Source organism: Nomascus leucogenys, chromosome 17 (genome assembly GCF_006542625.1).
Source record: "Nomascus leucogenys isolate Asia chromosome 17, Asia_NLE_v1, whole genome shotgun sequence".
Lineage (NCBI taxonomy): Eukaryota > Metazoa > Chordata > Mammalia > Primates > Hylobatidae > Nomascus > Nomascus leucogenys.
This window is the reverse complement of record NC_044397.1, coordinates 36,981,744-37,254,411: the sequence shown is the minus strand read 5'-3', so window position 1 is coordinate 37,254,411 and position 272,668 is coordinate 36,981,744. Positions and strand designations below refer to the sequence as shown.

At 52.9% G+C, this 272,668-nt stretch overlaps 10 protein-coding genes and 1 pseudogene across 21 annotated transcripts; 7 read left to right on the top strand and 4 right to left on the bottom strand.

Moving 5' to 3' along the window:
* The first annotated feature begins 18,576 nt into the window (after window positions 1-18,576).
* DTX2 (deltex E3 ubiquitin ligase 2) lies at window positions 18,577-64,231 on the top strand. Of its 4 annotated transcripts, none has more exons than XM_030797511.1 (11): window positions 18,577-18,731; window positions 20,466-20,639; window positions 37,727-38,083; window positions 39,822-40,461; window positions 49,492-49,592; window positions 54,751-54,891; window positions 58,603-58,676; window positions 60,511-60,669; window positions 61,659-61,820; window positions 62,588-62,677; window positions 63,610-64,231. In XM_030797511.1, the coding sequence occupies exons 3-11, from the start codon at window positions 37,816-37,818 to the stop codon at window positions 63,835-63,837; spliced, it is 1,863 nt and encodes a 620-aa protein (XP_030653371.1). In that variant the 5' UTR covers window positions 18,577-18,731; window positions 20,466-20,639; window positions 37,727-37,815; the 3' UTR covers window positions 63,838-64,231. The 4 variants fall into 4 exon arrangements, with proteins under 4 accessions (XP_030653371.1, XP_030653370.1, XP_030653374.1 ...); XM_030797510.1 differs by having other exon boundaries at window positions 61,623-61,820; XM_030797514.1 differs by lacking the exon at window positions 54,751-54,891.
* LOC115830999 lies at window positions 27,362-32,356 on the bottom strand (annotated as a pseudogene). The gene has a single exon (XR_004026545.1). The product of XR_004026545.1 is annotated as a farnesyl pyrophosphate synthase pseudogene (transcript).
* Window positions 64,232-68,541: 4,310 nt separating the features above from the next.
* UPK3B (uroplakin 3B) lies at window positions 68,542-75,133 on the top strand. 2 transcript variants are annotated; one of them, XM_030797515.1, is made up of 5 exons: window positions 68,542-69,679; window positions 70,276-70,501; window positions 71,704-71,783; window positions 72,584-72,713; window positions 73,661-75,133. In XM_030797515.1, exons 1-5 carry the CDS (start codon window positions 69,280-69,282, stop codon window positions 73,818-73,820), a joined length of 996 nt encoding a protein of 331 aa, XP_030653375.1. In that variant the 5' UTR covers window positions 68,542-69,279; the 3' UTR covers window positions 73,821-75,133. The 2 variants fall into 2 exon arrangements, with proteins under 2 accessions (XP_030653375.1, XP_030653376.1); XM_030797516.1 differs by lacking the exon at window positions 71,704-71,783.
* Window positions 75,134-92,604: 17,471 nt separating this feature from the next.
* Window positions 92,605-99,457, top strand: UPK3BL2 (uroplakin 3B like 2). Its single transcript, XM_030797509.1, has 6 exons — window positions 92,605-93,167; window positions 95,077-95,238; window positions 95,436-95,655; window positions 97,291-97,367; window positions 97,657-97,777; window positions 98,853-99,457. Exons 1-6 carry the CDS (start codon window positions 92,963-92,965, stop codon window positions 98,959-98,961), a joined length of 894 nt encoding a protein of 297 aa, XP_030653369.1. The 5' UTR covers window positions 92,605-92,962; the 3' UTR covers window positions 98,962-99,457.
* Window positions 99,458-127,211: 27,754 nt separating this feature from the next.
* On the top strand, window positions 127,212-160,301 carry RASA4B (RAS p21 protein activator 4B). 5 transcript variants are annotated; one of them, XM_030797504.1, is made up of 21 exons: window positions 127,212-127,346; window positions 132,947-133,003; window positions 134,623-134,736; window positions 135,257-135,318; window positions 138,118-138,247; window positions 141,580-141,661; window positions 144,000-144,131; window positions 144,425-144,519; window positions 148,252-148,369; window positions 148,597-148,747; window positions 149,011-149,075; window positions 149,826-149,938; window positions 150,144-150,336; window positions 150,542-150,679; window positions 151,246-151,390; window positions 151,928-152,097; window positions 154,102-154,239; window positions 156,464-156,599; window positions 158,283-158,403; window positions 159,553-159,617; window positions 159,729-160,301. In XM_030797504.1, exons 1-21 carry the CDS (start codon window positions 127,282-127,284, stop codon window positions 159,848-159,850), a joined length of 2,412 nt encoding a protein of 803 aa, XP_030653364.1. In that variant the 5' UTR covers window positions 127,212-127,281; the 3' UTR covers window positions 159,851-160,301. The 5 variants fall into 5 exon arrangements, with proteins under 5 accessions (XP_030653364.1, XP_030653367.1, XP_030653365.1 ...); XM_030797505.1 differs by having other exon boundaries at window positions 127,214-127,346; window positions 134,628-134,736; XM_030797508.1 differs by having other exon boundaries at window positions 127,219-127,447.
* A 2,812-nt stretch (window positions 160,302-163,113) lies between these two features.
* LOC101176332 lies at window positions 163,114-170,005 on the top strand. Its single transcript, XM_012496437.2, is given in 4 exon segments — window positions 163,114-163,238; window positions 163,879-164,057; window positions 164,060-164,117; window positions 169,873-170,005. Coding segments are annotated over 4 exon segments (480 nt in total). The 3' UTR covers window positions 169,991-170,005.
* A 1,101-nt stretch (window positions 170,006-171,106) lies between these two features.
* POLR2J (RNA polymerase II subunit J) lies at window positions 171,107-176,742 on the top strand. 2 transcript variants are annotated; one of them, XM_030797502.1, is made up of 4 exons: window positions 171,107-171,325; window positions 173,880-173,969; window positions 175,677-175,851; window positions 176,509-176,742. In XM_030797502.1, the coding sequence occupies exons 1-4, from the start codon at window positions 171,273-171,275 to the stop codon at window positions 176,542-176,544; spliced, it is 354 nt and encodes a 117-aa protein (XP_030653362.1). In that variant the 5' UTR covers window positions 171,107-171,272; the 3' UTR covers window positions 176,545-176,742. The 2 variants fall into 2 exon arrangements, with proteins under 2 accessions (XP_030653362.1, XP_030653361.1); XM_030797501.1 differs by lacking the exon at window positions 176,509-176,742 and having other exon boundaries at window positions 171,130-171,325; window positions 175,677-176,496.
* Window positions 176,743-177,026: 284 nt separating this feature from the next.
* Window positions 177,027-184,860, bottom strand: LRWD1 (leucine rich repeats and WD repeat domain containing 1). 2 transcript variants are annotated; one of them, XM_003276615.4, is made up of 15 exons: window positions 184,635-184,860; window positions 183,766-184,000; window positions 183,547-183,663; window positions 182,610-182,750; window positions 182,266-182,370; window positions 181,902-182,027; window positions 181,712-181,826; window positions 181,420-181,520; window positions 181,012-181,219; window positions 180,428-180,500; window positions 180,191-180,331; window positions 177,891-177,982; window positions 177,594-177,749; window positions 177,390-177,502; window positions 177,027-177,288 (listed from the first exon to the last, which is right to left on the bottom strand). In XM_003276615.4, the coding sequence occupies exons 1-15, from the start codon at window positions 184,712-184,714 to the stop codon at window positions 177,148-177,150; spliced, it is 1,944 nt and encodes a 647-aa protein (XP_003276663.3). In that variant the 5' UTR covers window positions 184,715-184,860; the 3' UTR covers window positions 177,027-177,147. The 2 variants fall into 2 exon arrangements, with proteins under 2 accessions (XP_003276663.3, XP_030653357.1); XM_030797497.1 differs by lacking the exon at window positions 181,902-182,027.
* Window positions 184,861-184,924: 64 nt separating this feature from the next.
* On the top strand, window positions 184,925-193,551 carry ALKBH4 (alkB homolog 4, lysine demethylase). The gene is made up of 3 exons (XM_030797500.1): window positions 184,925-185,081; window positions 189,969-190,166; window positions 191,802-193,551. The coding sequence occupies exons 1-3, from the start codon at window positions 184,959-184,961 to the stop codon at window positions 192,387-192,389; spliced, it is 909 nt and encodes a 302-aa protein (XP_030653360.1). The 5' UTR covers window positions 184,925-184,958; the 3' UTR covers window positions 192,390-193,551.
* Window positions 193,552-201,470: 7,919 nt separating this feature from the next.
* Window positions 201,471-213,741, bottom strand: ORAI2 (ORAI calcium release-activated calcium modulator 2). The gene is made up of 3 exons (XM_030797498.1): window positions 213,629-213,741; window positions 210,773-211,010; window positions 201,471-203,399 (listed from the first exon to the last, which is right to left on the bottom strand). Exons 1-3 carry the CDS (start codon window positions 213,634-213,636, stop codon window positions 202,860-202,862), a joined length of 786 nt encoding a protein of 261 aa, XP_030653358.1. The 5' UTR covers window positions 213,637-213,741; the 3' UTR covers window positions 201,471-202,859.
* A 9,502-nt stretch (window positions 213,742-223,243) lies between these two features.
* Window positions 223,244-254,719, bottom strand: PRKRIP1 (PRKR interacting protein 1). Its single transcript, XM_030797499.1, has 6 exons — window positions 254,156-254,719; window positions 252,996-253,074; window positions 251,081-251,181; window positions 246,139-246,224; window positions 243,310-243,374; window positions 223,244-224,875 (listed from the first exon to the last, which is right to left on the bottom strand). The coding sequence occupies exons 1-6, from the start codon at window positions 254,357-254,359 to the stop codon at window positions 224,778-224,780; spliced, it is 633 nt and encodes a 210-aa protein (XP_030653359.1). The 5' UTR covers window positions 254,360-254,719; the 3' UTR covers window positions 223,244-224,777.
* Between the last annotated feature and the right edge of the window lie 17,949 nt (window positions 254,720-272,668).

Genomic DNA, 272,668 nt, shown 5'->3' with positions numbered 1-272,668 from the left:
AGAATCTTGTATCTCTGGCCCCCATGGATTTGACTCTAGACATGGGAGTGGGGAGAGGAGAGAGCTTCCAGGGCTGCTTCTCTAAGGCAAGCTGGAAGCCAGCTCTGTCCAGATGCTAGAGGCCAGAAGGCCAGTCGTGATTGGGCCCTCCCAGTGGGGCAGTGATCAGAGCACTGCTTCTGCCTGGTCTTAGCTGTCACCTTGGGCTTGAAGCTATTCTTGGGGCATGTTGGTATGAACTTGTCAAAGCTGTAGCAAGGGTGACTGGCACTCCAAGTTATTCCAGGAGGCAGCCCCATGTTATAAGCCGGTGGTCCTGAGGTGGCTCTGAGGTAGATACTTTTGTTTTGGCGGTAGGGGAGGCCTCAGGAGAGCTGAGAACCTGCTTTGGTTTTGGGTTTGTTTTGATCTGTCCCTTTTGAGGAAGGGTCTGGCTCTGTTGCCTGGGCTGGAGTGCAGTAGTACAGTCATAGCTCACTGCAACCTGGAACTCCTGGTCTCCAGCAATCCTCCTGCCTGAACTTCCTGAGTTGCTGGGACTACAGGCATGAGCCACTGTGCCCAATTTATTCTATTTTTGGTAGGAACTTGTTCTTGCTGTGTTCTCCAAGCTGGCCTCAAACTCTCGGCCTCACTTGATCTCTCCCCTTGGCCTCCAAAAGCACTGGGATTATAGACATGAGGCCTCACTGTCACTGAGGGGAACTGCTTCTCAACCTCCCCCTACCTTTGTTGCTCTCCCTAAATAGGCTGCTTCCCTCCCCCAGGTTTTGGCCATAGTCCCTAGGAGTGAGTAGGGGAATGGTGCCCCAAGGAGGGTACCCAGGGAGCTTGTGTCCCCTTCTCTGGGGAAGGTGTTCATGGTACCTCTGTGGGAGGCTTCACATCCCTCAGTAGCTGGCTCCAACCTTGCCCCAAACTCAAGCCATTCTCACTCGGGGAAGTTCACTTTCTTTTTTTTTTTTTTTTTTTTTTTTTTTTTTTTTTTTTTTTTTTTTTTTTTTTTTTTTTTTGTATTTTTAGTAGAGATGGGGTTTCACCATGTTAGCCAGGATGGTTTCGATCTCCTGACCTCGTGATCTGCCCGCCTTGGCCTCCCAAAGTGCTGGGATTACAGGCGTGAGCCACCGTGCCAGGCCAGGAAGTTCACTTTCACTGCAGCATCCCAGCCTGGCTGGCTACCTGCTGTGAGCCTGCCAGTCCTCGTGGGCAAGATGGGGGTGGTACCTACTGAGCAGGATTAGGCATAAACTGATGAAAGCTGAAAGACGCTCAGGTGCAACTGGCATGGCACTTCTCTCTGGCCTGTCTGGCTGAGGGCAGGGGCTCCAGCATGTTGACTCGGGTATAGACTTGTCTATAGTGCATTCAGAGCAAGGTTTGGGTGGCTTTGGACCTACTGAGAGCAGGAAGACCTTTGATACTCTAAGTGTGGTCTGTGAACGTTGGCATCACCTGAGAATTTGTTGGAAATGTATCATTTAAAGCCCCATCCCAGACCTAGAAATTTGCATCTTAAATCCCAGGGTGGGGTGGGCATGGTGGCTCACACCTGTAATCCCAGCACTTTGGGAGGCCAAGGCAGGTGGATCACCTGAGGTCAGGAGTTCAAGACCAGCTTGGCCAATATGGTGAAACCCCGTCTCTACTAAAAATATAAAAAATTAGCTGGGCGTCGTGGTGGGTGCCTGTAATCCCAGCTAGCTGGGAGGCTGAAGTGGGAGAATTGCCTGAACCTGGGAGAGGCCGAGGTTTCAGGAGGCTGAGATCGCCCACTGCACTCCAGCCTAGGTAACAGCAAGACTCCATCTCAAAACAAAACAAACCCAGATAATTTGAGTGGTTAAGGGCACTGAGCCAGGGACTTGTGGCATGAAGGGATTGTTCTGGGTGAGCTGCTTGTGGCCTAAGCAAGTTGTGGTGTGATCTGTAGGGGAATAACAGGCTGGGGTTCAAAAAAGTCCAGATACAGTGGTTCAGGCCTGTAATGCCAGCACTTTGGGAGACCGAAGCGGGAAGATGGCTTGAGCCTAGGAGCTCAAGACCAGCCTGAGCAACGTGGTGAGACCCCATCTCTACAAAAGACAAAAATTAGCCGAGCACAGTGGTACATGCCTGTAGTCCCAACTGCTTGGGAAGCTGAGGCTGGAGGATCACTTGAGCCCAGGCATTCAAGGCTGCAGTGAGCTGTACTCACTGCCCAGGTCCCAGCCTTGCTGCCTCCTGCTGCGCTCTAGCCAGAGTGACAGAGCAAGACCCTCTCAAAGAACAAAATTGCCTAGGGGTTGTAGAGGTAGGCTTCCTGGAGGTGGTGATCCAGAAGCAAATCTTCAACCATGGGGAGGTGGGTGTGGTGGCTCACACCTGTAATCTTAGCATTTTGGGAGGCTGAGGCAGGTAGATCACTTAAGACCAGGAGTTCAAGACCAGCCTGGCCAACATAGCATAAACCCCATCTCTACTAAAAATATAAAAACTAGCCAGGTGTGTGGTGGGTGCCTGTAGTCCCAGCCACTGGGGAGGCTGAGGCAGGAGAATCACTTGAACCCAGGAGATGGAGGTTGCAGTGAGCCAAGATCGTGCCACTGCATTCCAGCCTAGGTGTTCGAGTGAGACTATCTCAAAAAAAGAGGGGAGAGAAAGGGGAGAATCTGTGCCCTGGGGGCATGGAAGGCCTCAATGCCTAGTAAAGAGTGGGGCTTGGCCTGGAGAGGGAGGCCTCATGGGCCAGATAAGGGAGATGCTGGCCCATCTAGGCATGCATGTGCCGGTAGACTTTCCCTGTCAAGATGATCAACTGGAATGGCAGAGAATGTGGCCTGCAGGCTGGGAGACATCCTTGAAGCCATATCCCCAGGCCCTTGTCCCAACTGCTACTGTTTTGTTTTTTTTTGTTTTTTTTTTTTTGTTTTTTTTTTTTTTTGGAAATGAGGTCTTGCTATGTTGCCCAGGCTGGACTCCAACTCCTGGGCTCAAGCGTTCCTCCTGCCTCAGCCTCCCAAGCAGCCACAAACCACACCTGCCATTTTCCTGCCACTTCTAGCTTAGCAGGTGACTTCATCTGTAAAAAGGGGATGACGTGATTGCTTGGGGGAATAGTAGAGTGCTTGGTAGAATCATGGCTCACGCAAGAGGTCTCTGGCAAAATGCTCCAGGCTTGGGGTCCGACGGGCACTTCTACCCCTGACAATCTGTTTACTTACCACCATCCTCTGTTCAGATGGGGAAGTTCTTTCCATCAGGGTTATAACAAGGATTGGTCTTCATGGCACACTTGGCATCCAAGCACGTGCTGTTGGAGCTGTTCTATGAGCCAGGAGACACTGGGGAACGGTCCTTGCAATAAACACCCATCTCTTCCTTGTACTCAAGTTCTTAGGGGTTGCAACGTTCTGAGAGCTTGTCCTTCAACTTCTTTCCTCAGCAGAAAGAGGAAGTGGCTGTGTCAGGGGAGGGGAGGAGTTATGACTAAGATGTGACCCTGACTGTCAGCTCCCTGCCAGCTCCAGATGGGCCTCAGCAGGATCGTTTCCCTAGGCCTTTGCCAGGAGAGACAGCCTCCAGCAGCAATATCAGAGGGCTCGGCCTGCCTGCTTCCTAGGGGAACTAGACTGGAAATGAAAGGCAGTGGCAAGCCACTGAGGGTTCTCTTGACTGCATTGCTTAATCCTCCTCTTTTCCTAAAGTTTCCAGAAACTTCCTATTGCATTGGAAAGCCTCTGTAAACCAACACTTTGCGTGTGGGTTTATTTTTTGAGATGGGGTCTCACTCTGTTGCCCAGGCTGGATTGCAGTGGCACCACCATAACTCACGCAACCTCGACTTCTCTGGTTCAAACCATCCTCCCACCTCAGCCTCCCAAGTAGCTGGGATTACAGGGACACACCACTATGCCCAGCTAATTTTATTTTTTTAGTACAGACAGGGTTTCACCTTGTTGGCCAGACTGGTCTTGAACTCCTGACCTCAAGTGCTCCTCCTGTCTTGGCCTACCAAGATGTTGGGATTACAGGCATGAGCCACCACGCCCAGCCAGTTCTCATTCTTCATTGGAGATTGTAGCCAGACATTAGAGAAAACTAGAAGAATACAGAATCTAATCCAGTCTACAGGTAAATAACTCAAACAATGAACATTACCATAATAACAGGTAAACTATTGTTTTTCTGTTGAAATATAATTTTTCTCCCTATAGTCACCTCGAACTCTTGACCTCATGATTCGCCCCCCTTGGCCTCCCAAAGTGCTGGGATTACAGGCCTGAGCCACCATGCCTGGCCCTCCTCTTTTTTTTTTTTTTTTTTTTTTTTGTGAGACAGAATCTCACTGTCACCCAGGCTGGAATGCAGTGGTGCAATCTCGGCTCACAGCAACCTCCGCCTCCCGGGTTCAAGCGATTCTCCTGCCTCAGCCTCCTGAGTAGCTGGGATTCCGGGCGCATGCCACCACGCCTGGCTAATTTTTGTATTTTTAGTAGAGACAGGGTTTCACCATGTTGCCCAGGCTGGTCTCAAACTCCTAATCTCAAGTGATCCGCCTGCCTCGGCCTCCCAAAGTTCTGGGATTACAGGTGTGAGCCACCGTGCCTGGCCAGAGAACAGATTCTTATTGAACCTATGCAAATAACCATGTTGCTGTAAACATAAGAATAATCGTTATGCAGCCAAAAGACACATGAAAAAATGCTCATCATCACTGGCCATCAGAGAAATGCAAATCAAAACCACAATGGGATACCATCTCACACCAGTTAGAATGGCGATCATTAAAAAGGAAACAACAGGTGCTGGAGAGGATGTGGAGAAATAGGAACACTTTTACACTGTTGGGTGGGACTGTAAACTAGTTCAACCATTGTGGAAGTCAGTGTTGCGATTCCTCAGGGATCTAGAACTAGAATTACCATTTGACCCAGCCATCCCATTACTGGGTATATACCCAAAGGATTATAAATCATGCTGCTATAAAGACACATGCACACGTATGTTTATTGCAGCACTATTCACAATAGCAAAGACTTGGAACCAACTCAAATGTCCAACAATGATAGACTGGATTAAGAAAATGTGGCACATATACACCATGGAATACTATGCAGCCATAAAAAATGATGAGTTCATGTCCTTTGTATGGATGTGGATGAAGCTGGAAACCATCATTCTCAGCAAACTATCGCAAGGACAAAAAACCAAACACTGCATGTTCTCACTCATAGGTGGGAATTGAACAATGAGAACACATGGACACAGGAAGGGGAACATCACACACTAGGGCCTGTTGTGGGGTGGGGGGAGGCGGGAGGCATAGCATTAGGAGATATACCTAATGCTAAATGATGAATTAATGGGTGCAGCACACCAACATGGCACATGTATACATATGTAACCTGTACATTGTGCACATGTACCCTAGTACTTAAAGTATAATAAAAAGAATAATCATAAATTGCTTCTAAATTCTAGAGGGTTCAGGTAGAGAGGAAAAGCAAATGTTTTCATTTTTGTTTTCAAAAGTAGTTTACCAAATTACTATAAATTATACAAAGCTTAAAAGAAAAAAGTTTCCTTAAGTCTGGAAAACAATATTGAATCCGCAATGTTTGACGTAAAGCAGCCTTAAAAATCCAAAATTCAGCTGGGTCTAGTGGCTCGCACCTGTAATCACAGCATTTTGGGAGGCTGAGGTGGGAGGATGGATTGAGCTCAGGAATTCAAGGCTGCTGTGAGCCATGATCACACCACTGCACTTCAGCCTGGGTGACAGAGCCAAGACCCTGCCGTAAAAAAAAAAAAAAAAAGATTCAGGCCCACTTCGGTGGCTCACACCTGCAATCCCAGCACTTTGGGAGGCCTAGGCAGGTGGATCACCTGAGGTCAGAGTTCAAGACCAGCCTGTCCAACATGGTGAAACCCCATCTCTACTAAAAATACAAAAATGAGGCCAGGCGCAGTGGCTCACACCTATAATCCCAGCATCCCAGCACTTTGGGAGGCCGAGGCGGGCAGATCACCTGAGGTCGGGAGTTTGAGACCAGCCTGACCAACATGGAGAAACCCTGTCTCTACTGAAAATATAAAATTAGCCATGTGTGGTGGCACATGCCTGTAATCCCAGCTACTAGGGAGGCTGAGGCAGGAGAATCGCTTGAACCTGGGAGGCAGAGGTTGCAGTGAGTCAAGATCGCGCCATTGCACTCCAGCCTGGGCAACAAGAATGAATCTCTGTCTCAAAAACAAAAAAAAAACGAACCGGGCATGGTGGCGGGCACCTGTAATCCCAGCTACTTGGGAGGCTGAGGCAAAGGAATCGCTTGAACCTGGAAGGCGGAGGTTGTAGTGAGCCGAGATCGTACCACTGCACTCCAGTCTAGGCAACAGAGTAAGTAAGGTTCTGTCTCAAAAAAAAAAAAAAAAGATTAATAATTGTTTTTCATCAGTTCATTCAGTCTTGTAATTAATTCTTGCTCTGATCTGTATTAGCAATTTCACAAACCCATCAGTTTCTTCATTCGAGTTTTGCAATTTTTTTTTTTTTTTTTTTTGGACAGAGTTTTGCTCTTGTTGCCCAGGCTGGAGTGTAATGGCAGAATCTCAGCTCACCGCAACCTCCGCCTCCCAGGTTTAAGCGATTCTCCTGCCTCAGACTCCCGAGTAGCTGGGATTACAGGCATATGCTACCACGCCCAGCTAATTTTTTTGTGTTTTTTTTTTTTTTTTTTAGTAGAGACGGGTTTTCTCCGTGTTGGTCAGGCTGGTCTCGAACTCCCGACCTCAGGTGATCCACCCACCTCGGCCTCCCAGAGTGCTGGGATTACAGGCGTGAGCCACTGTGCCTGGCCAAGTTTTGGAAATTTAGTTCAATAGTGTGAACTCAAAGTTATTAGAAACCCATACTTGTCAGACTTCATTCTTTCCATGAAGCTCCTTGAAGACATAACTCTCTGGGATTATAATTGCCTGCAAGAAGCTTTCAGAAAGACATTAGACTAAAGCAATTAAGTGTGGACATGAAGACTTCAAGTGACCATGGCCAAAACCTGGTCTGAGTCCATGGTAATGATGACATAATTGACAAAAATGTTATTTCTGAACCAAAATTGACTGATACCATTTATACCAAGACACATCAGATGTTTAGATATGTTATACAATTTTTGACTATATTAATAACATACCCATATAAATATATCTCAAGGTGAAATATTCCTTATTTTGCCAATCCTTCTCTTATAATTTATTTTATGTATTTATTTTATTATTATTATTTTTTTGAGACGGAGTCTTGCTCTGTCACCCAGGCTGGAGTGCAGTGGCGCGATCTCGGCTCACTGCAAGCTCCGCCTCCTGGGTTCATGCCATTCTCCTGCCTCAGCCTCCCGAGTAGCTGGGACTACAGGTGCCTGCCACGACGCCCGGCTAATTTTTTGTATTTTTAGTAGAGATGGGGTTTCACCGTGTTAGCCAGGATGGTCTCAAACTCCTGACCTCGTGATCCGCCTGCCTCGGCCTCCCAAAAAGCTAGGATTACAGGCGTGAGCCACCATGCCTGGCCTTGTGTTTTATTTTATTTTTAAAATTTTTAAATTTTTTGGCCGGGTGCAGTGGCTCATTCCTGTAATCCCAGCACTTTGGGAGGCCTAGGGGGGTGGATCACCTGAGGTCGGGACTTCAAGACCAGCCTGGCCAACATGGCGAAACCCTGTCTCTACTAAAAGTACAAAAATTATCCAGGCAGGATAGTGGGCGCCTGTAATCCCATCTACTCAGGAGGCTGAGGCAGGAGAATCACTTGAACCTGGGAGACGGAGCTTGCAGTGAGCCGAGATGGCGCCACTGCACTCCGTCTCAAAAAAAAAAAAAAAAAAAAAAAATTAAAATTTTTTCGTAGATATGGGAGTCTCTATATTTTGCCCAGCTGGTCTCAAACTCCTGGGCTCAAGCAATCCTCCTGCCTTGGCATCTCTTGGGATTACAGGCATTAGCCACTGTGCCCGGCCTCATATAATTTAATATATCAGATAAGCCCAATTGGTTTAATATTTCTTTTTTTGCAGATCCTTTGAGAGGTTCAGGGGTCCTCTGGAACATCCTAAAGTTAGTTTGAGGTCAAAAATACTTAATTTTGATTTTTTTTTTTTGAGATAGGGTCTTACCTTGTCACCCTGGCTGGAGTGCACGGACACAATCATATCTCACTGCAGTCTCGAACTCTTGAAACAAGTGATTGTCCCATCTTAGCCTCCAGAGGAGCTGGGTCTACAGGCATGTGCCACCATGTCCAGCTAATTTTGTTTATTTTTTGTAGAGATGGGATCTTGTCATGTTGCCCAGGTGGGTCTCAAACTCCTGGGCTCAAGCAATCCTCTTGCCTCAGCCTCTCAAAGTGTTGGGAGTACAGGTGTGTGCCACTGTGTCTGCCTTAATTTTGATTTTTGAAAAGTTTGTCAAATATCAAAGTTTTAAAACGCTTGATCAAAGTAAGATCGCAAGTCACTGTGAAATAAAACCAAAATGAGAAAAGATTTCAAAGACACAAAACACAATAAATACTCTTTTTTTTTTGAGAGGGAGTCTTGCTCTGCTGCCCATGCTGGAGTGCAGTGGTGTGATCTCAGCTCATTGCAACCTCTGCCTCCTGGGTTCAAGCAATTCTCCTGCCTCAGCCTCCCAAGTAGCTGGGATTACAGGTGCTCGCCACCACACTGGCTAATTTTTGTATTTTAAGGAGAAACAGAGTTTCACCATGTTGGCCAGGCTGGTCTTGAACTCTTGACCTCAGGTGATCTGATGGTCTTGGCCTCCCAAAGTGCTGGGATTACAGGCGTGAGCCACCGTGCCTGGCCAATATTCTTTTTTTTTTTTTTTTTTTTGAGATGGAGTCTTGCTCTGTCACCCAGGCTGGAGTGCCCTGGCGTGATCTTGGCTCACTGCAAGCTCCTCACCCCGGGTTCACGCCATTCTCCTGCCTCAGCCTCCCGAGTAGCTGGGACTACAGATGCCTGCCACCATGCCCGGCTAATTTTTTTGTATTTTTAGTAGAGACAGGGTTTCACCGTGTTTGCCAGGATGGTCTCGATCTCCTGACCTCGTGATCCGCCTGCCTTGGCCTCCCAAAGTGCTGGGATTACAGGCGTGAGCCACTGCGCCTGGCCCTGGCCAATATTCTTGATGAAACAGATTCTCTGTTTCCTAGGCCAGTTACCTAAAAGATAAAGAAAAATCTTTTACAATTTTCTTGTAGAGGGTAGATCAATGGTACACAAAAACTCTGTTGTTGCAACATAGGGGCCCAAATTGCGGCCTTGTATCCATCAGTGTACTTTTGATACTAATGCTCAGTTTTTAGCCTAGGCAACATGAGAAGACCTCACCGCTACTAAAAGTAAAAATTAGCCAGGTGTGGTGGTGCACACCTGTAGTCCTATCTACTTGGGAGGCTGAAGTGGGAGAATCACTTGAGCCCAGGAGATTAAAGCTACAGTGAGTTATGATCATGCCACTGCACTCCAGCCTGGGTGACAGAGTGAGACCCTGCCTCAAAAAAAGCTCCAATTTTAGGCTGGGCGCAGTGGCTCACTCCTGTAATCCCAGCACTTTGGGAGACTCAGGCGGGCAGATCACAAGGTCAGGAGTTCGAGACCAGCCTGACCAACATGGTGAGACCCCCGTCTCTACTAAAAATACAAAAATTAGCCGGGTGTGGTAGCACACACCTGTGATCCCAGCTACTCAGGAGGCTGAGGCAGGAGAATCGCTTGAACCAGGGAGGTGGAAGTTGCAGTGAGCTGAGATCATGCCATTTCACTCCAGCCTGGGTGACAGAGTGAAACTGTCTCAAAAAAAGTAAAAAAATAAATAAAGGAGAAGAAAGTTCAATTTTTAGAAAATCTTATAAACATTTACGGCTTTTTTTTTTTTTTTTTTTTTGAGATAGAGTTTCCCTCTTATCACCCAGGCTGGTGTGCAGTGGCGTGATCTCGGCTCACTGCAACCTCCACCTTCTGGGTTCAAGCGATTCTCTTGCCTCAGCCTTGTGAGTAGCTGGGATTACAGGCGCCTGTCACCACGCCCGGCTAACTTTTTGTATTTTTAGTAGAGATGGGGTTTCACCATGTTGGGCAGGCTGGTCTCGAACTCCTGACCTCAGGTGATCAGCTCGCCTCGGCCTCCCAAAGTGCTGAGATTACAGGCATGAGCCACCACACCCGGCCGAAAATCTTATAAATAATCCCCTTTTAATTTCAGCCAGCTTAATCACACATCGAATTCCTTTCATGAGATTAATCTTCCACAAACCTTCTACAACTTCCTTAAGTCTTTGATTTTGTCCTATACTTCTTTTTTTATATTAGCAATCTACTTTAGGACAGAAATTTACTTTTCTTTCCTCTTGATTTTGACCAAAGTCCTCTCTTACGCAAAATGAAAAATTACTCTCTTTTCAACTTTCTTTACCAAAAATACATCCTCATACTTATAACTTTTTTTCACATCTCTCCTACTTACTGGCCTTCTTCCCACCTTGTTTCTATTTCCTTCCTAAATCCATATTTTGAAACAATCTTTAAATAACCCCCAAGTTAAACAAAATTGCTCTTATTTAACAAAAAACTTATCTCAGAAAACCTAGCACGGTCACCAAACGTGCTTTGCTTTGCTTTCTTTCTTTCTTTTTTTTTTTTGGAGGCAGATTCTCGCTCTGTTGGCCATGCTGGAGTGCAAATGGCATGATCTTGGCTCACTGCAACCTCCACCTCCCAGGTTTTGAGCGATTCTCCTGCCTCAGCCTGCCGAGTAGCTGGGATTACAGGTGCGTACCATCACACCCGGCTAATTTTTGTATTTTTAGTAGAGATGGGGGTTTTGCCATGTTGGCCAGTCTGGTCTCAAACTCCTGACCTCAGGTGATCCACCCACCTCAGCCTCCCAAAGTGTTGGGATTACAGGTACAAGCCACCGCACCAGGCTTGATCCCTTTTCTTGAACAACTTATATATCCCAAACCAACACACCAGAATATTCATTTACAATGAGAATGAAACTATCCCCACAGGAATGATAAGAACTGCATGCTGGGTTCTGAACAGAAATAGAGTTATAATTAAGCATTAATCAGGCTGCATTTTGGCCCACTTCCTTGTTGCTAAAATTCAGGTGGCACTAGTTCCTGACCATTGCATACCATTGTTCCTATCGATAGGATTTCTGACATTACAGTCATAAGACTGTTTTAAGAATTTATTTGGGGATCTCCTGGGGCTGTATCACAGGGGGAAAAGTGAAATAAAAAAAAACAATCAATTTGGGCTGGGCGCAGTGGCTCACACCTGTAATTCCAGCACTTTGGGAGGCTGAGGTGGAGGGATCTCTTGAGCCCAAGAGTTAGAGACCAACCTGGCCAACATAGTGCAACCCCATCTCTACCAAATAAAATATAAAAATTAGCCAGGCATGGTGGTGAGTGCCTGTATTCCCAGCTCCAGAGGCTGAGGCGGGAGGATCACTTGAGCCCAGGAGTTGGAGGCTGCAGTGAGATATGATCCAGCCACTGCATTCCGGCCAGGGCAACAGAGCAAGACCCCAACTCAAAAAGAAAAAAAAAAAAAGGAATTTAAATTAAAAAAGAAAAAGGGCTTGAGTTTGAATGCATTGGCTCAAGCCTATAATCCCAGCACTCTAAGAGGCTGAGTTAGGAAGATCACTTGAGCTCAGGAGTTCCAGCCTGCAGTGAGCCGTGATCACATCACTGCACTCTAGCCTGGACAACAGAATGAGACCTTGTCTCTAAAACAACGAAACTTGAGAATGATAGTGTTACAGGAAAGGGGTCCCTACCCAGACCCCAAGTGAGCGTTCTTGGATCTCACGCAAGAAAGAATTTAGGGCGAGTCCATGAAATGAAGGCAAGTTTATTAAGACAGTAGAGGAATAAAAGAATGGCCATTCCATAGACGGAGCAGCCCTGAGGGTGGCTGGTTACCCATTTTTATGATTATTTCTTGACGATATGCTAAACAAGGGGTGGATTTTTCATGCCTCCCCTTTTTAGACCACATAGGGTAACTTCCTGATGTTGCCATGGTATTTGTAAACTGTCATGATGCTGGTGGGAGTGTAGCAGTGAGGAGAACCAGAGGTCACTCTCATTGCCATCTTGGTCTTGGTGGGTTTTAACCAGCTTCTTCACTGCAACCTATTTTATTTATTTATTTATTTATTTATTTATTTTTGAAACGGAGTCTCGCTCTGTCACCTAGGCTGGAGTGCGGTAGCGTGATCTCGGCTCACTGCAAGCTCCGCCTCCCGGGTCATGCCATTCCCCTGCCTCAGCCTCCCGAGTAGCTGGGACTACAGGCGCCTGCCACCATATCTGGCTAATTTTTTGTATTTTTAGTAGAGACGGGGTTTCACCATGTCAGCCAGGATGGTCTCGATCTCCTGACCTCGTGATCCGCCCGCCTCAGCCTCCCAAAGTGCTGGATTACAGGCGTGAGCTACCGCACCCGGCCATCACTGCAACCTGTTTTATCAGCGAGGTCTTTATGACCTGTATCTTGTGCCAACCTCCTATCTCATCCTGTGACTTAGAATGCCTTAACCATCCGGGAATGCAGCCCAATAGGTCTCAGCCTCATTTTATCCAGCCCCTATTCAAGATGGAGTTGCTCTGGTTCACCCGCCTCTGACAATAGTAGAAGTTAAAAAAAAAAAAAATTCTTTAACTCCACTCCAGGTGGCATTTCTTAGTGCCTCTGAAAGTTCTGATCCTAGAACCAGCCCCCAGCTCACCCAGAGCAAGGAAAGATCAGGAAAACCCAAGCAGAAGCAAGACACTGGGTTCCAGCATCAATGCTAAGGGCTAGAACATTTTCTGATGTTTTGCTTGGAAAGGCAGAATTTGGTTGCCTAGTACCTCCACTAATTGGCCTCCATCCAACACCCTGGAGGGATGGTCTGATTAGAAGCCACAGCTGCTTTGCTCATTATTTCTGATGAATGGACATCACCTGGTGTCTCCGGTGATGGCACCAGCTCAGGACCCAGGTGTGACCTGCACAACAAAGAAAAGCAAGATGGCTTTGCAGCCATCATGGTGAAACCCCATCTCTATTAAAAATACAAAAAAAAAAAAAAAAATTAGCCGGACGTGGTGGCGGGCGCCTGTAATCCCAGCTACTCAGGAGGCTGAGGCTGGAGAATCACTTAAATATAGGAGGCAGACGTTGCAGTAAGCCAAGATCATGCCACTGCACTCCAGCCTTGGCGACACAGAGAAACTCTGTCTCAAAAAAAAAAAAAAAAAGAAAAAAAGATGGCTTTACAGCCCTGAGGAGTAAACCAGGCTTCCCCAAATAATTATGTAAGTCCCAGCCCCTTGGAACATGTTTTGAAAGGGCTCACCCATCTGGGCACGGTGACTCACGCCTGTAATCCCTGCACTTTGGGAGGCTGAGGCAGGCAGATCACCTGAGGTCAGAAGTTCAAGACCAGCCTGGCCAACATGGCGAAACCCCATCTCTACTAAAAATACAAAAATTAGCCAGGCGTGGTGGGACGTGCCTGTAGTCCTAGCTACTTGGGAGGCAGGAGAATCACTTGGAATATGGTGGAGGTTGCAGTGAGCCGGGATCATACCATTGCACTCTAGCTGGGCAAGAAGAGTGAAACTCCATCTCAAAAACAAAAGAAAAGGCTCACCCTTTTCACTGGTTCCCTTGTGGCAAATCTAAAATAAGGTACATGTGCTCACCGTTCATTTATCTGAAAAGTTCCAACAGTTCGCAAATACCCTCTACCCATACCCCAACCCCACGTGTTGTCCTTTTTTTTTTTTTTTTTGAGACAGAGTCTCGCTCTGTCGCCCAGGCTGGAGTGCAGTGGCGCAATCTCGGCTCACTGCAAGCTCCGCCTCCTGGGTTCACGCCATTCTCTTGCCTCAGCCTCCCGAGTAGCTGGGACTACAGGCGCCTGCCACCATGCCTGGCTAATTTTATTTTATTTTTGTATTTTTAGTAGAGATGGGGTTTCTCCATGTTAACCAGTATGGTCTTGATCTCCTGACCTCGTGATCTGCCCACCTCGGCCTCCCAAAGTGCTGGGATTACAGGCGTGAACCACCGCACCCGGCCTTTTTTTTTTTTTTTTTTTTAAGAGACAAGATGTCACCCTGTCACCCAGGCTGGAGTGCAGTGGTGTCGTCATAGCTCACTGCAGCCTGGACCCCCTAGGCTCAAGTGATCCTCCTGCCTCAGTCTCCCAAGTAGCTGGGACCACAGGGGTGTCCCACCACTCCCGGCTAATTTTTTTATTTTTTGTAGAGATGGGGTCTTGCCTTGTCACCCAGGCTGGTCTTAAACTCCTGAGCTCAAGTGATCCTCCCACTTGGACCTCCCCAGGTGCTGGGATTATGGGTATTAGAGTTTAAATTTCTTTGCTCATCACCACTCCCCATTTTGTGGCCAACAGTCACATTCTTTCTTGGGCCACGTCATTCATTTTCAGTTGCTTCAGAGCACTGGTGGCCCCTTGGGTGTGTTGAACAAACCCCAGCCTTTGAGGAGTTTAAAAAAAAAAAAAGACACAATCTGTAGGCAGAAAATTTCAGACAAATAACCCCTGCCAGGAACATTTCCTGCCGCTGCTCCTGCCACTGCCCCTTAGGCTGTGGATATTTATGCAAGAACGCGAGTGGCAAACTGCCCTACTGTGTGTGTTGTGGGGAGTAGGGGTACTGCCAGAGAGGAGAGAGCCCTATTTTATTTTATTTTATTTTATTTTATTTTATTTTAAAGACAGAGTCTCACTCTGTTGCCCAGGCTGGAGTGCAATGGCACGATCTCGGCTCACTGCAACCTGTGCCCCCCGGGTTCAAGAGATTCTCCTCCCTCAGCCTCCCCAGCAGCTGGGATTACAGGCGCATGCCACCACGCCTGGCTAATTTTTGTATTTTTAGTAGAGATGAGGTTTCCCCATGTTGGCCAGGCTGGTCTCAAACTCCCGACCTCACGTGATCCTCCCACCTTGGCCTCCCAAAGTGCTGGGAATAGAGGCATGAGCCACTATGCCCAGCTGACAGCCCTCTCTAAATCTTTAAAAATTCAGTCAGGCGCGGTGGCTCATGCCTGTAATCTCAGCACTTTGGGAGGCTGAGGCAAGAGGAATGCGTGAGCCCAGGAGTTTGAGACCAGCTTGGGCAACATGGTAAGACCCTGTCTTGACAAAAAATACAAAAATCAGCCGGGCATGGTGGTGCACGCTTGTAGTCCCAGCTACTCAGGAGGCTGAGGCAGGAAGATCACTTGAACCCAGGAGGTCGAGGCTGCAGTGAGCTATGATCACGCCACTGTACTCCAGCCTGGGAGATACGGTCTCAAAAAATAAATAAATAAAATCTTTAACAATTCTTCAGCTTATCCCCCTACCTTCTGGGGGCTTCTTGGGTCTCTTCCCAGAAAATGTCTTCGTCTGCAAGCCTGTTTATTGTATGCAATTGTTTAAAAAACGCGAATGGGTGCATATTCTCATATTCTCTACCCTCCATTTTGAAAGTTCCTTTTTTTTTTTTTTTTTTTTGAGACCGAGTCTCAGTCTGTCACCCAGGCTAGTGCAATGGTGCAATTTTGGCTCACTACACCCTCTGCCTCCCAGGTTCAAGCGATTCTCCTGCCTCAGCCTCCCGAGTAGGTGGATTACAGGTGCGCACCACTGTACCCAGCTAATTTTTGTATTTTTAGTAGAGAGGGGGTTTGACCATGTTGGCCAGACTGGTCTTGAACTCCTGATCTCAGGTGATCCATCTGCCTCCGCCTCCTAAAGTGCTGGGATTACAGGCATGAGCCACCTTGCCTGGCTCAAAGTTCCTTTTTGGTTTAACAATAGATCTAGGGCACCGTGAGTCTTCCTCATTCCTTCTAGGGCTACTAGTGTTCTGGGGTTATTTAACCAGCCCCCTCCTGCCAGGCAGTTCTTTTGTCTCTGGCCCTTTGCTACGTATATTAGTTTAAAGTTCACTTTGCAAGTGGCCAAGCCTGTTTCCCTCATTTCCAGGTTCCCAGGGGGCAGACATCCTGCTGCAATTTCAGAAGTCAGCACACTCTTCTCTCTCCTGTCAAAAATATAAAGGTCCATGCCCCCCACTCTCCCTCTTGATACTGTCCTATTTTACTTCTTTTCACAACCAAAACTCTTTATTTTTCCCAAATAAAAATAGTCCATCTTTTCAGATTTTAAAAATGGAACTCTGGCCGGATGTGGTGGCCCTCACCTGTAATCCCAGCACTTTGGAAGGCTGCAGTGGGCAGATTACCTGAGGTCAGGGGTTTGAGATCAGCCTGGCTGACATGATGAAACTGTCTCTACTAAAAATACAAAAATTAGCCCGGATGCGGTGGCTCATGTCTGTAATCCCAGTACTTTGGGAGACCAAGGCGGGCAGATCACGAGGTCAGGAGTTCAAGACCAGCCTGGCCAACATGGTGAAACCCTGTCTCTACTAAAATACAAAAATTAGCCGGGCATGGTGGCATGCGCTTGTAATCCCAGTTACTCGGGAGGCTGAGGAAGAAGAATTGCTTGAACCTGGGAGGTGGAGTTTGCAGTGAGCTGAGATTGTGCCATTGCACTCCAGCCTGGGCAACAGAGCAAGACTCCGTCTCAAAAAATATATATATACACAAAAATTAGCTAAGTGTGGTGGCGCATGCCTGTAATCCCAGCTACTCAGGAGGTGAGGCAGGAGAATCACTTGAACCTGGGAGGCGGAGGTTGCAGTGAGCCAAGATTGTGCCATTTCACTCCAGCCTGGACAACAAGAGCAAAACTCCGTCTCAAAAAAAAAAAGGAAAATAAAAATCCCTGATAAAGGATCAATGACCTTAGGATGATGTCATTCCAGGTAAGTATCTTTAACTGGGTACTTGGTCCTCCAAGATTCAGAGGACCTTGATCTCCCTGAAACTGTATACATAATATTCAACATACGTAGTATGTGCACACATGTGCGAACACTCACATCATCTAAAGTTCATCATAATCTTACCCCAGCTTCTCCCCATACTTCTCAGATCCTGCCATAGCCTAGTGCATTTTCTCCTTCCTCACTCCCTTCCCTCCATGTGTCCTCTGTCCTGGCCACCAGGAACTTTGTGCTGCCTCCAAAGTGCATGAGGCACTTTCACATCTCTCTTGCTTTACAAGAGCTTCCCTATGCTCCAACTGGCAAATTTCTCTATGGACTGAAAAACCCACATAGCCTTTATCTGTCTTGTGATGTCTTCTCCCCACCCCCAAGTTAGGCATACCCTTCTGTGCCCTCCTTTATCCAAACATTTTCCCCACTATATCGATATTGTGTGTTTAAGTGCTGGACTTTCCAACTAGATATGAAGCTTTCCTGGGAAAGAAATCCTTTTTTTTTTTTTCTTTCTTTCTTTTTTGTTTGTTTTTTCGAGACAGATTCCCACTGTGTCGTCCAGGCTGGAGTGCAGTGGCACGATCTTGGCTTAGTGCAACCTCCACCTCCAGGGTTCAAGTGATTCTCTTGCCTCAGTCTCCTGAGTAGCTGGGATTACAGGCACGCGCCACCATACCCAGTTAATTTTTGTATTTTTAGTAGAGATGGGGTTTCACCATGTTGGCCAGGATGGTCTCAATCTCTTGACCTCATGATCTGGCTGCCTCGGCCTCCCAAAGTGCTGGGATTACAGGCGTGAGCCACCGCTCCCGGCGAGAAACGTTTTCTTTTTCTTTTCTTCTTCTTTTTTTTTTTTTTCTTTTGAGAGGGATTCCTGTTCTGTCGCCCAGGCTGGAGTGCAATGGCGCGATCTTGGCTCACTACAGCCTCTGCCTCCCGGGTTCAAGCAATTCTCTTGCCTCAGCCTCCCGAGTAGCTGGGATTACAGGCACGAGCCACCACACCCGGCTAGTTTTTTTTGGTATTTTTAGTAGAGACGGGGTTTCGCCATGATGGCCAGGCTGGTCTGGAACTCCCGACCTCAGGTTATCTGCCCGCCTCTGCCTCTCAAAGTGCAGGGATTACAGGCATGAGCCACTGCGCCCAGCCAAGAAACCATTTCTGATTCACCTATTCACTCTCACACTCCCACTACACAGTAGCTAAATAAATAAATACATATTAAAAAAGGAAAGAAAGAAAAAGACAAAAATTTAAATTTAAAAAGGCTGTGCTCGATGGCTCACACTTGCAACCCCAGTGCTTTGGAAGGCTGAAGCAAGAGGATCGCTTGAGGCCAGGAGTTTGAGATCGGCCTGAGCAACATTGCAACATTGCAAAACCCCCCTCTGTACAAAAAAGAAAAATAAAATTAATTTTAAAAACAAAGAGAAACACAGTGGCACATGACCTGACACCATGTATGTACTAGTAAAAACTAGTTAAAATTAAGTCAGTAATTAATGAAGGCATAAGTCAATGAGTGAGCAGGCGAAGGAAGAAAACATAGACTGGAGCAGGTGCGCCTTGGGTTGAGCCCTTCCCCGCTGAGCCCCGCCTTCTGCCCGCCGCCCGGCCCTACCGGGACTACATTTCCCAGAAGGCCGCACGCCCCGGGCATGCGCGGCGGCTCGCTCGGAAGCTGCGACGCCGAGTTTCACTCTGGCTACCTTCTCCTCAGAGTCGGAGTCACAGCCAGAGCCCTGCCCAGGCCGAGCCGGAGCTGCAGCCCGAGCGCGGTGGTGCCCTCAGCCCCGTCCCCTTGTCCTCCTCAGCCTCGGTGAGAGGGCGGGCAGGCCACCTACGCGTCGCTAGGGCTGCGGTCCCGGGGGCGCGGGGGGGCGCGGGGAGCCGGAGCCTAGCTGGGACCGGAAGGGGGCGGGCGTGGGTGTGAGGGGGGCCGACGGCCGGGGCGGCGGGGACACCCGGGGGTCCCGGGAGATCGGGGGTGTCGGGGTGATCGGTCTCCAGGATCAAGGTCCTGAGGGCGGGAGTTGGGGGACTTGGGAGGCGCCGGCAGTTTTGGACGGGACAGGGTGCCGGGTGCGAAAGAGGACGTTCGGATGAAGGCTGAGGGGCTAGCAGGCGGAGGGGCGCGGCCCCCGGGAGTCCGGGTCGCTCGGGAGGAGCGCACCCCTTCCCAAAGTACCCGGAGGAGGCGGTGACGAGATTGCCACCGGCTCCCTGACGAGGGGTTGATCCTGCTGGGGTCTACCCCCAGGTGAAGGGACTCACTGGGCCGGGGGCTGTACTTTGGAGGAGTTTGCTTCCTAAGGCTGCTTCCCTGCTCTCCTGTGGGGGGCCTTCCCAGGAGTTCCTGGTGCCCTGGGTCACTTTTTGGGGTGCGTAAGGGGTGCCGAAAAAGATTTAGAACTCGGTTCCCTTTTCTGGAGCTGCGCTTTTATCGCGACTGTCTCAGCCAGCTGCCCTCCTCCTCCAAGCTGGCTCCACTTCTCTAAGCGCCAACAGCGATGGAAATAAATAGCATGTGTACAGACGCCTGGACCCTTGAGAAACTCAGAATATTTCTGCGTGCCCTCCTAGCTCCTCTAGCGCTCTAGAAGGTAGACTTTTTTTTGCGCTCTAGAAGGTAGACTTTCTGGTAGCCACCATCCGGGCTTAAGCCATCCGGATAGCAAGCCCTTTGATTCAGTTGCTCTGTGACCTTAAATATTTACCCTCTCTGGTGTTGATTTCCTGGATGCTTAGCTGCCAGACTGGCTTATGAAGTCCTTTTAGAGTTTTCTGTGAAAGGGCTCAGGCCAGGCACGGTGGCTCATGCCTGTAATCCCAGCCCTTTGGGAGGCCGAGGTGGAAGGATCATTTGAGTCCAGGAATTTGAGACAAGCCTGGGAAACGAAGAGGATTCCTGAGATCACTGTCTCTATAAAAAATCAGATGGGCGTGTTGGTGGGTGCCTGTAGTCCCAGCTACTTGGGAGACTGAGGCAGGAGGATCGCTTGAGCCCAGGAGTTGGAGGCTGCAGTGAGCTATGATCACACCACTGCACTGCAGCATGGGCGACAGAGGGAGACCCCGTCTCAAAAAACAAAAAACAAAACAAACAAAAAACCGAACTTTTTTTTTTTTTTTAAAGAAAAGGGCTCAGAGCCAGGCGTGGTGACACAAGCCTATAATCCCAGCTACTCAGGAAGCTGAGGCAGGAGAGTTGTTTGAACCTGGGAAGTGGAGGCTGCAGTGAGCCGAGATCACGCCACTGCACTCCAGCTTGGGTGACAGAGCAAGACTCCGTCTCCAAAAACCAATAATAATAAAAAATTTTAAAAAGAGCTCAGGGTTTTTTTGTTTGTTTGCTTTTTGTTGTTTTTTCAACCATCTCCTTTATTGTTAAGTGGGTGGAGGAAGACTATTGTACCTTCTGCTCCGCCCAGGCTCTTGGAAAATAAATCTGGTGATTTTCAGTCCCCAGGCACAGCACACGGATCCAACATCTGTACCTTTGTTTTTACTAACTGCTGTTTCTTAATTTAAAACCTGATCATCTTCTTCCTAGTTGGCAAAGGTGCCTTGGAATTTGTGTCGCTGAGTCAGCAAGCCTTTCAGATTTGCCCGGTTTTTGTTGTTTGTGGTTTGTATCAAGATGGGAACTCAAACAAGTCATTCCTCCTAAGGAGCTGGTGTCTTCATCCAGAAGGGACAGTTTGTGTCAGCTCTCCAGAAAGAAAAGGTGAGAGCCATGGGGACTTGACCTTGCTGCCTTCTCTATCTGGTGCAGAGAAGGTGGGGATTGGGGAGGGTAGAATTTGAGGTCTGCAGGATAAACGTGTGCCCTGGGAGTTGACTGTTGATTGCCACCTGTCTCAAATAAATTGCAGTGGCGTCTTGCCAGCTGCTTCTCCTGTTTAACTAACTAGTCTTAGAAGATGCTTTCCACTTTAAGACATGCTTTATGGGATAGAAGACACAAGTCACGATTTCTGCATTTGAACTGGCAGTTTTCATTTCTTTTGTTGCATAAACCCTTACTGGGTGCCAGACAAGATCTCTGTCTTTTGGGAGTGCATTGTTTGGTGGAAAAGACAAACCAGAGTCCATGACAAGGTGTTGTCAGTGTGATACATACTGAGCTGGGAGAAATCACAAGGCCCTCCTACCCACATCCAGAAAGGGGACGGTTAGAGGGAGGGTCAGGAAGGCTCCTGGAAGGTGGTAGTTGAGGGGGGTTGTGAAGGAGGAGCAGGACTTAGAAAGTGGGGCACAGTTGCCTGGGAGAGGAGTCAGCGTTTGCAAAGTCATGAAGCTACCGGGACACAGCTGGGCTACTGTAAGTAGCTTAGTATGTGGTAGAGGAGGCTGGAAAAGCAGGCAGAGGGCTCTGAGTGGGGAGGGTTATGTGGGCCATGCCAAGACTCGGGAGTGGAAGGATTTTAGGAGATTTCCATGTGGGGCATTTTATTATTTTTTTGAGTTGGGGTCTGCTTCTGCTGCCCAGGCTGGAGTGCAGTGGAGTGATCCTAGTTCACCACAGCCTCAAATTCCTGGGCTCTGGAGTAGCTGAGGTGCCTACCACCATACCCGACTAATATTTTAATTTTATCTAGAGACAGTGTCTCTCTACGTTGTCCAGGCTGGTCTCTAACTCCTGGCCTCAAGGGATCCTCCCATCTCAGCCTCCCAAAGTGCTAGGATTACAGGCCTGAGCCACCGTTCCTGGCCTCGTGAGGGACATTTTAAAGGAGCACACTGGAATGTGTGGAATGGGTTTAGACTGGATTATTCGCTTTGTGACTGTCTTCTTACACCATGCCAGCTTCTTCGTGGGGAGAGGAAAATGAGTGGTTTTGCCCTCAGTTGCTCATAGTCTAGTTGAAGAGATAAAGTAAACATAGAGAACTGAAAAGGAAGTTGCTAAGAGGGTGTTTTCTTTCATTTTTGTTGTTGTTGTTTTGTTTTGTTTGTTTACTTTTTGAGACAGGGTCTCACCCTGTCACCCAGGCTGGAGAGCAGTGGTGCAATCTCAGCTCACTGCTCAACTTCACCTCCCAGGCTCAAGAGGTTCTCGTGCCTCACCTTCCCAAGTAGCTGGGCTTACAGGTGCACACCATCACGCCTGGCTAATTTAGAGGGTGTTTGCTTTCCGCTGGGCACATCCAGGCATCGTGGGAAGTGCTGTTTAAATTGGGCCATAAAAGGGTGGGTAAGGTGAGGACAGGGGACCAAGTGGGTGGGATTCAGGGTGGAGCAGAGTCATGGGGGTGGGGACAGACACCCTGATGCAGATGGGAGTAGTGGATCCTCACACTCTGGAGGGGGATTGTGGAGAGGGAGGTATAAATGAGGGGATGGAAGGGAAGGGCACCGGCAAATATTGTTGATAGCAAGGGAGGGGCCTTATTGTGATCAGCTTTGACTGTCAGCCTAAGGAATTTGAATTTCATTCTACAGATCCAGGGGAGGTGTGTAAAAGACAGGATCAGAACGTTAGTTCAGGAAGCTTAATCTTGTCTCTCCCCATCTGAGATGTACAAGAGGGTTAGAAAGCAGGGTTGGAGAAGCTGTTTGGGAGGGAGCACTTATTTGTTTTTTTTTGTTTTTTTGAGACAGAGTCTCACTCTGTTACCCGGGCTGGAGTGCAGTGGCGCCATCTTGGCTCACTGCAACCTCTGCCTCCCGGGTTCAAGTGATTCTCCTGCCTCAGCTTCCCAAGTAGGCTAGGACTACCAGCACCTGCCACCATGCCTGGCTAATTTTTGTGTTTTTAGTAGAGACGGGGTTTCCCTATGTTGGCCAGGCTGGTGTCGAACTCCTGACCTCAGGTGATCCACCCACCGAGGCCTCCCAAAGTGCTGGGATTACAGGCATGAGCCACTGCGCCCAGCAGGGAGGGATAACTTATTAAAGTGAGAGGCATAAGGCCAGGTGTTAGCAGGGGGCTTCAGAGGTGAGGAGAGAGCAGAGCAGGCAGTTGCTAGGCCTGGGGGAGCAGGCTGAGGAGGACTAGAATCTGAGGTTTTTCTCTTGGCTGCCTGGGGGAAATCTAGAGGGAAAAGGAGAATGAGGAAGGAAGATGCGTTTGGCCTCAGACGTGTTGAAGGTATTAAGAGGCCAACAGGAAATGAGGCCATGGGCTAGAGAGAAGAGCCCTGATTCATTCCCCAAATGCCTCCCGAAATTCTGTGCGCTGGGGCTTGTGCTTGGCACTTGGAGTACAAAGATGAATTCAGCAGTCTCTTTGGTGTTTGCCTTATCAGCTAAGCTGAGAACAAGATTGATTAGTACACACTCCTCAGTGTTCATGCCTGACCTACTTTTCCTTATTTAGGAAGTTATTTTTAATAAATGTAGTAAGCTCTGGCAATCTAGGCACCCAAAACAAAAGCTGGGATCATGAAACAAAAGTATATATCTAATCTTTTTTTTTTAATTTTAAAAAACTTTAAAAAGTTTTCTACTTTATCAGGTCCCCTTAGAACGTCTAATCATTTCATTTGAACTTGTTTTCTGTTCTTACCCTGAGGTAATCATTATCTCCTTACTTTCATTTTTTTCTTAGTTTTATCTTACATGTGTATTTCTTTATTTCTCTCTCTCTCTTTTTTTTTTTTTTTTTTGAGGCAGAGTTTCACTTACTGCCCAGGCTGGAGTGCGATGGCATGATCTCGGCTTACTGCAACCTCCGCCTCCCGGGTTCAAGCGATTCTCCTGCCTCAGACTCCTGAGTAGCTAGGATTACAGGCATGTGCCACCATGCCTGGCTAACTTTGTATTTTTAGTAGAGACGGAGTTTCTCCATGTTGGTCAGACTGGTCTCACACTCCTGACCTCAGGTGATCCACCTGCCTTGGCCTCCCAAAGTGCTGGGATTACAGGTGTGAGGCACCGCGCCCGGCCTATTTCTTTCTTTTTTTAGAGACAGTGTCTCACCTTGTAACCCAGGCAGCTGGACTGCAGTGGCATGATCATGGATCACTGCGGCCCCAAACTCCTGGGTCCGAGGGATCCATCCCCTTCAGCCTCCTGAATAGCTGGGACTACAGGCACAGGCTACCATGCTTAGCTAATTTTTAAAGTTTGTGTAGAGGCAGCTTCACTGTGTTGCCCAGGCTGGTCTTGAACTCCTGGTCTCAAGTAATCCTTCTGCTTTAGCCTCTCAAAGTGCTGGGATTACAGGTGTGAGCCACCGTGCCTGGCCTCCAGGTTGTTGGTATTATAAGCATCCTCTTCCAAAATTTCCATGTATGTCTCCTGTCGTACATATGTAAGAATATAAACTTAGGAGTAGTATTTTGCTGGGTTATAGGGTAAACAAATGTTCAACTTTTTTTGTTTTTTTTTTTTTGAGACAAGGTCTTGCTCTGTTGCCCAGGCTGGAGTACAATGGTGCGATCACAGCTTACTGCAATCTCTGCCTCCCAGGCCCATGTGATCCTCCTATCTTAGCCTCCCAAGTAGCTGGGGCCACAGGCACACACCACCACGCCCAGCTAATTTTTTTTTTTTGTTTCTTTAAATAGAGACGAGATTTCACCATGTTGCCCAGACTGGTCTTGAACTCCTGGGCTCAAGCAATTCACCCGCCTTGGCCTCCCAAAGTGCTGGGATGACAGACGTGAGCCACCGTGCTCGGCAGTGTTCATCTTTCATAGTTATTGCTAGACCGCTTCCTGAATGAAGTGCTTATACCAGTATCCACTTTACCAGCAGTGTCCTGTGTCTTGCAGCTCCACAGTCTTACCAACATTTGCTGTTGGCCAAGTGAATGGGTAGAAAATGGAATCTTTGGGAACTTGGTTTCTAGGTCCCTGAGCCCTGTTGCTGAATATCTCCTCTTATGTTTATTGGCATATGTGTTTCCTGTGAAATATTCATGTCTTTTGCCAGTTTTTCAGTAGGGTTCTTGGTGCTTTATTTTTTGTTGATCTATAGGGCTCTTTATATATTGCTGATTTTAATCCTTCATGTCTATTGCAAATATCTTCTCCCAGCTTTTAACCTATTATTCCGCTTTCTTTAAGGTGTCTTCTGTTGATCAGCCATTCTTCATTTTAACATAGCCAAATGTATTTTTTCCCCAGTACTCAGTTTTCTGGGTCTGGTTTGAAGTCTTTTCCTGAACATAACCCTTGCCTTTAAGGAGTGTATGCATTCTCCAGTGGAGGAGACAGATAATTGCACTCAGACATCATGTGGGCATTGATTGTTAGAAGTGGCCACTTCTGCCTGTGGAGCGGGAGTGAACGTAGGAAAGATCTCACAGGGCAGAGTCTCAAGCTAGGAATTAAGAGATGAATAAGTGGACAAGTGCGATGGGCATTCTCAATGGGGGATGAAGGGCATGAAACAGCCTGACCTGCCGTGGGCACTGCCGGGAAGTCCAGATGGCGGGAGCTGACGGTTTGAGGGGCTCAGGCAGGGCATCATGAGGACAGCTTTGGGTGATCTGTATGCAAGGGAATATTGAAGCCATGGGAACAGATCCTGAGGATCCAGGGGGAATGGAGAGAGGAGGGGAGAGGGAGGCCAGGGCCTGATTCCCAGATGCAGAGAGTGTTATCAACGCCCGGTGTGGCCCTGGGGAGCACCTGGGGCTTCCCAGGGGCGGGTCCTGTTGGCATGCTGCGTGCTGTGCTGTTGGATGCTGTATTTCACCCTTAGGTGTTGGGCAAAGGCTGACATGTCTACAGAGGGCAGGGCGTGTTGCTGGCAAAGCTAGCCAGAGGCAGAGCACTCTCTCACTTTTTGATAGAGACATGAGTTCAGAGAAGTATTGCTCAACTGTAGGAGTGTGAAAGTACAGTAATAGATGGAGGGAGGCCACAGGGCAGAGGTCTGCAAGTGATGGCCCCTCAGCCAAATCTGGCCCACTGCCAATTTTTTTTTTTTTTTTTTGAGATGATGTCTCTCTCTGTTGCCAGGCTGGAGTGCAATGGCACGATCTCAGCTCACTGCAACCTCCGCCTCCCAGTTTCAAGAAATTCTCCTGCCTCAGCCTCCTGAGTAGCTGGGATTACAGGCACCCGCCACCATGCCCGGCTAATTTTTGTATTTTTAGTAGAGACAAGGTTTCACCATGTTGGTCAGGCTGGTCTCGAACTCCTGACCTCAGGTGATCCTCCCCCTTGGCCTCCCAAAGTGCTGGGATTACAGGCGTGAGCCACCACGTGCAGCCTTTTTTTTTTTTTTTTTTTTTTTTTTTTTTGAGACAGGGTCTCACTCTGTTGCTCAGGCTGGAGTACAGTGGCGCAATCTTGGCTCACTGCAACCTCCGCCTCCTGGGTTCAAGTGATTCTCCTGCCCCAGCCTCCCAAGTAGCTGGGACTACAGGCGTATGCCACTACACCTGGCTAATCTTTGTATTTTTTTGGTAGATATGGGGTTTCACTGTGTTGGCCAGGCTGGTCTCAAACTCCTGGCCTCAAATGATCCACCCACCTCAGTCTCCCGAAGTGCTGGGATTACAGGCGTGAGCCACTGCGTTCAGCCCCACTGCCTGATTTTGTTCATAAAGTTTTATTGGTATGCAACCCCTCCTATTTACACATTGTTTATGGCTGTTCTTGTGGTCTAGTGGCAGAGTTGTTGCAAAGACTTTTTCTGTCCTTTACCGGAAAAGCATGCTGGCCCCAGCCATAGGGAGTCTTGGTAGCTGTGGCCACCCAGAGAGGACATCCCAGCCACCATTGCAGTTTAGCTGGTGTTGCTAGGTAGATCATGGGTCTAGGTCCAGCCTGCAAATGTTGCCATCTTTTCTGATTTTCAAGGGAAACTTGAAATCTAGATTTTTTTTTTTTTTTTTTTACTGTGAATATTTCTTTTTTTCTTTTTTTTTTTTTTTGAGACAGAGTTTTATTCTTGTTGCCCAGGCTGGAGTGCAGTGGCGTGATCTCGGCTCACTGCAACCTCCACCTCTTGGGTTCAAGCAATTCTCCTGCCTCAGCCTCCTGAGTAACTGGGATTACAGGTGCCCGCCACCGCACCTGGCTAATTTTTTGTATTTTTAGTAGAGATGGGGTTTCACTGCATTAGCCAGGATGGTCTTCATCTCCTGACCTCGTGATCTGCCTGCCTCGGCCTCCCAAAGTGCTGGGATTACAGGTGTGAGCCACTGAGCCCGGCCAAATATTCCAATTCTTAAACATCACCTCAGTTTTTAAAAGCCAAACCTTGGTAGCCCAAGCAAAACACATCTACAGGCCAGTTTGTCCGGCGTCAGTCTGTCTTGGTGGGAAAGACAGGAACTCTGGAAACAGATTTGGGTTTTCTCAGTCCCTGGATATCCTTGGGCAAGTGCATGTCTTCTGGTGACTCACTTTTCTCAGTTGTGGAATGGAAATATCCCGCTTCCCCAGTTGTGAGGACCACCGAGAATTACTAGTCAGGTGGAGCGGCTTAGCACAGTGCCTGGTGCCTGGTAAACCTTTACCTGGTAGCCGTTGCTGTTATTCTTTTATTTATTTATTTTACACAATAATTTACTTACTGAGAGCCTTCTCTCCCCGCCCTTGCAGTCTCTAGGTCACTTTTTCCACTTATAGATCTTGTGCACAAGCCCCAGAAAGATGGCTGGGGGCAGGGGCTCTGTGTACTATTCGATGAGACCCATAACGTGGCTATAACTGTCTTCCTCATACTGCAAGAACACAGCCGGCAGATCCAGCTCCTTGTATAGTGCCTTCACCCGGGCCACCTTCTCGGCCTCCTTCTGCCTGTAATTTTCCTTCAGGATCTGGTACTGTTCCGGAGTGGCCCGTAGCAGACACTGAACCACCAGCCAGCTGCATTTGTTGTCCTGGAAGTCAGTGCCAACTCTGCCAGTCACACTGGGGTCCCCAAAGAGGTCAAGGTAATCATCCTGAATCTGAAAGAACTCTTCCATTTCCAGCAGGATCTTCTTGGCACTGGCGTGCTCCTTCTTATCATCGATTCTTGCCATGTACATGGCTGCAGCTACAGGAAGGTAGGAGTAGAAAGCTGTCTTGTACTTGACAATAGATGTGTGCCTTTTTTCGGTGCATCTGCGAAGATCCACATTGCCCTGGGGGGCTGTGATGAGGTCCAGGGTCTGCCCAATCTCAGTCTGATAGGAACTCTGCAGGAAGAGCTCCATCAGGTTCAGGTAATAGGGCTGCTCCCGGCAATACGGCTTCAGCAGGCAGTAGATACATGCTTCCAGAAGGATAGCATCATTGATGGCATCCAAACCCACGCTCGGCTTCTGATACCAGATCTGTCCCTGGCAGGTAAGGGATGAATCCATAATGTCATCTGCCACTAGGAAGAAAGCTTGCAGCAGTTCTACATACCAGCCCACAGTCAGGGCCTGCTGGAGACTATCAGCATCCTGTTTCCTTGGCTCCACCAGCTCCCGGAATGCTACTAGCACCATCAAACCTCAGTGATACTTGCCTCCAATGGCATTGTACTCCAGGACCTCCTTGAGCCGGGCAATAGTATCTCCTGTCTCTGGGTGCCCCATCTCATCCTCAGTCAGCACCCTAACGATCTGGGAGTAGTGCTGAACGAAATGCTGCTTTTCTTGGGCATAAACATCTGATTTCTGATTTCCATTTTTTTTTTTTTTTTTTTTTTTTTGAGATGGAGTCTTGCTTTGTCACCCAGGCTGGAGTGCAGTGGTGCGATCTTGGCTCACTGCAAACTCCGTCTCCTGGGTTCACGCCATTCTCCTGCCTCAGCCTCCCTAGTAGCCAGGACTACAGGCACCCGCCACCGCACCCGGCTAATTTTTTGTATTTTTAGTAGAGACAGGGTTTCACCGTGTTAGCCAGGATGGTCTCCATCTCCTGACCTCGTGATCTGCCCGCCTTGGCCTCCCAAAGTGCTGGGATTACAGGCGTGAGCCACTGTGCCCCGCCTGGTTTCCATTCATTCTGAGGGAGGAGCAAAGGGCTGTGTTCCTGGATGCGGGTTCCAGCTTCGCTGTTATTTATTTATTTTTTAAAGAGACAAGGTCTCGCTCTGTTGCCCAGCTTGGAGTATAGTGGCACGATCATAGCTCATTGCAACCTTGAACCCCTGGGCTCAAAGCAGTCCTTCTGCCTCAGCCAGCCAAAGTGCTGGGATCACAAGGTGTGAGCCACCGCACCAGGCCTGCTATTACTGTTAGTGTTACACATCCACTGCTGTCCCCATTACTCCCCTACTTTGCCCTCTGGGTAGGCCCATAAACCAGGGCTCCACCTTCTGACTGGCTGTAGGTGGTCAGATTGCTCTTGGCCACCCAGGAGCCAGCGGGTTCTTGGTTCTGGAGAAGCTGGTTGACCACAAGGGAATTGTAGGTTACTGGGGCCAGCACCATGGGTGCCCTTTGGAAGGTTCTGCTCTGACCTATCCCTGGAGGGCTCGTCAGGCCCCAGCCAGAAGAGTTGTCACTTCCCTTCCAGCCACCCACTGTGCAAGGGACAAATCACATGCTAGTTTCGTGCCATCTTTCAGTAAGGTGTGGGAGGCACTGGCCTGAGTGATCCCTTTTCAAGCAAAGCCCCATCTCGCCATGCTCACAAGACTACTGCCATAGTCAGGAACATGGATGGTTTGTTCTTCCATTTTTGTGGAGCTCAGGGATGGGGGGATGTGTCTGTTGTCAGGGAGGTGCCATGGTAAGTTGACAGGGCCTGATATTAGTGAAACTACACTGGGATAGCAGCAGCCATTTAAAGTAATAATGGTAAGACACAGCGGTGGTGGTGGTTTGGTTTATATTTATGACCTTTTAAAAGTGTTTGGCATTTTAAGAGAGGTTTGTTTTTTGTTTTGTTTTTTGAGGCTCATGTTGCCCAGGCTGGAGTGCAATGGTGCAGTTCTTGGCTCACTGCAACCTCCGCCTCCTGGGTTCAAGAGATTCTCCTGCCTCAGCCTCCCAGGTAGCTGGGATTACAGGTGCATGCCACCATGCCCAGCTAATTTTTGTATTTTTAGTAGAGACGGGGTTTCACCATGTTGGCCAGGCTGGTCTCAAACTCCTGACCTCAGATGATCCACCCCCCTCAGCCTTCCAAAGTGCTGGGATTACAGGCATGAGCCACTGCGCCTGGCCAGGAGAGTTTTTTTCTGATAATAGAAGTAATACTTTCTCACTTTAGAAAATGTGAGAAGTTCAGATATATAAGGAAGGCAAACAAAATGTCTCCTATATATGAAGAAGAAAAGAAGCAAGTTAAAAAAAAAAAAAAAAGAAAGAAAAAGAAAGTTCTCCTATCATTTCTCCACTCAAAGATAGCTGTTAACATTTTATTGACTTCTATGGAGTTTGCCCTATGCTTCTGTTTTACGTAATGGAGATAGTGCTATAGTGAATAGCTTTACGTCAAAATTCTTCTATAATTTTCTCAAGTTGGTCTTAATTATTGGATCAAAGGAAGTGAACATTTTTAAACCTCTTGATATATATTACCAAATTGTTTTCTTTTCCCCTTTTTTTAAAAAAAATAAATAGAGTTGGGGGTCTCTCTGTGTTGCCCAGGCTGGTCTTGACCTCCTGGCCTCAAGCGATCCTCTTCCCTTGACCTCCTGAGTAGCCAAGATTATAGGTGTGAGCCACCATGCTCAGCCGCTGATTTTAACTTGTATGTTTTAAACAAAATTTCTAGTAAAGTAGAACATTTCTTTGATATGTTTGTGTCAGGATTCGACTCTCCCAGGTCTTTGGAGAGGCTTTCTAACAAGGCATCCCCCGTGGATGGCCATCTGCCCTATAAGGAGGTCATTTCTAGTTCCAGGTCACTCACACTGTGTCAGCTGGTGGGGTGTGGAGTTTCAGGCCCAGGCCTCCTGGAAAGTGCCCGAAAGAGAAACAGCTTAGAAAATAAGGACTTCAACAGTGGTGTGGGTTGAGTTTGGAAAGTTGAGACCATGTTAGTGGAATCAGAGCTGGGAAGAGATTCTAGAAGTTACTTCCTCTCACTGGTTTCCAGTCCACACTTCTCAGAACTCTCCCATTTTGCAGTCAGGTGCAGTGGTTCACATCTGTAATCCTAGCGCTTTAGGAGACTGAGGTGGGCAGATCACTTGAGGCCAGGAGTTTGAGACCAGCCCTGACCAACATAGCGAAACTTCATCTCTACTAAAAATACAAAAATTAGCCAGGTGTGATGTGGTGCACACCTGTAGTTCTAGCTACTCGGGAGGCTGAGGCACAAGAATCACTTGAACCTGGGAAGCAGAGGTTGCAGTGAGCCAAGATCACACCACTGCACTCTATCCTGGGTGATGGAGCGAGACTCTGTCTCAAAGAAAAGAACTCACCTATTTGGCAAAGGAGCTTCATGGTTCTCTTGAAGAAAAATAGGAATGGAGGCCACCTCTGTATCAAAAACAACATCCCACGTTTCTGTGTTTTACTTTTTTTTTTTTTTTGAGATGGAGTTTCGCTCTTGTTGCCCAGGCTGGAGTGCAATGGCGCCATCTCGGCTCACTGCAACCTCCACCTCCCGGGTTCAAGCGATTCTCCTGCCTCAGCCTCCCTAGTAGCTGGGATTACAGGCATGTGCCACCACGCCCGGCAAATTTTGCATTTTTAGTAGAGATGGGGTTTCTCCATGTTGGTCTGGTTGGTCTTGAACTCCCAACCTCAGGTGATCTGCGCCCGGCCTTCTTTTCTTTTCTTTTCTTTTCTTTTCTTTTCTTTTCTTTTCTTTCCTTTCTTTCTTAGGGATAGGGTCTTGCTATGTTGCCCAGACTGGTCTCAAACGCCTGGCCTCAAGTGGTCCTCCCACCTTGGCCTCCCAAAACGCTGAGATTACAGGTGTAAGCCACCATGCTTGGCCTGTTTTACATGTTGACGGACAGCATATAATCACATGTATAAGGGTTTCTGCTTGTAAAAGTCTGGAAACCCATTCTAACTGCCAGAATCACAGAACCTAGAGAAGGGGACATAACTGCCCTGTGGCCACCCAGTAGCGTTCATCTTCTCTCGGGACAGCAGAGCAGGACAGCCAGCATTCTGGTGAGGATCGAAGGATTAATTGTAACAGATTTCAGCAGGTCTGCAGTGATGAGGGGTTTCTCACATATTGTTAAGTTGAAAGTAGCCGGGTCTGAGTAGCGATTAGGAGCCGTGGCTTAGTCTGAGTTGAGTACCTGTTTAAAATCTGCATTCAAAGCCTTCTTCCCAGAGGCCACAACTGCAGTGAGACCCAAGTGTGTGGCTCACCCGCCCCGGGGCTCACAGCTGGGCAGGGTGATTTCCACTCAGATTCCTGTGCCAGCGCAGATCTTGTTCTAAAGCTTTTCTAAATGCCCGGAGACTAGAAAGACTTTTGGATACTTTTCTCTTTTTCTTTTGGATGAAATTGCATCTCCAGTAGAACAGCAGCATTCCATGGTGCCTCAGCCATGATCCACTGGACAGAGATTTGCAGCGAAAACCTGACGAGAGACTGTAAAGGAAAAGCAAGATTTGTTTTTCCTGGTCAAAGTTGTTAATCTTAAAAGAAAAAGAAAAAAAAACTTTGGCCAGGTGCGGTGGCTCACGCCTGTAATCCCAGCACTTTGGAAGGCCAAGGCAGGTAGATCACCTGAGGTCAGGAGTTCGAGACCAGCCTGGCCAACATGGTGAAACCCCGTCTCTACTAAATACAAAAAAAAAAAATTAGCCAGGCTTGGTGGTGGGTGCCTGTAATCCCAGCTACTTGGAAGGCTGAGGCAGGAGAATCACTTGAACCCGGGAGGCAGAGGTTGCAGTGAGCCGAGATCACGACATTGTACTCCAGCCTGGGCAACAAGAATAAAACTCTGTCTTAAAAAACCAAAAAAAAACCTTTGACCATTAAAAAGTTATATGACTATTTTAGAACATTTGCAAGTACAGAAAGAGGTAAAGAAAGAATAGCCCAGGTGCAGTGGCTCACACCTGTAATCCTAGCACTTTGGGAGGCTGAGGCGGGTGGATCAGGAGTTTGAGACCAACCTGGCCAATGTGGCAAAACCCTGTCTCTACTGAAAATATAAAAATTAGCCAGGCATAGTGGTGCGTGCCTGTAATCTCAACTACTTGGGAGGCTGCAGCAGGAGAACTGCTTGAACCCGGGAGGTGGAGGTTGCAGTGAGCCAAAATTGCGCCACTGCACTCCTACCTGGAGACAGAGCAAGACTCCTTCTCAAAAAAAAAGAAAAAAAAATCCCATAATTCTTTGATTCCAGTGACATTTTAGTGTTGTTCTTTCCAGACTTTTAATTTTTAATTAATTTATTTTTATGAGACAGGGTCTCTGTCTGTCACCCAGGCTGGAGTGCAGTGCTGCAATCATGGTTCACTGCAGCCTCAACCTCCAGGGCTCAAGCGATCCTCCCACCTCAGCCTCCTGAGTAGCTGATACTACAGGCACGCACCACCACACATGGCCAATTTTTCTATTTCTTGTAAAGACAGGCTTTTGCTGTGTTGCCCATGCTGGTCTTGTATTCCTGGACTCAAGCGATCCGCCCGCCTTGGCCTCCCAAAGTGCTGGGATTACAAGCATGAGCCACCGTGCCTGGCCCTTTCTTTCATTTTTTAAGACTGATTTGTATTCCATCATTAGAATGTTCCATAATTGGTGCAAGAATTCCTTTATTGTAAAGTGTTTAGGCTGCCTCCAAATTGAGGCTTTTTTCCCATGGCCAATTATAATACTAATAATTTTCATAATGAAGAACCCGCATCATTAGGAGCTGGAACAAATTAGGTTTTTAAGCTGCAGCTAAGTGATGGTTAAGCCGAGGCTGCTGCAGAGACTGGTGCACCGACACGCTGCTGTATTGTGCGTAATTGCTGGGTTCAAGGGGAACGCAGTGGGCGTTTCTGGGCAGTGACTCAAAGGTGCCTGTGCCCCCAGAGCAGAAGGCTCACCCGTCCTTTGGTGTTTCAGAGCCTCTGGGATATTGGGCACCTGAAGAGCTGCAGCCCCAGCTCTGCCCTCAGGGAGTTTCTGTTTTGGTGGGGAGAAGGCCACTGAAACCAGGGAGTGCAGCTGTGTTTGCGTAAGTGCCCTGTGCCATGCACACAAGGGTAGGTGGAGCCAGCCCTCTGGCGAGCTGTGGGTCAGGGGGCCCAGGAGAAGGGGATACCATGGTTGGGTCTGGAAGGATGGGCATGTTTCCTTGGGGGCTGGTATAGAGGGAGGATCAATTGCTAGAAGGTGGTAAGTGGCCTGGAATGTTCTGGAACTTTCTAGAATTAGATGTAGGTATGAAAGGTGGCGGGCTTGGTGTGAGTAGCAACAGTGGCTGGTCATGGAGGGGCTTGTGTGCCTTGTCATCCTCTAGAGTCTCCAGTACCCTCCTAGGGCCTGGGCCATGGCGCACCCTCCACTGGGGAGGCTGCGTGCCTTCGTGGAAAGTTTTAGCTGAAGTCCTCGCCTGTATTTCCCAGGCTGTTTTGCAGAGTTGTGAGAGTTGGTTCATCCGGGCCATGAGGACATGTTGGGACATACCCCGTGTGCCGATGATGGAGGCGGCCCTGGCTGCCCGAGAGATGCGTGACACCCAGGAGTAATTGGCTTGGAAGGCAGTCCTCTGATTTGTACCTCATTGTGGTTGCAGAAACTTCTAATTGAAGACACTGAGCTGAGCGATTCCGCCCGCCCGAGGGCACCCCAGGTCTGATCTTCGAGGCGGGTTGTGGGCTTTTGTCGGACGAATTGGCAGCTCTGTGGTGGGCCTGGCACCCACAGAGCTGCCAATTCCTGTGTTCAGAGTTGTTGCAGGCCTGACTCACCTGTGTTCTCATGCTGTGTACTCTGGGCTGCCCTTGCAGCCGTTCCTCCTTGAGACTGAAAGGGTGGGCAAGTGCTAGGGGTGAGGGGCCAGGAGAGGCAGGGGGGCCAAGATGGGTTGACTCTGCTGTATGCCTAGTGCTGTGTGGGCACCTTATACACACCCGTCTGTGTTATCCCCATGAAAAGCACTTAGGATACATGTTGATAACTCCGTTTTCCCAAAGAAAGTAAGCTTGGAGAGCTTAGATACTTCCATCAAGATGATACGATAGCCAGGCATGGTGGCGCATGCCTGTAGTCTCAGCTGGGTGACAGAGTGAGACCTCTGTCTCTACAAAAAATTAAGAGATCACTTGAGTATGGTGGCACATGCCTGTAGTCCCAGCTGCTCCGGAGGTGGAGGCAGGAGGATGGCTTTAGCCCAGGAGGCCATGGGGCTGCAGTGAGTGGTGATTGCGCCGCTGCACTCTAGCCTGGGTGACAGAGTGAGACTCGGACTCTAAATAAATAAATGTCACTTTTATTAAGTAGTGTATGTGTGACCTTGAGTTATTCAACCAAGGTCACACATACACGACTAAGAGGCAGCACAGAGAACAAACCCAGGTGGGGTCTGGCTCTAAGGCCCATTTTCTTCGCGAGGAGGGCTCAGTCTGAGCTTCACCTTGGGCTTCACTTACAGGCCCTGCTTAAAGAGGGGGAAAGGAAAAGGAGAGAATGACCCTTGTGTCTCAAGCACTATATACCCTCATTGTGACAACACGCCCATGAAGGACCCTGGCCAGTAGGGCCCCCACTGATACAATCTGGTGATTCCCAAGCATACACATCATGTTTTATCCCCATTTTGCCAATGAGGAAACTGAGACCCAGGTAGTTACAGTGATGTCCTCATAGTCGCATGGCTTGTGATAAGACGGGGACCCTGGGCTTCTGGTGTGGTCCCAGACTGTACTACCCCAGCAAGGTTTCAATGAGAAGGGTAAGACCACCTTCCCTGGAAGGGAGACAGATCTGGAGCAGTCCCTGGAAAGAAGCAGGCCCGGGCTCTGGCATCAGTGTGCACACACACGCTGCATCAGCTCTGATTTTTTTTTTAGATGTGGGAGCTCTTGTCACCGAGGCTGGAGTGCCTTGGGATTATAGCTCACTGCAGCTTCTAACTCCTGGGTTCAAGCCATCCTCCCGCATCAGCCTCTTGAGTAGCTGGGACTATTGGCATGCACTTCCGCACCTGGCTAATTTTTAAATTTTCTGCAGAGATGGGATCTCACTATGTTGCCCAGGCTGGGCTCAAACTCCTGGGCTCAAATGACGCTTCTGTCGCAGCCTCCCTAAACACTGGCAATACAGGTGTGAGCCACCACACCCAGTCCCCTTGACCTCTTTCAGCCTTGGTTTCCTGTCCATAAGTGGGAGAAATGTCACCTTGGCAGTCTGTGCGGCTTAGGAGAGACAAGTACATTTGATATTGGTTGCTAAATTTTGGACCCTGGACCAGCACTCCAATAGCCGGTGCCCTGGGGGGCGGCCATCAGGTGGGGCATTTGCAGGCCTCTTCTTATTGAGACAGCTGCAGGTGCTGAGTGGAATCATTGTCCACATTCACTCTGTCATTCTGAAGTGGTGTGTAGAACATTCTAGAACACTCACCACGTGGCACACCCCTGCTGGGTCCCAGCGATGCAGCTGTTAATGAGGTAGGCTTGGGGTTGCTGCCACCTGGGGAGGAGCAGAAGGACTGCGGTCACAGCCACACGTGGATGTGGTTACTAGGGTTCTGGTTGGTGCTGTGGAGGGTGCAGAGGGTGTGTGATGGGTCATCCTGAGCAACGCAAGCTGGGCCTGGAGGACATGGAGTGTTCGCAAGGGAAGAGGGTGGGCTGGAGTGACTGCAAGGAGAAGGTCTCGGGAGGTGGGGAGCTCAGGATGTGGGGAAGAGCTCCCTGGGCCTGGTGGCTGGTCAGCAGGGGCCAGGTGGGGGAGTGGGTGCAGAGAGCCTTGGAGAAGCCAGAGAGGGGTGATTCGGTGCCCATCTAGGGCTTCCTTTTTGGTTAGCGATGTTTCAGGGCACCCTGGAGACATGAGGAGCTGGACCCTGTGCTGCAGTTCCCAGCTCTGCCCCTGCTCCCTGGGTGTCCCAAAACCCCTGTTCCAAGACATGGTGGGTTCTCATCTTCAGGACGGTGGGTGCTAATAGGGAGGCTGAGTTGGGTGGATCACCTGAGGTCAGGAGTTTGAGACCAGCCTGGCCAACATGGTGAAACCCCGTCTCTACTAAAAATACAAAAAATTAGCTGGGTGTGGTGGTGCATGCCTGCAGTCCTAGCTACTCACGAGGCTGAGGCAGGAGAATCACTTGAACCCACCTGGGAGGCGGAGGTTGCAGTGAGCCGAGATCACACCATTGCACTCCAGCCTGGGTGACAAGAGTGAAACTCCATCTCAAAGAAAAAAAAATTCATGCATGATGAAACTCACTAAGCAGTTGGGTCAGAGGGGAATTATCAGTAGCAAGAAAGAAGCTGGGCTGGTGACTAGCACCCGGAATTTACGCTGCTCTTTCTTCATGGGCCTGTGCAGTGGTAGGTAGGCTGCAGGATTGACTTTGAATTCTTCCTGGCTGCCAGAGCAAAGAGGCAGGATCAGGTTCTTGATTCATGATGCCCTTAAGGTGTTAGGGGAAGAAAAGCAAGCGTGAGACCAGGCGCAGTGGCTCACACCTGTGATCCCAGCACTTGGGAACGCTGAGGCGAGTTGATCCCTTGAGGCTAGGAGTTTGAGACCAGCCTGGGCAACATAGACATCATCTCTACAAAAAGTAAAAAAAATCAGCTGGGTGTGGTGGCGAATGCCTATTGTCCCAGCTGCTCTGGAGGCTGAGTTGTGAGGATTGCTTGAGCCCAGGAGTTTGAGGCTGCCGTGAGCCAAGATCGCACTGCTGCACTCTAGCCTGGGTGACAGAGTGAGACCCTGTATCCAAAAAAAAAAAAAAAATCAGTTGCGGAAAAGCATCTTGTGTTTCCCCTGCACTGAGGCTGACTCTGCAGGGCTACTGATGTGCATTGGTAACTGCTCGTGTCTGTCCTGTTCACAGATCTGCCGGAGGCGCTGGGCAATGACCCCGGGACTCCAGGCCAGAGGGGTCTGAAGCCGTTTGGGAAAGCAGCGGGACTCCTTGGGAAGATGGCCATGGCCCCAAGCCCTTCCCTGGTACAGGTGTACACCAGCCCTGTGGCTGTGGCCGTGTGGGAATGGCAGGATGGGCTGGGCACCTGGCACCCCTACAGTGCCACCGTCTGCAGCTTCATCGAGCAGCAGTTTGTCCAGCAGAAGGGCCAGCGTTTTGGGCTTGGGAGCCTGGCCCACAGCATTCCCTTGGGCCAGGCAGACCCCTCGCTGGCCCCTTACATTATTGACCTCCCCAGCTGGACCCAGTTCCGCCAGGACACCGGTAAGACGCTGTCTGCCTCTCGCACATATCTGGGCACCGTGCCTGCTTTCCCACAGGCTCTGCGCCAGGTGTTGGGGTGATGGATGTGACTTACAGAGCTTCTGCTCTCTCCCTGCAGCACACGTGGTGGTGGGTGGGTGCAGTGAGTGGGAGCATCCACATAGGTTGAGTGCAGCTCACAGTGGGAGAGGCACTGTGGGAGGCCCTTCCCCTTGTCTTGCAAAGCAGAAATGCCTGTCCCGACCGCAGAGGTTGGAGGGTCTCTTTGGCAGGCAGGCCGGCATGGAGGTGGTGCGTCATGCAAGTTCAGAGGGCCCTGCCCCACCACTCAGTGGCTGTGTGCCCTGGGCAGGCAACTGCGCCCCTCTGCACGTGTGCGTTTCTACTTTTTGGTCTGCGATGTGTTTTGATCTATTTTTTTTTTTTTTTTTTTTTGAGACGGAGTCTGGCTGTGTTGCCCAGGCTGGAGTGCAGTGGCGCGATCTCAGCTCACTGCAACCCCTACCTCCTGGGTTCAAGCGATTCTCCTGCCTCAGCCTCCCAAGTAGCTGGGATTATAGGTGTCCACCACCACACCTGGCTAATTTTTGTATTTTTAGTAGAGACAGGGTTTTGCCACATTGGCCAGGCTGGTCTCGAGCTCCTGACCTTAGGTGATCTGCCTGCCTCGGCCTCCAAAGTGCTGGGATTACAAGCGTGAGCCACCACGCCTGGACCTGCAGTGTGTTTTGATCAGTATTATTGAGAATGAGGTACCAGTTTCCTCTCGGAGCCATCCCTTCCTCTAATCCGGTGGTTGTCACTGGGGGTGATTTTGTCCCCAGGCCATCTGACAATGTTTGGAGACATTGTTGGTTGTCACAGCTGAGTGGGTGGGAGGTGGGGGTGCTCCTGGCATCTGGTGGGTGGAGGCCAGGGATGCTGCTCGCCATCATGCAGCCCACCGGGCTGGCCCTGCAATAAGGAATTATTAGTCCACAGTGTCACCAGTGCGGAGACTTGAGAAAGTGGTTTTTCCTTTTTTTTTTTTTTTTTTAAATTTTAATTTTAGTTTTATTTTAAAAAGTATGGGGTTTTTTTTCTGTTTTTGTTTGTTTGTTTTTTGTAGAGACAGGATCTCCATCTCCCTGTGTTGCCCAGGCTGGTCTTCAACTCCTGAGGTCAAGTGATCCTCCCGCCTTGGCCTCCGAAAGTGTTGGGATTAGAGGCTTGAGCCATCACGCCCAGCCCTGGAAACTGTGTGTTTTCAGGAGTGTCGTAGAGTCTCTGAAAACTGTGGCTGTCAGTCAGCTCCCAAGTCGTTAACTTCGCGGTGTGCGAAGTCAACTGAGAAAGATAGCAGACAGGATAAATAATAACACGGAAATTGCATATTGTGGCAGAGAGCAGGAAGTATTAACCGGGGAATGAAAGTGGCAGGTGTCATAGAGCTCGATTTGAAGTTAGCTAGGTGTGGTGGCTTGTGCCTGTAGTCCCAGTTATTCAGGAGGCTAAGGCAGGAGGATCGCTTGAGCCCATGAGGTCAGGGTGGCAGTGAACTATGATCACATCACTGCACTGCAGCCTGGGCAACAAAGGGGTACTCTGTCTCTAAAAATAAATAAATAAACAAATAGCAGCATGACTGTGTACCTACTGTGTTCCTATTTGTTTATTTTGGCTGTTGGAAGAAGAATTTGAATGTTCCCTGTATTTTGGGGTGCTAGCAGACTAACCTTTTGTTTTCCTTCGAAAACAGGCACCATGCGGGCTGTGCGGAGACACCTGTTCCCCCAGCACTCAGCCCCTGGCCGAGGTGTCGTCTGGGAGTGGCTGAGCGACGATGGCTCCTGGACCGCCTACGAAGCCAGCATCTGTGACTATCTGGAGCAGCAGGTGGCCAAGGGCAACCAGCTCGTGGACTTGGCCCCCCTGGGATACAACTACACTGTCAACTACGCCACCCACACGCAGACCAACAAGACTTCCAGCTTCTGCCGCAGTGTGCGGCGCCAAGCAGGGCCGCCTTACCCGGTGACCACCATCATCGCTCCGCCAGGCCACACAGGCATCGCCTGCTCTTGCCACCAGTGCCTCAGTGGCAGCGGAACTGGCCCCGTGTCAGGCCGCTACCGCCACTCCATGACCAACCTCCCTGCATACCCCGCCCCCCAGCACCCCCCACACAGGACCGCTTTTGTGTTTGGGACCCACCAGGCCTTTGCACCGTACAACAAACCCTCACTCTCTGGGGCCCGGTCTGCGCCCCGGCTGAACACCACCAACCCCTGGGGTGCGGCTCCTCCCTCCCTGGGGAGCCAGCCCCTCTACCGCTTCAGCCTCTCCCACCTGGGACCGCAGCACCTACCCCCAGGATCCTCCACCTCCGGTGCAGTCAGGTATCGTGAGCAACGGCCGCCCGTTTTGTCTGCCCTGTGTTTCCGCTCTTACTTAGCTGGGAAGACTCACCCCAATTCCTGCAGATGCGGCTCCTGCCCCTTGGTCCCTGCCATGGCATCTCATTTGCATGTGCCATGTGGGTGCCGAGGTGCCGTGGCCGTCCAGAGCCTACCTGACCCCTTGTACCCGAGTCCTGGTGGTCACCACATGGGTTAGAATCTACAGTCCTTTCACTCACGATGATTAAGGGCCTCCACATGGAGCAGAGTTAAAGGCCTGTGGCCTCTGCTTGCGGGCTGCATGGCGAGCATTGTGCCCGAGAACACCAGGTCACTGCCTGTGCACTGACTCCCGCCATGTGCCAGGCCCTAAAGACCCGGAGACCAGAGTATCAGCCCTTACCCCTGAGCCCCAGTCTAGTGCAGGGGGCTGTCAGCACGGTGTGAGGGAGGTCGGAATGTGGAGCACGTGGCAGTGGCTGCAGGTGGCACGGATGACCTGGCCCCCATGCTGATGCAGCCCAGCCCAGAGTGCCTGGTAGAGCGCTCAGCTCCTTGAGAGAGAGAGAATGATACCACGGGCCCAGTGCAGACCAGAGCGGGTGGCATTTAAAATGAGGAGATTGGTCGGGCACAGAGGCTGACACCTTTAATCCCAGCACTTTGGGAGGCCAAGGCAGGAAGATCATTTGAGCCCAGCAGTCAGAGACCAGCCTGAGCAACATAGCAAGACCCCATCTCCACACAAAAACATTTTTTTAATTAGCCAGGCATGGTGGTGCACACCTGTAATCCCAGCTACTCAGGAGACTGAGGCAGGAGGATCATCTGAGCACAGGAGGTCAAGGCAGCAGTGAGCTGTGATCGCACCACTGCACTTCAGCCCCCTAGGTGACAGAGAGAGACCCTGTCTTAAAGCTGGGCCCAGTGGCTCACGCCTGTAGTTCCAGCACTTTGGTAGGCTGAGGTGGGCGGATCACCTGAGGTCAGGAGTTCGAGACCAGCCTGGCCAACATAGTGAAACCCCCATCTCTACTAAAAATACAAAAATTAGCCAGGCGTGGTGGCCAGCGCCTGTAATCCCAGCTACTTGGAAGGCTGAGGCAAAAGAATCCCTTGAACCCAGGAGGTGGAGGTTGCAGTGATCCAAGATCGTGCCACTGCGCTCCAGCCTGGGCAACAAAGAGCGAAACTCCATCTCGGGGGAAAAAAATAAAAAAGATAAAATGAGGAACCCCCCCAGGATTTCCCTGGATTTCCCTGGATTCAGCCAAGGTGAATGTTCTGGGCTGGCCGTAGCCCTCTGACTGTCTGGCTGACTTGGGGCTTCGTCATTCATCATTGAGAATGTTGGGCTTGGAGCACAGTTTAAGAATTCAGAGTGGTAGCTGGGACAGGGCTTTCCGAGAGTGCCCTGGTGCAGGTGGTGAGGGAGTGGGTGGGCCGGGGGCCGCCCTGGTTCCAGGGAGGAGATCATCTCCTTTCTCTGCACTGACCCTGGTCAGCATCCTGCTGCCTCCCTGCTCACCGGCCCACCCCTGCCCACCACACCCACATCAAAGGCTGAAACTTCACAGGGTGGTTGAGACCTCCTTGGCAGCTTCTTGGACCTCTAGTATTTGTTCAGACTGGGTTTCCGAGGACCCTGCCAGCTTGTGTAAGACACAGTGACAGCGCCTCCCGCTCATTGGTTCATGTCATGTGCCAGGCCCTCTGAACAGGCTGCGTGAGTGACTTCACTCATCCCACGATGCTCTCAGGCTGAACAGTGTTCTTCGCTTACAGGAGAGCACGTCCAGGCCCATGAGGTTGGCGACACAGCCAGCAAGTGGCAGAGCTGGGATTCAGCCCAGGCCCCAAGAGTGGGCTATCTGGGGCACATGGGGAGTTATTGACGTTCCCAGGAAGGCAGGGGGCTCTTTTAATACATTTTAATTTTATTTTATTACTATTTTTAAACACACGGTTTTGCTGTGTCACCCAGGCTAGAGTACAGTGGCGCAATCCTGGTTCACTGTAGGCTCGAACTCCTGTGCTCAAGTGATCCTCCTGCCTCAGCCTCCTGGGTAACTGGGACCACAGGTGTACACCACCACACCCGGCTAATTTTTCAGTTTTACGTAGAGGCAAGGTCTTGCCATGTTGTCCAGGCTAGTCTTGAATTCCTGGCCTCAAGCAATCCTCTTGCCCCAGCCTTCCAAAGTGCTGAGATTATAGGCATGAGCCACCACACCTAGCCCAGAAGGCCTCTTGAGGGATGAGCTAGGAGGAGGCCAGTAAACAGGAGGGTGATGGGCCTTGAGTGAGTCAGAGTTTTCCTGGGCATCTTCTGCCAGGAGTTGAGGCGCGTGCATCTGAGATCTTTCTGGGAGTTGAGAGTACAGGAAGGTGTCATCGGGGCTCTCTGAGGACATAGACATAGGCAAGCCAGGCTCAGGGAGGTGCTGCCCCAACTTCCCACCCTGAGTATCTGGGTCAGCCTGTTTCAGAGAACAGTGTGCTCTATCTGCCAGCACAGGAGGGTTCTTAGAGGTGCTGGGACTTCTGTCAGCTCTGTTCCACCCAGCCTCCTGGAGCTTCTTAAGTTCTTAGGAATTCTTTTGAGGCAAATTTCTAGGTAGTGCTAGAGCTGGGATTCTGGAGTTAAGTCACTTAATGTGGCTTTGTTCTTTTCTCCTGGTATTGGGCCCCGTTGGTTTTTCCTAAACCATTTCCGTTTCTCCCAGTATTTCTCTGGGGTCCCCGTCTCCAGCCTGAGGGCCCGCAGAAGTGCTGATGTGCGACCTACTGGTGTGGGCCAGGCAAGTTACAGAAAAGAAGGTGGATGGGCCAGTCTATCTTCCCTTGGTGCTGGGCTGGGCATGCTGTGGCTTGCCCCACATTGTAAGTCAGGAGGGAACCAGGCCAGCAGGCTCCATTAGTGGAAACAGCCTCAAAGGGGCCTGCCTCCTGGGGTAGGTGTAGGTGCATCCTGATTCCTTTGGTTTTCTTGGAGCTGGGAGGGGTGTAATTCACCTGCACGAGCCTATCCATGCGCTGATAAACAGGCTTTTCCCCTGACTGATTTGTAGTGAGGCCCCCTGCAGTTAACCTTCCTCTGATGGGTGTAGAGCCAGATGGGGCTTAGTAAATACCTGACCTCTTAACCTAGCAGGCGTCAAGGTTCTCACAGCCAAGTGCATGTCAACAGCATCAGGTGAAAGTTACCTTGGTTGAGAGAGGGCAGGCAGGGCAGGCAGGGCCTGTCTAGAGCCAGTGCCATGGGCTGGGAAAGCCCGAGAACCGACTTTTTACTGGCAACCACTGGAAATACCATGTGAGCGTGTGAAATCGAAAAATTTCCTGGAACTCATGCACAGCTTCCACGTGTCCCCTGGGAACAGGCCGTGATACAAGAAAGCATGTCATCTGGGGCTGAGCTGCTGGGTGGCAGTAGATTTCCTGGTAGCTGAAGTTGATCCCTTTAAGCATCAAAACTTGTGTTTTAGTGATGTTGGATGGAAATGTTTCCTAAATGTGTCATGCATGCTCTTGTCTCCCTTGATGGAGAGGGTGTGACACTGTTTAGCACTTGGATGGCTTGGGGTGGTGGTTATGACCAGCAGTCTGTCACAGCTCAACGAGGTGAAGCCTGTGGGCGTTTTGCTCTGTGCTGAATGGCTCAGTGGCCCTACAAAACGGTGCTCAGCTCTTGGTGGCTTTCTGTTGTGGTGGGCTGCTGCTGCTGCTCTTGCCCTTGCGTCTAAAAGAACTCACTTCCTCTTCCTCCTGCTGCCACCTGTCTTTTGGCTTGTGGGATTGGAGTCATGGGGCCCAGATGGAGCCTTGCTCCTGACTTACGATAGGCCCTGGGTCTCTTTTCTTCTCTATTTTTTTCTTCTTTTCTTTTCTTTTTCTTTGTTTTTTGTTTTGTTTTGTTTAAGAGACAGGGTCTCCCTTTGTCACCCAGGCTAGAGTGAAATGGCGTGATCATGGCTCACTGCAGCCTCAAACTCCTGGGCTCAAGGGATCCTCCTCCCTCAGCCTCCTGAGTGGCCAGGACTACAGGCTTGTGCCAGCCACTGTGCCCAGCTAATTTTTTAAATTTTTTGTAGAGACAGGTCTCACTATATTGCCCAGGCTGGTCCCAAACTCTTGGCCTCCCAAAGCACTGGGATTACAAGTGTGAGCCACTGTGCTCTGCCTCTTCTTCCTTTGAGCTGAGGGAGGATTGGACTGGTCAGTTTCTGAGGTTGCCTTCTGCTTTATTGTTGCTGTGGTTTTCAGGATGTAGTTAGGGCCCTACAGGAAAATGCCTGGTGGCCCTTAGGGCCTGGCTTTACCTCCCTCTGCTCCTCCAAGGCCTGGACCCCATGGATATTTGACCTGGGTCTCACCACTGCCCTGGTGGCCTTTGGGAATCATCCTCATAGGTAGAGGAATTGAGGCTCGGGAAGGGGACTTGCCATGCCCAGCACACATGGCTTTGAGCAGGAGCATACGCCTCTAGCATTGTCTCCAGCCTCTGTAGCTCATGGGACTGGCTGCCAGCCCCAATCCCAGAGGGTGTGGACTTGGAGAGGGGGTTTGGATCTCCTTCCTCTCTGGCCTCCTGGCTTTGCCCCTCGCCCTGCATAGAAAACTCGGAGTCCTCATGTCTCACGTTTCCCACTCTGGGATCTCCTGGAGATGGTCACAGACAGGAAAGCCAGGGAGGGCCTAATAGGTGGACCAGGAGTCTGGGAGAGGAGGAGGGTGCCTGAGGCCATGACTATAGGGACTTCTCAGAGAAGGACACTTCAGGGGGCAGTTGGTGCCCTCATCGGGCAATGTTCTGCAGGTCCGAGCCCTCTGAGGATGGGGAGGGCGATTGATAACCTCTGATGTTCTGTCCACCCCTGGGGACCCGCATCTTGGGAACCTCTGAATCCTTGTACGGTTCAGTTCCTAGAGGTCACAGCAGGGACACACACCGGGGAGGAACTGTGATTATATGGGGGAAGTGGTGACATTTTTAGAGCTTTCTACAGAACATTCTCCTGGTTCTTGCTCTCCATTCACAGGGTGAGCGCGCATTGGAAGCCTCGCTGTGCTTCTGCTTTCTCCTCTGGTCCTTGCTTAGAACGGAAGCAAGCCTTCTCATTCAGATATGTGCCTCTCCCTGGTGAAGGAAGACCTCACTTCCTGGGATTTTTCTGTGGGATGGAGCAGCCAGGGACCCCATCTCTGGCGGGGGCGGGGCGGAGGGGGGCGCACCATGGGCTTAGAGCCCCTCTGGGCCAGTGATGCCTAGTCTGCTGCATAGCCCATTTGTTTTGTAGACTTGCAGTGCCAAACTTCAGCTTTCTGGGCTCCAACTACAGGCTTGAGCTCAGTGCTGCCCTAGAGGGTCCTGAATGCCTTCACTTACGGAACCTTAGAGTTGCAGAGACCATCAGAGATGATCCACTTTCCTTAAAAAAAAAAAAAAGAAAAGAGGGCTGGGCAGGGTAGCTCACACCTGTAATCCCAGCACTTTGGGAGGCCGAGGTGGGTAGATCACTTGAGTTCAGGAGTTCAAGACCAGCCTGACCAATGTGGTGAAACCCCGTCTCTACTACAAATACAAAACTTAGCTGGGCGTGGTGGCAGGCGCCTGTAATCCCAGCTACTCGGGAGGCTGAGGCAGGAGAATTGCTTGAGCCTGGGAGGCAGAGAGGTTGCAGTGAGCCGAGATCACGCCACTGCACTCCGGCCTGGGCGACAGAGTGAGACTCTGAGAAAAAAAAAAAAGTAGGAGGAAGAGTTGAAACCGGCTGAGGAAGGGGAGGGGCTTGCTCCAAATGAATGAAACTGAGTGTTAGGTAGAGCCAGGACCTTGAACCAGGTGTCCAGACTCCCTGCCCTTCTTAGCATTATCAGGGCCCCCAGATCCACTACCAGCCTTGCCTTTGGATCGGGAGTAGGCAAGGAGAGCAAGAAGCTGCTCTTTGCTTAGCATGGCCACAGAGGCAATCCTGTTTGAGAACAGTCAACAAACAAACTCAAACAGGCCATGCACGGTGGCTCATGCCTATAATCCCAGTGCTTTCGGAGGCCAAGATGGGAGGATCTCTTGAGGCCAGGAGTTTCAGACCAGCCTGGACAACATAGCAAGATTCTGTCTCTCTCTCTATATATATATAAAATTAGCCAGGTGTGGTGGTGCTCACCCATAGTCCCAGCTACTCAGGAGGGTGAGGCAGGAGGATCACTTGAGCCTGGGAGGTGGAGGCTGCAGTGAGCTATGATAACACCATTGCCCTCCAGCCTGGGCAACAGAGCAAGACCCCAACTCTATGGGCCCAGCATGCTTCCACTGTGTCACTCTACCGGCATGACCCTACCTCTAAAAAAAAGAAATATGATGACTTAAGACCAAATGAGTGGCCAGGTATGGTGCCTCATGCCTGTAATCCCAGCCCTTTGGGAGGCTGAGGTGGGCAGATCATCTGAGGTCAGGAGTTTGAAACCAGCCTGGCCAACATGGCGAAACCCCTGTCTCTACTAAAAATACAAAAATTAGCAGGGTGTGGTGGCTCATGCCTGTAATCCCAGCTACTTGGGAGGCTGAGGCACGAGAATTGCTTGAACCCGGGAGGCAGATTTTGCAGCGAGCCAAGATCATGCCACTGCACTCCATCCAGCCTGGGCCACAGAGCGAGACTCTGTCTCAAAAAAGATAAATCCAAAGACCAAATGAGTGACTTGAACATAATCATTGTAGGGAACAAAACCCTCATATTAAAAAAAAAGAACCTTTATTTTATGGTAATTAGGTTTCCAGAAAAGTTAATAAAAATAGTTGCGTTTCCATATCTCCCTCATCTGGCTTCTGACATTAACATCTTTCATAACCATGGTTTAGTTGTCAGAACCAGAAAATTACCACTGGTTGGCCAGGTGCAGTGGCTCACTCCTGTAATCCCAGCACTTTGGGAGGCCAAGGCAGGCGGATCACGAGGTCAAGAGATCAAGACCATCCTGGGCAACATGGCGAAACACCGTCTCTACTAAAAATACATAAATTAGCCGAGTGTGGTGGCATGCACCTGTAGTCCCAGCTACTCAGGAGGCTGAGGCAGGAGAATCGCTTGAACCTGGGAGGCAGAGGTTGCAGTGAGCCAAGATCACACCACTGCACTCCAGCCTGGCAACAGAGCGAGACTCCGTCCCCTCACTCCCCCAAAAAAGAAAATTACCACTGGTATAATACTCTTAACTAAAGTTTTTTTTTTTTTTTTCTTGATTTTTCACCAGTTTCCCACTACTGTCCTCTTTCTGTCCCAGGATCCAATCCAGGGTCCCACTTCGCTTCCAGTTCTTATTCTCCCCGTCCTCCTCTGGGCTGGAATAGTTTGTCAGTCTTTATCTTTCGTAACCTTGTTACTTTCAAAGAGGTGCTTTGTTGAATGTCCCTTAATTTGAGTTTGTCTTGTTTTCCCATGTTTGGACAAAAATAATGCCCTTTATTATTTCTTTTTTGACAGAGTCTCCAGTCTGGGCTGGAGTACAGTGGTGAGATCATAGCTCACTGCAGCCTTGAACTCCCAGGCTCAAGTTATTCTCCTGCCTCAGCCTCTCAAGTAGCTGGGACCACAGGTGCATGCCACCACACCTGGCTAGTTTTTTATTTTTTAGAGATGGGATCTTGATTGTTGCCCAGGCTAGATAATGCATTTTTGACATTAAATCCCCCCAAAATGGTGTTGCATCCCTCCCAGAGCATCCTATCATGGGGTTTATGATACTGACTTGTCTTTTACTGGTGATGAAGGTCATGATCATTTGCTAAAGTGGTTTCTGCCAGGTTTTTTCTCCTCTAAACAGGTGCTATGAGAACCTGCTTTTTTTTTTTTTTTTTTTTTTTTTTGAGACAGAGTTTCTCTCTGTCGCCCAGGCTGGAGTGCAGTGGTGTGATCTCGGCTCACTGTAACCTCTGCTGCCCAAGGTTCAAGCGATTCTCCTGCTTCAGCCTCCCAAGTAGCTGGGATTACAGGCGCCTGCCACCACGCCTGGCTAATTTTTATAGTTTTAGTAGAGACAGGATTTTGCTATCTTGGCCAGGCTGGTCTTGAACTCCTGACCTCGTGATCCACCCACCTTGGCCTCCCAAAGTGCTGAGATTACAGGCGTGAGCCACTGCACCCAGCCATTTTTTTTTTTTTTTTTTGAGACGGAGTCTTGCTCTGTTGCCCAGGCTGGAGTGCAGTGGCACAATCTCAGCAACCTCCACCTCCCGGGTTCAAGTGATTCTCCTGCCTCAGCCTACCGAGTAGCTGGGACTACAGGTGTGTGCCACCATGCCCAGCTAATTTTTTGTATTTTTAGTAGAGATGGGGTTTCACTGTGTTAGGATGGTATCAATCTCCTGACCTTGTGATCCACCTGCCTCGGCCTCCCAAAGTGCTGGGATTACAGGCGTGAGCCACCACACCTGGCCTGAAAGCCTGCATTTTGATGACCTAGTGAGTGTAAAATATCTTTTTTTTTCTTTTTATTTTCTTTATTCACAACAGGTATGAAATGATTGTTTTCAGGGTCTTTTGTTTGTTTGTTTGTTTGTTTGTTTTTGTTTTTGAGACAGAGTCTTACTCTGTCGCCCAGGCTGGACTGCAGTGATGTGATCATGGCTCACTGCAGCCTCAACCTCCTGGGTTCAAGCCATCCTCCTGCTTCAGCCTCCCAAGTACAGGTGCGCACCACCACACTTGGCAGACTTTAAAAATTTTTTTTGGTGATGGAGTCTCACTATGTTGCTCAGGCTGGTCTCAAACTCCTGGCCTGAAGTGATCCTCCCACCTCATCCTCCCAAAGTGCTGGGATTACAGGTGTGAGCCACCACACCCTTCCTGAGTCTCTCTGAATTGCCCAGGAAAACAAAACCAAAGGCCTCCACACAGAGGCACCCAAGGAGCGTGAAAGCGCAAAGGCACCTCAGTGACTCCCACCTGGCCATGACGCAGTGTTTCTCTCGCTCTCGTTTCCAATAAGTCAGCGGCGCGCCGTAAGCTCTGTTCTTTTCTCCCCCAGTGCCTCCCTCCCCAGCGGTCCCTTGAGCAGCCCAGGGAGCGTCCCTGCCACTGTGCCCGTGCAGATGCCAAAGCCCAGCAGAGTCCAGCAGGCACTCGCAGGTAGGTGCCTGCCCTCAGGCTGCAGAGCAGTCTGTGCCCTGCGGGACTCGGTGGGGAGGAAATTGTGATGTGGGGCCTTGTCACCCTCTGGATCCTCAGGGAGAGCCAAAGGGGCTCCCTGGGGGAGCATTCCCTCTTTCTGGTGATGGTGTCACCCCAGGGTGAGCCCAGGTGCCCCTCCTTTGGCTCTCTGGCGACATGGGGCCTGATGACGGTGGGCACTCCGGTGCAGACCTTTTCACATCCTTTAACATTTTTGCATTGAATTGCATTATATTTAAATCGTCACTTTCCTGTCCTGAAATGCTTTAAACCTTTCCTTAAAGGGGCCCCTGGGGAATTAATAGACCTATTTCAGCTGTAGTTACTCTTACATCTTGAATAAGAGGCACCTTTTGGGTCCAACCAGATCTTTTGCTGTACTTAACCATACATCTTACATCTTGGAACTGTTTTGGGTTTGGTTTGGTTTTTTGTGAGACAGAGTCTCGCTCTGTCACCCAGGCTGGAGTGCAGTGGCACTAACGCAGCTCACTGAAGTCTCGAACTCCTGGGCTCAAGCAATCCTTTCACCTTAAGAATCCTTAAAAATACCTACTGCTGGCCCCCACGCCCATTCTGTTTTAGCAGCCTGGCTAGCAGGGTTTTCAGAAGCTCCACAGGTGGCAGAGTTTTTTTTCTTTTTTCTTTTTTTGAGATGGAGTGTCTCTCTCTCACCCATGCTGGAGTGCAGTGGTGGGATCTCGGCTCACTGCAACCTCTGCCTCCCAGGTTCAAGCAATTCTCCTGCCTCAGCCTCCTGAGTAGCTGGGGTTACAGGTGCATGCCACCACGCCTGGGCAATTTTTGTATTTTTAGTAGAGATGGGGTTTTGCCATGTTGGCCAGGCTGGTCTTGAACTCTGACCTCAAGTGATCCACCCGCCTCAGCCTCCCAAAGTGCTGGGATTACAGGCATGAGCCACCGTGCCTGGCCTTTTTTTTTTTTTTTTCTTGTTGTAAGAGACAGGATCTTGCTCTGTTCCCCAGGCTGGTATGCAGTGGTGCAGTCATAGCTCACTGCAGCCTCCAACCCCTGGGCTGAAGCGATCCTTCTGCCTCAGCCTCCTGAGTAGCTGGGATTACAGGCACATGCCACCATGCCCGGCTCGTTTTTTATTTTTTGTAGAGACGGGGTCTCACTATGTTGCCCAGGCTGGTCTTGAACTCCCAGGCTCAAGCCATCTTCATGCCTCAGCCTCCCAAAGCACTGGGATTCCAGTCATGAGCTGCCGTGCCCAGCTGAGGTTATTTTCTAACTTCTGGAAAGTGCGAGGTATGTAAGGAGGTGGATGGCGCCGTCGTTGTTCACAGGGTGATGTGGCAGAATTCAATAATGAGTTGGTGTTTTAGGGGAGTCACTGTCGTAGTGGCTGAGAGGGGACAGGCCTGGAGGCAGGGCGGCCAGTGCAGAGCCTGACCTCAGACCTTGGGGCACCAGCCAAGGCCTGACCAGCTTCGAGGCAGTGGAGTGGAGGAGGAGGTTTGGCTTGAAACATTCAGAGGCAGGAGCCATCAAGTGGGGGGTTGTGAGGGGGGATTGGGGGTAGACTGAGGCCTGCTGGAGCGCAGCCAGTCACGACTGAGGAGCAGCCTGGGGCTTGGTGTGTGTGAATTCCTTTCATCCTTAAATCACTGAGGTGGGGGCTTTTGTTCCCATTTTCATTAGAGGAAACTGAGGCTCGGAGAATTTAAAAGTTATCTGCCAGCCTTTGGCAGAGCTAAGACACAGCCCCGGGCCTTCTTGCCTATGACAGTTCGGTGCTGACTCTGGGGTGAGGTTTGGAGGGGGCGATGGCTGTGGAGTGGCCAGTGGAGCTGTTCTGGGGCAGTGGGATTTGGCTGTGGGCCTCAGAAGAGCAGTCTTGGGTGGAATGGGGTGCCCCTGACCCCTCATGGGAGCGTGTGCGCCATAGAGACCGCGGGCGGGACTCCGGGAAAAGGAGCCTGAAGAGAAAATGAAGGAGCAGCCAGAGAGAGGTGGGGGCAGGAGGGAGAGGAGCTGGAGTGGGGCAGGGGAGACAGAATTAGCAAGACACACTGGCCAGAAAGTCCCTGCCCACTGAAGTCACCGTGCGGCACCCTAAGGAAGTCACAGTGTACCGTGTGTGCGTGTGCGCGTGTGCGGCCATGGTGGCGTTGGAGACAGGTTGCAGGTAAACAGACGGGGCCTCCACACGGTTCCTCATGGCCCAGCTCCTTCCAGCTCTGGGGCTCTCGCGAGCCTTTGTGGCCAGGCCTGACAGTGAGCAACCTCTGAGGCCATGACACAGATCTGAGTGCCCTGGGTGTGGAGTTAGCACCTGCCCCCTTCCTCTGCTCTTGAGGCTGAAGGTCCTGTCCAGGCTGCATCCCAAATTGTCCATCCTGTTCTCTGTCCCCGTGGCTCTCAGAGCAATCCTGGAGCTAAAGCAAGTATTTTAACCTCCATTTTATTTGTGGGGAAACAGATTCAGGAAGCTGGTTCAGGCCTAAGGAAATAGGAGAGCCTGGAGGCTGTGTAGACTGCTGCCTACCCCACCCAATTCAAGGCCCAGTGTTGGTACCTACTGGGGGAGCATTGTCTAGGGGAGCAGGGAATGAGAGGAGCCTGGCCAGCACCCCGGAGCCAGAGCTGGAGAGCAGTGTCCTATCACCCTGGTGTGCTTGTGGGTTGAGGAATTATACCAGGCCTGGCTGTGGAGACGAGCCTTTGTGCACAGGGTTTTGCAGGGAGGTTTATAACCAGGAGGTCATGCTTTGGAAGGACTGGGTGCTGGAGGCACTGCTTCCAGGTGACAGTGCCTCCAGGTGACAGTGCCTCCAGGTGACAGCTCCCCTGGCTGTGGCATAGCCCATTCCCTCTATCGGGTGGGGGCAGGGACTGTGAGGCTGGGGCCAGGGTCTCAACCCCTCACCTGGTCACAGCAGTGGTCCATCCACAGCTCACACTGCTGCCCAGGGCAGGGATGGATGTCAGCAGCCTGCCCAGGACTGCTCAGCTGGTGAGGGCTGGCACTGGGCTTGAACTCAGGCTGGGGAGGTCAGAGTGCACAGAAGAGAGGCTTGGATCTCAGCCCTGGTCCTGGGTGTCAGAAGGAGGGGTGTCTGCAAATTGGAAGTAAGAGTCAGTGAGTGGGGGCTTCACTCTTCGGGGCTCTGACAGTGGGAATCCTCCCATTTGGGTGGAGAAAAAGGCTGTGGCCCTCTGAGTTATTCAGGTGATTTGGGGGCTGTCAGGAGTTTGGGGGGCTATCCCTAGCCCTCCTCCTCTCCAGGCTTCTGGGTTGAAACTTGTGTGTTTGTGATTTGAATTCAGGGGAGTGGGTCCTGCGTTGAAAAGGACATGTGTCACTCATGCGGCCTCCTGGGGGCTGGTGGCGGCCCAAGGATGTCTTAATTCCTCAGCAAACACAGAGGGCTGCAGGCCTCCCAGGAACCAGGCACTGCCCAGGCGGGGCGCTGGAGATGCAGCTGTGGGTGGGACCTCATGGAACTCGTGCTGAGGGAAGACAGGCCAAAGAAACAGAGGGGAGTGCAAAGCAGGAGTCCAGCAGGGCAGGGCAGGAGGTTTGGAGGGACAGGCCCCATCAGGCAGTGTTCAGGGAAGGCCTGCCCGCCGAGGCAGTGCTGCTGGAGAACACTGGGTAGGGAGACGTGTCCTGGCCTTTGGTCCTCCCAGAGGATGTGGGCAGCGCAGAGGCACCAGGTTCTCTTGAGGAAAACTGCACCTGTCCCTGTCCTCTCCCATCTCTCTGCCACCCGCGCCCGCTTATCCTTCTCTCCACCCAACATTCGGTTCCCACAGGAGCCGCATTTGAGCCCAGGAACAAGCTTGGGATATTGGGGGCATTGCACTCCCGGGCTCGAACCTCTGTCCTCTGATGCACGCTTTGGTGTCTCCTGCTGAGCGGCCACTGCAACTCACCCTGCCCACCTCGGCTCTGCCACCCAGGCTGGTGGCTGGCCTCCGCTTCTGTCCCCACAGCCAGGCACATGTGCCGAGTCAAGAAGCTTTGTTCTTCTAGTGGGGGTGCAGTGGCTGGCCTGGCTGCCCTTCACCCCTGAGTCACGCCATCTGTTCCTGGATGGGGAGTGGGGTCCAGGAGGACTGGGATCTCTACCAACTCCCCTGGCCCCCGGCTGTGCCCAGCTCCTGAGCCAGGTTCTTCAGACCCTGGAAGCCACCTTAAGGGATGGCTAAGAAGCTCTGGGCTTCCCCTTTCTCTGGAGGGGAGGTGCTTTTGACCTGACTGACCGATGACAGGGAGGACCGGGGAGCTGGCACTATGGAGAGCGGGGTAAGCCGAGGGTGTGGCAGGAACGGGTTCGTCCAGCAGGACATGCTGGGTACCAGGAAGTGTTGGGTCATCAGGGAGCACGAAGGAAGCAGTGTCAGAGGAGAGTCCCCCAGGGCAAGTGTGAGGTTCCCTGCAGGCATCGGGCAGCGGTGAGCTCTGGAAAGAGTGGCCGGTCCATCTCAGCATAGCTGCTGGCCACAGGCCCACCCTTGCCCGAGGGCACCAGAGCCACAGCCTGGGGCTTTGCTGCAGCCTAGCCCTCACAGGATGGGGATGCTGCAGTGTGGGAGCAGGCCCAGGGGCCATGTTCCTGCCCATCCATCCCAGCGCTGTCGCTGAAGGCTGTGGCACCCAGATCAGCCAGGAGGGGCATGGAGCACACACAGCGCCCAGTGGAGGCTGGAGGCCTAGTAACCCCAAGCCAGGAGGTCCCAGGGCCTCCTGGGGAAGCTGAGCCCTTGGAGCCAGCCCCACCCAGGAGACCCCATGCCCTGGGCGGCTTCCTGGAGTGGCGTCCTCCGCCCTCTGCTCTCCTGAAGTCATGGGTCCTGCCCTGATCCCCACCTGCACACTGAGGGCACAGGCTTGTCTGTTGCTTGTATAGAAACCTGTGGGCTCTGGGGCCAGGGCTACCATGAGCCAGGCTGCCCCACCCTCTGATTCCTGGCCTGGGTAGTCCTGGCAGCCCCCAGAGGCCACATTCCCCAGGGAGACCTGTGCGTCCCCGTGGCCATTGATGGTGTCACGTCCTTGGCCTGAGCAGGGTTTGTTGGCGTCACATGCCAAATGAGTCTTCTAATGTCTCTCCCTCTCTGCGTGTCTGATCTCACACCCGTGCAGGCATGACGAGTGTTCTGATGTCAGCCATTGGACTCCCCGTGTGTCTTAGCCGCGCACCCCAGCCCACCAGCCCTCCCGCCTCCCGTCTGGCTTCTAAAAGTCACAGCTCAGTTAAGAGATTGAGGAAAATGTCCGTGAAAGGTAGTTCTTGTTCCCAAAAGCTCTCTGGCCTTTGCTAAGCCTCCTTCCAGCCTCGCTGCCTCTGACTCTTCTGCACAGACCCTCTTCCTTCTTCTGCTCCTTGTCTCCTGGGGGAAGGGGCTCAGTGGCCCTTCTCCCTGCCCCTGCTTGGCGGCAGAGGCGGCCCCTGGAAGCTGACTTTCCACCGCAGCCCCAGAGTTCAGCTCCTCTCCTCCAGTCACAGCTGGCCTGAGGGGGGCTTGTTCTTGAGAACTTTGTGATTTTTGTAAGCAACAAGTTGTAGGTGAGAGGCGGCGCCCAGCTCAGGATGCGGGGACAACCGTCCCTTCCACCAGGGCCAGCATGTGTCTCGGGAAAGGCCCCCAGACAGCGGCCCAGGTCTGCTGCCCTGGCCCCCAGCCCTGTGTGGCCGCCACGTGGGCTGCTTGAGAGGGGTCCCTCGGTGACCCCTGCCCTGCTCGTTGCATGGCCATGGAAGAAGGGGCTTTAGGACCACAGCAGGTCCAGGGAGTTACAGCAAGACCTGCTCAGAGCAGCCTGTGATGGTCAAGTTCTGAACCTTTCCCGAGCGGGTGCTGGCCCTGCTTCCACCCCTGGGCTGTGGAAGTGTGGACTGCAGCCAGTCCAGACGCTCTTGAGTGGGCGTGGTGGCGGGCAGGGAGGGTGGCCATGGCCCTGCTGGCTCTCAGTGGCTGTGTCATCTCAGCAGGTACTCTTGGAGCCTCTGCTTAGCAGAGGGGCTTGGCAAGGACTAGGAAATACTCGAAGCACCTGGCATGTGGCAAGGGTGGCTTCCGATCGTGTCCGACCTCCAGCCCACAGGCGAGGAGGTGGGCTCAAGGAGGGGTGGGCCTCGAGCTCCTGCCCCCAGCCCAGGGCTCTGCATGCCCTGCCCTTCCCCTGCCCTGGGGGAGGAGCCGGACTTGGCAGACCGGGCTGGCAACCTTCTGTGGCACTCGGGTTTGCCTGGGAAGGACACACTCTTGGCGGGTCACCTGATTTGCCCCTTTTGAGACATGTGGCTAATGGAAAGCTCCCTTCTGTTCTGAAAAGCTGCAAGGGCTGGAGTGGGTGGGCGGGGGTGGGATGCTGTGCCCGGCCTCACCAGGGCTGGGCAGAGGCGAGGCCCAGGCTCACCCAGAGATGGCTCTGGAGTTGGCAGGCTTTTCCAAAGGAAAAGGCCCCCCTCAGCCTGAGTAGGGCATTCCAGCCACACGGAGGGCCACCCTGAGTTGGGGGCCATCGTTCTGGTCTGGCGTTCTTGCCACAGTGACTGGAGTGTGGGTTCAGGCAGTCTGTATGGGTGTGTGGAGGTGTGGGGGCTGTGTGGGTGTGTGGGTTGTGTGTGGAGGTGTGTGGGGTGTGTGGAGGTGGGGGTGTGGGGTGTATGGAGGTGGGTGTGTGTGGGGTGTGTGGAGGTGGGTGTATGGAGGTGGGTGTGTATGGAGGTGTGTGGAGGTAGGTGTATGGAGGTGTGGGGTGTGTGGGGTGTATGGAGGTGTGAGGTGTGTGGAGAGGTGAGGTGTGTGGGGTGTGTGAGGTATGGGGGGTGTGTGAGGTGTGGGGGGTGTGGGGTGTGGAGGTGTGTGTGGAGGTGCATGGTGTGTAGAGGTGTGGGGTGTGTGGGGTGTGTGGAGGTGGGAGTGTGGAGGTGTGTGATGTGTGGAGGTGGGTGTGGAGGTGTGTGGGGTGTGTGGAGGTGTGGGGTATAGGTGTGTGGAGGTGCGGGTGTGTGGGGTGCATGGTGTGTGGAGGTGTGCAGGTGTGGGGTGTGTGGAGGTGTGGGGTGTGTGGTGTGTGGAGGTGTGTGTGGAGGTGCATGGTGTGTAGAGGTGTGGGGTGTGTGGGGTGTGTGGAGGTGTGTGATGTGTGGAGGTGTGGGGTGTGGAGGTGTGTGGGGTATGTGGAGGTGTGGGTGTGGAGGTGTGTGGGGTGTGTGGAGGTGTGGGGTATAGGTGTGTGGAGGTGCGGGGTGTGTGGGGTGTGCAGGTGTGGGGTGTGTGGAGGTGTGGGGTGTGTGGAGGTGTAGAGTGTGTGCAGGTGTGGGGTATGTGGAGGTGTGGGGTGTGGAGGTGTGTGGGGTGTGTGGAGGTGTGGGGTGTGGGGTATGTGGAAGTGGTGTGTGGAGGTGTGTGTTGTGTGCAGGTGTGGGGGTGTGTGGGGTGTGAGGTGTGGGGTATGTGGAGGTGCGTGGTGTGTGGAGGTGTGGGGTGTGGAGGTGGGTGTGGAGGTGTGAGGGTGTGTGGGTGGAGTTGGGTGTGTGTGAGGGTTTGGGTGTGGATTGGGGTATGTGGTGTGTGTGTAGGTGTGGTGTCTGTAGGTGTGGGGGTGTGGGTGGAGGTGTGGGGTGTGTGTGGGGGTGTGGGTGTGGATTGGGGTGTGTGGTGTGTGTGTAGGTGTGGTGTCTGTAGGTGTGGGGTGTGGGTGGAGGTGTGGGGTGTGTGGATGGGGGTTGGAGGGTGTGGTCTTGCCAGCAGCTTCCCTCCAGGTCACAGCAGCCAATGCCATCACAGCAATTCCAGCTTGGTTACATATTCGTCTTTCCCGTTTGAGATCAGGGAACCGAGGCTCAGAGGTGGCATGATTCGGTCACAGCAAGAGAACCAGAATTAAACAAACCATGCCGACTCCAGCCTCCACCCCACCACGCCACCTCCCTGCCAAACTGTCCCCTCCTTGGCCCTTTTTGGTGTAAAGGGAGTTCAGCAGGTGCAGCTGGGAGCCCTCAGGCTTAGAATTCTCTGCAGCCCCTGATGGCCATGAGCTTGGGTTCAAACCAGAGCCCCTTCTGGTCCTGGAGTCTGGGACGACCGCAGCCCCACCATGACCTTGGGGTGGAGCCCCTGTCAGGAGCGCCTCCACGGGTGGCACTGGGCTCCTCGTCCCTCCTTCACCCCCGCACGGCTTGGCTGCTGGCCTCTGTGGTTCTGCTACTCCTGCTACCTAGAGAAAGCCCCGGGCCGTGCCGATCCTCAGCAGCTCGGGGAGCTTCTTGTTCGTAGGAGAGGCTTTACTGGATGCGGGGTTCGGTGTTTATGGAGATGCAGCCCTTCTCCCTCCAGCTTCGTGCACATGTGCACAGACAGCGAGTGACGCCGTCAGGGTGGGCTCCTGCCACGTTTGGCCCCTCCCGAGAGTCGCTGGACTTAGGAGCTAGTCAGCACATGACAGACCTTGCCAGTCAGTGGCGGGCGTTTCCCGGGACAGTGTCGGTGTGGCGGTCAGCGTGCGTGCAGCTGCCTGTACATGCTGGACCCCAGACTCCCTTCTCCCTGCAATGTTCATGCCGGGGTAATGCAAGTTGAATCAAATCGTGCTGCCACAACGCCCCCTGGAGTAGTTTGTGCGGGAAGCTGCTGTCTGACTCTTCCGCGCAGCCTCAGAAGCGCCGGGGTCGGTTTCCTCACTGAATGTGCGCGGGGATGCGGCTCCCAGGAGACTGTGCTGCTGTTTCTGCTCTTCTGCATCCTCCATGGCTCCTGGGGCTGAGCCGGGTCCCCGGACGGTGGGACTGGGGAAGGCTTTGCCCGACGGAGCTCGGGGCTCTGTGCCTGGCGCTGAGCTCTCCCGTCCCGCACACTGGCCTCCCTGTCTGGGCCCCTCTCACATTTCCTCCTGGCAGCTTGGACCTCTGACTTGCCTTCCTCACCCTCTGGCCTCCTCTCCAGCCTGTGCTCCTCAGGACGCTGCTTATGTATTTCTCTCTTCTAGGAGCGACCCCGAAGCCAGAGCCAGAGCAGGTCATAAAAAACTACACGGAAGAGCTGAAAGTGCCCCCAGATGAGGTTTGTGTCTTGGGACCTTGGCTGCCTTTGTTTCTGTTTGGAAACAACTCCAGATGGAAAAGGACACCCGCCCCTTCTCGCTTGAAGGGTGCTTCCCAGGTGCCTCTGGGTGCCAGGGCCTTGCTCCAGCCCCTTTGGTTTCATCTCCCAGCCTCCCGAGACCCACATCGTTATGGTCTGAACTTTGCACTTAAGGAGCTGTGGTCCTGAGCAAAGCCCCTCCTCTCCCGGCCCTGGCCTCTCCATAGCCTGATGGCCGTCCTGGGAGCAGGAATTCCGGAGACAAGGGATGGGCCAGCCTGCCCCACTCTCCACCGTGCGGATGCTGGTGTAGAAGTGAGGTGGCCTCGTCCAGGTGGCTGTCCTGCCCACCAGCTGTTGGGAGAGCTGGTCAAGGTTCCTATAATTTTTTTATTCTTAAAGAGAGGGGCACACACTGTCGCCCAGGCTTAGTGCAGTGGCGTGATCACAGCTCACTGCAGCCCTGTCCTCCTGGCCTCCTGTAATGAACGGGACCAGTCAGAGTCCTGTTGCGCTTCCATAGAACCTGAACCTCTGCTGAGCCACGTTTTGGGGGCTGCAGCACCACTTTCCCCTGATTTTAGCGGGGAGCCCTGGAGATACTGTTGGGGGGATGGGTGAATGGCCGGGAGTACCAATACCCAGAGATCTTCAGATACTTGGGGGTGGGTGGAAGGCCGGGAGTACCAATACCCAGAGATCTTCAGATACTTGGGGGCGGGTGGAAGGCCAGGAGCCCCAGTACCCAGGGACTCTTCACTTGTCTCTTTCTCCAGTCTGTTGAGTCCATGAGAAAAATCTGGTAAGTAAAGGTTTGGAAAGGAGCCTGAAAGTCCTCCTCATGTGTCCCACCCCTTCCACAAGCCCTTGCCACATTCCCTTCTGCCCAGCGCTCAGCTGTCTCAGCCCTGGTGCCCATCTGGTGTGACTAGGCCGTTTCACTCCAGGCTCCTCCTCTCCAAGCTGCCGTCTGCACAGCCAGCATGCAACGTGGATCATGGGAGCACTCCCTGCCTGGAACCCCCAGCAGGACCCCCAACTCACACACAGCCCCAAGCCCCTGAGTGTGGCAGCCAGAGCCCCGAGGGCCCGCCTCTCCCTGATCCTGTCTCATCTCCTGCTCCCAGCCCACCCCCTGCCAGCTTTAGTGCCCATGTGTTGGCTCCTCGTTCAGAACGTCCTCCTCCCTCTTCCTGGGTGCCCGCTCTGTGCTTGTCCATCTGGCAATTCCTGTCTCCCTTGTAAGACCCCACTATGAGGGCTTTCCCCAGGATCCTGCCCTGTCTGTCCTCCCCATTTGGTGGCTCCCGCTGTCATGTCGGGCCTGTGCTGCTGGTAAGCCCTTCAAGGGCACAGGTCCTGGTGACTCACCTGTGTTTCCAGCCTGTGGAATGGACTTTTTTCTTTTTTTCTTTTTTTTCTGAGACGGAGTCTCATTCTGTCGCCCAGGCTGGAGTGCAGTGGCACAATCTCAGCTCTGCAACCTCTGCCTCCTGGGTTCAAGCAATTCTCTTGCCTCAGCCTCCCGAGTAGCTGGGATTATAGGCGCCCACCAACACGCCCAGCTAATTTTTGTATTCTTAGTAGAGATGGGGTTTTCCCATGTTGGCCAGGCTGGCCTCAAATTCCCAACCTCAAGTGATCGGCCTCCCAGAGTGCTGGGATTACAGGCCTGAGCCACTGCGCCTGGCCTTGGAATTGACTTTGACCACACTTCCAGCATTTCAGCACATGAAAGCCTCTTTTTCCAAGACTGGCCCGTGTCAGCCCAGCCCACTGTTGGTGAGCATGACCCGTGTTTGGTCTCCTCCAGGACTGCATCATCTGCATGGAGAAGCTGTCCGCACCATCTGGATACAGCGATGTGACTGACAGCAAGGCAATTGGGCCCCTGGCTGTGGGCCGCCTCACCAAGTGCAGCCACGCCTTCCACCTGCTGTGCCTGCTGGCCATGTACTGCAATGGCAACAAGGTGCCCCTACTGGCCCGGGCCGAAGGCGGGTGGCCCGCCCCCACAGTCCTGAGCTGGCCCCTGCAGGGGCGGGAGGGTTCCAGGGTTGGCTGTAGGAATGGGCCTCTGCAAAAGATGATGCTGGGCATGGGGCCAGCTTGAAGACCTTTCTAAAGGCCTGGCCGGCTCTCCTAGGCCTGCCCTACCCTCCTAGGTCTGCCCCACTCTCCTAGGTCTGCCCCACACTTTAGAAAGGAGGACCAATGTGGCTGGTTCCCTCCACCCCTCCAGCCAGGCCTGAGAAGATTCTGGGCTTCTCTGAGCCTCAGGGCACCGCCTCCCCCTCGGCCACTTGTAAGCACCGCAGATACTGTCTGCCTTCTTCCTTACAGCATCCCTGTGCAGTCAGCACAGTGCTCATGAGGGAGAGGCCCAGAGCAGGGGCTGTGCCCAGGGTCACCCCACTGGGAGGTGGGAGCTACGCCTCGAGGCAGTGCTGACCCTGGGCCCCACGGCAGCCTACACATGAAGAGCCGCGCCCAGACTGATCCCCAGCTGCTCTCCCTGCATCGGCCTTTAGGCGGGTTGGGCATAGTTTGGAGGCTTAGAGAGCTGAGTCATGTGGCGCATCAGAGCCTGGCTTGGCCTTCCCTAGTGTCTGCTGTCCTGGGCAGCCAGGGCCCAGCTCTGCAGATCAGGCGCTGCAAGGCTGTCTGTCCAACTGCAAATGCGATTCACCCATGGAGATTTCTGCTCAGGATCCGAGTTTTCCCACTTGCCACCTGTCTCCTGATAGCATGCCCCTTTAACGAAAATGGCATGAGTTGCTGGTGCAAAACAAAGCTTTCCAGGGAAGCTGTTGGAAGCCAGTTTCTGGGCAGGAGGCTGCCAGCAACTCCCTGGGATGGCGGCCGGCCCATTCCCAGGGCCCTTTACCATCTGACGGTGGAGGTGACGGTCTTGGGTGTTCTTAGACTACCAGCTCAGTGGGTTGCGTCTGCCTCTGTCAGGATGGAAGTCTGCAGTGTCCCTCCTGCAAAACCATCTATGGAGAGAAGACAGGGACCCAGCCCCAGGGAAAGATGGAGGTATTACGGTTCCAGATGTCGCTCCCCGGCCACGAGGACTGCGGGACCATCCTCATAGTTTACAACATACCCCATGGCATCCAGGTGAGGGGCCTTCCTGGAGTCCCCCACTCCTGGCCACTCCTCTTCCCACCCTGCCCACGTCCCAGCAGTCTGCCCCTGGATCAAGGCTGAGGATGCCCATGTCGCCAAGCTCAGGCCCCCAGGTCCCCTAAGGCCAGGGCCATGGAGGGCTGGGAATAGGGAGGCAGTGCTGGGGCTTAGGGCAAGCTCTTAGGGCTGTGGCAGCAAAGAGCTGGCCCTCCACTCTTTCCCGAACCAGGGAAGCCTTCCTAGAGAAGGAGCCATCTTAGCCGGACTTGTTCTGGGCAGAAGGGCAGGCAGTTCAGTGGGAGGAACCCTGTGGAGGGGCTGGAGAAGGGGGGCCACAGCATGGTGTGTCGAGGAACCTTGGGTTGAGAGTGGTAGGGCCAGGTGTGTGGGTGTCAGGAGCCCAGGCACAAGGCCCCAGGGTCCCAGAGGAGACTCAGACGGGCCCTGGCCCTTTTGGTCTCCTGTCTTGAGCCAAGGTGGATCACAGGGCCCGGGGCAGGGTGGGAAGATAACGGGGCAGCAGGCAGCGGGCACTGGCTGCCAGCCAAGGTCCACCTGTGGTGGTTGGAGGCGTCTCTTTGTCTTGTTGAACCATGAGCCTTTCCCCTGGTTTCCCTCCACTTCTCCACAGCTCAGAGGGAAATTGAGGAACATTCGGGGTTGGCATCTCGGAGTTGGGGAGGAGTTGGAGCTGTGCAGGGGCCTGTCCCTGTGCGGGCTCTCAGAGCACCCTATCCTGGTGTCTGTTCCTCCCGCAGGGCCCTGAGCACCCCAATCCCGGAAAGCCGTTCACTGCCAGAGGGTTTCCCCGCCAGTGCTACCTTCCAGACAACGCCCAGGGCCGCAAGGTGAGTGCCACCACACGCCCCGGGGGTGGACGGGGCCCTGACCAGGCGGCGGGAGGCCAGGCGCCACACTGGACTCTGCTTCTGCAGCGGAGGACAGAGGTTGAGGCCAGGCCGAGTGTCTGCTGCTCTTTTCTGGGGACCTGCTATAGGTACAGGGAGGGCAGCCTGGACCTCACAGAGCCTCGAGGGAGGAGGAGAGGCCATCACCTTCCAGCACCCTGCTGGGTGGGGTCAGGAGCTCCTGAAAGTCAGAGTATGACAGGGAGTGACCAGGGGCCGTGTTAGACCAGGTGACCAAGGAAGGCTGGAGCAGTTGTGTCTGCACTGAGACATGAATAGGGACTTTGTGGCTGCAGAGAAGGCTGGGGACGAGCCTTCCAGGAAGGCAGGACAGCTGGCAAGGAGGGTGGGAGCGCGAGGTGTGGGTGTGAAGACAGGGCCGCCCCCCAGCCCAGCCCCAGGGGTAGAGCTGGTTCTGAGCGCCCAGCAAAGCCACGGAGGTGGAGATGCTGATGGAGCTTTGAAAAACCTCTGGCCATGTGAAAATGGGCTCAAGGTGGCGGTGCTGGAGGCGGGGAGAGGGCAGGGAGGCCTGGATTCCACCAGGGAGGGTGGGTGGGCGGGCACTCGTCCAGCACCGGCTGTGGAAGCAGGGAGGACTCGAGCATGGTGCCTGGGCATCAGGACCAAACGGATGGCAGTGCCGGGCACCGAGGCGAGGTGCACTGGAGCCCAGGCTCACGTGGGATCCTAATGTACTGTCCATTGGGCAGTTTTGGGGTCCCCACAGATGGGGTGAGTGCCAGGGAGTGGATGAGTTCACCTAGGAGGGGCTGGGATGGGAAGAACATGGTGCCAACCTGTGCCCGCTCACTGAGCCCCTCTCACTCCCCGTCCCCTCCTTCCTCTTCCCCCTCCTCCTCCCCGGGCAGGTCCTAGAGCTCCTGAAGGTGGCCTGGAAGAGGCGGCTCATCTTCACAGTGGGCACTTCCAGCACCACAGGTGAGACAGACACCGTGGTGTGGAACGAGATCCACCACAAGACAGAGATGGACCGCAACGTTACGGGCCACGGCTATCCCGACCCCAACTACCTGCAGAACGTGCTGGCTGAGCTGGCTGCCCAGGGGGTGACCGAGGACTGCCTGGAGCAGCAGTGACCTTGCACCCCAGCACGCCCGCCTCTGGTGGCCACCCCGCTGCCCCATGGCTGGCTGGGTGGCCAGGCAGGAAGTGCCCAGCCTGAGAGGCTGGGAGATTTGTTGAGGGTGTGGGGTGTGCCCCACCTGAAGCCGAGGCTCCCCCTGCCTGCCTCTCTCTCCTCCTCCCCTCCGAGAATTGGGCAGCCCTGGGCATTTGTACTCATGGGGGCTTAAGATGCAGCTACCTCAGTGCGCAGGGCCCGTCTGTCCTCTGGGGGCTGCTTCGGGCCCGCAGTGCTCGGGGCCTGGCGTGGGGTGAGTAGAGACTTCCCCAGCCTGGACGGGCGTGGGTTCTGGGTCAGCTTCTTTTACCTCAATTTTGTTTGCAATAAATGCTCTATAGCCAAAGCCAGCAGGTCCTGAGTGTGTGCATGCATGCGTGTGTGCGCACTTGTGTGTGTGTGTGTGCCCCCCCACTTCCTGCATCAGAGCAAGAAGGGGTTGCATGGGCTCATCAGCTCCCATTTGATAACTGAAGAACAGGCCACAGCGAGGCATGGAGGAGCCCACGTTGCTGGGCTGTGCGGCCTCCACATGCCCCACACTGATCTCCCTGCCGTGCCAGGGGCTGTCACCCCACAGCACCAGCTGTCACCTTTGTGGCCCTGGGGTTGTGGTTCACAAAATGCCACTCACTTAGGATTGCCGCTGCTATCTCTGTTTTACTGATGTGGAAACAGGTTCAAAGGTGCAATGACTTGAACCAGGCATGGTGACACGTGCCTGTTATCCCAGCTGCTCAAAAGGTCGAGACAGGAGGCTCACTTTAGTCCAGAAGTTTGAGATGAGCCTGAGCAAAATTGCAAGACCTCATCTCTCAAAAAAAATTAGGCCAGGTGCGGTGGCTCACGCCTCTAATCCTAGCACTTTGGGAGGCCAAGACAGGTGGATCACCTGAGGTCAGGAATTTGAGACCAGCTTGGCCAACATGCCAAAACATTGTCTCTACTGAAAATACGAAAATTAGCCAGGTGTGGTGGCATGCGCCTGTAATCCCAGCTACTCAGGAGGCTGAGGCAGGAGAATCGTTTGAACCTGGGAGGTGGAGGTTGCAGTGTGCCAAGATCGTGCCACTGCACTCCAGCCTGAGCCACAGAGCGAGATTCCGTCTCAAAAAAATAATAAATAAGCCAGGCATGATGGCACCTGTCTGTAGTCCCAGCGGTCGGGAGGCTGAGGCGGGAGGATCGCCTGAGCCCAGGAGTTCAAGGCTGCAGTGAGCTATGATTGCACCACTGCACTCCAGCCTGGGCAACAGAGCAAGATCCCATCTGTAAAATAATAATAGAAAGACACAGATTGAATGCTTGGCTAGGTAGGTGGAATCCAGGCCAGGGTTGATCTGACACCATTCTCAAAGTTCTAATTCTTCCTCTTCTTGGAAGGAGGATCAGATATCCCCAGTCAAGATCTTGCTGCTTGTCCGGGAGGAGTAGTTTGGGCCTGGGACCAGAGGGGGATGGTAGGGCCACCTCGTTCATGGCTGTGGGAAGCAGAGGCACTTTGGCCTTGGTGACCCCTTTCTCTGTTAAAAAATCTATTTTACAACACTCCAGCCTGGGTGATAGAGCAGATTCCGTCTCAAAAAAAAAAAAAAAAAAAAAAAAAAAAGACCCCAGCATAGCTGGACCCCAAACCTGTTTGGTTCCACATTTGATTTGTTGTTTGTTTTTGAGACGGATCCTCGCTCTGTCGTCCAGGCTGGAGTGCGGTGGCGCCATCGCAGCTCACTGCAACCTCCACCTCACAGGTTCAAGTGATTCTCCTGCCTCAGCCTCCCAAGTAGCTGGGACTACAGACACCCACCACCACGTCCAGCTAATTTTTGTATTTTTAGTAGAGACAGAGTTTCACCATGTTGGCCAGGCTGGTCTTGAACTCCTAACCTCAGGTGATCCTCCCGCCTCAGCCTCCCAAAGTGCTGGGATTACAGGCATGAGCCACTGTGCCCAGCCTGGTTCCACATTTGAGACTCTGTACTCACACTGCCTGTGAGTGCGGAAGTTGGGGTGGGCACCTGAGCCTTGGGTGCTTCTCCTTGAAAGGATTCTGAGGATGAGGATGGGAGAAAGTATTTTCAAATTGCATACCTGATAAGGATCTAGTATCCAGAATATATAAAGAACCCGTAGAACTCAGCAATAGGCCGGGTGGAGTGGCTTATGCCTGTAATCCCAGCACTTTGTGAAGCTGAGGTGGGTGGATCACCTGAGGTCAGGAGTTCGAGACCAGCCTGGCCAACGTGGTGAAACCCCATCTCTACTAAAAATACAAAAATTAGCTGGGCGTGGTGGTGTGCACCTATAATTCCAGCTACTCGGGAGGCTGAGGCAGGAGAATTGCTTGAACCCGAGAGGCGGAGGTTGCAGTGAGCCAAGATCACGCCACTGTATTCCAGCCTGGCGACAGAGCAAGACTCCGTCTCAAAAAATGTATATAAAAACAAAACCATGAGATGCCATATTATGCCCATTACGATGACTATACTAAAACAAAAAGCAATGTTGGAGAGGATGTCGAGAAATGGGACCCTCATCCACTGCTACTGGGAATGTAAAATGCAGCCACTTTGGCAAACAGACCCTCAAAAAGGAGCATTAGCATATGCCCACAGTTCTGCTCCTAGGTACATACTCAAGAGAATTGAAAATGTGCCCACAGAAGCCTGCACACAGATGCTCATGGCAGCATTATTTACAGTAGCCCCTCAGTGGAAAAAACCAAATTATGCATCCACTGATAAAGTGTGATACGTTCACAGGATGGAATATTACTCAACTGTGAAAAGGAAGGAAGCAATCACAGTCGAGGAGGAACCTTGACAAATTAAAAAAAGCCAGACACGAAAGGTCACATGTTGTGTGACTGCATCCTATGAAATGCCCATTACAGGCAAATCCATGGAAACAAGAAGTAGCTTAGTCGTTACTAGGGACGGAGAATGGAGAGTTACTGTTTAATGGGTGTAGTGTTTCGTTTTGGGGAAGTAAGAAGGTTCTGGAATTGGTGATGGTTGCACAACCTTGTTGATATACTAAAAGCTGTTGGGCGCTGTGGCTCATGCCTGTAATCTCGGCACTTTGGGAGGCTGAAGCAGGAGGATCCCCTGAGCCAGGAGTTCAAGACCAGCCTGGGCAACACAATGAGGCCCTGTCTCTACAAGAAATATATTTTTATTATATTTTTTTGAGACAGAGTCTCACTCTGTCATCCACGCTGTAGTGCGGTGGTGGGATCTCAGCTCACTGCAACCTCCGCCTCCCAGGTTCAAGTGATTCTTCTGCTTCAGCCTCCCAAGTACTTGGGATTACAAGCACGTTCCACCACACCCGGCTAATTTTTGTAATTTTAGTCGAGACGGGGTTTCATCATGTTCGCCAGGCTGGTCTCAAACTCATGACCTCAAGTGACCTGCCCACCTTGGCCTCCCAAAGTGCTGGGATTACTACAGTCACTACACCCAGCCTCAAAAACTATATTTTTAAAAATTAGCAGCTGGGCGCAGTAGCTCATGCCTATAATCCCAGCACTTTGGGAGGCCGAGGCGGGTAGATCACGAGGTCAGGCGTTCGAGACCAGCCTGGCCAAGATGGTGAAACCTCGTCTCTACTAAAAATACAAAAATTAGCTGGGCATGGTGGTGGGTGCCTGTAGTCCCAGCCACAGGGAGGCTGAGGCAGAAGAATTGCTTGAACCCGGGAGGTGGAGGTTGCAGTGAGCAGAGATCATGCCATTGCACTCCAGCCTGGGCGACAGGGTGAGACTCCGTCTCAAAAAAAAAAAAAAAAAAAATAGCCAAGCACGGTGGCTCACGCCTGTAATCCCAATACTTTAGGAGGCCAAGGCAGGAGGTTCGCTTGATCCTCCTAGGAGTTAGAGATCAGCCTGGGCAACATAGCAAGATCCTGTTTCTATAAAAAATATATTTTTAAAAATTGGCCAGCCGGGCACAGTGGCTCACACCTGCAATCCCAGCGCTTTGGGAGGCTGAGGTGGGTGGATCACCTGAGGTCGGGAGTTCGAGACCAGCCTGACCAACATGGAGAAACCCTGTCTCTACTAAAAATACAAAATTAGACAGGTGTGGTGGCACATGCCTGTAATCCCAGCTACTCAGGAGGCTGAGGCAGGAGAATTGCTTGAACCCAGGAGGTGGAGGTTGTGGTGAGCCAAGATCGAGCCATTGTACTCCAGCCTGGGCAACAAGAGTGAAAACTCCGTCTCAAAAAAATAAAAAAACAAAAATTGGCGGGGGTGCCAGGCACGGTGGCACACGCCTGTAATCCCAGCACTTTGGGAGGCCAAGGTGGGTGGTTCACTTGAGATCAGGAGTTTGAGACCAGCCAAGCCAACATGGTGAAACCCCATCTCTACTAAAAATACAAAAATTAGCTGAGCGTGGGGCATGTGCCTGTAATCCCAGCTACTCGGGAGGCTGAGGTAGGAGAACCGCTTGAACCCAGGAGGCGGAGGTTGCAGTGAGCCCAGATCATGCCACTGCACTCCAGCCTGGATGACAGAGGAGACTCCATCTTAAAAATATAATAATTAAATAAATTTAAAAAATTAGCCGGGGCATGGTGTTTCGTGCCTGTGGTTCCAGCTACTGGGAAGGCTGAGGTGGGAGGATTAACTGAACCTGGGAGTTTGAGGCTCCAGTTAGCTGTGATCTCACCACTGCCCTCCCTGGGTGACATATATATATATTTAAGCCACTGAGCTGTGAAGGTATGTGAGTTATATCTTGAAAAATACACACATAGTGAGTGCCAAATCCCGGGATTAGTGTTTAAGTGTTGGGCTTGTCAGCTGTCAAGGGCTCTGCAGCTCTTTCTCTGAATCCAAGTTATTCTTCCTTTGGACTGGGAACCCAGGCTGCGACCTGGGAGGATGTGGCCTCATGGGGGGCAGGGCCAGCGCGCTGTGATGGGGCTGGGGCTGGGCAGGTTGGGGCTGCCTGCTACTCCCCACTCCTGACCCTGGGTGGGGACAGAAGGCAGAGGGAGGCTCCTGGCACCTGGGGCACAGGAATCTCAGGCATGTGGTCCTGAGCCTGTTTCCAAAAGCCAAACCCGCCTCCCCAGGGCGGAGAGACTGGGAGGGGCCCCAATCCAGGCTCCCGGGATGGCCTGGCTGGCATCTGGGATTCCAGTGGCCCCTCTCCCTCGGCCCTGGCAGTGGGGCTGGACACTGGCCTGCCTCCCACCAGAGTCCCCCTAGCTCCTCCCTGCTGTGGGCTGGACTGGGAGGAAGAGGGTGGGGTGCACTTACATTTGCAGGTCTTTCCAGCCCCTGGGGCAGCTTGATTAACCAGCTTCTCCAGGGCCAAGCTGTTGGGGGTGGGGTGCAGCCCGAGGCAGCCAGACCAGCCCCCGAGCCTCCTGGGTGCTGGAGGCTGTCATGGGGCTACCCTGGGGGCAGCCTCACCTAGGGCTGCAGATGCTCCTCCTGGCGTTGAACTGTCTCTGGCCCAGCCTGAGCCTGGGTGAGTGGGGGTCCCGGATGGACGTGTCCAGCCAGACCCAAGGGGCTGGGGGCCCTGCTGGAGTGATCGGACCCTGGGTGCCCACCCCCCTCCGGTTGGGAGAGGCAGCCCCAGGGATCCCCACGCCCTTCTCCGTGGCTCACCTTTTGTTCCCCGTGGCCACAGAGCTGGTGCCCTACATGCCTCAGATAACAGCCTGGGACCTGGAAGGGAAGGTCACAGCCACCACCTTCTCCCTGGAGCAGCCGCGCTGTGTCTTCGATGGGCATGCCAGCCCCAGCGACACCGTTTGGCTCGTGGTGGCCTTCAGCAATGGTGCGGGGACTGCTGTGGGGCCTGGGTGAGGGTGATGGCCAAGGAGAGTGGTGGGCCCTAGGAGCCCCTCACTAGCAAGCACCTTCAATGATTGAGCCCCTGTGGGGGCCTTTGGGAGGGTAGGTGTGGATGAATTGGGCTTTATCCCAAGGGGTAATGTGTGTATTGAAAAATACATAGTGAGCACCAAATCCCTGGAGTAGTGTAAGTGGCAGGTTTGTCAGCTGTCATGGGCTCTGCAGCCGCCTTTCTCTGAATCCAAGTAGTTCTTCCTTTGGATGGGGAACCGAGGCTGTGACCTGGGAGGATGTGGCCTCCTGTGGGGCAGGGCCGGTGCACTGCGATGGGGCTGGGGCTGGGCAGGTTGGGACTGCCCGCTGCTCCCCACTCCTGGCTCTGGGTGGGGACAGAAGGCCAGAGGGAAGCTCCCCTTCAGGGGTAACAAAGTCGACTGGGTCTGGACTATCTCTGGGGGCCCTGAGGGAGGAGGTGGCATGGCAGGTCAGGGCTGGAGATTGGGAGAACACAGAATCCCCACTCACGAGGACAAAGCTGCTTTCTCCCCTCCCACCTCCATCTGTTCTCTCATCCTGCAGCCTCCAGGGGCTTCCAGAACCCGGAGACACTGGCTGACATCCCGGCCTCCCCACAGCTGCTGACCGACGGCCACTACATGACGCTGCCCCTGTCTCTGGACCGGCTGCCCTGTGACAACCCCATGGTGGGCAGCGGAGGCGCCCCCGTGCTGCGGGTGGGCCATGACCACGGCTGCCACCAGCAGCCCTTCTGCAACGCGCCCCTCCCTGGCCCTGGACCCTATCGGTGGGTGGTCCCCACCGGGGCCCTGGGACTGGGGCTGTGCTTGGGGCGGAGGCATTGCTGGGACCAGGGATGCTCTCTCTAGCATGTTCCTAGGGAGGGGTCCCCCGACCCCCGTCCTCCCCTTTGCAAGCCCGGGCTCCTTCCACTGTAGAGTCAGCAACAGTGCTTACCCCAGCTGGGACCGGGCAAGGCCCAGGAGGAGCGGGTGGGCACTTTGGGGAGGCGAGATCTTAGTCAAGGTGGGAGGGGGCAGCTTCCCCAAAGTCTAGGTCCCTGGCCCCCACCACGGGCAGATCTGGCAGGAAACTTGGGGGCCGATTTCAGACCCAGTCTCGTGGATATGAGGCAGGGAGCAGGAGAGGTGGCTCCCACCCACTCTTACAGATGAGGAAACTGAGGCACAGGAGGTCAAGTGGCCTGCCAACGTCGGGGTGGAGCCAGGATGGGGAAGCAGGCAGTGTGTCCAGGTCAGGACTGTCCGGACACAGGAGGAGGTGGGGTGGCCTCAGGAAGACCAGGCCCAGGGGAAGCCGGGAAGGCAGGGCATGGTGAGGCTGGAACAGCACCCGGCTCCACCCAGCCCCCTTCTGCCCTCTCACCCACTCTCCAAGTCCACCCTCTGCCCTCCCCGCTGCCGCACCCTGGCTCAGCTTCCAGCTCCATGCCCCGCCCTGTCCCCCACAGCCACTCTTTTCAATGCCAACCTGCCAGGTCCTTCCCTGCTGCCCAGACCTTCCAGAGCTCCCAGCCCTGCAAAGACACAAACCGAGCCTCTCTGTGGGGCTCCTGGTGCCCTGGGTCCTCAGGCTGCTGGTGATTGAGCCCCCTGCCCCCCAGCTACTGCTGCCCCTCTGGGAGGCCTGGGACCCCTGCCCCATGTGCCCTGCTAAGCCACCTTCACCTGCACTTTTGGCTTGTGACATTTAGGAACCAGGGCACCTAAACCAGCATCCCCAGCCTAGGTCTGGTGTCTGGAGAGCAACTGCTCAGGGGGATAGGGGCTGGTGGCACAGGCCAAGTGGCTGGAGACATCTCAGGGGATTCTCAGAGCAGGGCCAGGCCACAGGCTGCTGCTCTTGACAGGCACCCCCACTCCACATCCATGGGAGGGGCCCAGAGGAGCTGCCTGGGGCCTGGCCCTGCCCAGGGCCGTCCCGGCCTCTGAAGCTCTCCCCTCCTCCCCCACCACCTCCCATCCCCAGGGTGAAGTTCCTCCTGATGGATGCCAGGGGATCACCCAGGGCCGAGACCAAGTGGTCAGACCCCATCACTCTCCACCAAGGTAGTGCTGGGCAGGAGGGGCGCTGCCCCCAGTGGACTCACCCATCTCCCTGGGCCACCTCGTCACCCTCTGCTGAGCTGGCCACACCCCTGCTCCCACAGGGCTGGGGGCCTGGAGGCCATGTCCAAGTTGGGCCCAGCCCCCAACAGAACCTCATGCTAGGGGAGTGGGGCACCGAGCCAGCCCCGTCGGCAGGGGCATCATCTCGGCCCATCCGCAAGCGTTTGCCAACTCTTGGGCTCCAGCCACATTGTGGGCACAGCCTCCCCCCTCCTATAGGGAGTCAGCCTGTGTCAGCCCCTGCTAGGAGGGAGGAAGAGGGTGTGGAGGAGGTCAGGGTCAGGGTCAGGGCTGGCTGGGGAGGCAGCCAGCTTGAGTTCTGAGCAGACCCCAAGGGGCCAGCGTGAATGTACCAGGCCCAGGAAGTTTCGAGTGCCTCGGCCCAGGTGTTGGAGGTGGGGGTCTCCTGGGAGACGGCTTCAGGGGTCAGGGGGTGTGGGGTGGAAGTCTTGTCATCTGAAGGCCTTGACTGCTGGGCTCCAGGGAGCAGGCAGTGGATGAGCTCGTGGGTGGGAGCAGCCTACAAGGTAGGAGCAGGGCAGAGGCTGTGGTCCAGGCTGGCAGAGCACTGCTGTCCCAAGGAAGAGGGACAGGGGGTTGGGCTCAGGGGCGTGCCTGGGGATATGAGAAAGCCAGGCCTTGAAGCTAGGCAAGCATGGGTGGGGAGGGATGGAGGGAGGAGGTGACAGCCAGCCCTGGGGTCGAGGGGCAGCGCCTCTGAGCAGCTGGTGTGTGTGCAGGGAAGACCCCCGGATCCATCAACACCTGGCCAGGGCGGCGAAGTGGCAGCATGATCATCATTACCTCCATCCTCTCTTCTTTGGCCGGCCTCCTGCTCTTGGCCTTCTTGGCAGCCTCTACCGCGCGCTTGTGAGTGGGAACACCCCCTTGGGCCCTTCTCCCACCCAGAACCCCTTCTGTTGAATTGGTCCCAGTGTCTGGAAGCCCTCCAGGCACGCCATGGGGTTTACTTTATTTTTGGTAGAGACAGGGACTTGCTATGTTGTCCAGACTGGTCTGGAACTGCTGGGCTCAAGCGATCCTCCTGTCTCGGCCTCCCAAAGTGTTAGGATTACAGGCGCGAGCCACCTTGCCCAGCCCCATGCTGTGGTTTCAAGCTGGGCAGCGCCCCTCCCAGGGCCTGTGCAGGGAATTCCCACCCTGAGTATCTCGCACCTCGGGGGTCAGTGATGGGGGCCAGCAGCCCCTCTGAGGACAGATTTGGGAGGGCCCGCCTCACTCGGGCCCTGTCTTTCGGTGTGTCCTCAGCCAAGGCCCTTCTCCTCCTGGGCCTCACCTGCTCTCTGTGGATCCTCTGGTGGTTTAGTAAGCTGACGCCAGGGTAGTCAGGGTGGCCACCTGGAGAGGTGGTCCTCCAATTGGTTCTAGAAGGGAGGAAGGAGGGATCAGAGACTGCAAGTGAGGCTGGGTGCAGTGGCTCACGCCTGTAATCCTAGCACTTTGGGAGGCTGAGGTGGGAGGATCACTGGAGGCCAAAAGTTCAAGACCAGCCTGAGCAACATGGTGAAACCCCATCTCCACTAAAAATGCAAAAATTATCCGGGTGTGGTGGCAGGTACCTGTAATCCCAGCTACTCGGGAGGCTGAGGCAGGAGAATCGTTTGAACCTGGGAGGCAGAGGTTGCAGTGAGCTTAGATCACACCACCGCACTCCAGCCTGGGTGACAGAGCCAGACTCCATCTCAAAACAAGAGACTGCACATGAGGGAGCTGGGAGGGAGGAGAGCAGGCCCTGACCCAGCACGTGCCCCATGTGGCAGGGACATACGTCTCTTCCTCCTCCTCTCCCCACCCAGTTCCAGCCTGTGGTGGCCGGAGGAGGCCCCGGAGCAGCTGCGGATCGGCTCCTTCATGGGCAAGCGCTACATGACCCACCACATCCCATCCAGCGAGGCCGCCACACTGCCGGTGGGCTGTGAGCCTGGCCTGGACCCACTCCCCAGCCTCAGCCCCTAGCCTGGCCTCTGTGCTTGGGGCTGGGGGAGGTGGGGCACAGGGAGCGAGTGCATGGTGCTCTGTCCCAGCTCCTGCACCCACAGGCCCCCTCAGGGCTCCTTGCCTTTCCCCCCCACCAGCATACCCCCTACCCTGCCTGGAATCCCAGCACCAGCCCCCCTGCCTCTGCCTTTCCGGTTTCTCTCCCTCTCCAAGCATCTGTAAGTTGCACTCAGGAGGGTTTAGGGGAGGGCCATGGGCAGGCTGAACACCCAGTCCCCACCTCCATCCCCACCTCTGTCTCACCTGACCTCCTGCGAGGGAGGCTGGAGACCGTGTGCACAGGCCGCCCTGACCACAAGCTTCCAGACCCCAAGAGGAGGCCTGCAGAGGAATGTGCTTTGCCTGATGCAGGGAGCTGGGCCCATCCTGGGGCCTATGAGACCTGAGCCACCCTCCGTCCCCCGTCCCACCCATCAGTGGCTGGGCGGGGTGAGGATTCAGAGGTGTCTCTACTGCCCCTGGGTACAGCACCTTTCTGAGAGTGGGACTCTCCATGGTCATCTGACTACCAATTCTGGCCACCACCTCCAACCTTCTTGCGCATATGGATGGCTCTCGCCCTTATCCACCCCCTCAAGCATTTATTAAGCACCTGCTGTATGCCACATACCGTGTTAGACTTGGGGCTTCAGGCATAGCCGGTCCTGACCTCGGGGAGCTGCCTTCTCTAGACCTGAGACGACCACGTGTCCATATGTGACCTGTTGCTGTCGGGGGTCTGTCACGCCCTTAGACCGTTACCCCAGTAGGCTCTTCAGGACCCAGGAGCCTCCATCACCTGGAAGGACCCTCTGTGCAGAACCTCAAGCGCCCATCTGTGCACAAGGCCAGTGGTTCCCGTCGTCGCCACTCGGGGTCGCCGGTGAGCCGCAGCCAGGCCGCCTCACGGCCAGTGCGCATGCGCGCTCCTATTCACCGCCCCTTCTGCCTCCCAGGCGGTAGTAGATGCCATGGGGGCGGGGTCGGTGGAGGTCAGGACTCTAGGCCTCCCTCTGCCAACCCAGAGGGATGAGCAGTCACGCCTGAGAGCCCACTGCGTGCCATGCAGTCCGCACAGCCGCAGCGATTTTCTAGATGGAGAAACTGAGGCTCAGTGGCTTGTCCGCTGCACTCTGTCCACGGCCGCTGCACACGCCCCCTTGGGCCGCGCTCCCGGACCCTCTAATGTGACCACGGCTCCCGGCATGCAGGCCCTGCCAGCGGAGGGCGCCCGGTGGTGACCCTTGGTCTGCAGCCCTCTTTGGAGGTGAATAAATGCGGTCTGGAGCCCACCCTGGCCTGAATGGTGCCCCTGCTGGGACAGGAAATGTATACCGGAAGCCCAGGGCCCTGCTCAGCTTCTGCCCCATGGGGTTACCCCGAGCCTGTCCCTTGATTGCTGTCCTGGCTTGTACTTTGAGGTGCCCCCATCTCCTAGGAAAATCCACACATGCACTTCAGGGCCAGGTATGTGGTTTGGGTAGTGCTCCCTCCCAAGCAAGCCTTTGAGCCCCTCATCTCTGGAGGCCCCTCCTCCATGCTGCCTGCACCCCCACCAGCCACCAGAACCCCTCCAGGTATAGACAGAAACAGATTCAGTCAAATGCCTTGGTGGCCCAGGTGACGTCTGGCCAGGGGAGCCAGCCCCCTTTAAGTTACACTATTGCAATAGGCTGGGTGCCATGGCTCACACCCGGAATCTTAGCACTTTGAGAGGCTGAGGCAGAAGGATTACTTGAGTCCAGGAGTTCCAGACTAGCTGGGGCAACATAGTGAGACTCCATCTCTACTAAAAATTAAAAAAAGACTAGCCAGGGGTGGTGACATGCACCTCTAGTCCCAGCTACTTGGGAGGCTGAGGCAGGAGGATCACCTGAGCCCAGGAGTTTAAGGCTGCAGTGAGCTGTGATCGCGCCACTGCACTCCAGCCTGGACAATAGAGTGAGACCCTGTCTTGAACGAACAGGCCGGGTTCGTAGCTCACACCTGTAATCCCAGTACTTTGGGAGGCTGAGGTGGGCAGATCACTTGAGGTCAGGAGTTAGAGACCAGCCTGGCCAATGTAGCAAAACCCTGTCTCTGCTAAAAATACAAAAATTAGCCCGGTGTGGTGGTGGGTGCCTGTAATCCCAGCTACTTGGCAGGCCGAGGCAAGAGAATCACTTGAACCTGGGAAACGGAGGTTGCAGTGAGCCGAGATCGTGCCACTGCACTCCAGCTTGGACGACAGAGCGAGACTCCGTCTCAAAAAAAAAAAAAAAAAAAAAAGACAGTTAAAAGACCACCTCCCTATCAGTGACCCCCAGCAGAGACTGTCTCACGCTGTCCTATCCAGACCCAAGACGGTTGGCTAGGGGCCCGGCCCCAGAGGGGTATGACAGGGAGAAGGAGGGGGCCTTTGGGGTTTGCTCTGTGAAAAGATGAAAAGATGGATGAATCCTCCCGGGGTTCAAGGACCACCTAGGAGCAGGATTGCCATGACACTTTTTTTTTTTTAACATGGAGTCTCACTCTGTTGCTCCGGCTGGGGTGCTGTGGCGTGATCTCTGCTCACTGCAACCTCCACCTCCCGGGTTCAAGTGATTCTCGATCCTTGGTCTCCCGAGTAGCTGGGATCACAGGTGCCCGCCACCACGCCCAGCTAATTTTTGTACTTTCAATAGAGTTGGGGTTTTGCCATGTTGGCCACAGGCTTTTGCATGTCTTGGGGCCCTTCTGTGTTTGTTCTTACTGTCAGAATCCGTGCTGATGCCAGGCGCAGCGCCAGGGACTTCCCGTGTGAGCCTGCAGCTGCCCCTCCCTTCTGCACAGCCTCTCTGAGCCCACTGAGGCGCTGCCGTCACCCTCAGGAGCTGCCTGGAACTTGACTTTGGAAACACCCTCTAAACAGATCTTGGAACCTAAGGTGTAAAGACTGAATCATAGTCCAGGAGCCCAGGGGAGGCTACTGGCCCCCACTGAGAGCCAAGGGGGCTTTTTAGGGGTTATTTCTTTCTTTTCTTTTTCTTTCTTTTTTTTTTTTTTTTTTTTTTTTTGAGACCAAGTTTTGCTGTTGTCGCCCAGGCTGGAGTGCAACAGTGCGATCTCAAGTCACTGCAACCTCTGCCTCCTGGGTTCAAGCAATTCTACTGCCTCAGCCTCTGGAGTAGCTGGGAATACAGGTGCCTGCCACTACACCCGGCTAATTTTTGTATTTTTAGTAGAGACGAAATTTCACCATGTTGGCCAGGCTTGTCTCAAACTCCTGACCTCAGGTGATCCATCTGCCTTGGCCTCCCAAAGTGCTGGGATTACAGGTATGAGACACCACGCCTGATCCCTGGGGTTATTTCTCAGCTGACTCTTTTTTTCTTTTGAGATGGAGTCATGCTCTGTTGCCCAGGCTGGAGTGCAGTGGCATGATCTTGGCTCACGGCAACCTCCGCCTTCCGGGTTCAAGTGATTCTCCTGCCTGAGCCTCCCGAGTAGCTGGGATTACAGGTACCTGCCATCATGCCTGGCTAATTTTTTTGTATTTTTAGTAGAGACAGGGTTTCACCATGTTGGCCAGGCTGGTCTTAAACTCCTGAGTTCAACGGATCCTCCCACCTCAGCCTCCCAAAGTGCTGGGATTACAGGTGACAGCCACCATGCCCAGCCTTGAGCTGAATTTTGAAGGGAAAATGGAAGAAGGAGGCAGAGGCAGGAGGATCTCTTGAGCCTAAGAGTTCAAGACCAGCCTGGGCAACACAGCAAGACCCCATTTCTAAAAAATTTTTTTAAAAAGAGAAAAGAAGGAGAGAGAAGGAGAGGGAGCTACTCAGAGAGACCAGGGGTGTATACGGTCCTGCTCTGCAGTGGCACCCATGGTGGCCAAGGGGTGGCAGCAGGGATTGTGGGCTGGGAAGAACAAGATCTGAACCAGGGCAGACAAAGGGGATTGGAGAGGAAGAGTTGGATTCCAGAAATATGCAGGAGGTGGCCGCAGGAATTGGGAGATGAGGCAGAGGGAAGAGGCCATGCCCAGTTTCTGATGTGGCCTGGGCGTGAATGCAAAAATTCGGGTCTTCTGTGCTTTGCAAGTGAGTGCACCACCCCAGTTTGCTTTACGGCAGGGCCCCAGGAAAAGGGGTTCTGGGGATGTCATCTTAACGGCAGGTGTGTTCCACAAGAACATTAATACATCGTTAATATTTTTGAAAGACAAGACTGGGCATGGTGGCTCACGCCTGTAATCCCAGCACTTTGAGTGGCTGAGGCAGGTGGATCACTTGAGCTCATGAGTTTGAGACCAGCCTGGGCACCATGGCAAAACCCCATCTCTACTAAAAATACAAAAAACAGCCAGATGTGATGGCTCGTGCCTGTAGTCCCAGCTACTCAGGAGGCTGAGGCAGGAGAATCACTTGAATCCGGGAGGCGGAGGTTGCAGTGAGCCGAGATCACGCCACTGCACTCCAGTCTGGGCAACACAGCGAGACTCTGTCTGAAGAAAAAAAAAAAAAGACAAACCCAAGGGCACTGCCCAGCACAGGCACAGTCACATCAGGCCCTGGGGAGCCGTGCCAGGGCGTTCTGCCCAGCAGAGTCACACCCAAGAGGGTCCTCAGCCGAACCCCATCCCCTTGAGTACCAGCTCGTGACGGCTTTGAGCAGCACATGTCCATGGGAACGGCATTGTACGGAACTTTTTATTAAATGGCGTTTAAAATATTCCCCAGGACTGTATGGTTGGGGAAATGCCACGAAATCCACTGGCCCGGACATAATGGCTCAATGGTTCGAAACAAATGCGTTGTTAAAAAGGAAAAACAGCAACTGTTGTGGGGTAATGACTTGCAGATGACTCAGCAGGCCAAATATCAAAGGAATTCGGATGGCAGCAGGTGGGCACAGGCAGCCAGGAAGCACCCCTCCCTCGCTGTCACTTCCAGCGATCGCTTTACCTCCCTGGAGTGTCTAAACCACCCATTTCTCTCCATCATCCCTGCAATCCCTAAGCAAGAGCCACCTTGGTCTCCTGCTGGGATGTCCGTGGCTCCTCTCTAGCTGAACTCTCCATGTCCACTCCTGCCCCTTGCCCATTCCCCTCTCAGTATCCAGAGGGACCAGGTTCTTTTTTGTTCTTTTCTTTTTTTTTTTTTTTAAGATAGAGTCTCGCTCTGTCACCCAGGCTGGAGTGCAGTGGTGCAATCTCGGCTCACTGCAACCTCCAGCTCCCAGGTTCAGACAATTTTCCTGCCTCAGCCTCCCGGGTAGCTGAGACTATACACGTGCGCCACAATGCCTGGCTAATTTTTTTGTATTTTTAGTAGAAGGGGTTTCACCATGTTGGCCAGGCTGGTCTCAAACTCCTGACCTCAGGTGATCCACCCACCTCGGCCTCCCAAAGTGCTGGGATTACAGGTGTGAGCCACTGCGTCCAGCCAGGACCAGGTTCTAAACCTGATCACATCACACCTCTGCTCCCAACATTCAGGAACTTCACACTCCAAGAACAGAATCTAGGTTCAGACAGGTGTGGTGGCTCACATCTGTAATCCTAGCACCTTGGGAAGCCAAGGCAGGAGGATCAATTTGGGAGGCCAGGAATTCGAGACCAGCCTGGGCAACATAAAGAGATCCAGCCAGGCACAGTGGCTCATGCCCCTAATCCCAGCACTTTGGGAGGCCAAGGCAGGCGGATCACTTGAGGTCAGGAGTTCAAGACCAGCCTGCCCAACGTGGTGAAACCCCATCTTTACTAAAAAAAAATACAAAAATTAGCCGGGCGTGGTGGCAAGCACCTGTAGTCTCAGCTACTCCGGAGGCTGAGGCAGGAGAATCGCCAGGAGGCAGAGCTTGCAGTGAGTCGAGGTCGCGCCACTGTACTCCAGCCTGGGCAACAGAGCGAGACTCCGTCTCAAAAAAGAAAAAAAGTTTTCCAGGCATTGGCTAGGTGTGGTGGCTCACTCCTGTAATCTCAACACTTTGGGAGGCTAGGTGGGTGGATCACCGGAGGCCATGAGTTTGAGACCAGTCTGACCAACATGGCGAAACCCCATCTCCATGAAAAAATACAAAAATTAGCATGCTGGCGCACGCCTGTAGTCCCAGCTACTTGGGAAGCTGAGGCACAAGAATCGCTTGAACCCAGGAGGCAGAGGTTGCAATGAGCTGAGATCGCACCACTGCACTCCAGCCTGAGCGATGGAGTGAGACTCTGTCACGGGGAAAAAAAATTATCCAGGCATGGTGTTGCACACTTGTAGTCCCAGCTACTCGGGAGGCTGAGACAGGAAGATCACTTGAGCCTGGGAGGTCAAGGCTGCAGTGAGCTATGATCGCTCCACTGCACTCCAGCCTGGGCAACAGAGCAAGACCCTTGCTCAAAATAAGTAAATAAATAAAAACATAATCTAAGTTCATCATTTCAGTCACGATGCCCCCCATAGGCCTTCTCTTGCTGCCACTGTTCCAGCCACACAGACCCTTGTTTAGGATGCCCTGCCTTTGCCCTTGTCCTTCCCTGTCCACAAAAAGCTCCTCCACTAGGCGCCTCTTCCTCTCACCCTTTCCTTTTCTCTCTTCAGGGAAGCCCTTTCTGAACTCTCAGCCCTCTGAGAGCTGTGTTCTTTTTCCTTCACAGCATGTTTTTCATTTTGTAATTAGATATTTAAAACTGTGAGCGTTGGCCGGGCGTTGTGGCTCATGCCTGTAATCCCAGCACTTTGGGAGGCCAAGGCAGGAGGATCACTTGAGGCCAGGAGTTGGAGACCACTCTGAGTAACATAGCAAGATCCCAACTTCACAAACAAAAAATGGTTTGCTGGCCAGGCACGGTGGCTCATGCCTGTAATCCCAGCACTTTGGGAGGCCAAAGCTGGCAGATCACCTGAGGTCAGGAGTTGGAGACTAGCCCGGCCAACATAGAGAAATCCCACGTCCACTGAAAACACAGAAATTAGCCAGGTGTGGTGGCATGCACCTGTAATCCCAGCTACTCAGGAGGCTGAGGCAGGAGGATCGCTTGAACCCAGGAGATGGAGGATGCAGTGAGCCGAGATCGCACCATTGCACTCCAGCCTGGGTGACAAAGTGAGACTCTGTCTCAAAAAAAGAAAAACAACAAACAAACAAAAAAGATGCCCTGGCCTTTGCCTTTCCTCAGCTTTTTACTCACCTCTCGTTTTGCTGATTTCTTTTATTTTTATTTTTATTTTTTTGACAGGGTCTCACTCTGTTGCCCCAGGCTGGAGTACAGTGGTGCCATCAGGGCTCACTCACTGCAGCCTCAAACTTCTGAGCTCAAGTGGTCCTCCCACCTCAACCTCCCAGGTAGCTGGGACTACAGGCATGCACCACCACATCCAGCTAATTTTAAAATTTTTTGTAGAGACAGGGTCTCACTGCATTGCCCACCCTGGTCTTCACCTTCTGGGCTCAAGCAATCCTTCCCTCTCAGCTTCCCAAAGTGCTGGAATTACAGGTGTGAGCTACCACATCCAGCCTAAGCTGTCACTTTGACCATGCACAGCTGCCACCTCAGAGCCTCCCATCCCCTCCCCAGGCCTGGGGACACAAGGTCACTCTGCAGAGATCGGCCTCCCCACTGTCCATAGAGGGTCATAGCTGGGGCACAGAGCGGGCATCTCCACTCCTGGCGACACCACAGGGCAGTGGCCCCCAACAGCCCAGCCCACTGCCTCCCCAGATCTCCCTCTGATCTCTGCCCACAGCAGCCTGGGAAGCTGCCCAGACTGTGGTGGAGGGCAGGATGGCACCACCTTCTGAGAAGAGGCCAGAAAGAAACAGGAGCTGAGGGACACGCCTGACTGCTCATTTGGCAGCCACCCCTGATCCCCTGGAGCAGCCACTGTTGGGCAGGACAACAGATCTAGACCCAGTCTAAGACCCATGGGCTCAGCGGAGGGCTCAGGTCCAGTCTCTGTCCTTAGAGAGCGCCCCACTCATGGGGGAGGCACCCACCCTGCTGCAGACTGAATTGCGTTCCTTCAAAATTCCTATGCTTGGCCAGACGTGGTGGCTCATGCCCATCCTGGGTTCAAGCGATTCTCCTGCCTCAGCCTCGCAAGTAGCTGGGATTAGGGATTACAGGCGCCCTCCACCATGGCCAGCTAATTTTTGTATTTTTGGTAGTGATGGGGTTTCACCCTGTTGGCCAGGCTGGTCTTGATCTCCTGACCTCAAGTGATCCTCCCACCTTTGCCTCCCAAAGTGCTGGTATTACAGCCATGAACCACCGCGCCCAGCCCAGGATTGCCCCTTTTCAAGCCTCATTTTTGGTGTAAGCCCCACCAGGGCACCACACTTGTCTCCCGTGGCCTCAGTTTCCCCTCTGTAAAATGAGCGTTCAACCTAGAAGATCTCCCAGCTCCCTTTGGGCCCACGCTGCAGTCCAGCCTCCCCGAAACCCCACTCCCTGTGATGTGAGTGACACGAGAGTTAGCCTGGAAAGAATGTGTTGCCCTTGACAACCATTCTTCTCCCTGGCTTCTCCCCCTGAGGGACAGAGAGAAATGTCCTATTAATCATCCTGGCCTCTCCCTCCCTCCTCTGCCCCCACCTTTCATTCCCCAGGGGAGGGGGGCCAATGTCCCCAAGAGGGTTTCATGGCAGCTCTGGTCTCAGCTACGCCCTTCCTACCCCTGTGCCTGGAGCCCTGTCTCAGCCCTGATTCCAGGAGTTCAGGCCAGTGGGAGAGCCCTAGGTCAGGGGACACTCGGGCTGGGGGCTGGAGAGGCTGAACTGGGCAGGAGGGGTGGGGAGTTGTGAGCAGGGTCAGATTGTCAAATGTATCTGGGTGTTTCTTTCTCTTGGGGTCCCCTGCCAGACAGAACTGGGGGCCCAGATAGGACCCAGCCTAGAAAGTGTGGTGCAGGGGAGAGGAGCTATGATGGGGGCAACACAGGCAGTGCTGGGAGCCCAAGGGAGACACCTGGCCCAGCCTAATGGGGGGCAGAGATGCAAGGAGGACTTCCTGGAGGAGGTGGCATTGGAGCTGGAGCCCCCGTTGAAGATGGAGGGAAAGGAGATAAATAATTGGCCATCAGCCAGGCACAGTGGCTCACGCCTGTAATCCCAGCACTTTGAGAGGCCAAGGCGGGTAGTTTGCTTGAGCCGAGGAGTTCAAGACCAGCCTGGCCAACATGGTGAATCTCCGTCTCTACTAAAAATATAAAAATTAGCCAGGCGTGGTGGCGCACGCCTGTAATCCCAGCTACTCAGGAGGCTGAGGCAGGAGAATTGCTTGAACCCAGGAGGCGGAGGTTGCAGTGAGCCAAGATTGCACCACTGCACTCCAGTCTGGGCAACAGAGCGAGACCCTCTGTCTCAAAACAAACAAACAAACTAGGAACTGGGCATCACAGTGGGTTTGTGGAAAGGCTCAGCTGGCTGGGGTGAGGGATGTGGAACTGGGGAGGTCAAGAGGGTGTGGTAGGAGATATGGCCTGGGAAAGGGGTGGAAGGCCCTGAATGCCACCCCCAAGAAGCTGGACCATGCAGAGGATGCCCAAGCAAGATGAGCAGACTGGGTTTAGGAAGATCTTCAGTGGCTGAGGTGGTGTGAGCGGCAGGGAGGGTGATCCTCGGCAGAGCAGGGAGGGGGACGTAAGCCAGGCCCTGGGGGACAACTTCTCCCACAAACACCTGACCCATCTGCTCCCAGGGTCAGGGCAGGAGTGCCTGGTAGCACTTGGGATCCACCGCTTGTCCTCTAAGATCATCGCTCTAGCCAGTGTCTGGCCAATTGAGCTTCAGCACAGAAGGCATCAGAACTTCAGGAAAACTTGGAGCCATGGAGCCCTTTCTCAGGCTAGAACTTCTGTACAGCCCCAGGATGGAAAATGAAGTTAGAGAGGGTCTTCGCTGCCACCACTCTGCTCTGTTGCCTGGCTGACCACAGTAACTGAGCACCCCAAAAGCCCTAGCCCCCTGCATTTGGTTGAATAGTGTCCCCTCAAAATTCATGTCTACCTGGGACTTGTGACTGGAGGGCTGGCAACTTCCATTTTTGCTCTTTCGGAATTCTTCCTGCCAGGTAAACAAGCTTGGGCTGGACCACTGAATAATGAGGGACTCATGGAGAGGGAGAGAGAAAGATATCCAGCCAGTCCTTAGCTGTTCCAGCCATCCCAAACACGTGAGTGAAGCCCAGCTCCCAGCTGCCTGTAGCTGCATGAGTAGCCCCAGCTAATGCTGATGCCGTACTTAGCTGAAGAACCACCCAGCTGAGTCCAGCCCAGCCCAGCCCACCTACAGAACCTTGTGAAATAATGTAACATTGCTTTAAGCCTCAGAGTTTTGGAGGCATTTGTTATGCAGCAAGAGACAATTTGCAGGACATGGTGGCTCATGCCTGTAATCCCAGCACTTTGGGAGGCTGAGGCGGGCAGATCACCTGAGGGTAGGAGTTCAAGGTCAGCCTGGCCAACATGGTGAAACCTTGTCTCTACTAAAAATAGAAAAATTAGCCAGGCATGGTGGCATGTGCCTGTAGTCCCAGCTACTCAGGAGGCTGAGGCAGGAGGATCACTTGAACCCGGGAAGTGGAGGTTACAGTGAGCCAAGATCGTGCCACTGCACTCCAGCCTGAGCAACAAGAGCGAAACTCTGTCTTAAAAAAAAAAAAAAAATTAGTCGGGGATGGTGGTGTGCACCTGTAATCCCAGCTACTCAGGAGGCTGAGGTGGGAGAATCACTAGAACCCAGGAGGCGGAGGTTGCAGTGAGCTGAGATCATGCCATTGCACTCCAGTCTGAGCAACAAGAATGAAATTCCGTCTCAAAAAATAAAAATCAAATAACAAAATAATAATAAAAAAAGAAAGAAACAAAAAGGCCCGGGCGCAGTGGCTCACACCTCTAACCCCAGCACTTTGAGAGGCCAAGGTAGGCCGATCACTTCAGGCCAGGAGTTCGAGACCAGCGTGGCCAACATGGCGAAACCTCGTCTCTACCAAAAATACAAGTTAACCAGGTGTAGTGGTGCATGCCTGTAATCCCAGCTACTCAGGAGGCTGAGGCATGACAGTCGCTTGAACCTGGGAGGCAGAGGTTGCAGTGAGCCAAGATCGTGCCTCAGGGACAGGGCGAGACTTTATCTCAAAAAAAAAACAAAACAAAACAGTCAGAGCCAGGGTGGGGTGGATGAACGTGGGGCCTTTTCCTCTTGGTATTATTATCACAGACAGATCTCTATCAGGGTCTGGGAAGAGGTCTGAGGCCGAGTTGATGGAGGAGTAGGGGCTGAGTCACCTGCATTTCCCCTTCCTGCACAAAGTCCTGGGCCCAGGGGTCTGTCTCTGCTGAGGGTGGGGTGAACCAGGAAGCACCTCCCTCTACTCCTCCTTGATGAATGGGTATAATGGTTGCCATGAAGCTGGGGCCTTGTTTGATGACCTGGGGCTGGGTGGGCCTCTGAGAGCCTTTATAGCTGATTGCCTTTCGGGAGAGGGCAGGTGGGAGCCCCACCCTGTCTCATGAGTCACCCCAAAGGTGCATGGGCAGGCAGGTGCTAGGGAATCGTCTACTCCCCAGAGCTTGGCGTGGCCATCCCTCTGGCCCCTCTGGGAGTCTGGAGCCCACTCCCTCACACTGGTACTCATTGCAGCTTGGGACATCTGCACTAGGAAGACTGGACACGGCAGGGAAGCTGGCCTCTGCCCAGAAGCCGTGACATTCTGGTCACCAGCCTGATGCTATAAAATGAGTGTCACGGCTGGGCATGGTGGCTCACACCTGTAATCCCAGCACTTTAGGAGGCCAAGGTGGGTGGATCATTAGGTCAGGAGTTCGAGACCAGCCTGGCCAGCATGGCAAAATCCTGTCTCTACTAAAAATAAGAACATTAGCCAGGTGTGGTGGCACATGCCTGTAGTCCCAGCTCCTCGGGAGGCTGAGGCAGGAGAATCACTTAAACCCAGGAGGCGGAGATTACAGTGAGCCGAGACCACGGCATTGGACTCCAGGCTGGGCAACAGAGCACAACTCCGTCTCAAAAACAAACAAAAAACGAGTGTCACCTGGGGCTACTTGGCCAGACACAGAGAGCAAGGAGATGTCCCTATTATCTGTCAAAAATAATTGTTGGGGCTAAGCACAGTGGCTCATGCCTGTAATCTCAGTACTTTGGGAGGTCGGGGCAGGAGGACTGCTTGAGGCCTGGAGTTTGAGACCAGCCTGGGCAACATAGCGAGCACCCTATCTCCAGAAAAAATTTAAAAATTGGCTGGGCACAGTGGCTCGTGCCTGTAATCCCAGCACTTTGGGAGGCTGAGGCGGGTGGATCATTTGAGGTCAGGAGTTCGAGACCAGGCTGGCCAACATGGTGAAACCCCATCTCTACTAAAAATACAAAAATTAGCCTGGCATGATGGTGGGCACCTGTAATCCTAGCTACTTGGGAGGCTGAGAAAGGAAAATCGCTTGAACCCAGGAGGCAGAGGTTGTAGTGAGCTAGGATCATGCCATTGCATTCCAGCCTGGACAGCAAAGCTAGACTCCATCTCAAAGAAAAAAAAAAAAAAGAAAAAGTAAAAAATTTAAAAGTTAGATGGGCGTGGTGACATGTGCCTGTAATCCCAGGTACTAAGGAAGCTGAGGTAGGAGGATGACTTGAGCCTGGGAGTTCGAGGCTGCAGTGAGCTCAGATCGCACCACTGCACTCCAGCCTGAGTGACACAGCAAAACCCTGCTTCAAAAAAAACAAAAAATTATTGGACACAACTATTGTGCCAGACCCCTAGGTTAACATTGGGGATTCAGTGGGAGAACTAAACAGATAAACAGACCCAGTCCCTGCCCTTAGAGAGTTACAGTTTAATGGGAAAAAGAGGCATTCACCAAAGAAGGACACAGCCCACTAGTGAGTTACACTCGAGAGGGATCATTTACAGAACAAAGCAGATTATAAAAATACAGCGATTGGCTGGGCGAAGTTGCTCACGCCTGTAATCCCAGCACTTTGGGAGGCAGGGGTGGGTGGATGACTTGAGGTCAGGAGCTCTCAACCAGCCTGGCCAAAATGGTGAAACCCCATCTCTACTAAAAACACAAAAATTAGCCAAGCGTGGTGGTGGGCACCTGTAATCCCAGCTACTTGGGAGGCTGAGGCAGGAGAATGAATCGCTTGAACCCTGGAGGTGGAGGTTGCAGTGAGCCGAGACCACACCATTGCACTCTAGCCTGGGCAACAAGAGCAAAACTCCATCTCAAAATACATACATACATACAGGGATTAAAATAGTCTGGTACTGACACCTGAACAGACAGATTGATCCAAGGAATGAAACAAATTCCAGAAGTTGACCTGAATACACACACACACACACACACACACACACACACACACACACGGGCAGGTATGAAAGTCTCCATGACCCTCAAGGTATAAGATGCATTTTATTTTTCTTTTTTTGAGACAGGGTCTCACTCTGTCACTCAGGCTGGAGTGCAGTGGTACGCTATCCCAGCTCAGCTCATTGCAACCTCCACTCTACCCTCCATCCCCCCAACCTCCCCCGACCACCCTGAGCTCAAGCAATTCTCATGCCTCAACCCTCAGCCTCATGAGTAACTGGGACTACAGGCGTGCACCACCATGCCCAGCTAATTTTTTGTATTTTTAGCAGAGATGGGTCTAACCATATTGCCCAGGCTGGTCTCGAACTCCTGAGCTCAAGCGATCCTCTTGCCTCAGCCTCACAAAGTGCTGGGATTACAGCTGCGAGCCACAGCACCCAGCCGCATTTTTCTAAATCACAGTACATCTGGTTCCCAGTGCCCCGGCTCTTAGGGCAGAGGGTCCAGTGTGATCACTTTGCATGGCCTCTCTCCCCTCCTGAGCTTGTGCCAGGGCCCCAGGGCTGACCTGGAGAAGGAAAATGGCAGAGGGTGAAGGTGGGGTATCTGGTTTGGGGACCGCCCTGGCCCCCCTTGTCACTGTCAGCATCTCTTCTGCACAGTGGCATGGCTGGGAGGTGCTTACTGTGCCTATTCGAGGGGCTGGCAGCTGCAGCCTCACTGCAGACCAGGGACTTGGCTTCCCGGTTGACCGCAGCTCCAAGAACCTGCAGGGTCCAGCCTCTCCCCTATCCCCAGTCTTCCCCACTGGCCCAGCCCTCCAGGTGCAGAAACATGCAGGCCCCTCTCCAGGACTGTGGGAGGAGCGTGTCCCTCAGACCGGCCTGTGTCCTGGCTCCTCTTACCGTCTCTTCCAGAGGTTGTCACCTGCAGCTGCCCCAGGATAAAGGCAAGGCCAGAGAGGACTCCTGGACTCCTGTGTGCCTGGGGTGGCAGGGGCAAACATAGCCAACTGGTGACCTGAGCGGGGCCGTGTTGAGGACACCCTTGGTGGCTTGTCCCACATCAAGCTGGGAGGTGACACTGAGGATGCATTAGTCTGCAGTGTATGATAAAAACGGCATTTCAGGCCAGGCTCGGTGGCTCACGCCTGTCATCCCAGCACTTTGGGAGGCCGAGGTAGGTGGATCATATGAGGTCAGGACTTTGAGACCAGCCTGGCCAACATGGTGAAAATTCATCTCTACTAAAAATACAAAAATTATGCAGGTTGTGTAATCCCAGCACTTTGGGAGGCCGAGGCGGGCGGATCACGAGGTCAGGAGATCGAGACCACGGTGAAACCCCGTCTCTACTAAAAATACAAAAATTAGCCGGGCGTGGTGGCGGGCGCCTGTAGTCCCAGCTACTCGGAGAGGCTGAGGCAGGAGAATGGCGTGAACCCGGGAGGAGGAGCTTGCAGTGAGCCAAGAGTGCGCCACTGCACTCCAGCCTGGGGGACAGAGCGAGACTCCGTCTCAAAAAAAAAAAAAAAAATTATGCAGGTTGGTGGTGTGCGCCTGTAATCCCAGTGACTTGGGAGGCTGAGGCAGGAGAATCACTTGAACTTGGGAGGCGGAGGCTGCAATGAGCCGAAATTGTGCCACTGCACCCCATCCTGACTCCGTCTCAAAAAAAAAAAAAAAGGCATTGCAATTCAAATAGGAAAAGGATACATTTTTCTTTCTTTCTTTCTTTCTTTCTTTCTTTCCTTCCTTCCTTCCTTCCTTCCTTCCTTCCTTCCTTCCTTCCTTCTTTCTTTCTTTCTTTCTTTTTCTTTCTTTTTCTTTTTTTTGAGACGGAGTTTCACTCTCGCTGCCCAGGCTGGAGTACAATAGCACGACCTCGGCTTATTATTATTCTCCATGTTGGTCAGGCTGGTGTTGAACTCCCAACCTCAGGTGATCCGCCCGCGTTGGCCTCCCAAAGTGCTGGTGTGAGCCACTGCACCCGGCTTAGGATGCATTTTTCAATATTTTAGTGTTTGAATAACGGGCTAACTTGAGAAAAAAATAATTTGAATCACACATCACACCAAAAATAAATTCTAGGTGGATTTTAACACTTTCAAAAATTATTGTTATTATTAGTTTAGAGACAGGGTTTCACTCTGTCACCCAGGCTGGAGTGCAGTGGTATGATCATGGTTCACTGCAACCTTAAACTCCTGGCCTCATGTGATCCTCCAGCCTCAGCCTCTCAAAGCACTGGAACTACAAACCCGCACCACCACGCCCAGCCTAGGTGGGTTTTTAAGATCCATTCAAGGGTGGGTGCAGTGGCTCACACCTGTAATCCCAGCACTTTAGGAAGCCGAGGTAGGAGGATCACTTGAGCCCAGGAGTTCAAGACCAGCCTGGGCAACATAGTGAGACCCCATCTCTACAAAAAATTTAAAAATGAGCCAGGCATGGTGGTGCACACCTGTAGTCTCTGCTATTCAGGAGGCTGAGGCGGGATCATCATTTGAGCCCAGGAGACAGATTGCAGTGAGCTACGATGGCACCACTGCACGGCAGCCTGGGTGACAAAGTGAGACTCAGTCTCAAACAAACAAACAAAAAAGGCGAGGGGCTGGGTGCGGTGGCTCACACCTGTAATCCCAGCACTTTGGGAGGCTGAGGCAGGTGGATCACCTGAAGTCAGGAGTTTGAGACCAGCCTGGACAACATGGTGAAACCCTGTCTCTGCCAAAAATACAAAAGTTAGCCAGGCGTGGTGGCGTGTGCCTGTAATCCTAGCTACCTGGGAGGCTGAGACAGGAGAATCACTGGAACCCCAGAGGCAGAAGCTGCAGTAAGCCGAGATTGTGCCACTGCACTCCAGCCTGGGTGACAGACTGAGACTCCATCTCAAATTAATTAATTCATTTAATTTTTAAAAAAAAAGGCAAAGAGGGAGTCCTGCCTGGGTACAGGAGACCTGGGGTTGGGTCCCAGCCCTGCTGCTGACCTGCCCTGGGACTGCAGGAAGTTTCTCTCCCTGCTGGGCCCCAGGTTTCTTCTCATCCGTATAATGAGATTAGTCATAACACCTGCCCTGCCCATCTCTGGGGACCCGAGGAGAGGATGAGTCGATGAGCAAGAACGTGTTTTCAAAAGGGGGAAACAAGCTCTTCCCACATTCTGATGTCTGCTTTCAACTGCCTTTCAAAAGAGAGAGAGGGGAAAACTGTATTATACAGGCCGGGCATGGTGGCTCACACCTGAAATCCCAGCGCTTTAGGAGGCCGAGGTGGGAGGATCACTTGAACCCAGGAGTTTGAGACCAGACTGGGTAACATAGTAAGACTCTGTTTCTACAAAAAGTTAAAAAATTAGCTGGGCAGCCGGACGCAGTGGCTCACGCCTGTAATTTTAGCACTTTGGGAGGCCGAGGCAGGCAGATCACTTGAGGTCAGGGGTTCAAGACCAGCCTGGCCAACATGGCGAACCCCGTCTCTACCAAAAATACAAAAATTAACTAGGAGTGGTTGTGCACGCCAGTAATCCCAGCTACTCAGAAGGCTGAGGCAGGAGAATTACTTGAACCCAGGAGGTGGAGTTTGCAGTGAGCCGAGATCGTGCCATTGCACTCCAGCCTGAGCAACAGAGTGAGACTCTGTCTTAAAACAAACAAAAAATTAGCTGGGCATGGTGCCTCATACCTGCAGTCCCAGCTACTAGGGAGGCCGAGGTAGTAGGATCACTCGATCCTGGGAAGTCAAGGCTGCAGTGAGCTATGATCACACCACTGCACTCCAGCCTGGGTAACAGAGTGAGACCTGTCTCAAAAAATAATAATAATATAATAAATAAAGGAAACCCCAAAGAGCTTCCTTGACCCTTCCACCATGTGAGGACACAGCTAGAAGGCACTCTCTACGAACCAAAAACAGACACCAATTCTTCCTAGGTTTTTTTTTTTTTAAGATGGAGTCTCACTTTGTCACCCGTGCTGGAGTGCAGTGGTGCGATCTCGGCTCACTACAGCCTCCCCATCCCGGGTCCAAGCGATTCTTGTGCCTCAACCTCCCAAGTAGCTGGAATTACAGGCATGCACCATCACGCCTGGCTAATTTTGTATTTTTAGTAGAGATGGGGTTTCTCCATGTTGGTCAGGCTGGTCTCAAACTTCTGACCTCAGATAATCCGCCCGCCTTGGCCTCCCAAAGTGCTGGGATTACAGGTGTGAACCACTGCGCCCGGCCAGAAGTTTTTCTTGTGAGTTGAGGTGAACATCTGAATCCCCTCGGGGAACTGAGGTATGTCCCCTTCAGGGAATGGCCCCTCTTCATCCAAAAAATGGGGCCCACAGGTGATAATCTGTTGGGTTTCCCAGATAGAAGACATCTGGCATAATTAGAGTGTGAAGGTCAGGCTGACGGGGGCTAGTACCCCGATCCAGGGGAGAGGTGGTCACAGGTCTCTCTCCACCTGCCCTAAGCCCCATGTCATCTTTTTTTTTTTTTTTTTTTTTTTTGGGAGGGAGTTTCACTCTTGTTGCCCAGGCTGGAATGCAGCGGTGCGATCTCGGCTCATTGCAACCTCTGCCTCCTGGGTTCAAGTGGTTCTCCTGCCTCAGCCTCCTGAGTAGCTGGAGTTACAAGAACAAGCCACCATGTCCGGCTAATTTTGTATTTTTAGTAGAGACGGGGTTTCGCCATGTTGGCCAGGCTGGTCTTGAACTCCTGACCTCAGGTGATCCGCCCACCTCAGCCTCTCAAAATGCTGGGATTACAGGCATGAGCCACCACGCCTGGACTTCCATCTGGTAATTTTCTGTCTTGAGGAGGAACTACCCTGCCCTGGCAGAGGCTGGGGATGAAGGAGGGAGAGAGGGCAGGTCCCCTGGATAAAGAGATGGGGAGTGTGAAGTCTGGGAGCCCCCCTCCCAGGGCCAGGCTGCAGGGAGGCAGCAGGGCCATACCAGGAGTGCCACAGAGCTTGCATTTGGGTGTGATCTAATCCCCAGTCCTGCCCTGACCTCCTGGGTGCTCTTGGCCAAGCCCTCTTCCCTGTCTGTGCTAGAAAGTGAGGGTCACTCCCTTCCACACAAGGGAGTGAATTGAGGGTGGGGATCTGAGCTCTCTGAGCAGCAAAGCTGGACACAGGCCAAGCTGCCAATCCTGAGTCCCTCTGTCATATGGACCTGGGAAGCTTGTCCTCATCCTCCATCCTTCCCCAGGGCGGGGCTTGAGAATCTGAGAATCTTGAGCCTGGGAGGTCAAGGCTGCAGTGAGCTATGATCGCACCACTGCACTCCAGCCTGGGCGACAGAGTGAGACCCTGACTCAAAAATAATAATAATGATAATAATAAATAAAAGAGACTCCAGGGAGTTTCCTTGACCGGCACTCCCTACGAACCAAAAACAGACACCAACTCTTCTAGGCTGTTTTTTTTTTTTTTTTTTTTGAGGCAGGGTCTCACTCTGTCGCCCAGGCTGGAGTGCAGTGGTGCCATCTTGGCTCACTGCAGCCTCAACCTCCCAGGCTCAAGTGATCCTCCCACTTCAGGTCCTCAAGGAAGAGTCCTACACTGAGGACTGTTTGGACAAGGAGATCCACGGGGTAGACTTTGCAGGATTGTCCCTGGGGCAGCCTGGATCCTGAGGCTGCCCCTCCTCCTTCCTCAGCCCCTCCCTGGTCAGGCGCTCATGGGGGGCGGGGGTGGGGGAGTCCAGGCTTGTCTTGCAACTGTATGTTCTCTTCAGACCCCTCCCTAGCAATGCCAGATTCACTGGGCCGGCAGATTCTGCCCCAAAACCTGTCCAACCAGTTGTTTGAGAGGAGGGGGTACCTGGGAGGGGCAGCAGGAGATGCCAGGAACAGCTTTCCCTAGCCCAGCACGGACTACAGACGAGGGAGCCTCTGGGGCTGCAGACACTGCAGACGGACGGACGGACAGACAGATGGACAACAGCTGGAGGCTTGGCCCGGCCGTAAGGCTCTCTGCGGGACAGTCCCAGCTGCTAATGTTGCTGTTGCTGCTACTGACCCGTGTCCGGCCTGGGACAGGCGTGGGTGAGTAAGGGTGGGGATTGGCACGGGGGTACCTGCTGCATCTCAGGCTGCAGGACAGACCCAAGACCTCACTTTGTTTCCAAATTCTCACACATGCCTCCTGCCTCCTTCCTTTCCCTGAGGAGAGGTTTCTAGATGTCCAGGACAATGCATGTCCCCAGGAAGCTCTGGCAAGCCCAGCCTGGGCAACATAACAAGACCCCATTTTTTAAAAAGATTTTTTTTAAAGATTTTTGTTTTTAATCAGCTGGGTGTGATGGAGTGCACCTGTAATCCCAGCTACTTGGGAGACTGAGGTGGGAGGATGGCTTGAGCCCATGCAGTGAACTATGAATGCACCACTGCACTCCAGCCTGGGCCAAACAGCAAGACCCTGTCTCAAAAAAAAAAAAAAAGAAAAGAAAAGAAAAACTGGACAGGCTGAGAGATACAATCCTACAATCTCTGCCGCCAGCCCCAATCTCTGACTGCTCTGCTTCTCTTTCTTTTTCTTTTTTTCTTTCTTTCTTTTTTTTTTTTTTTTTTTTTGAGACAGAGTCTCCCACTGTCGCCCAGGCTGGAGTACAGTGGTGCGATCTCGGCTCACCATAACCTCCGCCTCCCGGGTTCAAGCAATTCTCCTGCTTCAGCCTCCTGAGTAGCTGAGATTATAGCCGTGTGCCATTATGCCTGGCTAATTTTTGTATTTTTAGTAGAAACAGGGTTTCACCATATTGGCCAGTCTGGTCTCGAACTCCTGACCTCGTGATCCGCCCGCCTTAGTCTCCCGAAGTGCTGGGATTACAGACGTGAGCCACAGCGCCCAGCCTCCACTTCTCTTTCTAAATATTAAGTGCCTCCTGCACGCAGGGTGCCCTGGGCTTCAGAGATAGGACTGAGAGCTCTAAGAAAGGAATCATGACAGTTGCCCCCAAGGAAGACTCTAGCCTGAACCTTTGGAGTTGAGTTTAATTCAACGTAAATGAATCAAATTGAACTGAACTGAACCGAACAGGGGCAGCTGCTGGAGACTTGCACAGAAGCCCACTCCATCGTTCTGCTTCTCCTGGACCAGTATTTGGGGTTGGGGAGAGGAGGGGCGCTATGGTCCTGCTCCTGCCTGGGAGGCTCAGTTGGGGAGGTCTGAGCTCTCCAACCAGCAAGGCTGGACACAGGCCAAGTTGCCGATCCTGAGTCCCCTTTGGGGTACGGACCTGGGAAGCTTGTTCTTGTCCCCCACCCTTCCCCAGAGAGATGAGGTGGGAGTCTGCAAGGGGGACCTGGTCCTGAAGGCGAAGATGCCTTGGGGCCATGTTGGGAGGCGGCAGAGAACCAGGTGGGTTGAAGAGGACATTCTAGACTCGGAACCAAGCTCTGGCTTCAGAGCCCCTGGACCCTCTGGGCAGTCTGTGTCCCAGCCTGGGGTCTCGGCCAAGGGGACCTTCCTGTGCTATCCCCCCCGACCCCTGCCAAGCCACACATCCTCTCTTCAAGCAAAACAACCTAGACCATGTGGGTGGAGCTGGAGGGACTTAATTTGGAGGTCACTGGGCATGTCAGGAGCAGAGTTCAGCTTAGGGTCAGGCTGCCCCCAAATTCCAGTTCCATCCCAACATGGCCCGGCACGGGAGAACTGTGCCTACTGCCAGGGTGAGACCTCCCATGCCACCATTGTCCTAGACCTCCCACAGTGCCTACCCCTAGTAGGCTCCTAAGAGAGGGGCCAGGGGCTGGACTCAGGCCTCCCACCCATGCCCATGGGGCATAGAGTTACCGGGGAAGCTTCCTGGTTCATACCGGACCTGACCTCCCAGGAAGTGCTCCTAACTTGGGGCTCCCACGTTAAGTCTGGATCTGGGCGGGGGGACACCAGAGCTGTTGGGGGCTTGGTTGCCCCATTTGGCCTCTCCTCTCTGCTCTCCCCTTCCAGCTGCCCCAGAGCTCATCAGCTATGTGCCCCAGCTCTCAAACGACACCCTGGCGGGGAGGCTCACCCAGTCCACCTTCACGCTGGAGCAGCCTCTGGGCCAGTTCAGCAGCCACAACATCTCTGACTGGGATACCATCTGGCTGGTGGTGGCCCTCAGCAACGGTGGGTGCTGCTGGGGCCAGGCTTCGGTTTTCCCTCTGTGAAATGGGCCTGCGGGCCTGAGGGCAGTAGCGGGTGTGTTGCGGGGAGATGCAGGGAGCAGGTGCTGCAGGGGATGGGGCGGGGGAGGGCTGTCAGGCTTGTTGGGGTGAGGGTGGGATCCTGCTGTGTGACCTGTCTGACCACGGTGCCACCCTTAGCCACCCAGAGCTTCACGGCCCCACAGACAAACCAGGACATCCCTGCTCCTGCCAACTTCTCCCAGAGGGGCTACTATCTCACACTGAGGGCCAACCGGGGGCTGTACCAGGGTGACCAGGCCAGAGGCCAGCTCCATGTCCTCCGCGTCGGCAATGATACCCACTGCCAACCAACAAAAATTGGCTGCAACCATCCCCTACCGGGACCGGGCCCCTACAGGTGAGCGGCTCTGCCAGGCCCTGGCTCCTGCCCGCACCCAAGCCGGAACCTGGGGCAGCCCCTAGGAGGCTCACCAGGGCCCCAGCAGGATGCCTGGGTCCCCTGCTCCTGCTTGGCCAAAGGGAAGAGGAAGCAGCAGGCAGGGGCTGGGGAGGCCTTCATGAACTACATGAATTATCCTTCTTTTCTTTTTTTTTTCTTTTCTTCTTCTTCTTCATGAGATGGAGTCTTGCTCTGTGACCCAGGCTGGAGTACAGTGGTGTGATCTCAGCTCACTGCAACCTCTGCTTCTTGGGTTCAACGATTCTCCAGCCTCAGCCTAATGAGTAGCTGGAATTACAGGCATCTGACACCACACCCGACTAATTTTTGTATTTTTAGTAGAGACGGGGTTTTTCCATGTTGGCCAGGTACCTGCCACCATGCCTGGCTCATTTGTTTGTTTGTTTGTTTTGAGATAGAGTCTTGCTCTTGTCACCCAGGCTGGAGTGCTGTGGTGCGATCTCGGCTCACTGCAACCTCCGCCTGCCGGGTTCAAGCGATTCTCCTGCCTCAGCCTCCCGAGTAGCTGGGATTACAGGTATGGGCCACCATGCCCGGCTAAATTTTGTATTTTTAGTAGAGATAAGGTTTCAGCCAGGCGTGGTGGCTCACGCCTGTAATCCCAGCACTTTGGGAGGCTGAGGTGGGCGGATCACGAAGTCAGGAGATCGAGACCATCCTGGCTAACACGGTGAAACCCCGTCTCTACTAAAAATACAAAAAAAATTAGCCGGGCGTGGTGGTGGGCGCCTGTAGTCCCAGCTACTCGGGAGGCTGAGGCAGGAGAATGGCGTGAACCCGGGAGGCAGAGCTTGCAGTGAGCTGAGATTGTGCCACTGCACTCCAGCCTGGGTGACAGAGCGAGACTCCGTCTCAAAAAAAAAAAAAAAGAGACAGGGTTTCACCATGTTGGCCAGGCTGGTCTTGAACTCCTGACCTCAGGTGATCCACCCGCCTCGGCCTCCCAAAGTGCTGGGATTACAGGCGTGAGCCACCGCACCCGGCGCCTGGCTCATTTTTGGTTTTGCCATGTTGGCCAGATACCTGCCACCATGCCTGGCTAATTTTTGTAATTTTAGTAGAAATGAGGTTTCGCCATGTTGGCCAGGCTGGTCTTAATTCCTGGCTTCAAGTGATCTGCCCACCTTGGCCTCCCAAAGTGCCGGGATTACAGATGTGAGCCACCATGCCTGGCCTATCCTGCTTTTCTTGAGCAGAAGGTTCCCTACCTCAAGCCCCAGTCCCCTCGGGCCATGTGGACTACTCAGGTGGTGTCTCTCCATCCAGACAGGGTCTCCCCTCACTAAATGCTTGATTCACACGTGTTCAGTTCTGAGAGATCTAATACCCGCCCCCTACCTTTCCCAAATGAGGACACAGAAGCCCAGAGAGGGGGAGGGACGTCACACCGCTGGAAATGTCACACAGATTGGAACCCATTCTGTTGGGCTCTTTAGCCTCAGCCTCTGGCCCCCTCCCCGGGCTGCTCTCCCCAGGGCTTGGAACTCCAGGGGACAGACTTGCAGGCACCAGGGTCTGATGGTTTCAGGACTCTGGGGGACCCCCATGGCCAATGCTGGGTCTCCCATTCAGGGTGAAGTTCCTGGTGATGAATGACGAAGGACCCGTGGCTGAAACAAAGTGGTCCAGCGACACTCGCCTGCAGCAAGGTAGGGGCCAGAGGCTCCGGTCAAACAGTAGGGGCAGGGAGCCAGGGGCCTGGGGGTCCGGAGGACTGAGGATGGGCTGGGGGAACAGGTCAGCTCACCACTCAATCAGAGGCAGCCAACTATCCTGCAATCTGCAGGCGCCCCTCCCCCAGCCACCCGCTTCCGCCAGGCCTGGGTGGTGGTAGGGGAGGCAGGGCGGTGATTGGTCTGGATTCTGCCCAAGGGCCCCTTCCGGTCAGGTAAAATTTCTTTTCCTGCCCGCCTCTGCGGCCCCCATCACTGCCCTCAGCCCAGGCACTTCGGGCTGTCCCCGGCCCCCAGAGCCCGGGCACCGTGGTCATCATCGCTATCCTGTCTATCCTCCTGGCCGTCCTCCTCACGGTCCTCCTGGCTGTGCTCATATACACCTGGTGAGTGAACCGGGCTGAGACCGCCCATGCCTCTTGGGAGGGGCGGGGCCCTTGGGCATTAACCCCTCCCTCTCTAGTTCCTCCCCGCCCGCCCGTGCCCACCTTCCAAGCGGGCACCGTGCACCCCCTGGTGGCAGCATCTGGGATTGCAAGTGGGTGCCGCCTGCGGACACCACAGTCGGGTAGGCGCCCCAGGTGGAGGTGAATTGCTTTAAGGCCAAGCTCTGAGCATTGCCACAAGACGCCATACAGGCCGGGTGCGGTGTCTCACGCCTGTAATCCCAGCACTGTGGGAGGCTGAGGCTGGCAGATCACTTGAGGTCAGGAGTTCAAGACCAGCCTGGCCAACACAGTGAAACCCCAGCTCTACTAAAAATACAAAAAATTAGCCTGGTGTGGTGGCACGTGCTTGTAATCCTAGCTACTCAGGAGGCTGAGGAAGAAGAATGGCTTGAACTTGGGAGGTGGAGGTTGCAGTGAGCTGAGATTGCATCACTGTACTCCAACCTGGGTGACAGAGTGAGACTCCATCTAAAAAAAAAAAAAAAAAAAGGGTGTCAGGGTGTCATACAGAGCTCAGGTGCCTGAGCCTGGGGCACAGAGAGTGTCTACAAGGCTTCCTAGAGAAAAGGGGAGACCTAGTCTTGGTGGGATTTGGGGAGGAGGGGGAGAGGGAGTGACTCTAAAAAGGGGGTAGGGAGGTGTGGGGGCAGGAGGGGCAGGAGGGGTGCATGCAGCCAGGCCAGGCCAGGGGCCTAGCTGAGGAACTAGGCTGTATCCTGCAGCCTATGGGAGCCGGGAGTGGGTTTTGATCAGGGGAGACAGGCGGATACTGTTTGAGCGGGGTCCTGAGGTGTGGAGGGTGGAGGGGGAGAGTGATGGGGGGCAGGAGCGATGAGCTAGATTTTGAGGTTTGGAGGAATCGCCTCAGTCCCTTTGGTTAATTCCGCCCAGCCAGTGGAGTCTCAGTTTCCCCTATGCGATGGGTGGGAGCATGCTAGCCAATGGCTGTGGGATCTCGGCCAGAGCCGTTCTTCAGCTTCCATCATCTCTCCCTCTCTCCTCCCCTCCCAAGCTTCAACAGCTGCAGGAGCACTTCCCTGTCAGGCCCAGAGGAGACAGGGAGTGTGAGAAGATACACCACGCACCACACGTTCAGCACTCCCGCCGAGGGGGCTTCCTGAGGGGTTCTGGGGGCCCACGTGTCCCTCCACCTCCTCCCTGGCCCAGGCTGCAGAGCCTGGGCTGGGACATGCCCTGAAGCTTCTGGACCCTGAGAGAGATTGTTTCTTTTCTTTACTTTTTTTCTTTTTCTTTTGAGACGGAGTCTCACTCTGTCGCCAGGCTGGCGCAATCTCGGCTCACTGCAACCTCTGCCTCGCGGGTTCAAGCAATTTTCCTGCTTCAGCCTCCCAAGTAGCTGGGACTACAGGCACACACCACCATGCCCAGCTCATTTTTATATTTTCAGTAGAGATGGGGTTTCACCATGTTGGCCAGGATGGCCTCGATCTCCTGACCATGTGATCCGCCTGCCTCGGCCTCCCAAAGTGCTGGGATTACAGGCGTGAGCCATCATGTCCGGCGAGAGAGATTGTTTCTAGATGAGGGTGGGGGGTGGGTGTCCTTAGCCCAAAGCTTGTGCCAGTCTCTATCAGAAATAAATGCCCCCAACACCTCCCTGCCTGCCTGTGACATCATACACCTGGGTAGTCTTTCTGCACCACTGCCTCTGGCTCCTCCTCCTGAGGAGGTCCCCAAGGGCGTGTAGGACCGGGGCGAGGCTCAGGATCCTAGAGAAGTTGTCACCTGGGGCAGGACAGGCCTCTCTGCCAGCCTTACTGTCCCTATCTGTAAAATGAGGATGCTAACCCTGAACCCACAAGGCCACAGTAAGACTAAACCAAGGTGAACATGCCTTGGGAACTGTGAAGACTGTGGACCCAAAGCCGGTTGCGGTGGCTCAGGCCTGTAATCCCAGCACTTTGGGAGGCTGAGGCAGGAGGATCACTTGAGCCCAGGAGTTCGAGACCAGCCTGGGCAACATGGTGAAACCCTATCTCTACAAAAATGACAAAAAAATTAGCTGGGCTTGTTGGCGGACTGTGGACCTGAGATAGGTGCTCCTCTTGTCCTGCCCAGACAGCCTCTTGGTACCCAAAGGCCACGGGGCAGCATGGCTGGCACTTGCTGTCTTTCCACCCAAGCATCCTCCCTGTGGCCCCTCTCCCCAGCCTGCCCCCTGCTGGCTGGAGGACTTCAAGCCCTCTGCCTCCACTTCCTCCAATCCTTTCCTGGAGTACACAAAAGGCAAAAGGCACAGTTTCTTTTTTTTTTTGAAATGGAGTTTCGCCTTATAGCCCAGGCTGGAGTGCAGTGGCACCATCATAGCTCACTGCAGTCTCTAATTCCTGGGCTCCAGTGATCCTCCCACCTCAGCCTCCTGAGTAGCTGGACTACAGGTGCATGACACCACGCCCAGCTAATGTTTAATTTTTTTGTAGACATGGAATCTCACTCTGTTGCCCAGGCTGGAAAGAACAGTGGTGTGATCATAGCTCATTGCAGCCTCAAACTCCTGGGTGCAAGCGATCCTCCCGCCTCAGCCTCCTGAGTAGCTTGGACTATAGGTACATGACACCACATCTGACTAATTTTTTAAATTTTTATAGAGACGGGGTCTCACTATGTTGCCCAAGCTGATCTCGAACTCCTGGTCTCAAGTGATCCTCCTGCTGGGATTACAGGCGTAAGCCACTGTGCCCAGCTCATGCAACATTTATCATCAGGATTCCCGCTCAGTGCTCAGACCCCAGGGGCCAGAGATGCCCATGGCAAGGTTCTGCCCTCAAGGTGCCCACTGCTATAGGGGAAGGACAGAGGCAGCATCTTGGGGAGGGGTGGCTTTGAAGAAGGAGCAGGACACTTGGGCCAGGTGGACCTTGGAAGGGTGCCAGGCAGGAGGAGCAACGTGTTGCTGATGGGCAGGTAGGGGAGGGTGAGGGGTGGAGAGGAGACTGGAAGACACCCTGTGCCATGTGGAGGGGCCCCACTCTCTGGGGCAAGAGGTCAGGGAGGAGGGCGCTGGCTGGGTTCCCAGGCACCTGCCCTGAGAGGCGCAAATGGCCCTAATGGGGTTATTAGGTGGAGCAGATGCATCCGGCTCCTGCTGTGGAGGAAATGCTCAAATGATCTTGAAGCTACCAGGCTGGGAGAGGCAGGCAGAGGATGGGGCAGACAGGCTGCCAACCTCTGTGAGATAAACCCTGGCCTCTTTTCAGAACAGCTTTGAGCCCCAACCCTGGGGCTGAGTGACCCAAGACAGATCACTCACCCTCTCTGGGCCTCAGTTTCCCCTTACATAAAAAGCAATGGTTAGGCGAGGTACAGGTGGCTCACACCTCTAATCCTAGTGCTTTGGAAGGCTGAGGCGGGAGGATTGCTTGGGGCCAAGAGTTCAAGTCCAGCCTGGGCAACATAGCAACACCCCATCTCTACAAAATATAAATACAAAAATTAAGGCCGGGCATGGTGGTTAAGGCCAGGCATGGTGGCTCACACCTGTAATCCCAGCATTTCGGGAGGCAGAGGCAGGAGGATCACCTGAGGTCAGGAGTTCGAGACCAGCCTGGCCAACATGGGGAAACCCTGTCTCTACAAAAAATACAAAAATTAGCCAGCCATGGTGGTGCATGCCTGTAATCCCTGCTACTGGGGAGGCTGAGGCAGGAGAATCACTTGAACCCAGGTGAAGGAGGTTTCAGTGAGCCCAGATCGTGCTACTACACTCCAGCCTGGGTGGCAGAGAACAAGACTGTCTCAAAACAGAACAAAAGAAAAATTAGCCAGACATGGTAGTGTGAACCTGCAGACCCAGCTACTATGGAGGCTGAGGTGGGAGGATCGCTTGAGCCCAGGAGTTGGAGGCTGCAGTGAGCTATGATGGCACCCCTGGACACCAGCCTCTGTGACAGAGCAAGACCCTGTCTCTAAAATGAAACATTTTTAAAAGGGAAGGTTGAACTGGGTGAACTCTAAGACTCTGCATTTCACAAACCCTTGCCCACACCCTGTATGCGTCGGGCCCTGGCAGGAAACAGATGGTACGCTGTCTCACAGGGCAATTGAGAGCGTTTACAAAGGTGTGGGCAGCATTAGGGGAATGGACCAGAGAGGGTGACCTGGGACTTGGCTGTAATGGGGCCCTAAGCACTTCTGGATCTGATTGCTGATGGGAGGGAGGGAGCGATGTTTCCAGGACCAGCAGTCAGTAGCCACAGGTGAGGGGCCCTGCAGGAGCAGGGGCTGTAGGTGAAAGGATGAAGCCACCAGAGGGAACAGGGCTCTGTCTTCCCACCCCCTGATCTCATGCCAGTGCCTCCACTGGCCACACCTCACCAGAAGCAAGAGAGTGTGGGGTCTGAGTGGTGCAGTCCCTGAAGGCCAATCTGCTGGGTCAGAGCAGGACAGAGAAGGCAAAATGGACATACAGAGGCACACGCCGCTTTCATGCTGATCCAGTGGAATTAGATCCTTCCTGTTCTTTCTTTTCTTTTTTTTTTTTTTCTTTTTTCCTTTTCTAGAGATGGGGTCTCACTTTTTTGTCCAGGCTGGAGTATGGTGGCACCTTCATAGCTCACTGTAGCATTTGAACTCCTGGGCTCAGGCGATCCTCCCACCTTGGCCTCCCAAAGTGCTGGGATTACAGGCACTACAGGCACCTAGCTAACTTTCTTTTTTTTTTTTTTTTTTTTTTGTAGAGGCAGGGTCTCACTCTGTCACCCAGTCTTGAGTGCAGTGGCACGATCATAGCTCACTGCAGCCTTGAACCTCTGAGTTCAAGCAATCCTCCCACCTCAGCCTCCCAAGTAGCTGGGATTACAGGTATGTGCCACCACCCAGCTAATTTTTTTATTTTTTGTAGAGATGGGGTCTCGCCATGTTGCCCAGGCTAGTTTGGAACTCCTGAGCTCAAGAGATGCTCCCACCTTGGCCTCCCAAAGTGCTGAAATTACAAACAGAAGCCACCATGCCTGGCCTCCCTTCCTGGCCTTATGGTCTCCAGACTGGAGAGAGGGCCACAAAGTCCTGCCCAGACAGAGGGCTGCTGAGGCTGGGGTGGGGCTGGGGGTGTGCAGAGAGGACTCTGCAGGGGCTGACCGCTGAGTCTCAGGGGACAGGGCAATTTTTTTTTTTTTTTTTTTTTTTTGAGATGGAGTCTTACTCTGTCGCCCAGGCTGGAGTACAATGGCATGATCTCGGCTGACTGTAACCTCCGCCTCCTGGGTTCAAGTGATTCTCATCTCTCAGCCTCCCGAGTAGCTGGGATTACAGGAGTGCACCACCATGCCCAGCTAATTTTTGTATTTTTAGTAGAGATTGGGCGGGGTGGGGAGTGGGGTGGGGGTTTCACCTTGTGGCCCAAGCTGGTCTCAAACTCTTGACCTCAAGTGATCCTCCCACTTCGGCCTCCCAAAGTGCTGGCATTACAGGCATGAGCCACTGCACCCAGTGGGGACGGGACAATTTTGCCAGCTGGAGAAGGGGTGGCCCCCAAATGTCCCCTTCACCACCCTCTTGCCTCTTCCTTCAGAACACTTCCTCCCTGAAGCCCTCCTGGATAGCCCCCTACCCACATGCCTCAGCATTGGGAGGTGGGGAGTGTGGGGGTCCCCCTTGCTCCTCAGCCCCATTTGGAATAATGTCCTGTGCAGCTAAGCTCACAACTCCTCCTCCACCTGTCCCTCCACCCGGTGTCACTGGCAATTGCTCACTTCCTGGGCCTGCACCCACTCAGCTCCCCTATCCCTGGGCACCAGCCTCAGCCAGCTCCGATGTGGACTAATGACCCTTGTCCCTCCCCTCAGCTGCCTCTCTTTTTTCTTTTCTTTTTTTTTTTTTTTTGAGACAGAGTCTGGCTCTGTCACCCAGGCTGGAGTGCAATGGCATGATCTTGACTCATTGCAACCTCCACCTCCTGGGTTCAAGCGATTCTCATGCCTCACCCTCCCGAATAGCTGGGATTACAGGTACCCGCCACCATGCCCAGCTGATTTTTGTATTTTGGTAGAGATGGGGTTTCACCATGTTGGCCAGGCTGGTCTCGAACTCCCGACCTCAGGTGATCCGCCCGCCTCAGCCTCCCAAAGGGCTGGGATTACAGGCGTGAGGCAGCTCGCCCGGCAACCCTCAGCTGCCTCTAATATGTCCTTGGCCCCCGGGCCATCTCTGACCGGACATCCAGGAGGCCCCTCATGCCAATATGTTTCCCCGACAGCCGAGCCCAAAGCTGCCCCCAGCCCTGCACCGCGTCTTGGTTCCCTGGGTGCTCCCTTTCCCAGGCTGAAGCCTGGACAGCCCCAGGCAACCTCCCTCCCTGACCACAGTACCCCCCGACCACATGCCACCCTGCTTTCTACAGCAGACACCTCCTGGCCACAAAGACTTAAGCCACTTCCTTGGGTCCTGCTCAGTGCTGAGCCCAGAGCCCAATCTCGGGCCGGGAGAGAGCCCAGTACGTGGCCAGTGGGATTCTCCCGATGAAAATCCCAGCCAAGGCCGGGCGCGGTGGCTCACGCTTGTAATCCCAGCACTTTGGGAGGCCGAGGTGGGCGGATCACGAGGTCAGGAGATCGAGACCACGGTGAAACTCTGTCTCTACTAAAAAATACAAAAAAATTAGCCGGGCGTGGTGGCGGGCGCCTGTAGTCCCAGCTACTCGGAGAGGCTGAGGCAGGAGAATGGCGTGAACCGGGAGGCGGAGCTTGCAGTGAGCCGAGATTGTACCACTGCACTCCAGCCTGGGCGACAGAGCGAGACTCCGTCTCAAAAAAAAAAAAAAAGAAAATCCCAGCCATGTGAGACTGGCTTCTCCGGGTTCTCTGGGGCCTGGGAGTTCAGGGCTGGCTGGAGGGAAAGCCCCTGGCCCCTTAAAGCCGCTGATCATGTTCCCAGAGAGGGATCCTGAAAATCCTCTGGGAGAGAAAATGTTGGAGCCCCAGTCCTGGTACCCACCTGACCGGCTTGGGCCTCAGCCTCCTCATCCATGAAAAGAATGGACAAGAGGGGGCGGGGTGCGGTGGCTCACGCCTGTAATCCCAGCACTTTGGGAGGCCGAGGCAGGTGGATCACGAGGTCAGAAGTTCAAGACCAGCCTGGTCAACATGGTGAAACCCCGTCTCTACTAAAAATACAAAAATTAGCTGGGTGTGGTGGTGCACGCCTATAGTTCCAGCTATTTAGGAGGCTGAGGCAGGAGGATCACTGGAACCCGGGAGGCAGAAGTTGCAGTGAGCTGAGATTGCACCATGGCACTCCAGCCTGGGCAATAGAACCAGACTCCATCTCAAAAAAAAAAAAAAAAGGAGGGACAAGAGGCACCAGAAGCTCCTGTCCAGGTTTGGCCCTCCCTCGGGTCACTCAGTTCTCCCCCATTCATTCATTCATTCACTCACTCACTCATTCATTCCCACACTCTGCAGCCACTGACTTCAGCTAGCCATGCTGGATGCTAAGACATAGAGTCCCGGCCATCAAGGCCAGTCCATCTCAGGGGCAACTAGACATGCACAGAGATGACCAGGGAGCCCTTGAGGGACAGAGAGGCACACCCTGCCTCCCAATCCCATCTGGGGGCTGCATGAAGGAGGGGCACAGGTGTGGCCTTGAAGGATGGGTAAGGGTCTGGGAGGGCTTTAGGGGCATTCCAGGGGGCAGGCACAGAGCTGGAGGCTCTGCTGGGCACACCCACAGGGCAGCAATGGCTGGAGGGTGACATGGACCGCAGGGTGTGGCCACGGCGTCTCAGCTCTTAAGGGGACAGCCTGGGAAAACAGACTTGGGGACAATGATCTTGAGCCATGAAATGATGTCCAATGCCCCCCGTGCCTCCTAACATCAGCCTGATTAATGAACAAACAGAAGGGGAAGCAGGGGACCTGTGGTCCCTCTCTCTGCTTTTCTGTCTTTCTCTTTGCCCCCTCTCTTATGTCTCTCACGCTGTCTCTTGTCCTTGTTTTTAACTCTGACACGCCGTGGGAACTTGGCTCACTTCCTAGGGGGAAGCTGTCTGGACTGGCCCAGAGATGGGCACCACCATTTCCCAATAAACGCAAGATAAAATCAGAGAGCTGATGTCAGTTCCAGGGCTGAGCTCACTGGGGAAAAGGGCAAAAAGCAGAGAAATAAGAGCAGGGAAAGAAAAGCGGCTGGGTGCGATGGCTCACATCTGTAATCCCAGCGCTTTGGGAGGCCTAGGCGGGAGGATCGCTTGAGCCCAGAAGTTCAAGACCAGCTTGGGCAACATAGGGAGACCCCATCTCTAAAAAAGTTTTAAAAATTAGCTGGGCGTGGTAGTGTGCATCTGTGGTCCCAGCTACTCAGGAGGCTGAAGTGTGAGGATCGCTTGAGCCCAGGAGGTCGAGGCTGCAGTGAGCTATGATTGCATCACTGCAGTCCAGCCTGGGCACAGAGCAAGACCCTGAGACCTTGTCAGAAAGAAATAAAGAGAGAAAAAAAGAGAGAGGAAAGGGAGAGGGAGAGGGAGAAAGAGAGAGAGAGAGGGAGGGAGGGAGGAAGGAAGGAGAGAGGGGAAGGAAGGAAGGAAGGAAGGAAGGAAGGAAGGAAGGAAGGAAGGAAGGAAGGAAGGGGAAAGAAGGAAGGAAGGAGAGAGAGAGGAAGGAAGGAGGGAAGAGAAGGAAAGGGGAGGGGAGGGGAGGGGAGGAGAGGGAGAAAAGAAAGGAAAAAGAACAGGTGGATATCAGGGGACAGAAACCATTCGCAGCCCATCCCCCGAAGATGGCAGAGGCAGAGGGAGTCAGCCTGGAACCCCCTCCCCTGCTGGCTGTGCCCCAACGCTGTCTCCACACCCCAGCCCTTCCTCCAGACACCCAGCTGTCCACTGCAGCAGGAGCACAGGTGCCCCAAGGGGACCACTGTTGGAAACCAGGCAGCCCTCCACTCACCCACAGAGTGTGTCTCTGCACCCCCTCTTTGACATGGGAGCTGGGATGCTCTTGGAAATAAGGGTTTACCTGAGGGGTCTGAAGACTTGGGCAGTGGGGGGCTGTGAAGCCTCAGGGAGGGAATCAGCTTGTCCAAGAGTCTAGGGCAGCGAGTGGGCAGGGGCTACCCGGTCTGACCCCATCAAAGTAAACTTCCTGGGGGATATTTCCATTGCAGGGTCACAAAAAGGCAAGGGCTATGGTTCGAGAGAGGGGTCTCCCTGGGGTCCCAGCCACCCTGCTGTGGGGGCCCTTCCCAAGCAGGACACTCCAGGCAAAGGGGATGGCTTCCCCTTGCTCCCAGGACCCATAGGTGAGCTCCCGGCTGAAATGCAGACTGTCCCCAGATGCCCCTGGGGACTTGTAGGGATTTGGGGGACTCAGTGTTGCAGGAGCCGGAACCCTTGCTTGCTGGACGGGTTTGAGCTGTGCTGTCAGGCCCAAGGCTCCTTGGTCTCCAGGATGGTGCATGAGGGCTCACACCAGCTGCTCCCTGGCACTCTTCCCCCACCTCCCACCCCTTCTCCTGGAGCCCCAGTCCTCTGGTCCTCCAAGCTCAGCTTCAAATGCCTTCTTCAAATGTTTCCACCACTTCTATCTCTTCCACCTCGAGTGGTTTGTCAACCCCTGAATCACACGGAGTTCAAGAATATCTCAAATATCGGCTAGGTGCAGTGGCTCACACCTGTAATGCCAGCGCTTTGGGAGGCCAAGGCGGGTAGATCACCTGAGGTCAGGAGTTCAAGACCAGCCTGGCCAACATGGTGAAACTCCGTCTCTACTAAAAATACAAAAATTAGCCAGGCGTGGTGGCGGGCACCTGTAATCCCATCTACTTGGGAGGCTGAGGCAGGAGAATCTCTTGAACCCAAGAGGTGGAGATTGCAATGAGCCAAGATTGTGCCACTGCACTCCAGCCTGGGCAACAGAGTGAGGCTCTGTCTCAAAAAAAAAAAAAAAAAAAAGAATATCTCGAATACAAAAATTAGCTGGCCGTGGTAGTATATACCTGTAATCCGAGCTACTCAGGAGGCTGAGGCAGTAGAATCTCTTGAACCCAGGAGGCAGAGGTTGCACTGAGCTGAGATAGCGCCACTGCACTCCAGCCTGGGTGACAGAGCAAGACGCCATCTCGAAAAAAAAAAAAAAAGAGTATATCGAATACAAAAGAATATCTCAAATACAAAAACTAGCTGGGCGTGGTGGCACACACCTGTAATCCCAGCTACTCAGGAGGTTGAGGCAGGAGAATCGCTTGAACCCAGGTGTTGGAGGTTGCACTGAGCTGAGATCGCGCCATTGCATTCCAGCCTGGGTAACAAAGCGAGACTGTGTCTCAAAAAATAAATAAATAAATAAAATACAAAATTAAAAGAAAGATTATCTCCTGGCCACCCATGGTGCAGGCTGTAATCCGTCTCTGCTGGGGTGAAGGGACCGAGGGAGATAGGTGAGAAATGAGAACACAGACCTGGAGACTCAGACCACCCATGCCAGCCACCCCTGGTCACTTCAGCCCAGCCCAGGGAGCCCCTGCCCAGCACAGGCCTCATGCACAGTAGCAGTGTTAATTAAGATGGGCCCTTGGGCCGGGTGCGGTGGCTCACACCTGTAATCCCAGCACTTTGGGAAGCTGAGGTGGGTGGATCACTTGAAGTCAGGAGTTCCAGACCAGCCTGGCCAACATGGCGAAACCCTCGTCTCTACTAAAAATACAAAAATTAACTGGGCGTGCTGGTGGGTGCCTGTAATCCCAGCTATTAGGGAGCCTGAGGCAGGGGAATTGCTTGAACTCGGGAGGCAGAGGTTGCAGTGAGCTGAGATCGCACCACTGTACGACAGAGCAAGACTCCGTCTCAAAAAAAACAATAAAAAGAATTGCTGGGCTGGGTGCGGTGGCTCACACCTGTAATCCCAGCACTTTGGGAGGCCGAGGCGGGCGGATCACAAAGTCAGGGGATCGAGACCATCCTGGCTAACATGGTGAAAACCCGTCTCTACTAAAAATACAAAAAATCAGCCGGGCGTGGTGGCAGGCGCCTGTAGTCCCAGCTACTCGGGAGGCTGAGGCAGGGGAATGGTGTGAACCCAGAGGGCAGAGCTTGCAGTGAGCCAAGGTTGCGCCACTGCACTCCAGCCTGGGAGACAGAGCAAGAATCCGCCTCAAAAAAAAAAAAAAAAAAAAAGAGAGAATTGCTGGAGGAGGGAAGTGAGGGGCGGCTGGCGGGGGAGTGCTGGGCTGGTGCAGAGGGAGTCAGGGATCCCTAAGAGAGAGGCAGGGGTGTCCAGCTCTGCCACCTCTGCTGGGTGAACCTGCAGAGCCCCCTTGGTGACCGAGCTGGTGCAGAGACCCTGCTCAGGACAACACCCTTGCCTGGGACCCCCACATCTCTGGCCCCAGCAGCAGCCCTTGGGGGGTCCCTTTATCTTCCTCCACTCCTACTCAGGCTTCCTCAGCAGGAGATGAGGTAGGACGTTTCCACTCCCTTTCTGGAAGGTTCAGAAGGTTAATGAGAGCTAAGCACGTAAGTCCATTTAGGGGGATGAACTTCTGGGAAAAGAGGAACCTGGGTCTGGGCTGACGGCCAAGGGCGGGGTGGGTGACGGTCCCTCTGATCACGGAGCCTGTCCACCCGCTGCCCAGGGCCCTGCTTCGACCCCTCTGACCAGCCACCGAGTCCCATGAATGTCACAGACATTGACTGGAGGCCCTGTCTCCAGTGGGAGACCCCTTCTGTTCCCACTGTGGGCCGGTTCCAGCCTGGGCTGTCCAGGAAGTGACCTTTCAGGGCCTGGGAAGGGTGTGGCCAATGGGTCTTGGTTGTACTCAATTCATCTGCCTTGGGTCTAAGGCTGGGGTGAATGGAAGGGCCCACCTGGACCCTAGAGGGACACCAGGCTCGTACTAAGATCCCAAAAAGTAAAAAGCTTTCCCCAGGCCCAAGCAGAGAAACTCGACCTTGAAGCTACATCTTTGGACTTAGTCCTCAAAGTAGGAGACATTTGCCTCTAAGCTGTTCTCTCCCACCCCACCTTTCTGTGAGCCGCTGGTTCCCTGTTGTCCACATCAAGCTGTGTTCTGGGCACTGGGTGCAGGAATAGCTTGACCACAGTCTCTATCCTGGGGGTAAAGGGGTGGCCAGGCCACAGAGGGATGGACTGCGAACAGACAGTACCAAAGTGCCATGAGAGAAGCTCTCAGGGCCTGGGCGTGATGGTTCATGCCTGGAATCCTAGCACTTTGGGAGGCCAAGGTGGGTGGATCACTGGAGGTCAGGAGTTCAAGACCAGCCTGGCCAATAAGGTGAAACTCTCTCTCTACTAAAAATAAATAAATAAATAAATAATAATACAAAAATTAGCCGGGCATGGTGGCACGCACCTGTAAACCCAGCTACTTTGGAGGCTGAGGCAGGAGAATCACTTGAACCCGGGAGGCAGAGGCTGCAGTGGGCTAAGATTGCGCCACTGCATTCCAGCCTGGGTGACAGAGCGAGACTCCATCTCAAAAAACAAAAAAAGAAAAAAAAAAGAGAGAGAGACAGAGAGAGGCTCTCAGCCTGCACGAAAGGGCTCCCTCCTTGTTGGCCAACCCAGTGGCCCCTTTAGCTGTGACGGGTGTGCCCTAGGCCCACCAGGATAGGAGCAAAGTCAGGAGGGCTGCCCTGCTCTGCAAAACAGAGGCTGACGGATCTGAAGTTTCTGTTACTGGGAGAATAAAGGGAGGTGAAGGAGACGCGTGGTAGGTCCCCTGGGAAGGTGGTGGGAACGCGTGTGAAATGCTTGGAGAGGCACAGTAAGAACCGGCCTGTTTAGAATCCAGTGTTCTACACCTGCCCTAGGCCCCAGCAATTCTGCTTCTAGACATCTCCCCATGAGAAATGCGCACTGAGCCTCCCAAAAGACATGTGTTTTGGGAGGCCAAGGGGAGCGGATCACTTGAGGTCAGGAGTTTGAGACCAGCCTGGCCAACATGGCAAAACCCCGTCTCTACTAAAAATACAAAAAATTAGCCGGGCGTGGTGGCGGGCGCCTGTAGTCCCAGCTACTCGGAGAGGCTGAGGCAGGAGAATGGCGTGAACCCGGGAGGCGGAGCTAGCAGTGAGCCGAGATCGCGCCACTGCACTCCAGCCTGGGTGACAGAGCGAGACTCCGTCTCAAAAAAAAAAAAAAAAAAAAAAAAAAAAAAAAAAAAAAAAAATTAGCCAGGCCTGGTGGTGGGCACCTGTAGTCCCAGCTACTCGGGAGGCGGAGGCAGGAGAATCTCTTGAACCCGGGAGGCGGAGGCTGCGTTGAGCTGCGATTGTGCCACTGCACTCCAGCCTGGGCCACAGAGTGAGACTCTGTCTCAAAAAAAAAAAAAAAAAAAGACACATGCAAGAGCATTCAGATCAGCCTTCTTCATAACAGACCCAGACAGGAAACAACAGACATTCATCCACAGGCTAGTGAAGAGGCAGGTTGTGGGGCCTCCACCCACACCGTAGAATGCTGTTCAGTGACATAGGTGACTCCCCTGCACATAACATTGGCAAAGAAGCCAGGCACAAGCGAATATACACTGTAGGATTCCATTTATATAAACAGCAAAAGCAGGCAGGAGGGCCAGGTGGGCACAGTGGCTCACGCCTGTAATCCCAGCACTTTGGGAGGCCAGTTGTGGGGGGTGAATCACTTGAGCCCAGGAGTTTGAGGCCAGCTTGGGCAACATAGCAAGGCCCCATCTTAAAAAAAAAATTAGCCGGGCATGGTGGTGCAGGCCTATCATCCCAGCTTCTCAGGAGGCTGAGGCAGGAGGATCACTTGAGCCCAGAAGTTGGAGGCTGAAGTGAGCTGTGATTGTGCCACTACACTCCAGTCTGGGTGACAGAGTGAGACCCTATCTCAAAAAAGCAGGTGGGAGTAATCTATGGCAATAAATTGGGATAGAAGTTATTCCCGGAGGTGGTGATGACTGGTATGGGACACAAGGAAGCCACCTGGGGCTGGGAATGTTCTAGTTCTTGATCTGGGAGATGATGATGCAGTCGTAGGCCTGTGTAAGACTTCCTCGAGCTGTCCACGTAAGATTTGTGCACTTTAGCTGAATGTGGTGGCTTACACCTGGAATCCTAGCACTTTGAGAGGCTGAGGTAGGCAGATTGCTAGAAGCCAGGAGTTCGAGACCAGCCTGGGCAACACAGCGAGCCCCCTGACTCTAAAAAAAAAAATTTTTTTTTTAAATTATCTGAGCGTGCTGGCATGCACCTGTAGTCCCAGTTACTTAGGAGGCTGAGGTGGAAAGATTGCTCAGGCCCAGGAGATTGAGGCTGCAGTGAGCTATGATTGCACCACTTCACTCCAGCCTGGGCAACGGAGTGAGACCCTATCTCAAAAAAATAAATAAAATATTTGTGCAGTTCTCTGTATGCAAAATGTCCATGTCTATCTAGCAAGCATCAATGGAATAGTCTGGAGAATTGTGGATTAGCAAGACACTGCGTGGCGTCAGGCACTGGAGGGATGGGGGAACAGCCACGCAGAAGATCCCAGGCGGAGCCAAGGCAGAGATGCAGGGGGATGGTGGGGGGCCTACTGGGGGCGGCTAAGTGGTGGGGGGACACCAGTGATCCAAGGGCTGGGGGCATCTAGAGGCCAGGGTTCCCGTTACCCACAGTGCCCAGGATCTGTGGGAGTAGTGGATGGGGGGAGTAGTGGATGGGCAAGGGTCAGGCTGAAAAACAAGAGCCGTCACCTCCACCCTCCCGTGCCCCCACGGTGGCTCCATCCTGGCTCCTGGTTCTCATCAGCCGAGCCAGGGCCCTTTCCCCGGCTGCGGGTGGCCGTGGCGCCAGAAGCCACGACAGGTTTACGTTCCAGCCGCAGCTGCACTGGCCCCATCCCAAGTCCCCTCGCTTGCACACGCATTTTTCTCCTTGTGGAGTCAGAAGAGTCCTGGCCAGGTCCTGCACAGGGTTCTGGAGGTGAGAGTCCCCTTGGAATCACATTGTCTCACCCAGCCCTGAGCCATCTCTGCTCGGGGAGTGCCCTCAGAGCTGCACCTGGCCTCTTTCCCCCACTTCCCAGCCCTTCCTCCTGTTCTTTCTCCCAGCCCCAGCCCTTCTCCTTCAAGCCCAGCTCAGGTGCCACCTCTTCCAGGAAGCCCCCGGGACCATCTCCAGTCTCAGTGGGAGCAGTGTGTCCTTGGTTGCTCCCAGAGTCTATGGCAGAGATCTGGACCCAAGACTCTGGACTCCCAGCTTTGGGCTGGCAGGTAACACCCACTCCTGGGGCTTCACTTGCCTTGCTATGTGTCAGTTTCTCACTCTGAGAGGGGGCAGCAGTTTTCACCCACAGGGGCTGGGGCTGAGGGGATTAAGGGACTGCAGCTCCAGGAGGCCTCAGAGAAAAGGGTACAGGTGGGATGCAGTGGCTCACACCTCTAATCCCAGCACTTTGGGAGGCCGAGGTGGGAGGATGGCTTGAGTCCAGGAGTTGGAGACCAACCTGGGCAACACAGTGAGACATCATCTCTACAAAAAATTTAGCAGTTTTTTTCTTTTTCTTTTCTTTTCTTTTTTTTAATTATTTTTTTTTTGAGACAGAGTCTTACTCTGTCACTCAGGCACTCTGTCTTCTCAGCTCGCTGCAACCTCCACCTCCCAGGGTCAAGTGATTCTCGCGCCTCAGCCTCCGGAGTAGCTGGGGTTACAGGCATGAGCCATCACACCCAGCCCTCCAAAAAGAAAAACAATAACAACAACAACAATTTTGGCTGGGCACGGTGGCTCACACCTGTAATCACAGCACTTTGGGAGGCCGAGGCAGGAGGATCACTTGAGGTCAGTAGCTGGAGACCAGCCTGGCCAACATGGTGAAACCTCGTCTCTGCTAAAAATACAAAAAAATTAGCTGGGCATGGTGGCAGGTGCCTGTGATCCCAGCTATTTGGGAGGCTGAGGTAGGAGAATTGCTTGAACCTGGGAGGCAGAGGATGCAATGAGCCAAGATCACGCCACTGCACTCCAGCCTGGGCAACAGAGCGAGACTCTGTGTCAAAAAAAAAAAAAAAAATTAAAAAGAAAGAAAGCAAAAAGGGAAAGGAGAGCATCAGAGTCTAAGACCACACAGAAACCCTCTCTTTACTGCAGGGCTGAAGCCCTCCTGGCAGCCATGCCCTGCTCCCCTTTGGGATCCCCATGGACTCAGGGCACGTCCTAAGGTGACACCTGTCACCAGCCCTATGCCTGCCTCTGTCCACCTTCGCCTCTGCTGAAGACCATTCTCGGCCACCCCTGAGATGCCCAGAGGGGACCTGCAACCTCTTCCCACCCCACCTCCCACAAGGGGTCCCTGGGAAAACTGGAGGCAACATTCCCCCCACCCTCACCCCTACTTCAGTCTGGGCGTTCAGAGCAGCCCTCTCTGTTTCTGAATTTTCTCTTTTTTTCCTTTTGGAGACAGAGTCTCGCTCTGTCACCAAGGCTGGAATGCAGTGGCCCAATTTCAGCTCACGGCAATCTCCATGTCCCGGGTTCAAGTGATTCTCACACCTCAGCCTCCCAAGTAGCTGGGATTATAGGTTCACGCCACCACTCCCGGCCTCTGAATTTTCTCTCTTGGGTTTTTTGTTTGTCTGTTTGTTTAAAGACAGAGTTTTGCTCTTGTTGCCCAAGCTGGAGTATAATGGCTCTATCTCAGCTCACTGCAGCCTCCGCCTCCTGGGTTCAAGCGATTCTCGTGCCTCAGCCTCCCTAGTAGCTGGGATCACAGGCACGTGCCACCACACCTGGCTAATTTTTTGTATTTTTAGTAGAGACGGGGTTTCAATATGTTGGCCAGGCTGGTGTCGAACTCCTAGCCTCAGGTGATCCACCTGCCTTGGCCTCCCAAAGTGCTGGGATTACAGGCATGAGCCTGAATTTTCTCTTTCTGATTTCCTGTCTCTGTCTGCCTCTATGTTTCTCCATCTGTTTCTCTCTGTCTGTCTGTCTGTCTGTCTTTCTCTCAGAGCAGGGTCTTTCTTTCTGACCTCTGGGGGCTGGGGGCTGTGCTAGGAGGGGGGTGAATTTGTCATTGTGACTTTGCAGCTCCTTATCTATGAAGTGGACAGGACACCAGCATCTAGCCCCAGAGTCCTTGGTGAGGACCTGGTGTGTTGAGGCTGGCCGGTGCAGAGTTAAGGGTTCAGTCCATGATTTCTGCATCCATGAAAGGGGGATGGTGAGGCTGGGCATGATGGCTCATGCCTGTAGTCCTAGCATTTTGGGAGGCCGAGGCAGGTGGATGACTTGAGGTCAGGAGTTCGAGACCAGCCTGGCCAACATGGCGAAACTCTGTCTCTACTAAAAATACAAAAATTAGCGGGGCACAGTGGTTCACGCCTGTAATCCCAGCACTTTGGGAGGCCGAGGCAGGCAGATCACTTGAAGTCAGAAGTTCAAGACCAGCCTGGCCAACATGGTGAAACCCTGTCTCTACTAAAAATACAAAAATTAGCAGGGTGTGGTTGCACACACCTGTAATTCCAGCTACTCAGAAGGCTGAGGCAGGAGAATCACTTGAACCCGGGAGGCGGAGGTTGTAGTGAGCCGAGATTACGTCATTGCACTCCAGCCTGGGCCACAGAGCGAAACTCCGTCTCAAAAAAAAAAAAAAAAAAGTGGGGGTGGGATGGATGGTGAGAACAGCCCTGCTCCTCTGCTTCTGGGGACTAACGTGAGGATGTCCTGAGTGCTTGCCCTAGGGAGGTGCCCTCTGCAGTCTGGTGACCAAGTGGCTTACCAGCACACTCTGTTCACAGCCACTCTGCGGGGTGCAGTCACCATTGCCCCACTCTACAGATTAGGCAGATGAAGCCCAGAGAGGCTGAATAACTGGCCCACAGTCACACAGCAGCTCCTATCATAGCAGTGGAGGTAGGATTTGAACTCACTTGTCTGGCTCCAGAGCCTGCGATCTTCACTGTGGACCTTGATTTTTTGTGGTTTTTGCTTTTTGTTTTTGGAGACAGGGTCTTGCTCTGTCACCCAGGCTGGAGTGCAGTGGCACAATCACAGCTCACTGCAGCTGTGACCTCTGAGCTCAAGCGATTCTCCCACCTCTGCCTCTTGAGTAGCTGGGACTACAGGTGTGCACCACCATGCCTGGCTAATTTCTTTATTTTTCGTAAAGGCAGGGTCTCGCTATGTAGCCCAGGCTGGTCTTGAACTCTAGGCTTCAAGCGATCCTCCGCCTTGGCCTCCCAAATTGCTGGGATGACAGGCATTGAGCCACCAAGCCCAGCTTGTGGACCTTGGCTTTAAAACTGTTATTCAATGGTATCTGTCTAAATGGTGCAGTAGGAGTGTCAAGATTGGTGGGGTAGGGGCAAGCTGGGGATAGAGCCCCATCTGGCCTCTGATGCCTCCCAGCCTGCCCCTCTGGCCAGCCAGGATTTTTTTTTTTTTTTTTTTTTTTTTTTTGAGACGGAGTCCTGCTCTGTCGCCCAGGCTACAGTGCAGTGGCATGATCTCGACTCACTGCAACCTCTGCCTCCCGGGTTCAAGCGATTCTCTGCCTCAGCCTCCCGAGTAGCTGGGATTACAGGCAACTGCCACAACGCCCGGCTAATTTTTGTATTTTTAGTAGAGACGGGGTTTCACCATCTTGGCCGGGCTGGTTTTGAACTCCTGACCTCGTGATCCACCCACCTTGGCCTCCCAAAGTGCTGGGATTATAGGCATGAGCCACCGCTCCCCGCCAGGACTTCTTAACATACAGCTGTCACTTGGCCCAGAGCCTGCCAGGGATCCTTGTGTCCCTGGCTCCTGTGCCCAGCTTTTGCGGGTTCACGGCTGGCCTCCTCTGGCCTTCGGAGAGGGCCACCCTTGCCACCCTCTGCACCTGCCACCCAGCTTCCTCCTCATCCCCTGCTCCTGCCTCCTATCCAGTTTTCTGGGCTTCTCCTTCTTCCTCCAGCAATGCCCTCGGTCTCATTCTTCCAGGACCTGCCTCCTCCCAGAAGTCCTCTCTGGGGGCCCTGGGCCGTGGCACGGCAGGACAGGCACCAGAAGCCACTGTCAGAGTCTGATGGGTGAGGACGGAAGGTGGCTCAGGAGTCTCTTTCCTTCGGGCAGGGACAATTTTTTCCAGGAGAGGTATGAGGACTCCAGCTCCTAAAACTCCTCCAGGTTTAAGAGGGGAAAATGCTTTGGCTCCAAAATATTAAAACTGCAACATTAAAAAATAGTAAATGTTTACTGAAATGTCTTCTAAATACAACTTTATGTCAGTTTCATCCATTGTTAAATTTAGTATTTCAAAATGCATCACTGCGCATGAAAACAATTTGTAGGTCACATTTTCTCACTTTGGAAGAATCCTAAGATTCTCAAGAATGCATGATGTTGGTAGAGAAGTCAAGGCCAGGAGCAAATCAAATGAGTTACTTGCCCCCAAACCGCTTTGAAAGTTAAGTTATAAAATTCTTTTCAATTGTTTTACATAGCCAAAATATATTACAAAGTTGGGGTATGGGTGTATTTTTTTTATTCTAGTAAAAAACACATAAGGTTTACCATCTTAACTATTTTATTTATTATTATTATTATTATTATTTTGAGACAGAGTCTCACTGTGTCTCCAGCCTGGAGTGCAGTGGCGCCATCTGGTCTCACTGCAAGCTCCGCCTCCCGAGTTCAAGCAATTCTCTTGCCCCAGCCTCCCGAGTAGGGGGACTACAGGTGTGCACCACCACGCCCAGGTAATCTTTGTATTTTTAGTAGAGACAGGGTTTCACCATGTTGACCAGGATGGTCTCCAACTACTGACCTCAAGTGATCCTCCTGCCTCGGCCTCCCAAAGTGCTGGGATTACAGGTGTGAGCCACCACGCCTGGCCTTATTTCTTTATTTTTTAAAATTTTATTTTTTATCATGTTGCCCAGGCTGGTCTTGAACTCCTGAGCTCAAGTGATCTGCCCACCTCAGCCTCCCAAAGTGCTGGGATTACAGGCATGAGTCACCGCACCCAGCCCATCTTTTTTTTTTTTGACGAGGTCTCTCTCTGTCACTCAGGCTGGAGTACAGTGGCGCCATCTCAGCTCACTGCAACCTCCACCTCCCGGGTTCAAGCGATTCTCCCTGCCTCAGCCTCCTGAATAGCTGGGACTACAGGCACACGCCACCACGCCCAGCTAATTTTTATATTTTTAGTAGAGACAGAGTTTCACCATGTTGGCCAGGCTAGTCTCGAACTCCCGACCTCAGGTGATCCACGCACCTCGGCCTCCCAAAGTGCTGGGATTCCAGGCGTGAGCCACCGCGCCTGGCCCATCTTCACTATTTTTAAGTGGACAGCACAGTAGTATTAACTATATGCACATCGTTGTGCAACAGATCTCTGGAACTTTTTCACCTTGCAATACTGAAACCCTATACTCAACAAACAACTCCCTTTCCCCGCCCCGCTCCAGCCCCTGAAAACTTCTACTCTCCTTTTTGCTTCGGTGAATTTTACTATTCCAGATACCTCCCATGAGTGGAAGCAACCAGTATTTGTCTGTCTTTGTAACTGGCTCATTTCACTTAGCCTTATGTCTTCAAGTTTCATCCATCTTTTAGCATGTATAAGAATTTCCTTCCTTGCTTTGTTTGTTTGTTTGTTTGTTGAGACTGAGTTTCACTCTTGTGGCCCAGGCTAGAGTGCAATGGTGCGATCTTGGCTCACTGCAACCTCTGCCTCCCGGGTTCAAGCAATTCTCTTGCCTCAGCCTCCCAAGTAGCTGGGATTACAGGCACCTGCCACCACACCTGGCTAATTTTTGTATTTTTAGTAGATACGGGGTTTCGCCATGTTGGCCAGGCTGGTCTCGAACTCCTGACCGCAGGTGATCCACCCACCTCGGCTTCCCAAAGTGCTGGGATTACAGGTGTGAGCCACCGTGCCTGGTGTTTTTGTTTTTGTTTTTGGAGACAGAGTTTTGTTCTGTCGCCCACGCTGGAGTGCAGTGCTGCGATCATACCTCACTGCAGCCTCCGCCTCCTAGGCTCAAGCAATCTTTCTGCCTCAGCTTTCTGAGTAGCTCAAACTACAGACACACACTACCATGCCTGGCTAATATTTTTATTTTTTGTAGCAAAGGGGGCTCATTATGTTGCCCTGGCTGGTCTTGAACTCTTGGCCTCAAGTGATCCTCCCATCTCAGCCTCCCAAAGTGCTGGGATTATAGGCATGAGCCACTGTGCCCAGCCTCAAACACTTTTTCTTTCAACGACATTGACCTATAGTGAATATCAAAAACATGCACTAAAACTCAAGAGCTGCCTCCTCTCCTGTGCCAGGGTGCACTGTGACTTCTGTGAGCCCTAAGCATGTTTGACTTACATGGGTTAAGATATTCAAATGTGGCTAGGCACGGTGGCTCACGCCTGGAATCCTAACACACTGGGAGACTGAAGTGGGCAGCTCACCTGAGGTCAGGAGTTTGAGCCCAGCCTGGCCAACCTGGGGAAACTCCGTCTCTACTAAAAATACAGAAATTACCCAGGCGTGGTGGCAGGTCCCTGAAGTTCTGGCTACTCGGGAGGCTGAGGCAGGAGAATGCCTTGAATCAGGGAGGCAGAGGTTGCATTGACCTGAGATTGCGCTACTGCACTCCAGCCTGGGTGATAGAGCGAGACTCCATCTCAAAAAAAGAAAAAAGAAAAGAAAAGAAAAAAAGGTATTCAAATGTATATTTTACAACTGCTTTGACATAAAGACTGACAGATACCAGTCAGGCCAGATTCATTATTACATATTCATTGCTATTATACTCCTGTTTGACTGGGCGTGGTGGCTCATGTCTGTGGTCCCAGCCGTTTGGGAGGCCAAGGCAGGAGGATAACTTGAGGCCAGGAGTTCTAGACCAGCCTGGGCAACATAATGAGACTCCCCCCATTTCTACTAAAAATAAAAAAAATTAGCCAGTCGTGGTGGTATGCATCTGTAGTCCCAGCTACATGGGAGGCTGAGGTGGTAGGACTGCTTGAACCCAGGAGATTGAGGCTGCAGTGAGCTATGATTGCTCCACTGCACTTCAGCCGACAGAGCAAGATCCTGTTTCAAATGCATACATACATACATACATACATACATACCTACATACATACACCAACCAACCAATCAATCCCACTTGAGGTGCACAGTCATGAATTTGAAATTAGACTGGCCTGGGCAACAGAGTAAGACCCTGTTTCGAAAAAATATGTATATATATATTTTTTTTTTTCTTCTGATTCTAAAAAACATAAAAACAGCCAGGCACGATGGCTCATGCCTGTATTCCCAGCATTTTGGGAGGCCGAGGCGGGCAGATCACCTGAGGTCAGGAGTTCAAGACCAGCCAGGCCAACATGGTGAAACCCTGTCTCTGCTGAAAATACAAAAATTAGCTGGGCGTGGTGGCGCACTTCTGTAATCCCAGCTACTCAGGAGGCTGAGACAGAAGAATTGTTTGAAACTGGGAGGTGGAGGTTGCAGTGAGCCGAGATCATGCCACTGCACTCCAGGCTGGCAACAGAGTGAGACTCCATCTCAAAAAAATAAATAAATAAACAAAATAAAATAAATAAAAACATTATTGTGGGTCTCTAAAAATACATAGCCAGAGGCTAGGGTATGGTGACTGTAATCCCAGTGCTTTGGGAGGCTGAGGCAGGAGGATTGCCTGAGCCCATGAGTTCGAGACCATCCTAGGCAACATGGCAAGAACCCAGCTCTACTTAAAAAAAAATTAATTTTTTTTTTTTGGACATTGCCCAGGCTGGAGTGCAGTGGCACAATCTCGGCTCACTGCTACCTTCGCCTCCCAGGTTCAAGCAATTCTCCTGCCTCAGCCTCCCAAGTAGCTGGGACTACAGGCATGAGCCACCATGCCCGGGGAATTTCTGTATTTTTAGTAGAGACAGGGTTTCACCATGTTGGCCAGGCTGGTCTTGAATTCCTGACGATCTGCCCGCCTTGGCCTCCCAAAGTGCTGGGAATACAGGTGTGAGCCACTGTGCCTGGCTGTTTTTATGTCCACCAGAGATTCGTGTGTCTGGACTAAATGGTGGAGCCAGGACTAGGCTCCCCTCCTGGCCCCACCCTCTGATTCACACCCTCCCCAGAGAGCAGTTTCTGGGAATGTGCTAAAAACTTGGCTCTCTTCCCTGGCTGAATCCTGTGTTAAGGATGTTCTGCCCTAGGAGTCCCCGAGCTCACAGGCTGTGCTCCCATGGGGAGGGATGATGGGGATGAGAAGGGGGGTTCACGTGCCCTTAGGGGCTGGAGCTACAGCAGAATGGCAGGTGTTCAGAACAGTCCAGCAACCCCCAGGCAGGGAGCCTTCTTTATTTTTTTATTTTTTTCTTTTAAGACAGAGTTTTACTCTGTCGCCCAGGCTGGAGTGCAGTAGCCCAATCTTGGCTCACGGCAACCTCCACCTCCTGGGTTCAAGCGATTCTCCTGCCTCAGCCTCCCAAGTAGCTGGGGTTACAGGCATGCGCCACCACCTCACCCAGCTAATTTTTGTATTTTTTTTAGTAGAGATGGGGATTTCACCATGTTGGCTAGGCTGGTCTTGATCTCCTGACCACCACCAAGTGATCCACCTGCCTCGGCCTCCCAAAGTGCTGGGATTACAGGAGTGAGCCACTGTGCCCGGGCCCCAGTTTCCTTCTGAAATGGAGTGTGCTGTAGGATTCTTGGTATGTCACAGGAATCTCAGGCAAATAGAGGTGATTATCTACCCAACAGGGTGTCATGAGAAACAAATGAGAAAACTGTGGGTGCCAGGAGTCCAGGGGACATCTAGTGGGTGCTAAAGGCTGTCATCTGGGGTGTGACATGGAGAAATTCCATTTTTAAATTAATTTATTTTTAAATTTTTATTTATTTATTTTTGAGACAGGGTCTCCCTCTGTCACCCAGGCTGGAGCACAGTGGCGCAGTCTCAACTCACTGCAACCTCTGTGTCCTGGGTTCAAGCAATTCTCGTGCCTCAGCCTCCTGAGTAGTTAATCATGCCCAGTTAATTTTTTTGTATTTTTGGTAGAGACAGGGTTTCACCATGTTGGCCAGGCTGGTCTTGAACTCCTGACCTCAAGTGATCCGGCCGCCTCGGCCTCCCAAAGTTCTGGGCTTACAGGCGTGAGCCACTGTGCCTGGCATTGTTTATTTTTGTTTGTTCTTTCTTTTTTTTGAGACAGGATCTCGCTCTATCGCCCAGGCTGGAGTGCAGTGGTGCAATCATAGCTCCCCACAGCCTCCACCTCCTGGGCTCAGGTGATCCTCCTAACTAGCTGGGACTACAGGCTCATGTCACCACTCATGGCTCTTTTTTTTTTTTTTTGTATTTTTTTGTGGAGAGGGGGTTTCACAGTGCTTCCCAGGCTAGTCTCGAACTCCTGGGCTCAGCCCACCTCAGCTTCCCAAAGTGCTGGGATTACAGGCATGAGCCACCAAGCTGGGCCTATGTATTTATATTTTTTAAGAGACAAGGTCTCAGTTTGTCTCTGAGGCTGGAGTGGAGTGGCATGATCATAGCTCCCTGCAGCCTCAACCTCCTGGGTTCAAGCAATCCTCCTGCCTCAGCCTCCCGGGTTCAAGCAATCCTCCTGCCTCAGCCTCCCGAGTAGCTGGGACTGCAGGTGAGCACCACGATGCCCGGCTAATTTTTTAATTTTTTTGTAGAGACGGGTTCTTGCTGTGATGCTCCGGCTGGTCTCGAACTGACATGGAGAAATTTAAGATACTGCAGTGAATCTAGCCACTCTTTGGGCTCCCAAGCACAAGAACCCCCTTTCTCTCTGTCCAGGGGCCTCCTTCTCCTGGCTCCCAGCACAGATGCCAACAATCTATCGCTGGCTTTCCCAGCCTTGTCTTGAAGAGGGATTCGGAGTGTAACTGTTGCAGCGGCAGCACAGGGCGTCCCAGGTTGGAGTGAGATGAGGGGTCTGGTGCCAGGGCCAGCAATGGGGGCGTCTGCACCAAGCCACTTGTACGGTGTGATGTAGGGCCTTTGTGCCTGGTTCTCTGGAGAATTTGTGACATACTAGATATCCATCTAATGAACCTTTTTTGTTTAGTTGGAATTGGTTCTGGCTGCTTTGAACCAGAAACTGGGAAAGCGTGGCACAACAAAGCTAAGGGGATTGTGGGTGGCATTACCAAGGGTCTACTGCTCTGGAGAAGGGAGGATTTCATTTGTTTACATCTGTTTTGTGCAGCTATAATCTAGAAGGGCTGGTGACCAGGTCATTGTGGGGTCTGGAACTCTTGGCAGAGGTGGTTGAAGGCTCTGGGGGAGAGAGAGATGTGCTGGCTGGACTGTTCTAGGGAGACCAGCCATGGTTTAGGCCCCAAGGGCCTCTCTTGGAAGGCTGAGGTGGGAGGATCGCTTGAGGCCAGGAGTTCGAGACCAGCCTGGGCAACAACATAGCAAGACCTCATCTCTATAAAAAAATTTAAAAATTAGCCGTACATGTTGGCTTGTGCCTATAGTCAAAGCTACTTGAGAGGCTGAGGCAGGACGATTGCCTGAGGCCAGGAGGTCGAGACCAGCCTGGGCAACATAGTAAGACCTCATCTCTACAAAAAAATTTTAAATTAGCCATAAATGTTGGCTTGTGCCTACAGTCAAAGGTATTTGAGAGGTTGAGGTAGGAAGATTGCTTGAGGCCAGGAGTTTAAGACTAGCCTAGGCAACATAGTGAGACACCATCTGTACAAAAAAATAAAAAGTTAGTGGTGCATGGTGGTGTATGCCATGGTCCCAGCTACTCCAGAGGCTGAGGTGGAAGGATCACTTGTGCCCAGGAGGTCAAGGCTACAATGAGCCGTGATCCTACCACTGCACTCCAGCAGGGGCCACAGAGCAAGACCGTGTCTCTCTAAAAAAAAAAAGAAAAAAGAAAAAAAAAAAGAGGCCGGGCGCGGTGACTCAAGCCTATAATCCCAGCACTTTGGGAGGCTGAGGCGGGTGGATCACCTGAAGTCAGGAGTTCAAGACCAGCCTGGCCAACATGGTGAAACCCTGTCTCTATAAAAATACAAAAATTTCCTGAGCATGATGGCAGGTGCCTGTAATCCCAGCTACTTGGGAAGCTGAGACGGGAGAATTGGTTGAACCTGGAGGCAGAGGTTGCAGTGAGTCAAGATGGCGCCATTGTATTCCAGCCTGGGCACAAGAGCGAGACTCCGTCTCAAAAAAAAGAAAAAGGATTACAAGACTGATAACGAGTGGGCTACTAGGACCGGGGGAGCTGACATTCTCCTGAATGTTGGTGGCCCTGTACTCGGAAACAGCCACCAACTCAGGAAACATGGCAAATCCAATGGACTTTCTGCATGCACGTGTCTTCTGGCCTGGAGATTCCTTTTCTAGGAATTTATTCTCAGCTGCATTTGCTCCCATGCAAAATGTGTGAGCCATGCAGTTGTCAGGTAAAAGCAAATGTTGGCAACAATCAGCCTGTCCACTAACAGGGAACCCAGACCTGTTGAAGAGAGATGGTATGTCTGCCCAATGACAGAGAGAATGAGCATGCTTGCTTGCTTTCTCTCTCTCTCTCTCTCTCTTTTTTTTTTTTTTTTTTTTTTTGAGGCAAGGTCTTGCTCTGTTGCCCAGGCTGGACTGCAGTGGCACGATCTTGGCTCACTGCAACCTCCGCCTCCCCCCAGGTTCAAGCGATTCTCCTGCCTCAGCCTCCTGAGTAGCTGGGACTACAGGCGTGTGCCACCACGGCCAGCTAATTTTTGTATTTTTAGTAGAGATGGGGTTTCAGCATGTTGACCAGGTTGGTCTCAAACTCCTGACCTCACGTGATCTGCCCACCTCAGTCTCTCAAAGTTTTTTTCTTTCTTTCTTTTAAAAGACACATTTTCAGCCAGGCACAGTGGCTCACACCTGTAATCCGAGCATTTTAGGAGGCTGAGGTGGGCGGATTATGTGAGGTCAGGAGTTCGAGACCAGCCTGGCTGACATGGTGAAACCCTGTCTCTACCAAAAATACAAAAATTAGCCGGTGTGGTGGTGGGTGCCTGTAGTCCCAGCTACTCAGGAGGCTGAGGCAGGAGAATCACTTGAACCAGGGAGGCAGAGGTTGCAGTGAGGTAAGATCCCATCACTGCACACCAGCCTGGACGACAGAGTAAGACTCCATCTCAAAAAATATATAAATAAATAAATATAAAAATAAAAGACATTCTCCCTCAGTTGCCCAGGCTGGAGTGCAGTGGTGCAATCATAGCTCACTGCAGCCTCAAACTCCTGGGCTCAAGCGATCCTCCTGCCTTGGCCTTCCCACATGTTGGGATTACAGGCCTGAGCACCTGGCCAGGATGTTTTCTTATGTATAAATATATATGACTCTCCAAGTTAAAATAAGTGAAACTGTAAGTGTAAACCGTAAGCTACTATTTGTGTATAAAAGAAAATAAAAATATATATATATATGCTGATGCATTATAAGTAGAGACTGCTGCCAGAACGACTCACAAGGAACTAAGAACACTAGATGCCTGTGGGAGGGAATCTGTGTGGCTGGGTGAGACTCGCAAAACTTACTTTTCTTTTTTTTTTTGAGACAGAGTTTTGCTCTTGTTGCCCAGGCTGGAGTACAATGGCGCGATCTCGGCTCACTACAACCTCCACCTCCCAGGTTCAAGCGATTCTCCTGCCTCAGCCTCCCTAGTAGCTGGGATCACAGGTGCCCGCTACCATGTCCAGCTAATTTTTTGTATTTTTAGTAGAGACGGGGTTTCACTATGTTGGCCAGGCTGGTCTTGAACTCCTGACCTCAGGTGATCTACCCGCCTCAGCTTCCTGAAGTGCTGGGATTATGAGCGTGAGCCACCACACCCAGCTAGAGACTTACTTTTCATTGTAGTAATTGCAAACTCTCAGTATCTTTTGAATTTGATCAAATGTGCATGTACCATACAAATAACAAAATAGGAAAACAGAAACTAGAATCTGTGCTAGACAGCCTCCCACACACAATATCTCCTGTGTACTTATGTTTTCTGAGACAGTCTCACTCCTTTACTCAGGCTGGAGTACAGTGGCTCCATCTCAGCTCACTGCATCCTCCCACTCCCAGGTTCAAGCGATTATCCTGCCTCAGCCTCCCAAGTAGCTGGGATTACAGGCACCCACCACCATGCCTGGCTAATTTTTGTATTTTTAGTTGAGATGGGGTTTCGCCGTGTTGGCCAGGTGACCTCAGATGATCCGCCCACCTCGGCCTCCCAAAGTGCTGGGATTACAAGCGTGAGCCAGCACATCACAATATCTCCTGTGTACTTTGGGCAGGTGTTTCTGCTCTCACGACCTCTTTGCAGTCGATGAAACTGAACCAGCTCACAAGCTCAGGAAGCTGCCCAGGGTCACCCAGCAAGGGAGTGAGTGGTGAAGCTGGATCCCGACCCAACTCTGCGGTCATGCTTGCGACAATGCCCTCAGGGGAGCCAGCTCCCTAGGGCCAGTCACTGCTCTGCAGGGCCCCAAGACTGAGCCATGAAGATGGATAATTCTAGAAACTCCGCTCTGGACAGAATCTGTGAGAAGGATCTCGCCCCAGTGGAAAGACCTGCCATCAGGGAGTACTTGGGAGGCCAAGCTTGGCAAACCTGGCCCCGCCCCGTGCTACCTATGTGACCTCCTGACCCTCCAACAGGAAATCTTCCCACTGTGAACCTCATCCAGGTTCCCACTGTGGGGGGACGCAGGAGGAGTAAATGAGATGACAATTTTTGAAAGCCGCTCCTCCCAAGCAGGTGCACAAAAAATCAAAACAAAAACAGGTCTCTCAGACCCAAATGCCAGTTTCCAAAACCTCTGAGCTGCCCGTGCTCTCTCTGTCTCCTTCTGGGTCCAGGTGGCTGTGATATAAACACTCCTGTCTGCTGTTTGTTACATTCGTCCGAACGCTCATTCACTCAACTCACATCCACGCAGGGCCTTACCACGCGCCAGACTCCGGTGGCCCTGGCGCGGTGGGAACGTGTCCCCTCCTTGCGCGCGCTCCCCGCCCAGGCCCGCGTGTCTCCAGCTTACAGTCAGAGTCACCCCCCATCCCCCGGTACTGGGTGCTCCTCGGTACTCGCGCTCGAACCACACCCGCCGCCCACAGGCACCCACGGCCCAGGCCACGCGGCCCTGATCCCCCACCCGCACCTCCAGCGGCGCCCCCCTCGAGCCACCGCGCAGGCAGCCCAGCTAGCGTCAGCCCCTCCGCACAGGCCCCGCCCCCCACGCCCCAGGTGGCCAATGAGCGCTGCGGCCCCGACCGGCCCCGTCCCGCCCCGGGGAACCCCGGTCGCAGATTGGCCGGCCCGGGCGCAGTGTCCTCCGCACGTGGGGCGGGGGCGGGGTGAGTGGAGTGGCAGCGAAGCCCCGCCCCCGCCGCCCCGCCCCCACCTCCCTCCCCGGCCCGCCCCCCGCGGCGCCCAGTCCAGCGCCCTCCGCCCGCCACCCTGGACCCCGGTGTCTGGCTTCCCCCGAGCCGGGACCCCGCGATGGCCAAGCGCAGCTCGCTGTACATCCGCATCGTGGAGGGGAAGAACCTGCCCGCCAAGGACATGTGAGAGCGGCCGGGGAGGGAGCCTCAACTTTCCGGGGAGGGGCACTGCCCCTCAGGACGCCTGACCTTTCCGGGGTCCACCCACAAAAGCAGCGGAGAGGGTGCGGGAGTGCGGCCGCGGTGGGGGATCGGCGGGGAAAATGGGGACAGTGACATTTGCTGCGAGCATCAAACGGGGTGACAACCGAAGGGAAAGGTGTCACCGAGGGCTGGGGGCTGGGAACTAGGGAGGGGGCGAGAATTTGTCAGCGATCCGCGGCTCACGAGGGGAAGGGGCTTTGATAGGACAGGAGCTGGAGCCGGGTGACATGCCAGGGGAGACGTCTTGGTGATCTGCCCCCGGGGTGTGGTTGGAGGGGTGGGTGGGGTGTCCCCCTGCAAAGGAAAGGTCTTCCTCAGTAGTTCCAGAGCCCTTAATGCCCCGGAGTGTGCACCTGAAGCACATGCTGGGACCCAGGGGCTGTCCCCGGGCTTCCTGCTGTGCACTCGGGTAGGAGGGACTGGCATGAAAAGTGAGAACAGGTCTGGAGGCCAGGACAGGTGCAGGACTGTGGGGGAGGGAAGGAGGGTAGTAACTGTCGCTTGTGCCTTGGGCTTTACACCTGAGCCATCCCGTTAATCCTGGCAACCACCCCGAAAGGCAGTTCTCACCGTTCCATTTTACGGATGAGAAAACTGAGGATCAGCGACGTGAAATGGTGGCTCCAAGTGGCAGGCAGAGCAGGGTCTTGAGTCTAGGGCTTCTAACAGGCACTGACATCTGGGGATTCCCCTTGGTCCCTGGCTCGATTTGGGGAGGTTTCAGGGGCCCCTTGTTCCACTCTTCTCAGTAGGTCCCAGGGCTGAGCTGCCTGACCCCTGGCCCCCCATCTTGGTCTTACCACCACCTTCCTCATGTGCAGGGTTTAGGCAGCTCCCTGCTCCTAGAGCCTGTTTCCTCTCTTTAAACTAGGGGTTGAAATCCCTCTAGAGGAAGAGGGGGAAAGCTCAAAGGTCGAGGGGCACTGACTGCCTGGAGGAGGAGGGTGGGAGGGGGAGAAGGGGAGCCTGGAGGAAACAGAGTCCAAAGTCTGCAGGGCTGCAGTTCCCCACCCCCTTGGGCTCCTTCTCGAGGCGCCCCGGGCTCCTGGATGCAGAGAAGTGGCCAGCATGGGCGAGGGGGTGGAGCGGGGTGGGGGGCAGGCACTCTGCTCACACATATGTAAGGTGGCCCCTGCGAGCTTCCCAGCACGCTCAGCGCGCCACCACCGAGAGCAGTGCCAGTTCCAGGCCCCCTGGGTCTGATGAGGCCCAGCTCAGCAGTTACCATGACAATGGGGAAGGGAGGGCGGTGGGCATCCCTAGGTGGGTTTCCGTGCTTGGAGGCTTGGAGGGAGGTGGAGTGGGAGCTGGCAGTGAGGTCTGTGGGCTGGGAAGGCAGAGGAGCTCTGAGAAGGGTCTCAGCCTCCAGGCCCAGCCTTTAAGCACCCCCCACCCCCTGCCACCACTGGCACTAGGAACTAGGTCATCTTGGCCTCTTCTGGCTGGTGGCGGCTGGGAGGAGCAGCCCCTCCATCTGTCGCCTCCCTCCTCATCCCCACAGCAGCTGGCCCTAGTGCCTGGCTCAGGCTCTCTCCAGCCCAGGGCAGCGAAGCTCTTGGAGTATGCCCACCTGGGAGCCCAGTGCCTGGTTCCCTGCCCAGTGCTTTGCCTCTGGGCAAAGGGGTTCCATCTACAGTGGAGGAGTGCCTTGGGATCTCGCTCCTCACCCTGCCCCCCTGCCTGCCCTACTCACGTCTCCTTTGCAACCGTCTTCCCCTGTGGCTTGCATACACAGCTCTGACCTGTCAGCTGTCTCTTAAACCATCCCATAAACAGTCCCTTACATTTGGGCTACTACCCTTCACATCTCTGCCTTTGCCCATGTGTGGGAACTTCTGCCTTCAAGCACTCCACTTCAGTCCTCCAGAAAACTCCTATTCAACCTTCAGGACTCCTCTCAAACTTCTCCTCTCCAGGGCATTCCCTGGTGCCCTTGGGCAGAGTTCCTGGCTCCTGGTCTCGCCTCCCAGCACTCTGGCTGGCAGGAGGAAGCCCCTGGTGTGGCAGTTCCTCCGTCAAGTGGTGCCTGTCCCAGCTGACTGTGAGGGCAGGGACTGTGACTCATTCATCCTGGCACTGGGTCCATAGTAGAGGAGAATAAGAGGTGTTGAGGACTTCCCCCACTTAAACCTCTTCTTAACTTTATAAGATAGACATCCTCAGTTTGCACATTGGGAAACTGAGGCTCAGGAAGTGAAAGCCATTTGCCAAGAGGGTAGGTAGAGAAGTCAAGATTCAGACGGCCTTTGTCTGCTGCCGACAGGCTGAGAATCCTAGCCTGCCCACGGCTGCAAGCTTGCGGCTGGGCTCAGTGAGACTGAGCCTCGGAAATCCTATGCAAAGCATTTGGCTGCAGAGTCGGGCAGGGGTTTGGAGATCATGGGAGGCCCTCACTGAGTACTGGAGTTTCACTGTGCCTCACCATCACCCTGCCTATCTTCTGAGTAGCATCCCCTCCAGCCAGGGCTTGCTTACTTCTGAGGACGGGGAGCTCACCACTTCTCATAGTGGCTCATCTTGACTGAGACAGTTCCAAGGAGGAAGCTGTCCTCACACAGCTGCCAGCTGCCTTCCTGCCACTTCTACTCATGGGTTTTTATTCCTCTATAGGGCACAGAGCACAGCTGCATTCCCCATCACTGCTAGCTTTCAGAGCCTGCCTGTTCCTGCCCTGCCTCTTCCCACTGTCTCCCATCCCTGCGTACCTAGGCATGAGCCAAGTCTCACGATGACCAGTGACCCACTGCCTCCCACACCAAGTGGCCTTGGGGACTGGCCCAAGGCTATTTCGGGGTTTTCCCTGATCCTCCTCCTTCCACAACCTAGAAACTGCCAAGGCCCTAAATATAGAGGCCCCGGAAGTAGCCAGACAGGGCCAGTGGCAACTGGTTTGGGAAAGGAGAAATGAGAGAGGTGGGCAGCCTAGGGGCCTTAACACTAGCGAAGAAGGAACTGTGCAGGGCGTGGGTCCCAGCAGCCCACTGGGGACCACGGTTGGGCCCAGGTCCTTAAATCTGGCCTCGGCCTGCTCGCCATACCGTCCTCTTGCCCCACCTCTGATCCAGCCACCCAGCTCTTCACAGTCCTTGCACACCAAGATTCGGGTCCTGCTTCCAGGCCTTTGGAAGCAGTAGCAGCCCAGTAGTGGGGGACAGCCCAGGGAGGTCCCCTGTTGCCTCAGCCAGTACTGACTTCTCCCTGCCTCCTCTGAGCTCCTTGTATGGCTCCTGGATTCTGCAGCCCAGCCCAGCACCTGGGGTGTCCGGAGGCCTGATTGCTTAGCACCTGGAGTCCCCTGGCTTTGGGTTGATGGGCTCCCTGGAGGAGGGGGCTCTTTATTTGATTTTATTTATTTTTTGAGACAGAGTCTTGCTCTGTTGCCCAGGCTGGAGTGCAGTGGCGTGATCTTGGCTCACTGCAACCTCCTCCTCTGGGGTTCAAGGGATTCTCCTGCCTCAGCCTCCCCAGTAGCTGGGATTACAGGTGTACACCACCACATTCGGCTAATTTTTGTATTTTTCGTAGAGATGGGGTTTCACCATGTTAGCCAGGCTGGTCTGGAACTCCTGGCCTCACGTGATCTGCCCACCTCAGCCTCCCAAAGTGCTGGGATTACAAGTGTGAGCCACCACGCCCGGCCAGGAGGAGGGGGCTCTCAAATGATGGCAGGGGGAGGTTACAGTCAGAGGTGCAGGCAGTGCTAATGTTTACTGAGCACCTCCAAGACCTTCTCTATCATCTCAGGACCCAGGGAAGCTCCCTTGTGAGCCGGGGTTACACTTCCCACTTTACAGGTAGGAAAACTGAGCCTTAGCAGACATTTCCTGTCTGTGTCCAGGAGCTTCTGGAGCTGTTGGCCTCAAGTGTGTTCCTCTGCCGGAAGAGCCCCTTTTGAGAAGGGAAGCAGAGCTTGGAATTCCCCACCCTCCACCATAGAAACACACTTCCTTTTTATGGACACTCAGTGGAGGAACAGCTCTAGAGACGGCCCTCACTCCCCCACTTTTACCCAGTACCAGCCTTAGGCCTGGCTGCAGGCCTCTCCCAGCCCCAGGAGCCCCCCAACACCTGAGACCCTTGGAAATGAGCGCGGGTTTGCCTTCCCCCATCCTCTTTCCCCAGATAGCTGTTACATTTATTCATTCATTCACTCATCAGTTCATTCATTCGTCTGTTCATTCGCAAACACTCATGGGCCGCCTGTCTTCTGCCAAGCCCTGTGGGGGCCCTGGGGACACAGGCATGCTACCCGCCCCCAGGTAGCTCAGAGCAGATGGGAGGCAGCTGATCACTACCAGGCTGGATGAAGTGGGCAGGCAGTGTGAGTCCAGGGAGGCCTTCCTCCCCCTTCCGCCCTGGGGCAAGGGAGGGCTCTGGCAGGGCTGAAGGCCAGCAGTGTCGGTGTTGGGGAGAGCAGGAGCAAAGGCTACAGGGAGAGTAAGGGGCTCCACTTTGGTGTGGAGAGTAGGGGTCCCAGGAGATTGCCTGGGGCTGTTGCTTGGAGCTGTTTTGCGGGGAGGCAGGGATGGGGTAGGAGGGCATAGAAAGGAGGAACATTCTATCCCCTGCGGGAGGAACAGGAGGTTTCCAGTACCCTCCCTCTGTCCCTCTCCCTCTCCTCCCTGTCTCTCCCCTCTCCCTCTCTACCCCTCCCTCTCACCCCCTCCCTCAGTCTCCCCCTCCATCTTTACTCCCTCCCTCTTACTCTCCTCCCTCTCTCCCCCTCACTCAGTCTCCCCCTCCCTCTTACTCTCCTCCCTCTCTCCCCTTCCCTCTGTCCCCCCCTCTCCCCTTCCCTCTCTCCCCCTCACTCAGTCTCCCCCTCCCTCTCTCCCCCTCACTCAGTCTCCCTCTCCCTCTTACTCTCCTCCCTCTCTCCTCTTCCCTGTCTCCCCCCTCTCTCATCCCTCAGTCTCCCCCTCCCTCTTACTCTCCTCCCTCTCTCCCCCTCCCTCTCACCCCCTCACTCAGTCTCCCCCTCCCTCTTAACTCCCTCCCTCTTACTCTCCTCCCTCTCTCTCCCCCTCCCTATCACCCCCTTCCCTCTTAACCCTCTCCCTCTCTCTCCTCCTCCCTCTCAGCCCCCTCCCTCTGTCTCCTCTTCCCTCTCTCTCACCTCCCTGTCCGTCCCCTCCCTCTCTGCCCCTCCCTCTGTCCCTCTCCCAGTCTCTCCCCTTCCTCCTTCCCCCTCCTTTCTTCTCCTTTCTCTCTCTACCCATCCCTGTCTCTTCCCCTCCTTCTCCCTCCCCCACAACTCTCCCTCCATCTACTCCCACCCTTGCCCGCGAAAGGGGAGCCTGGTGCGGGTTCCTGCCCTTCCCTCACCATCCGCTCCCGGGCTGAGGGCGGGAACCTGTGTTTGGCCGGAGGAGCCTGCGGTCTCCAAACCAGGACGCGGAGACTCAGCCTCCGCTCTCTTCCCCGCAGTCCTCCCGAGGGGCCGGAAGAGGGAGGAGCGTGCCGCGAGGCCCCGCCCCGACCCCGCCCTCCAGCCCCGCCCCTGCCTATTTGTCTTGCAGCACCGGCAGCAGCGACCCCTACTGCATCGTGAAGGTGGACAATGAGCCCATCATCAGGTACCGCCCCCACCCCCAGGACCGAGGGGCGCTCAGCCCCTCATCGGCCCGCGCTCTCCCCGCAAAGGGGTGTGAATTTTGTTGTGAATTTTGTACGGAGATGGGAGGGGGTTTGGAGCACCTGGTCCCCTGCCTGGGATTCCCCACCTCGCCCTGACACCCCAGCTAGGAGATGAGAAAGACCTTCCTGGCCAAGGTTCTCTCACCGGACTCTGTTCATCATTTGCCTCCGGGAGAGACAGATGCTGACGATTTGTAACAACAACTCTCATTTGTGGAGCCAGCCCTTTTCCAGCCCTTTTAGTTCTTGCAATTAGCGAGATACGATATCATTAGACCCCATTTACAGACAAGGCAACTGAGGCTCAGGGAGACTAACTACCCTGCCCAAGGTCACCTGCCTAGTAAAAGTGGCAGAGCCACACTGGAGCCCAGGTCTGGCCGCCCCAGAGCCTGAGCTCCCTTCCCCTCCCTGGTCCTGGCTCTAACTTGGGTCCTGTCCCCTGAGAGTCCCATAGTGATTATCCCTCGAGGCTGGGCACCCCCAGCCTGCACCCTGAAGAGTCACTTCCTCCGGATGTCCCTTCCTCCGTGGTCCCCATGATCTCTGGGCAGGGTCTTTGCTGTCCTCTCCCTTCCTTCACCCAGGCTCCTGCTTCCAAGTTCATGGCCAGAGCTGCCCTGCTGTTCTGCCCACCTGAGTGCCTGTGGCCTACTCGTAGCCAAGGCCACCAGACTCCCAGTCCTTCCCCACCTGCAAGCAGGCTCCCAGCCTTTCTCGAGGGTCTGCAAACCACAGACAGCAAGAGGGAGAGGGGTGTGATGGCTCTGATGCTCTTGATACAGAAGGGAAACAGACGACCTGTCTGAGAAGTGGTTGGCATGAGGTGGTCCCCTGAACTTTCATCCGGGTCCTTGGGGGCTTCAGTGTCTCCCCACCCGCTAGCCCGCTGAGTCCCATGAGTTGAAGGCTTTGATCCACGGGGGATGACCAGAGCTGGGTGAGGATGGGAGGCCAGGCTCAGCAGTCGCCCTGAGGGCAGCTATCCTGTGACCTGAGGCCAATGCCTGCCAACTGTGATCTGTTTCCCCAAATGTAAAACAGCTGGAGAGGCTGGGCACGGTGGCTCACGCCTGTCATCCCAGCACTTTGGAAGGCCAAGGCAGGCAGATCACCTGAGGTCAGGAGTTCGAGAGCAGCCTGGCCAACAGGGTGAAACCCTGTCTCTACTAAAATGACAAAATTAGCCGGGCGTGGTGGCAGGCATCTGTAATCCCAGCTACTCAGGAAGCTGAGGCAGGAAGAATTGCTTGAACCTGGGAGGCAGAGGTTGCAGTGAGCCGAGATGACGCCACTGCACTCTAGCCTGGGTGACAGGGTGAGACTCCATCTCAAAAAAATAAAATAAAATAACAGCCAGAGAGAGGCAGCCCTGTGCCCCACCCAGGGCAGAGAGGAAGGTCAGGGGGTAGCGATTGGTGGTGGACAGTAGGGTCTGGCACAGGGAAAATACATCAGTGGCAGAGCCAGTTGTTATAGGGGTAGGGGGAGATACAAGGAAGGTCCCAGCCAGGGCCTGGGAGTGGCCTGGGCACGTGCTGAGGGTTCTCTCCTGCAGGACAGCCACCGTGTGGAAGACCCTGTGCCCCTTCTGGGGTGAGGAGTACCAAGTGCACCTGCCGCCCACCTTCCATGCTGTGGCTTTCTACGTCATGGATGAGGATGCCCTCAGGTGAGTGCCCCCCTCTCCAGCTGGGACCCAGACCTGACTATCTGATTGCTCCCTGGCCCATTTAACCACCAGGACTCCTGGGTCCTTTTTGGCATCCTCTTTGCAGCCTGGAGGGAGGCAGAGCCTAGGGGCCTGGGAGGGCGAAAGTCTTGAGCATGTGGGTGTGCGCAGGCGTGGCTCCATGGTGCATGCACCACATCACACACGTGTGTGTGCAGGCATGCGGGCACAAGAGTGCATGGACTACACGTGTGTGTGCAGGTGTGAGCTGTGAGATGGGTACCCAGAGAGCGTGAGCTTGGCATGTGTGGGCATGTGAGAAACCTATCACATCCCCCTAGAGGGTCCAGAACCCACAGCCTACAGAAGGGCCACAGATCCAGCTCTGTTGGGTTACTCTGGAAATGACACTGGTGTCCACCACCCTGCTCCCCCCCGGGGGGGCCCTAAACTTGGTGGGAGGTCCCAGAGGGCAGATACTGAAGCCCTGCCCAGCTCTGGCTCCATCTCCCTCCTCTAGCCGGGACGACGTTATCGGAAAGGTCTGCCTTACAAGGGACACCCTAGCCTCTCACCCTAAGGGTAAGTTCTCCCTTTCCCTCCCGCACTGGTCTGCCCGGTCCCTGGGCTCCCTCCCACTCAGAGACCTCCTCTCTAGGCTCCATCTGTTTTCCTGCTCAGGGAAAGCCATTTCTACTCTCCCCAGAAGCCAGGGCCATGTTCTGTACTCCTGGCCTCTGCTCTGCAGCATGTCCCCAAGAATGGTTGTTACTGCCTCTTCCCTAGGGTGAAGAGGGGCTGCTACAGGTGGAATCTGAGGCCTCTGCTGGCAGAAGAAGGGGCCTCCTTACACTCCATTGCTGCAGCATAGGGACCCCTTCTCCAAATCGGGCCGGCTCCTTCTGTAACCCATGGGGTTGCCTCCACCTGGGCCCTAGTACCACTGTGTCCTAAGTCTGAAGGGTTGGCCTAGAGCCAGTCCAGGCTGGCAATCCCTTTGAATTATTTCTGGGATGCAGACATTGTTTTGTGTTATTGTTTTTGCAATTTTTATATAGTTAAAAAAAAAGGCCGGGTGTGGTGGCTCACGCCTGTAATCCCAGCACTTTGGGAGGCCGAGACGGTGGATCACAAGGTCAGAAGATCGAGACCGTCCTGGCTAACACGGTGAAACCCCGTCTCTACTAAAAATACAAAACAGTTAGCCGGGCATGGTGGCAGGCGCCTGTAGTCCCAGCTACTAGGGAGGCTGAGGAAGAAGAATGGTGTGAACCCAGGAGGCAGAGCTTGCAGTGAGCCGAGATCACGCCACTGCACTCCAGCCCGGGCAACGGAGCGAGACTCCGCCTCAAAAATAAATAAATAAATAAATAAAAAATAAAAACGCCGGGCGCGGTGGCTCAAGCCTGTAATCCCAGCACTTTGGGAGGCCGAGGCGGGCGGATCACGAGGTCAGGAGATCGAGACCATCCTGGCTAACAGGGTGAAACCCCGTCTCTACTAAAAATACAAAAAATTAGCCGGACGTGTTGGCGGGCGCCTGTAGTCCCAGCTACTCGGGAGGCTGAGGCAGGAGAATGGCGTGAACCCCGGGAGGCGGAGCTTGCAGTGAGCCGAGATTGCGCCACTGCACTCCAGCCTGGGGGACAGAGCAAGACTCCGTCTCAAAAAAAAATAAATAAATAAATAAATAAATAAAAAGAAAAATAAAATAGAGGCCGGGTGCAGTGGCTTACACCTGTAATCCCAGCACTTTGGGAGGCCGAGGCAGGTGGATCACCTGAGGTCAGGAGTTCCAGACCAGCCTGGCCAACATGGCAAAACCCTGTCTCTACTAAAAATACAAAAAATTAGCTGGACGTGGTGGTGGGCGCCTGTAATCCCAGCTACTCAGGAGGCTGAGGTAGGAGAATCGCTTGAATCCAGGAGGCAGAGGTTGCAGTGAGTCAAGATCACGCCATTGCACTCCAACCTGGATGACAGAGCAAGACTCCATCTCCAAAAGAAAAACAGAGATGGAGGCCGTGCATGGTGGCTCACACCTGTAATCCCAGTGGCAATTCAGTTGAGATTAGGAGTTCAAGACCAGCCTCGTCAACATGGTGAAACCCTGTCTCTACTAAAAATACAAAAATTACCTGGGCATGGTGGCACTTGCCTGTAATCCCAGCTACTAGGGAGGCTGAGACAGGAAAATCTCTTGAACCTGGGAGCGGAGGTTGCAGTGAGCCAAGACTGTGCCATTGCACTCCAGCCTGGGTGACAGAGCAAGACTCTGTCTCAAAAAAAAAAAAAAAAATGTGGGGGTCTCACTCTGTTGCCCAGGCTGGTCTTGAACTCCTGGCTTTAATGGATCCTCCCGTCTTGGCCTCCCCCAGTGCTAGGTTTCCAGGTGTGAGCCACCATGCTCTGCCCAGACATGATTTTGAGAGGTCAGCCGTGTGCCAGCCTCACTGTGTGTGACCTTGGGCAGCTCTTGCCTTCTCTGGGCTTCTCTGAGGGTTCAAACCAGTTCTTGGATGCTATGGGCTCTGCCATCAGAGCCTTTGTGTCCCACTCACTGGCCTCCCCCTGCACACACCTGCTCCTGTCTGTGAGGCTGGGCCAGGGATGGGGGCAGGGCGGAGGCAGGTTCTGCTGACTCATGGGGCTTCTTGGCCCCTGCCAGGCCAAAGGCCTTTCCCACCGGCAGCCTTAGCCAGTGTTTCTGGGGTCTAGTGGCACCAGTGAGGCTATTGCTCGGGGTGCCTTGTAGCTTCCCCATCCAGGCCTCAGACCCTCCTCCCAGGAGCCCGAGGGGAGGGCCACTCTCTTCCTGTTTTAAGATGGGGAATCTGGCTGGGTACAGCGGCCCACACTTATAATCCCAGCACCTTGGGAGGCTGAGGTGGGAGGATTGCTTGAGGTCAGGAGTTTGAGACCAGCCTGAGCAACATAGCAAGACTCCATCTTTTTTTTTTTTTTTTTTTTGAGATGGGGTCTTGCTCTGTCATCCAGGCTGGAGTGCAATGGCGCGATCTGAGTTCAAGCAATTCTCCTGCCTCAGCCTCCTGAGGAGCTGGGATTACAGGCACGTGCCACCACACCTGGCTCACAGAGTGAGACCCTGTCTCTAAAAACAACAACCAAAAAAATGACACAATAGTGAGGGCACAGGCCCCAGGTCACTGACTTAGATTCTAATCCCAGCTCTTCCAACTGCTGTTTGTTCACCTGCTGAGCCTCAGTTTCCCCATCTGTCATTGGGGATACCAGCCCCTGCTTCACGGGTGCCTAGGGGATTCCCAGGGGATTATGGAGGTGCCTCAAGGTGCCTGGTGGGACTAAGGGTGGAGGGTGTGGGGGTTCAGGGACAGGTCCCTGGCTGAGCTGACCCCACAGGTTTCAGTGGGTGGGCCCACCTGACGGAGGTCGACCCCGATGAGGAGGTGCAGGGCGAGATCCACCTGCGGCTGGAAGTGCGGCCAGGGGCCCGGGCCTGCCGGCTACGCTGCTCTGTGCTGGAGGCCAGGTGAGACTCAGGGGCCTGGGGGCGGGCAGTGGGTCCCCTGCAACTAGAGAAACCCAATGAGGAAGCTGAGCCTCCCCTCGCCCCACCTCTGCCTCCTGGTCCCAGAGCTGGCCACCTCCCATCAAAGCCTGCTCTCAAGAGAGGGTCTTGCCAGGCACCGTGTCTCACACCTGTAATCCCAGCACTTTGGGAGGCCGAGGCAGGTGGATCACCTGAGGCCAGGAGTTCAAGAACAGCCTAACCAACATGGTGAGACCCTGTCTCTACTAAAAATACAACAATTAGCTGGGCATGGTGGCGGCGCCTGTAATCCCAGCTACTTGGGAGGCTGAGGCAGGAGTCTTGAACCCGGGAGGCAGAGGTTGCAGTGAGCCGAGATGGCCCCACTGCACTCCAGCCTGGGTGACAAGCGAGACTTCATCTCAAAAAAAAAAAAAAGAAAAGAAAAAGTAAAAGAGAGGGTCTGGGGAGGTTTTCTGGACTTGAAGATGCTTCTTGGGTGATTTCCACTCAAGGGGATATGTCCCTTAAGGGACAGTCTAATGTTCTCATTGAGGAACCGGAGCCATCACAGAGGAGTGGAGTAGGGGGTATGGGTGAGGGGACCCTGAACTCTGATCACACAGCCTCAGTCCCCCAGTGCAAGGTCAGCTTCCCTATGTTTAACCCCAGTGTGAACTTGGCCTGGTAGGAGTGTGTGTGTGGGTAAGTGGGTCCCTTGTGGGGTTGGGGAGTGAAAAGAGTTGCTGAAAATCTCCCAATGGGCAAATTGAGGGTTCCCCCAAGGGGGGACAGTGGTTTGGATGGTTCCATGGGCCTGAGTCACCTGTGACAGGGCCACCCCCCCAACCCCCAGGGTATTTTTAGCTGCAGGCTGCACTCCCATCTGGGCGTGGGCCTGAGTCACACTCTGTCCGTGAGAAGTGCCTTCCCTTCCGGCTCCAAACCCACCTCCCCAAGTTGCTCCCTGCCTGTGGGGCAGGAGGGTGGCCCCCAGCCAGGCAGCCCTATGGAGCCAGTGTTCCCCCCACCCTTGAGGGGTCAGCCTGTCCAAGAGGAAGACTTCCTTTGGGCAGAGGAGGGGTGTGGGTCAGATGATGCCCATGTTGCTCACTCTGGCTTCCCGGGAGTTATTTTCTGTCCTGAGAAAATAGAAATGGATGGAAAATGTCTGGGCTTGGGCTGAGCCTCAGCCACGCCCCCACACTTGCTCACTCTCTGGCCTCCACCATTCATTCCCGGCCGCCCCACCCCAACTCACCCGCTTCCTCCATCCTTATCCTTTCCGGGCACCAGGCTGTCTGGGGGACAGGCATGCAGACGTGTGCACCCGCTCACACACGTGGCCGGGCTCTGGGACCTCGGAGCCACTTCTGCCAGGCACCCATTGTCACCCACGGAGATGGGAGGCACGGAGGCATGTCTCCCTGGCTCTCCCCTCTCTCCAGGAATCTCCTCTCTCCCATCCTCTGGGGCCACAGTGGTTGGCCTTCTCCTAGTGAGTCCTAGCAGGGGAGAGGAATGTCCAGGCCTCTCTCAGAGTGAGGGGACCTGTCCCCCGTTGTCCTTGGCAATGAGACTCCTGCTGCAATTCCAAGTCAGCCTAAGAAGGTCCGTTTGCTGCAGAGGAAGAAAGAACATTTCCTCCTTATTTTTTCTGGGGAGATTCTCAATATTTCAATAAAACCTTGGGGTTTTTTTGTTTTTTTTGTTTTTGAGACAGTCTTGCTCTATCATCCAGGCTGGAGTGCAGTGGCCCAATCTCAGCTCACTGCAACCTCCGCCTTCTGGGTTCAAACAATTCTCCTACCTCAGCCTCCCTAGTAGCTGGGATTACAGGTGTGCACCACCACGCCCGGCTAATTTTTTGTATTTTTAGTAGAGATGGGACTTCACCATGTTGGCTAGGCTGGTCTCAAACTCCTGACCTCAGTTGATCTGCCTGCCTCGGCCTCCCAAACTACTGGGATTACAGGCGCGAGCCACTGTGCCTGGGCTGTTTTTTTTTTTTTTTTTTTTTTTTTTTTGAGTCAGTCTGGCTCTGTCACCCAGGCTGGAGTGCAGTGGCGTTTTCTCGGCTCACTGCAACCTCTGCCTCCTCAGGTTCAAAGATGAATGGGCTTTGGTGTTCTTCCACAAAGAGTTCTAAGTAGGGGATACTGGCAGGGTGCGGTGGCTCACTCTGGTAATCCCAGTGCTTTGGGAAGCAGAGGCAGGAGGATCTCTTGAGGCCAGGATTTCGAGACCAGCCTGGGCAACAGCAAGACCCTGTCTCTACAAAAAAATTTAAAAATTAGCCAGGTGTGATGGGGCACACTTATAGTGCCAGCTACTTGGGAGGCTGACGTGGGAGGATTGCTTGAGCCCAGGAGGTGGAGGCTGCAGTGAGCTATGATTGCATCACTATACTCCAGCCTGAGCAACAGAGCAATACCCTGTTTAAAAAAAAAAAAAGAAAAGAAAAAAAGGGCCAGGCATGGTGGCTCACGCCTGTAATCCCAGCACTTTGGGAGGCCGAGGCTGGTGGATCACCTGAGGTCAGGAGTTCGAGGGCAGCCTGGCCAACCTGGTGAAATCCCATCTCTACTAAAAATACAAAAATTAGCTGGGCGTGGTGGCAGACACCTGTAATCCCAGCTACTCAGGAGGCTGAGGCAGGAGAATTACTTGAACCCGGGAGGCGGAGGTTGCAGTGAGCCAAGATTGCGCCATTGCACTCCGGCCTGGGCAACAAAGCGAGACTCCGTCTCAAAAAAAAAAAAAAAAAAATAAAGCTGGGGGTACCATGACTAGACTAGGGCTGTGTAAAGACCCATCTATGGAGAAAGGGCAGGGCTGCCCATCAGGGCTGCATCTCACCCCTCCACCAAGTAGGGAGACATTACTGGGGCAGACCTTCCAGAAGCACACTCTCTCCCTAAACCTGAGCCCAGTAGCGATTCACTTTTCCATTTTCCTGATGGGGAAACTGAGGCTCAGGGCAGCCCTGGGAACGGAGGGCCGGGAACATTGCCCCAGCGGTTCCCTGGCAGCACTCACACTGCCCCCCTGCCACCCCCGGAGCAAGGTGCAGCCACTGGCCTGCAGCTGCCTGGTGGGAAGGACCCATGGCCTCCACCTCGGGGGATTCTTGGCCACATGGGCGACCCTGGGGAGATGGCTATGGGAGCAGGGCCCAGAAAGGGCAGAGGCGCACTGTCCAGAGTCAGCTTGCCAGGGACGGAATGTGCCCAGGCCTTTTGGCCCGCTGTGGTTACATAATGGTGGTGACAAGTGGGGGAGGGGGGGCACAGGGACAAGTCAGTGATCCAATTTTCCTCCACCCCCACCAGGGATCTGGCCCCAAAGGACCGCAATGGCGCATCTGACCCCTTCGTTCGAGTGCGCTACAAGGGCCGGACACAGGAGACCTCGGTGAGGAGGCCAGAGGGCAGGAGGCTTGGGGGACCTTCCAGCCATGCCCCCTTTGCTCACCTCACCACCTGCTCACCGTCCTCTGGGGGACAGATTGGGGGCCACAGTCTTACAGAGGAGGTCCAGGGAAAGGGGCAACCTCTCTGAGGGGACATAATAGGTCCCAGGCCCTCTCGGGCCAACTCCGCTCACTCCTGGCCATGCTTTGGGGTAAGGAGGGGATTGAGATAGCCGGAGTGGGGTTTATCTGGGAACACGCATGCTGCCTTCCCCACCCCCAGGAAACCAGGGTCAGGTGCCCAGTCCTGGGCACAAAGACACCAAGGTCTGTTCTCTCAGTGTAGTCGCTACTGTTTTTGTTTTGTGTTTTGTGTTTTTTTTTTTTTTTTCTGAGGACAAGTCCCGCCCTGTCACCCAGGCTGGAGTGCAGTGGCTGGATCTCAGCTCACTGCAGGCTCTGCCTTCCCGGTTCAAGAGATTCTCCTGCCTCAGCCACCCGAGTAGCTGGGATTACAGGCACGCGCCACCACACCAGGCTAATTTCTTGTATTTTTAGTAGAGATGGGGTTTCACCATGTTGGCCAGGCTGGTCTCTAACTCCTGGCCTCAAGTCATCGTCCCGCCTCGGCTTCCCAAAGTGCTGGGATTACAGGCATGAGCCACCACGCCCAGCCCTGTGTTGTTTGTTTGTTTTGCTTTGTTTTTTAATATTTTATTTCCATAGGTTATTGGGGAACAGGTGGTGTTTGGTTACATAAGTTCTTTAGTGGTGATTTATGAGATTTTGGTTCACCCATAACCCGAGCAGTATACACTGCACTCAATTTGTAGTCTTTTATCCCTCACCCCCTTACCACCCTTCCCCTCCGAGTCCCCAGAGTTCACTGTGTGATTCTTATACCTTTGCGTCCTCATAGCTTAGCTCCCACTATGAGTGAGAACATACGATGTTTAGTTTCCCATTCCTGAGTTACTACACTTAGAATAATAGTCTCCAATCCAATCCAGGTTGCTATGAATGCCATTAATTCATTCCTTTTTTATGGCTGAGTAGTATTCCATCATATATACATATATATACACATATATACACATATATACACATATATATACACATATACACATATATACATATATACACATATATACATATATACACATATATATACATATATACATAAATATACACATATATACATATATACATATATACACACATATATACATATATACATATATACACACATATATACATATATACACACATATATACATATATACATAAATATACACATATATACATATATACACATACATACATATATACATATATACACATATACACATATATACATATATACATATACACATATATACATATATACATATATACACATATATACATATATACATATATACACATATATACATATATATACATATATACATGTATATATACATATATACATATATACATACATATATATATATGCCACAGTTTATCCACTTGTTGATTGATGGACATTTGAGCTGGTTTCACATTTTTGCAATTGCGAATTATGCTGCTATAAACATGCATGTGCAAGTATCTTGGCCAGGTGCAGTGGCTCACGCCTGTAATCCCAGCACTGTGGGAGGCCAAGGCTGGCAGATTGCTTGAGGCCAGGAGTTCGAGACCAGCCTGGCCAACATGGTGAAACCTCATCTCTACTAAAAATACAAAAATTAGCCAGGCATAGTGGCAGGCCCCTGAAATCCCAGCCACTTGGGAGGTTAAGGCAGGAGAATCACTTGAACCCGGAAGGTGGAGTTTGCAGTGAGCTGAGATCGTGCCACTGCACCCCAGCCTGGGCAACAGAGCAAGACTCTGTCTCAAAAACAAAACAAAACAAACAAAACAAAAACATGAGTGTGCAAGTATCTTTTTTGTATAATGACTTCTCCTCTGGGTAGATACCCAGTAGTGGGATTGCTGAATCAAATGGTAGTTCTACTTTTAGTTAGTTAAGGAATCTCCACTGTTTTCCATAGTGGTTGTACTAGTTCACATTCCCACCAGCAGTGTAGAGGTGTTCCGTGTTCACCACATCCTCATAGTCAGTACTGTTTTGCTGCATGGCCTTGGATACGTCTTTTCCCCACCCTGGGCCTCAATTTTCCCCATCTGATAAATGGGTGGGAGCTTGGACAGGACATTTTAACCTCTGCTGTGGCAGAGCCTCTAAGTCGAGGAGGCTATAGGGAACCCAGGGGAGGTGCCTGGGGCAGCTCTGCCTTTTACCCAGCCTGGGGAGTCCAGTGGCATCAGCCTAGCCCCCTCCCACCCTCCTCTGGGCAGATCGTGAAGAAGTCATGCTACCCACGCTGGAATGAGACGTTTGAATTTGAGCTGGAGGAGGGGGCCACAGAGGCGCTGTGCGTGGAGGCCTGGGACTGGGACCTTGTCAGCCGAAACGACTTCTTGGGCAAAGTGAGCACCACCGCCCCACCCCCCCTCCCCCGGCAGGCTGCACCTGCTGTCCCCCAGCACCTGGCTCCATTGCAGCCATCCCAGCCTCAGGGACCTCCCTCCGGCTTCCCCAAAGAGGGACACTCAGGAAGCCTGGGACTACCCCCCCACCGTCTGCCAGAACCAGCAACATCCCCCCACCACCACTGGCACTCAGGGACCCTTGGAAGGGGCCCCTCCCCACTAAGAACAGTAGTTGGCAAGGAGGAGACTCAAGTCTCCCAGCTGCAGGAAGACTGCCACTATGTCCCCAGGTGGTGATCGATGTCCAGAGACTGCGGGTGGCCCAGCAGGAGGAGGGCTGGTTCCGGCTGCAGCCCGACCAGTCCAAGAGCCGGCGGCATGACGAGTAAGTGTGTGGGGCTGGGCAGCCGGCCTCAAGGGGTGGGGTGGGGGCTGACATTTGGGAATTGGCTACAGGCAGGCAGGGCAGGGGGGCTGCTCAGGGGTGAGAGGTCAGGAGACACAGCTCCAGGGTCCCCTCAGCCCTTGCCCACCGGGCCAGCATCCTTCTCATCCTGGCTGGGCTCCACCTCCCCTTTATTTTTTATTTATTTATTTATTGAGACGGAGTCTCGCTCTGTCCCCAGGCTGGAGTGCAGTGGCGTGATCTTGACTCACTGCAGGCTCTGCCTCCTGGGTTCACGTCATTCTCCTGCCTCAGCCTCCCAAGTAGCTGGGACTACAGGCACCCGCCACTGCGCCCGGCTAATTTTTTGCATTTTTAGTAGAGACAGGGTTTCACCGTGTTAGCCAGGATGGTCTCGATCTCCTGACCTTGTGATCCACCCGCCTCGGCCTCCCAAAGTACTGGGATTATAGGCGTGAGCCACCGCGCCCAGCCCCTCCTCTTTATTTTTCCCCACAGTTCTGCACTCAGCTCAGCTCTGTCTTCTGTCTTTTTTTTTTTTTGAGATGGAGTGTTGCTCTGTCACCCAGGCTGGAGTGCAGCGGCACAATCTTGGCTCACTGCAACCTCCACCTCCTGGGTTCCAGTGATTCTCTTGCCTCAGCCTCCTGATTAGCTGGGATTACAACTGTGTGCCACCATGCTTGGCTAATTTTTGTATTTTTAGTAGAGACAGGGTTTCACCATGTTGGCCAAGTTGGTCTCGAACTCCTGACCTCAAGTGATCCACCCGCCTCAGCCTGCCAAAGTGCTAGGATTACAGGCATGGGCCACTGCACCCGGCCAGGTCTGTCTTCTTAGCTCACAGGTTGTACAGGTCTCCTGCTTTGTGCCTCTGGAAGTTTCTAAAACAAGTGCTCAGACATTTTCTCTTTGAAAATTTCACTGCAGACCTCAGACCAGGGTTCAAGTCTCCAAGGTCAGTGTCCCTGAGCCATAGCTCCAACTCCCTATGCCAGATTCTCCAGGAATAGGGTTGTGAGATAAGACAGGACACTGTTGACCAGGAGCGGTGGCTCATGCCTATAATCCCAGCTCTTTGGGAGGCCAAGGTGGGAGGATCACTTGGGGCAAGGAGTTTGAGACCAGCCTGGGCAAGAAAGTGAGACTCTGTCTCTACGAAGAAATAAAAAATTAGGCCAGGCGTGGTGGCTCACACCTGTAATCCCAGCACTTTGGGAGGTCGAGGCAGGCGGATCACCTGAGGTCAGGAGTTTGAGACCAACCTGGCCAGATGGCGGGCGCGTGTAATCCCAGCTACTCAGGAGTCTGAGGCAGGCAGAACTGCTTGAACCCCGGAGGCAGAAGTTGTAGTGAGCCAAGATTGCGCCATTGTACTCTAGCCTGGGTGACAAAGCTAGACTCTGTCTCAAAAAAAAAAAAAAAAAAGAACACCCAGTTAAAACTTAATTTCAGATAAACAGTGAATAATTTTTTTTTTTTTTTGAGACAGACTCTCCCTCTGTCACCTAGGCTGGATGGAGCGCAGTGGCACGGTCTTGGCTCACTGCAACCTCTGCCTCCCAGGTTCAGGCAATTCTCATGCGTCAGCCTCCCGAGTAGCTGGGATTACAGGCATGCACCGGTACCACCAGTGCAGTGGTGATCATAGCTCACTGTAGCCTCCACCTCCTGGGTGCAAGCAATCCTCCCACCTCAACGTTCCAGGTAGCTGGGACCACCTCACCTGGCTAATTTTTTGTAGTTTTAGTAGAGATGGGGTTTCACCATGATGGCCGGGCTTGATGTTGAACTCCTGACCTGCGCCCAGCTGTGAATACTTTTTTAGTATAAGAATAACTGCTGGGCGTGGTGGCTCACACCTGTAATCCCAACACTTTGGGAGGTTGAGGCGGGTGGATCACTTGAGGTCAAGAGTTCGAGACCAGCCTGGCCAACATGGTGAAACACCGTCTCTACTAAAAGTACAAAAAATGGTGGTGGGCACCTGTAATCCAAGCTACTTGGAAGGCTGAAGCAGGATAATCGCTTGAACCCAGGAGACGGAGGTTGCAGTGAGCCGAGATCCCACCACTGAACTCCAGCCTCAGTGACAAGAGTGAAACTCCGTCTCAAGAAAATGGCTGGGTGCGGTGGCTCATGCCTGTAATCTCAGCACTTTGGGTGGCCGAGGCAGACGGATCATGAGATCAGGAGTTCAAGACCAGCCTGGCCAACATGGTGAAATCCCGTCTCTACTAAAAATACAAAAATTACCCAGATGTGGTGGCGGGCACCTCTAATCCCAGCTACTTGGGAGGCTGAGGATGGAGAATTGCTTGAACCTGGGAGGTGGAGGTTGCAGTGAGCCGAGATCTCACCGCTGCACTCCAGCCTGGGTGACAGAGCAAGACTCCATCTCAGCTAAAAAAAAAAAAGAATGACCATGCACTATTTGAGACATACCTATACTAAAAATATTCAAATTTAGGCTGGGTGTGGTGGCGCATGCCTGTAATCTCAGCACTTTGGGAGGCCAAGGCAGGAGGATCACTTGAGCCCAGGAGTTCAAGACCAGCCTGGGCAACATAGCAAGACCCCATCTCTAAAAAAATAGTTAATAAGTAAATAAAATATTCACATTTAACTGGGTGTCTTGGGTCATTTTGCTAAATCTGGCAGCCTGTCTAGGAAGCCCTCTGGCTTGTTTGCTGTGGCCCACAGCCCTTGATGGTTCAGCTTTGTGTCTCTGTGGAAGGCCCCAGACCCCCATTCCCCCAATTCCCATCCTTAACAGGGTAGGGGCAGGTGGACGGCTGTGTATCCAGCACAAGGTGTTTCCATAGAACCAGCCAAGGCCCATCTTCCCATCTTATTTATTTTTATTTTTATTTTTTTTTGAGACAGATTCAGGCTGGAGTGCAGTGGTGGAATCCCGGCTCACTGCAACCTCTGCTTCCTGGGTTGAAGTGCTTCTCCTGCCTCAGTCTCCCGAGTAGCTGGGATTACAGGCACCTGCCACCATGCCTGGCTAATTTTTGTATTTTTCTTTTTCAGTAGAGATGGAGTTTTGCCATGTCGGCCAGGCTGGTCTCGAACTCCTGACCTCAAGTGATCCACCTGCCTTGGCCTCCCAAAGTGCTGGGATTACAGGCATGAGCCACTGTGCCAGGCCCAGGGGCCCATCTTAACACTGCTCCTGTGCATGAGGCTCGTGCTGGGCAGGGGCAGTGGGAGCCTTAGAGGATGTCATGCCTTGGTCCACACCCTCCTCTGTTCTGACCTTCCCTGTCAGAACAGGGAGGCTTGGAAGCTCGATCTAATGTGGCAAGTTGCTGAACTGGCTCAGGTCTCAGTTTCCCTATTAGGTTGTTATGAGGGTTGGGGATTTGTTTCTGCTGTAAAGTGTACACATGATGGTGCCATTATCGGGGAGTTTATAGATTCAAGGCTGGGAGCTCCACATACCCAAGCTTGGAGGTGGTAGGGAGCCAGACCTTGAAGACAGATAGAGGTGCCTTGAGTGCAGAGATAGGAAGTGCTTTCCAAAACGAGAAAATAAATAGCCCGGGCAGAGCCTGGGAGGCAGAGCTGTGCAGGGCACCCGGATGGAGGGCATGAGCAGAGAGATGGGAGGCTGGCCCCAAGGGAAAAAAACTGGAGGCCATGGGAGCGTTGTGGTCCAGGGTGGCCTGAGTCCCTGGTGGAGAGGTCACAGGCTGCCCATTCCAGGGGCAACCTGGGCTCCTTGCAGCTGGAGGTGCGGCTGCGGGACGAGACGGTGCTGCCCTCCAGCTACTACCAGCCGCTGGTACACCTGCTGTGCCACGAGGTCAAGCTGGGCATGCAGGTGAGGGGGGCCTGGGCAGGGTGGGAGGGTCCGGTGGCGGTAGGCCTGTGCCCCTGTCCTTCTAAACCCATTCTGCAGAGCAGAAAACTGAGGTCTGGGGATGTGAGGAGCTGGCCAGTGTCCAGGGCCCCGTCCCCAGCCACCCCTTGGGAAAATGTCCTCTTTCCCTGGGGTGCTCTGAGGTCCTCAGAGGGAAGGGTTCGGGATCCCCATGCCTCTCCCTGCAGGGCCCAGGGCAGCTGATCCCACTCATCGAGGAGACAACCAGCACCGAGTGTCGCCAGGACTTGGCCACGAACCTGCTCAAGCTCTTCCTGGGGCAGGGGCTGGCCAAGGACTTCCTGGACCTGCTCTTCCAGCTGGAGCTGAGTCGCACCAGTGAGGCCTGGGAGGGAGCTGGGCCCAGAACACTGGGAGGTGTTTGGGGGTGGGTGGGCTCCTCCTGTAGGAGGCAGATGGGGTCAGACAGGAGGGCGGCAAGGAACAGAGCCAAGGGCAGAGGTGGGACAGTGGGCTGGGAGGTGGCGAGGAGGCCCTTTATTGAGGAGCCAGCTTAGATCCCCCAGCCCCAAGGTCCTCTGTCTCTCCCTCCCCCAAAAGCTTTGTCCCAGCCCCCTGCCCACTGGGCTCTCTGTTTGTAGGTGAGACCAGCACCCTGTTCCGGAGCAACTCTCTGGCCTCAAAGTCCATGGAGTCTTTTCTGAAGGTGAGGTTGCACACTCCATTGTCCTCATCTTACACATGACAACACCCAGCTTCAGAGAGAGCGACAGAGGGGGCTGGGACTTCGACTCCAGTGTTCCATTTCCGTATTCAGAGCCCTTTAAGGTTAAGAATATGGCTGGGTGTAGTGGCTCATGCCTCATGCCTGTAATTCTAGCACCTTGGGAGGGTGAGACGGGTGGATCACTTAAGGTCAGGAGTTCGAGGCCAGCCTGGCCAACATGGCGAAACCCCATCTCTACTAAAAATACAAAAATTAGCCTGGCATGGTGGCGGGCGCCTGTAATCCCAGCTACTGGGAAGGCTGAGGCAGGAGACTCACTTGAACCAGGAGCCAGAGGTTGTAGTGAGCTCACGCCACTGCACTGTAGCCTGGGCCACAGAGCGAGACTCCGTGCCCCGCGCCCACCCAAAAAGAAAGTGTGTGTGATTAAAATTTAAGTTAGAGATAGTCTCACTATGTTGCCCAGGCTGGTCTCAAACTCCTGGCCTCAAGTGATCCTCCTGCTGTGGCCTCCCAAAGTGCTGGGATCACAAGGGCTAAGAATTCTAGTCATTAATTCATTCACTCACTCATTCATTCATGGATACACAGTTTGTCCTGCATGTGTACCTGGCCCCCTCCTGGGTGGATACGGCAGGCAAATGGTGCAGGGGCGGCTGCCGGGAGAGGGTGGGCAGCTGGAGTGGGACTGGGGGAAACAGGATCAATGTGACCTGTGGTGGTCCCCAGGTGGCCGGGATGCAGTACCTGCACGGTGTCCTGGGCCCCATCATCAACAAGGTGTTTGAAGAGAAGAAGTACGTGGAGCTGGACCCCAGCAAAGTGGAAGTTAAGGATGTAGGGTGAGGCCGGGGGTAACTCCGGGGGGTTGCGGGATTCAGCGGCAGCGGGTTGGGATCAGGCCCTGTCAGCACGTGTGTTTGTGCCTCTGCCCACCCGTGTATTGTCCCCTGTGTCCGTGTCCTGGCTGCTGTGAGAGCCACTGTTCCTGTCGTGGCCCTGGCGCTGACCGCGACCCCCTCTGCCAACCCGCCCCGTTCCACGCAGGTGCTCCGGGCTGCACCGCCCGCAGACCGAGGCCGAGGTGCTGGAGCAGAGCGCGCAGACGCTGCGCGCCCACCTGGGGGCGCTGCTGAGCGCGCTCAGCCGCTCGGTTCGCGCGTGCCCCGCCGTGGTGCGCGCCACCTTCCGCCAGCTCTTCCGACGCGTGCGCGAGCGCTTCCCCGGCGCCCAGCACGAGGTGCGCCCTCCACCCGCCTGGCTAGGCTGGGCCGGGTTGGACTGGGCTGGGGCGAGGGGCGAAGAGCAGTGGGGAACCAGGGAGCGCTGGGGAGGACCAGGGAGGCTGTGTCCCGAGGAGGGTCAGGGACGGAGCCTAAGGGGAGGGGGCTGCCAGGAGCCCAGGTCTGGGGGACTCCAGCCGGCGCTCTCCCGCACCCCTCCAGAATGTACCTTTCATCGCCGTCACCAGCTTCCTGTGCCTGCGCTTCTTCTCTCCCGCCATCATGTCGCCCAAGCTCTTCCACCTACGGGAGCGCCACGCGGACTCCCGCACCAGCCGCACCCTGCTCCTGCTGGCCAAGGTGCGGGCCTTGCGGCCACGGGCGGGATGCACAGCTGGGTGTCCCAGCGGGGCCCTGGCCTGGACTGCAGAGTGTTCCCTACCGGCTCCGGCGAGGCCACTGGCACGCCCACGTGGGCACTGCACTTCACAGTTTGCAAAGCCTTCCTGTGGCCACCTTCTCTGAGCTCCATCTCATGGATAAGGGAACAGGCCTGCGAGGGGTCGGAGGTTGCCAAGGCCGCCCAGCCCGTCGGTGGTGAATCGCGGGACCTTCCAACCCGGGTCTGCTTACTGTCAGGCTGCACCTATGTGCCCGGCACCGGGGTGGGGTACCCAGTGCAGCAGCGTCAGTTAAACCTACAGAGGAAGGCCCAAGTGGTCTCAGTTATCATAAGGCATCAAACTTCATGATCCTCTCCTCCCTGATCCCTAGTGGGGCTGGAGGGGGCCCGTGGGCATGGCCTCTGTCGTCTCTGCCTCCATCTCTACAGCTGAGTAGCAAAGACTTGGGGGCGGGGTGGGAGGGGGTGCAGTGGCTAGGCCCCTAACCCAGCAGAATCTGGTCCTTCCTGCTGTCACCTCCAGGCAGTCCAGAACGTGGGCAACATGGACACGCCGGCTTCCAGGGCCAAGGAGGCTTGGATGGAGCCGCTGCAGCCCACCGTGCGCCAGGGCGTGGCGCAGCTGAAAGACTTCATCACCAAGCTCGTGGACATCGAGGAGAAGGATGGTGAGCGCCGCCCTGCACAGACCCGCCCACAGACTACTGCTGACGTTTGCTGCGCCCTTGAACCCCACGGCCCCACCCACCGCTGTTTGTTCCTCTCGTGGCCCCACCCACCGCCTGCTGTTGACATTTGCCAGGCTCCCAGGCCATAGACCCACCCCCCACTGTTTGTGCTTCCTGTGACCCTGCCCACTGCCTGCTGTTGACGTTTGCCGCACCCCTAGACCCATGGCCTCACCCATCATCATCTGTGCCTGTTGACATTTGCTCCATCCTTGAGCTCCATAGCCCCGCCACCACCTGCTATTGACGCATGTCCCGCCTCCAACCCCATGGCCCTGGCTTCCTCAGTCCACCTGTCACCCCCCTCACCACCTGCTGTTGATGTTTGCTCCGCCCTCGAGCCCCATGACCACGTCCACTGCCTGCTGTTCAGATTTGCTCAGCCCTTGAGCCCCATGGCCCCGCCCACTGCTCCACCCCCCCAGTCCCGCCCTCATTCACGGGGCTCTCTGTTCCCCTCCCTCCCTGGCCTGGCAGAGCTGGACCTGCAGCGGACGCTGAGTTTGCAGGCGCCACCTGTGAAGGAGGGGCCACTCTTCATCCACAGGACCAAGGGCAAGGGCCCCCTCATGTCCTCCTCCTTCAAGAAGCTCTACTTCTCCCTCACTACCGAGGCCCTCAGCTTCGCCAAGACGCCCAGCTCCAAGGTGGGTAAGGAGGGAGGCCGGCAAGTGGGGCTCTGAGAGGTTATGGCACCTTAGAGGCACCTGTCCCCTTCCTTGGAGCCCACCTGAGGTACCCCCCGGATCAGAGAAGAAAGCCAGGTGTGTGGCATCTGTACTGCTTGTCAGAACCTAGGAGGACCGGGCGCAGTGGCTCACGCCTGTAATCCCAGGACTTTGGGAGGACTTTGGGAAGCCAAGGCGGGTGGATCACTTGAGGTCAGGAGTTCGAGATCAGCCTGGCCAACGTGCAGAAACCCCGACTCTACTAAAAATACAAAAAATTAGCCGCATGTGGTGGTGGGTGCCTGTAGTCCCAGCTACTCCGGAGGCTGAGGCACAGGAATCGCTTGAACCCAGGAGGCAGAGGTTGCAGTGAGCCGAGATCACGCCGCTGCACTCCAGCCTGGGCAACAGAGCAAGACTCCGTCTCAAAAAAAAAAAAAAAAAATGAAGGAAGTTGATCCGACTTTACCAGGTTGTTGAGGATTAGATGAGATGATCTCCCTAAGGGTCCTGACCCAGGGCCTGACAGGTAGTACTATTTAGGCAAATGGTATTATTAAAGATAGTACATCACCTGGGCTGCTAGATGAGGAGGAGGCTAGGGCAACCAGGGGAGGCTTCCTGGAAGAGGCAGGAATATAGAAACACGGAATCTTGGCGTGGGAAGGGATCTCAAAGATCACCTTGTACAGCCTTCTCTGAGTCATGGGTCACCTCTCCTGCAAGCTCTCTTCTCCCAGGAAGGGCTGAGACATACTTCCTCCATGGACCTGGTGACTGCTTGCTGTACACCTGCCCCCAGTCATGCAGGCTATGGGGATGATCTGCCAGGAGTGCCCAGCCTAGCCCTGGGCAGGTGAGAGCAGGCTAGGGGTAGGTGAAGGAGCTCATCACCCACCCTGTTCTCAAAGAACCAGCTCAGGGATCCCACCAGATAAGGGGCCCGCCCCTTCCAACCAAAGACCCCTCAGATGATGATAATTATTTTTTGAGACAGGGTCTTGCTCTGTCACCCAGGCTATAGCGCAGTGGTGCGATCATAGCTGACTGCAGCCTCGAACTCCTGGGCTCAAGCAATCTTCCTGCCTCAGCCTCCTGAGTAGCTGGGACTACAGGCACGTGCCACCAAGCCCAGCTAATTTTCTTTAACTTTTTTTTGCAGAGACGGGGTCTTGCTATGCTGCCCAGGCTGGTCTCAAACTCCTGGCCTTAAGCAATCCTCCTGCCCCAGCCTCCCAAAGCACTCAGATGATTATTATACATCTTGCTTGCCAGGGTTGAAAGATTTGACTACATGGGCGTTATTTAATTCTGGTCCCTTTTTTTTTTTTTTTTTTTTGAGGTGGAGTTTCGCTTTTGTTGCCCAGGCCAGAGTGCAATGGTGCGATCTTGGCTCACTGCAACCTCCGCCTCCCGGGTTCAAGCGATTCTCCTGCCTCAGCCTCCCAAGTAGCTGGGATTACAGGCATGCGCCACCATGCCCAGCTAATTTTGTATTTTTAGTAGAGATGGGGTTTCTCCATGTTTGTCAGGCTAGTCTCTAACTCCCAACCTCAGGTGATCCACCGGCCTTGGCCTCCCAAAGTGCTGGGATTACAGGCGTGAGCCAATGCGCCTGGTCAGGATATGACTATTAGATCCTGGGACTACAAAAGCAAGTTGGAAAATTAATAAATGCAAAGTCACAAAGCCTTGGCCACGGCTGGATTGACTTTGTAGCCCAGGGAATGCTGTCTGTCCAGACACTACCCCAAAGCTCACACCTCCCCAGGCCTTCTGGGAGTGCCCCCCGAGAGGCCAGGTCCTCCCCTCCCAGTTGCTGGGCACTTGGTCACCATCAGTCTGTGTTCTGCCCTGGCTGAGGTCACTCTGAGTCTCCCATGCCTGCCCCTGGTGCTGCAAAAGGGGAGACTGAGGCCCAGAGATGGGGAATGGAATGGCCCTGGCTAGGTCCCTGAGCCTTCTCCTCCCTGCCTGCCCCAGAAAAGCGCCCTCATCAAGTTAGCCAACATCCGGGCAGCGGAAAAGGTGGAGGAAAAGAGCTTTGGCAGCTCGCATGTCATGCAGGTCATCTACACGGACGACGCCGGCAGGCCCCAGACTGCCTACCTGCAGTGCAAGGTGCAGGGATGGGAGCGGGTGCTGTGGGAGTGGCCTGAGCACTGTGGGAGTGGCTTGGGTGCTATGGGAGTGGCCTGGGTACTGTGGGAGTGGCATGAGCCCTGTGGGAGTGGCCTGGGTGTTGTGGGAGTGGCCTGGGTGCTGTGGGAGTGGCCTGAGCTCTGTGGGAGTGGCCTAGGTGCTATGGGAGTGGCCTGGGTGCTGTGGGAGTGGCCTGAGTAGACTGGATGAGAAAAGAGTTGATTGAGCCTCTCGCCCCCCTACCAGCTACATCAGGCACCGCAGGGTGTGTCTAATCTGGGAGGTGTCAGGGACAGGTGTGTGTGTGTTGTCCAGGGGTCTGAGCCCCCAGGAGGCCATGGCCCATGTCTTTCCCTGGGCATCCATGTGTAGGTCTGTGTGTGGGCCAGTGCACAGACAGGTGCATCCCAGTGATGTGAAATTTGCGTGTGCACCTGTTTGTTGGAAACTATTTCCAGATAACCGAGATGGGGGCCAGGCACGCTGGTTCATGCTGATGATAATCCCAGCGTTCCAGCCGGGGCAACAGAGCAAGACCCTGTCTCTAAAAAAGAAAGTCTGAGCTGGCACCTGTGTGTTTCTGTGTCTGTATCAATGCCTAATAATCAAATGTTATGCTCTGTGTAGTTCTGGGTGCATGTTCTCAAATAACCTTCTCATCTGTTCCTTCATTAACTCATTCATTCATTTATTTAAAAAATACTTACTGAGCACCTCCTAGGTTCCGGGCATGATTCTAGGTGAGGGGATACAGTGGCAGACGAGGCAGAGTCCTGCCCTCATGGAGCTGATATCCCGGGGAGAAGATGGGCCAATAAATACATGTTTCAAATGTCGCTCCAGGCACAGTGGCTCATGCCTGTAGTCCCAGCACTGTGGGAGGCTGAGGTGGGAGGATCACTGGAGGCCAGGAGTTTGAGAACAGCCTGGCCAATGTAGCAAGACCCCATCTCTACAAAAAAAAAATTAGCCAGCCATGATGGCATGCACCTGTGATTCCAGCTACTTGGGAGGCTGAGGCAGGAGGATAGCCTGAGCCCAGGAGTTGGAGGCTGTAGTGAGTTGGAGGCTGCAGTGAACTATGATCACAATACTGCACTCCAGCCTGGGTGACAGAGTGAGACCCTGTCTCTTAAAAAAAAAGAAAAGTCAAATTGTGATAGTGACTTGAAGGGAACCAGAAGAGACTAAGGGAGCAAGGGAGGGAACAGGGTGGGGTATAGCAGGGAGCAGTCTGCCCTATTAAGAGTGGTCAGAGAGAATACAAAAATTAGCTGGGTGTGGTGGCACGTGCCTGTAGTCCCAGCTACTCGGGAGGCTGAGGCAGGAGAATCACTTGAACCTGGGAGATGGAGGTTGCAGTGAGCCGAGATCAAGCCACTGCACTCCAGCCTGGTGACAGAGCAAGACTCCGTCTCAAAAAAAAAAAAAAATTAAAAAATTAAAGAGTGGTCAGGGAGGACCTCTGATGGGTGGCATTCGAGCAGGGACCTTGTAGGAGGGTGACCCAGATGTGTATCTAGGGCAGGGACATGTGGGACAAGTAGGAAGCCTGCAGCTGGAGGGAGGTTGGTTTCTTCTGGGCGTGACCATCCTGGCCGGTGGGGAGGAAGTCACAGACCTGTCCCTCTGTGCCCTTCCCTCTAGGGGTTCCCTTTTGTGTCAGGGTCCAGAGCCACAGGGAAAAGTAGTGATATCAGAGCCACAGGGAAAAGTAGTGATATCAGGGCCACCATATATATTTGGAGGGTTCTGGAATACCTACGAGCGTGGCCAAGGGGCCAGTGCTGGCTGAAATCCAGCCCACACTGGCCTCCTGGGCTCCTACCATCCCGGTGCCTTCCACAGGGACAAGTGGAGCTGCTGCCACCAAAAAGACAAGACAGGTGGGAGAGGAGAGGATGAAGTCTTGCTGTGTTGCCCAGGCTGGTCTTGAATTCCTGGGCTCAAGCAATCCTCCCACCTCAGCCCCCCAAAGTGCTGGGATTATAGACGTGAGCCACTGCACCTGCTCTCCAGGCCATGCACCCGGGCGTGGGTCACGTTCCATGGGAGGAAGGGCAGCCTCTCCTAATTCACTCAAAGCTGCTGGGTTGGAGTGGTGGGGAACATGGCGTCTGGCATGGTACAGGAGCTCCGGGTTAGGAGGGCTTCCTGGAGGAGGTGACATCTGAACAGGACTCCCCCTCCATGTCCCCTGCAGTGTGTGAATGAGCTGAACCAGTGGCTGTCTGCGCTGCTGAAGGTGAGCATCAACAACACCGGCCTGCTGGGCTCCTACCACCCTGGCGTCTTCCGTGGGGACAAGTGGAGCTGCTGCCACCAAAAAGAGAAGACAGGTGGGAGAGCAGGCCTGGGCCCCAGGCTCTGCATCCGTCCATGCGAGATCGGGCCTCTGGCTGAACGACGGGGCCCTGAGCCCTGCTGTGCACCTGCAGGGACCTAACCCAAGGAATGCTGGCCCCTCCAGGAGCTCTGGGCAGAAAGGGTCCCATGGACCAGGTGGTTTGGGAAATGCCATGTGATGTGTGTAATGCATATGAGTGAATTCGCTGAAGGCTCTAAGGAGGCCCGAAAACACGTTAGAATCCCATTTCTTTTTATTTCTTCTTCGTCTTTTTTTTTTTTTTCAGACAGACTTTCACTCTGTCCCCCAGACTGGAGTGCAATGGCACGATCTCAGCTCACTGCAATCTCCACCTCCCAGGGTCAAGCAATTCTCCTGCCTCAACCTCCCCAGTAGCTGGGATTACCGGCACTCGCCACCAAGCCTAGCTAATTTTTTTGTATTTTAACTAGAGATGGGTTTTCACCATGTTGGTCAAGCTGCTCTTGTTTTTTTGTTGTTGTTGTTTTTCGATACTGAGTCTTGCTCTATCATCCAGGCTGGAGTGCAGTGGCACAATCATAGCTCATTGCAGCCTTGACCTCCTGGGCTCAAGCCATCCTCCTGCCTCAGCCTCCTGCACAGCTGGGACTACAGGTACATGCCACCACACCCAGCTATTTTTTATTTTATTTTTTTGTAGAGTCAGGGTCTTACTATGTTGCCCAGACTGGTCTTGAACTCCTGGCCTCAAGCTATCTTCCTGCCTCAGCCTCCCAGAGTGCTGGGATTACAGGTGTGAGCCACTGTGCCTGGCCTCTTGGTGACTCTTTGCAAGGGCATTGCTGGCTGGCTGATATGACCTGCAGCCTCTGCCTGTAACCATCATAGCGATGCTCTCATTATTGGCAAGGTGGGACCCACTGTGGCCCAAGAGACAGGGCCTGTTATTCCACTGTATGGAGGAGCAGCTGAGGCTTAGGGAAGGCAGATGACTTGGCAAGGTCATAAAGACAGCAAGCTGCAGGACCAGCTCATTCTAACGCATGAACCCCCTGTGGCCCACCTCACCATGATGTTAACATTTCAGCCTGCTCTCTTCCAGGCAGACAGCCTTCCAGAAAGTTACCTGGCTCCCTGGCTGGGTGCGGTGGCTCATGCCTGTAATCCCAGCACTTTGGGAGGCCGAGGCGGGTGGATCTCAAGGTCAGGAGATCAAGACCATCCTGGCTAACACAGTGAAACCCCGTCTCTACTAAAAATATAAACAATTAGCTGGGCGTGGTGGCGGGCGCCTGTAGTCCCAGCTACTCGGGAGGCGGAGCTTGCAGTGAGCTGAGATTGCACCATTGTACTCCAGCCTGGGTGACAGAGCGAGACTCCATCTCAAAAAAAACAAAAAAAAAAGTTACCCGGCTCCCTGAGTCATATCCTGATGATATCCATGCTCCGCAGTCACGCATCCCGTGGTGCAGGGGCTGACCCCAAGAGGAGCTGCTGCCCCCAGAGGGTGGGGAGCCGAGGCAGGGCCTGGGTCAGACTTACCAGGCTGTGCTCCCAGCCCAGCCCTCACCAGGGACCCCCCGAGTGCATCTCTCTCCCCTCCAGGCCTCTGTTTCTCCATCTGTGCAACCAGAATGTTGGACATGGTAGTCCCAAGTGTCTGCTCGTAACTTTGCCCTCTCTGTGCCCCCAGGTCAGGGCTGCGATAAGACCCGGTCACGGGTAACCCTGCAGGAGTGGAACGACCCTCTTGACCATGACCTTGAGGCCCAGCTCATCTACCGGCACCTGCTGGGCATGGAGGCCTTGCTGCGGTGAGTCCCACCCAGGAGAGCCTGTGCAGCCCAGGGAACGTGCCAGGCTTGGGGCTGCTCTGTGGTGGCTGGTCACCTCTCTTCTAATTGGCCACATCTGGGGAGGGCACCAGGAGTACCTCTGCAGCATGAGGCCAGCTCAGGTTAAGATAGAGGCTCCAAGGGTCAGGGCCATGCCTGCTTCATGCCGTGTGCTGAGCCCACCTTGCAACCTGCCCAGCTGTTCCCCCGGGCCCTTGGAGCACAGGCACAGCCTCGGCCAATTCCCTGAGTTCTTTGGCCATCTTGCTTCGTCCAGTGGTTCTCAGCCCTGGCAGAAGCTTAGAAAAAACAGGATGCTTTTAAAGATCAGCTTTAAAAAACAGGATGCCAAGGCCCCATCACTCAGGGTCTCTGGAGATGTGGCCGGTGCCGGGATATTGGAGATGATCCAGTGCTTCCCACGCGCTCAGCTTCCCCTGAGCCAACTGGAGCCAGAGCTCGTTCATCTCTCACACCCCTACACCCTGCAAGGAGGAAGGGTGTGGTCCTCCCCATTCCTCATCAACTCTTCCAGGGTTTATCTCTGCCCTCAAAACCCACGAAGGTGGGGTGCGGTGGCTCATGCCTGTTATCCCAGCTCTTTGGGAGGTGGAGGCAGGCAGATTGTTGGAGATCAGGAGTTTGAAACCAGCCTGGCCAACATGGCGAAACCTCTTCTCTACTAAAAATACAAAAACTAACTGACGTGGTGGAGGACGCCTGTAATCCCAGCTACTGGGGAGGCTGAGGCAGGAGAATTGCTTGAACCCAGGAGGTGGAAGCTGCAGTGAGCTTAGATTGCACCACTGCACTCCAGCCTGGACCACAGAACAAGACTCTGTCTCAAAAACAAAACAAAACAAATGCAAAGGGCCTTCTGGTCAACCCACAGTGGGGTGGGGAGGAGGAGGAGACATGGGGAGGGAGAAGGTGGAAGGTGCCCCAGGGCCGAGGCTGGGCCCGTGTTTCCTCTTCATAGACTGAAAGAATCAGCCCTGCCATCACCCCCAGAGCCACCTCTAGCCCAGGAGGCCCATGCCGGGTCACCCCCAGCCTTCCCACAAGGATACCAGAAGCTCTGGCAGGGCGAGTGGAGGCTGCTGGCCCTCACTCTGACCTCCCCCACAGGGAGAGGCCCCGGGAGCTGAGCAGGGGCGCAGAGGCAGGCACGGTGCCCGCAAGCCCTGGCAAAGGTAGGTCCTGCCCACCTGGGACTTGCTCGTGGCCCGAGCCCCCTCCAGGGATGCACGGGTGGGGTCCTCAGGCTCACTCCCAGGGGCCCTCACAGCTGCCTCTGCCTGCAGCCCCCGAGGACTCACTGGCCCGGCTGCTCCAGGTGCTGCAGGACCTCCGGGAGGCCCATAGCTCCAGCCCGGCCGGCTCCCCACCCTCAGAGCCCAGCTGCTTCCTGGAGCTGCAGACGTGAGGACTGCCCTGCGCTCCCCTTGCCGAGTCCCCTGCCAAGCGCTCGGAGCCCCCCCCCCAGGACGCTGTGCACCCCCTCACCCCGTCCTCCTCATTAGGGTGCAGGGCCTAGGTCTCTTCCAAGTGGGGGAGGGGGGAGAGTCAGGAATAAGGAGATCCCCAGAAGTGCAGAGCTGAGCAGGCTTGGGCCTGTCATGGCTGGCCTGAAGTGTCCCCGGCTCCCTACAGCCGCTGCAGTGTCACTGCCTCTCCAGGGACCCTCCTCTCCTGCTTAGGACAGACCCAGCCAGAACCACCACTAGGACTGGCCACACCCAATGGTCTGGCCTCCAGGGACCTAGAGAATGGAGGGAGAATGGGGCCCCAGGAGACCCGGCTGCCACCCCACCCACTACCCTTGGGTGCCACAGGGCTGTGCTGTTGCCAACAGTAAACCTGCTGTTACTGTCCAGGCTCTGGGGTCTTGTGATGAGGGTCTGGGGAGAAAGTGGGCCCGGGGGGACCCTGGAGGCTGTCGGTGGATGTGCCAATGATGGGGCTGACAGCATGGGCTCTGGGCATCCCTGATACCCGCTCTTTCTTCCCCCGACTCGTCTAGGGTCAGGGGTTCCTTCCCCTTCCCAGTTGCTGTCCCCACCATGCCCCTGGGTCCCCTCTTTCATGTCCCACAGGCCACAGAGCCCAGTGTGTCCAACCAGCTGTTCTCTTCTCAAAGCAGCCCCCAAGCAAGTCCCTTCTCTAGGGTGTCCCTGAGGACAGCACAGAGGCGGGGCTCAGAGACCCCATTCCTCTTCACGCAGCCCTTACCCCAAGCCCTCTAGCTGTGTGGCTGGCAGTGTTGGCCATGTAGGGGCTCCCATCCCCCCACCATTGTGTCACATGGGCTGCCAGGCTCAGCTCCCAGCTGCGTCCACAGTGACCTGGATCAGGGTGGGGACGAGGCCTGGACCCTCCTTCTCCAGAACGCCTTCAGCTCTTGCCTTGCCACGCAGTCACCTCCTTCCCCCTCTGACCCCAGATCCCAAAGATCCATGGTTGCCCCAGCCCCTTTCTGGCCCCATGGGGTTTCTCTGATGCCTTCATCATAGAGGCCCGGGGCTGGTCTGACGGTCGGCAAAACTTGACTCCGGCCCAGTCCCCCCTCTTGGGGACTTAGAGCCCCTGGTGTCCTGGGATCTGGCCTGCCATTATTTGGTCAGTCCCTGTGGTCCCCCACCAGCTCCCCCTCCCATAGGGCTGCCCACCAAGCCCTGCCCCCAGCCCAAGAGGAGCCCCCACTGCCTGAGGGGCAGTGATGTCTGGCCACCAGCTCATACCAGTGACTTGGTCGTGGGGTGGCAGAAGCAGCAGGTGACAGGAGCAGGGCCCCTGTCCCTCTCTTCCGGCCCTGTGGTACCCAAGCCACACGTTGTGCCCGCTCTTGGGGCTGACCGGCTGCAGGGACCACCAGCTGCTGCTACTGTGGGCCGCCCCGGGTCAGGGTGGGCAGGGCCTTTGTGCGTTACAAGGACACAGAAGTCCCTGAGGCCCCTAGACCTGGCTCAGCCAACCTCCTTCCTCCCCTGGCTGCCCCCCACTCTAAAGCCTCCTCCCTCCCAGTGTCCACTGGCTCCAGGCTCCTCACAACAGCAGCTCATAGACACAGGGCGTCTCCAGGTGGTCCCAGCCCTCCAGATGGTTCTAGCCCTCCAGGTGGGCGCTGTTTTCACTTCTGCCTGCATCGATTCATTCCTTCATTCCTCACCTTTATCCTGTTATCTCTATTTTTTTTAAGCTACCAGGAAGGAAAGGGAAGAAGAGATCACGAAACTGGGACCCCCAGAAGGGAGGAGTGGGCTTGGAACTTAGACATCCACCTCAGAGCTCAAATAGGTTGTTTAAAAATCACATTCAATTTTCAGATGAAGGGGAATTTTATAGTTTTTTTTTTTTTTTTTTTTTTTTTTTGAGACGGAGTCTCGCTCTGTCGCCCAGGCTGGAGTGCAGTGGCGCAATCTCGGCTCACTGCAAGCTCCGCCTCCCGGGTTCACGCCATTGTCCTGCCTCAGACTCTCCGAGGAGCTGGGACTACAGGTGCCCGCCACCACGCCTGGCTAATTTTTTTTGTATTTTTAGTAGAGATGGGGTTTCACCGTGGTCTCCATCTCCTGACCTCGTGATCCGCCCGCCTCGGCCTCCCAAAGTGCTGGGATTACAAGTGTGAGCCACCGCGCCTGGCCTTTTTTTTTTTTTTTTTTTTTTTTTTTTTTGAGACAAAGTCTCACTCTGTTGCCCAGGCTGGAGTGCAAATGGCTCGATCTTGGTTCACTGCAACCTCTGCCTCCCAGGTTCAAGCAATTCTCCTGCCTCAGCCTCCCGAGTAGCTGGGACTACAGGCGTGTGCCACCACGCCCGGCTAATTCTCGTATTTTTAGTAGAGACGGAGTTTCTCCATGTTGGCCAGACTGGTCTGGAACTCCTGACCTCAGGTGATCTGACCGCCTTGGCTTCCCAAAGTGCTGAGATTACAGTTGTGAGCCACTGTGCATGGCCAGAACTTTATAATAATTAAAAGAGACTTGAAGCTGGGTGTGATGGTGCACACCTGTAGTCCCAGCTACTCGGGAGGCCAAGGCAGAAGGATCACCTTGAGGCCAGGAATTTAAGGCCAGCCTGGGCAACATAGCAAAACCTAGTCCCTAAAATTAAAAAAAAAAAAAGGAAAATAAAGGAGACTTGAGATTTTTGAACTAAATAGTGGTGATGGCTACACATTGCGAATGTAATTAACACCCTGAGTTAAACACTTAAGATGGTTAAAATGGCAAATTTTATGTTATACCTATTTTACTACAATAAAAAGTATAAAAAAGAGACAATATATTTAGGTGACTTACAGCAACCAATTGCAACAAAACAAAATGTTAAGAAATGATCTTTTTATGAGGCAATTGGAAATTTGAACAGTAATCAACTATAGGATGATTGGAATTATTAATTTTGTAAAGGTGTGATACTGCACTTGGCTGGGCACAGTGGCACATGCCTGTAATCCCAGCTACTTGGGAGGCTGAGGTGGGAGAATCACTTGAGTTCAGGAGTTCGAGACCAGCCTGGGCAACATGGTGAAATCCCCATCTTTACAAAAACAAACAAACCAAAAAGATATTGCAGTTGTGTTGTAAGTATAGTGGAATATTTATGGGATATTTAGGATAAATGATATAGGCATTTGGGATTTGCTGCAAACTGACCCAGAGGCAGGGGTCAGGGGGAGAGGTAGAGATGAGACAAGAGGTAGAGGTGACAGGTAGAGGTAGCCACGAGCTGGTAATTACAGACGAGAGATGGGGAGTATGTGGGGGCTCATTATCCTGCATAGTCTAGCTTTATGTATCTTTGAACTTTTCTTTTTTTTTTTTTTTTTTTTTGAAACGGAGTCTCGCTCTGTCGCCCAGGCTGGAGTGCAGTGGCGCCATCTCTGCTCACTGCAAGCGCTCACTGCAAGCTCGGCCTCCCGGGTCCACGCCATTCTCCTGCCTCAGCCTCCCGTGTAGTTGGGACTACAGGCACCCGCCAACACACCCGGCTAATTTTTGTTTGTTTTTTTTTAGTAGAGATGGGGTTTCACCGTGTTAGCCAGAATGGTCTCGATCTCCTGACCTCGTGATCCACCTGCCTCAGCCTCCCAAAGTGCTGGGATTACAGGCGTGAGCCACCGCGCCCAGCCAAAACTTTTCAAGAATAAAAAAGCTTAAAAAGTATACATGGCCGGGCGCGGTGGCTCACGCCTGTAATTGCAGCACTTTGGGAGGCCAAGGTGGGCAGATCACGAGGTCAGGAGATCAAGACCATCCTGGCTAACACGGTGAAACCCCGTCTCTACTAAAAACATAAAAAAATTAGCCAGGCGTCGTGGCGGGCGCCTGTAGTCCCAGCTACGCTGGAGGCTGAGGCAGGAGAATGGCGTGAACCCGGGAGGCAGAGCTTGCAGTGAGCCGAGACCGAGATACTGCACTTCAGCCTGGGTGACAGAGCGAGACTCCGTCTCAAAAAAAAAAAAAAAAAAAAGTATACGTGGCCTGGTCCTACCAGAGACTCACGCAATGCCAGCCTCCAGCCAGGGAGAGCTAAGTTTGCATTTTCACATGCATCTCACACTCCTCTGCACCCTCAACTTGGAGAGCTCCAAACAGGGAAACCCCAAGCCTTGCTGGCTTCTGCCAACCCCTGAGCAGAAGCATGGGTCCCCATGATCACCACGTCACCACCCTCATCCTGATCTCGCTGTACACAGCAAACCCCAGTGTAATTAACAAGACTGAGGATACCTGTAATCCCACACTTCGGGAGGCTGAGGTCTGCAGATCACCTGAGTTCAGGAGTTCGAGACCAGCCTGGCAAACCATGGCCAACATGGCGAAGCCCAGTCTCTACTAAAAACAGAAATTAGCCAGGTGCGGTGGTACGCATCTGTAACCCCTACTACTTGGGAGAATTGGATTGAACCTGGGAGGCGGAGGTTGCAGTGAACCGAGATCGCACCACTGCACTCCAGCCTGGGTGACAGAGTGATTCTCCATCTCAAAAAAACAAACAAAAAACAAACAAACAAAAAAACAAGACAGAGGAGGGGCAGAGTCTTCCAGAACATCTTTTTTTTTTTTTGAGAGAGAGTCTTACTGGGAGTGGAGTGGAGTGATCATAACTCACTGAGGCCTCCAACTCTTGAGTTCAAGTGATCCTCCTGCCTCAGCCTTCTGAGTAGCTGGGACTACAGGTGTGCACCATCATGCCCAGCTAATTTTTTGTACTTTTGGTAGAGACAGGGTCTCACCATGTTGTCCAGGTTGGTCTCCAACTCCTAGGCTCAAGCCATCCTCCCACTTCAGCCTCCCAGAGTGCTGGGATTACAGGACCACCGCACCCAGCCACAAACACATTCTCAAAGCTCATCCAAGCAAGCTCTGAGCCTCCCCTCTTTCTCCTTAGCCTAGGACAGCCCCCAAAGTCCCAGGGCTCAGACATGACCCCTGACCTAGCTGCCCAGCTAGGTTCTGGGGCAGGGCCAGTGGGGCAGCCTGTATACCTTGGCTCTTCCAGGAATAGTATGGAAAGGCAAAGAGGGCTGGGCATGGTGGCTCATGCCTGTAATCCCAGTACTTTGGGAGGCCGAGGTGGGTGGATCACCTGAGGTCAGGAGTTAGAGACCAGCCTGGCCAACATGGTGAAACCCTGTCTCTACTAAAAATACAAAAATTAGCTGGGCATGGTGACAGATGCCTGTAATCACTACTTGGGAGGCTGAGGCAGGAGAATTGCTTGAACCCAGGAGGTGGAGGTTGCAGTGAGCCGAGCTCAGGCCACTCCACTCCAGCCTGGGTGACAGAGAGACGCTGTCTCAAAAAAAAAAAAAAAAAAAGGTCAAGGGGAAATTAAGATTCAAGGGACCTGCCCTCTCCCTCTTCCCTATGGCTTTTGGGGCCGTATCAACCTTTTCTCCTGGCTGTGGCCTTGGTGGATACCATTTCCCCCATAGGCAGCCCACCCCAGCCCGACCCCTTAGAGCTTCAGAGCCTCCTGTGCTCTGCCGTCCTAAGGGCTCCTATTGCTGGATTGGGTCCCTCCCCTCCCTTCCTGGCCCAAGGCCCTGGGTCCAGGGACAGCTGAGCCTGATGCAGCCCCTACCCCACCCCAAATCACCAGCACCTGGTTCTCTGGCTACTTCCTTAGGGGTACACAAAAATCCTCATGCCTGTTGGATCTCCTTGGGTTTCTACTGTCCAGGAAGTAGGGCCTCCAGGGTCTCCTGAGCCTAAATGCAGGCAGTGAAAGGGAAAGAGCTGTGGGCTTATTAGGGCTACAAGTGGAAACCTGGATCTTGAGTGCACACACACAGCCACCCTTCTGGCAGCATCCACCACGCCTCTCCTCCCCTCCCCAGATCCTGACCACTGCAGCTGGAAGGGAAGTTAACATCAGTGCATGCCTGGCACTGCCCCCCAGTTCTCCTCTCAGGCCCTGAGCAGAGCTGCCCATAGCCCAGGATGCCACATTGTTTCTGGAGGCCACCTGGAAAAGTGAGAGGAACAGGAGAGGATATACCTTCCATCTGTCCCACAAGTCTATACCACCCCCTCCCAGAGACTTCAAGCCCTGGCATTCAACTGGGGCCTGGGGCAGGTTCCGAGATGTTTTTTTTTGTTTGTTTTTGTTTTTGTTTTGAGATGGAGTCTGGTTCTGTCGCCCAGGCTGGAGGGCAGTGGTGTGATCTCAACTCACTGCAACCTCCACCTCCCGGGTTGAGGCGATTCTCCTGCCTCAGCCTCCTGAGTAGCTGGGATTACAGGCGCACGCCACCACTCCCAGCTAATATTTTGTCTTTTTTTTTTTTTTAGTAGAGATGGGGTTTCATGGAGTTTCACCATATTGGCCACGCTGGTCTCGAACTCCTGACCTCAGATGATCCTTCTGCCTCAGCCTCCCGAAGTGCTGAGATTACAGGTGTAAGCCACTGCACCTGGCCTATTTTTTTTTTTTTTTTTTTTTTGAGACAGAGTCTCCCTCTGTTACCCAGGCTGGAGGATAATGGCACATTCTCCGCTCACTGCAACCTCCGCCTTCCAAGTTCGAGTGATTGTTCCACCTCAGCCTCCCGAATAGCTGGAATTACAGGTGCCCATCACCACGCCTGACTACTTTTTGTATTTTTAGTAGAGATGGGGTTTCACAATATTGGCCAGGCTGGTTTTGAACTCCTGAACTCAAGTGACCCGCCCACCTCATCCTCACAAAGTGCTGGGATTACAGGCATGAGCCACCATGCCCAGCCCCAGATGTCTTGAGGATCTGATTGGACCCCCAGGCAGATATCTGCAGCCCAGGGGGCTGGTGTTCACCACAAGGCAGGGCAGGCACCCTGGGAAGGCTTGAGTGGACCCAGCTCACCCAGTACCTGTTTCTCTCAACCTCTTAGGAAATCTGAACAGGTATGCAGCAACCACCTCCGGACAAGGCCTTTTCAAAGTATAATTTTCAAATACATAAAAAAGATGACTCATCTATATCATGAACACATATCAAAGATCTATTACGCACCAATTCAGAAGAAGAGTGGGAACTCTGATTCATGGATCATTCTGAGAAGCTGGGTACATGTATTTCATGTATTTGTAAGCATTCTTTTGTTTTGTTTTGTTTTGTTTTGTTTTTGAGACAGGGTCTTGCTCTGCCACCCAGACTGGAGTGCAGTGGTGCAGTCATAGCTCACTGCAGCCTCTTCCTCCTGGGCTAAAGCAATCCTATTGCTTCAGCCTCCCAAGTAAATGGAACTACAGTCACACACTACTATGCCCAGCTGATTTTTTAAATTTTTAGTAGAGACAAGATCTTGCTATATTGCCCAGGCTAGTTTCAAACTCCTGGGCTCAGGCAATCCTCCCTCCTCAGCCTCCCTAAGTGCTGGGACTACAGATGTGAGTCACTGTGCCTGGCCTGTAAGCATTTTAAGAGAAGAGTGCTAGAATAAGATTTGATATTAGATACAAAACTGGTTAATGAAGTTTTCTTTTCTTTCTTTCTTTTCTTTTTTTTTTTTTTTTTTTGAGACAGAGTGTCACTCTGTCATCCAGGCTGGAGTACAGTGGCACCATCTTGGCTCACTGCAACTTCCACCTCCTGGGTTCAAGCAATTCTCCTGCCTCAGCCTCCCGAGTAGCTGGGATTACAGGTGCCCACCACCGCCACGCCCAGCTAATTTTTGTATTTTCAGTAGAGATGGGGCTTCACTGTGTTGGCCAGGATGGTCTCCATCTCCTGACCTCGTGATCCGCCCACCTCGGCCTCCCAAAGTGCTGGGATTACAGGCGTGAGCCACCGCGCCCGGCCATGAAGTTTTCTTTTCTACGGGATAGAAACCTACAAGCTAATAAGTAACTTCAGTGTCTGGGCTGTAACCAAACAATAAATAGCAAAGTCAACACAGGCACAATCCGCAAGATAGGATCAGCAAACGTTTTCTGTAAAGGACCAGACATGCAGCTCTCAGTCACAACCACCGTGCCATGTAGCACGAAAGCAACCACAGCCAATGTGTAACAAATTAGCATGGCGTGTGTGGCCAGGGGCAGGGCTCATGCCTATAATCCCAGCACTTTGGGAGGCCAAGGCGAGAAGATTGCTTGAGGTCAAGAGTTGGAGACCAGCCTGGGCAACAAAGTTGGACCCCATCTCTACAAAAAGTAAAAAAAAAAAAAGGCGGGCACGGTGGCTCATGCCTGTAATCCCAGCACTTTGGGAGGCCGAGGCGGGCGGATCACAAGGTCAGGAGATCGAGACCATCCTGGCTAACACAGTGAAACCCCGTCTCTACTAAAAATACAAAAAATTAGCCAGGCGAGGTGGCAGGTGCCTGTAGTCCCAGCTACGCGGGAGGCTGAGCCAGAATGGCGTGAACCCCGGGGGGCGGAGCCTGCAGTGAGCCAAGATCCACTCCAGCCTGGGTGAAAGAGTGAGACTCCTTCTCAAAAAAAAAAAAAAAAAAAAAAAAAAAAACTAGCAGGGCGCCGTGGTGCCTGCCTGTGGTCCCAGGTACTGGAGAGGCTGAGGCAGGAGGACTGCTTGAGCCCAGGAGCTTGAAGCTGCAGTGAGCTATGATCTTGCCACTGCACTCCAGCCTGGGTGACAGAGCGAGACTCTATCTCAAAAAAATAAAAAAGAAAAAAAAGAAACAAAAAAAAGTGATGAGGGTAATAATTCCCTGAGGATATAACCTCCACACTTCTGGGTCACCCTGGAAAAGCTTGGGTCAAGGATGCTACCTTTGGCTAGGAACAGTGGCTCACGCCTATAATCCCAGTACTTTGGGAGGCTGAGTGCAGTGGCGCAATCTCGGCTCACTTCAACCTCCGCCTCCCGGGTTCAAGTGATTCTCCTGCCTCTGCCTCCCAAGTAGCTGGGATTATAGGTGCCTGCCAACACACTCGACTAATTTTTTGTATTTTTAGTAGAGATGAAGTTTCACCATGTTGGCCAGGCTGGTCTCGAACTCCTGACCTCAAGTGATCCACCCGCCTCAGCCTCTCAAAGTGCCAAAGTGCTAGGATTACAGGTGTGAGTTGCCGCGCCCAGCCTACCCGTATCACTTTCTGTTCCTCACCAGTTAAAGAGGTGCCCACCCACTTCGCCTGGAAAGTCAGATTCTGTGTGGGGCTGTTGCAGAATGAGATTTCCTCCTGCCAGGGTGCAAGAACTCAAGTAGGAAATGGGCCTTCCCAGAAGGGGTAGAAGCTCCAGATTTCCTTGGCACTGTAGCTGCTGCCCAGCCTTGGAGAAACAGCTGCCAAACTGTTAGGGCTCTGGTAGCTCATCTGAGACCCCAGTCCCTGTTGCTTCAAACAGCTCAAGGAAGGCCTTTATGCTAAACTGTACTCTGCAAAACAACCAAACCAAAAAGGGTAAGATACCCTTATCCACCTGTAGGGTCCAGCCCCACAGGGTCTGTGGGTTTTTCTCCGTGTGTGCGGAGACGAGAGAGTGTAGAAATAAAGACACAAGACAAAGAGATAAAAGAAAAGACAGCTGGGCCCAGGGGACCACTACCACCAAGACGCGGAGACCGGTAGTGGCCCCGAATGCCAGGCTGCGCTATTTATTGGATACAAGACAAAGGGGCAGGATAAGGAGTGTGAACCATCTCCAATGATAGGTAAGGCCACATGGGTCATGTGTCCACTGGACAGGGGACCCTTCCCTGCCTGGCAGCCGAGGCAGAGAGAGAGAGGAGAAAGAGAGAGAGACAGCTTACGCCATTATTTCTGCTTATCAGAGACCTTTAGTACTTTCACTAATTTGCTACTGCTGTCTAGAAGGCAGAGCCAGGTGTACAGGATGGAACATGAAGGCGGATGAGGAGCGTGACCACTGAAGCACAGCATGACAGGGAGACGGTTAGGCCTCCGGATAACTGCGGGCGAGCCTGACTGATGTCAGGCCCTCCACAAGAGGTGGAGGAGTAGAGTCTTCTCTAAACTCCCCCGGGGAAAGGGAGACTCCCTTTCCTGGTCTGCTAAGTAGCGGGTGCTTTTCCTTGACACTGAGGCTACCGCTAGACCACAGTCCGCTTGGCAACGGGCATCTTCCCAGACACTGGTGTTACCGCTAGACCAGGGAGCCCTCTGGTGGCCCTGTCTGGGCATAACAGAAGGCTCGCACTCTCGTCTTCTGGTCACTCCTCACTATGTCCCCTGTCCCCTCAGCTCCTATCTCTGTATGGCCTGGTTTTTCCTAGGTTATGATTGTAGAGCGAGGATTATTATAATATTGGAATAAAGAGTAATTGCTACCAACTAATGATTAATGATATTCATATATAATCATATCTAAGATCTATATCTGGTATAACTATTCTTATTTTATATATTTTATTATACTGGAACAGCTCGTGCCCTCGGTCTCTTGCCTCAGCACCTGGGTGGCTTGCCGCCCACACCCACCAAGTGCACTTTGGGAGGCTGAGGCGGGAGGACTGCTGGAGGCCAGGAATTCAATACCAGCCTGGGCAACAGAGGGAGACCCCCAACTCAAAAAAAAAAAAAAATAGCTAAGTGTGATGGCACATGCCTGCAGTCCCAACTATCAGGAGGCTGAGGTAGGAGGATCTCTGGAGCCCAGGAGTTGGAGGCTGCATGATGGTGCCACTGTACTTCAGCCGGGGCGACAGAGGGAGACACTGTCTCTAAATAATAATAATAATAATATATAAAAAGATATACGTAACCCTCCGGGCTCCCCTCTCACTGCTGTATACACCTGCCTCCTTCTGCATCCTTCACCCAATTGTCCCTCCCGGCTAACAAGCCAGCGGCACCCCGCAGGCGGGGGTCCTGCAGCAGTTGGTGTAGGCAGCCTGGGTAGGGGGCTTATCATAGATCTGCCTCTGGCCACGAGATCTTCTTCTGCTCCCCCTACGGCTGCTAGCCGCAGCTGTCCACTACCCCTTAGCTTTATTCTGTCTATTCAGGGGCCTCCTGCTGCGCACTCCAAGGGGGTGCACGTTTCCAAAGAGAGATCAAGGGACATGGGGAAAGGAGAAAGGTACAGCTTGAGGTTCCCGCTCAGCCAGGACTAGGAGGCCTCTGTAGGGGCAGAGCAGCCCTCCCGGCGCCTGAGCATGCGCCGAAAAGCGCCCATGGGGGAAAGCCATGCCCGGGGGCGGGGGCGGGGGGGGGGGGGGGGGGGCGCCTCGCGACTGACGCATGCGCAGAGGCACCGGCCTATCTCGGGCTTTTCTCGCGCCTGCGCAAGATCCTCCAGCCCGACAGGGGGCGATGAGCCGATCCTTACGCGGGTTTGCCCCGCCGGAGTAATCCGGAAGAAGCCTCTTATTACGGCTCTGGGGCGGCGGCGGCGGACACTCAGGGTCTGGAAGCGACGGCGGCGGGAGCATGAACGCCCCTCCAGCCTTCGAGTCGTTCTTGCTCTTCGAGGGCGAGAAGAAGTAAGTGACGCCGGCTGCGGCGGGCCGAGGTGCGCGGGCCTGCGACTGTCGCATTCTGGGGTGTCTCCTGCCCATCTCTTGCCCGGGGAGGGAAACCGCTTTTGCTTGATCGTACGCTCGGCCTGTGTCGGCCAAATGTAAGGCCGTTCCGCGAGGCAGTGGCGAGTGTGTCCATTTTGCAGATGAGGACACTGAGGCTTGGAGGCGAGCAAGTTACCCTGGACACATAGGAAGTGGCGGGGCTTGTATTCGAGCCCAGAGTGTCTGGTTCTCCATAGCCCTTTTCAAACTCTGGGATCTGGCAGCTTCCTCTCTTGTCTTTCGCCCGCCACCTCCATCCTCCATCCCCTCCGATCTGTCAGCGGCCTGCGTAAAAGCCGCAGTGGCTCCTCGCTGCCTGCGGGTTGAAGGAGTCCAGAGGAGAGAGCTTGGGCTCGGCTAAATGGGGGATTTAGCTACTCTATCTGTGGGCGAGTGGCTTGATCTGTCGGAGGCCCTGTTTCCTCATCTGGAAAATGAGTTTATTACTGTACTTAGACATGGGATTCAGGCCGGGTGCGGTCGCTCACGCCTGTAATCCCAGCACTTTGGGAGCCCGAGGCGGGCGGATCACCCGAGGTCGGGAGTTCAAGACCAGAATGACCAACATGGAGAAACCCCGTCTCTACTAAAAATACAAAATTAGCCGGGCGTGGTGGCAGATGCCTGTAATCCCAGCTACTCAGAAGGCTGAGGCAGGAGAATCACTTGAACCTGGGAAGTGGAGGTTGAGGTGAGCGGAGATCACGCCATTGCACTCCAGCCTGAGCAACAAGAGCGAAACTCCGTTTCAAAAAACAAAAAAAGAGATCTGGCCAGGTGCGCTGGTTCACGCTTTTAATCCCACACTTTGGGAGGCTCAGGTGGGAGGATTGCTTGAGCACAGGAGTTCCAGGCTGCAGTGAGCTGTGATCGCATCACTGCACTCCAGCCTGGGCGGCTGAGCTCAATCTTGTCTCAAAATAAAAAGAATTGGATGAGGTAATTTGTGTAAAGCTCTTGGTCCAAAGCTCAGCACCTGGAAGACCTCATAACCATTAGCTCTTATTGTTCCCAGGTTGGCGTGCAGAGGTCTTGGTCTGGCCCTTGCCAGCCACTTCGGCCTCCTTTAGGGCAGACTCAACTGGAGACATTTGGCCCCACAAGGGACATGTGGCAATAACTGGGAACATTATTGGTTGTCAAAGGGGGTTATGACTGGAATCTGCTGGATAGAGGTCAGGGATGCTGCTGATGTCCTACAATGTCCACAAGACAGCACCCCACAGGAAAGAATTATGCACCCTAAAATGTGTGTGGTGTCAACCGGGAGAAACCACCTTAGAAAAAAGGATATTCAACTTGATACCTCTCACCTATATGAGATTTTAGTGTCAGCCTAGTTGCCCTCAAATTGAGTGTGCATTAGAATCACCTGAAGGGCTTCTTAAACCATAGATCCCTGCGCCCCACCTCCAGAGTTCTGGGTCCAGTAAGTGGGAGGTGGGAGACTCTAACAAGTTCCCAGGGGATTCTGATGCTGCTTATCTGGGAACTGCACTCTGAAAACCTTTACTTGTCTTGGAAAATCCAATAGAAGTTTCCTGTCTTTGTCCATCTAAGCGTTCACTAAAATCATAGTAAATGCCAGAGCATGACTTGTTCTGGGGAATGGATGGAAGGACTACACACTCCAGCCAGGGGGATGGTTGCTTTCGGAACTCACAGGGTCAGGACCAGCCTCACCGTGTAACTTCAGGGCCTCTCTTCACCTTTTGGTTGCTTCATTATGTTGGCATAAGAAAAAAGGAACAGGCTAGGCATGATGACGTGCGCCTGTGGTCCCAGCTACTCAGGAGGCTAAGGCGGGAGGATCACTTTAGCCTAAGAGTTGGAGGCTGCAGTGAGCTATGATCACACCACTGCTCTCCAGCCTGGGCAGCAGGAGGGATCATTTGAGGCGAAGAGTTCAAGACCAGCCAGGACAACAAAGCAAAACCCCATCTCTACCAAAAAAAAAAGGAATTCAGAAAAGGCCAAGGTTCCATAGACCTGGGGTAGCAGGAAGTAGGGGACTGGGTTGGCGAGGCCCTTATGGGATGAAGAGATTGAGAAAGGCCTTCAGGAGGAGGCAGAGCTTATTTTTCCTTTTTATTTTTATATTTTTGATACAGAGTTCCACTTTGTTGCCCAGGCTGGAGTGCAGTGGCATGATCTCGGCTCTCTGCAACTCCACCTCCCAGGTTCAAGTGATTCTCCTGCCTCAGTTTCCCAAGTCCCGAGGACTACAGGCATGGATCACCACACTCAGCTAATTTATTTTTTTATTTTTTTATTTTTAGTACAGACAGGGTTTTGCCGTGTTGGGCAGGCTGGTCTTGAACTTCTGACCTCAGGTCATCCATCCACCTCAGCCTTCCAAAGTGTTGGGATTACAGGCACGAGCCACCACAGCTGGCCAGGTGGAGGCAGGGTTTAGACTCAGGGTGGGAGGAGGGGGGCCCCTGCCTCTCATCTGTGGCCTCTGTCTTCCTAGGATCACCATTAACAAGGACACCAAGGTACCCAATGCCTGTTTATTCACCATCAACAAAGAAGACCACACACTGGGAAACATCATTAAATCGTAAGTTTCCCATCACAGGCTCTCAGGGACTGTGTTTAATGGGCCCCTCTGGGCAAAGCACAAGTTCCAAGATCTTCCTCAGTCTCTCTGAGCTACAGGAAGTCCTTCTGGGGGCTTGCTCTGGGCATTTTATAATCTTAGTACCTTTTTATCAAAATGACACCAACCTCCATGTCTTCACATAAGCCATGCTTCTGTAGTGGCTTATTCTGTAGATGAACATGTGCATTACATTCCCTTTTTTTTTTTTTTGAGATGGAATTTTCTCTGTCTCCCAGGCTGGAGTGCAATGGCACGATCTTGCTCACTCACTGCAAACTCCGCCTCCTGGGTTCAAGTGATTCTCCTGCTTCAGCCTCCCTAGTAGCTGGGACTACAGGCACACGCCACGATGCCTGGCTAATTTTTGTATTTTTAGTAGAGACGGGGATTCACTGTGTTGGCCAGGCTAGTCTCGAACTCCTGACCTCAGGTGATCCACCCGCCGGCTTCCCAAAGTGCTGGGATTACAGACGTGAGCTACTGCGCCCGGCCTTACATTCACCATTAAGTGCACGTTCTGTAAATGAACGAGCAGCAGATTCCAGCACAGTAGGCCTGTGTTGTTCATGCTGAGGGGCATTGAAAAGCAGTCAAGATTAGCTCCCCTCATGCCACCCGTTTGTGACCTCAGTGCCACCTCGGCCTCTAAGATGTATGTGGCAGAGACTAGAACTTCTATTTAACAAGAGAAAGAAAAAGAAGTAGGAGAGTTCTGTGGCTATCCAGTGCCCCTAATGGGCGCCCTGCATTGGTTGGTGGGTGTTTGTTTATACCAGTGAGGTCCTAGCCAGGTGGTTGGTCAGGGATGTGTCTGCCATTCTGGCCTAGGGACTTGTCATTTTACTGTAGACTTGGCTCTTCCCTCTGGTGCCACCAGCGAAGCCAGGCTTTTCCCCGTCTGTGAGTAGGGTCTGCCCAGTCTCCTGGTGTGGTCGGGCACGGGGATGGAGGACTCCTGCCCGGAGCCCAGCCAGTGGGGCGCCCAAGCTCTCCTGGGGCCCTGCTGCTCCCCTGCTCTTGAGCCCAGTGTTGCCACCTATGCACAGGTCCCCCTCATGGTGCTCACACCACTCTAAGCTGCTCTAGAGGAGACCCCTGCATGCCCAGGGCACAGTACGTGACGCAGCCCCATGGCACAGGGCCCAGTGTGCGTGACCAGCCGCTGGCAGCTGTGCTGCTCAGAGGGTGGAGTTCCATTTGCATTCCACTCACTGCTGGGAGCTGGTCCTCCTCTCCTGCTGCCTTTATTTGCTGCGTGGATGCTCTTTGCGGGCTTTTTGGGTCGGAGTCACTGAACACTGGCTGAACACTCACTGCCTGGGAGATCTCTGCCAGCACTGCTGTGCCCAGTGGGAAGAGGTTGCTGGAATCCATTTCCAGCTCAGGTCCTTCAACCTTATGGATGTGGAGGGTGTGGGGGACCGTGTGGGTGTCCTTCAACCTCGGATGCAGGGTGTATGTGTGTGTGTGTGGCGGGGGTAGGGTGTCCCCACATGAGGTATCTTCCTAAAAGCGTTACTTTCCTTGAAGGCTTTTGGGGAAGAACGTTGGGGGGGATTTTTGGCTAGAAAGTCTGTTCTGCTCTGAGCTGGCTGCTACCTAGCTTGGGCCTGAGCCCTGAGGGCACGAGGCTAGACCCTCACACTGTCTGTCCCTGGACCTCAGACAACTCCTAAAGGACCCGCAGGTGCTATTTGCTGGCTACAAAGTCCCCCACCCCTTGGAGCACAAGATCATAATCCGAGTGCAGACCACGCCGGACTACAGCCCCCAGGAAGCCTTCACCAACGCCATCACCGACCTCATCAGTGAGCTGTCCCTGCTGGAGGAGCGCTTCCGGGTGAGGGCAGGGCCTGGAGGGGCAGACGGGGTGGGCTGGACACCGGCCCGTGTGCCCAGGCCTAGGACAGCCCTGGCCTGTTTCTTCGGAGGTCCTGGGGGAGAGGCAGCAGTGATGGAAGAGCAGGGACTTCCACCACAGGCTCCAGGACGTGTGGACTGAGGGGTTGTGGAGTCCAGGCCTGTGGCTCCCATCTGCCCCATGGGACTTCCGTAGCACTGCAGGGTCCCTTGGTGCTGTGGGCCAGATCGGGGCGGGGACCTGCTGTCCTTTGGGGGTGTTCTTCTACGTCCCTTGTCGGTGGTTGGCAAGGCCTGGTCCTTCCAGGCCTCTGGGAGGCAGCTCACCCCAGGGTGGCCCACGCCTGTTCCTGGCAGGGCACCTGGGAGTCTAGAACAGTTTAGAGGGGAAAGAGCCATAGCTTGGGGGATTTCAGTGTCTGAGTCATCTGCTCACCAGGAAGCCTCTGTGGCCTCTGACTCCTGCCAGGGCTGGATTGGGCCAGCTGGAGGGCCCTTTGGCTGCTCCACTGTCCTGGGGAGTGTGGCCCATGGCTGCCCTCCAGGAAGGGCCTGGCCGGGGGATGCTGGGCATGTGTTTCCAGCATCCTTGCCCCAGCCGTTCCAGCTGAGTCTCCACCTTCTTCTTCTCTCCCAGGTGGCCATAAAAGACAAGCAGGAAGGAATTGAGTAGGGGCCAGAGGGGGCTCTGCTCGGCCTATGAGCCCCGTTCCTACCTGTGCCCGACCCTCTGCTCCAGGTACCACGCCGAGGAGAGCGGCCAGTCCCAGCCATGGCCCACCTTGTGGCCACCCCTCACCCTGACACCGACGTGTCCTGTACATAGATGAGGTTTTATATTCCTAATAAAGTATGGCGGAAGAGACCTGGATGTGGACTTGAGCAGCGGTAACTTCACAAGCAAATGGGTTATCAGGCTTGATGTAGGCAGATGACCTATTTCAGGGGCCTCCGGTTGGCAGGGATGAATTCATTCTGGACAAAAGATCCGGAGTCCAGGGGCTGCTGCGGAGGCTGTGCTGAGCCGGAGGGAAGTGTGCAAACCCATGAGCTCCCAAGAGTCTCTGCTCTAGAAGCCTCAGCTCCTGGGCCTGCCTGTCAATCAAAGCAGGAACACTTTTTCCTGCATAACTCGAAACACCTTTTTCCACAGCCTTCTTGTCCACAGTAGAGAGTTTAATAAAATATTCACTGATTGATAAACCCCCCACCCCCATCGGCCCAAAGCTGAATAAGTTAGTTAGCTGCGTCCCTGGTCCTTTGCGATGGCGTGAGGCTACATCCTCCCCCAGATGGCTACGATGTTGGAGTCTGTCAGGGCAGTGAGGTAGGTGAAGGAGGCATTGGCCACCACCGTGTTCACCATGGTCTTGGTCACCGCCTGGCCAAGGGCCCAGGGCTGGGGCCACTTCAGGATCTGGTGGGGGGAGAGAGGAGGGCTGGGCTGGGCTGCTGACCAAAGGCAGGGCCCCTGATGCCTTGCCAGCCCAAGCCTGGGCAGGATGAGCTGGGCAGTACCTGCGTGGGGGCCTGCGGGGCTGCCGGCAGTAGGGGTGGCTGCTTCAGGATGTTGCTGACATCGTAGAGCCACACGTTGCCCTCCTCATCCCCACAGAGCACAATCCCCTTATCTGCTGGGACAGAGATGGAGTCTGAGTGGGGGCAGAGCTCCCGGAGGCCCTGCGGGATGGCGGGGTGGGGGGGGCAGGGGGGCAGGCTCACCAGGGCAGGCGCTGAGTGAGAAGTAGGCCAACTCGGTGGGCGACCACTGCAGCCGCGCCAGGACTACCACTGCCACCGTGGACTGGCTGCCCCGGCCCCCCCACGTCTGCCTCCAGCTCCACAGGCAGATGGTGCCCAGGCCGCTCCCCTTGGAGGCTGTGGGGGAGAAGGGAGAGCTGTGCAGGGTGGCCCCTCCCAGACACCTCCTCCCACTAGAGATCCTCAGCCCAGCCCAGGGACAAGCGGCCCATCTGTGTGCCCGGAGGCCAGGCTGTCCCGCTAGCTGGGCTCACTCACCCACGACGTCCTCATTCACAAATGCCAGCCCATCCACTCTCCGTCCAGATGCCTCGGAGCCCTCAGAGAAGACGAATTCCACTTCACACACCCTGTGGGGCAGCGGGAGATGCTAGTTGGCCATTCCTGCCCACTCACCCAGGCATCTGCTGGGGACCCTGCCCTGTGTGAAGGCTGCACAGAAGATGCCACCAAAGAGATACGTTCTTGGCCCCCGGAAGGTTCAGTTTGCCTTGGAAGGGGGAGCCAGCACCTGAGTGTCCCGAGTCACAGTAGTAACCCAGAGGCATGAGGGGTGGCTCTTCCAGGACGGGGCTAGGCCAGGTGGTCAGAAAAGGCTGTGAAGCGCGCCGGTGCCTCTGGGACCGAGTGTGAGATGAGCAGGGGCCTCCTGGCAGCCAAGTAGGGCAGGTGTTTCCAGGCCATGGCCCAGGGGGCTGTTGGGGGCATCTGCTCTAACTCTAAAGACGGGGGAATGGCTGCTGAATGTTTCAGAGCTGAGAGTGTGTGGGAGTGTCTGCTTGGAGAAGTGTCCCGGCAGCTACCTGACTCTCGGAGGCTAGCCTGGAGCCAGGAGCGTGGCCCAGCAGCTAACCATGGGCCAGGCCTGAGCCAGTTGAGCAGAGGGTATGAGAAGAAGCATCTTAGACATGGGGACCAGACATACAGGCAGGGAGGGAGGAGGCAGCCCAGGGGCTGCTGGTGAGAAAGATAAGCCCATAACTACGGCCACCGCCACCACCTCTGCCACCAGGGCCCTTGCTGCTCCTTTCAACACAGCAGCTGTTGTGTTGAAGCTCCTCCTGGGCTGTTTGTTGTAGGTAGGCTAAAAATCCAAATCTTGGCCCAGGGCAGTGGCCCACACCTGTAATCCCAGCACTTTGGGAGCCTGAGGTGGGTGGATCACCTGAAGTCAGGAGCTCGAGACCAGCCTGGCCAACATGGCGAAACCCCGCCTCTATTAAAAAGACAAAAATCGGCTGGGTGCAATGGCTCATGCCTGTAATCCTGGCACTTTAGGAGGCTGAGGCGGGTGGATCACCTGAGGTCAGGAGTTCGAGACCAGCCTGGCCACCGTGGCGAAACCCCATCTCTATTAAAATACAAAAATAAGCCGGGTGTGTTGGCGTGCACCTGTAATTCCAGCTACTCGGGAGGCTGAGGCAGAAGAATTGCTTGAAGCCAGAGGGGGGGGGGGGGGGGGAAATTGCAGTGAGCCAAGATCGTGTCATTGCACTCCAGCCTGGGCAACAAGAGTGAAACTCCATCTCAAAAAATTAGCCGGGTGTGGTGGCATGCGCCTGTAATCCCAGCTACTCGGGAGGCTGAGGCAGGAGGATCACTTGGACCCTGGTGGCAGAAGTTGCAGTGAGCCGAGATCGAGCCACTGTACTCCAGCCTGGGTGACAAGAGGAAGACTCCATCTCAATTAAAAAGTAAATAAATAGAAATGCAAAGCTTACTGTGGCTGACAAAGCCCGGCATGCCCTGCCCAGGCACCCTTGCCACCTCGTTCTGGGCTGGGTCCACCCAGCTGTGGCCACATGGCCAGCCGGCTCCCCTGCCACTGACCTTTGCACGTACCATTTCCTCCATGCAAGCACCTTCCCGCCCTCTGCCCACTGACTCCCTCGCTGGGCTCCCAGGGAGGAAAGCGTGAGCCCCAGAATATCCATCTGCCACTGGTCACCTCAGCAGAGTCCCCTGAGGCCCCCATGCTAGTGTCCCTCTGCCCGTTACTCCTTTTCCCTCTCCTTCGTAGCTAGCATCACACTGTGGGATTTTGATTGGCCACCTTTGCTTAGCGTCTGTCTTCCCCAGTAGGCTGGGGGCCCCAAGAGGGCAGGGACCCCCTGCCAAGCCCTGTCTCCAGGTGGGACAGATGAGCCACAAAGCCTCAACGTGGCACTTCCAAAGCCTGCCTGCCTGCCCAGACACCGCCTCACCTGCCCTCCACTAGCCATCGGCCCCTCTTCACAGATGAGGACATTACACTAACACAGAGGACCATCACACTGCTGATGAGTGGCAGGAGTGGGCTGGATCACGTGGGCACAGCATGGTGCTGAAGCCCCAGGTGAAGGGGAAGCCATCATGGCCCAGTCCCACAGCTGAACCCAGGGTGAGGGCAGGGTCAGAGTCCTTTCCTCCAGAGCCTGGCAGGAAGGTGGGACAAGCCAACTCTGCGAAAACAACCCTTATGGTTACCCGGGTGTGCCCAGGCTGCTGTGAGCCCATCTGGGCCAACAGCCACCCTGAGCAGAGGCCTGGCTTCCAATGCGTCCCCTGCCCAGCCTCACCTCCTCTTTTGGGGCTGGTCCAGCCGCACGTCCCAGCAGCAGCAGCCACCCTCACAGCCGGCCAGCAGGCAGGCGTCCGGGCAGGAGGCGACAGGGCAGAGGCGCAGGGGGATGGAGGTGGTGTCCAGTGTGAGCAGCTGGCTGCCAGTGGGCAAGGGGGAGCAGAGCATCAGCCCCAGACCGAGGTGTCCCTGCCCCAGCAGCTGGCCACTCCCCAGCCTCGCCCGAAAGCATCACCTGGCCTGGAATTCGTAGTCCTGGTTGGGCACACCGATGTCCCACAGGATGATCCGCTTGTCATAGGAGGCCGCTGAGGAGGGGGTGGGGCAGGGGAGAAGTGGCCCTGAGATGACCCTGCTCCCTCCTGCTGGCCGCATCCCAGGCTGAGTCCACGGTCCCAAGGCCAGCCCCTCTGAGGCAGGGAGGGCGGGCCGAGGCTAGGAGACAGGAACACTCCTGGGCCCACAATCCCTGTCTCCTCGCTCTAACCTGATGTGGCGGCTCCAGCGGCCACCTCCTGTGGCTCATCCATCCCCCGTGACGGGGGCGCCACACCCGGGGGCAGGGGCATCCCCCCAGGTCACTGACAGGGGACACAGTGGCCCAGGCTGTTGGAAAACTCCAAGGCCACAGAGCAGGCTGTGGATAAAGCCAGGGTTGAAGCGACATGGCTTCCTGCCAAAGCTAGAGTCGGAGCGGTGCAGACTGGGGCCCGGCAGGCGCCCGAGCTCCCAGCCATCCCAGGGAGGGGAGTGTGGAGGCTACTGGGGCAGCAGGACAGGGGTGCTTGGGGGTCCTAGGGGTGAAGGGGAGGGGCTTACTGAAGAGGTGGGTCTTATGGGCGGGGCTGAAGCACAGGGTGGCAATGGCCTTCTTGTGGGCCCGGATGACCCCGCAGCAGAAGCCAGCACGCACGTGCAGCAGCCGGACCAGGCCCCGCAGGCCTGCGGCCGCCAGCACACTCCAACGCTTCTTGTGGCCAGCCTGTGTGACCACCATCAGGGCGGTCCAGGCCACAGAAAAGAACTCCTGGGTAGGGGTCAGAGGAAACAGTCACTGGGGCAGAGCTATTGGTGTGAACATGCGGGCAGCCCCGGCCTGGGAGAGGGAGCCCCAGCATGAAAGAAAAAGGCCGCGGGGCAGGGGGCCGAGCCTGCATCCATCCCCATGCTGCTATTCAGGAGTTAGTCGGACACCCCCGCCCAGCAGGGACAGGGCCCTGCACTCACCTCGCCGGGTGCCTTGTACTTGTGGAGCACGATGCCCGTCTGGCAGTCAATTACGCACACAGCCTCCCCGCCGCACGTGGCCACGGTCTGGGATGTGGCCCCTGAGTGCCCGGTTTTGAGAGGTCAGATGAGCGGAGACATTTCCCATCCGGGTCCTCCCTGCAGCCGCCTCCTCCCAGCCTTGATGACACCTTTTAAGCTCTGTCTCCTGATCCCCCACCCATCCAGGCGGCCCCATTTCCGGCGGCCCCATTTCCAGTGGCCCTTGCCCCGCCTGCCCGCCACCATGTACCCTCCTCCCAGGCCGGCTCGAAGGCACAGGCCCACAGCTGGGTCTCGAGGTCCTGGGGGCTGTTGTTCTTGCTGTGGCACTGCAGGAAGTGCAGGGGCTCCAGCTTCACGGCAGGCTGTAGGGGGAGAGGAGGGTCACGGCTGCCCAGCCCCGACTCATCTGCCACCTGCTCCTTGCCACCTCAGCTCACCTGGCTGCCATCGGAGCCTGCCACAGGGCCGCCCTCCACCTGGGCCGACGGGGAGGCACATGCCCGCTTGCTGGGAGAGAGGCTGAGTGGGATGTCGTCTGGCCGTTTCAAGGCCGCCAGTCTGGCCTGTGGAGGGGGCCTTGTGACCATGGGCCCGTCTGCCTGGGGCTTCCTTCCTCCCCATCACAGGCTGGACCCCACCTCACTGTGGGTGCAGGAGGCCCAGGCTGGCCCGGGGTCACCTAGGGAGTGAGCTGGGACCTGGGGTGCTTCCTGGGCACATGCCCAGGACGCCTTGGTCTCCTGCAGCTTCTCCAGGCAGGAGGAACTGGACTGGCCTCAGAGCCCTGGGAGCTGCACTCACCCTGGGCTTGTGGGCAGCTCCAGCTTCTGGGGGCTTCTCTGGGCTGTTAGCCTTTTGCACCTGGGTCCTACTGGAGGCCACCAGCTCCTCAGAGATCATCTGCACCTGGGTGGGGCCAGGCCATCAGGAAGCTGGGCAGAGTCCCAGGTGCCCCCAGCCCTGCCGATGCATAGTCAGGGGGAGCTTGTGCTTCCAGAGTTGGGGAAGGACCTCTCCAGCCAACAGGGCTGCCCACCCTGACTCACCCCACTCCCACAGCCCCTCAGCCCTTCACGGCCAGGGACCTCCAGGCGGCTAGGGATACGAGAGCCAGTGACTCCCTGCACATTGGGACAGGGACGTACCCGCCACTGGGTGAACTCGCTGAGGGACTCGGGCCCGTAGCGGACATCCCTGACAGCCGACTTCACAAAGTCCGCCTGGGCCTTCTCAGCCTCCTCTTCAGGGCCCAGTGTGGCCATGAACTTCTCCCAGTGAGCTGTGACCTGGTGCAAGAGGGACCAGATCCAGGCCCGGCCCACCCCAGCTCCTCCGTACCCAGCCCTCCATCTCAGGGAATCTCAATCCTGCCACCTGCTGGAAGCCTCGTGGAATCACAGCCTCATAAACACACACACACATCACAAACAGCCCAGGTGACTGTAGTCCCAGCCACTGGAAGGCTGAGGAAGAAGCATCGCTTGAGGCCAGGAGTTGGAGCCTGGGGAACAGAGCAAGATCCCACCTCTACAAAAAATTTTAAAATGATCCAGACGTGGCGGCATGAGCGTAAAGCCCCAGCTATTCAGAAGGCTAAGGCGGGAAGATCACTTGAGCCCAGGAGTTGGAGGCTGCAGTGAGCTATGATCACACCACTGCACTTCAACATGGGCAGCAGAGCGAGACCCTGTCTCAAAAAAAAAAAAAAAATAGTAAAGTAAAAAACACGCCAGAAAAAGCTACTTAGAAGAGTCAGGCCGGGTGTGGTGACTCATACCTGTAATCCCAGCACTTTCGGAGGCCAAGGCGGGCAGATCACCTAAGGCCAGGAGTTTGAGGCCAGCCTGGCCAACATGGTGAAACCCTGTCTCTACTAAAAATACAAAAAAAATTAGCTGGGCATGGTGGCAGGTGCTTGTAATCCTAGTTACTCGGGAGGCTGAGGCAGGAAAATCACTTGAACCTGGGAGGCAGAGATTGCAGTAAGCCAAGATCGCATCACTGCACTCCAGCCTGGGCGACGGAGTGAGACTCCATTTCAAAAAAAAAAAAAAGGAATAAATAATCCTCTCATCCCCTTACCCTGCTGGTCAGCTCCCGATTCAGGTTCTCCACCTGAGAGTAAGTTGAGGACGCATCCTTGCCATTGACCTTACGGAGCGTGGGCAGGAGAAAGGAGACTTTCAGGTTGTCATTGACCTGGGGCAGAGGGGGTGAAGGGCAGTGGCTCAGGAGATGCTGAGCCTGAGCCCAACAGAGTCCTGGCCCCAGGTATGAAGCTGGTGGGAGGCCCCCACTTACCGTCAGGAAGGGGTTGCCCTCCAGGCTGAGTTCCTCGAGCTTGGGGAACTGGCACAAGGCAGTGACATCCCCCAGCTGGTTGTTGGCGCAGCGGAGGACACGCAGGTGGGACAGGCCTAGGTTGTCCGGCAGCGTCTCCAGCTGGTTGTTAGACAGGTCAAGCTCCTGCAGCTGCGTCAGGCGGCACAGGAGCTTGGGGTCCAGGTGCTCGGAGAGCAGCTCCAATCCTGACAGGCTGGAGTTGGGGGCAGAAGGCTTAGGGGGCGGGCAGGCTTTGCACCCCACACGAATCTGCCCCGGCTACCTCAGAAGGCTTTTTCACCTGACATTTCTCGCACAAGTGTAGCCGCCCCGCCCATCCCCCCGTTACTTTATTTTTAGAGTCGGGGTGTCATTCAGTCGCCTAGGCGCGATCATAGCTCACTGCTGCCTCCAACTCCTGGGCTGAGGGATCCTCCCGCCTCAGCCTCTCGAGTAGCTGGGACTAGAGGCGCGCGCCACTACTCCCGACTCCCCACCACTTAAAAAAAAACAAAACAAAACTGCAACTACTTTAGGACTGGGGGACATCCTAGCCCCCTCTAGGATGCTCTTCCTGATCCTTCGGGGGCTCGTCTGTGCTTCCCAGGCCTTCTAACGGTAGCGGCAGGTTGTGCCCCTAACTGTCCGGGCTCCCTTCAGGGGATGAGGCCCCTCGGAGCTCCCGGCGAGCGGGTAGGGCCACGATCTCCCAACAAGAAGACATTTGACCACTCTGCCGAACCCAGAGAGCGATAACGGGGACAGGCGGGCCGTTGGGGAGGGTCCCCGCTCTTCTCCCCGACCGCCCGACCCCGAGGACACAGCCTCGCCCCCTGCTCGGCTCTTACTCCAGACTCCGGATCTTCCCCAGCCGGTCGCTCTTGGGGCGCCCGCGCTGCATTAGCAGCCGCGCCGAGAGGGGGCCCATGGCGAGGAGGCGCAGCCCGCGCTGACCCACTCGGCCGCCCCGGCGTCTGGCGTCGCCCTGCGTCTCCTGGAGCCCGGTACTGGCGTCCGCGGTAACGAAGCCCAGGAGGCGGCGCCGCGCGAGCCCGTGGGCGTTAACGACCGGAAGGAAGCGGAACTCAGGCCTCGTGCCCTCGCCCCGCGCGGACTACAACTCCCAGCGGCCCCCACGGCCGCACCTGCGCACTGGCCACCCGGACGGCGCGATGGCGGCGGCTGCCGCCGAGAGTCCCGAGGTCCTTCGGGAATGCGGTTGCAAGGGCATCCGGACCTGTCTGATCTGCGAGCGGCAGCGCGGCGGTGACCCGCCCTGGGAGCTGCCCCCAGCGGTAAGGGGTGGGAGAGGGGCCGCGCCCACAAACGTCGCTCTGCATCTGGGGAAACTGAGGTCCTGCTTGGCCGTGATAGGGGCCGGGATCGAAGCCTGTGAGGGACCCTTGCGGTAGGGGTGATGCAGGGTGAGGAGATGAGGGCTTGAAGGAGCGGGCTTGGGAGTGGGGAAGGAGCTGGAACGTGGGTGGGTTCGATCACAGGTCACCTCGGGGACTCTGGGGAGATCTGCCTGCAAACCTCGACGTAGCCTCTTGGGTCTGGCTCTGGGAGCTTCACGGGCCTGCAGGGAGATGACACGGAAAGGGTCGATCGAGGGTGCTGAATACCAGTCCAGCGGTGCCTGAAGGCCGTGGACTGCAATGGGCAAGGAGACAGTGAATTCCAGTTAACTAACGAAGAGAACTCAAGGATCGCTCCAACCCAGGAGCTGGAGGCTGCAGTGAGCTATGATCGGGCCACCTCACTTCAGCCTGGACGACAGAGCGAGACTCTGTCTCACAAAAAGAAAATAAATAAAAAAAGAAAAAGAACTCAGCGCCTTTGGGCTGGCATGGAAGGATTGTGGTTTGTTGCAAGGGCATTCCAACCCAGAAAACTGCGTGGGGTAGGAAGTGTGGATTGGTGATGCCTCAGGTGAGAAAGATGAGGCTGGAGAGGTTGGGCGGGGTCTGATCACAGATGGTCCCCGGTGCATCAGCTGAGCAGGCTGGACTTGTCCCAAAGGCCATGGAGAGCTCTTGAAGGGTTTTTTAAAGGAGTGATGAAGTTAAATGTGAATTTTAGAAAGATCCTAGGAAGGGAAGGGGCAGATATGAAGGTGTGGAGGCTGGGAAGCCAGTGAAGAAACTGCCCCAACGTCCGTGGTAAAAGTGCCCAAGGTCCTATGGAAACAGCATGGCATGCCTCATGAATTAAACATAGAATTACCCATGATCCGCAACCCTGCTTCTGGGTATATATCCAAAGGAACTAAAAGCAAGGTCTGGAAGAGATATTTGCACACCCATGTTCATAGCAGCATTATTCACGACAGCCCAAAGATGGAGGCAAACCAAGTATCTATCAAGAGATGAGTTGGGCCAGGTGCAGTGGCTCATGCCTATAATCCCAGCACTTTGGGAGGCTGAGGTGGGCAGATCATCTGAGGTCAGGAGTTTGAGACCTGCCTGGCTAACATGGCGAAACCCTGCCTCTACTAAAATTACAAAAACTTGCCGGGCTTAGTGAGGCACAGCTGTAATCCCAGCTACTCGGGAGGCTGAGGCAGGAGAATGGCTTGAACCCAGGAGGCAGAAGTTGCAGTGAACCGAGATTGCACCACTGCACTCCAGCTCAGATGACAGAGCAAGACTCCTTCTCAAAAAAAAAAAAAAAAAAAAGAGAGATGAATTGATCCACAAAATGTGGTGTATACACATAGTGGAATACTATTCAGCCTTAAAAAGGAAGGACAGGTCGGGCATGGTGGCTCACACCTGTAATTCCAGCACTTTGGGAGACCGAGGCAAGCTGATCGCCTGAGCCCGGGAGTTTGAGACCAGCATGGGCAACATGGTAAAACCCCACCTCTACAAAAAATTAGCCATGCATGGTGACATGCACCTGTAGTCCCAGCTACCTAGGAGGCTGAGGTGGGAGGGCTGCTTGAGCCTGGGAGGTCAAGGCTGCAGTGAGCTGTGATCACGCCACTGCACTCCAGCTTGGGTAAAAAAAAAAAAAAAAGGACATTTTGACATATGTTACAGCATGGATGAACCTTGGGGACACGATGCTAAGTTAAGGAAGCAGTCACACAAGACAAATACTGCAGGATTCCTGTTGTGTGAGCTACGTAGGGTAGTCACAGGGACAGAAAGTAGAAAGGTTGTTGCTGGGGGCTCAGGAAGGGGAGATGGGGATCTGTTGTTTAATGGGGAAAGAGTTTCAGTTTTGCAAGATGAAAGAGTTCTGAATGGTGGTGACGGCTGTACAACAGTATGAATGAACTTAAGAGTTTTAATTTGTGGAAGGGGCCAGGTGTGGTGCCTCATGCCTATAATCCCAGCCCTTTGGGAGGCTGAGGCAGGAGGATCGCCTGAGTCCAGGAGTTTGAGACCAGCTTGGACAACATAGTAAGACCCTGTCTCTACAAAAAATTTAAAAATTAGCTAGGTGTGGTGGTGTGTGTCTGTAGTCCCAGTTATTTGGGAGGCTGAGGTGGGAGGATTGCCTGAGCCCAGGAGGTCAAGGCTGCAGTGAGCTGTGAGCACCACTACACTCTACCCTGAGTGACAGAGCAAGACCCTGCCTCAAACAAACAAACAAACAAAAAAACAGAAAAAAAATTGCGGAAAGTCTGACCTGTGCCAGTGGCCATGTGGAGGTGACACCTTACCAACCCGATGGCTATGGAACAAGGAGTGTGAGGTGTCCAGGATCTCAGGGCACTGGGGCAGTTCCTCACTGGCTTTCCAGCCTCCACCCTTCATATCTGCCCCTCCCCCCTCCAGATCTTTCTAAAATTCACATTTGACCTCGTCACTCCTTTAAAACCCTTCAAGAGCGCTCCATGGCCTTTCCGACAAGTCCAGCGTGCTCAGCCGACACACGGGGGATTCCCAGTTTTAATGTTTCCCATGGGAGGGCCCCAGGAGCAGGAGGAGATAGTGCCAATCTCAGGAGGTGTCTGAGCTGGAGTCGGTGGCTGGAAGTAAAGCATTAGAAGGGGCTGAGGTCCCTGGAGGGAAGAACAGAGAAAGACAGCAGCCCACAGTGAGTGGCAGCCCAGGGTGTGAGGGGCCTGGAGATGGGCGAGGAAGAGGAGACAGGCTACAGAGCCCAGGGCTGAGTTCTGGTGGCCTCCGAAGTCCACTGGGTGACTCCGGCCAGAACCTCCGCATGTCTACACCTCCTGCCCATGATAGTTATGGTACCTTCCTCTTGGGGCTGTCCTGGGGATGAAACTAGGTAATCCATGTAAAACGTTTAGCGCCATGGATGCAAATACTGGCTATTTCATTGGCGAAACTCTTTTTTAAAAATTTATTATTGGCCAGGCGTGGTGGTTCACACCTGTAATCCCAGCACTTTGGGAGGCCGAGGCGGGAGGATCACAAGGTCAGGAGTTCAAGACCATCCTGGTCAACATGGTGAAACCCCATCTCTACTAGAATACAAGAAAAAAATTAGCTGGGCATGGTGGCACGTGCCTGTAGTCCCAGCTACTCGGGAGGTTGAGGCAGGAGAATTGCTTGAACCCAGGAGGTGGAGGTTGCAGTGAGTCGAGATTGTGCCACTGTACTCCAGTCCTGGTGACAGAGTGAGACTCCATCTCAAAAAAACAACAAAAAAAGTATTATTATTATTATTTTCAAGATGGGGTCTCACTCTGTCACCCAGGCTGGTGTCCACTAGCGTGATCTCGGCTCACTGCAATCTCCACCTCTCGGGTTCAAGGGATTCTCCTGCCTCAGCCACCTGAGTAGCTGGGATTACAGGCGCGCACCACGACGCCCGGCTAGTTTTTGTATTTTTAGTAGAGACGGGGTTTCGCCATGTTGGCCAGGCTGGTCTCGAACTCCTGACCCCAGGTGATCCGTCCACCTTGGCCTCCCAAAGTGTTGAGATTACAGGCGTGAGCCACCGCGCCCGGCCTGGTTTCTAGACTTTCTTTAGCATGGGGAGCCCTTAGAGTACTGCCAGGCCTCGGGGATGGTGGCAAAGCAGAGAGAGACATGGGGTGGGAGTTGAGTGACAGCCCAGGGTATGAGGATTGAGGGGTGATGCTGGGTCTGGAAAGGTGCCCTGAGGACAAGAGTGAAGAGAAGGGAGGGTGGGGCACTGAGGAGCTCAGCTGAACGCTCAGCTCTGTAGGGAAGGAGGCTGCCCTCCTAGGTGACCCTCAGGCTGGTAATAGGCACGGGCCAGCCCCTGGGACACCGGGGTGGCGTCAGCAAAGACCTAAAGAGATTAGGGTACACAGATTCAAGGTAGTCATTCAGTTTGGGGCCTCCTGGAAGCAGCTGAGGAGATGGGAGTGCAGGAGGTGCTGTCCAGCCTCGGGCTGGTTCCTTAACTTTGCTGAGCCTCCTTTGTAAAATGGAGAAGGAAAAACGTGTTGTACAAACCCTTCTCTTTTACAGGGGAGGAAAGTGAGAAAGGAAACCAATCAAATTCGTGTTAGCTCAAGAGGGCTGCGGGCCTTTCCCGGTCAGCCTGGGGCAGAGGCTCTGCCTGCACCTCCCCCTAGACTCCAGCTGCCTTCCACGGTGGCCTGAGGGGAGGAATGAGCCATCAGAGGGTCTCCTGAGGGCACACAAGTGCCAGGGGCTGCCATGGCTCCAAGATGTGTCTTTCCCTTTTTTTTTTTTTTTTTTTTTGAGACAGGGTCTTGCTTTGTTGTCCAGGCTGGAGTGCAGTAGCGCAACCATGGCTCACTGGAGCCTCAACCTCCTGGGCTCAAATGATCCTCCCACCTCAGCCTCCTGAGTAGCTGAAATGACAAGTGTGCTCTGCCACACCCGGCTAATTTTTATTTAAACTTTTTTTTTTTTTTTTTGAGTCTCACTCTGTCACCCAGGCTGGAGTGCAGTGGTGCCATCTTGGCTCACTGCAACCTCTGCCTTCCGGGTTTAAGCAATTCTCCAGCCTCAGCCTCCTGAGTAGCTGGGATTACAGGCACCTGCCACCATGCCTGGCTAATTTTTGTATTTTTAGTAGAGATGGGATTTCACCATGTTGGCCAGGCTGGTCTTGAACTCCTGACTTCAGGTGATCCACCCGCCTTGGCCTCCCAAAGTGCTGTAATTACAGGCGTGAGCCACCGCGCCCGGCCTGTTTTAACTTTTTGTAGGGACCAGGTCTCGCTGTGTTGCCCAGCCTGTGGACCTGTGTTTCTTTTGCAGAAAACATACCGTTTCATGTACTGCTCCGACACCGGCTGGGCCGTGGGCGCAGAGGAGTCTGACTTTGAGGGCTGGGCCTTCCCCTTCCCAGGAGTGATGCTGATCGAGGACTTTGTGACCCGGGAGGAAGAAGCCGAGTTGGTGCGGCTCATGGACCGTGACCCCTGGAAGCTCTCCCAGTCTGGACGGAGGAAGCAGGTAGACCGGCCCTGAGCTCATGGGGAGGGCTGGGCTGCGCTGAGGGGGACAGCCCTACTGCTGGGGGCCATCCCCCTCCTTGCAGCCACACCCCACAAACCTCCAGGGTTGGTAGTGGGCGAGTTCCCCAGACCTTGGGGCTGTGGGCAGCCAGACTCGCTGCAGGACATGTGTCCGATGGGCAGAGGTGCACCCAGGCACCCCATCTCCCCGTGATATGTACTGCTGGGCTCTCTGCCCCTCTCTGCAGCTGGCTTCGTGGTGGTGAAGCCACCCCATTCTCCCAAGCTGCAGGTGCCCCCACCTCCCATTGTCACCATCAGTGTCCTGTCTCCTCACACGCATTCCCACCTTCCCCCTCCCTGGGCCCACCGCTCCAACTCCTTCCCCACCTGTGTCCAAACATCCCTGGGTGCCCCCTCACCCTTCATTATAGTTTTTTTTTTTTTTTTTTTTTTGAGACAGAGCCTCGCTCTACCACCCAGGCTGGAGTACAGTGGCATGACCTGAACTCACTGCAACCTCCGCCTCCCGGGTTCAAGCCATTCTTCTGGCTCAGCCTCCCAAGTAGCTGGGACTACAGGTGCCCACCACCATGCCCCACTAATTCTTGTATTGTTAGTGAAGACGGGGTTTCACCATGTTGACCAGGCTGGTCTCGAACTCCTGACAAGTGATCCGCCCGCCTCGGCCTCCCAAAGTGCTGGGATTACAGGCGTGAGCCACCGCGCCCGGCCCCATTCTTTTGTGACATCCTGTTGGATGTTTGTACATTTCATTTCCTCATTCATCTGTCGATGGACATTGGCGTTGTCGTCACTTTTTGGCTGTTGTGAACATTTGTGTACAGGTTTTTCGTTGTTTTTTTTTTTTTTTTTTTTTGAGACAGGGTCTCGCTCTGTCGCCCAGACTGGAGTGCAATGGTGCGATCTTGGCTCACTGCAGCCTTGACCCCCCAGGCTCTAGTGATCCTCCTACCTCAGCCTCCTGAGTAGCTGAAACTAAGGCATGTGCCACCAAGCCCAGATAATTATTATTACTTTGAGACAGGGTGTCTCATTCTGCCTCCCAAGCTGGAGTACGGTGGCTCAGTCTCCACTCACCGCAGCCTCAACCTCCTGAGCTCCAACAGTCCTCTCACCTCAGCCTCCTAAGTAGCTGGGACTAAGGCCTGTGCCACCACATCTGTCTAATTTTTTTTTTTTTTTTACTAGAGACGGAGTTTTGCTATGTTGCCCAGGCTGGTCTCGAACTCCTGGGCTCAAACGATCCACCTGCCTGGGCCTCCCAAAGTGTTGGGATGATAGGCGTGAGCCACCATGCCCAGCCTAATTTTTAAATTTCTTGTAGAGAGGAGGTCTCACTTTGTTTCCTAGACTGGTCTCGAACTCCTGGCCTCAAGAGCTCCTTCCGCCTCAGCCTTCCAAAGCGCTGGGATTACAGGCATACACCACCACGCCCGGCCATTTGCTGTCACTTCTGTCTCCTTGAGTCTGCCTCCTCCTGCTTCACCTCCATGAAGCCAGGGGGCTTTTGCTTGCCTCGGTCACTGTGATTGAATTCTTCCGACCTAGTCTGTGGTAGACATCTTCGTAAACTCAGACACATCACGTCCTTTTTGTCTTCATCCTTCAGGACTATGGCCCCAAAGTCAACTTTCGGAAACAGAAGCTAAAGACCGAGGGCTTCTGCGGCCTACCCAGCTTCAGCCGGGAGGTAGTGCGGAGGATGGGCCTCTACCCGGGGCTGGAGGGCTTCCGGCCCGTCGAGCAGTGCAACCTGGACTACTGCCCCGAGCGCGGCTCTGCCATCGACCCCCACCTGGACGACGCCTGGCTGTGGGGGGAGCGGCTGGTCAGCCTCAACCTCCTGTCCCCCACCGTGCTGTCCATGTGTCGGGAGGCGCCCGGGAGCCTGCTCCTCTGCTCGGCCCCGTCGGCTGCCCCGGAGGCCTTGGTGGACAGCGTGATAGCACCCAGCAGGTCGGTGCTATGCCAGGAGGTGGAGGTGGCCATCCCCTTACCCACCCGCTCCCTGCTGGTCCTCACGGGGGCTGCACGGCACCAGTGGAAGCACGCCATCCACCGCAGACACATCGAGGCCCGCCGTGTCTGTGTCACTTTCCGGGAGCTGTCAGCCGAGTTTGGCCCCGGAGGGAGGCAGCAAGAGCTGGGCCAGGAACTGCTGCGGATCGCCCTCTCCTTCCAGGGAAGACCCGTGTGAGCCGCCTCCCTGGCTCCAGACTTGACTGATCCCGGGATTGAAATGAGGAGCACAGAACAGGGCCTCCTGCAACTCACGGAGTTTCAAGAGAAGATGGCTGACCCCTGATGCTGTGAGCAGTGTGAGCCCTGCCCAGGAGCAGGTTTTGATGGGAACGCACCTCGGGGCAGCCCCCTTCCACCTGGACTGTGGCCGCGCTTGTTTTGGTTATTTAGTTTGTCACAGTCTTGGGGACGTGGGATCATTTGAGCTTAAAAATATTGGGGGCAGGTCACAGTGGCTCACGCCTGTAATCCTAACACTTTGGGAGGCTGAGGTGGGCGGATCACTAGATGCCAGGAGTTCGAGACCAGCCTGGCCAACATGGTGAAAACCTGTCTCTACAAAAAGTACAAAAATTAGCCGGGTGTGGTGACTCTTACCTGTAATCCCAGCTACTTGGGAGGCTAAGGTAGGAGAATTGCTTGAACCCGGGAGGTGGAGGTTGCAGTGAGCCAAGATCACGCCACTGTACTCCAGCCTCGGCGACAGAGCAAGACTGTTTTGAAAAAAAAAAAAAAAAAAAAGGGAACATTTTAAATGATTTTCACCTTTATTATGCATCCATTTTCATGGGGTTTCCCAGTATCTCACTGTCCAGTCCCTTCATTTGGGGACTGTGTTGGATTAGGGAACAGAGTTGGTTGAAGATTTGAAGTTTAGACTAAAGAGCTGGGAACAGCTTGAGAGTCAGGCTCAGCCTGACTCATGCTTGACACCCCCACGCCCGGGGGGGTTGGGGATGTGAGGAGGGCGGGGAAATCTGAGAGCCTCCTCCCAGCCCCTTAACGCTGTTAACAAGTAGGAAAAATTAAAGCTCCCGGCCAGGCGCAGTGGCTCACACCTGTAATCCGAGTACTTTGCGGGGCTGAGGTGGGAGGATCACTTGAGGCCAGCCTGGGCAACATAGTGAGACCCCCATCTCTACAAAAAATACAAACATTAGCTGGGCGTCTGGGCATGGTGGCGCACACCTGTAGTCCCAGCTACTCGAAAGGCTGAGGCGGGAGGATGGCTTTACCACGAGGTCAAGACTGCAGTGAGCTCATGATCATACCACTGCACTTACTTGGCAACAGAGCAAGACCCTGTCCCTAAAATAAATAAAAGGAAAACAAAAAAAGCTCCTCACCTCCCACTACACCAGGAGGCTATTCCTTTGTGATGGGGCTGTGTGGGGGGGGCTTACCTGGATGGGTTGGCTGCTATGCTGTTCCTGTGGCTGGGCGAGGGGCGGGCTGTGGAGGCTGAGGGGGTGGCCTGGACCCATGTGGCCAGCCCTCTCTCCCACCACTATGGGACAGAATGTTCAGTTCCCCACCACCTGCTGGGAACTAAATCCAGGGGAACAGGAAAGGTTCGGGGCCAGCACCACTCTTCAGAGTCACCCCCAGAACCCTCTGGGAGCTGTCAGGTGGCAGAGCCGTGCACTGTCTGTAAAGCAGCGTCCCAGCCACTGAGCCCCCAGGAGGGCTGAAGAGCCCCGCATAGACCCAGGGGAAAGGCTGATGGGTTTCTAGTGGCTATGACAGCCCACCCACCAGGTAGGAGGAAGTGGCTCCCAGGCCACCTTAACTTCAGCTCCCTGGTCAACTCACTTGGAGCAAGAGCACAGAGCCCGGCTTTGTCCCGGTATCAAGGCCCCAACAGGCCCCTCACTGCGCATCCAGATGTGAGTCAGGTCAGAGCTCCAGCTGATCCTCACTGCACTGGAGCAGATAAGCCAGCTCGAGGGTCCACTCTCCAGAGGACCAGTGCAGGGTTTCTGCCCCTGACAGGCTGGGCTGGCCCCTGCAGGATGCTCCAGCAATGGGGAGGGACATCTGGAGAACGATGCACATAGAGACTTGGAGGGGAGAGGCCTGGTGAGGCTTGGGGATGCTGTGGAGCAAAGAAACCTCCCTCCCTGGGGTCCTTCCATGCTGGCCCTTCCAGCACTCCTGCAGAGCACACTTTAGGAAACTCCATTACCTGTTAAGTTGGTGACACCAGAGTTGGGCCTCTCCTTGAAGCTGTGACACGACCCACGGCGACACCTTACCCAACCATGATGGGGCTGGAGAAGGCCACGCTGGGATGCTTCTGCCACAGCCTGGCCCCCGTACACTGCCCCATAGCCTCGTATGTTTCCTTTTTCTTTTTCTTTTCTTTTCCTTTCTTTCTCTTCCTTTCTCTCTTTTTTTTTCTTTCTTTTGGGGGGCGGGGCAGGGGTGGGGCTCTGTTGTCCAGGCTGGAGTGCAGTGGCACAATCATGGCTCATGGCAGCCTTGAACTCCTGGGCTTGAGTGATCCTCCCCCTCAGCCTCCCCAGTAGCTGGAACTACAGGCGTGTGCCACCATACCCAGCTAGTTGTTTTGTTTTGATTTTTAGTGGAGATAAGAGTCTTGCTATGTTGCCCAGGCTGGTCTCAAACTCCTGGGCTCAAGCAATCCTCCTGCCTCAGCCTCCCAAAGCACTGGGAATAATGGGTGTGAGCCCCTCTGCCCAGCCTGCCCCATGTGTTTCTGCAGGGCTGGGCCCCAGGAGCCACCGCCTGCAGGGTAACGTCTGCTTACCCGTGTTTGGAGTGACCATTTCCACATCCATCAGCACACTTTCCTCAGCAGACCAGGCCGCCCACTCTCATGCTCTTGGAGCTTCAAGCAAGGGGACAGTGAGGCATGGGACTGAGACACACCCAAATAGGGAAATGCCCGCTCCGAGGGCGGCTTCCGGAGACATCCCGCTCCAGAGCAGGCCCAGCGGGGGCTCAGCTGACATCCCTCAGCCGCTTCGGAAGGATGTTCAGGAAACAGCACTGCCTGTTTGCTCAGAGTGGCAGGTGGTGAGGCCAAGGCTGGTCCTCCCTCACAGGCAGGGACGGGGGCCAAGCTCCATGCAAGGCCCATTCTCTGGGGTTATTCCTGCCTTGATTTGCGTTGAGCTGGCCTGTCCCCTATCCCACAGAACCCATGGGTGGGTGGGCCACAGACGGGCTGGGAAAGAGGTTGAAACACGGTCTCACTTATTTTACCCACGCTGGAGTGCAATGGCACAATCTTGGCTCACTGCAGCCTGGACCTCCCTGGGCTCAGATGATTCTCCCACCTCAGCCTCCCCAGTAGCTGGGACTACAGGCAGGCAACACCAAACCCGGGTAATTTTTGTATTTTTGTAGAGACAGGGTCTCGTGATGTTGCCCAGGCTAGTCTCGAACTCCTTGGCTCAAGTGATCCGCACACCTCAGCCTCCCAAAGTGCTGGGATTACAGGTGTGAGCTATAGGTTGGCAGGTTCTACACGGGTTTCGGCTCCTGTCTGGGCCTTGCCCTCCTGGGCCTCACCAGAGCTCTGCAGCATCTGAGGCAAAAAGTCTTGGGCCGGACGAGGTGGCTCATGCCTATAATCCCAGCACTTTGGGAGGCTGAGGAAGGAGGATCATTTGAGGTCAGGAGTTCAAGACCAGCCTGGCCAACATGGCAAAACCCCGTCTCTACTAAAAATTAGCTGGGCGTGGTGGTGGGCGCCTGTAATCCTAGCTACTCAGGAGGCTGAGGCAGGAAAATCACTTGAGCCCGGGAGGCGGAGGTTACAGTGAGCCAAGATCATACTATTGCACTCCAGCCTGGACAACAGAGTGAGACTCTATCTGGAAAAAAAAAGTCTGCATCAATAATCGGCTGGGTGTGGAGTGGGTCCTTCAATGCCAGTGACTTGTGTCCTGCCCTTGACAGGGGTGGGGCAGATTTTCCCTTTCAGGAAACTGCAGCCTCCACCGGAAGTGCAGTCTTTCTCGAGGCTGGTGGGCGTGCTGGCCCGGGGCTCGGTACTGAGGCCACTGCCCAGCCCAAGGGGCAGCCTGGCCTCTCAGGGTTGGCAGAACCAAGGCACTGCCCCAGATGCTTTCCATGGAGTGGTGCCAGTTGCTTGGCACACCTGATTCCTAGCAGCCTCTAGGGTGAATTGCCAGAGTTAAAAATATTAAGAAGGCCTGGCACGGTGGCTCATGCCTGTAATCCAGCACTTTGGGAGGCTGAGGCCAGCGGATCATTTGAGGCCAGGAGTTCGAAACCAGCCTGGCCAGTGTGGTGAAACTCAGTCTCTACTAAAAATACAAAAAGAAAGGCTGGGTGCAGTGGCTCACACCTGTAACCCCAGCACTTTGGGAGGCTGAGGCAGGCGGATCATCTGAGGTCAGGAGTTCGAGACCAGCCTGGCTAACATGGAGAAACCCCATCTCTACTAAAAATACAAAAATAAGCCAGGTGTGGTGGCGCGTGCCTGTAATCCCAGCTACTTGGGAGGCTGAGGCAAGAGAATTGCTTGAACCTGGGAGGCGGAAGTTGTGGTGAGCTGAGATAGTGCCACTGCACTCCAGCCTGGGCAACAAGAGTGAAACTCCATCTCAAAAACCAACAACAACAACAAAAATTAGCTGGGCATGGTGGTGGTGCATGCCTGTAGTCCCAGCTTTTCAGGAGGTTGAGGCAGGAGAATTGCTTGAACCCAGGAAGTGGAGGTTGCAGCGAGCTGAGATCATGCCACTGCACTCCAGCCTAGGAGACAGAGAGAGACTGTTTCAAAAAAACAAAACAAAACAAACAGAAATTCTTTCCTAGAAGAGGGCCTCTACCTCAGTGGCCGACAAAAAACAGAATGGGCCAGGCATGGTGGCTCACACCTGTAATCCCAGCACTTTGGGAGGCCAAGGCAGGAGGGTCGCTTGAGGCCAGAAGTTCAAGACCAGACTGGGCAACATAGCAAGATCCCACCTCTACAAAAAAATATTAGCTGGGTGTGGTGGTGTGCGCCTGTAGTCCCAGCTACTTGAGAGGCTGAGGTGGGAGGACTGCTTTCACCCAGAAGCTGGAGCCTGCAGAGAGCTGTGATTGCACCACTGCACTCCAGCTCCAGCCTGGGCAATAGAGCCAGACCCCATCTCTAAAATAAATCTATAAACATAGGCCGGGCAAGGTGACTCACACCTGTAATCCCAGCACTTTGGGAGGCCGAGGTGGGCGGATCACGAGGTCAGGAGTTCGAGACCAGCCTGGCCAACATGGTGAAACCCCATCTCTACTAAAAATACAAAAATTAGCCAAGCATGGTGGTGCGTGTCTGTAATCCCAGCTACTTGGGAGACTGAGGCACAAGATTGCTTGAACCTGGGAGGAGGAGGTTGCAGTGAGCCAAGATCATGCCACCGCATTCCAGCTTGGGCGACAGAGGGACTCTGTCTCAAAAAAAAAAAAAAAAGGCTGTCTAGTGTTTCCTCAGCAGTGCCACCAGCCCGCAGGAGGGACCCACCCGTTCCTGCTGCCCCACAGGGACCTGGGGCTGGAGAATGTCCTGAGGTGACCAGTGCTCCGGTGGCTCCTCTCCTGAAGGGACTGGGGGGACCTCCAAGCTGACCCTGTCCAGGTGGGCTCTGTTGTCGCTCAGCCACCCTCTGGGGCTGCCCCTTCGTTTGTTTGTGGAAAGAGCGCGCCCTGTCTGGGAGGGGAAGCGGCAGGCAGAGGCACCCTGCGCTCTAGGGGTGGAGCCCCACGGCGGCGTGTCTGGACATGAGTACCCTGCCTCCACTCTAGAGATGTCCACGCCCCCTTGCCGGGGCAGCCTGGGAGGACACTGGCCAGTGACCAGCGACAGGAGGCCAGAGGGCGCTCCAGGAGAAGGTTTTCGTGCCACGATGTGGGTCCCCCAGTCAGCAGATGCCAGGGGAGGGCCAGGGGCTGCAATGTATCCTCTCTGCCCACAGCGTCCCCCCAAGAACAGAAAGACTTTGAATAGCGTCACTGGTTTATTCAGTTTCATCCAGGGCAACTGTTTTAAAAACCCGCACACAGGACGGTGGATGTGTCTGCCGCATGTGATCTACATAACGCCATGCATAGATCCTCAGCACGAGGCAGGTAAGGGCTGCAGCTGAGTCAGGATCCACTCAGGCTTACTTGGTCTGGTCCTCAGCAGACCCTTCCTGGAAGATGCGAAAACACATTCCGCCTTCCAAGTTTCTAAACCAGAAACACCTGCGTTTTGAAACAGGTGGTCAGGTACTAAACGGAGAGGGTGTCCCATGTGGGAGGGGCCTTGGCATGTCTAGGCACTGGGAAGACTGTGCTCCAAATTAGGATGGCCCCCGGCTGGCTCCTGGGCAAACTGAGGCAGAGGTCCCTGTTTTTATTTTTGAGAGCCTTGCTCTGTTACCCAGGCTGAGTGCAATGGCGTGATCTCGGCTCACTGCAACCTCTGCCCCCCGGGCTCAAGTGATTCTCCTGCCTCTGTCTCCCGAGCAACTGGGATTACAGGCATGTGTCACTACGCCCGGCTAATTTTTGTATTTTTAGTAGAGATAGGGTTTCACCATGTAGGCCAGACTGGTCTCGAACTCCTGATCTCAGGTGATCTGCCCACCTCTGCCTCCCAAAGTGCTGGGATTACAGATGTGAGCCACCGCACCTGGACTGGAGCCCTCTGTTCTTAAAGACTCTTCAAAGTCAGGCTAAACCTCCAGAAACTGAATTTCTAGGCTGCAATGGCATTCCTCATTGCCCATGCTGCCCTTCAAGGCGTTTCTGTAGCTCCAACAACAGCTCACCCTCCGTCTCCCCACAGGCTCTGGGGTGACCCTGAGGTTTCCCCTCCCGGCCACCATGGCCCTACCCATGGTCGCTGCTATTCTCACAGCAATGGTTTGCCTCGTGCCTCGAAACTAGAAAGGCTGGAGCTGGGAGAACGAGAACCCTAGGAGAAAGAGAACAAGAAATTCCAAGACTGTCATCCTCCTAATCAGAGGGCTAGACTTGGATGTGGCTCTGTCCCCACCCATGTGCCACCATCACTGGGCACTTAATACCCGCCTGGATGCTGCCAGGCCAAGAGCTCTGCCTGGGGACCAGGTACAGTAACTGGCCCCCAGATGGCACTGGTGATGCGTTCCACAGTCTGGGGAGTGTGGTACTGCGTGGGCAGGGGCACAGATGGTCCAGGAACATGGGTGGCAGGAGAAGGCCCAGGAAGGCCCCTCCCAAAAGGCTTAGGCCAGAGTAAGGGGCTGCTGCCTCTCCCAGCCGTAGGGAGCCATTTGTTTAGGAGAGCCGGCCTGTCTTGACCCAAAGCCACTCTTTGGAGGAATGCTGACATGCTGACATTCTTTTCTTTTTCTTTCTTTGCTTGCTTTCTTTCTTTTTTTTTTAAAGATAGGGTCTCAATGTCACCCAGGCTGGAGTGCAGTGGCACAATCATATTTTAGTTATTTTTCTTTCTTTTTTTTGAGGAGTCGCCCTCTGTCATCCAGGCTGGAGTGCAGTGGCACCATCTTGGCTCACTGCTACCTCTGCCTTCTGGGTTCAAGTGGTTCTCCTGCCTCAGCCTCCCAAGTAGCTGGGACTACAGGCAAGCACTACCACACCCAGCTAATTTTTTGTATTTTTAGTAGAGACAGAGTTTCACCATCTTGGCCAGGCTGGTCTCAAACTCCTGACCTCAAGTGATCCACCCGCCTTGGCCTCCCAAAGTGCTGGGATTACAGGCGTGAGCCACTGCGCCTGGCCAGTAGCACAGTCATAGTTCACTGCAGCCTCTACTTCCCCGGCTCAAGCAATCCTCCCACCTCAGCCTCCCAAGTAGCTGGAACTACAGGTATGCACCACCACGCCCAGCTAATTTATTTTTATTTATTATTTTTTGAGACAGAGTTTTGCTCTGTTGTCCAGGCTGGAGTGCAGTGGCACAATCTCAGCTCACTGCAACCTCTGCCTCCTGGGTTCAAGCGATTCTCTTGCCTCAGCCTCCTGAGTAGCTGGGATTACAGGTACCCGCCACCATACCTGGCTAATTTTTTGTATTTTTGCTAGAGATGGTTTCACCATGTTGTTGCTGAGGCTAGTCTTAAAGTCCTGATCTCAAGTGATCTGCCTGCCTCAGCCTCCCAAAGTGCTAAGATTACGGGCACAAGCCATTGCGCCCGGCCTGGCTAATTTAAAATAATTTTTTTAGAGATGGGGTCTCGCTATGTTGCCCAGGCTGGTCTCGCACCCCTGGGCCTCCCAAAGTGCTGGGATGACAGGCGTGCGCTACCTCACCTGGCCGATGTTGACATTCTTTAGCAAAGCGAACACATATTAAACTGTAAGAGGCGTTTCTACAGGCCGCAGGAAAGTACAGACGTGCTGGAGGGCAAGGGTCGCAGACAAATGTCTGCAGGGGACACAAAGGACAAACCCCTCAGAAGACATGGGGCTCTTCTCCGGCCCCCGGGGATGCCACAACTTTCTCGTGGGGACCCTCGGCGTGACTCCCCAAGGGCCCCTCAGCACGGGGAACTGCGTGTCAGGGTCTGTTCTCTGTTGCCGCCACATTTCTAGAGACCCCAACCAGGCCACCCAGAATTCCACGGCACGGCCAACCTGGACCCCGGAGAGAGCTTAAGCTTTTACAAGAGATGTGATCAGAGCATGAAGAAGTCCAGTGATTTTTTTTTTCTTTTTTTTAGACAAAGTTTCGCTCTTGTTGCCCAGGCTATAGTGCAATGGCGTGATCTCAGCTCACTGCAACCTCTGCCTCCTGGGTTCAAGTGATTCTCTTGCCTCAGCCTCCTGAGTAGCTGGGACTACAGGTGCCTGCCATCACGCCCGGCTAATTTTTGTATTTTTTTTTCGAGATGGAGTCTCGCTATGTCGCCCAGGCTGGAGTGCAGTGGCGCGATCTCAGCTCACTGCAAGCTCTGCTTCCCAGGTTCACGCCATTCTCCTGCCTCAGCCTCCCGAGTAGCTGGGACTACAGGCACCTGCCACCACGCCCGGCTGATTTTTTGTATTTTTTTAGTAGAGACGGGGTTTCACCATGTTGGCCAGACTGGTCTCGAACTCCTGACCTCAAGTGATCCGCCCGCCTCGGCCTCCCAAAGTGCTGGGATTACAGGCACCTGCCACCACGCCCGGCTATTTTTGTATTTTTAGTGGAGACGGGGTTTCACCGTGTTGGTCAGGCTGATCTTAAACTACTGACCTCAGGTGATCCACCCACCTTGGCCTCCCAAAGTACTGGGATTACAGGCGTGAGTCACTGCGCCCAGCCCCAGTGACTATTTATGAGAACAAAAGACAAGGCATGGCTGACTCTCCAGGTTATAGCTGGAGAAGAGGGGAAAGGTGGTTGGTTGTACGAGCAGCTCAGGGCAGCTGGTGCTGCGGCGTGCATGTGCGGCCCAAGAGCGCGGCTTCGGGTCTACCCCATGCCTTCAGGGAAAAGGCCAGAACCTGTACTGCACAGCACGGTCACTGTGTGTGGTGGGACCCAGTGTCGGCTGAGAGGCCTGGAGGGGTCTTGCCTCCCTTGTAGTCACTTGGTGTCATAACAAGGAGGGCACTCATTTGGCCTGGGCCGGACCCTGGCCCCACTATCCACAGGCCAGGCCAGGCCAATGGCCTTGCCTAGACAGGAAGTCCCCCAGGCTGTCCCCTCGCTGCCTGGGGCCACGGGCAAGCTGCACAGGTTCCAGGGCCTGAGCCCTCGCCTCCTGCTGCCACAGCCCAGGGGAGCGGCTGAGTCAGCCTTAGAGGCCATTCTGTGGCCCAGAGCTGGAGGCCGGTGGCTGCGGGGGGTGGGGGAGGGGTCCTTTCCCCACCCTGGTGGCCCCGCTGAGTCCGTGTGGCCAGGGCTCTGGCTGGGAAAAGAGAATTTGAGCCTAGCATACTTTGCAGCAGCCCTTAAATAACTCAGCCTCCTCAAGGGGGCGTCTCACAGATGCCCGTGAACATGTCTCCTCCGGCCCGGCCAGGCCGCCCACCGTTGGAAACATCCCCCAGGGACTGACCCCACTGCCGAAGGCTGCAGCTCCCCCAACACCTGCTGGGCTGACATGTGTCCTGGCTCCTGTGTTCCCCCAAAGCCAGGCCACCCAGCTCCCTCCAGGGCCAGGCAGGGAAGCACCAAGTCCTGCATTGCACCTGTACCCACTCAAACGCCGCAGCCCTCATGTCATCACTGTCACACGGGCCACTCGGCACCCATGAAGCCCACCACAGGTCTCTGGGGCAATCCTTCTCAGAAAGCAAAACCCTGCCCTGGCTCTCCCAGGCCTGCCAGCCACACATGCCGGGTCTGAGACTCCCCCGGACCACTGGGTGCTGCTTGGAGCCCCTCCTGGCCCAGGACTGATGGGCAGATCCCGCTGGAGCCTCTTCACCGTGTCCCCGACCCAGGAAACCCCGAGGCCAAGGAACCAGCCTGGCTTTGCCCCCAACGCTCTTAGCAACACAGTCCCTCATTGAACCAGACGGTTCTATCTCAGGAGAAGTCATCCAGTCCTTATGGTATTAAGACAAGAGGAAAACTTTGGTCTTGAACTACCCGGCAGCCTTGCAAAATGTCTGCATCTGACAAATCCCCACCTCTGTGGACTTCCGGGCGCAGGGCCACCCCCAGCCCCGGCCCTTGGCCCCCGGCCCCTCACACGACCTGCAGGCTGCGCTCATGCCCGTCCAGCTGGACCTTGAGCTTGTGGAGCTCCTCGATCTCGCGGTTGTGGCGCTCCGTTTTGTGGCGCACCAGGGAGCGGTAGAAGTGGATGGTGAAGACCACAAAGATGAGGCCCACGGGCACCATTATGATGGTGGACACCAGGGCGGCCTGCCAGCCCGTGTGACTCCCAGGGCCGGGTGGGGGGCCAGGCTGGCGCCGGGCGTCCACGGGGAGGAACTTGATCCAGCAGAGCAGCACCACCTCGGCCAGGAAGAGTAGGATGCCGAGCACGGTGGAGAAGCCCCAGGCCAGCTCGATGTAGGGGTGCATGCGCTCGTGCGGGGACTCGCTGATGGAGTTCAGGTTGTGGATGTTGCTCACGGCCTCCACGTTGGGCAGGATGCAGGTGCTGATGAGGAGGGCGAACAGGTGCACGGCCACCAGCACCGTGGTGCAGGCGCTGAAGGCAATCAGCAGCGGCCGCGGGTACTGGTACTGCGTCTCCAGCTGCACCTCCACCATGGCCACCTGCGGGGACAGCAGACGTGTGGTGCTGGGTGTGGGGAGGGCGAGGCATGGCCCCACCAGGGCCACCTACCAGGCAGAGCAGGGGCTGGGCCAGGTTCGGGGGACAGGGTAGCCATGGGCTCGCCTGCTGGCAGGACTCACCCCTGTTCTGGGCCCTGGAAGACCAGAGGGCAACCTCCTCACTGATCAAATGTTTCACATTTTCCTTTGTTCTAATTATCTGAAGAAGACTGCACTGAGAAAAACATCTCAACAGTACAGAAGAGGCCAGCGTGGTGGCTCACGCCTATAATCCCAGCACTTTGAGAGGCCGAGGCTGGTGGATCACTTGAGGCCAGGAGCTGAAGACCAGCCTGGCCAACATGGTGAAACCCCATCTCTACTAAAAATACAAAAAGCAGCCGGGCGTGGTGGCGGGCACCTGTTATCCCAGCTACTCGGGAGGCTGAGGCAGGAGAATCACTTGAACCTGGGAGGTGGAAGTTGCAGTGAGCCAAGATTTCACCACTGCACTCCAGCCTGGGTGACACAGTGAGACTCTGTCTCAAAACAAGCCACAGAAGTTAAAAAAAAAGAAAGAAAAGAAAGGAAAGAAAGAAAGAGAAAGAAAGAGAAAGAAAGGAAGAAAAAGAAAGAAAGAAGGAAAGAAAAGAAAGAGAAAAGGGAGAGAAGGAAGGAGGAAGGAGGAAGGAAGGAAGGAAGGGAAGGAAGGAAGGAAGGAAGGAAGGAAGGAAGGAAGGAAGGAAGGAAAAGAAAGAAGTGAAAAACTGGCCGGGTACAATGGTTCATGCCTGTAATCCCAGTGGTTTGGGAGGTTGAGGCAGGAGGATCACTTGAGGCCAGGAATTCCAGGCTGCTGTGAGCCCTGATCACACCACTGCACTCCAGCCTGGGGGACAGAGGGAGACCCTGTCTCTACAAAAAATACAAAATTAGCCGGGCATGGTGGTACATGCCTGTAGTCCCAGTTACTGAGGAGACTGAGGTGGGAGGATCGCTTGAACCCGGGAGATACAGGCTGCAGTGAGCTATGATCACACCACTACACTTCAGCCTGGGTGACAGAGAGAGACCTCGTCTCTACAAAAAAAAGAAACTGACCTTTCAAAAGGTAAAAACTGGCCAGGCACGATGATTCATGCCTGTAATCCCAGCACTTTGGGAGGCAGAGGCAGGAGGATCGCTTGAGCCCAGGAGTTTGAGACCAGCCTGGGCAACATAGTGAGAGCCCATCTTGACAAAAAAAAAAAAAGGGAAACTGACCTGTTAAAACAGAACAACTGAAACTGCCGAGAGTCACCAGACTCAGAACTGCACACCTGGACGACCTCAGACAGACCACATGGTGCCTCCTCAGCAGAGGCCAAAAGCCCAGTGAGAGCCGGCATCTCTAAAACCCAGGAAAGGTGACAGAAGTGAGGCCAAGGGTGAGGAGGGAAGCTGTGGAAAGGAGGCATGGCTGGGTCTCCTAAGGAAGCAAAATCATCAACCACAGTCAGAGGTTACAGCAGGTATGGTCTAAAACGAACAAACCAAGGAACGGCAGGCTCTGCTTGGTGTCTTGAAATGTGAGGTCAGCCAGGTGCGGTGGCTCACGCCTGTAATCCCAGCACTTTGGGAGGCTGAGGTGGGTGGATCACTTGAGGTCAGGAGTTCAAGACCAGCCTGGCCCACATGGTGAAACCCCGTTTTTACTAAAAATACAAAAAATTAGCTGGACGTGGTGGCGGGCATCTGTAATCCCAGCTACTCAGGAAGCTGAGGCAGGAGAATCACTTGAACCCAGGAAGCAGAGGGTGCAGTGAACGGAGATCATGCCACTGGACTCCAGCCTAGGGACAGAGCAGGACTCTGTCTCAAAAAAAAAAAAAAAGCAGCAGCCTGGCGAAGGTTCTTCTACCCACTGTGTTTCCCTCCTAGACCTAAGCCATCCCTGTTTAAAGAAAAAAAAAAAAAAAAACTCAGGCCAGGTGCGGTGGCTCATGCCTGTAATCCCAGCACTTTAAGAGGCCAAGGGGGGGGGGGGGTGGGGGGTGGGGGGTGGGGCGGATCACTTGAGGTCGGGAGTTCGAGACCAGCCTGGCCAATATGGCAAAACTCTTTCTCTATGAAAAATACAAAAATGAACCGGGCATGGTGGCTTGTGCCTGTAATCCCAGCTACTCGGGAGGCTGAGGCAGGAGAATCGCTCAAATCTGGGGGGCAGAGGCAGGAGAATCGCTCGAATCCGGGGGGCAGAGGTTTCAGGGAGCTGAGATCATGCCACTGCACTCCAGCCTGGGAGACATAGTGAGACCCTGCCACAAAAAAATAAATAAATAAAATAAAATAAAAAAATAACTCAGGAGGCTGGGCCCCGGAGTTGGAGGTTGCAGTGAGCTATGAATGTACTACTGCACCCCAGCCTGGGCAATGGAGCGATATCCTGTCTGGGGAAAAAATAAAGTAAAAAATAAAATAAAATAATATATATGAAGATTTCATAATGTCCTTCAGCAACTGCCACCTCTTAGCAGCTCATTTTTTCACCTCGCTTTCAGTGGTGAGGGAACGCTTCCTAGATAAAAGAAGACATGGCCGGGCACCTGTAATCCCAGCCCTTTGGGAAGCTGAGGTGGGCGGATCACCTGAGGTCAGGAGTTCGAGACCAGCCTGACCAACATGGCGAAACCCCATCTCTACTAAAAATACAAAAATTAGCCGGGCGTGGTGGCGGGCGCCTGTAATCCCAACTACTCGGGAGGCTGAGGCAGGAGAATCTCTTGAACCCGGGACGCAAAGGTTGCAGTGAGCGAAGATCGCGCCATTGTGCTCCAGCCTGGGCGACAGAGCGAGACTACATCTCAAAAAAAAAAAAAAAAAAAAAAAAAGACATGGCAGTCCTAGTGGACCAGAGCCGAAAAGCAACTCAGCAGTAATACGGCTGGGGCCCTTGTGAAACGTATCCAAAAACCAGTAGCCACGGAACATGGGCTGAGGGGTGGTTTTTCTCAGTGTGGCCCTGGGTTGGCTATGGTCACCTGAAAGGATATGGCCCAAGTGACAAATATTACAAACCACAGAGGCCTCCAAGACAGGAAATAAAGATGATTACGAGATGGGGGGAGGGCTTGCAAAAAGTGGTTTTGTTCCATCTTAAAAGGAGAAAAGCGGGCGCCTGTAGTGCCAGCTACTTGGGAGGCTGAGGCAGGAGAATGGCGTGAACCCAGAAGGCGGAGCTTGCAGTGAGCCGTGAGCCAAGATGGCGCCACTGCACTCCAGCCTGGGTGACAGCGCAAGACTCCGTCTCAAAAAAAAAAAAAAAAAAAAGGAGAAAAGGGGCTGAGTGAGGTGGCTCACACCTGTGATCTCAGCACTTTGGGAAGCTGAGGCAAGAGATCACTCAAGCCCAGGAGTTCAAGACCAGCCCGGGCAACAAAGCGAGACCCCATCTCTATCAAAAAAAAAAAAAAAAAAAAAAAAGAAGAAGAAGAAGAAAAGAGAAGGCAATTTTTCACTGTGTTTATGCAGAATTTTTTTTTATTTAAATAAATTTTTTTTTTTTTTTAATGAGACAGTCTCGCTCTGTTGCCCAGGCTGGAGTGCAGTGGCGCTGTCTTGGTTCACTGCAACTTCTGCTTCCCGGGTTCAAGCGATTCTCCTTCCTCAGCATCCCCAGGAGCTGGGCCTACAGGCATGCGACACCATGGCTAATTTTTTTTTTTTTTTTTTGAGACTGAGTCTTGCTCTGTTGCCCAGGGTGGAGTGCAGTGGCATGATCCCGGCTCACTCCAACTTCCCCTTCCCGGGTTCAAGTGATCCTCCCGCTTCAGCCTCCCGAGAAGCTGGGGTTACAGATGCCAGCCACCATGCCTGGCTAATTTTTGTTTTTTTGTTTTTTTTTGTTTTTTGAGACGGAGTCCTGCTCTGCCACCGAGGCTGGAGTGCAGTAGAGCGATCTCAGCTCACTGCAACCTTTGCCTCCCGGGTTCAAGTGATTCTCGTGCCTCAGCCTCCTGAGTAGCTGGGCCTACAGGCGTGTGCCACCACGCATGGCTAATTTTCATATTTTTTAGTAGAGACGGGGTTTCACCGTGTTAGCTAGGATGGTCTCCATCTCCTGACCTCGTGATCCGCCTGCCTCGGCCTCCCAAAGTGCTCCGATTACAGGTGTGAGCCACTGTGCCCGGCCTAATTCTTGTATTTTTAGTAGAGACAGTGTTTCACCAGATCGGCCAGGCTGGTCTCCAACTCCTGACCTCAAGTGATCTGCTCACCTCAGCCTCCCAAAGTGCTGGGATTACAGGCATGAGCAATGGCGCCTGGCCCTCCTTTTCGTATTTTTAGTAGAGACAGGGTTTCCCCATGTTGGCCAGGCTGATCTGGAACTCCTGACCTCAAGTGATCCGCCCGTCTCAGCCTCCCAAAGTGCTAGGATTACAGGCGTGAGCCACCCCGCCTGGCCTATGCAGAGGTTTTATGAGGTGGGGCCTGGGATCACTGGTTCTCTGTGTTGGGGGAAGAATACGCATCAAGAACTAAGCTTCAGGTTAGGCATAAGCACGTGTTGCTAGACAAAGGAACAGCTTTGCAATTCTAATGAGGGAAGACTCACTATAGAGGCGAACTCTACCTAGCAATCTGTACCTTTCCCTGTTCCCAGGGCCCTGCCCCGACTCAGCTACAGTTTCTGATGATTTGTATTTGTCACTTATTTTTCCCAGGCTGCCCTGCAGTGTGAAGAACGATCTGACCTGATGGTGCTATGCTAATCTAATCAAGCAGGTGCACTGCAGCTCCCCCGAGGCTCAGCTCCACGCCAGACAGTTCACTTGCTTCCCACTGCAGCTAGTGCTCTGTATCTGTGAGTTCCACATCTGCAGATTCAACCAACCGCAGGTCAAAAATACTTGGGGGAAGAAAACAAAATGAAACAACAATATTTCTCCCTTGGTATAAGGTGAAGAAAAAAATAACAATAATTAAAGAAAAAAAAACCAGCCTGGGCAACATAGCAAGAGCCACCTCTTTTTTTTTTTTTTTTTGAGATGCAGTCTCGCTCTGTGGCCCACGCTGGAGTGCAGTGGCGCAATCTCGGCTCAGTGCAACCTCCGCCTCCCGGGTTCAAGCAATTCTCTGTCTCAGCCTCCGGACTAGCTGGGATTACAGGCAACTGCTGCCACGTCCAGCTAATTTTTGTATTTTTAGGAAAGATGGGGTTTCACCATGTTGGCCAGGCTGGTCTCGAACTCCTGACCAGGTGATCTGCCCGCCTCAGCCTCCCAAAGTGCTGGGATTACAGGAGTGAGCCACCATGCCCAGCCAGATTTTTCTTTTAAATTGCACCATCAATCTAACAATTGAGGCTCTGGCCTACAGAAAAACAATTGAGGCCGGGCATGGTGGCTCCTGCCTGTAATCCCAGCACTTTGGGAGGCCAAGGGTGGCGGATCACCTGAGGTCAGGAGTGTGAGCCCAGCCTGACCAACATGGTGAAACCCCATCTCTACTAAGAATACAAAAATTAGACGGGTGTGGTGACGTGTGCCTGTAGTCCCAGCTACTTGGGAGGCTGAGGCGGGAGAATCCCTTGAATCCAGGAGGCGGAGGTTCCAGTGAGCTGAAATCACACCACTGCACTCCAGCCTGGGTGACAGAGCAAGACTCCATCTCAAAACAAAAACAAAAACAAAAACAAAGAAAAACAATAATTGTTTTCACATAAGGAAACAGGCTGGACAAGGTGTAATGCTAGCACATTGGGAGGCCGAGGTGGGAAAATCACTTGAGAGTTCAAGACTGCAGTAAGCCATGATTGCACCCCTGCACTCCAGCCTAGGCAACAGAGCAGAGAACTTGCCTCTAAAAAAAAAAAAAAAATTAGCCAGGCCCGGTGGCACGTGCCTGTAATTCCAGCTACTCAGGAGGCTGAGGCAGGAGGATGGCTTGAGCCCAGGAGGTGGAGGCTGCAGTGAGCCATGATCACACCACTGCCCTCTCCAGCCTGGGCAACAGAGCGGGACCCTGTCTCTAAAAACAAAACAAAAAACAAATAAATCACTTCGCCCTATAGGACCTGTGAGCACACTGTTGTGTCCTCACTGTGAGTCCTTAACCTCTGGGACAATTCCTTCCAGGGGTGTGGGTCAGCGGCTTTGGAGCCAACAGGAGATGGGCCCCTTGTCAGAGCCGCAGCTTTGTCCAAAACTGACTCTTGTCCTAGGGGATGACTCAAGAGGGAAGGCGGCCCCTGGAGCCAGGCCAAAAGCTGTGCTTTGTCACCCTGGAGGCCACATTCCAGGAACGTCTGCATCGCTAACTGGGCTAAACTGATCCAACCCCAATCAATCCCTGAGGCCCTGCTCAGAGATCCCTGAGAGCTCCAAACTTTTGGGTGGTGCCTGAGACGGGGCAGACATGGGCACCTTTCTCCAGGAAACCCTGTACCATGCAGCACTTTGATTTGATTTTCTTTTTAATTAATTAATCTGTTTATTTCAAGACAAAGTCTCACTCTTGACCAGCTGGAGTATAGTGGCGTGACCTTGGCTCACTGCAACCTCCGGCCTCCCAGGTTCAAGTGATTCTTGTGTCTCAGCCTCCCGAGTAGCTGGGATTACAGGCGCCTGCCACCATACCCAGCTAATTTTTTTGTACTTTTAGTAGAGATGGTGTTTCACCATGTTGGCCAGGCTGGTCTCGAACTCCTGATCTCAAGTGATCCACCCATCTTGGCCTCCCAAAGTGTTGAGATTACAGGCGTGAGCCACTGTGCCTGGCCAAAATAAATAAATAAATAAATTTTATTTTTTCTTTTTAGAGATGGGGTCTCACTCTGACGTCCAGGCTGGAGTGTAGTTGTAGATCATAACTCATTGAGGCCTCCGCCTCCTGGGCTCAAGTGATCCTCCTGCCTCAGCCTCCCAAGTAGCTGGGGCTATAGGTGTGCGCCACCACGTCTGGCTAATTATTTTATTTTTGTAAAGACAGGGGTCTCGCTGTGTTGCCCAGGCTGGTCTCAAACTCCTGGCCTCAAGCTATCCTCCCGCCTTGGCCTCCCAAAGTGCTGGGATTACAGGTGTGAGTCACTGCACCTGAGCTACTATAATTACCCCGAACCAACTTCCCTCCTTGCTAAGCAACTACTTGATGTGAACAGGACAGAGTGGGCTTTCTGAAGATTCTAGAGCTGGGAGCCCCTGGCAACTCCCAGCGCCCCCACTCGCATTGATGGAGTCATCCTTAGAGGAGCTGGGACTTGGGAAGATGCTTCCTACTGGTCCATCCTGGCTGCCAGAGACTAGAGGGAATGCTTTGGTTCCCGAGGCATCCCGGGACCTCAGTTAGCAAAGCCCATCTGACCAGTGTGCTCCTTACCTGGCGCCCATACTCACCATGGCAAAGCCGGAGAGGAGGGCGGAGGTCCTGCTGGAGGCCTTCAGCTTGGCCCTGCTCAGGTAGAGCTTCCGCCACGACAGGGCCTGTACCGAGTGGTGGTTAGAGGTGACCAGTTCCAGGTAGCTGCGGCGGACCCAGTCCCGGTAATCCATGCCCTTGTGGCCGGGCTCAGGGCAGGCAGGAGCAGAGGGGTCGATAGGCACATTGAGCTCAGCGCTCATGGTGGGAGCCAGGCTGAGGGTGGGAGAGAGACATGCTCAGACATCCTAGGTTACTGCGGCCTGGAAGAGCTAGACTCCAAGCCCATTCAAACTGCAGAGGCTGCCATATACAGCCCACGCCAGAGACCAGGGGTTTAGAAAGTGCCCAGGACCTAAAGTTATGTTTCTTTGTTTGTTTTTGAGACAGTGTCTCACTCTGTCACCCAGGCTTGGGTGCAGTGGGGCAATCTCACCTCATTGGAAACTCTGGCTCCTAGGTTCAAGCAATTCTCCTGCCTCACTCTCCTGAGTAGCTGGGATTATAGGTGTCTGCCACCACGCCTGGCTAATTTTTGTATTTTTAGTAGAGACGGGGTTTCATCATGTTGGCCAGGCTGGTCTCGAACTCCTGACCTCAAGTGATCCGCCTGCCTCAGCCTCCCAAAGTGCTGGGATTATAGGTATAAGCCACCGCGCCCAGCCTTCTAGGACCTAAAGTTATGAAACCTGGATTTGACTCTACTGTGTGATTCTGAGCATGACAGCTGACCTTTCTGACCTGGCTCTTCCATCTTGAGAATGGGGATATTTCCACCTATAGGACTTTTTATTTATTTTTATTTTATTTTATTTTATATATTTTTTTGAGACAGTCTCACCAAGTTGCCCAGGCTGGAGTGCAGTGGTACAATCTCTGACTCCCAGCTTCAAGCGATTCTCCTGCCTCAGCCTCCCAAGTACCTGGGACTACAGGCGCCCGCCACCACACTTGGCTAATTTTTGTATTCTTAGTAGAGATGGAGTGTCACCATGTTGGCCAGGCTGGTCTCGAACTCCTGACCTCAGGTGATCCACCTGCCTTGGACTCTCAAAGTGCTGGGATTACAGGTGTGAGCCACCACATCCAGCCTACTTTTTAAAAAAATAGAGACAGAGTCTCATTCTGTTGCCCAGGCTGGAGTGCAGTGGTACGATCATAGCCCACTGCAGCCTCGAACTCCTAGGTTCAAGGGATCCTTCTGCCTCAGCCTCCTGAGGAGCTAGGACCACAAGCACAGGACCATGCCTGCTAGTTTTTTAATTTTTCCTAGAGACAGGAATCTCACTATATTGCCCAGGCTGGTCTTGAACTCCTAGCCTCAAGTGATCCTCCCTCTTATGCCTCCCAAAGTGCTGGGATTACAGGTGTGGGCCACTGCACCCGGCCTCACCTCTAGGGTTTTTGAATAAGATAACGCATCTGAAGACGAAAGACTTCTTCCAACGTCCAGGTGCCAGCCATGGAATAAACATTTCCAAGTAGCTGCTAGTTTCACAGATCCAACTTACATTTTATTATTTTTTAAAATTTATTTATTTTTTGAGACAGTCTCGCTCTGTCACCCAGGCTGGAGTAAAGTGGCGCAATTTCGGCTCACTGCAACCTCCGCCTTCCAGGTTGAAGCCGTTCTCCTGCCTCAGCCTCCCGAGTAGCTGGGATTACAGGCATGCGCCACCATGCCTGGCTAAGTTTTATATTTTTAGTAGAGACAGGGTTTCACCATGTTGGCCAGGCTGGTCTTGAACTCCGGACCTCAGGTGATCCGCCCGCCTCAGCCTCCCAAAGTGATGGGATTACAGGTGTGAGCCACCGCGCCTGGACTTCAACTTAAATTTTGATCAGTATAGTCCACCCCAAGAAAAATATTGGACTTACATAACTAAAACCACATCCAAGCTACAAGGCAAACTTTTAGCAAGATGAAAAATGAAATCTACCAACTCACACGACCACATTTTGAGGAGAAACAGACGGCGGAGATGCCTGGACTCACGCCTGGTAAACATCTGGTTTGACTAACATGGATTAAACATCAGAAGGATGGATCTGTCAAGATTTGTGAATTTAAACCTAAATCTCCACTAAGTAGGGGATTGGCGGTTGCGTGTGTCCCAAGGAGCTGGGCTTCTCGGCCACACGCCAGGATCCAGTTCTAATTAATCTGCAGGGCATGCTTCAAGGGCACAGGCACCTTGTGGTTTACTTGGTATCAAAAAGAGTGACTTTTCCAGCCTGGCCAACATGGTGAAACCCCGTCTCCACTACAAATACAAAAATTAGCCAGGCGTGGTGGCGGGCGCCTGTAATCCTGGCTACTCGGGAGGCTGAGGCAAGAGAATCGCTTGAACCCAGGAGGCGGAGGTTGCAGCAAGCCAAGATTGCGCCACTGCACTCCAGCCTGGGTAACAGAGCAGGACTCCGTCTCAAAAAAAGAAAAGAAAAGAAAAAGAAAAAGAGAAGAGAAGAAAAGAGAAGAAACTTCTATGTCCAGGCCCACATAGGCCCCATGGAAAGTCTACATCAGGCTGTTACACACAGATCCGTGTTTCTAGGTCCCAGGGAGTGTGGCTGGGGTGGATGAGTGGAGTGGGGGGTGCTTAACAGGGTCAGCAGCTGAGGAAATGCCCCAAACTTAGTCCATCCATGCCAGAGTCGAGCCCCCCATAATTGAAAATGCCCTAATTTGGAAATTACGCAGGAAAGTGCTCGAGGTGGAAAACAGTGTCGCCTTTCCCTTTGTTCTCAACAAGGCTACAAAGCCACAGCCTTCCCTGGCCAACAGGACCTCTGGGAACAGTTCTGTGCTATTTCTGCCAGGGGATGCCAATTACCAGGTCATTTATACGAATGCCAACTCAGGCTCTCCGTCCCATCTCCTTGTGTACATCCGCAGCCAGCAGCACCACGTCCAAGCACTTCCATCCCTGAGATGTTACTTCCCTTGGGGAAAATTCAGAGAAACGCTGCAATCCATAGGTTAGCTCCACATAATGGAAAATGCTATAATTTGGAAACTGCATTTTTCCTCTCCCCCCACACACATAGTTAACAGAATTCAGCATGCAGGTCTGATGACCACAGTATACAGAGACTGGAGGGGTGAGACGCTAAACTTTGCTCCCTCTGTCCGCCCTCCTCCATTACACAGGTGCTTAGCACACTTGGTACTTAAGGATCCAAGATGAAAGAGGCCAGAATTCATGGCCTCCCAGTAGGGGAGCAAGATAAGGGGATGTGGGTCAGGAGCAGTGGCTCACACCTGTCATCCCGGCACTTTGGGAGGCCGAGGCGGGCGGATTACTAGAGGTCAGGAGTTTGAGACCAGCCTGGACAACATGGTGGAACCCTGTCACTACTAAAAATACAAAAATTAACTGGACGTGGTGGTGGGCGCCTGTAATCCCAGCTACTCAGGAGGCTGAGGCAGGAGAATCGCTTGAGCCCAGGAGGCGGAGGTTGCAGTGAGCTGAGATCATACCATGGCACCCCAGCCTGGGTGACAGAGTGAGACTCTGTCTTAAAAAAAAAAAAAAAAAAAAATAGCCGGGTGTGGTGGCAGAGGTTGCAGTGAGCCGAGAGCACACCACTGCACTCCAGCCTGGGCAACAGAGAGAGACTCCATCTCAAAAACAAAAAAAAAAAAAAAAAAAGAGGTCAGGGCAATCCTCATCCACTGAGCTAAAGGCTTCAATGGAGGGCAGGGAGCAGAGGACTGGCTGCCTCACACTGAGGCCAGGAAAAGGTGCCCGCAGGTAACACCAGGGAGGTGACACAGCAGCCCTTTGCAGGCCAAAGTGCCTCATGCCTGTAATCCCAGTGTTTTGTGAGGCCAAGGTGGGAGGATCACCTGAGGCCAGGAGCTGGAGACCAGCCTAGGCAACACAGTAAGACACTGTCTCTAAAAATAATTTTTTTTGAGATGGGATCCTGCTGTGTTGCCAAGGCTGGAGTGCAGTGGCACAATCTCGGCTCCCTGCAAACTCTACCTCCCAGGCTCAAGCGATCCTCCCGCCTCAACCTCCCGAGTAACTGGGACTACAAGTCCCATGGTGTGCCACCATGCCTGGCTAATTTTTGGTATTTTCGGTAGAGATAGGGTTTTGCTATGTTGGCCAGGCTGGTCTAGAACTCCTGAGCTCAAGTGATCCACCCACCTTGGCCTCCCAAAGTGCTGAGATTACAGGCGTGAACCACTATGCCTGGCCTCTAAAAAGAATTTCAAAAAAGAGGGACCTTTCCTCAAAGACAAGACGCTGCCTGCATGGAAGGATTCTGAGAGACAGGAAGGCCACTCCAGGTGTACGTGTGGGGTGGCTTTCCTTGTCCAGGAGATATGGAGGGAAGGCTGGCTGCCACCTGGGGGGTGGAGGGGCAGGGAGATGTGGGTGGAAGACACTTGGAGCCTGGGGCTGTGGAATGAGCCAGAGGGTCTGGGCAGCATGACTGGGCGTCCAGCCACGGGAGAACGGAAGAAATTGGTGAGTGGAACGGTCTGGGCACTGCTAGATCATTCTGGTTTGGGACCACAGTTCAACCCAGGGAAATGGCTGGCCGACTGGCAGGAGTGGGACACAAGGGAGAGCCTGGTGGCCTCCAAAGGAAGGAAGCGTGAATGCCCCATCAGTAAGGGTGGGCTGGGCTCAGGTCTGAGAGTGGAGGTGAAGAGCTCAGGGCAGTGAGGGCTGAGGGTGGCTTCCTGGGAGCCGCCAGGCCTCCCATGCCCCATCGGTGAGGCCCTGCAGATGTCCCCAGAGTGGGTGGGGTTGTGGAGGAAACGATGTCTGTCTGCCTGGAGCTGGGTCTTGAGACAGGTCTGCAGGTCTCGAAGGAGCAGCCCAGGAGGGGGTTCAAATTCATCCTTTATGTTCCCAATGCCAACTGTGTGTGCCAGGCCCGGTGGCCCAGGGGGAGGGACAGAGTCTGGGCCTCACACTGGATCCCAGGCAGGGGGTGGGGTGGGGCAGGATGGAGCCCTGTACTTCTGTTAGGTGGCACAGACCCTAGAGGATGCTCCGGGACTGAACCTTGTGGGGTTGCTTTTTTTTTTTTTGCTTTAACGAGCAGTCAGAGAAAACAGGTCTTGTAGAATAATGCGATCCCCTCTCTAGAGATGAGCTTTTCTTCCTGGCTGGCCTATTGGACACATTTCCAGAGGGCGGTCTCGGAGTTTGACTTCCTCTAAGCATCTGGGGCACCGGCAATGGCGAGTGTCTCTCTCCAGCAGGCGCACTGGGAGGGGGCCTCCCAGGGGCGCCAGCCTTCATCCCTGTCCCTCCCCCAGGGACGCCCGGGTGTCCGGACCCGGCTGTGCCCCGGACCCTGATCCTCTGGGCGCCGCACCCCGCCAGGGATCCCGCGGGGTGGAGGTCACCAACCCCGGATGGGTAGTGACCGCGCCCCGGCAGCCTACAGTCGTCCCCTTCCCCGACGATCGTCCCCAGTCCAATTCCGGCACCCCCAGCCTTAGGGACCCCGCTCCCCGCGCCAGGCCCCCGCGCCGCCACACTCACCGGAGCTGCCCTCGCCCCGCCCGGCTCAGCTCCCGCTTGGACTGCGTGGCCGCGTGGCCTGTGGCCCAGTGGCCCGGCCGGGGCGCCGAGCGTGGCCCCCTCCCTCCTTCCGCCGGTCGTGCGGGGTCCCCCGGCCCCGCCTCCACCCCGCCCCCGCGGCCGCCGCAGCCGCTGCCAAGGCAACCAGGCGCCGCCAACACGTGACCCGCCCGCGGGGGAGCCGCGGCCACGTCACCCACCGGGCCGGGAGGGGCGGGGCTGGCGGCGCCTTCTCGGAGAGTGGGGGGGTGGGGGTCCCCGCCTCACCTGGAACCACCCCGGGATCGCGCGAGGGGGAGGAGCAGGGGAGGTGGGAAGACCCTGACCCGCGCACATTCCTCCTGCCCCAGCTCCTGTCCCTGGCCCCAGCTCTGGGAGTCAAGGCGAGGCCCCCCTCGCCCCATCGGGGGTCCAGCTACCCACAGACCACTATCTGGGCTTTCCCTGCCCCTGGGTCCGGGCGCAAAAGGGGAGCCCCGGGCTTGGCAGGGTGAGCCTCGGGGGGTGCCCAGCATTGGACGCTGGCTGCGTGGAGGGGTGGGGAGTGGGGACAAGGCAGGCGGGTGCCAGGTAGGCAGTGGAGGGGAAAGGAAGGTGGGGAGGGGAGAATCCGTCTGGCCACGCCCGAGTTTTCACAGGATTTTTTTTTTTTTTTTTTTTTTTGAGACAGGGTCTGGCTCTGTCGCCCAGGCTGGACTGCAGTGGTGCGGTCATGGTTCAATGCAGCCTCGAATTCCTGAGCTCGAGTGATACTCTGCCCTCAGTCACCCAGAGTGCTGAGGCTACAGGCAGGAGCCACCACACCGTGGTAATTAAAAAAAAAAAAAATTTGTATTTTGAGAGGGAGTTTTGCCCTGTCGCCCAGGCTGGAGTGCAGTGGTGCCATCTCGGATCACTGCAAACCCCGCCCCCGGGGTTGAAACGATTCTCCTGTCTCAGCCTCCCGAGCTACAGGTGCACGCCACTAGCCTGGCTACTTTTTTGTATGTTTAGTAGAGACGGGGTTTCACCATGTTGGCCGGGCTGGTCAACTCCTGACCTCAGGTGATCCGCCCGCCTCGGCCTCCTAAAGTGCTGGGATGATAGGTGTGAGCCACCGTGCCCGGTCAAAAAAAAAAAAAAAATCTTTTTTAGAGATAGAGTCTTCCTGTATTGCCCAGACTGGTCTTAAACTCCTGGCCTCATGCAATCCTCTCTCAGCCTCTCACAATGTCCAGCTAATTTTTAAATTTTTTTAAAAAATAGAGATGGGTCTCGCTATGTTGCCTCTGCTGGTCTCGAACTCCTGGGCTGAAGTGATCCTCCCACCTCAGCCTCCCAAAGTGCTGGGCATAGAGGCATGAGCCACCTTGCCTGGCCCCTGCCCAGGGTGTTGGATGGCACCATGAAGAGCTTGCACTGAGCTAATTGGGGGTTGTCACCCAGAGCGCACTGCCATTCACAGGCCCAGCAAGACCCCTGGGGTCCCAACTCCAGTGCAGCGCGCTGTCCTTCTCATGCTGTTCGCAGACAGCAGCAAAGAGTTTCTGCTGTGCCCTGGCCCCTTCCACTCCCTATTGCAGGGAGCCTCTCACCTTTAACAGTGAATTCTCTGCGGTTTTACGAGCGAGGTAGTCAAACAGGAGCGTTCTTTTCAGGAAGTGCAGCACATGAATAATTCACAGACAGACAAGATGGGTTCCTATCAGCCCCGCGGTGCCAGACGGTCCCTTGGAGTCCTTCCTCCGTGCCGGGTAGGCTGCTTCGTGCCCTACATAGGATTTTTCCATCTGTCACAACAGCATTGGACTGTGACACATTTATCCAAATGCAGGAAAAATTCCACTCATGTCAGCCAGCCCACATTTTATGACAATTGGAAGAGTAGATGTTACGGACGCCAGGTTAAATCCATCTACACTTCGAGTTGTATTTTACAGGCTACTGCTGACAGCCAGAATGAAACCAGGAGGACACTTAGTCTAATAAACCAGGTTTCCCCCTCCGGGTTACTGACCTAAAAGGCAGGTTAGGCCCTAACATGGGCATAAGCAAATCCCAGGGTTCCTTACTGGCCCTCCTCCCGCCACCCCCATCAATGGCTATGGGTGAGGGATCATTTGAATTTCAGGGGTAAAGTCCTCAAAAAGCAATCATGTTATGGCTTTCCAACATGGAGTTCTTGGTAAAATGAATCTCAGTGGCTCACGCCTGTAATCCCAGCACTTTGAGAGGCCGATCACCTGAGGCCCGGAGTTCAAGACCAGCCAGGTCAACTGGTAAAACCCCGTATCTACTAAAAATACAAAAATTAGCCAGGCATGGTAGCACACGCCTGTAGTCCCAGCTACTGGGGAGGCTGAGGCAGAAGAATCGCTTGAACCTGGGAGGCGGAGGTTGCAGTGAGCCAAGATCACGCCATTGCACTCCAGCCTGGGCCAGAGAGCAAGACTCTGTCTCAAAAAAAACAAAAACAAAAACAAAACAGGAAGAAAACACTTTGTAAATGGCAGTAGTTTGCATCATAGATGAACATGCTTTCAGCAAAGGAGTCCTTTGCTTGTTGAATTCTCTCTTGCAGCGACTTCACTCATCCTTGAGAAAGCTTCCTGTGCCCGTTACTGATGCCGCCACCCCCCAGGCATATTTATCCAGCATGCTCAGACAGAAGCAAAATGCAAGTCATAATTGCCAGTGCTTTTCAGAGTTGGTTTCCTAACCAAACACAGAATAGCTTGCTTGCTTTTCTTTCCCTCCCTCCCTCCCTCTTTTTCTCTTTTCTTTCTCTCCCTTCCTCCCTCCCTTCCTTCCCTCCCTCTCTTCCTCCCCCTTCCCTCCCTCCCTCACTTCCTTCATTTCTTTTTTCCCCTCCCTTCCTCCCTTCCCTCCCTCCCTTTCCTTCCTTCATTCCTTCCTTCCCTCCCTCCCTTCCTCCTTCTCTTTCTCTCTCCTCTCTCTTTCTTCTCTCTCTCTCATATTTATGAGACAGAGTCTTGCTTTGTTGCCCAGGCTGGAGTGCAGTGGTGCCATCTTGGCTCACTGTAACGTCCGCCTCCTGAGTTCCAGCGATTCTCATGCCTCAGCCTCCCAAGTAACTGGGATTACAGGCACGGGCCACCATGCCTGGCTAATTTTTGTATTTTTACTAGAGACGGGGTTTCACCATGTTGGTCAGACCGGTCTCGAACCCCTGGCATCAAGTGATCTGCTGGCCTCAGCCTCCCAAAATGTTGAGATTACTGGGGTGAGCCACCATGCCTGGCCTATAATAGCTTCTTTTTGAGATAGAGTTTCGCTCGTCATCCAGGCTGGAGTGCAATGGCATAATCTTGGCTCACTGCAACCTCCACCTCCTGAGTTCAAGCAATTCTTCTGCCTCAGCCTCCCAAGTAGCTGGGATTACAGGTGCCCACCAAATTTTTGTATATATTTTTTAGGAGGGACAGGGTGTCGCCATGTTGGCCAGGCTGGTCTCCAACTCCTGACCTCAGGTGATTCACCCGCCTAAACCCAGCTCCTAAACCCACAGGATGTTTCAGCCTTCAGCCCTGTCGTCGGGGACCCCTCCTTCCACCAGGAAACCTTGTTCCTTGGCTCCAGTGAGTCTGCCTGCTTGTCCCCCAATTTTCTGTCCCCTCGATACGCAATTCTCAGGGTTCTGTCTGGGTCCCTCTCCTCTCTATGCTCCTCCCTGACTGATTTCATCTACTCCCATAGTTCCAAGGACCAGGGCAGCCTGATGACCCCATCATCACCTTCAGCCTTGATCTCTCTTCCCAGCACACATGCCTAGGGCCCTCCATTTCACCAGGCCCACAGCCAAATCTGTTACCTTCCCTTGCATTCCTGCTCCACCACCTGGGTCAGCCGTCTCAGAAGGGTTCCCTCACCCACTCCACTGCTGCCACCCATGAGTCCCCTCCCCTTCAGGTCGTGTGAGTTCTCCCACCTCCACGTCACTGGACTCTCCCCTACTTCTCCCTGTCCCCACTTGCTTCTGCACTAACTCAGGCCACCATCACCTCTGGTCTGCATGGCAAGGCAGGAGCCTTGTCCCCTTCCACAAACTCAAAGGTCCCCCATGTCTCTCCATTCCAGCCTCTACCCTGTGGCCTTTGAGACTCCAGTCCCCTGATTAACAGGCTCTGAGGCCATGGCAGGGCACCTCCTCCCTCCCCAGCTCGCTTTCTGGGCACTCTTGTTCTCCTGAGCCACCTGAGTTCAGCTCGGCGCTTGCCTTCGCAGAGGCCTGGGTCAGGTGCCCACACAGCAGGCTGTGCTGCTCTTCCCGATCCTGTTCCTGCTCAGACCTGGAGCCCCCTGAAGGCAAGAACTGTGTCTTGCCCACCACCATCCCCAGTGCCTAGCAATGGGCCTTGGAATCCTTTGGATTTTGCACTTAGTTGGTGCTCAATAAACATTTGCTATTTTTTTTCCATTTATTATATTTTTTGAGACGAAGTTTCACTCTTGTTGCCCAGACTGGAGTGCAGTGGCGTCATTTTGGCTCACTGCAACCTCTGCCTCCTGGGTTCAAGCAATTCTCCTATCTCAGTCTCCTCAGTAGCTGGGATTACAGGCTCTCGCCACCAGGCCTGGCTAATTTTTGCATTTTTAGTAGAGATGGGGTTTCACCATATTGGCCAGGCTGGTCTCAAACTCCTGACCTCAGGTGATCCACCCGCCTTGGCCTCTCGAAGTGCTGGGATTACAGATGTGAGCCACCACGCCCAGCCTTTTCTTTTATTTCTGAGACGAGGTCTTGCTCTGTTACCCAGGCTGGAGTGCAGCGGCACAATCATGGCTCACTGCAGCCTCAACCCCCCAGGCTCGAGTGATTCTCCCACTTTAGCCTCGGAAGTAGCTAGGACTATGCCACTAGGCCAGGATCATTTTTCAATTTTTATTTTGTAAAGATGTGGGGTCTCACTATGTTGATCAGGCTGGTCTTGAACTCCTGGCCTTAAGTGATCCTCCCACCTAGGCCTCCCAAAGTGCTGGGGTTACAGGCAAGAGCCACCGCACCCAGTGGATTTGAGACGTTCTGTGGAGTAAGAAAACAGAAAACGGCCTCCTGGAACTTGCTCCAGGTTAATTTCCAAGAGTGTTCTCTCTACTGAAATATATGTTAATATATGGTAATCGTAGCTCACTTTAGTCAAGTACACCAAATAGTAAACAGAAATTAACTTCCAAGAGGGAGAAGGAGAAAACACGTGTCTCCACCATGAATGAAAAAGAATTGGCCTGAGTTCTATTTCCAAGAGTTAGTAGAACACTCCTCTAACTCAATTTTAATGTCGTTTTTGTTTTTTTACCAAAATATAAATGTTGGAAACAGGGAAATAAATTTAAAATAGTAACAGGGCAGGGCTCGGTGGTGTACACTTATAATCCCAGCACTTTGGGAGGCCGAGGTGGGAGGGTCGTTTGAGCTCAGGAGGTGGAGACCAGCCTGTGCAAGATGGCAAAACCCCGTCTCTACAAAAAATACAAAAATTAGCCAGGCATGGTGGTGCACGCCTGTAGTCCCAGCTACTTGGGAGGATGAGGTGGAAGAATGGTTTGAGCCTGAGAGGTGGAGGTTGCAGTGAGCCGAGGTCACGCCACTGCACCCCAGCCTGGGCAAAAGGGCCAGACCTTGTTTCAAAAACAAACAAAAATTAGGCTGGCATGGTGGTGCATGCCTGTAGTCCTAGCTACTTGGGAGGCTGAGGTGGGAGAAATGCTTGAGCCCAGGAGTTGGAGGCTGCAGTGAGCAATGATGGCGCCACTGCACTGCAGCCGGGGCAACATAGCAAGACCTTGTCTCAAAGTTAACTAATTAAAGGGGCGGGTTCTATAGTAGAATCTCCTGTTTAAACAGTAAAATACCTGTTTAAATGTGCATTTGGGCATGAATCGTAAATGATGCAGGATTACAGGGGCATCACCAGAGAACCTAGATGTATTTGTTTTTGTGACAGAGTCTCACTGTGTTACCCAAGCTGGAGTGCAGTGGAGTGATCATGACTCACTGCAGCCTTGAACTCCTCGGCTCAAGGGATCCTCCTACCTCAGCTTCCCAAGTAGCTGGGACTATAGGTGCGCACCATCATGCCCAGCTAATTTTAAAATTTTTTGTAGAGATGGGGTCTCACTGTGTTGCCAAGGCTGGTCTCAAACTCCTGGGCTTAAGCAATCCTCCTGCCTCGGCCTTCCAAAGTGCTGGGATTACAGGCGTGAGCTCACCACGCCTGGCCATAAGAATTCTTGTGTGTGAGTTTTTTTGAGACGATTCTGTTACCTACACCTCTGTGTTCAGTTCCAGACTCCTTCCCACCCACGAGCAATCATGATTCTCCCCTAATCGTGGTTTTTTTTTGTGGGGGGAGGGCAGGGGCTCTCGGTATCACCCACTCCTTTTTCAATGATGACATCTGCTTGTTCCTCTTTTCCCAAATAAGTGATGCCCTGAAGAAAGAATCTCTCAAATTAAGGTCCTGATGACCTAGTACTAATGGCCAGAAATGGCTATAGGACACATCCTGCCTAAATATCACCTCCCGCACCCCGTGGGGGTGAAGCCCACTGCAACCTGGCATCCTGCTGTGTCGCCATATGCCCACCCTCCCAACACACGCCTGTGGCGACTGTCTCTCTTGGCCCAGTGAGCTGGCAGAGGCAGGAAGGGACTTGCTCACAGTTCCCTGGCTTACCAGAGGCAGGGGCAGGATTCAAAGCCAGGTCATCAGGCTCCAAGACCCAGCACCCTCGGCAGCACTGAGGAGGCCCACAAGCTCCAGGTTGCAGATTCAGGGCAGGGGCTGTGACACATGTAGGGGCAGGGAGAGGGATGGAAACCAACAGTCCAAAGATAGGAGAACTAAAACCAAAATGCAAACCAGCCAGTCCCAGACAAAGAGAAAAACAGGTTTCAAAATGTACAGCCAGGGCATGTGCTCATTTATTAGGGCTGACTCTCTGTGTCCGCTTCCTGGGAAAGAAAATCCCTGTGACATGAACCAATGAAGGGACAGAAGCTATCACAGATGCTACAGGGCTGAGAGAGGGGCCGGGCAATCTACACTACAGAAGTAAAAGCAACGTAAAATGTTTCTGGGTTTCCTTTCCCTTCACTCAAAACCACTATTTCCTTAATTCTATCAAAGTTATGTAAGGGGCATAAAACAGACTCAGGAACTCGGGGCTAAATCATCCAAAAATGGAGCCAAGGCTCTAACTAGAAACCGTCTCTGTCATCTCTGTTGGCCTCAAAACACCGAGGTCAAAGGCTGGTCTCGGCTCCTCCCAGGCCCCCAGCACAGTGCCCCGCCCTCTGTGTTCATCATCATCATCACTCTATTGCCCAGGTTGGCCTTGAATCCCTGGACTCAACCGGTCCTCCCGCCTTGGCCTTCTGAGTAGCTGGGATTCCAGGCGCACGCCCCTGCGCCGGGCTGCCCTGCTCTCTGCAGGTGCCTTCACTGCACGGGCCCAGTGCCTGGATGCCAGTCTGGGGCTGCGCCACCTGAGGACACAGCAGTTCTGCCTCTCTTCTCCCCGCTGGCCCCAACTGCTGTGAGCCTGCGGAAAGCCCCTACGGTTGCAGTCATGCAAGGAGGAGCTCCACCCACTTGACCCAGTCCCGCCTCTCTCAGCCCGTTCTGTTTAGACCCCCTTCCACTTCGGGATGAAAATGCAGCTGTCAGTGAGAGAACCCTGGTCCGGCTGGGAATCCCTCGACTTCTGCTCTGGCTCAGCCCAGCTTGGAGTCTCTGCCTGCTCATTCTCCGGTGACCGGCTCTTCCCCCACAGCGCTTTCTACGCACCCTGTGCCCTTGTGACCCAGCCCCTGGTGAAGTCCCTGGCCCGGGCCTCCTTGTGCACACACCCAGGGCTTCCCAGAACACCAGAGCACCGGAAGCTGCAGTGGGAGCAGACCCTCTACGGCGTGGTCCCCACTTCCCACTGGAGTGAGTGGGCAACATGGACCAGCCCCCCAGCCGAGGCCATCTCCTCCCTGAGCCTGGGACCAGGTCCACGTAATGAGTCTTCAGTCCCCGTGGGAATGGTGGCATCTCAGCCTTCTCCAGAGTGTTTGTGACTCACAGTCCACATGTCCCAACAAAACACAAGGGTGTTCTGCTCTTTACTAAATAAACGTTCCCTTCCCAGAAACCAGCCCCAAACTCATCACTGTTCAAATATGTGGCAAGGTGAGGCTCTCTGTCCCCTTTTACCAGGAACATGGATGGCGTCTGCAAGGCAGTGCCTCTGAGTGTCAGGGAGATGGCCCCTCAGGCTCTCAACCCTGCCAAATGCAGGACTGCGAGCGGCTTGGGAGGGGTCTCCTTTGCTCTCCATCCAGCGGGTCAGCGGGTCCTTGCGGGGGAGAAAGAGCCAAACCGCTGCCTTTCCCTTCTGGTCACAGCACGAGCCAGGTTCCAGGCAGAGGCTGTGGCAAACACTGTCATCGCCCCATGGTGAAACTGGGCACCTCCTCCTCCTCCTCTGTTCCAGATGCCTCCGCAGAGCTGCTGGACCCCTGCTCCTTGGGCTGACCGGGTCCTGTAACCACACGACATTCAAATTACAGACATGCAAAATCGTTCAGGGCCAAGGGTGCTTTCAAAGAGGAGAGCTGATGGGAAGTCAGAAGTCCCTGTTCCTGGACCGCACAGCAAGAAACCAGGGCCATGCCTCACACCTGCCAGTCCTCTGAGCCATTCCCCGGGAGTAAGGGTGGGTCACAGACCTGATCTACCACTGCTCTCACGGGTGCACCCCATCTTTACCCAAAGGCCCAGAGGCACATGCAAGACCCGACACCCCATAAACCAGGCCCTACTACTTTTACATGGTTCAAGTTGCCTCTTGGGTGGGCAACTTCCCGACCCAGCTCTTCAACACCTAACGCCAGGCTGACAACACTCTCACTGAAGTCTCAAGTTCTCACTGCCATCTGCAAAAGGATTTCCGAAACCTGTGTGGCAGAGGGCTCTGCCCCCCACACATACGCCAGCTTCCCAGCTCCTCCCAAGCACGGCCCAGGAAGCCCCTCCTGACACCTGTGAGCAGCACAGATTCCCTGTCCTCCATCATGACTGCCAGCCAGAAGCGGAGCACCAGGGAGGACGTGTTCCCAACTCCTCCCCTCCCCCTCTTCATGCGGGAGCAGGAGGACAAGTGAGAGTTGGAAAGGCAGGGGCAGAGACCACAAGGCAGCAGATGGCCCGGCTCAGCCACGCCAGGACGCCGCCCGCAGGCACGGTGGCCTCAGCAACCCACAAATGGGTGGGCTCACCCGGGCCAGCCAATGCTCCTCGCGGCACATGTGCAGGGCTTGCCCTGGCCACCCACACGCCCACTATACACCCCGAGCGCTGCTACTGCTGTGTTACCAAAGGTCAGACAAAGGGCTTCTAAGCAGGAGGCCCTGCACAGCCCAGCCTAAAATTCACTGTCATACCCAGGATGGGACCCCAGAAAGAACACGCACGGCTCTGGCGAAAGTATCTGGAAGATTTAGTTTCATTAATTTGGGGCATCCCTTTTTCCCCTTAACCTCATATCACACAGCATGATTAGCTTTGAAAGTTCAAATGCGGAAGCTGGGTGCAATGGCGCACGCCTGTAATCTCCGCACTTTGGGAGGCTGAGGAGGATGGATCACTTGAGCCCAGGAGTTCGAGACAAGCCTGGGCAACACAGCGAGTCCCATCTCTACAAAAAATGGCCCGGTGACACATGCCTATAGTCCTTGCTACTCATGAGGCTGAGGCAGGAGGACCTTTTGGGCCCACGAGTTCAAGGCTGCAGTGAGCCATGCCACTGCACTGCAGCCTGGGCACAGTTTTTTTTTTTTTAAAGTTTAAATGGTGAGGATATTTTAATAGCTAATAGTTGTCCAATACTATTACATGGAAGCACTATGCTAAGTCTGTATATAGAGTACCCTGTTTAATTCTTACAATAGTCTATGAGGTAAGTACCACTCTTATACATCCATTTTACAGATGAAGAAGATAAAAGCCCAGAGAGGTGGAGGAACTTGCTGCCCGAGATCTCCTATTCACTAAGACAGGGACCCAGGCTCAAACACGTTCTCTGACTCTCTCGGCCTCTGCCTATGTTGTCTGCAGAAATTGCATAAGGGGCCGGGCACGGTGGCTCACGTCTGTAATCCCAACACCCTGGGAGGCCGAGGTGGATGGATCATGAGGTCAGGAGTTTGAGACCAGCCTGACCAACATGGGAGAAACCTCATCTCTACTAGAAATACAAAATTTAGCTGGGCGTGGTGGCAGGCACCTGTAATCCCAGCCACTTGGGAGGCTGAGGCAGGAGAATCGCTTGAACCCAGGAGGCAGAGGTTGCAGTGAGCCGAGATAGTGCCACTGCACTCCAGCCTGGGTGACAGAGGCAGACTCTGTCTCCAAAAAAAAAAAAAAAAAAAAAGCATAGGGTCTGATGAATCGTAGAATACTGGTTGAGCTGGATGTTTGTGGACGGGAGCAACAGAGGAGGACTGGAAGCATTCCCTGTGGTTGAAAAGCCTTTGAAAATGCAGTATGGGCTGCAGATCCCTTATCCAAAATGCTCGGGACCAGAGGTGTTTCAGATTTCAGATGTTTTCAGACTTTGGAATATCTGCATCTACACCACGAGATATTTTGGGGATGAGACCCAAGTCTAAACATGAAATTCACTTATGTTTCATATACCCCCCATACACATAGCCTGAAGGTAAATATAACATTTAAAAATAATTTTGTGGCTGAGTACGGTGGCTCACACCTGTAATCCCAGCACTTTGGGAGCCCGAGGCAGGTGTATCACTTGAGGTCAGCAGTGTGAGACCAGCCTGACCAACATGGTGAAACCTTGTCTCTATAAAAATACAAAAATTAGGCCGGGCGTGGTGGCTCACGCCTGTAATCCTAGCACTTTTAAAGGCCAAGGCGGGGCCGGGCGCGGTGGCTCACGCTTGTAATCGCAGCACTTTGGGAGGCTGAGGTGGGCAGATCACGAGGTCAGGAGATCGAGACCACGGTGAAACCCCGTCTCTACTAAAAATACAAAAAAAAAAAAAAAAAAAAAAAATTAGCCGGGCGTGGTGGCGGGCGCCTGTAGTCCCAGCTACTCGGAGAGGCTGAGGCAGGAGAATGGCGTGAACCCGGGAGGCGGAGCTTGCAGTGAGCCGAGATTGCGCCACTGCACTCCAGCCTGGGCAACAGAGCGAGACTCCATCTCACAAAAAAAAAAAAAAAAAAAGGCCAAGGCGGGTGAATCACCTGAGGTCAGGAGTTCGAAACCAGCCTGGCCAACATGGTGAAACCCCGTCTCTACTAAAAATACAAAAATTAGCTGGGTGTGGTGGTGCACCTGTAATCCCAGCTACTTGGGAGGCTGAGGCAGAAGAATTGCTTGAACTGGCGGTGAGGGGTGGGTGGAGGTTGCAGCAAGCTGAGATCATGCCACTTTACTCTAGCCTGGGAAAGAGTGAAACTGTCTCAGAAAAAAAAAAATTAGCCAGGCATGGTGGCGTACGCCTGTCATCCAGCTAATTGGGAGGCTGAAGCAGGAGAATCGCTTGAACCCAGGAGGCAGGGGTTACAGTGAGCCAAGATCACACCACTGCACTCCAGCCTGGGCAAAAGAGCTAGAATCTGTCTCTAATAATAATAATAATAATTTTGTGTATGAAACACAGTTGTGTGCAATGAACCATCAGAAAGCAAAGGCGATAGCCGGGCACAGTGGCTCACGCCTGTAGTCCCAGCACCTTGGGAGGCCGAGGCGGGCGGATCACGAGGTCAGGAGATCGAGACCACGGTGAAACCCCGTCTCTACTAAAAATACAAAAAAAAATTAGCCGAGTGTGGTGGCGGGCGCCTGTAGTCCCAGCTACTGGGAAGGCTGAGGCAGGAGAATGGCGGAAACCCAGGAGGCAGAGCTTGCAGTGAGCCGAGATCGCGCCACTGCACTCTAGTCTGGGTGACACAGCAAGGCACAAAAAACAAAGAAGCAAAGGCATCTCTCTCTCTCACCCATGTGGCTGATCTGTGGCTTAGAGTCACCATCATTTCTGGCTCTGAATTTATTTGCTACTGATAAGCAATCCTTTTCCTACACTTATTCACACGTAAGTGCTTAACAGTAACATGATGGGCCATTCATACAGTGGAAAATAGTATGTCCAGAGTAATTTAAGCAGCACAGCTGTGTCACAAGAACACCTGGATCAGCTGCTAATGGTAACAACAGGCTTTCAATCCCCACCTACAATGCTGTGTTTGGATTAAAGGGTTACTGGACACTTCTTTTATTTTCTGGAGACGGGGTCTCACACTGTCACCAGGCTAGAGTGCAGTGGCACGATCTTGGCTCACTGCAACCTCTGCCTCCTGGGTTCAAGCAATTCTCCTGCCTCAGCCTCCCAAGTAGCTGGGACTACAGGCATGTGACAACACCCGGCTAATTTTTTGTATTTTAGTAGAGATGGGGTTTCACCGTGTTAGCTAGGATGGTCTTGATCTCCTGACCTCATGATCTGCCCACCTTGGCCTCCCAAAGTGCTGGGATTATAGGCATAAGCCACCACACCCGGCCTTTTTTTTTGAGACAGGGTTTCCGCTTTGTCACCCGGGCTGGAGTGCAGTGGTGTGATCACCGCTCACTGTAGCCTCCTGAGTAGCTGAGACTATGGGTGTGTGCCACCACACCTGGCTAATTTTTATATTTTTTGTAGAGACGAGGTCTCAACCATGTTGCCCAGGCTGGTCTCGAACTCCTGGGCTCAAGTGATCCTCCCTTGTTGGCCTCCCAAAGTGCTGGGATTACAGGCATGAGCCACCGTGCCCAGCCTCATTTTTCAATTTTTCACCAACTTCTGTTCATGGCTTTTGGTGTTTCAACCGTTTATCCTTCTGCTTCTGCAGGTCATGCGTGGCAGTCATTCTTGGCTTTCTGGGCTATAGATAAACATAAATGCTTCCTCTTTTTCTTATCACTCTTACCCATAGGGGATCTGCAGGCCTTTTTGACGTTTTCAACAGTATCTTTACACAACAAAGCAGAGAACAAGCACAGAAACTGTGAGTAAGCATGGAGGTCTGGGCACCATGTGGGGCATCGTGGGGAATCTGCCGCTGGTGTGTGTGTGGTCTGGAGAGGCGCCATTTTCTTACCCTCTGTGGGTGTGCCTGTGTGGGGGAAAAATCTGGGTGTATGTGGAAAGGTTGTATTGCAGCTGAAGGAGGCTGGGAGGGTCTTCTGTCCCTGGGAGACACTGAATAATCTGTGATGTGTATCTGCGTTTCGACTGTGACCTCTTGCATGAGGTTAGAGGTGGAATTCCTACTTGGAGTGTCATGTCAGTGTTCAAAAGCTCTGAATTTTGCAGCATTTCCGAGTTTGGATTTTTAGGTTTGGGATGCCCAACCTGTATCTCACTAATGGTCAACACAAGGGATTTTGTGTGTGTGGAAGACCCACTGTCAGGGTCTAAGAGTATCACTCTCAGGGAGGAGAAACCCAGAAACCAGGGGCACAGTCAAGTCATTTGGCAATTTGACAAAATTACCCCAGTTTATTCCTTCAACACAACAAATACATAACAGTAAGAAATCATTGAGTGGCTATTTCCTGTTAGTTACTATGCTTCATGTTGGTGATACAAGAATTAAAAAGATACTGTCACAAATCAAAACAAAAAGCACAACACATATATTAGGATGGCTCAAATTCAAAAAACGGACAATACCAAGTGCTGAGAAGGATGTGAGGTAAGAGAAACTATCGTTGCTGGTGGGAGTACAGCATGGAATAGCCACTTTGCAAGATAGTTTGGCAGTTTCTTACAAAGTTAACAAGATTAATCCTATCATACAACCCAGCAATCATGTTCCTGCAGATGTACTCAGTTGATATGAAACTTATGAGCACACAAAAACTAGCACACAAGGCCGGGCACGGTGGCTCATGCCTGTAATCCCAGCACTTTGGGAGGCCAAGGCAGGCAGATCACTTGAGGTCAGGAGTTCGAGACCAGCCTGGCCAACATGGTGAAACCCCATCTCCACTAAAAATACAAAAATTAGCCAGGCGCGGTGGCAGATGCCTGGCTCAGCTACTCCGAAGGCTGAGGCAAGAGAATTGCTTGAACCTGTGAACCAAGGGGGCAGAGGTTGTAGTGACCTGAGATTGCGCCACTGTACTCCAGCCTCGGCGACAGAGAGACTCCATCTCAAACACACACACACACACACACACACACACACACACACACCCCACAAAAAAACAGTAGCACACAAATGTTTGTTGCAGCTTTATCCATAATCACCAAAACTTGGATGCAACCAGGCTGTCCTTCAGTGGGTGAACCGTGGTCTATCTTGACAGTGGAAAACTATTTGGCAAAAGGAAGGGGCATTAAGCCACGTTCTGGCAAGCAAAAGAAGCCAATCTGGAAAGGCTTTATACGATTTAATTCTGACTCTATGACAGTGTGGAGAAGGCAGAACCACAGAGGCAGTAAACAGGTCAGAGGCTGCCAGGGGCTAGGGGTGGGGAGGAAGCTGAACAGGGGAAACATGGAATTATTTTAGGGCAGTGGAATTATTCTGTATGATATGGCAGTGGTGGATACATGGGATACATGATACTATGCATTTGACAAAATCCACAAAAACTTACAGCACAAATAATTAAAACTTAATTATGCTTTTTTTTTTTTTTGAGACGGAGTCTCGCTCTGTCGCCCAGGCTGGAGTGCAGTGGCGCAATCTCGGCTCACTGCAAGCTCCGCCTCCCGGGTTCACGCTATTCTCCTGCCTCAGCCTCTCCGAGTAGCTGGGACTACAGGCGCCCGCCACCACGCCCGGCTAATTTTTTTGTATTTTTAGTAGAGATGGGGTTTCACTGTGGTCTCGATCTCCTGACCTCGTGATCCGCCCGCCTCGGCCTCCCAAAGTGCTGGGATTACAAGCGTGAGCCACCGCGCCCGGCCCTTTTTTTTTTTTTTTTTTTTTTTAGACTGAGTCTCATTCTGTCACCCAGGCTGGACTGCAGTGGTGTGATCTTGGCTCACGGCAACCTCCACCTCTAGGGTTCAAGTGATTTTCCTGCCTCCGCCTCCTGAGTAGCTGGGATTACAGGGGCCCGCCACAACGCCTGGCTAATTTGTGTTTTTAGTAGAGATGGGGTTTCACCAAGTTGGCCAGGCTGGTCTTGAACTCCTGACCGCAAGTGATCCGCCAACCTCAGCCTCCCAAAGTGCTGGGATTACAGGCGTGAGCCACTGTGCCTGGCTGAATTATGCTAATTTTAAAAGTCATTTAGGAAGTTGGGGTCCTAGGATGGAACGCAGAAGGTGACACACGAATCCAAACATAACATAAATGTACGAAATGACCTCTGTGAAGCGAGTGTGGGCAAAAGTGCTGATCAGCCAGGTGTGGTGGCTCACGCCTGTAATCCCAGCACTTTGGGAGGCTGAGGCTGGAGGATCGCTTGAGCCCAGGAGTTCAAGACCAGCCTGGGTGATAAAATGTAACATAGTCTCAAAATTTTTTTTAAACATTAAAAAAGAAAATGCTGATCTAAGTAATTCTTGAAATGAGTGGCCTCTGTAAGCTGTAAAGCTGAAGGGACTGCACATGTCCTCTAGTTGATAATGGTGCTTCCCCCACGGTAACAGTAAACAATTCTGAAACCATTATCCATGTATGCCAGAATTGAGCAATTAAGCAAATGGCTAGTGGATGGTGGTAGCAAAGATACTCACTATTGGAGTGAGAGGTGACAGAGAAACAAGGAGAGAAGGCTAGAATGAGCCATGTCATACTGGGCTAGACTTGGAGACATCAGTATGAACTCAGGTTAGTGTAATATGGATGAGGATGGTTATGGGTATTAGTATTGACAGATATGTATATAAATACTGGTGGAGTACACAGGTAAATTTCCTGGCTCTGTCAGCTGAGAGAGCCTAAAAGCAACCATCCAGTAGCACAGAACATGCCTAGTCCCCAGACCTTGGGTTTTAATACCATTTCTCTAGTAAAAGCAGCCAGGGGCCAGGCATGGTGGTTCATGCCTGTAATCCCAGCACTTTGGGAGGCCAAGGCAGGTGGATCGTTTGAGGCTAGGAGTTCGAGACCAGCCTGGCCAACATGGTGAAACCCTGTCTCTACTAAAAATACAAAAATTAGCTGAGTGTGGTGGCACGTGACTGTAATCCCAGCTACTCAGGAGGCTGACGCAGGAGAATTGCTTGAACTCGGAAGGCGGAGGTTGCAGTGAGCCGAGATCGCGCCATTGCATTCCAGCCTGGGCAACAAAGAGTGAAACTCTGTCTTTTTTTTTTTTTGAGACGGAGTCTCGCTCTGTCACCCAGGCTGGAGTGCAGTGGCGCGATCTCAGCTCACTGCAAGCTCTGCCTCCCGGGTTCACGCCATTCTCCTGCCTCAGCCTCTCCGAGTAGCTGGGACTACAGGCGCCCGCCACCACGCCCGGCTAATTTTTTGTGTTTTTAGTAGAGACGGGGTTTCACCATGGTCTCGATCTCCTGACCTCGTGATCCACCCGCCTCGGCCTCTCAAAGTGCTGGGATTACAAGCGTGCGCCACCGTGCCCAGCCGAAACTCTGTCTTAAAAAAAAAACAAAAAGCAGCCAGGACTTCTTGGACAAATGGCTGATCCCAGGTCCCGGGCAGGAAACACAAGACACGAGTTTGGAATATCCTATAGTACCAGGAAGTAAGGAAGCCAAGTGTGGCGGTTCACGCCTGTAATTCCAGCACTTTGGGAGGCTGAGGCAGGAGGATTGCTTGAGCCCATGAGTTTGAGACCAGCCTGGGCGATATAGCAAGACCCTTATCTCTACAAAAAAATTTTAAAACTTAGCCGGGCATGGTGGTGCATGCCCATGGGCCCAGCTACTCAGGAAGCTGAGGCGAGAGGATTGCTTGAGCCTGGACTTTGAGGCTGCAGTGAGCTATGATGGCGCCATTGCACTCCAGCCTAAGTAACAGAGACCCTGTCTCAAAAAAAAAAAAAGTACCCACAATGATGGGACTTTGTCAAGGGAACACAGGAGCCAACTGAAAGAGCTCTCAATGGCCAAAGCTGGGAATACAGAGTAGTAAAACAAATACAGTAATAATGGACTATCAAGTACAAAATGAATATCCACAAGTTCATACTGATAGAAGGAAATGATTAAATAATGATAAATACATGGAAAGAAGACATAACCCTAGCGTGCAGAATGACTTCAATGATGCATGTAGATTCTCCACTGTCAGGGAGGAGGAACACAGCCCCACACTCCCTACATGTGGGCTGCACACAATGACTCTTCTACAGAGTAATATATAGGAAGGGGAAAAGAGAGTAAACGTATGGGGGAGAAACCTGACCACACTACCTCAGCCATGTGATCAAGGTCGACATCAACAGTGATGGCACCAGCCTGGTCAACATAGTGAGACCCTGTCTCCAGAAAAAATACCAAAACTAGCCAGGCGTGGTGGCTTATGCCTGTAATCCCAGGACTTTGGGAGGCCGAGGCGGGTAGATCACGAGGTCAGGAGATCAAGACCATCCTGGTTAACACGGTGAAACCCCGTCTCTACTAAAAATACAAAAAATTAGCCGGGCGTGGTGGCAGGTGCCCGTAGTCCCAGCTACTCGGGAGGCTGAGGCAGGAGAATGGCGTGAACCCAGGAGGCAGAGGTTGCAGTGAGCTGAGATTGAGCCATTGCACTCCAGCCTGGGCGACAGAGCAAGACTCCATCTCAACAAACAAACAAACAAACAAAAAACACCAAAATTAGTGGGGTGTGGAGGTCCGCATCTGTAGTTGCAGCTACTCAGGAGGCTGAGGAAGGAGGATCACTTGAGCCCAGGAGTTCCAGGCTGCAGTGAGGTGAGATGGTGCCACTGTACTCCAGCCTGGGTAACAGAGAGAGACCCTGTCTCCAAAAAAACAAAACAAAACAAAACAAAAAACAAAACAAAAAAACACCCCACAAAACCTGATGGCCACATTGGCAGTACACAGCCCTGAAGCCCTGATGTGTGGTGAGAAGGGTGCTTTCCCTCTGTGGTCCTCATCCCCAAAACAAACTACCCCAGTCAAATTATGAGAAAATCGGACCAATCCCAACTGAGGGCCATTTTATAGAGTACTGGACCCACAGAAAGTCTGAGAAACTGTCACAGCCAACAGGAGCTGAAGAATGCATGATAACAAAATGTGACGCGGTGCCCTGGATTGGATTCTGGAGCAAGAAAAGGGCAGCAGGTAAAAACTAAGGCAGCTGGAATAAGGTATGGACTTTAGCTAACAAGTGTATCGATGTGGGTTCATACATTGTGACCAATGTACCAGGTTAATTTAGGAAGTTAAACAATGGGGACACTGGGTATATGAGAATGCTCTGTACTATCTTTGCAATCTTTCTGTAAATCTAAGGCCATTCTAAAATGAGGCTTATTTTGAAAAAGATGGAACTGACATTATAGCTGAATGGATAAGCACCTTATCTGATCTGGCAGGGTCTGCAGCCAAGGGCACACACAACCCCAAGGGACAGGCTGGCAGGAAAGGCGAATTCTAGGGCCGGGGGCCAGAGGGAGGTGAGGAGAGGCTTTACACAGACAGAAAGCATTGTAAGAGGAAGCCGAAAGTGAAGAGAGCTTCTCCAGGCAGATGAGAAGTCAGGCGGCATGAAGAGAGTACAGGCGGCCTAAGCACATGCAGCGAGGCTGAAGGACAGAGAGCTGGGGTCATGTGGAAGGGAGTGGACAGACCAGCATGGTGGAGACCGGAAGGGGCCAGACCATGAGGGCCAGGAACACTGGGGCTGCTGACAGGGTTTCACGCAGCATCGCCTCATGGGCGGGTGTGGGTGCCTGGGATCACATCCGGGCCTGCTGCCCACATCCTCTGCAGCTTTGCGGGCGCCATCACCGCACGGTGCCTAAGGTCTGTCATTTGTAAAATGGGGATAACAGCACCACTGACTACCTCACAGGGCTGCTGTGAGGATTGTTAGTTAATACAAGCAAAGCATTTAGAACTAGGGGTACGTAACAAGCATTCCATGATCTTGGGTATTGTTATAAAGACAGAAGAATGACTGACAATCCAATGTACATTTTATAAAATAGCTTTGGGGCTGGGCGCGGTGGCTCATGCCTGTAATCCCAGCGCTTTGGGAGGCCGACGTGGGTGAATCACCTGAGATCAGGAGTTCGAGACCAGCCTGGCCAACATGGTGAAACCCCACCTCTACTAAAAATACAAAAATTAGCTGGTGCGGTGGTGGGCACCTGTAATCCCAGCTACTTGGGAGGCTGAAGTGGGAGAATCTCTTGAACCTGGGAGGCGGAGGTTGCAGTGAGCTGAGCTGGTGCCACTGCACTCCAACTTGAGTGATGGAGCAAGACTCTGTCTCAAAAAAAAGAAAAAGAGCTCTGGAGGCTGTACACAGGTGGGTGCGTGGGGGGTGGAATGGCAAGAGTGGGACGCCCTCCATGATCTTGCAGGTCTGCACTGTTTTTCTGTAAGGCTTTTTACTGAATCCCCAGTAAGACCTTGAGTGGCTCTTATGTGCCCCATTCTTACCCATGTGGAGGAAGAGTAAAATGTTGAGGATATGGTGAGAGTGTACCCTGTCATACACACTGTCAATGGTAAAAACTGGGGCTATCCCTTCGGAAAGTAACCTGCAATGTATTTCCAGAGCCAGGAGTTCTTTTTATACTCTGTGATATAGTAATTCCCATGGTTAGAAATGTATCTTTATTATTATTTTTTTTTCCTTTTTGAGACAGGGTCTCTCACTGTCACCCAGGCTAGAGTGCAGTGGCATGATCACAGCTCACTGCAGCCTCAACTTCCCCAAGGTCAGGTGATCCTCCTGCCTCAGCCTCCCTTGTAGCTGGGACTACAGGCGTGTGCCACCACACATGGCTAATTTTTTTACTTTGTGTAGAGATAGGGTTTTACCATGTTGCTCAGGCTGGTTTCCCAACTCCTGGGCTCAAGCAATTCACCTGCCTTGGCCTCCCAAAGTGCTGAGATTACAGGTGTAAGCCACCATGCCCGGTTTAGAAATTTATCTTAATCTATCACCCCAGAAAGGGGGAAGGGAGAAAGACACAGGATATTCACAGAAGACAAGTACTGGAATCAATCTACTGTTTCATAAAAGGAGAAAGATTAGGTGTATTATGGCATGTCAGCTGCTGGATATTACCAGTCACTGAAAAAATTATGAAGGAAGTGCTTCATTAAGCAGTATGTGTATAATGTTAAATAAAATAAGCAAAATGGAAAACTTCCTATAATTCTAGCTACACACAAATGATGTGCACATGGAGACTAAAAGAAAATGAATACAGAAAAAGGTGATCAATTCGGGCGATGACACTTGAGCTTTCTCCATAATTTCCTTCCCCCACTCTTTTTTTTCTTTCTTTGAGACAGAATCTCACTCAGCTGCCCAGGCTGGAGTGCAGTGGCGCAATCTCGGCTCACTGCAACCACCGTCTCCTGGGTTCAAGTGATTCTCCCGTCTCAGCCTCCCGAGTAGCTGGGATTACAGGTACGTGCCATCATGCCCGGCTAATTTTTGTATTTTAGTAGAGACAGGGTTTCACCATGTTGGCCGGGCTGGTCTTAAACTCCTGACCTCAGGTGATCTGTCTGCCTCGCCCTCCCAAAGTGCTATGATTACAGGTGTGAGCCACCGCGCCCGGCCTTCCTTCCAGTACTCTTCTACTACTGTTTATATAATATTTTAAGATCCAGGAATCTGAGATTTTATTCACAGGCTACAGGCATACTGGGTAAAATACCACTGACTGCAACTGAAGCACACATTTTGTTTTTAACAGATGAATGAATAGATTAGAAAAAAATCCTTTTAAGTACAGACTTGGGAAAACACTTGTGATACAATGTTACGTGATAAAATCTATAAATATGGCATTTATAGAAATAAGGCTTATATATGAAAAAACTGAAATCAAAGAAATTAAAGTGTTAAAGTCATTTTTAGCACAGGTTACAGATAACTTATATTTATTTACAAAATACAGACAGGGTCTTGCTATGTTGCCCACACTGGTCTCAAATTCCTGGCCTCAAATGATCCTCCAGCCTCAGCTTCCCAAAGTGTTGGGATTACAGGCATAAGCCACTGTGCCCAGCCAACTTTTATTTTTGATGTTGTTCTTTTCTGCGTATTTTAAAAATTTCTAAAATGATCATAGAGTATCTCTTTTCTCCAAAGACACAAAGGATGTGGGTAGTTTTCCAACATATTATGTTGAAGGATTTTGGCTCTGAAAGAAACAGTTTCATCCAAACACATGTTGAGTGCCTTCTGGACACCGGATACCTGCCCCTAGATCAGGAGCGCTCAGGCAGGAACAATTCTGTCCTCTTCCCCCACTAGGGTGCATCTGGCAGTGTCTGGAGACATCCAATTGCTGATGACTGGGGGAAGGTGGGTGCTCCTGGCCTCGGCGGGGGGTAGACACTAGGATGCCGTGAGACACCCTGCAGTGACCAAGACACAGCAGCTCACGACACAGCATTTTCTGGCCTGAGGCATCAGTAGTGCGACTGTGGAGAAGCTCTGCTCTAGATGTGCCTAGTAACAAATCCCCTCAGGGCGCCCTGGATTTCTTTGATGGGCAGGCCTCTGTTAGGATAAGTAACAGTGTGGCAATACATCATCTGGGGAGTTCAAGGCTTCAGGATAATCCACATTGGCTTAATGTCATCCTATGCTGTCATTTCAGACACAAGTCCCACACTGCTGGGAGTCTTCTGTGCTGAGCTACTGGATCAACACAGAAAACAAGCGGTGAGATGTCCTCTCCAACAAAAGAACACTCAGCCAGCTGCCCCCTCTGCTTTTTAGGAGAAGAGCCAAAATAGCTTGAGTGATCTGTGCCTCTGAGTCTATCCAGGACCCACGGCGCACCAAAGCCACCTTGGGGCGCAACTCGGTATTACCACATTACTCCCATTTCTTTCCACCGGATAACTGGAAAAGCTTGCTTACTCTCACAAAATGAAAAATAAAGGCCGGGCGCGGTGGCTCACGCTTGTAATCCCAGCACTTTGGGAGGCCGAGGCGGGCGGATCACGAGGTCAGGAGATCGAGACCACGGTGAAACCCCGTCTCTACTAAAAATACAAAAACTTAGCCGGGCGTGGTGGCGGGCGCCTGTAGTCCCAGCTACTTGGAGAGGCTGAGGCAGGAGAACGGCATGAACCCGGGAGGCGGAGCTTGCAGTGAGCCGAGATTGCGCCACTGCACTCCAGCCCGGGCGACAGAGTGAGACTCTGTCTCAAAAAAAAAAAAAAAAAAAAAAAGAAAAATAAAGAAGGAAACTGAGAAGGCAAGATAAATGGCATACACACCACTTCTTTTTTGAGACAGGCTCTTGCTCTGTCACCCAGGCTGGAGTGCAATGGTGCAATCACAGCTCACTGCCGCCTCAGCCACCTGGGCTCAAGCCATCCTCCCACCTCAGCTTTCCAAGAAGCCAGGGCTACAGGTGTGCACCACCACACCTTGCTTATTTTTAAATATTTAGTAGGGATGGGGTCTCATTTTGTTGACCAGGCCAGTCTCAAACTCCTGGGCTCAAGTGATCCTCCCACCTCGGCCTACCAAAATGTTAGGATTACAGATGTGAGCCAGTGAGTCCAAGCCCAAACCACTTTTATGACGGTTATCCTCAGAACACTCTATTCTTCCCATTTGGTACAAAGTATGTACAATCATGTGGTATTAACCATTTTTTAGTATGTTCAGGTGCTGGCTGGGCGTGGTGGTTCACGTCTGTAATCCCAGCACTTTGGGAGGCCGAGGTGGGTGGAGTTCGAGACTAGTCTGGCCAACATGGTGAAACACCATTTCTACTAAAAATACAAAAGTTAGCTGGGCATGGTGGAGGCAGGGGTTACAGTGAGCCAAGATCATGCCACTGCACTCCAGCCTGGGCAACAGAGCAAGACTGTCTCAAAAACAAACAAACAAACAAAACAACAACAACAAAGATGCCCAACATCACAAATCATTAGGGAAACACAAATCAATACTATAGTGAGATACCACTTCACACCCATTAGGATAGTTACCTAAAAACAAAACAAAAAAAAAGCAAAAAACAGAAAATAAGTGTTGGTGAGAATGTGGAGAAATTATAGCCCTTTTGCACCAGTGGGAGTATAAAATGGTTCAGTTACTATGGAAAAGTATGGTGATTACACAAAAATTAAAAATAGAACTAAGGTCAGGTGTGGTGGTTCACACCTGTATTCCCAGCACTTTGGGAGGCTGAGGTGGTCAGATCACCTGAGGTGAGGAGTTCGAGATCAACCAGGCCAATTTGGTGAAACCCCATCCCTACTAAAAATACAAAAATTAGCTGGGCATGGTGGTGCGTGCCTGTAATCTCAGTTATTAGGGAAGCTAAGGCAGGAAAACTGCTTGAACCCAGGAGGTGGAGGTTGCAGTGAGCCAAGATTGCACACTGCACTCCAGCCTAGGTGACAGAGCAAGACTTCATCTTAAAAACAAAAAACAACAACAACAAAAAAAACAAGCAGCCAAAGAAAAACCACAACAGCTTCACATGGTGGCTCACGCCTGAAATCCCAGTACTTTGGGAGCCCAAGGCGGGAGGGTCCCTTGAGCTTAAGAGGTCAAAACATAGTGAAACCTAGTTTCTATAAAAAATACAAAAATTATCTGAGTGTGGTGGCACAGGCCTGTGGTCTCAGCTACTTGGGAGGCTGAAGTGGGAGGATCACTTGAGCCCAGGCGTTCAAGACAAGCCTGGGCAACATAGTGAGACCCCATCTCTACAAAAAAATAACACATTAGCCAGGCATGGTGGTACACACCTACAGTCCCAGCTACTCAAGAGGCTGAGGTAGGAGGATTGCTTGAGCCCACCAGGAGTTCGAGGCTGCTGTGAGCCGTGATTGCACTGCTGCACTCCAGCCTGGGTGACAAAGTGAGACCTTGCTTCAAAAACACAAAAATGAAAACAAAAAACAAATTAAATGGTAGCCTTGAATCCAAACATATCAAGAAAGAGACAGACTGTCAGAATGAATTAAAAAACATGACCCAAACATTTGACATACAGGAAACATACTTCAAATGCAGTGCTGTTTGAAAGTTAAAATCTAAAGGGATGATGGCAGAGTAAGGGCCTCCAAAAATCTGCTCCTCCATAAAGGTAACAGAACACTGGCAAAAATCCTAAAAATCAACTTTTTCAGAACTCTGGAAATGCTCCTCGAGCTGTTCAAATGCCTGAACCTCACTAAGAGCGTGAGCTCTGTAGGTTTTAATTTCCCGTCTCCCTCTCCCCAGATCTGAGGGAGTCTTGAAAACCAAGAGCCCCCCTGCCACAGTAGCTGTAAAAATGGGAGGAGGCTGACTGGGTTGGGAGCTGTTGGAAGTTCCATTCCCAGGGTACTGGCCCTAGTTGACCTGTCTGGCAGTTCCCTGGAAACGTCTACCTGCAAGGCTTGTCTTTAGTTGATCTGACTCAGTGTTGAGTTGAGCTCACTCAACACGAACAGCTTTTTCCCCTGAGCGTTTGTCAAAAACTATCAGTGACAACTGTTTAACATCCCACCAACCAAGACAGCAGTAACAATTGACACAAACAAGAAACTGACCAAAAACCTTAAAAAGAAAAGCTGGGACTCTAGAGGGCCACCAGAGCAGTGCACATGACCAAGAAAGACAGCCAAGGCCTTGACCACTCACCTCTGCTGCCCTGGAGGCTCTGTGCAAGCAGGAAGTAAGGGCTACAGCAAATTGCAGACTGCCTGCCAGGGGGTTGGAGGCACATTCCAACACACATACACAGAGCTCCTTGGCAAAGACTGGGAGATGTGGTGGTTCAAGACATTCAAGGAAATCTCTCATCTTCCACTGACCAACTAAGCTGACCGAACAGAGACTTCAGAGTCCAAACACAACAAAGAATACAGGTTTTACAGCATTTGTTAGGAAAGTCACTAAACACACAAATAGCAACAATGACAATGATAGGCAGCAAAACCAACAAACCCTGAGGAGGGAGGGTCAAATTACTCAGCAAGGAGATCTATTATTATTATTTATTTTTTTTTTTTGAGACAGAATCTTGCTCTGTCACTCAGGCTGCAGTGCAATGGCACAATCATGGCTCACTGCAGCCTTGACCTCCTGGGCTCAGGCGACTCTCCCGCCTCAGCCTCCAGACTAGCTAGGATGACAGGCGTGCACCACCACACCTGACTAATTTTTAAAACTTTTTGTAGAGACGGGGTCTCACTATGTTGCCCAGACTAGTCTTGAACTCCTGGGTTCAAGCAATCCTCCTGCCCCAGCCTCCCAAAAAGCTGGGACTACAGGTGTGCACCACCATGCCTGGCTGATTTTTTACTGTTTGTAGAGATGGGGTCTTACTATGCTGCCCAGGCTGGTCTCAAATTTCCAAATATAATAGGTCCAAGCTACAATAACCCCTTAACAGATTGTGAGAATAGCTTTTATGCCCAATCCTCCTACTTGGGCCAAGTACTTCCATGATCTACTGTTGCAGTGGAGGGGAAAGTGATGAGGTAGTTTATTTGAGAAATGAGGTCCTATCAGTCACATTTTAGCAGTTTAAAATAATTTCTTCTAGGAAAGGGTGAGAAACAACCTAAAACTATATCCAATGTGTCACACGGTACATTTACAACTCATAAGGAAGTGGTTCCTAGAAGTGGCCAATCTTATTTTATTTTATTTATTTTTGAGATGGAGTTTTGCTCCTGTCACCCAGGCTGGAGTGCAATGGCACAATCTCGGCTCACTGCAACCTCTGCCTCCCAGGTTCAAGCAATTCTCCTGCCTCGGCCTCCTGAGTAGCTGGGATTACAGGTGCCTGCCACCACGCCTAGCTAATTTTTGTATTTTTAGTAGAGATGGGGTTTCACCATGTTGGCCAGGCTGGTCTCGAACTCTTAACCTCAGGTGATCCACTCGCCTTGGCCTCCCAAAGTGCTGGGATTACAGGCATGAGCCACCATGCCTGGCCTGTTTTATTTTTTTTGAGATGGACTTTTGCTCTTGTTGCCCAGGCTGCAGTAAAATGGCGTGATCTCGGCTTACTGCAACCTCAGCCTCCTGGGTTCAAGTGATTCTCCTGCCTCAGCCTCCCAAGTAGCTGGGATTACAGGCATGGGCCACCATGCCCAGCCCAATTCTATTTTAATACGTCAATGAAAGTCTGACTTCACTCTAAAACCAAAAACCACAATCATGCACTCAGGAAGCAGATCCAGTCAAGCATGGAATAGCCACGGATTTAGTCATGTGGGGTACAGTGTCAGTTTTTGGTCTCTTAGCATCCTTGGCCCTTTCCAGCTGGGTCCCCCCTCCCTTATTCACAGCCCATGAGTTCCCAGGGATGGGGGATAGCACCACTAGCATTGTGATGAGTTCAGAGGCGGCAGGATTGGCAGCACAGTGGGATGCTGACCTAACGGCCAACCCTACCCCCCACTCTTCCTTATTAACAGGACCTCGAATCTGGCTAGGGTGGCAATATACGCAGCTTGCAGTGCTGGATCACGATAGGTTTGAGTTGGTTACAACAGTTCTGTTTTTTATTCCTCCAGCCTGACGGCAGCTAGGGATGGCAAAGAGACCTAGTATTTAAGGTGATGTCTCTGGGCACTTCTGGAGAAACTTTTGCTCTCCAGTTTAAAAAAGGCAGACCACATAAGTACCACCTCACTCCCCTTCTTCCTGCTTTGAACACAGGTACGGTGCCAGAAGCCACGGGAGCTACCTCACACTCTCAGTGGCCAGCCAACCAGCCCAAACTGTCCGTCCCTGTGTTTCCTGACAGTTCAGCCACTGTGACCAACAGCAAGAAAGAAGCTACAGCCAAGAAAAGTGGGCACCACTCACCTTCTTGTTTCTTCTGTTCAAGTTTCATCTTCTTTGCCAGTAATTTCTTCTCTTTTAACTTCTGGCTAAAAATGTAAAACCATATACATTGATTCCTTAACTAACTTATGGTATATTTTAGAAAATAAACACCTCCTTATGGTATCTTTAAAACCTGTGGAATAACACAAACATTACAATAACAAAATAAGAAAAATATTAGGTGAGTGCAAAAGTAATTGCCGTTTTTGCGTTGCTGGAATTTGCTGTTTGATATTAGAATATATTCTTTTTTTTTTTTTTTTTTTTTTGAGATGGAGTCTCACTCTGTTGCCCAGGCTAGAGTGCAGTGGCGCCATCTCGGCTCACTGCAAGCTCCGCCTCCTGGGTTCACACCATTCTCCTGCCTCGGCCTCCCGAGTAGCTGGGACTATAGGCGCCTGCCACCACGCCCAGCTAATTTTTTGTATTTTCAATAGAGACGGGGTTTCTCTGTGTTAGCCAGGATGGTCTCGATCTCCTGACCTCGTTATCTGCCCGCCTTGGCCTCCCAAAGTGCTGGGATTACAGGCGTGAGCCACCGCACCCAGCCAATACATTCTTAAATAGATGTGATTATGTTATACATCATTTCAATGGGCTTTTTTTTTTTTTGCTAATGACTTATTACTTATTTTATGTTTAGACTATGAAAACAATGCTAGACAAAAAGCAAATTCAAGTGATTTTCTTATTCAAATTCAAAATGGGTCGTAAAGCAGTGGAGACAACTCACAACATCAACAATGCATTTAGCCCAGGAACTGCCAACGAATGTACAGTGCAGTGGTGGGGCAAGAAGTTTTGCAAAGGAGACGAGAGCCTTGAAGATGAGCATCGTGGCTAGCCATCAGTCATTGGACATTGACCAATTGAGAGCAATCATGGAAGCTGATCCTCTTACAACTACATGAGAAGGGGCCGAAGAACTCAGCATCGACCATGCTAAGGTCATTCAGCATTTGAAGCAAACTGGAAAGGTGAGAAAGCTCGGTAAGTGGATGCCTCATGAGCTGAGCGAAAATCAAAAAAATTATTATTTTGAAGTGTCGTCTTCTCTTACTCTATGCAACAACAATGAACCATTTCTCGATCAGATTGTGACGTGTGATGAAAAGTGGATTTTACATGACACCTGCGACAACCAGCTCAGTGGTTGGACCAAGAAGCCGCTCCAAAACACTTCCCAAAGCCAAACTTGCACCAAAAAAGGTCATGGTCATTGTTTGCTGGTCAGCTGCTGGTCTGATCCACTACAGCTTTCTGAATCCCGGTGAAACCAGTACACTGGAGAAGTATGTGCAGCAAATCGATGAGATGCACTGAAAACTCCAACGCCCGCAGCCAGCACTGATCAACAGAAGGGGCCCAATTCTTCTCCAGGACAACGCCCGACCACATGTCACACAACCAACGCTTCAAAGGTTGAACAAATTGGGCTGCGATGTGTTGCCTCATCCACCATATTCACCTGACTTCTTGCCAACCGACTACCACTTCTTCAAGCACTTTGACAACTTTTTGCAGGGAAAGCACTTCCACAACCAGCAGGATGCAGAAAATGCTTCCCAAGAGTTCTTCAAATCCCGGAGCATGGATTTTTACATTATAGAAATAAACTTATTTCTCGTTGGTCAAAATGTGTTCATTGTAATGGTTCCTATTCTGATCAATAAACATGGTTTGAGCCTAGTTATAATGATCTAAAATTCACGGTCCAAAACTGCAGTTACTTTTGCACCAACCAAAACTTTTGCATGACTCTGTCAGTCCGTCCTTATCAGCTGCTTTCATTAGGATTCAAGAGCAAATCCTGGGGAGCCCTGAGGCAAAGCAACTTCAGAAATAACGGGGATGCTTTAAAGAAAAAAATTTTTTTTTATTATTGTAGAGACAGGGTTGCACTTTGTCACCCAGGCTGGAGTGCAGTGGTGCGATCATAACTCACTGCAGCCTCAGCCCCCTGGGCTCAAGCAATCCTCCTGCCTTGGCCTCCCAAAGTGCTGAGATTACAACTGTGAACCACCATGCCTGGTCCCTAAAGATGCTTTTTCATTTCAAGATATTTAGGGGCTGTTGTTAGAATCCTGCTCAGCTCTCTCTAATTGTAAAAGTTGAGGGACCACTTAGGTAAACACACAGATACACATATAAACACACAGCCTATATACCATGTAGTCACTTGAGGGAGTCATAAACCGTAATTTAAGAAACATGCTAAATGGGAAGTTTGGTTGCAGCACCTTGTTAAAATACAGATGCGGCCGTGTGCGGTGGCTCATGCCTGTAATCCCAGCACTTTGGGAAGCAGAAGCAGGCAGATCACCTGAGGTGAGGAGTTCAAGACCAGCCTGGCCAACATGGTGAAACGTCGTCTCTACTAAAAATACAAAAATTAGCTGGGTATGGTGGCGGGCACCTGTAATCCCAGCTACTTGGGAGGCTGAGGCAGGAGAATTGCTTGAACCCAGGAGGCAGAGGTTGCAGTGAGCTGAGATCGTGCCACTGCACTGCAGCCTGGGGGACACAGTGAGACTTTGTCTCAAAAAAAAAAAAAAAAAAATACAGACATGAAGGAAACACAGAAATCAATGTGATCATTGAAGTCCTGACTTGCAAGTTCTGGACAATCTGTAACCAGCTGGAGGGTCATATGGAACTTGCTCTCTGCTCAGGTAGTAGAAGTCACTGCTCTACACTCATGACCCCTACAGGTCACGCAGAGGAACTACTACTGACTGCAAGGACTCAGCTCACCCAGCCACCACTCCTGGCCCTTAAGTGTCATCACAGTTAGGCCATGCCACTTACCGCTTCTTCCGGCGCTTTGCAGTCTGCTCCTCTGCAGCAATTTTATTCTTTTCCAGTCTCTTCTGAAACTCTGCATCCAATTTTTGCTGCAACAAAACCCACATCATTTAGACACGCTCTGGTCTGGGCAGACTGTGGGAGGTTTTGCTTAGGCAAAGTAGGAGAGTTCTAGAAGTCACACTACTGGGGGTGCTAGAGGCACTACCTGGGTCCCCAGGGCCATTTTAACTTTAAAAGGCCGTCCCACAGGCAGGGCAGGTAATCAATACATAGGTCTCCGATGGCGAAGTAACTCTTTCAGTTGACTGAGGCACCACTCATGCACAGCACGATATAGGAGACAATACAGGAGGGAGTGCAGAGGACACTCTGAGGGCAGCGCTCACCGTCTGCTCAGCCGGGGCCTTGGACACTGCCCAGAGCTCATTAGGAGGAATGGCCGGAGGGTCAGAACCATGGAATTTTCAAGCCCTAAGCCCAACCATAGTTACCAAATGGCTGAGTTTTTTTGTTTTTGTTTGGAGACAAGGTCTTACTCTGTCGCCTAGGCTGGAGTGCAGTGGCACAACAGCTCACTACAACCTTGAATTCCTGGGCTTGATAGATCCTCCTGTCTCAGTCTCCTGAGTACTTGGGACTATGGGTGCATGCCATTATATCTGGATAATTTTTATGTTTATTTTGTAGAGACAGGTCTGGCTATGTTGTCCAGGCTGGTTTTAAACTCCTGGCCTCAAAGGATCCTCCCACCTCAGCCTCCCAAAGTGCTGAGATTACAGGCCACTGTGCCCAGCCACTAAATGACTGATTCTAAGGCAGCGTAACACATGCCATCTGCTGCCATGATCTGCTGCTAAGCACGCACCCACACCCACACAGATATTTGTAAGTACTGCATTACTTCTTCTCAGCAGTTCTGTCTCCCAAGCCTCAGTCTAATTATCTATAAAATGGGGAAAATTGTTAATTCCTCTCTCCCAGAGCTGTTAGGAAGAATAATGAAATAAGGGTTTGGGCACAATGGCTCATGCCTGTAATCCCAGTACTTTGGGAGGCTGATACTCAGGAGGCTGAGGCAGGAGAATCACTTGAACCCAGGAGGCACAGGTTGCAGTGACCGGAAATCGCGCCACTGCACACCAGTCTAGGTGGCAGAGGGAGACTCTCTCAAAAAAAAAAAAATAGAAAAGCACCTGTAAACTACAAAGACATCTACTGATTCCAAGTGTCATCTCTTGTTTCTTCTAGTCACAGCCATAAAGGTCAATGGAGCAAAAAATAAGGAGCTGGCAAAGGAGGAAGAGGTGCCTTCAACACCTCTGCTGGTCTGCACCGCCAGGGCTGTACACATCTGCTTACAGTGGCACAGAAAACAAACCAAACAAGCCCTCTCTCTGAGGGCAGAAAATATTCCTTCAGGAAGGAAATCAACTTTAATTAATCAACTTTCTGGACAACCAAAAAGCAAATGACTTAAATCTAAAAGATTTTATTTGCTTAGAAGCTGAGCTGTGAAGGCCGGGTGCGGTGGCTCACGCCTGTAATCCCAGCACACTGGGAAGCTGAGGTGGGCAGATCACCTGAGGTCCAGAGTTTGAGACCAGTGTGGGCAGCATGGTGAAACCCCGTCTCTACTAAAAATACAAAAATTAGCCAGGCATGGTGGCAGGCACCTGTAATCCCAGTTACTCGGGAGGCTGAGACACTAGAATTGCTTGAACCCAGGAGGCAGAGGCTGCAGCAAGCCAAGATCACACTCCAGCCTGGGTGACAGAGCGAGACTCTGTCTCAGAAAAAAAAAAAAAAAAAAAAGCTGAACTGTGAATGTGCGGCTGGCTGCCGCACCTGGCAGAGGCAGTGTCTCAAGGGGTGAGTGGGACTGGGCTCTGATGGAGGTGATCTGTCAGTCACTAAAAAAATGAGGATGCTCTTGCCTTTTTTTTTAAATCTCAGAGACTGTCTTTTGCTATCCAAAATAAGAATCTTTGCATTTGCAGGGAGGCCAAGGTTTGTGAAACATTTTTCTGTATTTTCTCTGAATCTTGAATCAATACATAAAAACTTCAGACTAATTTATAGTGTTTGAGACAGCAACCTGCTCTATGTCCTCCCCTCTAAAATAGTTTATAAAAATAAAAGTGTTTCTGATTGTAGTTTCTTTTCCTTTCCCTCCCTCCCTCCCCCCCCTTTCTTTTTGAGACAGGGTTTTGCTCACTAACTCAGGCTAGAGTACAGTGGCATTATCACAGCTCACTGCAGCCTTGACCGTCCAGGCTCAAGTGATCCTCCTGCCTCAGCCTCCCAAGTAGCTGGGACTACAGGCGGCTGCCACCACATCTGGCTAGTCTTTGTATTCTTTGTAGAGATGGGGTCTTGCCATGTTGCCTGCGCTCAAACTCCTGGGCTCAAGTGATCCTCCCACCTTGGCCTTCCAAAGTGCTGGGATTACAGGCGTGAGCCAACACACCCAGCTTGATGGTTTCTATACACAGAGCATTATTTTTGACAGGCAAACCCACTGCAGTGACCTGGTAGTTTTGTGACAAAAACTGTCTAATACTTCTCACTAGGATTGAGATTGTTACCCACAGAAGATGGCAGGAACAAGAAGAACCACCAACACCCAGGGGCCAGGAAAAACTACAGGACAAGCAAGAATCAGTCGACAGCCAGCACAACAATGACCCCATCCTGTGCCCAGAGCAGTATTTTTTCTTCTTCTTTTTGAGAAGGAGTCTCACTCTGTCGCCCAGGCTGGAGTGCAGTGGCACAATCTCGGCTCACTGCAACTTCCGTCTCCCGGGTTCAAGCGATTCTCCTGCCTCAGCCTCCCGAGTAGCTGGGATTACAGGCGTGCACCACTGCGCCTGGTTAGTTTTTGGTCTTTTTTTTTTGAGACAGAGTTTCGCTCTTGTTGCGCAGGCTGGAGTGCAATGGCACAATCTCAGCTCACCGAAACCTCCGCCTCCCGAGTTCAAGCAATTCTCCTGCCTCAGCCTCCCAAGTAGCTGGGATTACAAACATGTGCCACCACGCCTGGCTAATTTTGTATTTTTAGTAGAGATGGGGTCTCACCATGTTGGCCAGGCTGGTCTCGAAATCCTGACCTCAAGTGATCCACCCACCTTGGCCTCCCAAAATGCTGGGATTACAGGCATGAGCCACCACGCCTGGCCCCCAAAAGCAGAATTTTTTCTAACTCAATTTTGGCCATTCCAATACATTCTTACATATTTTCTGCAGTATCCTGGCTGTCTCTTTGGTTTAAATTTTCCCTAAGGTTTTATTTTGAAAATTTCAGACAGAAAAGTTAAAAGAATTATATACAGCAGATATATCCACTCCCCTTTGACTCAACAATTCCTGTTGTGCTGGATTTTCTTTATCACACACCTATCAATCTATCCATACCTCTATTGGTATGCATTGTATTATGTCTTCCCAGCAGTCCTGTTTCCAAGCCTCATTTTCTTTATCTATAAAATGGGGAAAATTATAATTCCTCCCTTCCAGAGCTCTACTCATACCTATATTCCTCCATCAATTCATCGTTTTTTTGTTTGTTTGTTTTGGTGCATTTCAAAGTAAGCTGCAGACATCAGGACGTTCCATTCTTGAACATTCAAGCATGCACATTATTAAATAGGGTTTCATATTTGTGTATGCTTTTCTTTTTCCTTTTAAAGTAATATCTGGCCGGACATGGTGGCTCACACCTGTAATCCCAGCACTTTGGGAGGCCGAGGCAGGTAGATCACTTGAGGTCACGAGTTCAAGACCAGCCTGGCCAACATACTGAAAGCCCATCTCTATTAAAAACACAAAAAATTAGCCAGGCATGGTGGGTCGTGCTTATAGTTCCAGCTACTCAGGAAGCTGAGGCAGGAGAACCACTTGAACCCGGGAGGTAGAGGTTGCAGCGAGTCAAGATCACGCCACTGCACTCAGCCTGGGCAACAAGAGCAAAACTCCATCTCAAAAAAATAAATAAAGTTAATATCTACACAGAACCAAATGCCCAGATCTCGAGTGTACAGTTTGATCACCCCAGAAAGTCCCCTCATATGTCTTTTCCCGGTCAACCATGACCCCAACCAGACAACCAGTTTTTTTTCTCACACAAACTAATTGTACCTGCTCTAAAACGTCATATAAATGGAATTACACAATATGGTCTCCTTTGTGCAAGGCTTCTTTCACCCAGCATGTTTAAAGAATCATCCCAGTTGTTGTACAGATCAGTAGTTTGTTCCTTTTTATGGCTAAATATTACAATATTTTATGATTATTGCTTGGTGTCATTTTTTTTTCTTTTTTTTTGAGACAGAGTCTCGCTCTGTTGCCCAGGCTGGAGTGCAATGGCGCAATCTAGGCCCACTGCAACCTCTGCCTCTTGGGTTCCAGCGATTCTGCTGCCTCAGCCTCCCAAGTAGCTGGGACTACAGTTGCCCGCCACCACGCCCAGCTAATTTTTGTATTTTTAGTAGAGATGGGGTTTTGTATTTTTAGTAGAGACTCTGCGTTTCGTGCTATCTGTAGATGGCAGACCTCACACCAGCCACAACCAGCAGTATCTATTTTTCCTAAAATGCCCTTTTTTTTTTTTTTTTTGAGATGGAGTTTCACTCTTGTTGCCCAATGGCACGATCTTGGCTCACTGCAACCTCCGTTTCTCGGGTTCAAGTGATTCTCCTGCCTCAGCCTCCCGAGTAGCTGGGATTACAAGCATGCACCTGTATTTTTAGTAGAGACAGGGTTTCTCCATGTTGGTCAGGCTAGTCGCAAACTCCTGACCTCAGGTGATTCCCTGCCTCAGCCTTCTAAAGTGCTGGGATTACAGGCTTGAGACACCACACCCAGCCTCCTCAAATGCTTTTTTCTAAAGGCAGTACATGCATACTGCCCAAACATGGGGGCTCAGCCAGCTTTCTGGCTCACTGACCTTCTCAGCCATGGCATCCATGTAGTCCTGTCGCTGGTATTCTCTCCGGCGCAGATGTCTGTACACATGGAACTCTCCACTGCCAGCCCCAGCACTTGAACCTGTAGCCAAAACAGTCCACAGTTCTAGATGAAATTCACTTACCAACACAGGTCACCCTTAATCGAAGGAGACTAAAGAAACAAAAAGTAGAAGTTGTGGAAGGGACATGCATTCCTTTCTCCCCACTGTATGCAGAACTGGCCCAGTACCTGGCATATTGTAGATGTTGTGAATTATTTGTTCTATGAATGTTGAATGTGAAGTCACTAAAAATCCCACTCAAATGCAGTATCAGGAGGGGCAGACTGTGGTTAAGTGACTTTCTCACCTCCTCCATGATTTCACATTTGACATGCTAGATTTCTAGTGAGTTGAAAAGACATCCATGATACATTAAATGAAATAAAAGTGCTTACAAAGTAGTATATGTAGAACAATCATATTTTTGTAAAAGTGTTTTTTCTTCAGCTTTTTTTTTTTTTTTTGAGACAGGGTCTTGCTCTGTCACCCAAGATGGAGTGCAGTGGCGCAATCATAGCTCATTGGAGCCTCAACCTCCTGGGCTCAAGCGATCCTCCTGCCTCAGCCTCCCAAGTAGCTGGGACCACAGGCGTGCACCACTATGCCTGGCTAATTTTTACATTTTTAGTAGAGATGAGGTCTCCCCATGTTGCCCAGGCTGGTCTCGAACTCGAGCGATTCTCCTGCCTCGGTCTCCCAAAGTGGTGGGATTATAGTCATGAGCCACCGTGCCCGGCCTACGTTGCTTTTTAAAGACATAATGCTACTGCACATTAAACTACAGTAGAGTATAAAAAAACTTGTATGTGCACTGGGAAACTAAATAATTTATATGATTCCCTTTATTGCGACATTCACTTTAACTAGGTTGCCTGGAACTAAACCCACACTATCTCCATGGTATGCTTGTAGATATGTTAATTTATGATCCAACAAAATAATAAAACTATTTTTATTTACAAAAAACCCACAATGCGTTATTAAGAATAATGCAGGAGATGGCCGGGCACTGTGGCTCACAGCTGTAATCCTAGCACTCTGGGAGGCTGAGGCGGGCAGATCACCTGAGGTCAGGAGTCCAAGACCAGCCCGGCCAACATAGTGAAACCCAGTCTCTACTAAAAATAAAACAATTAGCCAGGCATGGTGGCACGGGCCTGTAGTCCCAGCTACTCCGGAGGCTGAGGCAGGAGAATCACTTGAACCTGGGAGGCAGAGGTTGCAGTGAGCCGAGATGGTGTCACTGCACTCCAGCCTGGGTGACAGAGTAAGACTCTGTCTCCAAAAGAAAACAAAAACAAAAAAAATGCAATACTGCAGGAGAAAATTCTATAGTGCCAAACCATAAGCAACTATAGCCCTTAAGCTAAATTTACCGATATCAAACGAACAAACAAATAAAAGCAACTATATCCCCCTCATTGTAAAAGCAAAACACTGAACATGTGAACACTTCCCCTCATCAGAGATTTAACAAATACTAACTACAGGGTTTTTATAGCTACCTTTTTTTTTTTGAGACGGAGTCTCACTCTGTCGCCCAGGCTGGAGTGCAGTGGCGCCATCTCGGCGCACTGCAAGCTCTGCCTCCCGGGTTCACGCCATTCTCCTGCCTCAGCCTCCCAAGTAGCTGGGACTACAAGCGCCTGCCACCATGCCGGCTGATTTTTTTTGTGTATTTTTAGTAGAGACGGGGTTTCACTGTGTTAGCCAGGATGGCCTCGATCACCTGATTTCGTGATCCGCCCGCCTCGGCCTCCCAAAGTGCTGGGATTACAGGCATGAGCCACCACGCCCGGCCTATAGCTACCTTAAAAAATTATATTTACACACACACACACAAAGACATTACCCATTACATCTCGGACAAATTCTGGGGGAGGTCGAGGTGCCCATTCACTCATTTTCTCTGGAATTGGAACTGCTTTGTCCTGCAACATTTAAACATGAAAGCATTTCTAAGTATAAACCTGTTGCCAAAATTACATCTCTCTCTTTTTTTAGAGTCAGGTTCTTGCTGTGTTCCTCAGGCTGGAGTGCAGTGGTGCAATCAGAGTTCACTGCAGCCTTGAATCCTGGGCTCAAGTGATCCTCCCACTTCAGTCTCCAGAGTAGTTAGGACTCACAGGCGTGCACCACCACACCAGGCAATTTTTTTATTTTTGTAGAGACAGGGACCCACTATGTTGCCCAGGCTGGCCTTGAACTCCTTCCTGGCCTCAGACCATCCTCCCGCCTGGCCTCCCAAAGGGCTGAGATTACAGGCAGGAGCCACAGCGCCCAGCCCAAGTTACATCTCTTATGACCAAAGAATTTTAATTGACTAATGAAGCAGGACTGCTTTGTTACTTGGACACAGAGCTGATTTTGTGTTCTTCCCTCTGTCGTGGCTTTTTTCATCCTATGTATTCTTGGGTATAACACAATCCACACCTTCCCAGGGCTACACTTTCCAGAGCAGTGAGAAACCTAAGCCATAGTTTCCAGTTAGAAACCGCCAACTTTAACAGTACTAGGGGAGAAGAGTCAAGCTTTTCTAGTTAAAGGTATAAAGGACGTTCCCGTTCAATTGTTTTTATGATTGAGGGGACCGAGGCCCGGAGCGGGTGTGGGCGGGAGAGGAGTGACCCGCTCCAAACATCTCGGCCACTGTCTAACGATCAGTGTTGTTTAGAATATACCCTTTTGCTAACCCACAAATTCTACCTTTTCAGTCTAACGCTTTTTGTTCACAGAAAGTTAAACTAGAAGGGGTCTTGGAGCACGGGAAGCCGCTCCACCGTGCTTTGATTCAAGCTGGGTTCTCACACAAGGACAGACGAGAAGTTCACTATCTCCGGGACAGCCGCCTCCTCGTCCTCCTCCTCCCCCTCCCCAAAGACTGCTCTGGGAGGGTCGGATACTGAGTTTCTGAGTTTGGAGGCGGGGAAGGTGGGCCTGCGGGAACCCAGAGGCGCTGCAGAGGAAGGGGGTGGGCCTCGGACGGGCCATGGAGCCCGGGCCTCGTCTCACCGGGTTCTTCATGAGCCGCTCCAGCTTGAGCTTCTGCTCCTCCGCCGCATTCTTGGGGATGACGAGCGTCTGCGGCTCTTTCTTGGGCCTCGGCGGTCGCACCGAGGAGGCGGCTGGGCAAGCCATGGCAGCCTTCCAGTTTCCCCAGCGAGCGGCGGCGGCGGCGCGCAAGTATGACGACACAGCCGCGCGCCGGCGACGCATACGCAGTCTCCGCAGAGGGAGACGGAGGCGGGGTTGCAAAGCCAAGCAGCCTGCTGACTATTCATGAGCCTGAGGCTGGCGTGGGTTATTGTGATCAAAGCTGCGGGGTTTCATTTCGTTTTCCCTAACAACAAATCAGTGCAGCTAGATGCTCACGTCCCTGGAGGGGAGGTGGCCTTCCGTGCCTGAGTAGCCTGGCCCTAGCCAACCTCTCCAGTCCCCGCGGGCGTCTTCGTGCCACCGAGCAGCCCTGCTGATGCTCTCGGCACCTCCTCCCCGTCGGCTCTCCTCGCCTCCCGGCTTTGTCTGGGCGCTTTCTTGGGTCTGGTGCCCCCTCCTCCATTTCTGACAATCTCCTGTTTACATAAGACAGCGCAAACATGTCACTGAGCTCCCTGAAGACTGGGACCTGCCTCCTTTGTCCCCATCGAATTACTCTATACCTGGCCCCCAGCAAATACACCTCTGTCAATGAATGACCCTTTCGTAGTGTGAGACAAAGTAGTAAACCTAAGGAACCATGTCTGCTCATTCTGCTTGCGAGCAGGATTTCACAAAGGCCGTGACTCGGTGACTGAGCGCAGCCCTCTCCAATAACGCCCTGAACAATAAGCTGGGAAGAGAAAGAGAGAGAGAGAACACAGGTTTCCACCTCACTTGCCTGAATCACTGCATTTTTAGAAAAGACAAGTTCAATGATCCTAGCCCCTGCCTCTTCCTCTACATAATCTCGGACGGGATTAATTATTATGCTTCTATAACTTTTTTTTTTTTTTGAGACAGGATCTCGCTTGGTTGCCCAGGCTGGAGTGCAGGGGCTCGATCATAGCTCACTGCGGCCTTGAACTCTCTGGTTCAGGCACTCCTTCCACCTCAGCCTCCTGAGTAGCTGAGACTACAGGCGCGTGCCACCACGCCCAGTTAATTCTTTTATTTTTATTTTTTGCAGAGACAAGGTGTTGCTGTGGTGCCCAGGCTGGTCTTGAACTCCTGGGCTCAAGCGATCCTCCCACCTGGGCCTCCCAAAGTGCTGAAATTATAGGCGTGAGTCACCATGCCCAGCCAAGCCTCTGTAATCTGTAACTAGATATACCCTCACACATAGCCTTGATGAAATTTTGCTCTATTGTAACTTCTGAGCACATTAGATATAACTTTTATTTTTTTTTTGAAACAGAGTCTCACTCTGTCCCGCAGGCTACAGCACAGTGGTGCAATCTCGGCTCACTGCAGCCTCTGCCTCCTGGGTTCAAGTGATCCTCCTGCTTCAGTCTCCTGAGTAGCTGGGATTACAGGTGCACGCCACCACGCCCAGCTAATTATTGTATTTTTAGTGGAGATGGAGTTTCACCATGTTGGCCAGGCTGGTCTCGAACTCCTGACCTCAGCTGATCCGCCCACCTTGGCCTCCCAAAGTGCTGGGATTGCAGGCATGAGCCACCGCGCCCAGCTTGATATAACTTCTGAGCACATGCAGGGCACCACCAACTGTATATACATGTTTTTATATAAACTGTATATAAATATAAATATATAAATGTGTACTGAAACTCTTTTTGGAGCAGTTTAACAAACTCTGTGAAAGACTTTCCCTGGTTACAGTCCTCAGTAAGATTGCAAAAAACTAACCTTAATTTTTTAAAAGCCTGATTTTTTGTTTAGTTGACATTGAGAAAGAGAAAAGGCCTGGCATGGTGGCTCACACCTGTAATCCCAACGTTTTGGGAGGCCGAGATGGGCAGATCACTTGAAGTCAGGAGTTCGAGACCAGCATGGCCAACATGGTGAAAACCTGTCTCTATTAAAAATACAAAAATTAGCCAGGTGTGGTGGTGTGTGCCTGTAATCCCAGCTATTCGGGAGGCTGAGACAGGAGAATAGCTTGAAACTGGGAGATGGAGATTGCTGTGAGCTGAGATTGTGCCACTGCACTCCAGCCTGGGTGACAGAGCAAGACTCTGTGTCTAAAAAAAAAAAAAAAAAAAGAAAAGAAAAGAAAAAGAAAAAAAAATTAGAGAGAGAAAGAGAAGGAGAAAAGCTGTTGCTCACATACATTTGGTGTTACAGACCATAGGCTGTTTGGCTCCCCTTGTAATGAAACTTACCAGGGATCCAAGCAGATTTCCCAGACAAGGCGTTTATTTCAGAGTTTGTGCTTTAGTGCAGGGGAGACAATGGAAGCAGAAGTAAAGGGATCCTCCAGCTGACTTGCGGAAAAGCCAGTGGGGAATTTTTTTTTTTTTTTTTTTTTTTTTTTTTTTTTTTTTTTTTTTTTGTGAGACAAGAATCTTGCTCTGTCGCCAGGCTGGAGTGCAGTGGCGCGAACTCGACTCACTGCACCTCCGCTTCCCAGGTTCAAGCAATTCTCCTGCCTCAGCCTCCTGAGTAGCTGGGACTACAGGTGCACACCACCATGCCCGGCTAATTTTTTAGTAGAGACAGGGTTTCACCATGTTGGCCAGGATGGTCTCAATCTCCTGACCTCATGGTCCGCCCGCCTGGGCCTCCCAAAGTGCTGGGATTATAGGCATGAGCCACTGCGCCCGGCCAGGAATTTTTTTTATTAGGCAAAGCATGGGAATTGACATCAGGGATAGGATATGCAGGCTGGGCTGGGCAAAGCGTGTGAGGGTATGCAGGTCACGTATCTGGTTGCGATGGTTATCTTAAGTAATGAGTCACCTGGTAGTCTGGCTGGTGGCAACAAGGATGTCAATCAATTGTTCAGCATTCCTTCCCGAGGTGGGACACTCCGCAAGCTTCATTTGATATTTGAATCTCCTAAGGCCAGTCTCTGGAATTCTTTTTTTTTTTTTCTGAGACAGTGTTTCGCTCTTTTTGCTTGGGCTGGAGTGCAATGGCGCTATCTCGGCTCACCGCAACCTCCGCCTCCTGGGTTCAAGCGATTCTCCTGCCTCAGCCTCCCGAGTAGCTGGGATTACAGGCATGCGCCACCACCCCAGCTAATTTTGTATTTTTAGTAGAGACGGGGTTTCTCTATGTTGGTCAGGCCGGCCTTGAACTCCTGACCTCAGGTGATCCACCTGCCTCGGCCTCCCAAAGTGCTGGGATTATAGGTGTGAGCCACCGTGCCCAGCTGGAATTCTTTAAGTAAGAGGCATGATTAAATGTTACGACAGCACAGAAGAATGGCTATTTTCTTTGTATGACTAAAGCCTCGGGGTTAGCAGGTATATTGTCAGCCAGGTAATGGTGTGGGTTTTGTGATCAGTGGGACAAGAGAAGGAAAAAGGGAAAGGATGTGAAGGAGAAGCTCTGTCCAGTTCCTGTTCTGTTTCCCTGGGAGCTGGCCAGACATTCACAGCTGGGTCTTGGTGTTCTCTTGTCAAACAAAAGTAATTTCCAGAACACCAACATCATACAAGACCATTCTGTGACCACAAAAGCCTGGTGCGGTGGCTCATGCCTGTAATCCCAGTACTTTGGGAGGCCGAGGTGGGTGGATCGCCTGAGGTCAGGAGTTTGAGACCAGCCTGGGCAACATGGTGAAACCCCGTCTCTACTAGAAATACAAAAATTAGCAAGGCGTGGTGGTGCACACCTGTAATCCCAGCTACTCGGGAGGCTGAGGCTGGAGAATTGCTTGAACCTGGGAGGCAGAGGTTATAGTGAGCTAAGATTACGCCTTTGTACTCCAGCCTGGGCGACAGAGCAAGACTGTGTCTAAAAATAAATAAATAAATAAATAAAAATAAAAAAGAAACATTTGCTGGAGGGACATGGGCTCCTAGGGACAGGGTCGCCCTCCCACTGAGTCCCCAGGGGGATGAACAGGTGGACAAGTGAATGGTACCTGGAGTGTGAAGTGTTTGTTCTCCAAAGGTCATTCCTGGCTCCCCAATAGTGGGTGGTTTTCTAGGAGCTCAGGGTGGAATTAAGGGTCCTTAGTGGCCCAGGTCTGTGACTGGAACCTGGGGAGGGCTTGGCCTGGCTGGGGCCGTGCACACAAACTCACCCAGCAACCCACACGTTAGCAACCAGTACCTCACTTTTCTCCAAACACTCCACAGAACAAAGACTTTTGTCTACAAAACAAAGCATCTTTTCCTCCTTGGAGAATTCCTATACAGGCTTCTCAACTTGGCCAAAATGCTACCTCCTCCAAGAAGCTTTCTCAGATTGCCTCTCCCACCCCTCACCTCCAGGAAGTGAATTGCTCGCTTCTTGATGCTCCCCCAGCTCTGAATCCCAATAACTGGTGAAGTAGTTACCACTATGTCCTCACTATCTGCGTCCCCATGGGCTTGGCAGGGTAGTGGGCTGGGTTAGAATCCCAGCATCTAACCCTGGTGTGGTGTAGAGTGGGTACTTCCAGGATGCTCGGAGAATAAAGGAATGAAAACATATATGAAGACTGAATAGATGTGTCAGTAAGATGAGCAAGTGACGGATGAATGAATGGATAAGGACATTAAGAGAAAGAATGAATGAAGACTCAACCAATAAATGGACACTTAATAAATGAACATGTGAGGCCATGGACTATCGGAAAGCTACAGAGCCAGGAGTGTGGGGCAGTGTCTGTCCGGTTGGTAAAGGTTTCCCTGGCACCCCCAGCCTCAGTGTCTGGCACAGAGCTGGTTCTTGGCAGATATCTGCTGGATGGAAGTTAAGCGAATGAATGGAGTGAAGGAATGCACGAAGGCAAGAGAGAGTTTAGGCATGTGGGTGTGAAGGAGCTGGTAATAACTTCAGTGTCTAAGTCTGGTCTAAATTGTGGACATATTTATCAGCAGATATATGTTTTTCAATAGATGGGGTCTCACTCTGTCACCAGGCTGGAGTGCAGTGGTGCCAATATAGCTCACTGCAGCCTCGAACTCCTGGGCTCAAGGGATCCTCCTGCCTCAGTGTCCAGAAAAGCTAGGGCTACAGGCATGTACCACTACGCCCAGCTAATTTTTCACATTTTTTGTAGACATGGGGTATTGCTATGTTTCCCAGGCTGACCTCAAGCAACTCTGCAGCCTTGGACTCCTGAGTAGCTAAGACCGCAGGCTGGTGCCACCACACTCAGCTAACTTTTTTTTTTTTTTTTTGAGAGGGAGTTTCTTGTCACCCAGGCTGGAGTGCAATGGCGTGATCTTGGCTCACTGCAACCTCTGCCTCCCAGGTTCCAGTGATTCTCCTGCCTCAGCCTCCCGAGTAGCTGGGATTACAGGCACCTGCCACCATGCCCAGCTAATTTTTGTATTTTTAGTAGAGACAGGGTTTCATCATGTTAGCCAGGCTGGCCCCGAACTCCTGATCTCAGGTGATCCACCTGCCTCGGCTTCCCAAAGTGCTGGAAATCCAGACGTGAGCCACCTCACCCAGCCTAATCTTTCATTTATTTATTTATTTATTTATTTATTTGGTAGAGCTGGAGTCTTGCTATGTTGCCCAGGCTATCATCCTGATTTTACTGAAATGGAACTGAGGCCCAGAGGAGAAAGCAATTGGCTCAGGGCCACACAGACTCAAACCCAGCAGTCTAGCCCTGGGTCTGTGACAGCCTGAGTGATTATGTGACTCACAGACAGATGGGACAGGGCCCCAGCAGACCCTGGCGGGAACCACTCATGTGGCATCTTCCTAGGGCTGAGGTCAGATTTGAGGTCCGGCTCCCTGGGATGAAAGGCCACCTCACAGATGCCCAGAAGTCTCACACCCAGGTGATGTCCCTTCTGCCACCAGAGGGCAGCAAATCCCCACACAGGTCCTGCCACTAGGAGCCTTAATCCACCTTTCCTGAGACCCAGAACTGGGCACCCAGGGAGCAAGGTCTACTGGCTGGAAGATACCAGTGCTTTGCAGACTGGCAGACTGGGTGCCACCCACCCTGGGCTTGCACAAGCAACCTAACCTCTCTAAGGCTGTTTCCTTATGTGCAAGATTGGTACAAGCGAAACTACCTTGACGCTGGCGCGTGGATAAAATGACGTTTGGATATACAGTGTCCAGCACAGTGCCTGACACTCAATAACATGGCTCACACCTGTAATCCCAGCACTTTGGGAGGCCGAGGCAGGTGGATGATCTGAGGTCAGGAGTTTGAGACCAGCCTGGCCAACATGGTGAAACTCCGTCTCTACTAAAAATACAAAAAAAATTAGCCGGACGTGGGGGGTTGTGGGGGCCGGCTGTAATCCCAGCTACTCAGGAGGCTGAGGCAGGAGAATTGCTTGAGCCCAGGAGGCGGAGGCTGTAGTGAGCCAAAATCACGCCTCTGCACTCCAGCCTGGGAGACAGAGACTCTTATCTCAAAAAAAATAAATAAACAAATAAAATAGGTAACCACACCTGTCCTAGTTTGATCCTAGGACTGAAGTGTTTCCCAGGAAGTGAGACCTTCAGTGCTAAAACCAGGAGAATCTTGGGCAAGCCAAGATGGTTGATTACCCTAGAGGAGTGGGTACTCCTACCTCAATTCTTTGAGTAGTGGTTGATACTTAAAGTACTAAAACAGCAAAGTTTTTTTTTTTTTTTTTTTTTTTTTTTTTTTTTTGAGACGGAGTTTCACTCTTGTTACCCAGGCTGGTCTCAAACTAGAGAAATGAAAATATATGTCCACTGATTGACTTGTATGTGAATACAGACAGTAGCTTGATTCATAATTGCCAAAAACTGGAAACAACCCATATGTCCATCAGATTGAGATCTAGACCTACAGGGAAATACTACTTAGCAATAAAAGGAAGGAGCTTTTGCTGAGTGTGGTGGCTCATGCCTGTAATCCCAGCACTTTAGGAGGCCAAGGAGGGAGGATCACTTGAGGCCGGGAGTTCAAGACCAGCCTGGCCAACATGATGAAAGCCCATCTGTACTAAAAATACAAAAATTAGCTGGGCATGGTGGTGTGCACCTGTAATCTCAGCTACTTGGGAGGCTGAGGCAGGAGGACTGCTTGAACCCAGGAGGCGGAAGTTGCAGTGAGTCAGATTAAGAAGGTGGATTAAGAGATCATACCACTGCCCTCAGCCTGGGTGACAGAGTGAGACCCCATCTCAAAAAAAAAGGGGGGACCAGGTGTGGTGGCTCACGCCTGTAAACCCAGCACTTTTGGAGGCCGAGGCGGGCAGATCACGAGGTCAGGAGATCAAGACCATCCTGGCTAACAGGGTGAAACCCAGTCTCTACTAAAAATACAAAAAAATTAGCCAGGCTTGGTGGCGGGCGCCTGTGGTCCCAGCTACTCAGGAGGCTGAGGCAGGAGAATGGCGTGAACCTGGGAGGTGGAGCTTGCAGTGAGCCGAGATCGCGCCACTGCACTCCAGCCTGTGTGACAGAGCGAGACTCTGTCTCAAAAAAAAAAAAAAAAAAAAGAAGGAAAAAGGAAGGAAGGACCCCTTAAGGCTTGCAACAACGTGGATGGATCTCAGATGCATTGTGCTTAGTGAGTGAAGTCAGATCTATTAATAGAAGGCCACAACCTGAATGGTTCCATTTACTTGATGTTCTGGAAAAACCAAAATGATAGGGACGGAAAACAGATCAGCAGTTGCCATGGGCCAAGTAGGAGGACGGGACTGACTTGGAAGGGCCTCAGGGAACTTTCTTGGGTAATAGATATCTTTCCCCCTCCCTCCTTCCCTCCCTTCCTCCCTTCCTCCCTTCTTTCCTTCTTTTGAGATGGCGTCTCACTCTGTTGCCTAGACTGGAGTGTAGTGGTGTGACCGTAGCCCACTGCAGCCTCAAACTCCTGGGCTCCAGTGATCCTCCTGCCTCAGCCTCCTGAATAGCTGGGACTATCGGTGTACGCCACCACACCTGGCTACTTTTTTTTACTTTATTATTATTATTATTTTTGTAGAGACGATGTCTTGCTATATTGCCCAGGCTGGTCTCAAACTCCTGGCTTCCAGCAATCCTCCCATCCCCAGCCTCCCAAAGCACTAGGATTATAGGCGTGATCCACTGCACCTGGCCTCTCTGCATAATATTTGGATGACGAAAATGTTCTATATCTGAATTGTGGTGGCAGCTACACAACCATCCACATTTATCAAACTTATTGAACCATATACTTCTATTTATTTATTTATAGACAGGGTTTCACTCTGTCGCCCATGCTGGAGTGCAGTGTCTCGATCTCTGCTCACTGTAACCTCTGCCTCTCAGCCTCAAGCAATCCTCCCATCTCAGCTTCCCGAGTAGCTGGGACTACAGGTGCGCACCACCATGCGCAGCTAATTTTTGTATTTTTTGTTTTTTTTTTTGTAGAGATGGGGTCTCACTATGTCGCTCAAGCTGGTCTTAAACCAGAGTCCTGGGATTACAGGCGTGAGCCACTGTGCCTGGATTTGAACCGTATACTTTAAAAGGGTGGACTTAATCGTATGAACATTGATCCTCAATAAACGTGACCTAATTAACAATGTGGATTTGCCAGGTTGCAGGGGAGCTAACCCTCCATTGTCTGAGTTGCTTTGGGGAGGAGTTCAGCCTTTAGCTCCTTGTGCCCTTTGAGGCAGCTCGGGCCTGTAAATCTGCCCTGCCCACCATAAGGCCAAGGCTTGGGGTGACAGGTTTTTGAAAACCCAGAGGCCAATGTGGTTGAAGCCCTCACACTTCTTTTTATTTATTGGTTTACTTATTATTATTATTTTTGAGACAGAGTCTTGCTCTGTCATCCAGGCTGGAGGGCAGTGGTGCAATCATAACTCACTGCAGCCTCAACCTCCTGGGCTCAAGTGAACCTCCCATCTCGGCCTCCTGAGTAGCTGGGACTACAGGAGCACATCACCATGCCTGGCTAATTTTTATTTTATTTTATTTTATTTTATTTTATTTTATTTATTTTTTTGAGATGGAGTCTCGCTGTCACCCAGGCTGGAGTGCAGTGGCACAATCTCAGCTCACTGCAAGCCCCGCCTCCCGGGTTCACACCATTCTCCTGCCCCAACCTTCTGAGTAGCTGGGACTACAGGTGCCCACCACCACACCCGGATAATTTTATTGTATTTTTAGTAGAGACAGGGTTTCACCATGTTAGCCAGGATGGTCTCGATCTCCTGACCTCGTGGTCTGCCTGCCTCGGCCTCCCAAACTGCCAGGATTACAGGCGTGAGCCACCGCGCCCAGCCTGGCTAATTTTTAAATTTTCTGTAGATATGGTGTCTTGCTCTGTTGTCCAGGCTGGTCTCGACCTCCCGAGCTCATGTGATCCTCCTGCCTCAGCCTCCAAAACTGATTATCATGCCACTGCCCTCCAGCTTGGGTGACAGAGTGAGCCCTTGTCTCAAAAAAAAAAAAAAAAAGATAGCTTGTCTATGGAGGTCACGCAGTGTCTGTCCTAAGCCACTCCAGTGATTGTGCAATTGGTCCATGAGCAGAATGGCCACGTGCAGGACTGAAGGCTACACATGGGCATGATGGCGTGGGCTCCCTCTCAGCAAAGCTGATGTATTTACTGCTGCCACTGAATGCCTGAACTGAATGACCCATGATACAGCGCGATCCTTTGAGGAGCCCAGTCAGCCTCTTGGGGGTAAGTTGATTACACTGGCCGCCTTTCATCTTAGAGGGGGGCATTGATTTGTCTTACTCTAATTGGTACTATACCAGAAATGGGCTTCCGTTTTCTATCTGCAGCACCTCTGCCAGCACCATCGTTCGAGGGCTTGCAAAATGCATCTGACTTGTGGGCAAGGGATCTCCTACGTTATCTCTTCAGACCAAGGGGTCATTTTAGGGCAAAGAAGATGCAGCATGGCCAGGTGCAGTGGTGCGTGCCTATAATCCCAACACTTTGGGAGGCCAAGGCAGGTGGATCACCTGAGGTCAGGAGTTCAAGACTAGCCTGGCCAAAATGGCGAAATCCCGTCTGTACTAAAAATACAAAAAAAAAAAAAAGAAAGAAAAAAGAAAAATTAGCCGGGTGTGGTGGCACACCCCTGTGATCCCAGCTACTTGGGAGGCCGAGGCAGGAGAATCAATTGAATCTGGGAGGCAGAGGTTGTAGTGAGATGAGATCACACCACTGCACTCCAGCCTGGGTGATAGAGCGAGACTCAGTCTCAAAAACAAACAAACAAACAAACAAAATTTAACAACTGGCCAGACACAGTGTCCCACCTACTAGAGAGACTGAGGCAGGAGGATGGCTTGAGTCCAGGGGTTCAAGATCAGCCTGGACAATATAGCAAGACTTCCATCTCTATTAAAAAAAAAAAAGAAAAATTTAAAAAACTAACTGGCTTCAGAGGGGAAGGGGATAAAACTGTGATTGGTAGCATTTGCCTATCATACTATTATATAAATATTCCCATAGTGGTCAATGTCAAGCTACTAGCATGATACCAGCTGATTCACAAAAGTCTTGAAATTTTAAAAATTGGTTCTCATGAGAGGATACAAGCCAGCTTTATCATGTCACGGTGACCATATATGTCCGTAGATTAAGTTGTTCAAATCTTCTATATCCTTACTAATTATTTGTCTAACTATTTTATCAGTTTCTTTTGAAAAGTATGTTAAAATTTCCCACTATTTTTGGTTTAGCTATTTAGTCTTATAGAGTTGTTGATTTTTGCTTTATGTATTTTAAGACAATATTATTAGGTACATGCAAATTTAGAATTCTTATATCTTCCTGGTGAATTTAACTTTTTATTACAGTGAAGAGTTACTCTTTATCTTGAAGAATAATTTTTTTAAACTTTAAACCTTGATATTTATTTTTAATTTAGCATTATATTAATTACCTCTGGAGAGAATTTACCTTGGCTTCCGCCAGGATATACATTGCTAGCACTTGAGAGTGCTAACAATCTATGAATCTATGATTACTTTTATTCAATTTCAGGAATGGAGATGATTAGACGCTGGACTTTAGTCCCCAGAAGGGTTGGTCTATTTCTTTCTTTTCTATTTTTTTTTTTTCTTTTTTGAGACAGAGTGTTGTTCTGTCACCTAGGCTGGAGCGCAGTGATGTGATCTCGGCTCACTGCAACCTCCGCCTCCTGGGTTCAAGGAATTCTTGTGACACCTCAGCCTCCCAAGTAGCTGGGACAACAGGCGCGCACCACCATGCCCAGCTAATTTTTGTATTTTTAGTAGAGACAGGGTTTCACCATGCTCTCCAGGCTGGTCTGGAACTCCTGACCTCGAGTGATCTGCCCGCCTTGGCCTCCCAGAGTGCTGGGATTACGGGTGTGAGCCGCTGTGCCTGGCTTTCTGGTCTATTTCTGATTCCTGGGATGCAGTCTTTTTTTTTTGGTTTCACTCCAAAGCGCAGAGACTTTAATAGGGCCCCTTGCCTTGGCAGGTCCTGTATTCAAATAATTGTTCCCTAGCCCAACAAGGCTGTTGAAAGCCTTCTCAGCCTTTTAGACATTCATCCACCTCTTCCAAATTGGCAGACAACTCCAGGAAAAAGTAGTTTGAAATGCTGGGCTCACCTCTCTAGATTTTTTGTTCTTCTCCAAGGCTGTAGCCTCATCATTCTTCACTACCTCCTCAACATTACAATGGCTTAAGATTTTAAAAAATACATTTGACCAGCTTTCCTATCTTACTCACTGAGTGGGTTGGTTGGAGATACTTAATGTGCCATTACAGGGAGTGGAGGTCTTAGTAGACATATTTTTTTTCTTTTTTGAGACAGGGTCTCACTCTGTCACCCAGGCTGGAGTGCAATGGCGCAATTAGAGCTCACTGCAGCCTCAACCTCCTGGGCTCAAGCGATCTGCCCACCTTGGCCTCCCAAAGTGCTGGGATTACAGACAAGAGCCACCATACCCGGCTGATACTATTTTTTTTGGAAATGGAGTTTCACTCTTGTTGCCCAGGCTGGTGTACAATGGCGTGGTCTCTGCTCACTGCAACCTCCACCTCCCCGGTTCAGGCGATTCTCCTGCCTCAGCCTCCCGAGTAGCTGGGATTACAGGCATGCGCCACCACCCCCGGCTAATTTTGTATTTTTAGTAGAGACGGGGTTTCTCCATGTTGGTCAGGCTGGTTTTGAACTCCTGATCTCAAGTGATCTGCCCGCCTCGGCCTCCCAAAGTGCTAGGATTACAGGCGTGAGCCACCACTCCCGGCCATGTGTTCTTAATTACCATGCTATGATGCCATCAGGTAATCCAACTCCTTGGCCTAAAGTCCTTTATGCCTTGGGCCTTGCCTCCTCCCAGCAGTTGTTCTCACCTCTCCCTTCTCTGTTGCCCAGGGACCCTTCAGAGCTCATTTATGCCTCCTTGGTCTCTCCTTTGGCCCCATTCAACTTCATGCAGGGCTCTTCCCAAGGACAAAGCAGAACTGTACGGAAAACAGAAGTTGAAGTGCGATCATGGCCCAGTGAGATGGGGGCGGGTTGGACACTGCTTCCCTTTCCTGGGGCTCTGGTAGCAGCTGAGTTTGCACGCTTTTTATTTGAAAACCCTCTACCCCTTGCTGACTCATTTGCAGCTTGAGCAACTCACACTCTCTGGAATTGCACCTTTCCCTCCTGAAGCTGCTGCGGAATGGGCGGGGGCCACATGAGAGACACGACAGTTCTCCTTACAGAATTTCCTTCTGTGGGAACACACCTCTGTCTCCCTGGCTGGCCCAGATCGTCTTGAACTGAGAATGTGACTGGATCCTTCTCAGCTCCCTGGAAGTCTTAGTGTGAATAGCAGGGCCTATATCTTTGTCTTTTTTTTTTTTTTTTTTTTTAAGAGACAGAGTCTCATTCTGTTGCCGAGGTTGGAGTGCAGTGGTGCGATCTCGGCTCACTGCAACCTCCGTGTCCCGGGCTCAAGTGATTCTCCTGCCTCAGCCTCCCCAGTATCTGGGATTACAGGCGCCTGCCATCACGCCTGGCTAATTTTTGTATTTTTGGTAGAGATGGGGTTTCACCATGTTGGCCAGGCTGGTCTCGAACCCCTGACCTCAGGTGATCTGCCCGGCTTGGCCTCCCAAAGTGCTGGGATTACAGGCATGAGCCACCCCTGAGCCAGACTTGCATCCTTGTCCTTAGGATCTTCCCAACTTCACTGGGAAAAGAGAAGATCAGTCATAAAGGTTCAAGACCAGCCTGGACAACATGGAATGGTATGCAGCCATAAAAAAGAATGAAATCATGTCTTTTGCAGCAACATGGTTGCAGCTGGAAGCCATTATCCTAAGTAAATTAACACAGGAACAGAATACCAAATACTGAGTGTTCTCACTTATAAGTGGGAGCTCAACATTGGGTACACATGGGCATAAAGGTAGGAAAAATAGACACTGAGGACTTCTAGAGGGGGAAAGAGAGAGGGGGGAAGAGCTAAAAAATGATCTCTACCTGAGTAACAGATTCATTCATACTCCAAACCTCAGCATCATGCAATATACCTTTGCAACAAACCTGCACATGTCCTCCCGATTCTAAAATAAAAGTCGAAAATAAGAGAGGATATAGGCTTTGGAGTCAGACACTATGTTAGAATCACAGTCCCATCATTTACTGCTATGTGACCCTGGGCAGATTATTGAACCTGTCTGAGCCCAGTTTCTTTTTCTTTCTTTCTTTTTTTTTTTTTTTGAGACGGAGTCTTGCTTTGTTACCCAGGCTGGAGTGCAGCGTCATGATCTCAGCTCACTGCAACCTCTGCCTCCAAGGTTCAGGCGATTCTCATGCCTCAGCCTCCTGAGTAGCTGGGATTACAGGCGCCTGCCACCATGCGCAGCTCATTTTTTGCATTTTTAGTAGAGGCAGGGTTTCGCCATGTTGGCCAGGATGGTCTGGAATCCCTGACCTTAGGTGATCCACCTGCCTCGGCTTCCCAAAGTGCTGGGATGACGGGGGTGAGCTACGGTGCCCAGCTTATGGTATGGATTTTTGACCCTCCAAATCTCATGTTGAAACATAATCCCCAAGGTTGGAGGTGGGGCATAACGGGAGGTGTTTAGGTCATGGGGGTGAATCCCTTGTGAATAGATGAATCCCTTGGGGGTGAGTGAGTTCTTACTCTATGAGTCCCCACTAGAGCTGGTTGTTTAAAAAGGGCCTGGGACCTCCTCCTCTCTCTTGCTTCCTCTTTCACCACGTGACTTCTGCACACCCCGGGCTCCCCTTCACCTTTCCCCGTGAATGGAAGCAGCCTGAGGCCCTCCCCAGAGGCAGATGCTGGCGCCGTGCTTCTTGTGCAACTTGCAGAATTGTGAGGTAAATAAACTTCTTTTTTAAAATAAGTTACCCAGGTCAGACGCAGTGGCTCTCACCGGTAATCTCAGAACTTTTGGAGGCCAAGGCGGGTGGATCACTTGAGGCCAGGAGTTCCAGCCAGCCTGGCCGACATGGTGAAACACCCCATCTCTACTAAAAAATACAAAAATTATTGGGAGGCCGAGGCAGGCGGATCGCGAGGTCAGGAGTTCAAGACCAGCCTGGCCAACATGGTGAAACCCCTTCTCTACTAAAAAATACAAAAATTAGCTGGGCATGGTGGCATGCGCCTATAATCCTAGCTACTCGGGAGGCTGAGGCAGAATTACTTGAACCGGGACCAGGAGGCAGAGGTTGCAGTGAGCTGAGATTGCGCCACTGCACTCCAGCCTGGGCTATAGAGTGAGACTCTGTCTCAAAAACAAAAACAAAAATTATCTCGGTGTGGCGGTGCGTGCCTGTAATCCCAGCTACCTGGGAGGCTGAGGCAGGAAAATTGCTTGAACCTAGGAGGCAGAGGTTGCAGTGAGTGAACCTGTGGTCCCAGCTACTTGGGAGGCTGAGATGGGAGGATCATTTGAGCCCAGGAAGTTGAGGCTACAATGGGTTATTATTGCACCACTGCACTCCAGCTTTGGCAACAGAGTAAGAGCCTGTCTTAAAAAATAATAATAAATGAAATAGGCTGGGCTTGGTGGCTCACGCCTGTAATCCCAGCACTTTGGGAGGCCAAGACAGGTGGATCTTTTAAGGTCAAGAGTTTGAGACTAGCCTGGCCAACATGGTGAAATTTTGTCTTTACTAAAAATACAAACATTAGCTGGGTGTGGTGGTGCATGCTTGTAGTCCCAGCTACTCGGGAGGCTGATGGGGGAGAGTCGCTTGAACCTGGGAGGCAGAGGTTGCAGCTAAGATCATACCACTGCACTCCAGCCTGGGTGACAGAGCAAAACTCAGTCTCAAAAATATAATAATAAATAAAATAAATAAATATAAGAACACAGACATATTTAAATAACAGGATGAAAAAAGTTACAGCCTACAAACACCAACCATGAGAAAGCTGGTGTGGCCAAATTATTAACAAAGTGGTTTATAAGGCCAAAAGTACTACCAGAGAAAAAGAGAGATGCGTTTTTCATGATAAAAGAGTCAATTCAACAGAAAGATGCAACAGCTCTAAATGTGCATGGTCCAATAACAACACTCAACATATAAGGAGGAAAACCTGGCAGAACTAAAAGGAGAAATAGGCAAACCCACAATCATATTTGGACACTTTAACACTGTTCCCTCAGCAATTGATGTTATCTGTTTTTAATTAGTTAATTTTTATTTTTTTATTATTTATTTATTTATTTATTTTTTGAGACGGAGTCTCATTCTGTTGCCCAGGCTGGAGTGCGATGGCGCAATCTCGGCTCACTGTAACCTCCGCCTCCTGGGTTCAAGCGATTCTCCTGCCTCAGCCTCCCGAGTAGCTGGGATTACAGGGCATGTGCCACCACACCCGGCTAATTTTGTATTTTTAGTAGAGACGGGGTTTCTCCATGTTGGCCAGGCTGCAACCTCCTACTCCCTGGTTCAAGTGATTCTCCTGCCTCAGCCTCCCGAGTAGCAGGCCTGTCCGATCCTCCTGACCTCAGGGGATCCACCTGTCTTAGCCTCCAAAAGTGCTGGGATTACAGACATGAGTCACTGTACCAGGCTCATCCATGTATCTTCTTTGGTGAGTGTCAGTAAATGTTTGGTAGAATTCACCAGTAAAACCATCTGGTCCTGGAATTTTTTTTTTTTTTATAATTTTTTTGAGACAGTGTCTCACTCTGTCACCAAGGCTGGAGTGCAGTGGTGTGATCTCAGCTCACTACAATCTCTGCAGTCCCCACTTGGCTTAAGTGATCTTGCCATGTTGCCCAGACTGATCTCAAACTCCTGATCATTTTTTTTTTTTTTTTTGAAACGGAGTCTTACTCTGTCACCCAGGCTGGAGTGCAGTGGCGCGATCTCGGCTCGCTGCAAGCTCCGCCTCCTGGGTTCACGCCATTCTCCTGTCTCAGCCTCTCCGAGTAGCTGGGACTACAGGCGCCCGCCACCACGCCCGGCTAATTTTTTGTATTTTTAGTAGAGACGGGGTTTCACCATGGTCTTGATCTCCTGACCTCGTGATCTGCCCGCCTCGGCCTCCCAGAGTGCTAGGATTACAAGCGTGAGCCACCGCGCCTGGCCTCCTGATCATTTTTACTGCTATTTAAGTTCCCCAAGAGTCAATTTATAAAAAGATACCACCAGCATACTTGGATTATAATACATTTTAGTTACCAAACCAGGTTTGTATTTATTCCTATAGTCCCTAAGATCAGCTCGGTTGGTGGTATACTTTAGAGTTTATTTATTTATTTATTTATGTTCTTTTTGAGATGGAGTCTCACTCCGTCACCCAGGCTGGAGTGCAGTGGCATGATCTCGGCTCACTGCAAGCTCCACCTCCCGGGTTCACGCCATTCTCCTGCCTCAGCCTCCTGAGTAGCTGGGACTACAGGCGCCCACCACCATGCCTGGCTAATTTTTTGTATTTTTAGTAGAGACGGGGTTTCACCGTGTTAGCCAGGATGGTCTCTATCTCCTGACCTCGTGATCCGCCTGCCTCGGACTCCCAAAGTGCTGGGATTACAGGCGTGAGCCACCGTGCCTGGCCAGTTTATTTTTAAAAGCAGAAAAAAGTGAGATAAGTACAGCCACAGACACTGGCAGATTCTATCTTCTAAAGATGAATGTCTACAAGATAGTCTTCCATGAATATCTGCAAGAATAGCTACAAGAATGTCTTCCAGGCCAGGCATGGTGGCTCACCCCTGTAATCCCAGCACTTTGGGAGGCCGAGGTGGGTGGATCACAAGGTCAGGAGTTCGAGACCAGCCTGACCAAGATGGTGAAACCCTATCTACTAAAAATACAAAAATTAGTGGGGCACGGTGGTGGGCACTTGTAATCCTAGCCACTCAAGAGGCTGAGGCAGGAGAATTGCTTGAATCCAGGAGACAGAGGTTTCAGTGAGCCAAGATCATGCCACTGCACTACAGCAAGACTCCATCTCAAAAAAAAAAAAAAAAAAAAAGTCTTTCATCTCACAGTCTCCTTTAGAACCTTACTACTTTCCCATGGAGAGATGGAGTCTGATTCTCTTCCCCCTGAATTCTGGGTAGGCTGTAACCAACTGTGCCAAAGTGACATTGAATGGTTTTTAGTTTCTTGCTGGAATACTTGTTCTTCAGGCCTTCTGCCACCAGGTAAACAGTTCAGCTCTGAGGCAACCATGTTGTAAGGAAGCCCAAGCTAGCCCATATGGAGAGACCCTGCGGCCACTTGAGAGAGAGAGATGTTCAGCCAGGCCCAGCTGCTCTGCTCCGGCTGTTATCTGTTTGCAACTGTCTAAAAATCTGAGGCCGGTTTCGGTGGCTCACGCCTGTAATCCCAGCACTTTGGGAGGCTGAGGCGGGCGGATCACTTAAGGTTCAGAGTCCAAGACCAGCCTCGCCAATGGTGAAACCCTGTTTCTACTAAAAATACAAAAATTAACCAGGCATGGTGGCACATGCCTGTAATCCCAGCTACTCGGGAGGCTGAGGCAGGAGAATCGCTTGAACCAGGGAGTCGGAGGTTGCAGTGAGCCGAGATCACGTCATTGCATTCCAGCCTGGGCAACAGAGTGAGACTCTATCTCAAAAGAATGAAAAATAGAAAATAAAAAAAAAAAGAACCTGAGCCAGAACCGCATGGCAGAGTCCTTCCTGAATTTCTGACCCACAGCAACTACAAGAGAGAATAAAATGATTGTTGAGGCTGTAAGTTACTCAATTTTGAGGTGATTTATGCAGCAGTAGTAACTAGGACAGACACCGTAAGCTATTCTTAACTTTGGTGCACACATCAGAATTTTTGCACAAATACGTGATGCTAGTACTCCCAAAGTTGCATGTGCACAGTGAGCTGATGTCACACCACTGCCCTCCAGCCTGGGTGACAGAGCAAGACTCCATCTAAAAAAAAGAAAAAAAACAAAATAAGAACAAAATAAGCTAGAACTGCCCAGCAGAGCTCTTCCTGAATTTCTGACCCACAGCAATTATTAGAAAGAACAAAATGATTGTTGCGGCTGTAAGTCACTAAGT

What these genes read in the sequence shown, in the direction of transcription:
- DTX2 (XM_030797510.1), top strand. Translation starts at nt 37,816, where the DNA reads ATGGCCATGGCCCCAAGCCCTTCCCTGGTACAGGTGTACACCAGCCCT. An exon ending in GAGGAAAATGTCCGTGAAAG is followed by an intron (nt 54,892 to 58,602) that starts GTAGTTCTTGTT and finishes TCTCTCTTCTAG; the next exon opens with GAGCGACCCCGAAGCCAGAG. An exon ending in TGTACTGCAATGGCAACAAG is followed by an intron (nt 60,670 to 61,622) that starts GTGCCCCTACTG and finishes GGGTGTTCTTAG; the next exon opens with ACTACCAGCTCAGTGGGTTG.
- UPK3B (XM_030797515.1), top strand. Translation starts at nt 69,280, where the DNA reads ATGGGGCTACCCTGGGGGCAGCCTCACCTAGGGCTGCAGATGCTCCTC. An exon ending in CGTGGTGGCCTTCAGCAATG is followed by an intron (nt 69,680 to 70,275) that starts GTGCGGGGACTG and finishes CTCATCCTGCAG; the next exon opens with CCTCCAGGGGCTTCCAGAAC. An exon ending in CCCCATCACTCTCCACCAAG is followed by an intron (nt 71,784 to 72,583) that starts GTAGTGCTGGGC and finishes GTGTGTGTGCAG; the next exon opens with GGAAGACCCCCGGATCCATC.
- UPK3BL2 (XM_030797509.1), top strand. Translation starts at nt 92,963, where the DNA reads ATGCCAGGAACAGCTTTCCCTAGCCCAGCACGGACTACAGACGAGGGA. An exon ending in GGTGGTGGCCCTCAGCAACG is followed by an intron (nt 95,239 to 95,435) that starts GTGGGTGCTGCT and finishes TGCCACCCTTAG; the next exon opens with CCACCCAGAGCTTCACGGCC. An exon ending in CGACACTCGCCTGCAGCAAG is followed by an intron (nt 97,368 to 97,656) that starts GTAGGGGCCAGA and finishes CACTGCCCTCAG; the next exon opens with CCCAGGCACTTCGGGCTGTC.
- RASA4B (XM_030797504.1), top strand. Translation starts at nt 127,282, where the DNA reads ATGGCCAAGCGCAGCTCGCTGTACATCCGCATCGTGGAGGGGAAGAAC. An exon ending in GCTGGAGCTGAGTCGCACCA is followed by an intron (nt 148,748 to 149,010) that starts GTGAGGCCTGGG and finishes CTCTGTTTGTAG; the next exon opens with GTGAGACCAGCACCCTGTTC. An exon ending in GGCATGGAGGCCTTGCTGCG is followed by an intron (nt 158,404 to 159,552) that starts GTGAGTCCCACC and finishes CCTCCCCCACAG; the next exon opens with GGAGAGGCCCCGGGAGCTGA.
- POLR2J (XM_030797501.1), top strand. Translation starts at nt 171,273, where the DNA reads ATGAACGCCCCTCCAGCCTTCGAGTCGTTCTTGCTCTTCGAGGGCGAG. An exon ending in CTCTTCGAGGGCGAGAAGAA is followed by an intron (nt 171,326 to 173,879) that starts GTAAGTGACGCC and finishes CTGTCTTCCTAG; the next exon opens with GATCACCATTAACAAGGACA. An exon ending in CTGGGAAACATCATTAAATC is followed by an intron (nt 173,970 to 175,676) that starts GTAAGTTTCCCA and finishes CCTGGACCTCAG; the next exon opens with ACAACTCCTAAAGGACCCGC.
- LRWD1 (XM_003276615.4), bottom strand. Translation starts at nt 184,714, where the DNA reads ATGGGCCCCCTCTCGGCGCGGCTGCTAATGCAGCGCGGGCGCCCCAAG. An exon ending in GCGAGTTCACCCAGTGGCGG is followed by an intron (nt 182,371 to 182,609) that starts GTACGTCCCTGT and finishes GGCCCCACCCAG; the next exon opens with GTGCAGATGATCTCTGAGGA. An exon ending in GACTACGAATTCCAGGCCAG is followed by an intron (nt 180,332 to 180,427) that starts GTGATGCTTTCG and finishes GCCCACTGGCAG; the next exon opens with CCAGCTGCTCACACTGGACA.
- ALKBH4 (XM_030797500.1), top strand. Translation starts at nt 184,959, where the DNA reads ATGGCGGCGGCTGCCGCCGAGAGTCCCGAGGTCCTTCGGGAATGCGGT. An exon ending in CCTGGGAGCTGCCCCCAGCG is followed by an intron (nt 185,082 to 189,968) that starts GTAAGGGGTGGG and finishes TTTCTTTTGCAG; the next exon opens with AAAACATACCGTTTCATGTA. An exon ending in AGTCTGGACGGAGGAAGCAG is followed by an intron (nt 190,167 to 191,801) that starts GTAGACCGGCCC and finishes TTCATCCTTCAG; the next exon opens with GACTATGGCCCCAAAGTCAA.
- ORAI2 (XM_030797498.1), bottom strand. An exon ending in TCCTCTCCGGCTTTGCCATG is followed by an intron (nt 203,400 to 210,772) that starts GTGAGTATGGGC and finishes CTGTCCCCGCAG; the next exon opens with GTGGCCATGGTGGAGGTGCA.
- PRKRIP1 (XM_030797499.1), bottom strand. Translation starts at nt 254,359, where the DNA reads ATGCGTCGCCGGCGCGCGGCTGTGTCGTCATACTTGCGCGCCGCCGCC. An exon ending in AGCGGCTCATGAAGAACCCG is followed by an intron (nt 253,075 to 254,155) that starts GTGAGACGAGGC and finishes TAAATGTTGCAG; the next exon opens with GACAAAGCAGTTCCAATTCC. An exon ending in TGAACAGAAGAAACAAGAAG is followed by an intron (nt 224,876 to 243,309) that starts GTGAGTGGTGCC and finishes GTGTGGTTACAG; the next exon opens with GACCCGGTCAGCCCAAGGAG.